Genomic DNA, 258,192 nt, shown 5'->3' with positions numbered 1-258,192 from the left:
TGGAGGTCGGTGCTGGAGGCTCCATTATTCTCTATGTGGACTGCTGCTCTGCGGGTGGAGGTCGCTGCTGGAGGCCCCATTATTCTCTATGTGGAGTGCGGCTCTGCAGGTGGAGGTCGCTGCTGGAGGCCCTGTTATTCTCTATGTGGAGTGCGGCTCTGCGGGTGGAGGTCGGTGCTGGAGGCTCATTATTCTCTTTGTGGAGTGTGGCTCTGCGGGTGGAGGTCGGTGCTGGAGGCTCCATTATTCTCTATGTGGAGTGCGGCTCTGTGGGTGGAGGTCGGTGCTGGAGGCTCCATTATTCTCTATGTGGAGTGCGGCTCTGCGGGTGGAGGTCGGTGCTGGAGGCCCCATAATTCTCTACGTGGAGTGCGGCTCTGCGGGTGGAGGTCTGTGCTGGAGGCTCCATTATTCTCTATGTGGAGTGCGGCTCTGCGGGTGGAGGTCGGTGCTGGAGGCTCCATTATTCTCTATGTGGAGTGCGGCTCTGCGGGTGGAGGTCGGTGCTGGAGGCTCCATTATTCTCTATGTGGACTGCTGCTCTGCGGGTGGAGGCCGCTGCTGGAGGCCCCATTATTCTCTATGTGGAGTGCGGCTCTGCGGGTGGAGGTCGCTGCTGGAGGCCCCATTATTCTATATGTGGAGTGTGGCTCTGCGGGTGGAGGTCGGTGCTGGAGGCTCATTATTCTCTATGTGGAGTGCGGCTCTGCGGGTGGAGGTCGGTGCTGGAGGCTCCATTATTCTCTATGTGGAGTGCGGCTCTGCGGGTGGAGGTCGGTGCTGGAGACTCCATTATTCTCTGTGTGGAGTGCGGGTGGAGGTCGGTGCTGGAGGCCCCATTATTCTCTATGTGGAGTGCGGCTCTGCGGGTGCTGGAGGCTCCATTATTCTCTGTGTGGAGTGCGGGTGGAGGTCGGTGCTGGAGGCCCCATTATTCTGTATGTGGAGTGCGGTTCTGCGGGTGGAGGTCGGTGCTGGAGGCTCCATTATTCTCTATGTGGACTGCTGCTCTGCGAGTGGAGGTCGGTGCTGGAGGCCCCGTTATTCTCTATGTGGAGTGCGGCTCTGCGGGTGGAGGTCGGTGCTGGAAGCTCCATTATTCTCTATGTGGAGTGTGGCTCTGCGGGTGGAGGTCTGTGCTGGAGGCTCCATTATTCTCTATGTGGACTGCTGCTCTGCGGGTGGAGGTCGGTGCTGGAGGCCCCATTATTCTCTATGTGGACTGCTGCTCTGCGGGTGGAGGTCGCTGCTGGAAGCCCCATTATTATCTATGTGGAGTGCGGCTCTGCAGGTGGAGGTCGCTGCTGGAGGCCCCGTTATAATCTATGTGGAGTGCAGCTCCGCGGGTGGAGGTCGGTGCTGGAGGCTCCATTATTCTCTATGTGGAGTGCGGCTCTGCGGGTGGAGGTCGGTGCTGGAGGCTCCATTATTCTCTATGTGGAGTGCGGCTCTGCGGGTGGAGGTCGGTGCTGGTGGCTCCATTATTCTCTATGTGGAGTGCGGTTCTGCGGGTGGAGGTCGGTGCTGGAGGCTCCATTATTCTCTATGTGGAGTGCGGCTCTGCGGGTGGAGGTCGGTGCTGGAGGCTCCGTTATTCTCTATGTGGAGTGCGGCTCTGCGGGTGGAGGTCGGTGCTGGAGGCTCCATTATTCTCTATGTGGACTGCTGCTCTGCGAGTGGAGGTCGGTGCTGGAGGCCCCGTTATTCTCTATGTGGACTGTGGCTCTGCGGGTGGAGGACGGTGCTGGAGGCTCCATTATTCTCTATGTGGACTGTGGCTCTGCGGGTGGAGGTCGGTGCTGGAGGCTCCATTATTCTCTATGTGGAGTGCGGCTCTGCGGGTGGAGGTCGGTGCTGGAGGCTCCATTATTCTCTATGTGGAGTGCGGCTCTGCGGATGGAGGTCGGTGCTGGAGGCCCCATTATTTCCTATGTGGAGTGCGGCTCTGCGGGTGGAGGTCGCTGCTGGAGGCCCCATTTTTCTCTATGTGGACTGCTCTGCGGGTGGAGGTGGGTGCTGGAGGCTCCATTATTCTCTATGTGGACTGCTGCTCTGCGGGTGGAGGCCGCTGCTGGAGGCCCCATTATTCTCTATGTGGAGTGCGGCTCTGCGGGTGGAGGTCGCTGCTGGAGGCCCCATTATTCTATATGTGGAGTGCGGCTCTGCGGGTGGAGGTCGGTGCTGGAGGCTCCATTATTCTCTATGTGGATTGCGGCTCTGCGGGTGGAGGTCGGTGCTGGAGGCCCCATTATTCTGTATGTGGACTGCTGCTCTGCGGGTGCTGGAGGCTCCATTATTCTCTGTGTGGAGTGCGGCTCTGCAGGTGGAGGTCGCTGCTGGAGGCCCCGTTATTTTCTATGTGGAGTGCGGCTCTGCGGGTGGAGGTCTGTGCTGGAAGCTCCATTATTCTCTATGTGGAGTGTGGCTCTGCCGGTGGAGGTCGGTGCTGGAGGCTCCATTATTCTCTATGTGTAGTGTGGCTCTGCGGGTGGAGGTCGGTGCTGGAGGCTCATTATTCTCTATGTGGAGTGCGGCTCTGCTGGTGGAGGTCGGTGCTGGAGACTCCATTATTCTCTGTGTGGAGTGCGGGTGGAGGTCTGTGCTGGAGGCCCCATTATTCTCTATGTGGTGTGCGGCTTTACGGGTGGAGGTCGGTGCTGGAGGCTCCATTATTCTATGTGGAGTGCGGCTCTGCTGGTGGAGGTCGGTGCTGGAGGCCCCATTATTCTGTATGTGGAGTGCGGTTCTGCGGGTGGAGGTCGGTGCTGGAGGCTCCATTATTCTCTATGTGGACTGCTGCTCTGCGAGTGGAGGTCGGTGCTGGAGGCTCCATTATTCTCTATGTGGAGTGTGGCTCTGCGGGTGGAGGTCGGTGCTGGAGGCTCCATTATTCTCTATGTGGAGTGCGGCTCTGTGGGTGGAGGTCGGTGCTGGAGGCTCCATTATTCTCTATGTGGAGTGCGGCTCTGCGGTGGAGGTCGGTGCTGGAGGCTCCATTATTCTCTATGTGGAGTGCGGCTCTGCGGTGGAGGTCGGTGCTGGGGGCTCCATTATTCTCTATGTGGAGTGCGGCTCTGCGGGTGGAGGTCGCTGCTGGAGGCCCCATTATTCTATATGTGGAGTGCGGCTCTGCAGGTGCAGGTCGGTGCTGGAGGCTCCATTATTCTCTATGTGGAGTGCGGCTCTGCGGGTGGAGGTCGGTGCTGGAGGCTCCATTATTCTCTATGTGGAGTGCGGTTCTGCGGGTGGAGGTCGGTGCTGGAGGCTCCATTATTCTCTGTGGAGTGCGGCTCTGCGGGTGGAGGTCGGTGCTGGAGGCTCCATTATTGTCTATGTGGAGTGCGGGTGGAGGTCGGTGCTGGAGGCTCCATTATTCTCTATGTGGACTGCTGCTCTGCGGGTGGAGGTCGCTGCTGGAGGCTCCATTATTCTCTATGTGGAGTGCGGCTCTGCAGGTGGAGGTCGCTGCTGGAGGCCCTGTTATTCTCTATGTGGAGTGCGGCTCTGCGGGTGGAGGTCGGTGCTGGAGGCTCATTATTCTCTTTGTGGAGTGTGGCTCTGCGGGTGGAGGTCGGTGCTGGAGGCTCCATTATTCTCTATGTGGAGTGCGGCTCTGTGGGTGGAGGTCGGTGCTGGAGGCTCCATTATTCTCTATGTGGAGTGCGGCTCTGCGGGTGGAGGTCGGTGCTGGAGGCCCCATAATTCTCTATGTGGAGTGCGGCTCTGCGGGTGGAGGTCTGTGCTGGAGGCTCCATTATTCTCTATGTGGAGTGCGGCTCTGCGGGTGGAGGTCGGTGCTGGAGGCTCCATTATTCTCTATGTGGAGTGCGGCTCTGCGGGTGGAGGTCGGTGCTGGAGGCTCCATTATTCTCTATGTGGACTGCTGCTCTGCGGGTGGAGGCCGCTGCTGGAGGCCCCATTATTCTCTATGTGGAGTGCGGCTCTGCGGGTGGAGGTCGCTGCTGGAGGCCCCATTATTCTATATGTGGAGTGTGGCTCTGCGGGTGGAGGTCGGTGCTGGAGGCTCATTATTCTCTATGTGGAGTGCGGCTCTGCGGGTGGAGGTCGGTGCTGGAGGCTCCATTATTCTCTATGTGGAGTGCGGCTCTGCGGGTGGAGGTCGGTGCTGGAGACTCCATTATTCTCTGTGTGGAGTGCGGGTGGAGGTCGGTGCTGGAGGCCGCATTATTCTCTATGTGGAGTGCGGCTCTGCGGGTGCTGGAGGCTCCATTATTCTCTGTGTGGAGTGCGGGTGGAGGTCGGTGCTGGAGGCCCCATTATTCTGTATGTGGAGTGCGGTTCTGCGGGTGGAGGTCGGTGCTGGAGGCTCCATTATTCTCTATGTGGACTGCTGCTCTGCGAGTGGAGGTCGGTGCTGGAGGCCCCGTTATTCTCTATGTGGAGTGCGGCTCTGCGGGTGGAGGTCGGTGCTGGAAGCTCCATTATTCTCTATGTGGAGTGTGGCTCTGCGGGTGGAGGTCTGTGCTGGAGGCTCCATTATTCTCTATGTGGACTGCTGCTCTGCGGGTGGAGGTCGGTGCTGGAGGCCCCATTATTCTCTATGTGGACTGCTGCTCTGCGGGTGGAGGTCGCTGCTGGAAGCCCCATTATTATCTATGTGGAGTGCGGCTCTGCAGGTGGAGGTCGCTGCTGGAGGCCCCGTTATAATCTATGTGGAGTGCAGCTCCGCGGGTGGAGGTCGGTGCTGGAGGCTCCATTATTCTCTATGTGGAGTGCGGCTCTGCGGGTGGAGGTCGGTGCTGGAGGCTCCATTATTCTCTATGTGGAGTGCGGCTCTGCGGGTGGAGGTCGGTGCTGGTGGCTCCATTATTCTCTATGTGGAGTGCGGTTCTGCGGGTGGAGGTCGGTGCTGGAGGCTCCATTATTCTCTATGTGGAGTGCGGCTCTGCGGGTGGAGGTCGGTGCTGGAGGCTCCGTTATTCTCTATGTGGAGTGCGGCTCTGCGGGTGGAGGTCGGTGCTGGAGGCTCCATTATTCTCTATGTGGACTGCTGCTCTGCGAGTGGAGGTCGGTGCTGGAGGCCCCGTTATTCTCTATGTGGACTGTGGCTCTGCGGGTGGAGGACGGTGCTGGAGGCTCCATTATTCTCTATGTGGACTGTGGCTCTGCGGGTGGAGGTCGGTGCTGGAGGCTCCATTATTCTCTATGTGGAGTGCGGCTCTGCGGGTGGAGGTCGGTGCTGGAGGCTCCATTATTCTCTATGTGGAGTGCGGCTCTGCGGATGGAGGTCGGTGCTGGAGGCCCCATTATTTCCTATGTGGAGTGCGGCTCTGCGGGTGGAGGTCGCTGCTGGAGGCCCCATTTTTCTCTATGTGGACTGCTCTGCGGGTGGAGGTGGGTGCTGGAGGCTCCATTATTCTCTATGTGGACTGCTGCTCTGCGGGTGGAGGCCGCTGCTGGAGGCCCCATTATTCTCTATGTGGAGTGCGGCTCTGCGGGTGGAGGTCGCTGCTGGAGGCCCCATTATTCTATATGTGGAGTGCGGCTCTGCGGGTGGAGGTCGGTGCTGGAGGCTCCATTATTCTCTATGTGGATTGCGGCTCTGCGGGTGGAGGTCGGTGCTGGAGGCCCCATTATTCTGTATGTGGACTGCTGCTCTGCGGGTGCTGGAGGCTCCATTATTCTCTGTGTGGAGTGCGGCTCTGCAGGTGGAGGTCGCTGCTGGAGGCCCCGTTATTTTCTATGTGGAGTGCGGCTCTGCGGGTGGAGGTCTGTGCTGGAAGCTCCATTATTCTCTATGTGGAGTGTGGCTCTGCCGGTGGAGGTCGGTGCTGGAGGCTCCATTATTCTCTATGTGTAGTGTGGCTCTGCGGGTGGAGGTCGGTGCTGGAGGCTCATTATTCTCTATGTGGAGTGCGGCTCTGCTGGTGGAGGTCGGTGCTGGAGACTCCATTATTCTCTGTGTGGAGTGCGGGTGGAGGTCTGTGCTGGAGGCCCCATTATTCTCTATGTGGTGTGCGGCTTTACGGGTGGAGGTCGGTGCTGGAGGCTCCATTATTCTATGTGGAGTGCGGCTCTGCTGGTGGAGGTCGGTGCTGGAGGCCCCATTATTCTGTATGTGGAGTGCGGTTCTGCGGGTGGAGGTCGGTGCTGGAGGCTCCATTATTCTCTATGTGGACTGCTGCTCTGCGAGTGGAGGTCGGTGCTGAAGGCCCCGTTATTCTCTATGTGGAGTGCGGCTCTGCGGGTGGAGGTCGGTGCTGGAAGCTCCATTATTCTCTATGTGGAGTGTGGCTCTGCGGGTGGAGGTCTGTGCTGGAGGCTCCATTATTCTCTATGTGGACTGCTGCTCTGCGGGTGGAGGTCGGTGCTGGAGGCCCCATTATTCTCTATGTGGACTGCTGCTCTGCGGGTGGAGGTCGCTGCTGGAAGCCCCATTATTCTCTATGTGGAGTGCGGCTCTGCGGGTGGAGGTCTGTGCTGGAGGCTCCATTATTCTCTATGTGGACTGCTGCTCTGCGGGTGGAGGTCGGTGCTGGAGGCTCCATTATTCTCTATGTGGACTGTGGCTCTGCGGGTGGAGGTCGCTGCTGGAGGCCCCATTATTCTCTATGTGGAGTGCGGCTCTGCGGGTGGTGGTCGGTGCTGGAGGCTCCATTATTCTCTATGTGGACTGTGGCTCTGCGGGTGGAGGTCGCTGCTGGAGGCCCCATTATTCTCTATGTGGAGTGCGGCTCTGCAGGTGGAGGTCGCTGCTGGAGGCCCCGTTATTCTCTATGTGGAGTGCAGCTCGGCGGGTGGAGGTCGGTGCTGGAGGCTCCATTATTCTCTATGTGGAGTGCAGCTCTGCGGGTGGAGGTCGGTGCTGGAGGCTCCATTATTCTCTATGTGGAGTGCGGCTCTGCGGGTGGAGGTCGGTGCTGGAAGCTCCATTATTCTCTATGTGGAGTGTGGCTCTGCGGGTGGAGGTCGGTGCTGGAGGCTCCATTATTCTCTATGTGGAGGTCGGTGCAGGAGGCTCCATTATTCTCTATGTGGAGTGCGGCTCTGCGGGTGGAGGTCGGTGCTGGAGGCTCCATTATTCTCTATGTGGAGTGCGGCTCTGCGGGTGGAGGTCGGTGCTGGAGGCTCCATTATTCTCTATGTGGAGTGCGGCTCTGCGGGTGGAGGTCGGTGCTGGAGGCTCCATTATTCTCTATGTGGAGTGCGGCTCTGCGGGTGGAGGTCGCTGCTGGAGGCCCCATTATTCTCTATGTGGACTGCTCTGCGGGTGGAGGCCGCTGCTGGAGGCCCCATTATTCTCTATGTGGAGTGCGGCTCTGCGGGTGGAGGTCGCTGCTGGAGGCCCCATTATTCTATATGTGGAGTGCGGCTCTGCGGGTGAAGGTCGGTGCTGGAGGCTTCATTATTCTCTATGTGGAGTGCGGCTCTGCGGGTGGAGGTCGGTGCTGGAGGCTTCGTTATTCTCTGTGGAGTGCGGCTCTGCGGGTGGAGGTCGGTGCTGGAGGCTCCATTATTCTCTATGTGGAGTGCGGCTCTGCGGGTGGAGGTCGGTGCTGGAGGCTCATTATTCTCTATGTGGAGTGTGGCTCTGCGGGTGGAGGTCGCTGCTGGAGGCCCCATTATTCTCTATGTGGACTGCTCTGCGGGTGGAGGCCGCTGCTGGAGGCCCCATTATTCTCTATGTGGAGTGCGGCTCTGCGGGTGGAGGTCGCTGCTGGAGGCCCCATTATTCTATATGTGGAGTGCGGCTCTGCGGGTGAAGGTCGGTGCTGGAGGCTTCATTATTCTCTATGTGGAGTGCGGCTCTGCGGGTGGAGGTCGGTGCTGGAGGCTTCGTTATTCTCTGTGGAGTGCGGCTCTGCGGGTGGAGGTCGGTGCTGGAGGCTCCATTATTCTCTATGTGGAGTGCGGCTCTGCGGGTGGAGGTCGGTGCTGGAGGCTCATTATTCTCTATGTGGAGTGTGGCTCTGCGGGTGGAGGTCGGTGCTGGAGGCTCCATTATTCTCTATAATAATAATAATAATAATTTTTATTTATATAGCGCCAACATATTCCGCAGCGCTTTACAAATTATAGAGGGGACTTGTACAGACAATAGACATTACAGCATAACAGAAATACAGTTCAAAACAGATACCAGGAGGAGTGAGGGCCCTGCTCGCAAGCTTACAAACTATGGGGAAAAGGGGAGACACGAGAGGTGGATGGTAACAATTGCTTTAGTTATTCGGACCAGCTATAGTGTAAGGCTCAGGTGTTCATGTAAAGCTGCATGAACCAGTTAACTGCCTAAGTATGTAGCAGTACAGACACAGAGGGCTAATAACTGCATAAAGTGTATGAGAACATGATGCGAGGAACCTTTTTTTTTTTTTTTTTTTTTTTTTTATTATAAATAGGCCACACAGGGATCGTTAGGTTAATGCATTGAGGCGGTAGGCCAGTCTGAACAAATGAGTTTTTAGGGCACGCTTAAAACTGTGGGGATTGGGGATTAATCGTATTAACCTAGGTAGTGCATTCCAAAGAATCGGCGCAGCACGTGTAAAGTCTTGGAGACGGGAGTGGGAGGTTCTGATTCTCTATGTGGAGTGCGGCTCTGCGGGTGGAGGTCGGTGCTGGACTCTCATTATTCTCTATGTGGAGTGTGGCTCTGCGGGTGGAGGTCGGTGCTGGAGGCTCCATTATTCTCTATGTGGAGTGTGGGTCTGCGGGTGGAGGTCGGTGCTGGAGGCTCCATTATTCTCTATGTGGAGTGCGGCTCTGCGGTGGAGGTCAGTGCTGGAGGCTCCATTATTCTCTATGTGGAGTGCAGCTCTGCGGGTGGAGGTCGGTGCTGGAGGCCCCATTATTCTCTATGTGGAGTGTGGCTCTGCGGGTGGAGGTCGGTGCTGGAGGCTCCATTATTCTCTATGTGGAGTGCGGCTCTGCGGGTGGAGGTCGCTGCTGGAGGCCCCATTATTCTATATGTGGAGTGCGGCTCTGCGGGTGAAGGTCGGTGCTGGAGGCTTCATTATTCTCTATGTGGAGTGCGGCTCTGCGGGTGGAGGTCGGTGCTGGAGGCTTCGTTATTCTCTGTGGAGTGCGGCTCTGCGGGTGGAGGTCGGTGCTGGAGGCTCCATTATTCTCTATGTGGAGTGCGGCTCTGCGGGTGGAGGTCGGTGCTGGAGGCTCATTATTCTCTATGTGGAGTGTGGCTCTGCGGGTGGAGGTCGCTGCTGGAGGCCCCATTATTCTCTATGTGGACTGCTCTGCGGGTGGAGGCCGCTGCTGGAGGCCCCATTATTCTCTATGTGGAGTGCGGCTCTGCGGGTGGAGGTCGCTGCTGGAGGCCCCATTATTCTATATGTGGAGTGCGGCTCTGCGGGTGAAGGTCGGTGCTGGAGGCTTCATTATTCTCTATGTGGAGTGCGGCTCTGCGGGTGGAGGTCGGTGCTGGAGGCTTCGTTATTCTCTGTGGAGTGCGGCTCTGCGGGTGGAGGTCGGTGCTGGAGGCTCCATTATTCTCTATGTGGAGTGCGGCTCTGCGGGTGGAGGTCGGTGCTGGAGGCTCATTATTCTCTATGTGGAGTGTGGCTCTGCGGGTGGAGGTCGGTGCTGGAGGCTCCATTATTCTCTATAATAATAATAATAATAATTTTTATTTATATAGCGCCAACATATTCCGCAGCGCTTTACAAATTATAGAGGGGACTTGTACAGACAATAGACATTACAGCATAACAGAAATACAGTTCAAAACAGATACCAGGAGGAGTGAGGGCCCTGCTCGCAAGCTTACAAACTATGGGGAAAAGGGGAGACACGAGAGGTGGATGGTAACAATTGCTTTAGTTATTCGGACCAGCTATAGTGTAAGGCTCAGGTGTTCATGTAAAGCTGCATGAACCAGTTAACTGCCTAAGTATGTAGCAGTACAGACACAGAGGGCTAATAACTGCATAAAGTGTATGAGAACATGATGCGAGGAACCTTTTTTTTTTTTTTTTTTTTTTATTATAAATAGGCCACACAGGGATCGTTAGGTTAATGCATTGAGGCGGTAGGCCAGTCTGAACAAATGAGTTTTTAGGGCACGCTTAAAACTGTGGGGATTGGGGATTAATCGTATTAACCTAGGTAGTGCATTCCAAAGAATCGGCGCAGCACGTGTAAAGTCTTGGAGACGGGAGTGGGAGGTTCTGATTCTCTATGTGGAGTGCGGCTCTGCGGGTGGAGGTCGGTGCTGGACTCTCATTATTCTCTATGTGGAGTGTGGCTCTGCGGGTGGAGGTCGGTGCTGGAGGCTCCATTATTCTCTATGTGGAGTGTGGGTCTGCGGGTGGAGGTCGGTGCTGGAGGCTCCATTATTCTCTATGTGGAGTGCGGCTCTGCGGTGGAGGTCAGTGCTGGAGGCTCCATTATTCTCTATGTGGAGTGCAGCTCTGCGGGTGGAGGTCGGTGCTGGAGGCCCCATTATTCTCTATGTGGAGTGTGGCTCTGCGGGTGGAGGTCGGTGCTGGAGGCTCCATTATTCTCTATGTGGAGTGCGGCTCTGCGGGTGGAGGTCGGTGCTGGAGGCTCCATTATTCTCTATGTGGAGTGCGGCTCTGCGGGTGGAGGTCGGTGCTGGAGGCTCCATTATTCTCTATGTGGAGTGCGGCTCTGTGGGTGGAGGTCGGTGCTGGAGGCCCCATTATTCTCTATGTGGAGTGCGGCTCTGCGGGTGGAGGTCGGTGCTGGAGGCTCCATTATTCTCTATGTGGAGTGCGGCTCTGCGGGTGGAGGCCGGTGCTGGAGGCCCCATTATTCTCTTTGTGGAGTGCGGCTCTGCGGGTGGAGGTCGGTGCTGGAGGCTCCATTATTCTCTATGTGGAGTGCGGGTGGAGGTCGGTGCTGGAGGCTCCATTATTTTCTATGTGGAGTGCGGCTCTGCGGGTGGAGCTCGGTGCTGGAGGCCCATTATTCTCTATGTGGAGTGCGGCTCTGCGGGTGGAGCTCGGTGCTGGAGGCCCATTATTCTCTATGTGGAGTGCGGCTCTGCGGGTGGAGGTCGGTGCTGGAGGCTCCATTATTCTCTATGTGGAGTGCGGCTCTGCGGGTGGAGGCTGTATATAGCAGCCACATAGTATGTAGCAGGGGTGTCAAACTGCATTCCTCGAGGGCCTCAGACCATGCATGTTTTCAAGATTTCCTTAGCATTGCACAAGGTGCTGGAATCATTCTCTGCAGGTGATTAACCCCTTAGTGACAGAGCCAATTTGGTACTTAATGACCGAGCCAATTTTTGCAATTCTGACCACTGTCACTTTATGAGGTTATAACTCTGGAACGCTTCAACGGATCCCGCTGATTCTGAGATTGTTTTTTCGTGACATATTGTACTTCATGTTAGTGGTAACATTTCTTCGATATTACTTGCGATTATTTATGAAAAAAACGGAAATATGGCGAAAATTTTTAAAATTTTGCAATTTTCAAACTTTGTATTTTTATGCCCTTAAATCAGAGAGATATGTCACGAAAAATAGTTAATAAATAACATTTCCCACATGTCTACTTTACATCAGCACAATTTTGGAAACAAAATTTTTTTTTGTTAGGGAGTTATAAGGGTTAAAAGTTGACCAGCAATTTCTCATTTTTACAACACCATTTTTTTTTTAGGGACCACATCACATTTGAAGTCATTTTGAGGGGTCTATATGATAGAAAATAATGAAGTGTGACACCATTCTAAAAACTACACCCCTCAAGGTTCTCAAAACCACATTCAAGAAGTTTATTAACCCTTTACGTGCTTCACAGGAACTGAAACAATGTGGAAGGAAAAAATGAACATTTAACTTTTTTTTGCAAACATCTTAATTCAGAACCATTTTTTTTATTTTCACAAGTGTAAAAACAGAAATGTAACCATAAATTTTGTTATGCAATTTCTCCTGAATACTCCAATACCCCATATGTGGGGGTAAACCACTGTTAGGGCGCACCGCAGAACTTAGAAGTGAAGGAGCGCCGTTTTACTTTTTCAATGTTGAATTGGCTGGAATTGAGATTGGATGCCATGTCGCGTTTGGAGAGCCCCTGATGTGCCTAAACAGTGGAAACCCCCCACAAGTGACACCATTTTGGAAACTAGACCCCTTAAGGAACTTATCTAGATGTGTGGTGAGCACTTTGAACCCCCAAGTGCTTCACAGAAGTTTATAACGTAGAGCCGTGAAAATAAAAAAATCGCTTTTGTTTACACAAAAATGATCTTTTTGCTCACAATTTTTTATTTTCACAAGGGTAACAGGAGAAATTAGACCACAAAAGTTGTTGTGCAATTTCTCCTGAGTACGCTGATACCCAATATGTGGGGGTAAACCACTGTTAGGGCGCACCGCAGAGCTTGGAAGAGAAGGAGTGCCGTTTTACTTTTTCAATGTAGAATTGGCTGGAATTGAGATCGGACGCCATGTCGCGTTTGGAGAGCCCCTGATGTGCCTAAACAGTAGAAATCCCCCACAAGTGACCCCATTTTGGAAACTAGACCCCCCATGGAACTTATCTAGGTGTGGTGAGAACCTTGAATGCCCAAGTGCTTCACAGAAGTTTATAATGCAGAGCCGTGAAAATAAAAAATATTTTTTTTTTCCACAAAAATGATATTGTAGCCCCCAAGTTTTTATTTTTACAAGGGTAACAAGAGAAATTGGACCCCAAAAGTTGTTGTCCAATTTGTCTTGAGTATGCTGGTACCCCATATGTGGGGGTAAACCACTGTTTGGGTGCACGGCAGAGCTCGGAAGGAAGGAGCGCCGTTTTGGAATGCAGACTTTGATAGAATGGTCTGCGGGTATTATGTTGCATTTGCAGAGCCCCTGATGTACCTAACCAGTAGAAACCCTCCACAAGTGACCCCATTTTGGAAACTAGACCCCCAAGGAACTTATCTAGATGTGTGGTGAGAACTTTGAATGCCCAAGTGCTTCACAGAAGTTTAGAATGCAGAGTCGTGAAAATAAAAAATATTTTTTTTTTCACAAAAAAGATTTTGTAGCCCCCAAGTTTTTATTTTCACAAGGGTAACAGGAGAAATTGGACGGCAATAGTTGTTGTCCAATTTATCCCGAGTACGCTGATGTGCCATATGTGGGGGTAAACCACTGTTTGGGCGCACGGCAGAGCTCGGAAGGGAAGGAGCGCCTTTTTGGAATGCAGACTTTGATAGAATGGTCTGTGGGCATTATGTTGCGATTGCAGAGCCCCTGATATACCTAAACTGTAGTAACCCCCCACAAGTGACCCCATTTTGGAAACTAGACCCCCAAGGAACTTATCTAGATGTGTGGTGAGAACTTTGAATGCCCAAGTGCTTCACAGAAGTTTAGAATGCAGAGTCGTGAAAATAAAAAATATTTTTTTTTTTTCACAAAAAAGATTTTGTAGCCCCCAAGTTTTTATTTTCACAAGGGTAACAAGAGAAATTGGACCCCAGAAGTTGTTGTCCAATTTATCCCGAGTACGCTGATGCCCCATATGTGGGGGTAACCCACTGTTTGGGCGCACGGCAGAGCTCAGAAGGGAGGGAGCACCATTTGACTTTTTGAGCGCAAAATTGGCTGTCGTGTTTGGAGACCCCCTGATGTACCTAAACAGTGGAAACCCCCCAATTCTAGCTCCAACCCCTAACCCTAATCCCAACCTGATCCATAATCCTAATCACTAACCCTAACCATAATCACAACCCTTACCCCAAAACAACCCTAATGTCAACCCTAACCATAACCCTAATCAAAACCCTAAATCCAACACACCCCTAATCCTAATCTCAACCCTAAACTCAAACCTAACCCTAATCCCAATACACCCCTAATCACAACCCTAACCTTAACCCTAATCCCAAACCTAACCCTAATCCCAAGCGTAACCCTAATGCCAACCCTAACCCTAATACCAACCCTAATCCAAACCCTAAACCTAATCCCAGCTCTAACCCTAACTTTAGCCCCAACCCTAGCCCTAACTTTAGCCCTAACCCTAGCCCTAAGGCTACTTTCACACTTGCGTTGTTTGGCATTCCGTCGCAATCCGTCGTTTTGGACAAGAAACGGATCCTGCAAATGTGCCCGCAAGATGCGTTTTTTGCCCATAGTATTGCCGACGGATCGTGACGGATGGCCACACGTCGCGTCCGTCGTGCACTGGATCAGTTGTGTTTTGGCGGAGCGTCGGCACAAAAAAACGTTCAATGAAACGTTTTTTTGTACGTCGCATCCGCCATTTCTGACCGCGCATGCGTGGCCGTAACTCCGCCCCCTCCTCCCCAGGACATAGATTGGGCAGCGGATGCGTTGAAAAACTACAGCTGCTGCCCACGTTGTGCACAATTTTCACAACGTGCGTCGGTATGTCGGGCCGACGCATTGCGACGGCCGCGTACCGACGTAAGTGTGAAAGAAGCCTAACCCTAAATTTAGCCCCAACCCTAACCCTAAATTTAGCCCCAACCCTAGCCCTAACCCTAGCCCTAACCCTACCCCTAACCTAACCCTACCCCTAACCTAACCCTAACCCTACCCCTACCCCTAACCTAACCCTACCCCTAACCTAACCCTACCCCTAACCCTAACCTAACCCTACCCCTAACCTAACCCTAGCCGTAACCCTACCCCTAACCCTAACCTAACCCTACCCCTAACCTAACCCTAGCCCTACCCTACCCCTAACCCTACCCCTAACCCTACCCCTAACCTAACCCTAGCCCTAACCCTACCCCTAACCCTACCCCTAACCCTAATTTTAGCCCTAACCGCTGTTCTCCTGCCGGCCGGCAGATGGAGACAGATGGCGGGCGCACTGGGCATGCGTCCGCCATGTTCTTCTGCCGGCGGCCAGGAGGAGCAGCAAGAGGATCCAGGGACCTAGGTGAGTATGCTAGGGTCCCCGAATCCCCCTATTTCTCTGTCCTCTGATGTGCGATCACATCAGAGGACAGAGAATTACACTTTACTTTTTTTTTTTTTTTTTGCGGTCGCCGGTAAACTGTTAATTACCGGCGATCGCAAAACAGGGGTCGCTAAAACCGACCCCCGATCATGCTCTTTGGGGTCTCGGCTACCCCAGGCAGCCGAGACCCCAAAGATTCTCCCGGTGCCGGCCGGCGGGCGCACTGCGCATGCGCCCGCCATTTTGAAGATGGCGGCGCCCACCGGGAGACACGAGGAGCATCGGGGGAGCTAGGTGAGTATTGGGGGGCCACCTGGGACCCCTTTTCTCTGTCCTCCGATGTGCGATCACATCGGAGGACAGAGAAATTAAAAAGAGATCGCTTTTTTTTTTTTTTTTTGCGATCGCCGGTAAACGGTTAATTACCGGCGATCGCAAATGCGGGGAGGGTTAAAAACCCCCCGAATCATGTTCTCTGGGGTCTCGGCTACCCTCGGCAGCCGAGACCCCGGAGAAAATCGGCCTGTGGGGGGCGCTATATACTTTTTCCACAGCGCCGTTAATTAACGGCGCTGTCGTTTAAGTACCCTTAGCGGCCGCCGTTAAAAGGCGTATCGGCGGTCGCTAAGGGGTTAAATTACCACCTGTGCAATGCAAGGAAATCCTGAAAACATGACCTGTTTGCAGCCCTCGAGGAATGCAGTTTGACACCTCTGGTATATAGCAGAGGCCACGTAGTATATAGCAAATACTACGTGGCCTGTGCTATATACTACGTGGCCTGTGCTATATACTGTGTGGCTGCTATACATACATACATACATACATACATACATACATACATACATACATATTGTAGAATACCCAATGCGTTAATATAGGCCACACAGTATATAACAGTGGCCACGCAGTAGAAAACACAGCCCAAACGGTATATAACAGCCCACATACAATATAACACAACCCACGCAGTATATAGCAGCCACGCAGTATATAACACAGGCGAGTATATTATTATTTATTGTTATAGCGCCATTTATTCCATGGCGCTTTACATGTGAGGAGGGGTATACATAATAAAAACAAATACAATAATCTTAAACAATACAAGTCATAACTGGTACAGGAGGAGAGAGGACACTGCCCGCGAAGGCTCACAATCTACAAGGGATGGGTGAGGATACAGTAGGCGAGGATAGAGCTGGTCATGCAGTGGTTTGGTCAATCGGTGGTTACTGCAGGTTGTAGGCTTGTCGGAAGAGGTGGCTCTTCAGGCTCTTTTTGAAGGTTTCGATGGTAGGTGAGAGTCTGATATGTTGTGGTAGAGAGTTCCAGAGTAGGGGTGATACGCAAGAGAAATCTTGTATACGATTATGGGAAGAGGAGATAAGAGGGGAGTAGAGAAGGAGATCTTGTGAGGATCGGAGGTTGCGTGTAGGTAAGCACCGGGAGACTAGGTCACAGATGTATGGAGGAGACAGGTTGTGGATGGCTTTGTATGTCATGGTTAGGGTTTTGTACTGGAGTCTCTGGGTAATGGGGAGCCAGTGAAGGGATTGACAGAGGGGAGAGGCCGGGGAATAGTGTGGGGGACAGGTGGATTAGTCGGGCAGCAGAGTTTAGAATAGATTGGAGGGGTGCAAGAGTGTTCGAGGGGAGGCCACAGAGCAGGAGGTTGCAGTAGTCAAGGCGTGAGATGATGAGGGCATGAACTAGGGTTTTTGCAGGTTCTTGGTTGAGGAATGAACGGATTCGTGAAATATTTTTAAGTTGAAGTTGGCAGGAAGTGGAAAGGGCTTGGATTTGTGGTTTGAAGGAGAGATCAGCGTCAAGGATTACCCTGAGGCAGCGAGCTTGTGGGACTGGGGAGAGTGGGCAGCCATTTACTGTAATGGATAGGTTCGCTGGGGGGGGGGTCGCGTGGGATGGGGGAAAGATGATGAATTCTGTTTTGTCCTTGTTAAGTTTGAGAAATCTAGTGGAGAAGAAGGATGAAATAGTGGACAGACATTGAGGGATTCTGGTTAGTAGGGAGGTGATATCTGGTCCAGAGATGTAGATCTGTGTGTCATCAGCATAGAGGTGATACTGAAAGCCATGAGATTCTATGAGCTGTCCCAGGCCAAAGGTGTAAATGGAGAAGAGCAGGGGCCCAAGGACTGAACCTTGTGGGACTCTGACAGATAGGGGGCGAGATGAGGAGGTGGTGTGTGAGTGGGAGACGCTCAATGTCCGGTCTGTTAGCTATGATGAGATCCAGGATAGGGCCAAGTCTGTGATGCCAAGGGATGAGAAGGTCTGTAATAATAGGGAATGGTCCACTGTGTCAAAGGCAGCCGACAGGTCGAGGAGGACAGGGTAGTGTCGCTTGCTCTTGGAGGTTAAGAGGTCATTGGTGACCTTAGGTAGGGCAGTTTCAGTGGAATGGTGTGACCGGAAGACAGATTGTAAGCGGTCAAAGAGGGAACAAGAAGAGAGATGGGAGGACAGTTCAAGGTAAACGTGTTGTTCCAGTAGTTTGGAGGCATAAGGGAGAAGTGATATAGGGCGGTAGCTAGATACAGATGGTGGGTCAAGAGAGGGCTTTTTGAGGATAGGTGTGATGGAGACATGTTTAGAGCTTGAGGGGAAAACACCAGTTGTTAGTGATAGGTTGAAGAGATGGGTTAGAGTTGGGATGAAGACTGTGGTGAGGTTTGGGATGAGGTGGGATTGGAACTGGTCAAGTACACAGGTGGTGAGATGCGATCTTGAGAGTAGAGTGGAGAGTTGATGTTCTGTAATGGTGGAGAAGTTGGTTTTGGAGGTGGAGGGCTGGGAAGTCGGGAGGAAGGGCTCTGGGGGTTGTTGACCAAAACTGTCTCTGATGCTATCAATCTTCTGTTTGAAAATTGAGGCAAAGTCTTCAGCGGAGATAAGTGGGGAGGGAGGAGGTGCTGGGGGACGGAGGAGAGAATTGAAGGTGTTGAATAACTTTAGGGTTGTGAGACAGAGAGGATATGAGAGATGAGAAGTAGGTTTGTTTAGCTGTGGCGAGTGTGGTCTTGAAAGTAGTGAGGGACTGTTTGAATGGGATGAAGTGCTCGTTGGAGTGGGGTCTTTTCCATCTGCGCTCAGCAGCCCTGGAAGCTCGCCTCAGTTCTTTGGTCAGGCTGGTGTGCCAGGGCTGTCTGTTGATTTTGCGAGCTTTGGTATGTGTAAGTGGGGCAGCAGATTCCAAAGCTTCAGCTATTGTGGTGTTATATAGAGCGGCAGCGTCATCCGCATTTTGTAAGGAACTTATGTCTGTTAGGGGGAGGAGGGATTCAGAGAATGTAGGTCAAGATGTTTAAGATTTCTGCGAGGGTGTGAAAGTTTGTGGGGTATAACACAGCCCACGTAACATATAACACAGAGCACGTAGTATATAGCACAGCCCACGGAGTATATAACACTGCCCATGTAGTATATAGCAGCCACACGGTACATAACACTGCCCACGCAGTATTTAGCAGTGTGGGAACCATATCCCTGTTAAAAAAAAAAAAGTACGGTAATTTAAATAAAAAATAGTTATATACTCACCCCCAGGGATCCAGCGAAACTCTGGCGATGCGTGTGCGGCTGCCGCCATCTTCCGTTCCCAGGAAATATTGCGAAATTACCCAGATGACTTAGCGCTAAGTCTTCTGGGTAATTTCGCAATGCATCTCTGGGAACGGAAGATGGCGGCCGGTGCGAGCGCATCGTCGGACGACGGAAGGTGAGAATAGCAGGTTTTTGTTTTTTTTAAAGGGACACTGTCACCTGAATTTGGAGGGAACAATCTTCAGCCATGGAGGCGGGGTTTTTGGGTGTTTGATTCACCCTTTCCTTACCCGCTGGCTGCATGCTGGCTGCAATATTGGATTGAAGTTCATTCTCTGTCCTCCGTAGTACACGCCTGCACAAGGCAATCGTGCCTTGCACAGGTGTGTACTATGGAGGACAGAGAATGAACTTCAATCCAATATTGCAGCCAGCATGCAGCCAGCGGGTAAGGAAAGGGTGAATCAAACACCCAAAAACCCCACCTCCATGGCTGAAGATTATTCCCTCCAAATTCAGGTGACAGTGTCCCTTTAATTATTTTTAACATTACAGCTTTTTACTATTGATGCTGCATAGGCAGCATCAATAGTAAAAAAGTTGGGGACATACAGAGTTAATAGCAGCGGTAACGGAGTGCGGTACCCACGGCCCGTTACCGCTGATATTAACCCTGTGTGACTGGAGGCGATTACGGAGCGGGCGCCAGGCACTGACTGCAGGGGAGTAGGGGAGGGACTAATCGGACTGTGCCCGTCGCTGATTGGTCACGGCAGCCATGACAGGCAGCTGGTGAGACCAATCAGCGATGCGGGATTTCTGTTACGGAAGTTGCCGACAGAAAGATGGAAGTATCCCTTAGACAATTATATATATATATATAGATTGGTGTGGGAGTCGAGGGGTATAAAAAGTACTTGTATAATGCATAGGACACACTAAATAGAATGATATTTTTACATATGCCAAAAAAGTGGTGACAGATTCCCTTTAACATTTTGAATCCTGTGACGGTTAAGTTGCTACTTAACCCCTTAGCGACCGCCGATACGCCTTTTAATGGTGGCCGCTAAGGGTACTTAAACCACAGCACCGTTAATTAACGGCGCTGTGGAAAAAGTAAATAGCGCCCCCCAGAGTCGGATTTTCTCCGGGGTCTCGGCTGCCGGGGGTAGCCGAGACCCCAGAGAACATGATTCGGGGTTTTTTTTAACCGACCCCGCATTTGCGATCGCCGGTAATTAACCGTTTACCGGCTATCGCAAAAAAAAAAAAGTGATCTCTTTTTAATTTCTCTGTCCTCCGATGTGATCGCACATCAGAGGACAGAGAAAAGGGATCCCAGATAGCCCACTGATACTCACCTATCTCCCCCGGTGCTCCTCGTGGCTCCCGGTGGGCGCCGCCATCTTCAAAATTGCGGGCGCAGTGCGCCCGCCGGCCGGCACCAGGAGAATCTTTGGCGTCTCGGCTACCGGGGGTAGCCGAGACCCCAAAGAACATGATCGGGGTCGGTTTTACCGACCCCTGTTTTGCGATCGCCGGTAATTAACTGTTTACCGGCGACAGCAACAAAAAAAAATCAAAGTGTAATTCTCTGTCCTCTGATGTGATCGCACATCAGAGGACCGAGAAATAGGGGATTCGGGGACCCTATTATACTTACCGGTGTCCCTGGATCCTCCTGCTGCTACTCCTGGCTGCCGGGGAAAATAAATGGCGGGCGCATGCGCAGTGCGCCCGCCATCTTTCGCCATCTGCCGGCCGACAGGAGAAGAGCAATTGGGGCTAAAATTAGGGTTAGGGTTCGGGCTAAATTCAGGGTTGGGGTTCTTTCACACTTGCGTCGGTACGGGGCCGTCGCAATGCGTCGGCCCGACATACCGACGCACGTTGTGAAAATTGTGCACAACGTGGGCAGCGGATGTAGTTTTTCAATGCATCCGCTGCCCAATCTATGTCCTGGGGAGGAGGGGGCGGAGTTACGGCCACACATGCCCTGTCAGAAATGGCGGACGCGACATACAAAAAAGGTTACATTGAACGTTTTTTGTGCCGACGGTCCGCCAAAACACAACTGATCCAGTGCACAACGGACGCGACGTGTGGCCATCCGTCACGATCTGTCGGCAATACAAGTCTATGGGCAAAAAAACGCATCCTGCGGGCACATTTGGAGGATCCGTTTTTTGTCCAAAACGACGGATTGCGACGGATGCCAAACGACGCAAGTGTGAAAGTAGCCTTAGGGTTAGGGTTGGACTAAAGTTAGGGTTTGGATTAGAGTTGGTATTAGGGTTAGGGTTGGTATTAGGGTTAGGGTTGGCATTAGGGTTACGCTTGGGATTAGGGTTAGGTTTGGGATTAGGGTTAAGGTTAGGGTTGTGATTAGGGGTGTATTGGGATTAGGGTTAGGTTTGAGGTTAGGGTTGAGATTAGGATTAGGGGTGTGTTGGATTTAGGGTTTTGATTAGGGTTAGGGTTGACATTAGGGTTGTTTTAGGGTAAGGGTTGTGATTATCGTTAGGGTTAGTGATTAGGATTATGGATTGGGTTGGGATTAGGGTTAGGGGTGTGTTGGGGTTAGGGTTGGAGCTAGAATTGGGGGGTTTCCACTGTTTAGTTACATCAGGGGGTCTCCAAACACGACAGCCAATTTTGCGCTCAAAAAGTCAAATGGTGCTCCCTCCCTTCTGAGCTCTGCCGTGCGCCCAAACAGTGGGTTACCCCCACATATGGGGCATCAGCGTACTCGGGATAAATTGGACAACAACTTTTGGGGTCCAATTTCTCCTGTTACCCTTGTGAAAATAAAAACTTGGGGGCTACAATATCTTTTTTTGTGGAAAAAAAAATATTTTTTTATTTTCACGACTGCATTCTAATTTTCTGTGAAGCACTTGGGCATTCAAAGTTCTCACCACACATCTAGATAAGTTCCATGGGGGGTCTAGTTTCCAAAATGGGGTCACTTGTGGGGTGTTACTACTGTTTAGGTACATCAGGGGCTCTGCAATCGCAACATAACGCCCACAGACCATTCTATCAAAGTCTGCATTCCAAAACAGCGCTCCTTACCTTCCGAGCTCTGCCGTGCGCCCAAACAGTGGTTTACCCCCACATATGGCACATCAGTGTACTGGGGATAAATTGGACAACAACCATTGCGGTGCAATTTCTCCTGTTACCCTTGTGAAAATAAAAACTTGGGGGCTACAATATCTTTTTTTGTGGAAAAAATAAATATTTTTTATTTTCACGACTCTGCATTCTAAACTTCTGTGAAGCACTTGGGCATTCAAAGTTCTCACCACACATCTAGATAAGTTCCATGGGGGGTCTAGTTTCCAAAATGGGGTCACTTGTGGGGGGTTTCCACTGTTTAGGCACATCAGGTGCTCGCGACATGGCGTCCAATCTCAATTCCAGACAATTCTATATTGAAAAAGTAAAACGGCACTCCTTCTCTTCCAAGCTCTGCTGTGCGCCCAAACAGTGGTTTACCCCCACATATTGGGTATCGATGTACTCAGGAGAAATTTCACTACAACTTTTGTGGTCTAATTTCTCCTGTTACCTTTGTGAAAATAAAAATTTGGGGGCAAAAAGATCATTTTTGTAGAAAAAATGCGAATTTTTTTATTTTCACGGCTCAACGTTATAAACTTCTGTGAAGCACATGGGGGTTCAAAGTGCTCACCACACATCTAGATAAGTTCCTTAAGGGGTCTAATTTCCAAAATGGTGTCACTTGTGGGGGGTTTCCACTGTTTAGGCACATCAGGGGCTCTCCAAACGTGTCATGGCGTCCGATCTCAATTCCAGCCAATTCTGCATTGAAAAAGTCAAACGGCGCTCCTTCACTTCCAAGTTCTGCGGTGCGCCCAAAAAGTGGTTTACCCCCACATATGGGGTATTGGCGTATTCAGGAGAAATTGCATAACAAAATTTATGGCTACATTTCTGTTTTTATACTTGTGAAAATAAAAAAAAAATGGTTCTGAATTAAGATGTTTGCAAAAAAAAGTTAAATGTTCATTTTTTCCTTCCACATTGTTTCAGTTCCTGTGAAGCACGTAAAGGGTTAATAAACTTCTTGAATGTGGTTTTGAGAACCTTGAGGGGTGTAGTTTTTAGAATGGTGTCACACTTCATTATTTTCTATCATATAGACCCCTCAAAATGACTTCAAATGTGATGTGGTCCCTTTAAAAAAAAAAAAAAAAGTGTTGTAAAAATGAGAAATTGTTGGTCAACTTTTAACCCTTATAACTCCCTAACAAAGAAAAATTTTGTTTCCAAAATTGTGCTGATGTAAAGTAGACATGTGGGAAATGTTATTTATTAACTATTTTTTGTGACATATCTCTCTGATTTAAAGGCATAAAAATACAAAGTTTGAAAATTGCAAAATTTTAAACATTTTCGCCATATTTCCGTTTTTTTTCATAAATAATCGCAAGTAATATCGAAGAAATGTTACCACTAACATGAAGTACAATATGTCACGAAAAAACAATCTGAGAATCAGCGGGATCCGTTGAAGCGTTCCAGAGTTATAACCTCATAAAGTGACAGTGGTCAGAATTGCAAAAATTGGCTCGGTCATTAAGTACCAAATTGGCTCTGTCACTAAGGGGTTAATATTGCCTGGAGGATCAATAATTTCTTCCATGCATCCCCAATGAACAAAATTGAGGAGACTCCATGTCTCAAGACATAATTGAGGTGGATTTGGAAGAGGATCAGAAGAATAAGGCCATGTTCACACCATCCTTTTTTTCATGCGGAATTGCCGCGATTTTCCCGCTGCGGGTCCGCAGCTGTTTTCCATGCAGGGTACATTACAATGTACCCTATGGAAAACAGGAACTGCTGTGCCCACATTGCGGAAAATCGCGAAAAAAGCCGCATTGAATAGCCGCGGTAAAAAAGAAGTACCATGTCACTTCTTTTTGCGGAACTGCAGCGGTTCTGCACCCATAGACCTCCATTGTGAGGTCAAACCCGCAGTAAAACCCGCAGATGAAAAAAATATCTGCGGGTTTTCTGCGGTTTGTGGTGCAGAACCGCTGCAGTGTGGCTGCCCCCCCCCGTGCTCCGACGCCCCCCCCCGTGCCCTCATCTCCCCCCCTTATACTTACCCCGCCTCCCGGTGTCCGTCCGGCTGTCTTCTCCCTGGGCGCCGCCATCTTGCAAAATGGCGGGCGCATGCGCAGTGCGCCCGCCGAATCGGCCGGCAGATTCGTTCCAAAGTGCATTTTGATCACTGAGATAGGTTATATCTCAGTGATCAAAATAAAAAAAATAGTAAATGACCCCCCCCCCCCCCCCTTTGTCACCCCCATAGGTAGGGACAATAAAAAAATTGATAATTTTTTTTTTTTTTTCCACTAAGGTTAGGTTAGGGTTAGGGTATTTTCAGCCGTTTTAACCCTAAAAACTTCCTAGAAAACACACAGACTCTGCATAGAAAACTGCATAAAAAGACGCATCAAAAAAAGGACCTGCGTTTTCTGCCAAGAGCTGCGGTTTTTAGTCCTGGAAAAAAAAGGAGGGAAATCGGGAACGTGTGAACATAGCCTAATGCTGAACGAGTTCTTGGGGTTAGACAGGTCAGGCGCCGTCTACATTAAGTGCAAAGATTATGATCCTGAAGATCTCACCTAGGTTGATTTGGTGGATATTCATGCGGATCGCTTGGTGAGGGAGTTCCATCAGCGACATTAGACAGTGAGGGTACGGTGGTCCTTTGTAGAAGGGGGTTACTGTTATGGCTAGGTTTGGGGATTAAAGGGACAATGCCACCTGAATTTGGAGGGAACAATCTTCAGCCATGGAGGCGGGGTTTTGGGGTGTTTGATTCACCCTTTCCTTACCCGCTGGCTGCATGCTGGCTGCAATATTGGATTGAAGTTCATTCTCTATCCTCCATAGTACACGCCTGCGCAAGGGAAGATTGCCTTGTGCAGGCATGTACTATGGAGGACAGAGAATGAACTTCAATCCAATATTGCAGCCAGCATGCAGCCAGCGGGTAAGGAAAGGGTGGATCAAAAACCCCAAAACCCCGCCTCCATGGCTGAAGATTGTTTCCTCCAAATTCAGGTGACAGTGTCCCTTTAAATCTGGTGACTTCTTGCTGTATGCTCAGTTTTAACGAAGGGATTTTCCCTGCTAGTCAAAAAACTTTGTATTTCTACTGTGTTTGTTTGTCTGCCTTCCCAGCACCTTTCCATTCTTGTCAATTTGTTGGGAGATTATTCTTGTTTCATTTATTATTCTCAACAGCCTTATAGGTAGCTAAACCTGATTTGGTCTTTTTAGTTGTGCGGCTGGAGACTGACTAATCTGTACAGGAACCAGTTGGGTGTGGGTGCAGCTCATGTGAGCTGTTACCTGTGCAATAGAAAGTTACATGCATAACCAGATTTGTTTGTAAAGAGACAAGGATCAGTTTTGCTGAGTTAGATTATAAGGCCGGAGTCACACTACAGCGAGATACGGCCGGGTCTTGCAGGTTAAAAATAAGCTCTGGCGCCGGCACTCCAGAGCGGAGCGTGCAGCTCCATGTATTGCTATGCGGCCGCACGCTCGGCTCTGGAGTGCCGTTGCCAGAGCTTGGTTTTAACCTGCGAGACTCGGCCGTATCTCGCTGTGTGTGTGATCCCGGCCTGTCACTCATTACATGTCTCACTCTTGTAATGCCTCCTTTCATTAAAAGTAAGCTCTGAAGTCAGATTCTCAGTGAGACCTGTGTCTGATCCCCATAGATTTTAACAGATCATTTACATATTAGGAAAGGCTTGGATTTCTCTGGAATAAGATGTCAGATTGCAGATGTCAAGGTATCACATTATTCAATGATCTATGACCTGCATACCCACATAAGTGACATAGGAGGGTTGATCTTACTGACATATTTTATTTAGATGTATTATTTTTTTTCTCAACATTAAATAAAAAAATCAATACAAAAGTTTGATATCACCATAATTATACTGTGATAATAATATATATAATGTCCATGGTCAACTTTCCTCCCACCTCTCTTCTAACTCTCTCCTTGACCACCTCCAATCTGGCTTCCGCCCCCACCACTCCACCGAAACTGCTCTGACCAAAATTACTAATGACTTAGGCTAGGGTCACATTGCGTTATGTGACCCTATGTTTAACAGTAAAAAGAAAGCGTTTGTACTACTAAAGCAGGATGGCACCATTGAAGCTCTAAAAAACTATAGGGAGAAAAATACTTTATCTAAAAAACTAATTAAAGCTGCCAAAAAGGAAACAGAGAAGCACATTGCTAAGGAGAGTAAAACTAATCCCAAACTGTTCTTCAACTATATCAATAGTAAAAGAATAAAAACTGAAAATGTAGGCCCCTTAAAAAATAGTGAGGAAAGAATGGTTGTAGATGACGAGGAAAAAGCTAACCTATTAAACACCTTCTTCTCCACGGTGGAAAATGAAATGCTACGTGAAATCCCAAGAAACAATGAAAACCCTATATTAAGGGTCACCAATCTAACCCAAGAAGAGGTGCGGAACCGGCTAAATAAGATTAAAATAGATAAATCTCCGGGTCCGGATGGCATACACCCACGAGTACTAAGAGAACTAAGTAATGTAATAGATAAACCATTATTTCTTATTTTTAGGGACTCTATAGCGACAGGGTCTGTTCCGCAGGATTGGCGCATAGCAAATGTGGTGCCAATATTCAAAAAGGGCTCTAAAAGTGAACCTGGAAATTATAGGCCAGTAAGTCTAACCTCTATTGTTGGTAAAATATTTGAAGGGTTTCTGAGGGATGTTATTCTGGATTATCTCAATGAGAATAACTGTTTAACTCCATATCAGCATGGGTTTATGAGAAATCGCTCCTGTCAAACCAATCTAATCAGTTTTTATGAAGAGGTAAGCTATAGGCTGGACCACGGTGAGTCATTGGACGTGGTATATCTCGATTTTTCCAAAGCGTTTGATACCGTGCCGCACAAGAGGTTGGTACACAAAATGAGAATGCTTGGTCTGGGGGAAAATGTGTGTAAATGGGTTAGTAACTGGCTTAGTGATAGAAAGCAGAGGGTGGTTATAAATGGTATAGTCTCTAACTGGGTCGCTGTGACCAGTGGGGTACCGCAGGGGTCAGTATTGGGACCTGTTCTCTTCAACATATTCATTAATGATCTGGTAGAAGGTTTACACAGTAAAATATCGATATTTGCAGATGATACAAAACTATGTAAAGCAGTTAATACAAGAGAAGATAGTATTCTGCTACAGATGGATCTGGATAAGTTGGAAACTTGGGCTGAAAGGTGGCAGATGAGGTTTAACAATGATAAATGTAAGGTTATCCACATGGGAAGAAGGAATCAATATCACCATTACACACTGAATGGGAAACCACTGGGTAAATCTGACAGGGAGAAGGACTTGGGGATCCTAGTTAATGATAAACTTACCTGGAGCAGCCAGTGCCAGGCAGCAGCTGCCAAGGCAAACAGGATCATGGGGTGCATTAAAAGAGGTCTGGATACACATGATGAGAGCATTATACTGCCTTTGTACAAATCCCTAGTTAGACCGCACATGGAGTACTGTGTCCAGTTTTGGACACCGGTGCTCAGGAAGGATATAATGGAACTAGAGAGAGTACAAAGGAGGGCAACAAAATTAATAAAGTGGATGGGAGAACTACAATACCCAGATAGATTAGAGAAATTAGGATTATTTAGTCTAGAAAAAAGACGACTGAGGGGCGATCTAATAACCATGTATAAGTATACCATCATACCACCATATCTACCATCGAAACCTTCAAAAAGAACCTGAAGACCCACCTCTTCCGACAAGCCTACAACCTGCAGTAACCACCGATTGACCAAACCGCTGCACGGCCAGCTCTACCCTCACCTACTGTATCCTCACCCATCCCTTGTAGATTGTGAGCCCTCGCGGGCAGGGTCCTCTCTCCTCCTGTACCAGTTGTGACTTGTATTGTTAAAGATTATTGTACTCGTTTTACTATGTATACCCCTCCTCACATGTAAAGCGCCATGGAATAAATGGCGCTATAATAATAATATAAGGGGACAATACAAATATCTCGCTGAGGATCTGTTTATACCAAGGAAGGTGACAGGCACAAGGGGGCATTCTTTGCGTCTGGAGGAGAGAAGGTTTTTTCACCAACATAGAAGAGGATTCTTTACTGTTAGGGCAGTGAGAATCTGGAATTGCTTGCCTGAGGAGGTGGTGATGGCGAACTCAGTCGAGGGGTTCAAGAGAGGCCTGGATGTCTTCCTGGAGCAGAACAATATTGTATCATACAATTATTAGGTTCTGTAGAAGGACGTAGATCTGGGGATTTATTATGATGGAATATAGGCTGAACTGGATGGACAAATGTCTTTTTTCGGCCTTACTAACTATGTTACTATGTGACGCGGTGTAACGTAGTCCGTTAACGCCGCCATTGATTGTAATGGCGAATGCATCGCTAGCGCACGCCCACATTGGGCGTGCGCTAGCGATATGCCGTCATTTGAGTGACGGACCGCGAATGCTGCTTGCAGCGTTCGTGGTCAGTTCCTTGCTAGCGCAGATCGGGATCGGCTAACGCGATCCCTTTTGGGACATTGCATTAGCGCAGTCCGTAGCGCTATGCGCTAAACGGACTGCCCTAACGCAATGTGACCCTAGCCTTACTCACAGCCAAAGCTAACAGACAGTTCTCCATCCTCCTCCTTCTCAATCTGTCCTCTGTTTTCGACACAGTCGACCACCTCCTACTGCTACAGATTCTTTCTTGCCTCGACATCAAAGGCCTTGCCCTGTCCTGGATTTTCTCTGATCGCCCATGACGGCACCACGGAGAGAGGGAATCCGCCCACCAAGGACAGGAAACCTACGGATAAAAAGGCGGTACCACTCCTACATCAGTTGGTTTCCTGTCCTTGATGGGAGACCTACGGACTTACCAGATCAACGTTGGAATTCCGGGGCCAACCAGTCCGACTCAGGCAGCTGGGGTGCCTCTGCTGGGGTGGTGACCCGAAGCACCACCGCTGGGGGCTAGTGGGGCTCTAGGGTGTGCGGGGGAGGTGACAAGGAGTTCGCGGTCACCTCCCCATGTAAGATGCAGCAGCGGCAACATCCAGGGGGGTCCCTCTGTGGTTGCGGGAGGTGCGGCGCGGCCCTCCCCATACAAGCGTCAGCCTGCACACTGCACTGCCATCAGGCATGCAGAGCCGCGTGGTAGGGACTGCATAGGACCGGGGGCGCCGGTCAGCAGCGCCATATCTGCACTCTGGGCGCCATCTTGAAAGTCCGGCGCATGCCCGGAGTTGCGCTGGTCTCGCGAGACGCCGGCGGTCGGATCTGCGCAGGTGCCGCTGAAGCCTGACTGCGCAGGCGTCGGCGTTCGGCGCTCCTCACCGTTGACTGGGCGCTACAGCGCAGGCGGCGTTGGGGGCAGGCGTAGATTATCTGCGATGCCGCAGAAGCTCAACTGCGCCGGCGTTTGGCGCTCCTCGCCGTCGGCTGGGCGCTACTGCGCAGGCGGCGTCGGGGGATTACCGATCAGGCGTAGACGATCTGCGATGCCGCAGAAGCTCAACTGCGCCGGTGTTCGGCGCTCCTCGCCGTCGGCTGGGCGCTACTGCGCAGGCGCCGGGAGAATGAAAAAAAAAAAAAAGCGGCGGGGAAGATTTAAATGGGAGAAGTTACTTCCTTCCAGTGGCTCTGCAATATATCAGCAGGAGCCTCAGGAGCTACCAGTCGTCGCAGCACCAGCGCAGAAAGCGTTATTAGCAGCGACCACAGACCAGCAGCAGTATGAGCGACCCGGCATCACCCTTGCCAGAATCACCTCCACCTATAGCATCGCCGCAGCAGCAGCAAAAAAGGCGACAGCAGAAAAGACACCAGCAAAGAACGCCAACGGTGCCAACACAGTAAGGAGCCCAGTACGGCGTCGGGGAAAAAGCCAGAGGCAGAGAATCCCCAACCGGTATTTTTAGGTCCTGGAGGTGGTAAGTGGATCTTCGTGAAAGTCAGAGACAGTAAGATTATTATTTGTCTCTTCTAGGGGAGGAAAAGCGTAGGTAAAACAGCACAAAATCTGTGCCATCTGTAGAGAGGATCTTCCACCCGCCTGGGAGAAGCGGCTATGTAATTCTTGCATACAACAGACAGTATCTGAAAGCCTGCCTGGGTTTGCATCCGATCTAAAAAACCTGATTAAGGAGCAAGTGGAAGACACCTTTAGATCCCTAAAAAGGGGAAAAAAACGGAGAAGGAACAGACACAGGTCCCCGTCTCTGGTCTCAAAATCTGACAGCGATAGTGCGAGTTCAGTATCCTCCGACTCCTCCTCCTCCTCATCTTCATCATCCACTTCTTCCTCGGGGGGGGCACAATTGTTTCCCGCTAGAGGACACTGATGGTCTCATAAAGGCAGTGAGAAGTACTATGGGGTTAGTTGACTCCCACCCTAAAAAATCGGCACAAGACATCATGTTTGGGGGCCTAGAACAAAAAAAGAGAAGAGCTTTTCCACTTAATGACGCAATTGCAGCTTTAATTAAGAAAGAATGGAAAAAACCCATGAAAAAGACTCTCCTAACTCCAAAAAGGAAATACCCCTTCGAGGATGAATCTTGCTTCTTTTGGGAGAAAGCCCCCAAATTAGATGTAGCAATAGCTAAAGCATCAAAAAAATTCGCTCTCCCGTTTGAGGACATGGGGGTCCTAAAAGACCCCATGGACAAGAAGGCGGACGCCTTCCTCAAAGGCTCTTGGGAGTCAGCGGGAGGAGGCCTAAAACCAGCAGTAGCAGCTGCATGCACGTCTCGCTCCCTAATGATCTGGTTAAATCAACTGGAGGGTCAATTAAAGGGGAAGACTTCCCGAGACTCGATGCTGAATACTTTACCAGTAATACGGGGGGCTGCGGCTTTCCTGGCTGACGCCTCGGCTGACTATCAGATTAGCCGCCAGGTCAGCAGTGTTTGCTAATGCGTCCAGGCGCGCCCTCTGGCTTAAGAACTGGCCTGGCGATCTGCAAACAAAAACAAAACTGTGTACTATCCCCTGCGAAGGAGAATTATTGTTCGGTTCTACCTTAGACGACATCTTGGAAAAAGCAGGGGACAAGAAAAAGTCCTTTCCCTCTCTGGGTCTCCCCTCTTACCGGAAGCCCTTTCGGAACAAGAGGTTTTTCCGTAAGAACCCGGGGAAAGGCCAGGGAAAATGGGAGGACAAGAGGAACAAAAATAAGGGGTTTATCTTTAACAAAAATCCCAACGATAACAAGAAACCTTCTCAATGAAGGTTCGCCCCAGGTGGGAGGGAGATTATCTCTCTTTCTCCCAGCCTGGGAAAAGATTACCTCCAGTCAATGGATACTAAACATCATAGAATCAGGACTGAGGTTAAAGGTACCGTCACACTTAGCGACGCTGCAGCGATACCGACAACGATCCGGATCGCTGCAGCGTCGCTGTTTGGTCGCTGGAGAGCTGTCACACAGACAGCTCTCCAGCGACCAACGATCCCGAGGTCCCCGGTAACCAGGGTAAACATCGGGTAACTAAGCACAGGGCCGCGCTTAGCAACCCGATGTTTACCCTGGTTACCATCCTAAAAGTAAAAAAACAAACGCTACATACTTACCTACCGCTGTCTGTCCTCGGCGCTCTGCTTCTCTGGTCTGGCTGTGAGCGCCGGAAAGCAGAGCAGTGACGTCACCGCTCTGCTTTCCGGCCGCTGTGCTCACAGCCAGACCAGAGAAGCAGAGCGCCGAGGACAGTCAGCAGTAGGTAAGTATGTAGCGTTTGTTTTTTTACTTTTAGGATGGTAACCAGGGTAAACATCGGGTTGCTAAGTGCGGCCCTGCGCTTAGTTACCCAATGTTTACCCTGGTTACCAGCGAAGACATCGCTGAATCGGTGTCACACACGCCGATTCAGCGATGTCTGCGGGGAGTCCAGCGACGAAACAAAGTTCTGGACTTTCTTCCCCGACCAGCGACAGCACAGCAGGGGCCTGATCGCTGCTGCCTGTCACACTGGACGATATCGCTAGCGAGGACGCTGCAACGTCACGGATCGCTAGCGATATCGTCTAGTGTGACGGTACCTTAACATTCAAAAGATGCCCCCGTCCTTCTTTTACGATGACATCTACAAGATCTTCGGCAGAAGAACAGTTGGCACTAGAAAACGAGTTCATCGGGTTAGTAAAAAAGGGAGTACTCCTGGAGGTTCCCCCTCAAGAAAGAGGGCAAGGGTACTATTCCCCTCTATTTCTGAGGAAAAAACCAGACGGTTCCTTCAGGACCATTATAAATCTGAAAAATCTAAACGATTATCTAGAGGTTCAAGCATTCAAGATGGAAACGATAAAGTCATCTATCAAAATGTTGTTTCCCCAATGCTTCATGGCGGTCCTAGACCTGAAGGACGCATATTATCACGTCCCAATACACAAGGATCACCAGAGATTCCTCAGGATGGCAGTTCACATCAGGGGAGTCCTAAATCACTTCCAGTTCTCAGCTCTACCATTTGGTCTTGCCATAGCCCCGAGGGTTTTCACAAAACTGATCGCGGAGGTAATGGCTCACCTCAGGGAAGAAAATACCCTAATCGTTCCATATCTGGACGATTTCTTGGTGATAGGCTCCTCCCCGCAACATTGCGAGGATCAACTGGCAATAGTGATACATTCCTTAAAGAAACTGGGTTGGCTAATAAACATAGAAATATCCAGACTAATGCCTTCTCAGGTCCAGGAGTACCTAGGTCTTACTCTAGACTCCAAAAAAATGGAATGTCGGCTCCCGGAGAACAAGATACAGAAACTAAAAAGTTTAGTATCAAGAGTCCAATCTCTCCCCTCCATAACACTCCGTCAGGCCATGTCCCTCTTAGGCTCCATGACCTCCTGCATCCCCGCGGTCCAGTGGGCACAATTACATTCAAGAGATCTTCAATGGCAGATATTATCGGAGCAAATCCATCTAGGAGGGCATTTAGACGGGCGGTTAACTCTATCTCCTCGCACCAATCACTCTCTGACATGGTGGAAATCGCAGGAAAATCTTTCCCAGGGAGTCCCATGGGTAATTCAGATCTCGAAGGTCCTGACTACGGACGCAAGCCCCTCAGGGTGGGGGGCTCATCTGGGCGACCTAGTAGCCCAGGGCATTTGGTCTCCGTCTCTAGCAAACAAATCCTCCAATATGAAAGAACTTCTTGCAGTAAAATTTGCCCTTCAGGAATTCTTGGGGGTCCTTCACTCTCACCATGTAAGGGTGATGTCGGACAACCGGGTGGTAGTATCTTACCTAAATCACCAGGGGGGCACCCGTTCCAAAAATCTAATGGAAGTGACCAACTCAATTCTACAAATAGCCGAGACCAATCTCTTATCCCTAACAAGCCTGCACATAAAGGGAGTAGACAATTACAAAGCAGACTTCCTCAGCCGGTCCAGCCTAAAACAGGGGGAATGGGAACTAAATCAAGCGATATTTACCCAGATCACAGAGAAATGGGGTGTTCCCAAAATAGATCTCTTTGCGAGCCATCTAAACAAAAAAGTAGCCTCCTTTTGCTCCCTATCTTCCCTGGGGAACCCAGTAACTGTGGACGCTTTCCTGATGTCTTGGGGTCACCATCTGGTCTATGCCTTCCCTCCTCTCATTCTGATTCCAGCAGTGCTGAGGAAGATTCGGGAGGACGGGGCGCTGGTCATCTTAATTGCCCCGTTCTGGCCGAAGAGACCTTTGTTCTCATGGATGAGGAAGATTTCAATATCCGACCCTTGGGTATTACCAGACCTCCAGGATCTGTTGTCACAGGGCCCAGTCTGTCATCCACCAGTCAAGAACTTGCACTTGACAGCTTGGCTCTTGAAAGGAAACTATTAGAAAGCAGGGGGTTCTCCCCGGGGTTAATCTCAACTTTGTTACAAAGTAGGAAGCCAGTTACAACAAAACAGTATGGCAAGATATGGAAAAAGTTTCTGTCTTCATCAGGTGCAAAAATAGGGAAAGAAATTCCCCTTAATTCCATATTAGAGTTCCTACAGAACGGGTTGGAGATGGGTTTAGCCACTAGCACCCTAAAAGTTCACGTGGCAGCATTGGGAGCCCTTTTCAATTTTGACTTTGCTTCAAATAGGTGGGTCTCTAGACTCATCAGGGCGGCAGGAAGATCGAGGCCTCTTCCGGTAAAAGTAGTTCCTCAATGGGACTTAAACTTGGTCCTTAAAGCCCTGACTAGTTCACCATTCGAACCATTACACGAATCTACAATAAAGAACCTATCTCTCAAAACAGCTCTGTTAGTCGCCCTCACTTCTGCCCGTAGGGTTAGCGACTTACAGGCTCTCTGTTAACCCTCCTTACACACAATTTCTAGAGGATAGGGTCATTTTAAAAACAGACCCAGCATATCTCCCGAAACTGGCTTCAAAATTTCACAGGTCTCAAGAGATATCTCTCCCCTCCTTCTGTCCCAACCCTAAAAACAAGGAGGAACAAACATTACATGCACTAGATGTAAGAAGATGTCTCTTACATTACCTAGAAGTCACTAGAGAGAGTAGGGAGGATCCCTCTCTGTTTGTGTGTTTCCAGGGTCCCCGGAAGGGGAAAAAAGCATCTAAAGCCACCATAGCAAGATGGATCACGGACGCCATCAGTCTCTCATACTCGGCAAGTGGGATATCCGTTCCCGGGGAGGTTAAGGCTCACTCAACAAGGGCAGTAGCAACTTCCTGGGCGGAGAAGGCCGGAGCTTCCATTGACTAGATATATAGAGCTGCTACCTGGTCCTCACCATCCACATTCTATAGGCACTATAGATTGGACCTAATCTCTTCAGACCTTACTTTCGGTAAAAGGGTTCTGGAGGCGGTGGTCCCTCCCTGAATGTACTATCTATGCAATTCTCTCCGTGGTGCCGTCATGGGCGATCAGAGAAAAATATAGTTCTTACCGATAACGGTATTTCTCTGAGCCCATGACGGCACCCGTACATTCCCTCCCTTCACTTGTGGGTGCTCACATCAAAATAGTGCCATAGTCTATTCATAGTTTTAAAGTCACGCGGTATCTCGTTATGATAAACAGTTAAATTTAACAAATGTTTTAGTAGTCTCCCATCGTTCTCTATGTAAAACAACTGATGCAGGAGAGTGGTACCGCCTTTTTATCCGTAGGTTTCCTGTCCTTGGTGGGCGGATCCCCTCTCTCCGTGGTGCCGTCATGGGCTCAGAGAAATACCGTTATCGGTAAGAACTATATTTTTCTCACACCTTTCCAACTGCACATTTAGCGTTTCCCACTCACACACTACCTCCTCACCCCGCCCCCTCTCTGTTGGAGTTCCTCAAGGCTCTGTCCTAGGGCCTCTACTTTTTTCCATCTATGCCCTTGGCCTAGGACAACTCATAAAGTCCCATGGCTTCCAGTACCACCTATATGCGGACGACACTCAGATCTACCTCTCTGGCTCAGATGTCGCCTCTCTTCTGTCCAGAATCCCGGAGTGTTTGTCAGACGTATCCTCCTTCAATTCTCGCTTCCTAAAACTCAATGTAGACAAAACAGAACTCCTCATCTTTCCCCCATCTCGCGTATCGCCCCTACCTGAACTATCTATTATAGTAAACGTCATCACGCTCTCTCCCGCACCTGAAATCCGCTGCCTCGGGGTAACTCTCGATTCTGCCCTGTCCTTCAAACCGCACATCCAAGCTCTTGCCACCTCCTGTCGCCTCCAACTCAAAAATATTGCCAGAATCCGTCCCTTCCTCAGCCCACAATCTACTAAAACTCTTGTGCATGCCCTCATCATCTCCCGCCTCGATTACTGCAACACCCTCCTCTGTGGCCTCCCCGCTAACTCCCTTGCACCACTCCAGTCTGTCCTCAACTCTGCTGCTCGGCTAATCCACTTCTCTCCTCGCTACTTTCCTGCTTCACCCCTCTGCAAATCCCTCCACTGGATCCCAATTCCCCAACGAATCCAGTTCAAACTACCTACGTGTTGAGGCATGGAATTCCAGAGGATGGGGGATATTCGGGAGAAATCTTGGAGGCGGTTGTGTGAGGAACGAATAAGTGTGGAGGAGAGTAGGAGGTCTTGGGAGGATCGGAGATTACGTGAGCGAAGATATTGGGAGATTAGTTCAGAGATATAGGGAGGGGACAGGTTGTGGATGGCTTTGTAGATCAGTGTTAGTAGTTTGAACTGGATTCGTTGGGGAATGGGGAGCCAGTGGAGGGATTTGCAGAGGGGAGAAGCAGGGGAGTAGCGAGGAGAGAGGTGGATTAGCCGGGCAGCAGAGTTGAGGACAGACTGCAGTGGTGCAAGAGAGTTAGCGGGGTAATTATATATATATTTACACAGTACATATGTTTTTATTATTTTTTGAGCACATGGATCCCTTGTATATCCGTATGTCAGTTTTGCAAGCCTGCGAGAAAATCTCGCAGTACGGATGCCATACGGATTACATACGGAGGATGCCATGCGCAAAATACACTGACACACCATGCCTACGGAGGAGATACGGACCACTATTTTGGTGACTTTTCAGCGTATTGCGGCCGTAAATTACAGACCATATTTTTATACGGTGAGTGTGACGCCGGCCTTCAGGAAAGTCTACAGCCTGCACTAACCATTCTGCCGCCACGTCACCGACCACCCAAGCTGCCGCCACGTCACCGTCCACCCAAGCTGCCGCCACGTCACCGACCACCCGAGCTGCCACCACGACCACCCAAGCTGCTGCCTCGACTACACGAGCTGCCGCCTCACCACCACCATTGCTGCAGCACACCAACCTCCTGTCTCTTCCCCACTATCCTGAAGAATGTAAGTCCGCAAGGACAGGGTCCTCTCCCCTCTGTACCAGTCTGTCACTGTAAATTTGTTTACTGTCAACGATATCTATAACCCTGTATGTAACCCCTTTTGACATGTACAGCACCATGGAATTAATGGTGCTATATAAATAAATAATAATATAATAATCATATTGACAAGTCATTTTACTATAGCATTAATGTTGAAACCAATACGCTTCCTACCTACCTCCCCTCAGAAGAAAAAGATTAAGAGGATATGCATTTCTTCACTATATATTTTAATTACACTGCGGGAATGGATGTCATTTTAATTTTCACCTCAGTTATCAGGAATGCTAGAATCGGCCCGGCTACCAGTCCTCTATAACACTGTCTACATGTCAGTATTACATTGCAGTCTTCCAGGGCCAGGACAAGCTAGATAAGGCCAATGACACCTGTAAGGTGGCTGTCAGACACATAGTGGGTGGGAGATATGCATCACAGATATGGATGTCCTATGTAATAAACATCTGGAGCACTGAGTTCACATAGTACTAAGAGGGGTTAGTTGACCATGTGGAGACATGGGGGTCAGTGGGTGCTCTCGTCCGCTGGCCCAGCTGTCTTAAAAATAGACCGCATGGAACAGGGCTCATTCCACCGAACACCCACTTTCCTTCCCCGTAGGCAGAATACTACTCAGACAACACAGGAAAAAACAGTGTGGCAATACTTTATTGAACCATCAACATACAATAACATGCAGAACAGTCTCAGCAAATATTCAAGATGGTGCAAGTTACAGTCTCACTCTTCCGCTGGCTTGCCGGGATTAGAGCAGCTGCGACCTTAGTGCTTCCAGGGCCGACTACTACTTGTCTTTTTTAGGCCTTACTAACTATGTTACTATATACAATTATTAGGTTCTGTAGAAGGACGTAGATCTGGGGATTTATTATGATGGAATATAGGCTGAACTGGATGGACAAATGTCTTTTTTCGGCCTTACTAACTATGTTACTAACTATGTTACTCCCACCAGTGGCACTCCGCTTTTGACAGGTACCCACAGAAAAGAGGTAATGACAAGCTTAGGAAGTTGATAGTCTATGAAGTTGAAGTATGTGGCCAAGAAACCTGATTGTTCCAACCTGGATTCTCCAAACATCTTTGAGGGTTCTGTGAAGGTCAGCAGAACCGATCTATATTACTCCAGCTAGTCCATGTTCCCTTTAATTGGCATCCTGTAGAATGTAAAATGTCAAAACCAAAAGGAGGGTGAGCATTGTCCAAAAAATCAACCACTTAATTTGTATAATGATTGCTGACCAGGTGAATATTTTTTGACCGACAATACGTAATACTAGGAGGCTTTGGTAAATATTGGGATAAAGTGGCATTAGCTAATAAAAGAGGCCACGATCTTTTTAGGCATTGTCTCATCATGGATGATTGTGAATGATGGTATGTAATAAACTATTACATTTGATGGTGATGATAGACAAGGTGTATATAGTAATTGTTGTCTGGATGTAGTCTTAGCTCTATGATACGCTCTCTTTATGCATCTTTGACTAGATCCCCATTCACAAACTCTGGTTTTAAGATCTTTAGCTTGTGTTTCAAAATCTGCCTCAGTCTGCATTTACTGATGTGGGTTTTCTGTAAATGTCAGTCTCCAACATATTCATAGTGTCTCTCTTAATTTTAATGTAAAAAAAATAATCATTTATGAGTGATATTAATATGTCAAATGTATGTTTAGGCAATTGTTGCTAAGAAATTACATAAAGCTGTGTAACTCCTCAAATGAACCCTGCCAGATCAGGAGGATGTCGTCGATGGTCCGTGCCAAAAACAGGGCACGGTCCACCCATGTGCACTGATCTGAAAGGAAGAGGTCCCTTTCATACAGCCACAGGAATAGGTTGACATATAGGGGTGCGTAGGCAGCCTCCATAGCTGTGCCCTGGAGCTGAAGGTAGAAGGACCCCCTGAAAACCAAGAAATTGTGTAAATCTAAATCCCAATAATTGAGATGTAAATTCAACCATTTTCGAACTCATGTTGGATGTAAAAAGAATTTGGTGGCTCTGATGCCATCAATATGTCTTAATATTAGAGTATATTGACTCCATGTCACACGACACTAGGAGTGTATCTGCATCAATGTGAAGTTCATCAATTTTTTGAAGTGAGTCACCAGTATCACAAATAAAAGATGGTAAACATCAAGCTAGAGGGCGTAGTTTGGCATCAATTAATTTTGTGGTCTCCAAATAATTACTGCTACCAGAAATGATTGGTCTTTCAGGTGGTGTTTTCTCATTTTTACAGATTTTTAGTAAAAAGTAGAGACTACATAAGTTGGTTTGTCATATTGTAGGTCCAATGCCAATTCTTTTGCAATGATTCCATGTTCTTTGGGTAGTTTTATCATATGACAACATGTTGTTAAATATGATAGCGGGGGATTATATGTCAGCTTTCTATGGCAATCCTTATTTTTTAGATGACGGAATGTCTCAGACTCATACATAGTTTTTCGCAATCTCATTATGTTGCCGCCTTTGTCTGCGGCTTAATTTTTTAGGTTATTTAGACTGTTACATTCATCTCTGCTTTAATTGTTTTTAATTGTATGAGAAATTTTCTAAAAGTTTGCGCTGACCAACTGAACAAATAAATCCACATTAGGACAGGTAGATGGAGGGGGACTTTTTTGATCTGGGCCGAGGCGTAGCTAGGGGTTCAGCTCAGGGGGGGCCAGATATGAGTGGGCCCCTAACCCCTGACTACAACTACGGTGTGGCACTGTAATTGCATGTATAAGAACCTCAGCCGATGATCCCCCTGTAACTAAAAAAAACTCCACAAAGACCATCACTACCAGTCCTACAGAACATAGATCACTGCACAGTTACAGATGGTGTCTTACCACTGACGTTCTGTCTAGCTACCAGGGGGGCAGGGGGGTGCAGCCGCCCCGGGCCCACAGCTCACAGGGGCCCACCTGGAGCTACACTTAATTAGCTTGGTGATAGAGCAAGGAGATAGGATCTCCCTGCTCTACCTCAGGCAGGGGCTAGAGACAGGCAGTGAAGCTCTGCCCCCTCCCCCCAGTGCTGACACTGTACCTGTGTCCAGCAGACATGCCCACATTGCAGCTCAGTGAAGTGAACGTGTCTGTGGCAGAGAAGTCAGGACCATGGCGCTGGGGCTTCCCTCCAGAGAGGAGCAGGACAGGGGACACAGTGCTGTAAGTAACAGGTCACACTTCTGTCCGTAGTGGCCTGAGGTGTCTGCACTGTGCAGGGAGGAGGTGACAGGACGCTGCTTCTCTCCAGAAGACCCAGCCACATACTGTATCTGCACTCTCTGAGACACTGGAGAGCAGCTGAATCTAAAGGTACTGTCACACTAGACGATATCGCTAGCGATCCGTGACGTTGCAGCGTCCTCGCTAGCGATATCGTCCAGTGTGACAGGCAGCAGCGATCAGGCCCCTGCTGGGAGATCGCTGGTCGGGGAAGAAAGTCCAGAACTTTATTTCGTCGCTGGACTCCCCGTAGACATCGCTGAATCGGCGTGTGTGACACCGATTCAGCGATGTCTTTGCTGGTAACCAGGGTAAACATTGGGTAACTAAGCGCAGGGCCGCGCTTAGTAACCCGATGTTTACCCTGGTTACCATCCTAAAAGTAAAAAAACAAACAGTACATACTTACCTACAGCCGTCTGTCCTCCAGCGCTGTGCTCTGCTCTCCTGCTGCTCTGGCTGTGAGCGTCGGTCAGCCGGAAAGCAGAGCGGTGACGTCACCGCTCTGCTTTCTGGCTGCCCGGCGCTCACAGCCAGACCAGAGAAGCAGAGCGCCGAGGACAGACAGCGGTAGGTAAGTATGTAGCGTTTGTTTTTTTTACTTTTTAGGATGGTAACCAGGGTAAACATCGGGTTACTAAGCGCGGCCCTGCGCTTAGTTACCCGATGTTTACCCTGGTTACCGGGGACCTCGGGATCGTTGGTCGCTGGAGAGCTGTCTGTGTGACAGCTCTCCAGCGACCAAACAGCGACGCTGCAGCGATCCGGATCGTTGTCGGTATCGCTGCAGCGTCGCTATGTGTGACGGTACCTTAATGGTTCCTCAGACAAGACTGGTCAGTAATGTGCACTGATAGACGTGACCCCGGCTGCAGGACCCCACAGATGAGGATACACGTCTCCTTTTTATATATAGGAAAGAAACATATCCTCATCTGTGGGGTCCTGCAGTCGGGGTCACGTCTATCAGTGCACATCACTGAGCAGTCTTGTCAGTATATATACCTTGGATTTACTGATATGAGATCATACAGACACTGGACTGATAGATCCTGACCCCGGCTATAGGAGATAGATATATATATATATATACATATATATATATATATATACACAGTCCTATAGCCGGGGTCAGGATCTATCAGTCCAGTGTCTGTATGATCTCATATCAGTAAATCCAAGGTTGTAAACACAAAACCCCCATTATAAAACCTTTTATTAAAATAAAAGTTTCAGTGAGTTTATACAGTGTGATAAATAGCCAGACAGTAGAAAAAAAGCATCATAAGTGTATAGAAAATCACATATGGGTGCGGGCCCCTGAACATATACTCAGTCTAGACAACAAGACCCCAAAGGGGGAGAAGGGAAAAAGAGGGGAGTAGACGAGCCAGGGGGTGTACTTTCTTCTTTAGAAGTAATATTCTACCTCCCCCTCTTTCTTCTGGTTGGCTCCTTTCCTTTTCCCTTTTTGGGATCTTGTCCAGACAACAGTATTTTTTTAGGGTTAGGCTACTTTCACACTTGCGTTATTAGGCGTACATCGCAATGCGTCGTTTTGGAGAAAAAACACATCCTGCAAAGTTGCCCGCAGGATGCGTTTTTTCTCTATTGACTTGCATTAGCAACGCATTGCGACGAATGGCCACACATCGCATCCGTCGTGCAACGGATGCGTAGTGTTTTTGGCAGACGCGACGCACAAAAAAAGTTCAATGTAACTTTTTTTGTGCGTCGTGACCGCCATTTTCGACCGCGCATGCATGGCCGAAACTCTGCCCCCTCCTTCCCGCTAATCGCAATGGGCAGCGGATGCGTTGTAAAACTGCATCCGCTGCCCACATTGTGCTACATTTAACACACTGTCCAGCGGTACATCGGGCTGACGCATGGCGATGGCCCCGTACCGATGCAAGTGTGAAAGTAGCCTTACCTGGATAAATTCTGGAAGCTATACCCATACACTGGCCTCTATACGCACCCACTGGCTGTTTCTATTTTCTTCTATTTAGCTCTTTGTTAAGTATATCAGGCCTGTAAAAGTAGCAGCCCACAGACAGGGACAGACAGTGACCAGATTCTAAAGAGTGGGAGCTATTGCAAGTTCCATTATACAGCATGGGAGCTACTGCGGGGGTCATTATACAGTGTGAGAGATAATGCAAGGGCCGTTATACAGTTTGGAAGCTGCTGTCGGGCCATCATACAGTGTAGGGGCGTATATACAGTGTTGGGACCACTGTGGGGGCTACTGTGAAGGCACATAGACATTTTAGTATGTAAGAGCACAATGGTGGCATTACTATGTGAAGCAGTATGAGGAACAATGCTTTTGTACCACACAGCAGGTGCAGTAATAGGGACACATACGGCAGCAGCGGCTCAGTATTGGGGCATCAGGTGCAGTAATAGGGACACATACGGCAGCAGCGGCTCAGTATTGGGGCATCAGGTGCAGTAATAGGGACACATATGGCAGCAGCGGCTCAGTATTGGGGTATCAGGTGCAGTAATAGGGACACATACGGCAGAGGCTCAGTATTGGGGTATCAGGTGCAGTAGTAGGGACACATGGCAGAGGCTCAGTATTGGGGTATCAGGTGCAGTAATAGGGACACATACGGCAGCAGCGGCTCAGTATTGGGGTATCGGGTGCAGTAATAGGGACACATACGGCAGCAGTGGCTCAGTATTGGGGTATCAGGTGCAGTAATAGGGACACATACGGCAGCAGAGGCTCAGTATTGGGGTATCAGGGGCAGTAATAAGGACACATACGGCAGCAGCGGCTCAGTAGATGGTGATGGGGCTGGAATATGAGAAGTGAAATGTGTCTTTGTTGTATTCTCTGTAGCCGAGTCGTTGCTGGAAGAAGTTGTCATGTCGGTCTGGGTCAGTTGGAAAAGACGGGAAAAGTGACGACTCCATCAGAAAGAACGTCAGTGGTAAGACACCATCTGTAACTGTGCAGTGATCTATGTTCTGTAGGACTGGTAGTGATGGTCTTTGTGGAGTTTTTTTTAGTTACAGGCGGATCATCGGCTGAGGTTCTTATACACGCAATTACAGTGCCACACCGTAGTTGTAGTCAGGGGTTAGGGGCCCACTCAGATATCTGGCCCCCCCCTGAGCTGAACCCCTAGCTACGCCTCTGCCAAGAACCCTAAGCCTCCCCAGTCCCACCCGAACTCTTCTCTGCGTGCACTTATTATTTGAGTTGTGCTATGGAATTGGTGTGTGACCACCTATTCGCTGCATTAGATACCATTGGGTATTCTCAAATTGAGCTCGTAGTTTTTGTTTAATCCCTAAGGGAAAAGATGGAGTAAAGAGACACCCATGTATTTAGAAATTTCCCGGACAATCTTTCCTTACTGGTCAATGCATCCAACCAATCCATTTTGAAAAGGAACATAATCTTAGCGTGTATAAAGCTAGGTTCACATTACGTTATGTGAACCCGTTTAACGGACTACGTTACATCGCGGTGTAACATAGTCCGTTAACGCCGCCATTGTTTGTATTGGCGAACGCATCACTAGCGCACGCCCACATTGGGCGTGCGCTAGCGATGTGCCGTCATTTGAGTGACGTACCGCGAACGCTGCTTGCAGCGTTCGCAGATCGGGCATCTGTGCTAGCGGGATCGGCAAACGCGATCCTTTTTGGGACATTGCGTTAGCGCAGTCCGTAGCGCTATGCGCTAAACAGACTGCCCTAACGCAATGCGACCCTAGCCTAAGGGATTGTGGTGGTATAGTCAGACTCAACCAGTGGTGCAATATGCTTTTCCTAGTTGCCGAGGCCCAAATCGTGAGAGTAGTTTTAATATGTTTGGGTAATTTATGTTGGGTTTCTTCCAGAATATTAAAAACAGCCCACTGTGGTGTGAGTGAAAAATTAATCCCACACATCTTCTGCAGCTCCGCATGTATGATGCCCCACAACTCTTGTATTTTTGAACATCTCCACAAATGATGATATATATCAGTGTTTCGTGTTTTACATTTAGAGCAAGAATAAAGAGTTGAAAGAGACATTTTAGATTGGATATATAGGGTAATATAGGCCCTGTGTAATATCAATAGAGCCATATCCGTATAGCTGCTGTACGCCACGATCTTTCTTTGTGCTGCAGTGGCATCAAGGAAGTCATCCGTCTCAAAGCTTTGAATGTCTTTTGACCATTTCGTTAATCCGGTATCCCTCCCCTCCCATGACCACCTTTTGCGTAATAAAAAGTAAAAGCTACTTGTGGACGCCGACTGTGATCTTGCATTCCTGAGAAAATCATCCATGCTATTCCTCCCATCCCCCACACCTCCACTTGACAAGCATTTTTGTACCAAACCACGCGCCTGAAGGAAGAGAAAAGGATTGTTATTAAACAGCGGGAAGCGTTGTGATGCTATATCAAAAGAGAGCACAGAAAATCTAAAGTCCATTAAATCTTGCTTGTGTGCATCCCTGATCTGCGATAAGTCTATTAGACGACGGAATGCCTTTTAAAAAAACAGGATTACCTAAAAATGGTTGAAATAAGGATAGCCCGATACGTAATCTGCAAAGCCTTCTACAGTATTGTTTGCCACAGTGTCGAGTGTTCCTGGACCTCGGCCGGAAGTTCCTCCCCGCCCAAATGCAATATAGCTGACCATGAGATATGTAGACATACAGTTGTTGCCAAAAGTATTGACACCCCTGCAATTCTGTCAGATAATACGCAGTTTCTTCCTGAAAATGAATGCAATCACAAGTTCTTTGGTATTATTATCTTCATTTAATTTGTCTTAAATGAAAAAAACACAAAAGAGAATGAATGCCTTTGCCCAAAAAGCTCTACTTTTGTCTCATCTGACCAGAGAACTTTCTTCCAAAACGTTTTAGGCTTTTTCAGGTACGTTTTGGCAGGGCAGCTTGAACTTGTTTGGATGTTAGTCGAGGTTCTTTATCCACCATCCGCACAATCTTGCGTTGAAATCTCTTGTCAATTTTTCTTTTCCGTCCACATCTAGGGAGGTTAGCCACAGTGGCTTTAAACTTCTTGATGACACTGTGCATGGTAGGCACAGAAACATTCAGGTCTTTGGAGATGGACTTGTAGCCTTGATATTGCTCATGCTTCCTCACAATTTGGTTTCTCAAGTCCTCAGACAGTTCTTTGGTCTTCTTTCTTTTCTCCATGCTCAATGTGGTACACACAAGGACACAGGACAGAGTTTGAGTCAACTTTAATCAATGTCAGTATAACCAAAAGATAGAACAACGGCCTATCTGCATGACACTTCCAAAAAACACGAAAAGTCCAACATATATAAACAAGGAAGCAACGGTCATGAACATAATGCAAAAATTCTTTATTAAAGATAATAAATCTTTTACCACAAATAGTATAAAAAAAGTATAAAAAATGGAGATGCACATGCAAAACCACAGTAGGTGCAGGTATAGTATCACATCTATTTGCAAGTCACTGAACTAGCGTACACAGAGAAAATATAGAGCTGTTGCACACACCATATAAGTCATACCATAAAGGACAACTGAACCAAATTTGTGACTGATAGTTAAATATACGGGCCACAATAGTAGTTACTAGTAGGAACCAGAACAATGCTACACGCTCTATTTCAAATGCCAGTGCATATCAGTAAAGTTCTAACTACGCCCTATCAGAGAGTCCAAAAATGACAGCCACATAGTTCTCATTAAAAAGTGCTGCTGCATACAAAATACATGTCTAAGCCCAACTCCATGTTGCATCCAAATAGTAATAAGTAAAGGTGATACGTAAACTGTACGTGCTGTGAAGAGCCCCAACGTGCGTTTCGCGCTAGCTTCGTCCAGGGGTTGCATCTCGGCTTCAGAAAAATGGCCGCTGCGATCTCCATTTGCGCACGTGCGGCATCCCGCGGCCATTTTCCTGAAGCCCTGGGCAGCAGAGGACTCCATCTGCGCACGAGCGGCCTCAGGAAGATGGCCGCCCCCACCGATAACCAGGGAAATAGCGCCGATCGCGCGTTTTTACTTCACCTGCGCAGTGGATTCAGCAGTTGGGCATGCGCAAACCACTATGCCACCAACGGAAAGATATGCAAGATCTGGGGGAAGAAACAGCGATGTCACCACACCCATATGACCTGACCAGCCTGATTGACAGGCGAAAATGGCGACTTTGGTAAGGTATTTCGGCAGCATAGGTGGGGAATCAGGGTACACAAAATACACTATTGTAACGCACAGCTCAGGCCCTATTTAACAGTATTTTTATCTCATACTGAAAAAAACGGGGTGACAGGTTCCCTTTAACCCCTTTCGGATGGGATAGTACGTCCGAGGTCAGAAGCCCCGCTTTGATGCGGGCTCCGGCGGTGAGCCCGCACCAAAGCCCGGGACATGTCAGCTGTTTTGAACAGCTGACATGTGCCCGTAATAGGCGCGAGCAGAATCGCGATCTGCCCGTGCCTATTAACTAGTTAAATGCCGCTGTCAAACGCAGACAGCGGCATTTAACCACCGCATCCGGCCAGGCGGCCGGAAATGACGTCATTGCCGACCCCCGTCACATGATCGGAGGTCGGCAATGCTTCTCCATTGTAACCATAGAGGTCCTTGAGACCTCTATAGTTACTGATCGCCGGTAGCTGTGAACGCCACCCTGTGGTCGGCGCTCACAGCACACCTGCAATTCTGCTACATAACAGCGAACAGCAGATCGCTGCTATGTAGCAGAGGCGATCGTGCTGTGCCTGCTTCTAGCCTCCCATAGAGGTTATTGAAGCATGGCAAAAGTAAAAAAAAAAAGTTAAAAAAATGTGAAAAAAAATATAAAAGTTTAAATCACCCCCCTTTCGCCCCAATCAAAATAAATCAATAAAAAAAATCAAATCTACACATATTTGGTATCGCCGCGCTCAGAATCGCCCGATCTATCAATTAAAAAAAGCATTAACCTGATCGCTAAACAGCGTAGCGAGAAAAAAATTTGAAACGCCAGAATTAAGTTTTTTTGGTCGCCGCGACATTGCATTAAAATGCAATAACGGGCGATCAAAAGAACGTATCTGCACCAAAATGCTATCAATAAAAACGTTATCTCGGCACGCAAAAAATAAGCCCTTAACCGACTCCAGATCACGAAAAATGGAGACGCTACGAGTATCGGAAAATGGCGCAATTTTATTATTTTTTTTTAGCAAAGTTTGGAATTTTTTTTCACCACTTACGTAAAAAATAACCTAGTCATGTTAGGTGTCTATGAACTCGTACTGACCTGGAGAATCATAATAGCAGGTCAGTTTTAGCATTTAGTGAACCTAGCAAAAAAGCCAAACAAAAAACAAGTGTGGGATTGCACTTTTTTTGCAATTTCACCGCACTTGGAATTTTTTTCCCGTTTTTTAGTACACGACATGCTAAAACCAATGATGTCATTCAAAAGTACAACTCGTCCCGCAAAAAATAAGCCCTCACATGGCTGTTGTGAATTCTGTGGCAGAGCTCCCTCTTGTAGTCACAAGTGGTACTTTGGCTGATTCTCTCTGTGATCTTCCGTTGGTGGAGAAAAGTGGTACTGCGGCTTCTGAGTTTCCTTCCTCAGGTGATATGGTGAAGTCGTTAGGTGCTACCCTATTTAACTCCACCTGGTGCTTGGATCCTTGCTTCCAGTCAATGTTCTAGTGTTGGACCTGTTTCCTCCTGGAGTGTTCTTGTGGCCTGCTGATCTGCATAGCTAAGTTCCTCTTTGCTATTTGTTTGCTGTTTTTTCTATTCCAGCTTGTCAATTTGTTTTTTCTGCTAGCTGGAAGCTCTGGGACGCAGAGGGTGTACCTCCGTGCCGTTAGTTCGGTACGGAGGGTCTTTTTGCCCCCTTTGCGTGGATTTTGTAGGGTTTTGTGTTGACCGCAAAGTTGCCTTTTCTATCCTCGCTCTGTTCAGGAAGTTGGGCCTCACTTTGCTAAATCTATTTCATCTCTACGTTTGTCTTTTCATCTTAACTCACAGTCATTATATGTGGGGGCTGCCTTTTCCTTTGGGGTATTTCTCTGAGGCAAGGTAGGCTTATTTTCCATCTTCAGGCTAGCTAGTTTCTCAGGCCGTGCCGAGTTGCATAGGCAGCGTTAGGCGCAATCCACAGCTGCCTCTAGTTGTGTTGGAGAGGATTAGGGATTGCGGTCAACAGAGTTCCCACGTCTCAGAGCTCGTTCTTATTTCTTGGGTTATTGCCAGGTCACTGTATGTGCACTGACCTCTATGTCCATTGTGGTACTGAATTACCAGCCATAACACATGGCCAAATTGACGGAAAAATAAAAAAGTTATGGCTCTGGGAAGGAGGGGAGTGAAAAACGAACACGGAAAAACGAAAAATCCCAAGGTCAGGAAGGGGTTAAGTAATGAAATTGGTCTGTATCCCTCAACTTGAATATGGTCTTTACCCAGTTTTGGAAGAACAATAATGACAGCTTTGTTAAACTGATCCGGGAGACAACCACTTTTGTCTGTATTATTATACAACTCACATAGATGGGATGCTATAGGGATTCCCAAAATTTTATGTTCATTGCTGAACCCATCCGGGCCAGGGGCTTTGGATAATTTTAGAGTGTTGATAAGCTGAAGAACTTCTGTAGGAGTAATAGGGGAGTTAATAGCCTTCCTTTCGTCCTCTGTGAGTGCGCTAAATTGTTATTTAGGAATTTATTGTTTTCTCCCCAATTTTTTGGCTCTAATTTATATAAATCACCAAAGAATGACCTAAATTCATTCACTCACCCTGTGTGGAGCAAAGTATAATATTAGGAAAAAGACACAAGACGATAATACACAGATGGGAATAATAGAGAGGAAATATTGGGGAGCAAAACATGGAATATTCAGACGTATCCAATCATTGTTTTATATAAAATATACTTATTAAAAGAACCAAAACATGGAACAAAGCTCAGCTCTGTAATAATAATTATAATAATAATCGTTATTTATATAGCGCCAACATATTCCGCTGCACTTTACAGTTTACCAGTTTCAAACCCAACAGTCATAAGTAACAACGTTAACAATACAATAATTAAAGCGAAATAAGATGACCCTGCTCGTGAGAGCTTACAATCTATAATGAGGTGGGGGAGATACAAAGTACAGGTGTGTATTTACAATGATGTATTTACAATGATGGTCCAGCCATCTTCCGGGGGTGGGGGGGGGGGATAGATAGAGATAGTGAATGGGCTACACACAAACATAAAATGACTTTGATTAGTGAACGTGCTAGGCCGCTCTGAACAAATGTGTTTTGAGTGAGCGCCTAAAACTATGCAAATTGTGGATGGTCCTAATATCTTGGGGTAGAGCATTCCAGAGGATTGGCGCAGCACAGGAGAAGTCTTGGAGTCGGGAGTGGGAGGTACGGATTAGTACAGAGCTTAGTCGAAAGTCATTTGCAGAGCGCAGTGGTCTGTTAGGCCGATAGACAGAAATGAGGGAGGAGATGTATGGGGGTGCCACACTGTAGAGAGCTTTGTGGGTGAGAACAAGTACTTTGAATTGTATCCTATAATGAATGTAACGACTTGCGAAGAGCGGACGCGTCCGAGTAATGATTAGCCAGATGGATGACCCTGGCTGCTGCATTAACAATGGACTGGAGAGGGGAAAGTCGAGTGAGGGGGAGGCCAATTAATAGAGCGTTACAGTAGTCCAGGCGGGAGTGGTTCAGGGCGAAAGTGAGGTTTTTTTTTGTTTCCATGGTGAGAAAAGGGTGAGTTCTAGAGATGTTCTTTAGGTGTAAGCGGCACGAGCGGGCAAGAGATTGTATATGGGATGTGAAGGAGAGATCGAAGTCAAACATAAGACCCAGACAGCGCGCCTGCTGCCGGGGGGGTTATTATGGTGCCACCCACGGAGAGGGAAATGTCAGATTTAGGGAGGTTAGTAGATGGTGGGAGCAGAAGAAGTTCAGTTTTGGAGAGGTTGAGTTTCAGATAGAGAGTGGACATGATGTTGGAGACTGCAGACAGACAGTCAGTGGCGTTCTGTAGTACAGCGGAGGTAAGGTCAGGGGAGGATGTGTATAGTTGTGTGTCATCGGCATAAAGATGGTACTGAAAGCCAAATCTGCTGATGGTCTGTCCAATTGGGGCCGTGTAGAGGGAGAAGAGAAGGGCCAAGGACTGAGCCCTGAGGTACCCCGATAATGAGAGGAAGTGGAGCCAGAGAACAGAACACTGAAGGAGCGGTCAGAAAGGTAGGAAGAGAACCAGGAGAGAGCAGTGTCCTTAATGCCTAGTGACTGGAGCCTAGACAGTAGGAGAGGGTAGTCAACAGTGTCGAAAGCTGCAGAAAGGTCGAGAAGAATGAGCAGAGAGTGGTCACCATTATGTTTTGCTGTCAGAAGGTCATTGGTCACTTTGATGAGTGCAGTTTCTGTCGAATGTAGGGGGCAGAAACCGGACTGTGAAGGGTCTAGGAGGGAGTGAGTGGAGAGGTGACGGGTAAGGCGGGAGTATATCAGGCGCTCCAAGAGGTTAGAGATGAAGGGGAGGTTGGAGACCGGTCTATAGCTATTTGTGCAGGATGGGTCGAGAGCATGTTTCTTTAGTAATGGAGTAATGAAAGAGTGTTTGAAGGAGGAGGGGAAAATGCCAGAGGAGAGTGAGAGAATAAAGATTGTAGTTAGGTGAATTGTGACGACTGGAGAGAGAGACTGGAGGAGGTGTGAGGGAATGGGGTCGGTGGTGCATGTAGTCAGACGAGAAGAGGAGAGTAGCCTGGAGACTTCTTCTGTGATGGGATCGAATGTGGAGAGTGAACCAGGGGAAATGCAGGGACAGATGGGAGTCACTGAACTTGGTGATTGGGAGTGGATTTCCTGATTTATATTTTCTCTATAAAGTGGGAGGCCAGGTCAGTAAAAATGTCTGTGATAGGGGATTGTGCTTTTGGCCTGGGGGAGTGAAAGGTGTCAAAAAGATTCTTGGGGTTGTTGGATAGTGAGGAGATCAGGGTGGTGAAGTAGGTCTGTTTGGCGAGGTGAAGGGCAGAGTTATAGGTCCTTAACATAAATTTGAAGTGTATGAAGTCTTCTGATGTATGTATTTTCCTCCATAAGCATTCAGCACACCTAGAGCATCACTGGAGAAATCGGGTTTGCGATGTGAGCCAGGGCTGTTTCACTCTGTGTTTGGAGGTTCTGAGGGTGAGGGGAGCTACTTGGTCAAGGGTGCTTCTAAGAGTGTCATTGAAGTGACCTCCCACTATAAATAGAATTATATATAACTATATAACTATATTATAGAACCAGAATCACTGTGCTCTTTTGTGTCTTCAAGTTTCTTGGTGGTGTGAACATGTTCCTACAGACTTGTTCAATGTGCAAGTAGCCCATGTGTTTCTGGTTCTATAATTATTCTCTTGTTTCTACAAGACTGGGGAGTCCACCACTCCTTTGTGGGTCATTTGCACTTAAGCTGTTCCATCCAGCATGTCCACATGAATATTCCCTCTCTGAACCCTGCTTATACAGGTACTATACAGATGATCAGGTTTTTAAATACATCAGATATCGATTATATACATTAGGACTGCTCTATATGGGTATACCTTGACGATTGGTGGAACAGCTTAGTATACATTTTTTTGCAAAAAAAGTATCAACTAAATACCCTGTTTTTTTCCATCTTTTGACTAGAACTTGCTTATTACTGTGATTTTTTTTTTTACAACAGAGTATAGTAACATAGTAAGGCCGAAAAAAGACATTTGTCCTTCCAGTTCAGCCTATATTCCATCAGAATAAATGCACAGATCTACGTCCTTCTAAAGAACCTAATAACTAACATACAATGAACCCCTCGACTGAGTTTGCCATCACCACCTCCTCAGGCAAGGAATTTCAGATTCTCACTGCCCTAACAGTAAAGAATCCTCTTCTATGTTGGTGGAAAAACCTTCTCTCCTCCAGACGCAGAGAATGCCCCCTTGTGACCATCACCTTTATTGGTATAAACAGATCCTCGGAGAGATATTTGTATTGTCCCCTTATATACTTATACCTAGTTATTAGATCGCCCCTCAGTCGTCTTTTTTCTAGACTAATCCTAATTTTGCTAATCTCTCTGGGTATTGTAGTTCCCCCATCCCCGTTATTAATGTTGTTGCCCTCCTTTGCACTCGTTCTAGATCTATTATATCCTTCCTGAGCACTGTTGCCTAAAACTGTACAAAGTACTCCATGTGCAGTCTAACCAGGGATTTGTACAGAGGCAGTATAATGCTCTCATCATGTGTATCCAGACCTCTTTTAATGCACCCCATGATCCTGCTTGCCTTGGCAGCCGCTGCCTGGCACTGGCTGCTTCAGGTAAGTTTATCATTAACTAGTATCCTTCTCCATGTCAGATTTACCCAGTGGTTTCTTGTTTAGTGTGTAATGGTGATATTGATTCCTTCTTCCCATATGTATAACCTTACATTTATCACTGTTAAAGGGAATCTGTCACCGCAAAATTTGCCTGTAAGCTTAGGCCACCGGTATCAGGGGTTTATCTACAGCATTCTGTAATGCTGCAGATAAGCCCCCGATGTCACCTGAAATATAAGAAAAACAGATTGTGGCGCCCCAGGGTCCTGGTCAGCACAGTAATATTGCTTTCCTCATGGGGAGATTGATGTTACGCTTGAAGGCAAGAAGGGATAACTGTCACCAGGTAACCACAAGCATGCAACACATTCGCACTCCAGGCCACTAGGGGGAGCTTTTGATCCTATTTACTAGGTGACTCCCCATATATATAACTGGTAGTTTGGAAGGAAAGTTAGTTCCGGACACAGTCAGTTCCAGACAGCGCTCCAGAGAGGAATTCATGCCAGGAGACAGACTGGATCAGTCTGAGGCAGAAGAGGGTTTACGGAGCTGTGTAGCCACAGTGCAGCAGTTCCAGCAAAGAGCCGAATTGATTGCAGTGAGCGTGCAGGAGAGCAAAGCACAGGAGAGGAATACCAGGGGGGACCAGCCACAAGCAGGCTGCCTCCTTCTGAGGTGCAAAGACCGGTAGCCGGAACACCGAGGTTGTAAGGACCTCTATGACTTACATCAGAGACCGGCAGGACAGTTGAACTGCAAGTTACCCATCCGACCTTATACTCAGGAGGCATGGTGGTCCCTGTAAACCGCCTCAAGCCACCAGTCATACGGGATTTGTCCTATCCTATCCGGGGGGACAGAGAGAGATAACATCTGTGACGACCTTACCAGAAGCCATAGGCAGTAAGGGACTACAACACCACGGTGCTAGAAGAAGGCTTTTATTTCTACCTGGATAAGGGGACTCCTAACTTGCCTCCAAACCGGCTGGACGCAGCCTGCCCTGTGATCTGGTGCTCTGGACTGTGGCTGCCTGAAGTCTTCAGTAAATAAGGTAAAGAGACTGCAACCCTGTCTCCTCGTTCTTCACTGCACCTCTCACCATCTCCCATCTACACACCGGGAGCCCTGGGGATATACTTCACCTGTGGGAAGGTATACCATCTAACTGCCATAACATTACCCTAGATGACCCCTTAAAGCAGCGTCGATCCCTACTGACCGAATACCACAGGTGGCGTCACAAGCATAAACTATATTCCCCTTTAAAGACCTCTCCTTTTTACATGGGCGCCCAGGGACACGGACCGGGTCGCCACCATGACATCCCCCTTTGAGCCAACCGGACCCGGTACTGAGTACCCCACTGCCCTTACGGGGCAACTCCGTTATATTATACTCACCCAGGGGCAGACCCGATGCGGTCCGGTCCAATGGGCATCGCGGTCCGGGTCCAGCGCCTCCCATCTTTATACGATGACATCCTCTTCTTTGCTTCCTGCCACGGCTCTTGTACAGGCATACTTTATCTCCCCTGTTGAGGGCAGAGCAAAGTACTGCAGTGCGCAGGTGCCAGGAAAGGTCAGAGAGGCCCTATATAATATAACCTGTTTTTCTTATCTTTCAGGTTACTTCGGGGGGGGGGCTTATCAACAGCATTACAGATTGCTTTAGTACTTTAAATTTAGGATGTTCTTAAACATTTCCTATTTATTATCTGTATTCTTATTTCTGAGGACATTGTCTCAGTTAACCAGATTAAGGGCATCTCTAAGCTGGTCAAACTTTGCCTTCCTAAAGTTCAGTGTTTTTGTGACTCCCTGACAAGTCCCCATAGTGAAAGACAGGTGAAACTGTACAATATTGTGGTCGCTATTTCCTAGATGCCCGACCACCTGCAGATTTGTTATTCTGTCAGGTCTATTAGATTGTATTAGGTCTAAAAGTGCTGCTCCTCTGGTTGGATTCTGCAGCAATTGTGAAAGATAATTTTTCTTGGTTATTAGCAGAAACCTGTTGTCTTTATGGGTTTTGCAGGTCTGTATCCCAGTTAATATTCGGGTAGTTAAAGTCCCCCATAACAAGGACCTCATGGGTTGCAGCTTCATCTATCTGCCTTAGTAGTATACTTTCCATAATTTCTGTTATATTTGGGGGATTGTAATAGACCCCAATGAGAATTTTGTTACTATTTTTCCTCCATGTATTTTGACCCATATGGACTCGACATCCTCATTCCCTTCGCTAATATCCTCCCTTAAAGTGGACTTTAGACAAGACTTTACATAGAGACAAACCCCTCCTCCTCTCCGATTTTTACGATCCTTTCTAAACAGACTGTAACCCGGTAAGTTAACTGCCCAGTCATAGCTTTCATCTAACCATGTCTCAGTTATTCCCACTATGTCAAAGTTACCTGCAGATATTTCTGCTTCTAGTTCTTCCATCTTGTTTGCAAGCATGCAGTTTAGAGGATTTTGTTTTGTTCCAATCTCCTCCCTGTGGATTGTTTTCCAAATTTTCTTACCTCCCTTCAGAGTATGTTGTCTTGGGTCTTCTTTGCCGCACCTCTTATCCTTCATCAGTACATTTTCTGGCTTCATGTTCGAGTCTAACGTTTTTCTTCTCGTCCCCTCTTTTATTAGTTTAACGTTCTCCTGATGAGTGTAGCAAGTCTTCAGGCAAATGTGTGTTTCCCAGGTTTGTTGAGGTGTAATCCATCTCTTTCGAGGAGTTCGTCGTATAGGTAATTCACACCGTGGTCCAGGAATCCGAATCATTGTTGTCTGCACCATCGTCTTAGCCAGTTGTTCACATCAAGGATCCTGTTCCATCTCCTGGTGCCATGCCCGTCTACTGGAAGGATAGAAGAAAAAACTACCTGTGCATCCAGTTCCTTTACTTTCTTCCCCAACTCTTTAAAGTCTTTGCAGATTGTCGGTACGTCCTTTCTTGCCGTGTTATTGCTGCCAACATGTATGAGAAGAAATAGGTGGACATCCTTAGAACTGATGAGCTTTGGTATCCTATCGGTCACATCCTTGATCTTCACACCTGGGAGGTAGCATACTTCTCTTGCGGTTATGTCCGGTCTGCAGATGGCTGCTTCTGTGCCTCTCAGTAGTGAGTCTCCCACCACCACCACCACTCTTCGTTGCTTCTTGGCTGTCCTTTTTGCTGTCACTTCTGGGTGTTGCTGTGTGCCCATTTTTTCTTTGCTTGGTGGTAGTGCCTCATCAGTAGGGGTGCCGTCTTCGTCCTCCACAAGCCCTTGTTATCGGTTTCTCAGTTGTGTGGTTGGTGATGTCTCCATGGTCTTTCTTCTCATGGTCACATGCTTCCACTCATCTGCTTTTGGAGGTTCTCTGACACTTTCTTCACCTTCTGTGACCAGTAGAGATGCTTCTGTTCTGTCTAGAAAGTCTTCATTCTCTTTGAGTTTCAAAGTTGCTATTCTTTCTTCCAGACCCCCCACATTTTCTTCTAAAAGGGCCACTAGTTTACACTTCTGGCAGGTGAAGTTGGACTCTTCTTCTGGTCGATCTTTGAACATGTAGCATATGCTGCAGCTCACCATGTAGGTTGTCACATCTGCCATGTTGCTCCTAGATCCTGCTGACTTGCTGTGTGTCTCCCTTCTTGTGTAATCTACTGTGTGTAACCTTGTGTAATCTACTCAATCAGACAAGCTTTCTTGCAATAATGTCCTAGAAACAAAGATTTGATGCTTTCCAAGCAGCTGGTCCCTGCTGTACCCAGTGATCTCCTTGCTGAGAGAGACTTCGCTTTTCCCAGAAGGAACCTGGAATATGCTAATTGCCCTCCTCAAGCTTCAATCCCTTGGCTCGTACACACACGGCTCCCCTCCAAAAACCTCGTACACACCTGGCTCTGCTACATCCACACTGTAAACCCCTCCTGACCCCACACATAAACGTCCCCTCATCCAACACCATGACAACCAGCACAGCAGGGTCCTGCATACACTGAGGCCTCTGATCATGTGACCCCTGACTCCTCCCCTCCTGTGACCTCATCACAGGTCCTGTGCACACAGAACAGCCATATATGTGGAGTGCTGCTCTGCGGGTGGAGGTAGGTGCTGGAGGCCCCATTATTCTCTATGTGGAGTTCTACTCTACGGGTGGAGGTCGGTGCTGGAGGCTCCATTATTCTCTATGTGGAGTGCGGGTGGAGGTCGGTGCTGGAGGCTCCATTATTCTCTATGTGGAGTGCGGCTCTGTAGGTGGAGGTCGGTGCTGGAGGCTTCATTATTCCCTATGTGGAATGCGGCTCTGCGGGTGGAGGAGGTCGGTGCTGGAGGCTCCATTATTCTCTATGTGGAGTGCGGCTCTGCGGGTGGAGGTCGGTGCTGGAGGCTCCATTATTCTCTATGTGGAGTGCGGCTCTGCGGGTGGAGGTCGGTGCTGGAGGCTCCATTATTCTCTATGTGGAGTGCGGCTCTGCGGGTGGAGGTCGGTGCTGGAGGCTCCATTATTCTCTATGTGGAGTGCGGCTCTGCGGGTGGAGGTCGGTGCTGGAGGCCCCATTATTCTCTATGTGGAGTGCAGCTCTGCGGGTGGAGGTCGGTGCTGGAGGCTCCATTATTCTCTATGTGGGGTGCTGCTCTGCGGGTGGAGGTCGGTGCTGGAGGCTCCATGATTCTCTATGTGGAGTGCGGCTCTGTGGGTGGAGGTCGGTGCTGGAGGCTCCATTATTCTCTATGTGGAGTGCGGCTCTGCGGGTGGAGGTCGGTGCTGGAGGCTCCATTATTCTCCATGTGGAGTGCGGCTCTGCGGGTGGAGGTAGGTGCTGGAGGCTCCATTATTCTCTATGTGCAGTGCGGCTCTGCGGGTGGAGGTCGGTGCTGGAGGCTCCATTATTCTCTATGTGGAGTGTGACTCTGCGGGTGGAGGTTGGTGCTGGAGACTCCATTATTCTCTATGTGGAATGCGGCTCTGCGGGTGGAGGTCGGTGCTGGAGGCTCCATTATTCTCTATGTGGAGTGCGGCTCTGTGGGTGGAGGTCGGTGCTGGAGGCTCCATTATTCTCTATGTGGAGTGCGGCTCTGCGGGTGGAGGTCGGTGCTGGAGGCTCCATTATTCTCTATGTGGAGTGCGGGTGGAGGTCGGTGCTGGAGGCTCCATTATTCTCTATGTGGAGTGCGGCTCTGCGGGTGGAGGTCGGTGCTGGAGGTTCCATTATTCTCTATGTGGAGTGCTACTCTGCGGGTGGAGGTCGGTGCTGGAGCCTCCATTATTCTCTATGTGGAGTGCGGCTCTGCGGTGGAGGTCGGTGCTGGAGGCTCCCTTATTCTCTATGTGGAATGCGGCTCTGCGGGTGGAGGAGGTCGGTGCTGGAGGCTCCATTATTCTCTATGTGGAGTGCGGCTCTGCGGGTGGAGGTCGGTGCTGGAGGCTCCATTATTCTCTATGTGGAGTGCGGCTCTGCGGGTGGAGGTCGGTGCTGGAGGCTCCATTATTCTCTATGTGGAGTGTGGCTCTGCGGGTGGAGGTCGGTGCTGGAGGCTCCATTATTCTCTATGTGGAGTGCGGCTCTGTGGGTGGAGGTCGGTGCTGGAGGCTCCATTATTCTCTATGTGGAGTGCGGCTCTGCGGTGGAGGTCGGTGCTGGAGGCTCCATTATTCTCTATGTGGAGTGCGGCTCTGCGGTGGAGGTCGGTGCTGGGGGCTCCATTATTCTCTATGTGGAGTACGGCTCTGCGGGTGGAGGAGGTCGGTGCTGGAGGCCCCATTATTCTCTATGTGGAGTGCGGCTCTGCGGGTTGAGTGTTCACACCAGGACTGTAGCAGGTAAAGACCCCAATATCCACAGTTGTCCCTTCTAATTGGGGGAAACTATCACCAATACAGTTGTGGCCAAAAGTATTCACACCCCTGCAATTCTGTCAGATAATACTCAGTTTCTTCCTGAAAATGATTGCAATCACAAATTATTTGGTATTATTATCTTCATTTAATTTGTCCCTAAATGAAAAAAAATGAATGAAGCAAAAAGCAAAACATTGGTCATTTCACACAAAACTCCAAAAATGGGCCAGACAAAAGTATTGGCACCCTCAGCCTAATACTTGGTCTTTAGTCAAAATAACTGCGACCAACCGCTTCCGGTAACCATCCAGGAGTTTCTTACAATGCTCTGCTGGAATTTTAGACCATTCTTCTTTGGCAAACTGCTCCAGGTCCCTGATATTTGAAGGGTGCCTTCTCCAAACTGCCATTTTTAGATCTCTCCACAGGTGTTCTATGGGATTCAGGTCTGGACTCATTGCTGGCCACCTTAGAAGTCTCCAGTGCTTTCTCTCAAACCATTTTCTAGTGCTTTTTGAAGTGTGTTTTGGGTCATTGTCCTGCTGGAAGACCCATGACCTCTGAGGGAGACCCAGCTTTCTCACACTGGGCCCTACATTATGCTGCAAAATTTGTTGGTAGTCTTCAGACTTCATAATGCCATACACACAGTCAAGCAGTCCAGTGCCAGAGGCAGCAAAGCAACCCCAAAACATCAGGGAACCTCCGCCATGTTTGACTGTAGGGACCATGTTCTTTTCTTTGAATGCCTCTTTTTTTTTTTCTCCTGTAAACTCTATGTTGATGCCTTTGCCAAAACTTACCTAAAAAAGCCTAAAACGTTTTGGAAGAATGTTCTCTGGTCAGATGAGACAAAAGTACAGCTTTTTGGGCAAACTCCAGCCTGGCTTTTTTATGTCTCTGGGTAAGAAGTGGGGTCTTCCTGGGTCTCCTACCATACAGTCTCTTTTCATTCAGATGCCGACGGACAGTACGGGTTGACACTGTTGTACCCTCGGACTGCAGGGCAGCTTGAACTTGTTTGGATGTTAGTCGAGGTTCTTTATCCAACATCCGCACAATCTTGCGTTGAAATCTCTTGTCAATTTTTATTTTCCGTCCACATCTAGGGAGGTTAGCCACAGTGCCATGGGCTTTACACTTCTTGATGACACTGCGCACGGTAGACACAGGAACATTCAGGTCTTTGGAGATGGACTTGTAGCCTTGAGATTGCTCATGCTTCCTCACAATTTGGTTTCTTAAGTCCTCAGACAGTTCTTTGGTCTTCTTTCTTTTCTCCATGCTCAATGTGGTACACACAAGGACACAGGACAGAGGTTGAGTCAACTTTAATCCATGTCAACTGGCTGCAAGTGTGATTTGGTTATTGCCAACACCTGTTAGGTGCCACAGGTAAGTTACAGGTGCTGTTAATTACACAAATTAGAGAAGCATCACATGATTTTTCGAACAGTGCCAATACTTTTGTCCACCCCATTTTTATGTTTGGTGTGGAATTATATCCAATTTGGCTTTAGGACAATACTTTTTGTGTTTTTTTGTCATTTAAAACAAATTGAATGAAGATAATAACAAAGAATTTGTGTTTGCAATCATTTTCAGGAAGAAACTGAGTATTATCTGACAGAATTGCGGGGGTGTCAATACTTTTGGCCACAACTGTATAATAATCCTTGGACAGTTCGGACAAACACAGAAAAGTGCCCCTTTATGGAGGTGACAGAAAATCTGTTTAGTCACTTTAGCGTCATAGTATCAGCTCTAATCCAATGGTGAGAGAGCGATTTACCCTGAAGAGTCACAAATTGTGAGGTTGTTAAAAAAAATTATATTTAGGGGTTTTTGTGTTTCCTCCATATAAGAATCGCAATGGTTTTGTTCCTTTTCTGGTGATAAATACAAACAACCCAACTATGAAAGACGGGAACCAAGAAAACATATATTACTCTCATAGTACGGGGCCTCCCACACAGTATAATGTTCCCCCAGTACCACCATCACCAAATTTATTTTGTTACATGTAAATACCTGTTTTTGATGTTTTTCATTTAATATCTGGAAGCCTACTGGAAAATGCTCAAAAAAAAAAATCATATCCAGAGGTAAAAAACCCTGTACATGGACACATTGTTATCAAATATCTCTTGTCTTGTTGTTCTTACAAAAAATCTTTTATGAAAGCCTCAAACTTCTGTGTGTGAATCAGACCTGAGATCTAACGTGATAGAAGATTACATTGCGTGAAGACGGGAAACCTTCATATAGACGGCCGGTGGTGATGGAGTCAGTGACGGACTCTGGACAAATCTGTTTCTAGAGCCGTAGTAGAAGATGAAGATGTCGTCCTCATCATGAAGTAGTTATTTCTCCTGTCACGTGTAATGAATATCTCCTGCAGTATTGCTAATGCCGATTCCAGGGTCGGTAAATGAGACGAGAATTAGCGTTATGGAAGATGAGTCTATGAGGAACGTATTCAGCTGCCGACTCCGAGGAACAAACTGCTTGTTGTTTGTGGCCTAAATATATAGGTTTTATTAGATGTCAGGAAAAAAGCTGAATGTTGTAAAATAATAAATCTCATATGTTTCCCTTATTATCTCCAGTAATTGTATTATTACACAGGATTTTTATGATGTTACATCGGCTCATCATCTTCTCATTCAGGTCTCTACAATATCGGATCCTCTCAGTGAAGATCTTCTATATAAGAGAACTTTCCTGATATTCCCATCAATATGGATATAGACACAGACAAGATGGCGGTGAGGATATTACACCTCACCCTAGAGATCCTCTTCCGGCTTACTGGAGAGGTGAGAGATTCTGATGACGTCACATTACATCATTCTTATCTATGGGAATAACAGATGGACAGAACTGGAGAGGTGAGGACTCTGGAAATGTCTGTAGTGAGATTTATTAATGTGTCTCTCCATAACCAGGATTACAACGTAGTGAAGAAGACCTCTAGTGATCGCTGTCAGGACCCTGTGTCTGAGGGACGGGGAAAACCCCTGAGCCCAATCACGGAGCCCCCACCTCACCCTCTGGTAAATGAGGACATCAATGACCAGAAGATCCTAGAACTCATCTACAAGATGATGGAGCTGCTGACTGGAGAGGTGACACTGCTGGGAATGCTGGGACATTATATGCTAAAGCTATGAAGAGATTGGGGGGATGACTGTATCATTGTATGTGTCAGGTTCCTATAAGGTGTCAGGATGTCGCCGTCTATTTCTCTATGGAGGAGTGGGAGTACTTAGAAGGACACAAACATGTGTACAAGGACTTCATGCTGAAGGTTACTCAGCCCCTCACATCACCAGGTAATAGACAGGACTAAATACACACACGGTCTATAATTATCTGTATGTAAAGAATGAATTCAGTTCCTGTATGTGTTTCCTCCAGATCTATCCAGTGAGAGGACAACACCAGAGAGATGTCCCCGTCCTCTTCTACCACAGGCCTGTAAACAAGAAGATCCCAATGTTCCTCAGGATCATCAGGTAGATGGAGAGAAGGTGTCATGAGACCTCCCCTATGATGTGTAGACGGCTGTGAAGGTTTTGTGCTCAGTCTTGTTTTGTCCTCCAGTATTATGTTTTACTAGATTGTGGCCCGATTCTAACGCATCGGGTATTCTAGAATATGCATGTCCCCGTAGTATATGGACAATGATGATTCCAGGATTCGCGGCAGACTGTGCCCGTCGCTGATTGGTCGAGGCAACCTTTATGACATCATCGTCGCCATGGCAACCATTATGACATCTACGTCGATACTGTGCTCGTTGCTGATTGGTCGAGGCCTGGCGGCCTCGACCAATCATAGACGCGGGATTTCCTGGACAGACAGACAGACGGAAAAACCCTTAGACAATTATATATATATAGATACTTGTGTAATGAGAACGGTGGAGATGGCAGGATTAGAGCTGATCATAGATGTGACTTCTCCATCTGTCTGTGACTTTTACAATATTTGTTTCAGGGTAAAGATCTGACCCATATTAATACTGCAGAGACATATGTGAGGGGTGATGAGTGGTGTAAAGAGGAGATTCCTACAGATAACCGCCCAGGTAAGTAGTTACTACTAAATGCAGAGAAGTCACAGATTCTTCTCAGTCCCTGACTGTGGCTGCTTTATCGATGTTGTAGTCCAAATCACAGTCAAGTGATCACCATTTTGCCTCCAGATCACAACATTTTCCTCCACCCAAAACTGATCAAATGACTATGTGCATTGAAAGACCTTTTCTGTAGAACATTAACACCTGGACAATCCATCTACCCCCTGGGATTAGAAGATGCTGACCCTTACCTGCCCAGATCTGTAAACTACAAAGCCAAATGACAGCGTACATAGATTGTGCTAACAAGTTGGAAAATCACTTGAATTAAAATATTATAATGGGCCTGTAAGAGAAAGTGGAGGGTTATGATGCAGTTGTCTTCCTAGAATCCTGATATCTCATTGGATGAATCTACCTTCTCCCCCTTCTGTGCTTCTGAATGTGCTGATATGGTCCCTAAAAAAACAGGTCGTCTTTCTGACACTTCAGTTTTATGATCGACAATATTGAATATGCAGTGAGGCAAAGTGTGAATTTCTGTACAGTAACAAGTTTCCCTTTATCCTGACCTTTTAGTTTCTTTTAAAACCTAATAATTTTAAATAGGATTGTGATAAACTACGCCAAAAAAATTACACCTGTGATGTGATATACCTCTAAGCTGTGCGTGGCTGATGGATGTAATATAAGTTAATTCTCGTGTGCATGATATCTGTTAGCATGGTTCGAGCCCTGGTTTCATGGATTTGCAGTGTCCGCTAGGACCATGGGGTACTCGGTACTGGGCCGGTACTTAAAGGGATGCGTCACGGCAGCAGTGCGTCCAATAAAAGGAGATTGAAGTGTAGTGGGACATAAATTCTAAAGATTAATGTTTGTGATGCCACCTGTGGTACTCAGCCAGGGATGGCCGACACTGCTTTAGGCCGGTTTCACACGTCCGTGGTTCCGGTACGTGATGTGACAGTTTCCTCACGTACCGGAGACACTGACTCACGTAGACACATTAAAATCAATGTGTCTCTGCACATGTCAGGACTGTGTGTACGTTTGAAAAACACGGGGACATGTCAGTGTTCGTGGGAGCGCACGTATTACACGGACCCATTAAAGTCAATGGGTCCGTGTACAACACGTACCGCACACGGATGCTGTCCGTGTGCAGTCGGTGTGAAGTGCAGGAGACAGCGCCACAGTAAGCGCTGTCCCCTGTTATGTTGCGGTGGTTTAGGAGCAACATGGAACGAGCTCTGAAGGAAAGTGGTAACTGTACTGACCGCAGTCCCTAAGCTCAACACCACACTAGACGTAGCTGTGGGATGCTCCTAACTCTCCCTAGGCACCTCGTCACCGCCTAAGAGCTGACTACCCCTAAAGATAGAAGCAGGAAAACTATCTTGCCTCAGAGAAAATCCCCAAAGGATAGATTAGTCCCCCACAAATAATGACTGTGAGTGGAGAGGGAAAAGACATACACAGAATGAAACCAGGATGAGCACAGGAGGCCAGTCTAACTTGATAGATAGGACAGGATGGAATACTGTGCGGTCAGTATAAAACACTACAAAAATCCACGCAGAGTTTACTGAAAATCTCCACACCTGACTAAAGGTGTGGAGGGTAAATCTGCTTCCCAGAGCTTCCAGCAAGACAGAATCAATTCATACTGATAACGCTGGACAAACATAGAAGCACAGAACGGATAAGTCCACAATCTGTGAACAGAAAAGAGCAAGCAAAAACTTAGCTTTGCTGAACTGGTCAGGATAACAGGGAACTCCAAAGAGATGTGAATCCAACCAGGAACCATTTACAAGTGGCACTGGCTGAAGGACAGAGCAGGCATAAATAGCCGAGCAGAAAAGACGATCAGTGGAAGCAGCTGAAGACAGCTAACTCCAAGGAGCAGCCATACCACTTGAAACCACAAGAGGGAGCCCAAGAGCAGAACTCACAAAAGTGCCACTTACAACCACCGGAGGGAGCCCAAGAGCGGAATTCACAACAGTACCCCCCCCTTGAGGAGGGGTCACCGAACCCTCACCAGAGCCCCCAGGCCGATCAGGACAAGCCAAGTGAAAAGCACGAACCAAATTGGTGGCATGGACATCGGAGGCAACAACCCAAGAATTATCCTCCTGACCATAACCCTTCCACTTGACAAGATACTGAAGCCTCCGCCTCGAAAAACGAGAATCCAAAATCTTCTCAACCTCATATTCCAACTCTCCCTCAACCAACACCGGGGCAGGAGGGTCAACCGAGGGAACAACGGGCAGTTGAACACCACGCTCCACTGGTTCATGCTATGCAGTTTTCTATTAGACTGTGAAATGTCATTGTCTTGATTAATAATTCAATTTTTTTTACTTTACTTGCAGTTTAAACAGAAATGTTAAAAAATAACAAATTCAAGGATGTTTTATTTAAAAATAATAATTGGTTTTATTTTTGGCAGATGACTGCACCAGATCAGATGGACAGCTAACATCTTCCATTTTTAAATCAGATGATTTTGAGATCCCAGAGGACACAACTGAAGTGAATGCCATTACTTCAGCTATACTGTCATCCCCTCACAGCAAAGATCTGTCATCTGATCCTTTGAAACAGGTCCTGTTTTCTGACTCATTACCAACTGCAAAGTCAAAGCCATTTTCATGTTCAGAATATGGAAATAATTTTGGTCTTGAAAAGTATTGTCTTAAACATCAAAAAATTCACACAGCAGAGAATAGGTTTTCTTGTTCCAAGTGTGGGAAATGTTTTAACCATAAATCAGATCTTGGTAGGCACCAGAGAACTCACACAGGAGAGAAGCCATTTTCATGTTCAGAATGTGAAAAATGTTTTAACCAGAAATCAAATCTCGTCAGTCACCAGAGAACTCACACAGGGGAGAAGCGATTTTCATGTTCAGAATGTGGAAAATATTTTATCCATAAATCAGCTTTGGTAATGCACCAGAGAATTCACACAGGGGAGAAGCCTTTTTCATGTTCAGAATGTGAGAAATATTTTAAACAGAAAGGGAATCTTGTTAAACACCAAAGAACTCACACAGGGGAGAAGCCTTTTTCATGTACAGAATGTGGGATATGTTTTAACCAGAAAGCACATCGTGATGACCACCAGAGAACTCACACAGGGGAGAAGCCTTTTTCATGCTCAGAATGTGCAAAACAGTTTAACCGGAAATCAGTTTTGGTTAAGCACCAGAGAACTCACACAGGGGAGAAGCCTTATTTGTGTTCTGAATGTGGGAAATGCTTCATCCAGAAATCGGCTTTGGTTAACCACCAGAAAATTCATACAGGTGAGAAGCCTTTTTCCTGTTCACAATGTGGAAAATGTTTTAATCGGAAAGTGCATCTTGGTAGCCACCAGAGAACCCACACAGAAGAGAGGCCTTTTTCATGTTCAGAATGTGGGAAATGTTTTAACCATAAATCAGATTTTGTTAAGCACCAAAGAATTCATACAGGGGAGAAGCCATTTTCATGTTTAGAATGTGGGAAATGTTTTAACCATAAATTTAACCTTATTATACACCAAAGAACCCACACAGGGGAGAAGCCTTTTTCGTGTTTAGAATGTGGGAAATGTTTTAACCATAAATCAGGTTTGGTTAAGCACCAGAAAACCCACACAGGGGAAAAGCCTTTTTCCTGTTCAGAATGTGGGAAATGTTTTAGCCAGAAATCACATCTTAATAGACATCAGATGAGCCATACAGGGAAGAAGCCTTTTTCATGTTCAGAATGTGAGAACTGTTTTGCAGAGAAGTCGCTGCTTATTAAACATCAGCGAACCCACACAGGGGAGAAACCTTTTTCATGTTCAGAATGTGGAAAATATTTTGTGAAGAAATCATCTCTTCTTAGTCACCAGAGCAGTCACACAGGGTAGAAGCCTTTTTCATGTTCTTAATGTGGGAATTGTTTTACAAGGAAATCAACTCTAAATAAACATCAGAGAAGTCACAAAGGGGAGAAACCTTTTTCATGTTCCGAATGTTGGAAATGATTTAACTAAAAATGTTACCTTCTTAAAGGGGATGTCCACTTGTTCTACTGCTTCTTATCATACCTCATGTTTGGCCTTGCTAAAATAAAAACACTCACACTCACCTTCCAAGCCAGTACCGTTGCAGCTGTGTCTGCATTCACTTTCCCAGGGCTCATGAGAGATTGTTACATCACAAGAGCCCTACACCCAATCGGCACCCGCTTCACTGGCCCCGCCTCCGGACTTTTTCTTATTATTCAGTGTGTTCAAATGTGGGTATAGTAATGCACTGAATGCAAGTGCAGACATCACTGGAACAGCTCCGGTATGGAAGATTTGTGTAAGTGTTTTTAACTGCAGCAAGGAATGAGAAGGGTTTTGTCCAAATAGTGCACAACCCCTTTAAAGATCAAAAATCCCACCCAGGGAAAAGCCATTATCATACTTAGATTGTGAAAAATGAATTACTGGAAAATAATTTTTTGTTAAACTCAGATAGAGAGAAACTATGTTATTGACAAATTGTACAAAAACATATCACAGGCAGTCATATAATTAAATGAGTAAAGGAAATTACTTTAGAATTTATTGTATTTTTTATTATAAGATACACTTTTATCAAGAAAACATTTAGCTAAATAAGTGAGTTCATCTTTTAGACAGGAGGCAGCTTCAGATTCATGTGGCAAAGGAAAATGCTGAGACAGATTCTGATAATTGGGAGACCTGCTTTCCTCCAACCTCACACTTATCTAAGTGATTGGTGCAGAGCAGGAGAGGAAGATACTGGGACCTGCACAGAGCCTGACTAAGCAGCTGAAGAACCTTCCATCTGTCTGGCTCAAGGACCTTTCAGATCATGTAATGAATCACATGACCTGGAAGGAATTGCAAAGTCAGGTTATGTTTATACAGTGGATATGTATGGAAATGTGTATATTTAGTGATCTGTGTGTATGTAAATGTAACATACGTGGTAGTGGAACCACTGTGCCGCGGACCGAGGGGAGCTTGGAAGGGCATGACTAGGCGAACACCTGATTCTTCTTTAGAGCCCCTGATGGTGTGGTAAGATTTGGCTCCATATGGATGCTAGATGCTACTCCACAACAGACCTCTGACACACGGCAGTTGACCTCCAAAGGGACAGGATACTGGAACGGCCAGGAATGGGAAGGTACAACTGGTATACAGGTACTGGCAGGCATGGTTGGTATACAGGTACAGCTGGTAGGCAGAAACAGCAGCTACAGGCACGCACAGCTGGTAGACAAGAACATCAGGTACTGGCAGGCACGGCTGGTATACAGAAAGACATGGTGGGAACCTGACAACTAGAAAGCATGCAAAGTAAAAAAAAAAAATACATTGCTCAGGCACCTTCCAACAGGTGGAGGTATCTTAAATATTTGTCTCCCAGCCATTGGCTGGAGACACTTTAGGACGGTGTGCGCTGTCAATTTAAGAGCCTGGGAGCTTGCATGCTCTAATTGCAGTGCCCAGAGATCTCCCAGATCTGTGCATACCCTGGGAGATCACAGCTGCAGGAGGACGTGAGGGCCGGGGCAGTGAGTGAGTCGTGTCCCTTCCAGAGGAAAGGAGGATGGAAGTTGCGAAGGAAAGCCAAAGCTACTGTATTCCTTCCTTTACTCCCCCTCTTCTTCAAGTTCACAAGAAATCTCTCCATAAGGAGAGGGTCATGGATGTTTTCCTTGGGCTCCCACAACCTCTCCTCAGGACCGAACCCCTTCCAATCCACAAGAAAAAGGGCTTTTCCTATTATCCTTTTAGTAGCCAGAACATTCTCTACCTTGAAAACATCTTTAGACATTACTGGAGCAGGAGTTGCACCCGGATCCTTGAAGTTGGAGCTAAAGATAAAAGGCTTGAGGAGAGATATGTGGAATAAGTTGGGGATACGTAAAGCGACTGGAAGCTTGAGCTTGTGGGAAACGGCATTAATGTGCTTGAGAACCTCAATAGGACCAATAAAACTAGGACCCAGTTTGCATGAATAGTCACTTCAAGAAAAAACCGTTCACAAATGCATGACTGTCTACTGATTGTTAAGAGATGTTTCACATGTGGTCACTGCGCGGCCTGTTCCCACATCATGCCTGGTAAGGTCTTTATAAGTAATGTCACAGGTAAACAATGTACCAGAGATTTTATCAACTGCAGTAGCAGAGGTGTGGTATACAAGGCTACGTGTGACTGTGGCATAGAGTATGTGAGAAAGATGATCAGGGAATTTAAACACAGGATAGGTTACCACATAGGGGGCATCCTACACAAGAGGAATACACCCACATCATGCCATATTAATAACTGCCACTGTGGCAACGTCAAATGTATTACATGTATGGGTATTGAGAAAGTCCCTAAACCACTCAGAAGAGGTAACTGTGATTGATTGATCCTGCAAAAGGAAATGAGATGGATGTTTTATAATAATCTTTATATAGTGCCAACATATTCAGCAGCTCTTTACAGTTTGCACACATTATCATCGTTGTCCCCGATGGGGCTCACAATCTACAGTCCTTATCAGTATGTCTTTGGAATGCGGAAAAACTGGAGTACCCGGAGGAAATCCACTCAAACACGGGGAGAACATACAAACTCCTTGGTGGGATTTGAACCCATGGCACCGGCGCTGCAAGGCTGCAGTGCTTACCACTGAGCCACCTTGCTGCTTTACCTCAAAACTGTAGTCTCTGGAGGCCTGAATAACCAACTTAATTATGGATGCTTTGTCTGAATAACCCTCGTCTACCACGATCATATTGACTTGCTGAAAATAGTTCCAACAATTTTTTTTGGATTCCTCCTAAAAAAAAACCTTTATCCTGTATTGCTGCTTACTAATGAGGTATTACAACTATTCTACCTCACATTGTGGGCCATTCTTTACCTCTGCTGTTCCTTATTTTATGATTGAATTAAATTATTCAATTAATACTAGTGCTGTTCTCAATGATCCCTCATTTACCATATTTTTTTCCAAGGATGCCATTGCATCCAAGTGTTACCTTATTAAAAATGAAAAATAAATGGGATCATTGGAGATGAATGTTCCTTAAGAGTCACCTTTTTTCCTAGATAATTTGACTATTTGAATATTATCGCTATAAATCATTCCTAAACTACTGTAGGGGCAGTATATACCCAGGCAGTGATTGTCTTGTTCAATTACATAGGAATATTTGCTGTCCTCAATATAGGAACTAAATGTTGGGAGCGCAATTGCGTTCCACAGACTCGATGTAGAAAGAGTAGAATTACAATCACTTTGTATGGAGAACTCTGAGGTGCCGGTGAAGTGGGATGGGAACCCCCGTAGCAAAGTAGTAATTAATCATCGAATACTCCTAATGAACATCTTTAGAAAATTTATTTCACCTAGTAAATGAGACAGTAGGACTGATATGGAAAAAGGGAATTCATCAAAAGTGGATAGAGACAGAGTCTAACATTCCGAGCTTGTCTGGGTCTTATTCATATTGTCGTTGTGAAAAAAAGAACTTGGCATGAGAATCAATTCCATATACAAGGAAATAAATTGCAAAACAGTTTAGTGCAAAATCCTGAAAAGTAAAAATTAGAAAATAATATATAATAAAAATAAAAGCATGACAACTAGAGTTGAGCGACTTTTACTTTTTTCGGATCGAGTCGGGTTTTGCGAAACCCGACTTTGTCAAAAGTCGGGTCGGGTGAAATCGGCCGATTATTGCGAAAAGTCGGGGGCCGACTGAAACCCGAAACCCAATGCAAGTCAATGGGGAATCAAAGTCGGCAGTGAGTGGAGGACAGGAAAACACCTACAGTGCCCATGTTAATGTCAAAACGATCAATTCTTATTATTTAAGCTTGTCAATCTTAATTTACTTTATAATAATAGTTAGGCATTGAAAACGGGGGGTCATTTGGCTAAAGTTGTGGGGGGGTAGGGCTGGCTCAAGATTTTCGTGGGTCCAGGAAACACGGAATATGTCACAGCGGTGGAGCAGGGAGAGGTAAGTATTTCAACTTTGCAAGTGCTGTGATCCTGAGCAAGCAGGGGGGGCCCACTCATTGGCACTGGCACAGGTCCCCTCATAGTACAGTGGTGTGTTTGACGCCGGGTGGCGCCTCCCACTGGCAGAGACACTTTGAGGGGCTGTGCCAGTGACGTCACCAACGAGTATGCCCCCCCCACCTGATGAAGGAACCTGCACTTTCATCTGCACCTTTCTCTTTGTCCCCGTGTAAGGTGGTATAGTATGTGGGAAGGGGAACCTGACTTTCAGCAGGGTCAGATTCTGGCTGTGTAGAGTGCAAGGGGAATGTAGTGGTCTGGGTCAATGTACCAGCAGACTCATCTATCACTGGCTGGGCAATGGGCAGGATGAGGAGGAAACACAGATATAGGTCCAAATAATAAAGTAGGCTAAATGCAGTTCAAAATGGGTAACAGGACTAAACAGGCGGCATTGCTTTGTTCAGTGGAGGACAACTGTAATGAGTGGCAGACACAGTAGGCCCAAATAATATAGTAGGCTAAATGCAGTTCAAAATTGGTAACAGGACTAAACAGGCGGCATTGCTTTGTTCAGTGGAGGACAACTGTAATGAGTGGCAGACATAGTTAGTAGGCCCAAATAATAAAGTAGGCTAAATGCAGTTCAAAATTGGTAACAGGACTAAACAGGTGGCATAGCTAAGTACAGGGGTGGACTCCTCTGCTGAGTAGCAGACAGTGGTAGTAGGCACAAAGTATGCCATTGAAGGGTTTAACAGCACAGACTACACAGTGGTGGAGCAGGGAGAGGTAAGTATTGCAAGTGGTAGAGCACTGTTCGAACTGGGGGGGAACACTCTCGTGGATGGCGGTGCTGGCACAGGGCCCCACATATTACGACGGTGTGTCTGACGTTGGTTGTGCACCACCACCGTCAGAGACACTTCATTGTACTATGAGGGACCCTGTGCCAGTGCCGTCGCCCAAGAGTGGGCACACCCACCTGTCCAGGCAAACGGCACTCGCACGTGTGCTTGCGCCAGGTGGTGACCACGGCCCTGTGGGGGGAGTCAGCCCATTTAGGGAGGTATAAAAATGGCCTATGGTGGACATTCAGCAGCTGCAAATGGAGGAATTGGAGCAGTCAGTAAGAGGAGGCCAAAAGCAAGACATTTTTTCGGCAAGCTACGTGTCAGCAGGGGAAGGTGGGGCAAAATAATTTGAAATCCATGATTGGTTCATTTTATTGAAGGTTAGATCATCAATATTCTGGATAGCCAGACGTGTCCTTTTTTTCGGTCAGTATTGAACCAGCAGCACTGAAGACTCTTTCTGATAGCACACTAGCAGCAGGGCAAGCAAACTCCTGTAATGCATATTCTGTCAATTCTGGCCAGGTGTCTATTTTTGATACCCAGTAATCAAAGGGGAATGACCTGTGAGGGAGAACATCGATAAGGGAGGAAAAGTAGTTCATAACCATACTGGACAAATGATGTCTCCTGTCACTTTGAATCGATGCAGCAGTACCTGTCGTGTCAGCGATCATTGCGAAATCACTCCACAAACTGCTCATAAAACCTCTCTGTCCAATGCCACTTCGGATTTGCGCACCTCTAACACCTCTGCCATGTTGCCCCCTACGGCTCGTGTAAGAACCATCACTGCCGCTGAGTGCTGGGAATGCCTGAAACAAACGGTCTACAAGAGTTGCTTGTTTGGTAGCCAATATTTGTTCAAGGTTCTCATGTGGCATGATATTTTGTAATTTTCCTTTATATCGTGGATCCAGGAGGCAGGCCAACCAGTAATTGTCATCGGTCATCATTTTGATAATGCAGGGGTCCCTTTTAAGGATACACAAGGCATACTCAGCCATGTGGGCCAATGTTCCAGGTGTCAATTCACTGCTTGTGCTGGGTTGAGGAGCACTTTCTTGCAAATCAACATCAGTTGTGTCTTGCAAAAACCCCCTGAGAAGCATCCTCCTCCCATAAATATTCATCCCCATCATCCTCCTCTTCGTCCACCACCTCGTCCAGGAGAGTTACCTGAGCAGACAATGGCTGACTGTCATCAAGGCTTCCCTCCTCCTCGGCTGCAGATGCCAGCTCCTTAATGTGCGTCAAATTTTGCATCAGCAGACGCACTAGTGGGATGCTCATGCTTATGATGGCGTCATCTGCACTTACCAGCCGTGTGCATTCCTCAAAACACTGAAGGACTTGACAGAGGCCTTGTAGCTTTGACCACTGCACACCAGACAACTCCATGTCTGCCATCCAAGTGCCTGCCCGTGTATGTGTATCCTCCCACAAATTAATTACAGCTTGCCTCTGTTCGCACAGCCTCTGAAGCATGTGCAGTGTGGAGTTCCACCTTGTTGCAACGTCAATTATTAGGTAGGGTATATGATCTATATTTAGCTTCATTTGCGGTGAGGCGCCCTCTGCTGGCTGTTCATAGATCGTGGGAACTTACCTAGAAAGCTCCCAGGCTTTCTAGGAAAGTTCCCACGATCTAGGAACAGCCAGCAGAGGGCGCCTCACCGCAAATGAAGCTAAATATAGATCATTGACCTATATTTAGCTTCATTCCCCGGGGTTTTGCAGCAAGGAGCAGCCTGCATTAGCGGAACTCCTTGCTGCAAAATGTTTTAACCCCTTCAGAAGGATTTACATCGTTGGACTTTACAGATCTGCGGAAGGTAAGTATATTGTTGGTTTATTATGTTTTTTCTTTGACAGAACGAGGGTCTTCAGTGATTGGATTGGGCGTTAAATAAAATATTACAACAACCTTTGTTTTTATTTCATTAAAATAATTTTTAATAATGTGTGTGTGTGTTTTTTTTTTAACCCTTTCATTCAATTGGATTAATAATGGATAGGTGTCAAAATTGACGCCTCTCCATTATTAATTAGGCTTAATGTCACCTTACAATAGCAAGGTGGCATTAACCCTTCATTACCCCATATCCCACCTCTACACAGGAATGGGAAGAGAGTGGCCAAGTTCCAGAATAGGCGCATCTTCCAGATGTGCCTTTTCTGGGGTGGCTGGGGGCAGGTGTTTTTAGCCAGGGGGGGGCCAATAACCATGGACCCTCTCAAGGCTATTAATATCTGCCCTCAGTCACTGGCTTTACTACTCTGGCGGAGAAAATTGCGCGGGAGCCCACGCCAAATTTTTTCCGCCATTTAACCCTTTATTTTAAGAGCTAGAACGGCCAAATTTTGCAGATACACACTACTAACAGTAGTGTGGAATATGCAAAAAAAATGGTGATATGAGATGGTTTACTGTATGTTAACCATGTCTCATATCATGTCGGGTTTTAGGAAGGAGAATGCAAAAGCCGGTAATTGAATTACCGGCTTTTTGCTATATCGCGGCTGTATGAAGTAAGAATATATATACATATATGTGTCTCACTGACATATATATATACCTATTCTATGTGTACATATTTATTCTACCTATTCTACTGTAAGCTGTCAGTGTGATTTTACTGTACACCGCACTGAATTACCGGCTTTTCTCTGTAACAGCGCTGCATATTTCTCGCAAGTCACACTGCTGGTCCGTGTGTAATCCGTATTTTTGGGGCTTCCATAGACTTTAATTGGCGTTTTATTTGCGCAATACGGTGACAAACGCAGCATGCTGCGATTTTCTACAGCCGTAGAAAGCCGTATAATACTGATCAGTAAAATACGGCAGATAGGAGCAGGGGCATAGAGAATAATTGTGCCGTATTTTTTGCGAGTTTTACGGACGTAGTTTCTGCGCTCTTACGTCCGTAAAACTCGCAAGTGTGACGCCGGCCATATACGACAAACTAACAGAACTGACGCAGATCCACTTAGTGCCAATTTAAATCTCCTTTTTTCGGGGGGGAAACTGCAACAAAACTCAGGCCCAGTGTATTACACTACACAATGTAAGTGGCAGAATGTGGCTGGAAGATGTACGACAAACTAACAGAACTGACGTAGATCCACTTAGTGCCAATTTAAATCTCCCTTTTTTTGGTAAGACTGCACCAAAACTCAGGCCTAGTGTATTACACTACACAATGTAAGTGGCAGAACGTGGCTGGAAGCAGGGCCGACTGGGACTAAAATTCAGCCCTGGCATTTGAAGTCGCACAGGCCCACATGTCACATGGTGACTGTATAATATCTTTGTACACTTGTAGGTTACAAGAAGTGAGGGGAGTGTAACACGACTATATAACATATAATTACAGCTGTATCCAGCATTGCAGCTCAGCCCCCATAGAATGTAATGCAGCCAGTCCCCATAGAATGTAATGCAGCAAGTTCCCATAGAATGTAATGCAGCACAGCCCCATAGAATGTAATGTAGCCCAGCCCCATAGAATGTGATGCAGCCAGCCCCCATAGAATGTAATGCAGCACAGGCCCCATAGAATGTAATGCAGCACAGCCCCCATAGAATGTAATGCAGCACAGCCCCCATAGAATGTAATGCAGCACAGCCCCCATAGAATGTAATGCAGCCAGTCCCCATAGAATGTAATGCAGCACAGCCCCATAGAATGTAATGCAGCCAGTCCCCATAGAATGTAATGCAGCACAGCCCCATACAATGTAATGCAGCCAGCCCCCATAGAATGTAATGCAGCCAGCCCCCATAAAATGTAATGCAGCACAGACCCCATAGAATGTAATGCAGCCAGTCCCTATAGAATGTAATGCAGCCAGTCCCCATAGAATGTAATGCAGCACAGCCCCATAGAATGTAATGCAGCCAGTCCCCATAGAATGTAATGCGGCACAGCCCCATAGAATGTAATGCAGCCAGCCCCCATAGAATGTAATGCAGCACAGCCCCATAGAATGTAATACAGCACAGCCCCCATAGAATGTAATGCAGCACAGCCCCATAGAATGTAATGCAGCACAGCCCCATAGAATGTAATGCAGCCAGTTCCCATAGAATGTAATGCAGCACAGACCCCATAGAATGTAATGTAGCCAGCCCCCATAGAATGTAATGCAGCACAGCCCCATAGAATGTAATACAGCACAGCCCCCATAGAATGTAATGCAGCACAGCCCCCATAGAATGTAATGCAGCACAGCCCCATAGAATGTAATGCAGCACAGCCCCATAGAATGTAATGCAGCCAGTTCCCATATAATGTAATGCAGCACAGCCCCATAGAATGTAATGCAGCCAGACCCCATAGAATGTAATGCAGCACAGCCCCATAGAATGTAATGCAGCCAGCTCCCATAGATTGTAATGCAGCACAGCCCCATAGAATGTAATGCAGCCAGCCCCCATAGAATGTAATGCAGCACAGACCCCATAGAATGTAATGCAGCCAGTCCCCATAGAATGTAATGCAGCCAGTCCCCATAGAATGTAATGCAGCACAGGCCCATAGAATGTAATGCAGCCAGCCGCCATAGAATGTAATGCAGCACAGCCCCATAGAATGTAATGCAGCCAGTCCCCATAGAATGTAATGCAGCACAGCCCCATACAATGTAATGCAGCCAGCCCCCATAGAATGTAATGCAGCCAGCCCCCATAAAATGTAATGCAGCACAGACCCCATAGAATGTAATGCAGCCAGTCCCTATAGAATGTAATGCAGCCAGTCCCCATAGAATGTAATGCAGCACAGCCCCATAGAATGTAATGCAGCCAGTCCCCATAGAATGTAATGCGGCACAGCCCCATAGAATGTAATGCAGCCAGCCCCCATAGAATGTAATGCAGCACAGCCCCATAGAATGTAATACAGCACAGCCCCCATAGAATGTAATGCAGCACAGCCCCATAGAATGTAATGCAGCACAGCCCCATAGAATGTAATGCAGCCAGTTCCCATAGAATGTAATGCAGCACAGACCCCATAGAATGTAATGTAGCCAGCCCCCATAGAATGTAATGCAGCACAGCCCCATAGAATGTAATACAGCACAGCCCCCATAGAATGTAATGCAGCACAGCCCCCATAGAATGTAATGCAGCACAGCCCCATAGAATGTAATGCAGCACAGCCCCATAGAATGTAATGCAGCCAGTTCCCATATAATGTAATGCAGCACAGCCCCATAGAATGTAATGCAGCCAGACCCCATAGAATGTAATGCAGCACAGCCCCATAGAATGTAATGCAGCCAGCTCCCATAGATTGTAATGCAGCACAGCCCCATAGAATGTAATGCAGCCAGCCCCCATAGAATGTAATGCAGCACAGACCCCATAGAATGTAATGCAGCCAGTCCCCATAGAATGTAATGCAGCCAGTCCCCATAGAATGTAATGCAGCACAGGCCCATAGAATGTAATGCAGCCAGCCGCCATAGAATGTAATGCAGCACAGCCCCATAGAATGTAATGCAGCACAGCCCCCATAGAATGTAATGCAGCACAGCCCCATAGAATGTAATGCAGCCAGTTCCCATAGAATGTAATGCAGCACAGACCCCATAGAATGTAATGTAGCCAGCCCCCATAGAATGTAATGCAGCACAGCCCCATAGAATGTAATACAGCACAGCCCCCATAGAATGTAATGCAGCACAGCCCCCATAGAATGTAATGCAGCACAGCCCCATAGAATGTAATGCAGCACAGCCCCATAGAATGTAATGCAGCCAGTTCCCATATAATGTAATGCAGCACAGCCCCATAGAATGTAATGCAGCCAGACCCCATAGAATGTAATGCAGCACAGCCCCATAGAATGTAATGCAGCCAGCTCCCATAGATTGTAATGCAGCACAGCCCCATAGAATGTAATGCAGCCAGCCCCCATAGAATGTAATGCAGCACAGACCCCATAGAATGTAATGCAGCCAGTCCCCATAGAATGTAATGCAGCCAGTCCCCATAGAATGTAATGCAGCACAGGCCCATAGAATGTAATGCAGCCAGCCGCCATAGAATGTAATGCAGCACAGCCCCATAGAATGTAATGCAGCCAGTCCCCATAGAATGTAATGCAGCACAGCCCCATACAATGTAATGCAGCCAGCCCCCATAGAATGTAATGCAGCCAGCCCCCATAAAATGTAATGCAGCACAGACCCCATAGAATGTAATGCAGCCAGTCCCTATAGAATGTAATGCAGCCAGTCCCCATAGAATGTAATGCAGCACAGCCCCATAGAATGTAATGCAGCCAGTCCCCATAGAATGTAATGCGGCACAGCCCCATAGAATGTAATGCAGCCAGCCCCCATAGAATGTAATGCAGCACAGCCCCATAGAATGTAATACAGCACAGCCCCCATAGAATGTAATGCAGCACAGCCCCATAGAATGTAATGCAGCACAGCCCCATAGAATGTAATGCAGCCAGTTCCCATAGAATGTAATGCAGCACAGACCCCATAGAATGTAATGTAGCCAGCCCCCATAGAATGTAATGCAGCACAGCCCCATAGAATGTAATACAGCACAGCCCCCATAGAATGTAATGCAGCACAGCCCCCATAGAATGTAATGCAGCACAGCCCCATAGAATGTAATGCAGCACAGCCCCATAGAATGTAATGCAGCCAGTTCCCATATAATGTAATGCAGCACAGCCCCATAGAATGTAATGCAGCCAGACCCCATAGAATGTAATGCAGCACAGCCCCATAGAATGTAATGCAGCCAGCTCCCATAGATTGTAATGCAGCACAGCCCCATAGAATGTAATGCAGCCAGCCCCCATAGAATGTAATGCAGCACAGACTCCATAGAATGTAATGCAGCCAGTCCCCATAGAATGTAATGCAGCCAGTCCCCATAGAATGTAATGCAGCACAGGCCCATAGAATGTAATGCAGCCAGCCGCCATAGAATGTAATGCAGCACAGCCCCATAGAATGTAATACAGCACAGCCCCCATAGAATGTAATGCAGCACAGGCCCCATAGAATGTAATGCAGCACAGCCCCCATAGAATGTAATGCAGCCAGCCCCTATAGAATGTAATGCAGCACAGCCCCATAGAATGTAATGCAGCCAGCCCCCATAGAATGTAATGCAGCACAGCCCCATAGAATGTAATACAGCCAGCCTCCATAGAATGTAATGCAGCACAGACCCCATAGAATGTAATGCAGCCAGTCCCCATAGAATGTAATGCAGCACAGACCCCATAGAATGTAATGCAGCCAGTCCCCATAGAATGTAATGCAGCCAGTCCCCATAGAATGTAATGAAGCACAGCCCCATAGAATGTAATGCAGCCAGCCCCCATAGAATGTAATGCAGCACAGACCCTATAGAATGTAATGCAGCCAGTCCCCATAGAATGTAATGCAGCACAGCCCCATAGAATGTAATGCAGCCAGCCCCCATAGAATGTAATGCAGCCAGCCCCCATAGAATGTAATGCAGCACAGCCCCATAGAATGTAATGCAGCCAGTCCCCATAGAATGTAATGCAGCACAGCCCCATAGAATGTAATGCAGCACAGCCCCATAGAATGTAATGCAGCACAGCCCCATAGAATGTAATGCAGCCAGCCCCCATAGAATGTAATGCAGCACAGACCCCATAGAATGTAATGCAGCCAGTCCCCATAGAATGTAATGCAGCCAGTCCCCATAGAATGTAATGCAGCAAAGCCACCATACAATATAATGCAGCGCTGCCCAGCCCCATAGAATGTAATGCAGCCATGCCATGTAATAATAAATAAAAAAGAACACTGACTCTACTCACCTTTCCTCTTGCCCCGCGCTGCTCCTGGCTCCGGTCTCAGCAGCTGCAGTCTGCCCGCCCGGTCACACAGCAGGTGCGCGATTATATGATGTCATCGCGCACCCGCAGTGTAAGCGGCAGACAGAGCGGGGAATGATGGGAGAGGGAGCGACAGCAGACACTCTCTCCCCATCATTGCATTCAACTGTACCGGCGTCTATGACGCCGGTTTAGTTGAATGCAGGGTCGGGAGTGTGCCGACAGACTCGAGCGGCCCACTACTGCCATCGGCCCTTCTGGCATTTGCCAGAACTGCCTGATGGCCAGTCCGGCCCTGGCTGGAAGATATATGACAAACTAACAGAACTGACGTAGATCCACTTAGTGCCAATTTAAATCTCCCTTTTTTTTCCAGGGACAAAGCATTTCTTTGCAAAACGAGCGTCGGGTGCGGTGGACTCCTGGCTACTCCTCCATTGTCTGGTAAATATGTGTTGGTGTGCTATATAATATGCTAGATGAATGTCTGTATAGCTAACTATAGTCTTTTGGACACTTTGTTTATATGTGGATTTACATGGCATATTAGCCCCTTATACTGAGACCATATACTGAATCCTTATATAATACTTCATTAGGCTTTTTTGTTAGATTGCCATGCTATATTTAACCATTTCTTGAAATGTTTCATGTAATTTGTATGCAATGTGAGCTTTATGGATATACCAGTATATTTATGTATACATCTCTGTGACCTTTTGCCAGGTGTCTACCTTTTTTTCTGTGTTTGTCGTCTCTCACCTGCTGCCTATTTAGGCTCTTTTATGACAATTTATGGTTTTTCTTTGATACTAATAAAGTGGTTTTTCATATTATCAACGTGTGGTGCCTTTTTCTATTGGTATATATGTGCACATGATGAACAATGATAAAACTAAATACATTTTTAAAAAAAGGCTTACCGTCACCATCAGATGCTCCGCCGGTGAGATGGAAAAACGCAAATAGGTGTCCTTTCTTCGGATTAAGTCTCCAACACGTTCCACCAAGATGTCAAAGTGTTCAGGTCTCATGCGCACGTAGTTAAAAAACTTGTCCAGGTTCTGCCTCAACTCCATGTACAGCGTTGAATAGATTCCACGGGTCAATCGCTGTGCGTTGATGGATGTATCCAAAGGCGGCGAGGTCGACGTCGCTGATGAAGAATCCGCTCTCTTTCTGCCACCTTTACACAAACTATGATTGCCAACCTATTGGCCTCAAATGCAAAATCAGAATAGATGGTAACAATCTTTGCTAGAATTCCTTCCATTTCTGCCACTTGATCTAAACCCTGTCAAAGATGGGGTGTTAAAACACTCAATATATTGGCTTCCCTTATTTTCCAGTAGCCAATCACATTTGGGAGACTCCCATTTTTACGCATGGAAAACGGATCCGTTAAAAAAAACGGATGAAACGGATGAAAAAAACAGACAAGACGGATGCAACAGATCCAGTTTTTCGACGGAACTGTTTAGCGGATCCGTCGAAATACTGTATGCGTTGCATCCGTTTTTCACTATTTTTGATGCATCCATCGATATGTCGCACCGACGCATTATGACGGTCACCTGCCGACGGAAGTGTGAAAGAAGCCTTACTCACGCTGTTTGCTCTCCGGGAAAGGAGGCTTTCTAGAGTCAGTCATCCTTACAGGAATGTCCTGGGTCGGAGTTTATAGTGGAGTGGGGAAGATCACGTGAAGACAATCTAGGTGAACATAAATAATCATTTTTGTAAGCAACCCTGTGCTCAAGATATTAATTAGAAGATATAGTGAACCAAGTAAGAGATTCTACACATAGATGTGATTTATGCTTTTGTCCATTGACACTAGAGCATTTTGAGAAGATCTGAGGAGCGAGAAAATACAGAAGTACTGTGTGTATGGATGTGATTAAAATGTCAGACAAATGCTTCCCATGTGTGCACCACATGCTGTGTGAAAAGTGTCTATGTTTAGTTCACCAGTTTAGGTCATATAGTAACTCATCCTCATGGATTGATCAGAAGCTGGGTAGATATATTAGACTCTAGATGGTATATGCCAAGGTGGAAAGATAATACCACGCATTAATATTTTCTTATTGAACCCGGCGTGGATTCAGGAAAAGACCTTGCATATTCAGAGTCTAGTGAGGACTCAGATCCAGATGTATGAGCAGTATATAGCGTTTGTGGTTGGAACTGCGTTGTTCATAGTGATCTACTTTTTCAGGACAGTGTGCATCAGCATCAGGACAGAACAGAGGACTGCGGTTCAGCTTATTGCTTTGGAAGCAGGATTGCTGGCTATGATAGTAGACCAGTGGGATCCAGCTTATACATAACAGGGCTGAAGATAGGGGTCGCTACCTTTGACAGCTGTTATGGGTGCTAGACTAACCAGGTCAGGACAGATTATGAATCCGAGAGATAAGATAAAGGACCTGGTGCCTCTTGAGCAGGGAAATAAAGCAGATAAGGATACCGCTGATAATTCTAAAAATGCAGGACTGCCAAAGAATGGATGTTTGGATGCTGAGAAATGGAATCATTTAGGTAAGAAGCATGCCGCATGGATTGATAAATATGACTATGGGGTGCAAGTTGCAGCATGGATCAGAACCTCTGAATGACATTTAAATACTGAGAATGAGGAATGTGATGAAGTCAGAATGTATGTAACGCAATCTGCAGTGTCTCCACACACACAGGCAGCTGCCCCCCTCACAAAGTCAGTCCCTGTCTCCGCAGCTCCCTCCGCCCCTGTAACAGCAGGGGATGAGATCAGCCCCCTTCTGAAAACAGCCCATGGAAGGACGAAGCTGCGCAGATAGATTTCTTCTGTGTCTGCAGCCTCGGCATCTATATAATACCCTGCTTGCCTGACTCGTATAGCTTTATCTCCACCCCATCCCCGATGGGACTTTACAGCACTTGGACTCTGCTATGTGCAGACCCCGGTGATATACCAACAGCCAGGGGCCCCATGGGTGCCGGTCACGGGGGAAGAACTGAACCCCATGTCTGGACAGATGAAAACTAGCTCACTTGTATATGATGTTTTCCCTATCCCTGATGCTTCTCCTCCTCTATACTCATTACCATGGGTTGTCACATGGGTCCACAGACAGTTTCTCCACTTCAGTACGGAACAGCCCCAAATACAAAATTTAATTCCTACAGTGGGGAGAAATGAGGAAATATTTCACTTCCAGACAACCATTACCCGTCATAACTATGATTTGAAAAACCCCAGAGAAGCCGGATTTCTAAAAAAGTGTTTCTGACAGGATTGAAAGAAGATCTAAGAACGTAAGTGATGAGGGTACGGCCAGAACGTATATACAATCCTTTCTCATGTTTAGGGGGATAGAGGACTAAATTAACAGTAGGAAAGCAAAGATGCAGCAAAAGCCAACTCCTGTTATGGTGAATATACCTCCGGATGCATTTAATAATGCTGTGAAAACTGGGGTGCAGGTGGCAGGTATATATCACAGGGGAACAGGGGAAGAGAAGAAAAGGGATAGTTCACCCAGAGAAGAGTAAACAAAAATAGTGGTTCCCCCATGGGATGGCTGTCACACACTTAAAACTTCCTAATGGGAAATAATTAAAATGCCTGATTGATACAGGGTGAGACTTACTATTATAAGAAAAAGAACATGGCACAACCATTCATGACAGGAAAACCATCCAGGGTGTAGGAACAGTCCATCCCTTGCATAAAACAGAACCCATGAATGTGTGAGTAGCACGTACCACAGACTTGTGTGCCCAATTGCTAGTCTCAGATAAATGTCCTCTAAGCTTGATAGGTGCTAATATCCTGAGTGCGATGAATGCAGTTATTCAGTTTGGAAGAAAGGCATAAGGCTATGTGCACACGTTCAGGAATTCATGCAGAAAATTCCTGTGGAAATCCAGACATTTCTGCCAGATTTCCGCATGAAATCCGCATGTGGTTTTTTTTGCGTGTTTTTTGCGCGGTTTTGACGTGTTTTTTGCGCGGTTTTTCCCAGACATTTCCCAATGCATTAGACAGTGGGAAATCCGCGAAAAAAACCGCAAAATTAATGAACAGGTTCATTATTTTTCCGCAATGCGTTTTTCATGCGGAAAAACGCACATCATGTGCACAGAAATTGCGGATTCCATTATAAATGATGGGATGCTTAATGTATGCAGATTATTTGCGGTTTTATAGCGTTTTTATAGCGCAAAAGCGCTAAAAAAACGCAAATAATCTGCAACGTGTGCACATAGCCTTACTGTTACAGGCCCGTTGTCTGGAGCAATCCTCTCCACCATGATGTCACTAATTCAGCTAGATGTTAAAGAATTGCAAATTGACAAATATGAGGACATTCAACAAATGCTCAAGCAAATATCAGCTGCAGTATGGGTAAAGGATAAGAGAGGCGTTGGTTCGTTAATGAAAACACCAGTATCCATCAAATTGAAGCCAGGAACTGTAGCGGTGTATTAGACAATTTCCCCTGAGCAGATAGCAAACAGGTATGTCTAATCAAAACAGATTCCTTGCTAAACTTTTTGTACCACGACGGATATAAGGTTTAAAGAAAAAAAAAGGAAAATGTTAGAAAAATTTTATTTTCTTAGGTCACTGCATTTCACCTCAATTGAAGCACATAAGCAATTGTGCCCACTTCCATTAGTACACTGAGAACATTTCTGGGGCAGATCGGCTACTGTAGAGAATGGATTCCCTCTGCATCACAGATCATGCACCCTCTCTTTGATGTGTTGTCAATGCGTAACATTGCTCAGCCATACCAACTGACCACAGAAGCAAAAATGGGGTTAAAGGACTTGAAGGAAGCCATTCTCTCAGCCCCAACACTAGGAATCCCAAGTTATGACCTTCCTTTCCATTTGTACTATCATGAATCCTGGGGGACATGTTAAGAGTGTACTGTTTTTAACATAACTACTTGCCAATGTGCAAGAGACACCAGTCCCTAATGCAGGTCTAGAGCTTTATGTAGATGGGTCACAGTTTTTCCAAGATAAAGTACCTCATTCAGGTTATGCAATAGTTGATCAACATGAGGTGGTAACAAGTGAAGCTTTACCTTCTAGGATGTCTGCTCGGGAAGCTGAATTGAAAGCACTCGCTGAGGCATGTATAATGGCAGAGCATTTACCGATAGTGCCACGCATTCGGCATTTTCCCTAATTGCGGTCCCATGTGGAAGAGCAGAAAGTTTATTGGTTCTTCTGGTAAACCTGTTAAAAATGCAGACTGGCTCAACTTCAAGTTGCTATAGTTAAGGTGCAAGCTCACACTACAGAGCGCACTAGAGAAGCTGAAGGTAATAACCGAGCTGACATTGAAGCAAAAGCTGGTGCTTTGCTTCATCTCCCCGCAGAGATATACACTGTGCAGATGTCCAGGAAGATGGACCTACAACTACTCCAGAGCCTGCAAGATCAGGCCTCTGCACCGGAAAAAGTAGGCTGGCAAAGGCACTCAGGTGCTAAAGAAGAGGATGGACTGAGGAGAGCGGACAGTAAGTACTGCCTGCCTCGGGCACTATTCTTCATTATGTGTGCCCTTTATCATGGACTGACGCATCAGACTAAGAATGCAGTCCGGTAAAAGCCCCAGAATTCCATTGTGCTGCTGCTAGATTCGTATAGGGATGCGTAATCTGTGTATGCCTAAATGTGGGAAAAGTCCACTGCCTGACCATTGTACCTGCTCCAGCTACCTCAAATTAATTTCATTCAGCTTCTAGAGATAGGCATCTATGAATATGTGTTGGTGTGCATCAACTAGGTGACACTTTTGATAGTATAACTGATTATTTATTTGATTCTCTAAATGTTGAATCAGCCTACATGAAACAGCTTATAGTTATTATTAATCAGCATTCCATGGTATATAATTACCTCACAGAATCTCAAGGAGGCTTCTGTCAGGTGGTAGGACCTGCCTGCTGCCACTATATGGATCAAGGCTAATGAGAGTTACTCATGATATAGAACAAGTTCAAATGATAAAGTGATGGTAAAGTTATTTATTATGCTTTTAAAGAAAATTCTCAGTTCTAATTGCAAGTCTTTTCCAGGTAAACGTAAAGCTAATATCAATACTGACTCTGAGATAAAGCAAACCCAAGTGATTACTACCGTGATAATAAAGGCAGACCCAAATGATGACTACCTCGATAACCGCACTCCAACGTGGATAAATATTCTGCAACAAGCAGACTTCAGTAGATTTGGCTGATTGTATTTATTGTGGAAGACCAATGGTCTGATAAGAGACAAAGAACCCACAGAGAACTTACAAAGACTCATTGACAATATGGACTCTATGAATTATACTAACACATACAAACTATATTCTATATTCTAACATATTTTAATATATTAATAAAAATGTCTATATTATATAATGTCATAAAAATATATCTATATCATCCCGTCATATTAATCCCTTGATAGAAATAGGGTTAGAAGGAACTCAATTATAAAAAAGAAAAAAAAAAAAAAGAGCATGAACCGTACATCCCAAAATCATACTCTGATCTAAAGCCGCTAGGCAAAAATTAATATAACTGAATATGAGGTTTTCAGTTTAACATTCTGATCAGACTGTATGAAGCCCACTGCCACTTCACGGCAAACCTCGTAGTGGGTCCTATCGCCCTAACGGAGCGGAGCCGTGCGGCGCCCACCGCCATAGCGGCCATGCACCAGCAGGGCGGACGGCCTGTTGCCCCACAGCACCCATGCTGCAAGACTGAGTCCCCAAGACTCCAGACCGCGCCGCCCCACCAGCACAAAGCCACAGCAACAATGGCCGCCACACAGCACCAACACCAAAATGAAAGGAGCACTTAAACTCACCTTCCTCCAGCTCTTCAGTGAGAGCCAAAATGGGCTAGACCCCTTACTTTGCAGTCTCCTGCTAATTAAAATCACCTGTGCCAAATGGGAGGAGTGCTAGTCCAAGAAGAAGACTAGAACATGCTTTGCAAAAAAGAAAAAAAAAAAGCATGAACCGCACATCCCAAAATCATACGTTGATCTAAAGCCGCTAGGCAAAAATTAATATAACTGAATATGAGGTTTTCAGTTTAACATTCTGATCAGACTGTATGAAGCCCACTGCCACTTCACGGCAAACCTCGTAGTGGGTCCTATCGCCCTAACGGAGCGGAGCCGTGCGGCGCCCACCGCCACAGCGGCCATGCACCAGCAGGGCGGACGGCCTGTTGCCCCACAGCACCCATGCTGCAAGACTGAGTCCCCAAGACTCCAGACCGCGCCGCCCCACCAGCACAAAGCCACAGCAACAATGGCCGCCACACAGCACCAACACCAAAATGAAAGGAGCAACTCAATTATAATCTGAATGGATAAGTAGTAAGACTGGTATCCCATGATACACATAGGATAAGCCGTGTATTTTGTGATGTAGGGTTATCTTGCAGACCTGAGTAACAGGAAGGGATTAGCTAGGGCAACGTAGACCAGATGAAAAAAAGAGGTGAGTTGTTAAAGAAGTGGTTAATTTCTGTTCTGAATAAAATAGAAGAAAAATTATTTTTATATATAGCGCTAACATATTCCGCAGCGCTTTACACACATTATCATTGCTGTCCCCATTGGGGCTCACAATCCCTGTCAGTATGTCTTTGGAGTGTGGGAGGAAACCGGAGTGCCCGGAGGAAACCCACGCAAACACGGAGAGAACATACAAACTCTTTGCAGATGTTGTCCTTAGTGGGGCTTGAACCCAGGACTCCAGCGCTGCAAGGCTGCAGTGCTAACCACTGAGCCACCGTGCTGCCCCAGAAAATAATATTATGCAAGAATGGGCTAGGTTCCAGTTATCATCTGTCTATGTGCAGACATTCTTATGGCCAACGGTCAGTTCCTACAATTCCCAGAAATTGTCAAATACATGTTGTTGTTTTCCATATGGTCTGTAATCACCCAAGAATTCTATTTCTTCACCCAGATTCTCTTGATGTGTTTGACAACCCATTGTATAATACATATTTCTGCCATATTATTGTGTAATGCCTCATTTCCCTTTGATCTTGTACTATAAGAGAACACCCTAACTCCCCCAAGGAAAACAGAGACTATTTGGAAAGACAACAAGCAGTGTGTCTCTCTGATTACTGCTTCATCGCTTGAGTACCTAAGACAGAACACCTGAGTAGGTTAGGAATCCCTTTTCTAACACTACAGAGTCTGCCTATGGGGGGGACTGACTTTATTACAGTCTGCCTATGGGGGCTGCCTTATTACAGAGTCTGCCTATGTGGGGGCTGCCTTATTACAGAGTCTGCCTATGGGAGGCTGCCTTATTACATAGTCTGCCTATGGGGGCTACCTTATACTACAGAGTCTAATGGCACAGTAAAAAAAAAAAGAAAGGCACTCACCGTTACCAAAAGTGGAAGTCTTTATTTCATGGATAAAAAAGCATAAGCTCAGGAGTAATGCAGAGAGTGTAGACAAAGGCCGATTCGCGCTGCTGCGCTTCAATGGGTCCTCATGAAGCGCAGGAGTGCTTCCACTTTTGGTAACGGTGAGTGCCTTCCTTATTTCTTTTACTGTTCCATTGAGCTCTATATTCGTACGGGATTGAGCACCCGTTCCTTGGGGTGTGTGGCGTTAATATAGTGTGTGAATGGTCTCTGCAGACTTGTTCAAGCGAAGAGACCACGGTGGTGCAGCAGTTCCGAATTTGCTTTTCTCTGTTTTTGGACTTTATACTTCATAGTCTGCCTATTGGGGCTGCCTTATACTAAAGAGTCTGCCCATGCATGGGGGCTGCCTTATACTACAGAGTCTGCCTATGGGGCTGCCTTATACTACAGAGTCTGCCTATGGGACTACCTTAAACAGTAGTCTGCCTATGAGGGCTTCCTTATACTAGAGTCTGCCTATGGGGGGCTTCCTTGTGCTATAGAGTCTGCCTATGTTGGCTGCCTTGTGCTACAGTCTGCCTATGGGGGCTGCATTATACTAGAGTCTGCCTATGGGGTGCTGCCTTATACTACAGAGTCTGCCTATGGGGGCTTTCCTTGTGCTATAGAGTCTGCGTATGGGGGCTGCCTTATGCTATAGAGTCTGCCTATGGGTGTGCATTATACAATATAGAGTAGGCCTATGGGGAGTTCATTACACTATATTGAAGACTATCTGGTGCATTATACTATATGGAGGCTATCTAGGGGGCCACCATACAGTGTGGGTGATACTATACAGTGAGGGGGCATTATACTGTGTATAGGAGTGCATCATACTTTACTGTAAGAGCAGTGAGACTATGGAACTCCCTGCCATATGATGTTGTAATGAGTGATTCATTACTAAAATTTAAGAGGAGACTGGATGCCTTTCTTGAAAAGTATAATGTTACAGGTTATTTACACTAGTTTCCCATACCTCCCAACCGTCCCGGATCCAGTGGGACTGTCCTGATTTTGACAGTCAGCCCCGCGATCCCGGGCGGGACATTAATTGTCCCGCACTGGTTGGGAGGTGTGTGTATGATCACCCGGTCAGCTGAGAGCTCCCTGAGTCCCTGCACCCGGCCGCACAGCAGCAAACCACATAATGGCTGCTCTGTGCGCACAGGACCTGTGATGAGGTCACAGGATGGGAGGAGTCAGGGGGTCACATGATCGGGAGGACATCCTTGTACAGGACTCTGTTAGGCTACGTTCACATTAGCGTTGCGCGCCGGTGCGTCGGCGACGCAACGGCGACGCAACGCACGACGCATCAAAAAACGCGCGCAAACGCACGCAAAAACGCTGCGTTTTGCGACGCGTGCGTCGTTTTTTGACGAAAATCGGACGCACAAAAAATGCAACTTGTTGCATTTTCTTGCGTCCGACGCTAGCGTCAAAAACGACGCACGTGTCGGAAAACGCAACAAAAAAAACGCACGCGTCCCCCATGTTAAACATAGGGGTGCGTCGCCGCTGCGTCGCCGATGCAACAGCGACGCACATTAGCGGAACGCTAATGTGAACATAGCCTTAGTTGCCAGGGGCGCCGGAGGAGGGTAAGTGTATGTGTGTGAGGTCAGGAGGTGTTTATAGTGTGGATGTAGCAGAGCCGTGTGTGTACGAGGTGTATGGATCGGAGCAGCGTGTGAAAGGTGTATGGAGCGGAGTCGTGTGTACGAGGTGTACGGAGCCATGTGCATGAGGTGTACGGAGCGCAGCCGCGTGTGTACAAGGTGTACGGAGCAGAGTCGTGTGTAAGAGGTGTACGGAGCCGTGTGTACGAGGTGTACGGAGCACAGCTGCGTGTGTATGAGGTGTACGGAGCGGAGCAGCATGTGAAAGGTGTACAGAGCGGAGTCGTGTGTAAGAGATGTACGGAGCCATGTGTACGAGGTGTACGGAGCACAGCCGCGTGTGTACGAGGTGTACGGAGCACAGCTGCGTGTGTACGGAGCGGAGCAGCATGTGAAAGGTGTACGGAGGGGAGTCGTGTGTAAGTGGTGTACGGAGCCGTGTGTACGAGGTGTACGGAGCACAGCCGCGTGTGTACGAGGTGTACGGAGCACAGCTGCATGTGTACGGAGCGGAGCAGCATGTGAAAGGTGTACGGAGCGGAGTTGTGTGTAAGTGGTGTACGGAGCCGTGTGTACGAGGTATACGGAGCACAGCCGCGTGTGTACGAGGTGTACAGAGCAGAGCCACGTGTGTACAAGGTGTGCGGAGCAGAGCCATGCGTGTACAAGGTATACGGAGCGGAGCAGCATGTGCAATGTGTATAGAGCGGAGCCGTGTGTGTACGAGGTGTATGGAGAGGAGCCGTATGTGTATGAGGTGTATGCAGCGGAGCTGTGTGTGTGCAAGGTGTACGGAGCGGAGCAGCGTGTGCAATGTGTATAGAGGTGTACGGAGTAGTGCCGTGTGTACGAGATGTATGGAGCGGAGTCGTGTGTGTATGAGGTGTATGGAGCGGAGCTGAATGTGTACGAGGTGTATGGAGCGGCGCTGAATGTGTACGAGGTGTACAGAGCAGAGCCGTGTGTGTATGAGATTGTAAGTATTCGGACAGAAATCCGAGAGTGGACCCTCTGGGTCGTGACTCTAGAGCCCCCGGGGTCGAGCGGACCAGATGGAATCACCCCCTATACAGGGAGTGTTAGGAGCAGGACCTCGGGGGAATGGAGACACAACAGCTAGAGCCAAAGGGACGACCCAAAATAAAGAAGGAAACCACAGGCTATAAGGATGGCAGGGAATAATAGGAAAACAAGACTTAACTGAAAGAATGTCTGGAACACGGAACGGCAGGACTCAGCAGGAACACGGACCGGCAGGATACAACAGGAACACGGACTGGCGGGATACAGCAGGAACACGGACAGGCAGGATACAGCAGGAACACGGGCTGGCAGGACACAGCAGGAACACGGACTGGCAGGATACAGCAGGAACACGGACTGGCAGAATACAGCAGGAACACGGACTGGCAGTATACAACAGGAACACGGACTGGCAGAATACAGCAGGAACACGGACTGGGAGGATACAGCAGGAACACGGACTGGCAGGATACAGCAGGAACACGGACTGGCAGGATACAACAGGAACACGGACTGGCAGGATACAGAGACAAAGCAAGGACTGGGCTGAGAAAAGACACTAGTACAGGGGAGCCTAGGGCATAGGGACACTGACGGCAGACAGTGCACCTACAAAGCAAAGGCGTCTTACCTAGGAAGACGCCGGGAAGAAATACCCGATGGGCGCCGCCATGTTGGGGCGGAGCCACCGGGTCGCGACCTCCCAGAAGGCTCAGCGACGGGGGAGACGCGACCGCGCATGCCCGAAGAGACCAGACGCCGAGAGCCGGCGAAGGAGGAGGCAGAGCGGCGCGGGACAGGATCGTGAGCGCGCCGAGGGATGGGAGAAGCCGGGTAAGTATGTGCGGGCGTGACAGTACCCCCCTCCTTAGTCCCCCTCCTTTTAAGGCTAGAAAGGAATCTTTTCATGATAAGGGGAGCGTTGATGTTCTCTCGGGGCTCCCAGGACCTCTCCTCAGGGCCAAATCCCTCCCAATCAATCAAAAAATAAGTTATACCCCTAACTACTTTTTTGGCAAGAATATCTTTAACATTAAAGATTCCATCAGAAGTACAGAGCTGAGGAGAGGAAGAGGTAGCGGAGTGAAAACAATTAAAGACTGCGGGTTTAAGAAGAGACACATGGAAGGCATTGGGGATGCGCAAAGAGGCAGGTAGCTTCAACTTATAAGAGACATCATTAATGCGACTCAAGATAGGAAAAGGACCAATGTAGCGAGGACCCAGTTTGTAAGAGGGAATTTTAAGCTTGATATAGCGAGAGGAGAGCCAAACTTTATCACCCGGAGAATATGGCGGAGCATCCAAACGCTTCTTGTCAGCAAACCTTTTCATATTAAGGCTAGCTTTCTCAAGAGCCACTTTGGTCTCATTCCAAATCATAGAGAATTCCCGGGACAAGAAATCCGCTGCCGGTACCCCCGAGGAAAGAGAAACAGGAAGAGGAATGTTCGGATGTTGACCATAGACTACGAAAAAGGGAGATTTGGAGGAAGACTCGCTGGGAAGATTGTTGTAAGAGAATTCAGCCCAAGGGAGAAGAGAGACCCAGTCATCTTGGTGTGCATTGGTGAAGTGTCGCAGATATGTAGTCAGAACTTGATTAACTCGCTCCACTTGTCCGTTGGACTGAGGGTGATAGGCGGAAGAGAAGTCCAAGTTAACCTTTAATAGACTGCAGAGAGCTCTCCAAAAACGTGAGGTAAATTGTACTCCACGGTCTGAGACAATATGATGTGGAAAACCATGAAGACGGAAGACTTGGTGTAAAAAGATCTTTGCCAACTCAGGAGCGGAAGGCAGACCAGGCAAAGCGATGAAGTGAGCCATTTTAGAGAACCGATCTACAACAACCAAGATGACAGAGCAATTCAAGGAAGAAGGTAGATCAGTGATGAAGTCCATAGCGATATGACTCCATGGAACGGAAGGCACAGGCAGAGGATGCAGGAGACCGGAGGGAAGCTGCCTAGGGACTTTATTTTTAGCACAAGAAGGACAAGAAGCGATGAATTTGGTGACGTCTTGACGGAGAGATGGCCACCAGTAGTGCCGAGAGATAAGAGACAGTGTCTTCTTGACTCCTACATGTCCTGCAATTTTGGAGGAGTGACCCCAACGTAAAACTCTCTCCTTGTCTTGATTAGCCACAAGAGTCTTGCCAGGAGGAGTAGGAATCACTCTTAGAGGAGCAAGAGTGACGATCCTCGCAGGATCAATGATGTGAGCCGGAGAATCCTCCATGTCCTGAGGTTGAAAGGATCTCGAAAGAGCATCTGCTTTGACATTCTTATTTCCAGGTCGGAAATGAAGTTCAAACTCAAATCGTCCGAAGAATAAAGACCATCTGGCTTGTCGTGGATTTAGTCTTTGGGCAGACTGAATATAGGCCAGATTCTTGTGGTCAGTGTAAATGATGAATGGATGAAGAGACCCTTCAAGAAGATAACGCCATTCTTCCAAGGATAGCTTGATAGCCAATAGCTCCTTATCCCCTATAGAGTAGTTACGCTCAGGAGCGGAAAAAGTTTTAGAAAAGAAACCACAGGTCACCAAACGTCCGGACGAAGATCTTTGCAAAAGTACTGCTCCAGCTCCAATAGAAGATGCGTCGACCTCAAGGACAAACGGTCTATTAGCATCAGGACAATGAAGCACAGGGGCCGTAGCGAAACTTTGTTTAAGGGACAAAAAAGACTCTTCAGCCTCAGGGGTCCAAAGGCTGGAATTGACTCCCTTGCGAACTAGGGCAGAGATAGGCTTGGTCATGGAAGAAAAATGAGGAATAAATTGTCTATAGTAGTTGGCAAAGCCAAGAAAATGTTGGATTGCTTTTGTTCCAAGAGGATGAGGCCAATTCAGGACAGCAGAAACCTTCTCTGGATCCATCTCTAAGCCAGATCTTGAGACAATATACCCAAGGAAGGGAAGAGAGGACTGTTCAAAGACGCACTTTTCAATCTTAGCGAACAGATGATTCTCTCTTAGCCTTTGCAGGACTCGGCGGACATCTCGCCTGTGAGTGGAGAGATCTGGAGAGAAGATGAGGATGTCGTCAAGGTAAACCACGACTGAGGAGTAGAGGAGATCCCGAAATACATCGTTCACAAATTCCTGGAAAACCGCGGGGGCGTTGCAGAGACCAAACGGCATAACCAAGTATTCGTAGTGACCGTCACGAGTATTGAAGGCGGTCTTCCACTCATCGCCTGCACGAATACGAACCAGATTGTATGCGCCACGTAGATCTAATTTGGTAAAGATTTGCGCACCCCGAAGACGGTCGAAGAGTTCCGGAATGAGTGGCAGAGGATATTTGTTCTTCACCGTGATGTTGTTTAGGCCTCGATAATCAATGCAGGGACGGAGGGAACCGTCTTTCTTCTTCACGAAAAAAAACCCTGCTCCGGCCGGAGAAGAAGACTTGCGGATGAAACCTTTAGCAATATTTTCTTGAATGTACTCAGACATAGCTTGAGTCTCAGCAGGAGAGAGAGGATAGATTCTGCCCCTGGGCGGGTTAGTTCCAGGCACGAGATCTATGGGACAATCATAGAGACGGTGAGGCGGAAGCTCCTCAGCCTCCTTCTTGTTGAAGACATCAGAAAAAGCGCTGTAGACAGAGGGTAAGGCGGGAAAGGAAGAAGGAGAAGAATTAGAGGAATATCCCACAGGACGCACCGGTAGCAGACAACGTTCCCGACAAAGCTCACCCCAGCGCAAGATATTACCATTGCGCCAATCTAAAATGGGCTCGTGGCTCCGTAACCAAGGAAGACCTAAGAGCATAGGATGAGACAGACCCGCTAAAACATAAAATGCAATTCTCTCCTTGTGCAGAGCCCCAACCTGAAGTTCCACCTCAAGTGTCACTTGAGTAATGGTCTCCTGTAAAGGTTTTACCATCCACAGATGCTAGAATCACAGGAGCCTCTAAGGTTCTGACTGGAACGGAGAATTTCAAAACCTCTTCCAACCTAATAAAATTCCCTGCAGCGCCCGAATCCACATACGCATCCAGAGAAACGCCCTTGCCCGCAATATGCAAAAGAACGGACAAAGTAAGGGGTTGAGAGGAATCACACACACCTAGGGAGGCCTCTCTTACCTGACCTAGGCGGAGGAGTTTTCCGGACGTTCAGGGCAAGAGCGCAATAAATGAGCAGCACTTCCGCAGTAAAAACATAACCCCTGAGTGCGCCTCTCTTTACGACGTTGTTCGGACATTTTAAGACGGTCCACTTGCATAGGTTCCGGTGCGGACGCCTGAGAGGAGGTTCTAGGCTGTGGACTGAGTGGCTTACGGGTGGCAGAAGAAGGACGAAGAGACCTCCGCTCGCGAGCGCGTTCTTGGAACCGAAGGTCAATACGGGTCGCTAAGGAAATTAATTCCTCCAAAACCGTAGGGGTATCCCGACCAGCTAACTCATCCTTTATGCGCCCAGAGAGACCCCGCCAGAAAGCACCCACCAATGCCTCATTGTTCCAGCCCAAGTCAGAGGAGAGGGTGCGGAACTGAATAGCGTACTGGCCTACGGATAACGATCCCTGATGGAGAGAGAATAGGGCTTCAGTTGTAGAGGCCAGTCGTCCAGGTTCGTCAAAGACAAGACGGAAAGTCTCCAAAAATTCAGACAACCGGGAGACTAGGGGATCGTCTCGCTCCCAGAGTGGATTAACCCATGCCAAGGCGTCACCCTCTAGATGGGAAATCAAAAACGCAACTTTGGACCGATCCGTCGGGTAATGCTGGGGCAGAAGCTCAAAGTGAAGACGGCATTGGTTTAGAAATCCTCGGCAGGACTTAGGATCCCCATTGTACCGAGGCGGTTTAGCCAAGCGGGGTGGAGGGTGGGAAGCAGGAGCAGACGTAGAAGCGGCTGTCTGGATGGAAAGCAGCCGATCGTCAATAGAAGACATATAACGAAGTATATGGGCCTGGGTGTCACGCTGCTGAGCTAACTCTTGCTGTAAGCCAATGAGTAGAGCGGCGTTGCCAGGATCGGAGGACTGGAGCGTGGACAAACGAGAATCCATAGCCTTCATAAAGGACATCATACGGGACTGATTCTCCCGCAAAAAGAGTAGCTCTTTTTGCGTAGCAGAGGCCCCAGCGGGGTCCATGGCCTTTGCTTCCTGTAAGTATTCGGACAGAAATCCGAGAGTGGACCCTCTGGGTCGTGACTCTAGAGCCCCCGGGGTCGAGCGGACCAGATGGAATCACCCCCTATACAGGGAGTGTTAGGAGCAGGACCTCGGGGGAATGGAGACACAACAGCTAGAGCCAAAGGGACGACCCAAAATAAAGAAGGAAACCACAGGCTATAAGGATGGCAGGGAATAATAGGAAAACAAGACTTAACTGAAAGAATGTCTGGAACACGGAACGTCAGGACTCAGCAGGAACACGGACCGGCAGGATACAACAGGAACACGGACTGGCGGGATACAGCAGGAACACGGACAGGCAGGATACAGCAGGAACACGGGCTGGCAGGACACAGCAGGAACACGGACTGGCAGGATACAGCAGGAACACGGACTGGCAGAATACAGCAGGAACACGGACTGGCAGTATACAACAGGAACACGGACTGGCAGAATACAGCAGGAACACGGACTGGGAGGATACAGCAGGAACACGGACTGGCAGGATACAGCAGGAACACGGACTGGCAGGATACAACAGGAACACGGACTGGCAGGATACAGAGACAAAGCAAGGACTGGGCTGAGAAAAGACACTGGTACAGGGGAGCCTAGGGCATAGGGACACTGACGGCAGACAGTGCACCTACAAAGCAAAGGCGTCTTACCTAGGAAGACGCCGGGAAGAAATACCCGATGGGCGCCGCCATGTTGGGGCGGAGCCACCGGGTCGCGACCTCCCAGAAGGCTCAGCGACGGGGGAGACGCGACCGCGCATGCGCGAAGAGACCAGACGCCGAGAGCCGGCAAAGGAGGAGGCAGAGCGGCGCGGGACAGGATCGTGAGCGCGCCGAGGGATGGGAGAAGCCGGGTAAGTATGTGCGGGCGTGACAGAGATGTATGGAGTGGAGCCATGTGTGCAAAGTGTACGGAGCGCAGCCGCGTGTGAAGGAGTAGCTATGTGTGGCCATTATACGGTACGAAGTATCATGTGCTGCCAATATACAGTATGGAGCATCACGTGCAGTCATTATACAGTATGGAGCATCATGTGCGGTCATTATACAGTATGGAGCATCATGTGCGGCCATTATACAGTATGGAGCATCATGTGCGGTCATTATACAGTATGGAGCATCATGTGCAGTCATTATACAGTATGGAGCATCATGTGCAGCCAATATACAGTATGGAGCATCATGTGCAGTCATACAGTATGGAGCATCATGTGCGGCCATTATACAGTATGGAGCATCATGTGAAGTCATTATACAGTATGGAGCATCATGTGCAGTCATTATACAGTATGGAGCATCATGTGCGGTCATTATACAGTATGGAGCATCATGTGTGGCTATTAAACAGTATGGAGCATCATGTGCAGTCATTATACAGTATGGAGCATCATGTGCGGTCATTATACAGTATGGAGCATCATGTGTGGCTGTTATACAGTATGGAGCATCATGTGCGGTCATTATACAGTATGGAGCATCATGTGTGGCTATTATACAGTATGGAGCATCATGTGCGGCCATTATACAGTATGGAGCATCATGTGCAGTCATTATACAGTATGGAGCATCATGTGCAGTCATTATACAGTATGGAGCATCATGTGTGGTGTTATGATACGGTGGTCTAGGAGCAACATGGAACGAGCTCTGAAGGACGTGGTAACTGTACTGACCGCAGTCCCTAAGCTCAACACAACACTAGAAGTAGCCGTGGAATGCTCCTAACTCTCCCTAGGCATCTCGTCACAGCCTAAGAGCTAACTACCCCTAAAGAAAGAAGCAGGAAAACTATCTTGCCTCAGAGAAAATCCCCAAAGGATAGATTAGCCCCCCACAAATAATGACTGTGAGTGGAGAGGGAAAAGACATACACAGAATGAAACCAGGATGAGCACAGGAGGCCAGTCTAGCTAAATAGGACAGGATGGAATACTGTGCGGTCAGTATAAAACACTACAAAAATCCACGCAGAGTTTACAAAAAATCTCCACACCTGACTAAAGGTGTGGAGGGCAAATCTGCCTCCCAGAGCTTCCAGCAAGACAGAAATAATTCACACTGATAAGCTGGACAAACATAGAAAGCACATAATGGATAAGTCCACAATCTATGGACAGAAAAGAGCAAGCAAAAACTTAGCTTAGCTGAACTGGTCAGGATAACAGGGAACTCCAAAGAGATGTGAATCCAACCAGGAACCATTTACAAGTGGCACTGGCTGAAGAAAGAGCCAGACTTAAATAGCCGAGCAAAAGAGACGATAAGTGGAGGCAGCTGAAGACAGCTAACTCCAAGGAGCAGCCATACCACTAGAAACCACAAGAGGGAGCCCAAGAGCAGAACTCACAAAAGTGCCACCTACAACCACCGGAGGGAGCCCAAGAGCGGAATTCACAACAGTGTGGCTATTATACAGTATGGAGCATCATGTGCGGCCATTATACAGTATGGAGCATCATGTGCGGTTATTATACAGTATGGAGCATCATGTGCGGTCATTATACAGTATGGAGCATCATGTGCGGTCATTATACAGTATGGAGCATCATGTGGGGCCATTATACAGTATGGAGCATCATGTGTGGCCATTATACAGTATTGAGCATCATGTGCAGTCATTATACAGTATGGAGCATCATGTGCGGTCATTATACAGTATTGAGCATCATGTGGGGCCATTATACAGTATGGAGCATCATGTGTGGCCATTATACAGTATGGAGCACTGTGTGGCCATATTTTTTTGTTTATAATTATTCTTTATGAAGTGTGATCAGCAGTGCTGAATGGGTGTTGGGACGTGAATAAGGGTGTGGCTAGTGAATGGGTGTGGTCAGAGGCGTGGCCCAACATTTGCCAAGGCGCGCGTTGCGCACCGCAAACTTTGTCCCTGTTTCCCAGCTTCAAAAGTTGGGAGGTATGATTTCCTTGATAAGGCATTGATCCAGGTAACTAGTCTGATTGTCATACGTGGAGTTGGGAAGGAATTTTTTCCCCCAATGTGGAGCTTACTGTTTGCCACATGAGGTTTTTTTTGCCTTCCTCTGGATCATCATGTTAGGACATGTTAAGTTAGGCTATGGGTTGAACTAGATGGACTTAAAGTCTTCCTTCAATCTTAATAACTATGTTAATACTGTTTATAGGTGAGCTGTACAGGAGGGAGACTTGGGACATTATTAAATGTAAAGTGGGCACTTATTGTTATAGGGGAAATCTGGTTACTGTGATTATCAAAGGGGCACACAGAGGGCATTATTACCTGGTATAAGAGAGATGCCGTAAAGGGGCTACCAGGTACACATAAAATTGGCCATTTTTTATGCGCTAAACGCTCTCATTTTTCATATTTCTAGTGCAGTAATGCAGTTCAAGTTTCGTGTTTCAAGTTTGCATGTTCTAGCGCTGCGGTGTGCTGCCTTATTTACTTAACTGTATACGAGTTGGCGACTCTAGGTTCAGCACCTGTTCACACTTAGTCTATGTTTGGATGTGCCGGTCAGGTTTTTGAAATGTATTCTTTAGCCTTCTGATCGTGCACTCCGCCTCCTAGCCACAGGTGTTTTAATTACAGCAGGTCCAATACCCCTCCACAGAGAGAGAGAATTTTAGTCTAGGAAGAGGTTTCACATGTACCCATTCAGATGGAGACGTTTATTCTCAGCGAGGTAAGGCAAGTTTAGGACCTGGTATAAGAGAGATGCCGTAAAGGGGCTACCAGGTACACATAAAATTGGCCATTTTTTATGCGCTAAATGCTCTAATTTTTCATATTTCTAGTGCAGTAATGCAGTTCAAGTTTCGTGTTTCAAGTTTGCATGTTCTAGCGCTGCAGTGCGCTGCCTTATTTACTTAACTATATACGAGTTGGCGACTCTAGGTTCAGCACCTGTTCACACTTAGTCTATGTTTGGATGTGCCGGTCAGGTTTTTGAAATGAATTATACAGTATCGAGCATCATGTGCGGTCATTATACAGTATGGAGCATCATGTGCAGCCAATATACAGTATGGAGCATCATGTGCAGTCATACAGTATGGAGCATCATGTGCGGCCATTATACAGAATGGAGCATCATGTGCAGTCATTATACAGTATGGAGCATCATGTGCGGTCATTATACAGTATGGAGCATCATGTGCGGTCATTATACAGTATGGAGCATCATGTGTGGCTATTATACAGTATGGAGCATCATGTGCAGTCATTATACAGTATGGAGCATCATGTGCGGTCATTATACAGTATGGAGCATCATGTGTGGCTGTTATACAGTATGGAGCATCATGTGGGGCCATTATACAGTATGGAGCATCATGTGTGGCCATTATACAGTATTGAGCATCATGTGCAGTCATTATACAGTATGGAGCATCATGTGCGGTCATTATACAGTATTGAGCATCATGTGGGGCCATTATACAGTATGGAGCATCATGTGTGGCCATTATACAGTATGGAGCACTGTGTGGCCATATTTTTTTGTTTATAATTATTCTTTATGAACAGTGTGATCAGCAGTGCTAAATGGGTGTTGTTGGGACGTGAATATGGGTGTGGCTAGTGAATGGGTGTGGTCAGAGGCGTGGCCTAACATTTGCCAAGGCGCGCGTTGCGCGCCGCAAACTTTGTCCCTCTTTCCCAGCTTCAAAAGTTGGGAGGTATGGTTTCCTTCATAAGGCATTGATCCAGGTAACTAGTCTGATTGTCGTACGTGGAGTTGGGAAGGAATTTTTTTCCCCTATGTGGAGCTTACTGTTTGCCACATGAGTATTTTTTTTGCCTTCCTCTGGATCATCATGTTAGGACATGTTAGGTTAGGCTATGGGTTGAACTAGATGGACTTAAAGTCTTCCTTCAATCTTAATAACTATGTTAATACTGTTTATAGGGGAGCTGTACAGGAGGGAGACTTGGGACATTATTAAATGTAAAGTTGGCACTTATTGTTATAGGGGGAACTCAGGTTACTGTGATTATCAAAGGGGCACACAGAGGGCATTATTACTTTCCAGGGGGCAAAATATGGGCACTGTTTCCTAGGGCACTTGCACCCGGCATTACTATATTATAGAGGGGTGCTTTAGAATTTAGAGGGCACAAAGTACCACACAGCAGGTGCAGTAATAGCATCACATATGGCAGCAGCGGCTCAGTATTGGGGTATCAGCAGGATGAGGAGTTAGTGCAGGTTGGGAATAGATGGTGACGTGCTGAAAATATGAGAAGTGAAATGTGTCTTTGTTGTATTCTCTGCAGCCGAGTTGTGACTGGAAGAAGTTGTCATGTCGGTCTGGGCCATCAGAAAGAATGTCAGCAGTAAGTCATTATCTGTAACTGTGCTGTAATCTCTTACATGTTCTGTAGGACCGCTATTACCTTTGACCACATGGCGGTAATATCCATGTTGGTCTTTATATAGAGATTATTTTCAGCAACAGCGCGGTTTGCTAAAGTTCTCCTCCACTATTAGGGTGCGTCACCCAGTTGTAATCAAGGTTACCTGGCTAGGGGCCACTCAGAAGCTTCGTCCTCCCTGAACCAAAACCTTAGCTATGCCTCTGGGAGGAAGGTAAGTAATATTTTCTTTTTTTAAAAAATCTTTTCTGATGGGGCCATGGATACCAGGACTAGGATGGAGCCAATCATATCAGCAACGAGATGGGGCCAATCAATCATATCAGGAAGAAATGAATATTCATTGCCCACCACGCCCATGGGCATGGAATGCAGTGCATATTCGTTTCTCTTTAGCAGCGGGCATATGAGTTAGCCAGAGCCGCTGGCTCCTGCCTCTGTGACCCACTGCTCCTCCGATACCACTCCGCCACCACAGCCAGAGCCAATACATTTGGACTATAAGACGCACCCCCCCCATTTTGCTCCACATTTTGGGAGGAAAAAAGTGCGTCTTATAGTCCAAAAAATATGGTAATTAGAATTCCTCCATTTTGTTGCTGAAGTTCCTGGCATTAGTATACATCACTTTATGTATATCTCTGTACCTCTATTCTTTCTTAAATTATTAACTGTTCTAACTCCACCCCATGCTATCCCCAATTTCTTTATTTGTGCCCAGGTCACTATCTGCACTATCTTACCCTCCTATAAAATGAATACCCTCCCCCAATCCCTGGTTTAAACACACCTCCAACCTTCTAGTCATTTTCTCCCCCAACACAGCTGCACCCTCCCAAATGAGGTGCAGACCGTCTCTAGCATAGAACCTGTAGCCAACTGAGAAGTCGGCCCAGTTCTCCAGGAACCCAAACCCCTCCTTATTACACCAATTCTTGAGCCACTTATTAACCTCCCTAATCTCCCTTTGCCTCTTTGGCGTGGCACGTGGTACAGGCAGTATATCCACCTTGGAGGTCCTTGCTTTAAGCTTGCGGCCTAATTCCCTGAAATCATCTTTAAGGACCTTCCACCTAACTCTCCCAATAATCTGTCTACCCAATCAGCGATGTGTCAGACTCGAGCACCAGGCAGACAGCATACTGTTCGGTGATCTCTATCTTTGTGACAGATTGCTTTATCTGTTCCCCTTATAATTGAGTACCCCAGTGCCTGTCTGGCCTGCCCTGCTCTCCTATTTCCCTCCTTACTGGAGCAGTCTCTCCTCTGGCTTTCAGTGGACATGCCTTGCTGCAGCAGTGCTACCCCTGCACTGACACCCCCTCATCTACCAACTTATCAAACTTATTGGGGTGAGCCAGATCAGGACTAGCCTCCCTGGCACTCTTCCCTTTACCCTGCCTTCTGTCACCCAGCTAGCTGCCTCATTTTCCTGCAGCTCCATCCTACCATCCCCCCTCATCTATCCCATTGAGCTCAGTGAGCAGCAGACTCCTTTCCATATTGTCTGTGGATCTCAGTGTTGCCAGTTAGATCCAGAACCTGGGCTTCCAAATGCACAATGTGCTCACATCTCGCACAGCAGTATACACCCTCACCCGGCTGCTCAAGGACTGCATACATGTGGCAAGATGTGCACTGGATGGCATTAACAATAGTGGAGCACATTTCCTAATGGGGATTGCACCAGACAAAAAAGATAAGTAACCGAAATGTAGAGTATTAATAAAATGCAAACAGCATTTCAGTAATTCCTCCCTTGTAAACTCCAAAGTCACTAAATCACAAGTCACACACCGCCGTTCACACTTACACTCCGGACACAGCTCGTTCACACTCCCTAAGGAAGAAGATTTAAAGAGGTTTTTTTTCCCCCTTTAGAAGCAATCCAACCTATAGCTCAATGACTTCTGTACACCTCATACATACGGCTCCGCTCTGTACACACGCGGCTCTGGTTCGTACACACTCAGCTCTGCTCAGTACACCTTGTATACATGCGGCTCTGCTCCGTACACCTCGAACACAGGCGGCTCCATTCAGTACACCTCGCACATACGCGGTTCCGCTCCATACACATTGTACACACGGCTCTGCTCTGTACACACGTGGCTCCACTCCATACACCTCGAACACTTGCGGCTCCGTTATATCCACACTGTAAACCCCTCCTGACCCCAAACATCCAGCACCATAACAACCAGCACAGCAGAGTCCTGCATACACTGAGGCCCCTGATCATGTGACCCCTGACTCCTCCCCTCCTGTGACCTCATCACAGGTCCTGTGCGCATACTGAGCAGCAATATATGTGGAGTCCTGTGGCTCTGCGGGTGGAGGTCGGTGCTGGAGGCTCCATTATCCTCTATGTGGAGTGCGGCTCTGTGGGTGGAGGTCGGTGCTGGAGGCCCCATTATTCTCTACTAGATTGTGGCCCGATTCTAACGCATCGGGTATTCTAGAATATGCATGTCCCCAGAATTCGCGGCAGACTGTGCCCGTTGCTGATTCGTCGAGGCAACCTTTATGACATCATCGTCGCCATGGCAACCATTATGACATCATTGTTGCTGTGCCCGTTGCTGGCGGCCTCGACCAATCAGAGATGCGGGATGTCTACGTCCTTTATGACATCATCGTCGCTGTGCCCGTCTCTGATTGGTCGAGGCCGCCAGGCCTCGACCAATCAGAGAGCCGGGATTTCCAGGACAGACAGACAGACAGACAGACAGAAAAACCCTTAGACAATTATATATATAGATGTGGAGTGCGGCTCTGCGGGTGGAGGTCGGTACTGGAGGCTCCATTATTCTCTATGTGGAGTGCGGCTCTGTGGGTGGAGGTCGGTGCTGGAGGCTCCATTATTCTCTATGTGGAGTGCGGCTCTGCGGGTGGAGGTCGGTGCTGGAGGCTCCATTATTCTCTATGTGGAGTGTGGCTCTGCGGGTGGAGGTCGGTGCTGGAGGCTCCATTATTCTCTATGTGGAGTGTGGCTCTGTGGGTGGAGGTCGGTGCTGGAGGCTCCATTATTCTCTATGTGGAGTGCGGCTCTGCGGGTGGAGGTCGGTGCTGGAGGCCCCATTATTCTCTATGTGGAGTGTGGCTCTGTGGGTGGAGGTCGGTGCTGGAGGCTCCATTATTCTCTATGTGGAGTGCGGCTCTGCGGGTGGAGGTCGGTGCTGGAGGCTCCATTATTCTCTATGTGGAGTGTGGCTCTGTGGGTGGAGGTCGGTGCTGGAGGCTCCATTATTCTCTATGTGGAGTGCGGCTCTGCGGGTGGAGGTCGGTGCTGGAGGCTCCATTATTCTCTATGTGGAGTGTGGCTCTGCGGGTGGAGGTCGGTGCTGGAGGCTCCATTATTCTCTATGTGGAGTGTGGCTCTGCGGGTGGAGGTCGGTGCTGGAGGCTCAATTATTCTCTATGTGGAGTGCGGCTCTGCGGGTGGAGGTAGGTGCTGGAGGCTCCATTATTCTCTATGTGGAGTGCGGCTCTGCGGGTGGAGGTAGGTGCTGGAGGCTCCATTATTCTCTATGTGGAGTGCGGCTCTGCAGGTGGAGGTCGGTGGTGGAGGCTCCATTATTCTCTATGTGGAGTGCGACTCTGCGGGTGGAGGTCGGTGGTGGAGGCTCCATTATTCTCTATGTGGAGTGCGACTCTGCGGGTGGAGGTCGGTGGTGGAGGCTCCATTATTCTCTATGTGGAGTGCGACTCTGCGGGTGGAGGTCGGTGCTGGAGGCTCCATTATTCTCTATGTGGAGTGTGGCTCTGCGGGTGGAGGTCGGTCCTGGAGGCTCCATTATTCTCTATGTGGAGTGCGGCTCTGCGTGTGGAGGTCGGTGCTGGAGGCTCCATTATTCTATGTGGTGTGCGGTTCTGCGGGTGGAGGTCGGTGCTGGAGGCTCCATTATTCTCTATGTGGAGTGCGGCTCTGCGGGTGGAGGTCGGTGCTGGAGGCTCCATTATTCTCTATGTGGAGTGTGGCTCTGCGGGTGGAGGTCGGTGCTGGAGGCTCCATTATTCTCTATGTGGAGTGTGGCTCTGCGGGTGGAGGTCGGTGCTGGAGGCTCCATTATTCTCTATGTGGTGTGTGGCTCTGCGGGTGGAGGTCGGTGCTGGAGACTCCATTATTCTCTATGTGGAGTGCGGCTCTGCGGGTGGAGGTCGGTGCTGGAGGCTCCATTATTCTCTATGTGGAGTGCGGCTCTGCGGGTGGAGGTCGGTGCTGGAGGCTCCATTATTCTCTGTGGAGTGCGGCTCTGCGTGTGGAGGTCGGTGCTGGAGGCTCCATTATTCTATGTGGTGTGCGGTTCTGCGGGTGGAGGCCGGAGCTGGAGGCTCCATTATTCTCTATGTGGAGTGCGGCTCTGCGGGTGGAGGTCGGTGCTGGAGGCTCCATTATTCTCTATGTGGAGTGCGGCTCTGCGGGTGGAGGTCGGTGCTGGAGGCTCCATTATTCTCTATGTGAAGTGCGGGTGGAGGTCGGTGCTGGAGGCTCCATTATTCTCTATGTGGAGTGCGGCTCTGCGGGTGGAGGTCGGTGCTGGAGGCTCCATTATTCTCTATGTGAAGTGCGGGTGGAGGTCGGTGCTGGAGGCTCCATTATTCTCTATGTGGAGTGCGGCTCTGCAGGTGGAGGGTCCACACCAGAACTGTAGCAGGTAAAGACCCCAATATCCACAGGTGTCCCTTCTAATTGGGGGAAACTGTCACCTCTAATAATCCTCGGACAGTTCTGACAAACACAGTAAAGTGCCCCTTTATGGAGGTGACAGAAAGTCTGTTTAGTCACTTTAGCTTCATAGTATCAGCTCTAATCCAATGGGGAGAGAGCGATTTACCCTGAAGAGTCACAGATTGTGGGGTTGTTATAAAATGTTATATTTAGGGGGTTTGTGTTGTCTCCTTATAAGAATCACAATAGTTTTGTTGCTTTTCCGCTGATAGATACAAACGACCCAACTGTGAAAGACGGGAACCAAGGAAACCTGTATTACTCTCATAGTACGGGGCCTCTACACAGTATTGTCGGGAAACCTTCATATAGAGGCCGGTGGTGATGGAGTCAGTGACGGACTCTGGACAAATATGTTTCTAGAGCCGTAGTAGAAGATGAAGATGTCGTCCTCATCATGAAGTAGTTATTTCTCCTGTCACGTGTAATGAATATCTCCTGCGGTATTGCTAAGGCTGGGGTCACACTAGCGTATAGCATCCGGTGCGAGATGCTAATGACCCTCGGCTCCTGCTCTGCTGCCATCGGGAATCGAGTGTCATTCGTCTGTGCTCCAAGCCTCTTGCACAGTACGGATCGGAGCACATCTGTGGAGGAGGCGGAGAAATGACTTTCTCCATCTCCTCCATTGCTGGGGTCCTCGTTTAGCACACAGCACTCTGATGATATCCGAGTGATGTGCGCTGTTTCACTCGCACCCATAGGCTTATATGGGTGCGAGCCAGCCGAGTGTCCGTGACAATCGCAGCATGCTGCGATTGTCTTGGACCAAGGAAAACGGCCGACAAAAAATCGGCTGCTGGGAGCTGCCTTATAGTTTAACATTGGTCCGAGTGCAATGCAGTTTTTTTATCGCATTGCACTCGTCCATTTTAGTCGCCAGTGTGACCCCGGCCTAATGCGGATTCCAGTGTCTGTAAATGAGACGAGAATTAGCGTTATGGAAGATGAGTCTATGAGAAACGTATTCAGCTGCCGACTCCGAGGAAGAAACTGCTTGTTGTCTGTGGCCTAAATATATAGGTTTTATTAGGAGATGTCTGGAAATAAGCTGAATGTTGTAAAATAATAACAATACCATTGCAGCTTGGGTCTCCGACAGTCTCCGTATTTCCTGGTCAATCCTAATGATCTTGTGATTACTACAGCCAATCAGTTGCCGAAGCAGTGAGTAACATAGCCAGAGATTGGGAGCATGGAGGTGACTTAGTAAGAAATTCAACTTTTGTTCCAGTGTATACAAGACTAGAGAATGCAACATTTACACGTTCTGTTTCCTGATATGTTTGCCCTTATTATCTCCAGTAATTGTATTATTACACAGGATTTTTATGATGTTACATCGGATCATCTTCTCATTCAGGTCTCTACACTATCTGATCCTCTCAGTGAAGATCTTCTATATAAGAGAATTTTCCTGATTTACCCATCAAGGATGGAAATCGACAGAGACAAGATGGCGGAGAGGATATTACACCTCACCCTAGAGATCCTCTTCCGGCTTACTGGAGAGGTGAGAGATTCTGATGACGTCAAATTACATCATTCTTATCTATGTTAATAACAGATGGACAGAACTGAGGAAGTGAGGACTCTGGAAATGTCTGTAGTGAGATTTATTAATGTGTCTCTCCATAACCAGGATTACACAGTAGTGAAGAAGACCTCTAGTGATCGCTGTCAGGACCCTGCGTCTGAGGAATGGGGAAGACCCCTGAGCCCAATCATGGAGTCTCCACCTCATCCCCTGATTCATGAGGACATCAATGACCAGAAGATCCTAGAACTCACCTACAAGATGATTGAGCTGCTGACTGGAGAGGTGACACTGTTGGGAATGCTGGGACATTATACAGTAACGCTTTGAAGCGATCGGGGGATGACGGTATCATTGTATGTGTCAGGTTCCTATAAGGTGTCAGGATGTCGCCGTCTATTTCTCCATGGAGGAGTGGGAGTATTTAGAAGGACACAAAGACCTGAACAAGGATGTCATGATGGAGGTTCCCCAGTCCCTCTCAACACCAGGTAATAGACAGGACTAAATACACACGGCCTATAATTATCTGTATGTTAAGAATGAATTCAGTCCCTATATGTGTTTCCTCCAGATCTTTCCAAAAAGAGGACAACACCAGAGAGATGTCCCCATTTTCTTCTTCCACAGTACTATAAACAAGAAGATCCCAATGTTCCTCAGGATCATCAGGTAGATGGAGAGAAGGTGTCATGAGATATCCCTATGATGTGTAGATGGCTGTGAAGGTCTTGTGCTCAGTCTTGTTTTATCCTCCAGTATTATGTTTTAGAAAGGGAAAAGACTGACCAGTTAAAATGAAAGTTTATTTGGACATGATTAAAAATAAAACAACCTAAAGGAGCACCTTTACGCCAGAAACCTATCATGTTGTTTTTACCCTTCGCAATGACAGGACCCACATGAAAGAGAGGAATCCGCTCATAGGAACAGGAAACCTACAGAATAAAAGGAGGTGGTCCCCTCTCCTCCTCAGTTTAGGTTTCCTGTTCCTATAGGAATCCGAAGTTACCTGCAGTTGAAGAGGATTCCTGGGCCAGATACATCAGCCTGTGTGGTTTCTGTAAGAAGAGCAGGGGCTGCGGTACCAGAAGCAGCGATGGGGAAGCCCCTGCTTGTAGCCTCCCCCCTCGTCTGTCCACCGATCCATGGTCCGGGGTGGGCCGCCCAGTACCATGAGGGCGCACGCGCTGCAGCAGCCAGCTTTTCAATGGCTCGTCTAGTAGCCGGAGCACTTCTGGGTTGGGTCCAGGGAGGCAGGAGATGCGGTGCCAGATTTAAAAACGGTGCTGCCGTCAGAGCCGGTGTGTGTAAGTATGGCTTCACCGGCCAACGAAGCGCATCTGCCTACAGCAGAACAGCGTCCTCCCAGCAAGGAGAGAAGCGCCAGAAGCAACACTAAAAAAAAGCAGTGGTCGCCCCACAGAGAAGCGATCCACCGCCAGACAGAACGTCAAGGATGTTTTACCTAAATCTCCGCCTCTAGAACCGGTACCTTTGAGCTTCACTGGGTGAGTGTTAAAAATCCTCTTCCTATATGCTGATCTATTCCTCCTGTGTCCCTCTCCTTTTAGACTAAGAAACGGACACACAAGTCCAAGCATAAAGAATGTGCCCTATGTACGCAGCCACTTCCGGATTCATATGTTAAAAGCTTATGCCCCGATTGTATCAGTCTAACCTTACATGAAGAAAAAGTAGTAACGTCAGCAGACATAAGAGCTATAATTCGGGAAGAGATGCACACCAGCAGCTCCAGTACATGCCTGCCAAGCAGATCCCTTTCACCTGTGGTCTCAGAATCGGAGGATATACATAGATCCTCAAACAATTCAGATTCCTAGTTAAGTTCATCTGAATCTGAAGGAGGTCCTTGTCTACCAAGAAGGTAGCATAGACAACCTAGTAAAATCAGTCAGAAGTACAATGGGATGCCCGGATATAAAACGGTCAAAATCGGCACAGGAGATCGTGTTTGCCGGGTTGGGCCAGAAAAAACGGAGATCTTTTCCCGTGATATCAACTATTAATGAAATAATAAGAAAGAAATTGGATAGGCAAAACATACGGGGGTTCTTACCATCATCCTCTAAGAGACGTTATCCCTTTAGCGATGAAGAACTAAATTCCTGGTCAAAAGTGCCTAAAGTGGATGCTGCAGTTACTTCAACATCCAAACAATCCATATTACCAGTAGAGGATTCGGGGGTCTTGCCAGACCCTTTAGACCGTAAAGCAGAGGCCTTACTAAAAAGTTCATGGGAGGCCAACACGGGGGGCATTCAGACCTGCCATATCTAGTACATGTACCGCCAGGTCACTACTAGTTTGGATGGAAAAGCTGGAGGAGCAAATTAGAGAAAAAACTTTGAGAGAAAAAATTCTGCCAACAGTCCCTCTAATAAAAGAAGCTGTAGCGTTCCTGGCGGATGCATCAGCAGACTCGCTAAGCTTAGCAGCCAGATCAGCCGGCCTAGTAAATACAGCCCGGCGAGCATTCTGGTTACAGAGCTGGAAGGGGGAGGCACAGACGAAATCAAAACTTTGTGCGATCCCGTGCCAGGGTGAGTTTCTTTTTGGGAAAGCATTGGACGATCTCCTAAACAAAGCAGGAGAAAGAAAGAAGGGATTTCCTAACAAGTCTCTTCCTTATTACTGGAGAGCCTTTAGAAGACGCCCCTTTACGAGAAATAAAACATTTGACGCTCAAAGAGAGCGCTGGGAAACAAAGGACCCAAAGCAAAAAGGTGCATTTTATAGCGGATCATATAATACAAGACTTAACAAGTACCGCTAATGCTCAAGTTGGTGGCATTTTTTGTCTTTGCTATTTTTGTCCGTTCTGTGGTGTGAACCAACGTATAGGTTCAATTAATAAACATTTACAATTTTAGGATAGTTTATGATATTATAGTTGAGATCCTATTTGGCATTATTTTCTTTGATATATCAAGTTGGTGGCAGACTAAAATATTTTTCCCAGAAATGGAAGAAAGTAACATCAAGCCAATGGATTCTTAACATCATAGAATTCGGATTAAAATTTGAATTTGAGCGAATCCCTTGGGATTCATTTGTAGTAACATCACCTAAAGGGCTAGAACAACAAAGGGCTCTTGAATCAGAGATCCTGTCCTTAATAACTAAAAGAGTCTTGATAGAAGTTCCCAAGAGGTGAAGGGATTTTATTCCCCTTTATTCCTGATCAATAAACTGGATGGTTCATTCAGAATTATCATTAATCTCAAAAAATTAAATTCATTTTTACGTAACCGTACCTTTAAAATGGAATCCATTGGTTCTACCATCAAACTTTTGTTTCCTAGATGTGTGATGGCAGGAATAGACCTAAAAGATGCCAACTATCATCTTCCCATATACACCAAGCACCAGCGGTGCCTAAGGGTAGCGGTCAACTGGGCAGGACAGGTTCGTCAGTTTCAATATGTGGCAATGCCTTTTGGTCTTTCAATGGCTTCTCGCATCTTTACAAAAGTAATGCTAGAGGTGATGGCTTACCTGCGCCAACAAGATACTCTAATAATACCCTACCTAGATGACTTTCTAGTAGTAGGAAATTGTGTATCTCAATGTAAAGACCGTTTATCTAATACGATTTCGTCCCTACAGGAGTTAGGATGGATCGTCAATTACGAAAAATCCAGACTGAAACCAGAAACCTTTCAAACATTCCTAAGAATCCATCTAGACTCCGTAAGTCAGAGATGTTTCCTCCCACAGTAAAAAAAAATTGACTATACAATCAAAGGGGACATTGGCAATAAAAAAACCCGGTCATGTCACTAAGAGAAGCTATGTCCTTACTAGGATCATTAACTTCATGTATCCCAGCAGTCCCATGGGTTCAATTTCATATCAGACCATTACAATATGAGATCTTGTACATTCAGAACGCACAGGGACATCTGGAAAATAAATTGACTCTTTCCCAAAATGTAGTAGATTCCCTAACCTGGTGGTTAGATATAGATCATCTTACTAAAGGGGTACCATGGATAATAGAGCCTTCCAAGATAATTACTACTAATGCTAGCCCCTCTGGTTGGGGTGCCCATATGGGGGATAATCTAGCCCAAGATGTCTGGGATCTGACAGTCAATATACTCTTCTAATTGGAAAGAGTTAAAAGCAGTGGAGTATGCTTTAACCCTGCTGTTCTGTTGGTCAAAAATGACCGACTTTGAACATCAATATTCTTTAAAATATTCAAGATGCGGCTCTGAAACCCGTGGCCGACCGACCCATCCTCATTTAAGTCAATCAACCACAAGTTTCAGAACCACATCTTGAACACCCCAAAAAATACCAAAGTTCAAAATAGGTCTCCCCAGACCGAACAGAACAGCAGGGTTAAATCATTTTCTGCCACAGATTCGAGGAGCGCCTGTTTGAATATTGTCAGACAATTTCACCACAGTGGCATACGTGAACCGTCAAGGGGGTATACGGTCAGCAAGTCTGATGACCATAGCTTCAGATATCTTCCATCTAGCAGAAACCTATCTCTCATCCCTAACAGCCCTTCACATCAAAGGGGTAGAAAACACGAAAGCAGTCTCTCAGCCCATACATGCTAGGTCAAGGAGAATGGACTCTCAACAAGCTCACGTTCAAGAAGATAGCAAAATTATGGGGTACCCCACAAATAGATCTGTTTGCTACCAGAGAAAACAGACAAGTACAAAGGTTTGCTTCCTTGAACATGATGGATCATCCAGACATTTTGGACTCACTTCAGTATCCCTGGAAGTTTGATCTAGTGTATGCCTTTCCTCCGATGTCACTGATTCCACTAGTACTCGGGAAGATCAGAAGGGAGAAAACAAGGGTGATTCTTATCGCACCCTTCTGGCCGAAGAGACCATGGTTCTCTTGTCTCCAGGCCATGTCTCTATGCGACCCATGGATTCTTCCGTCAGACCGGAAGTTACTATCCCAAGGACCTTTTTTCCATCCGCAAGTGAAAGGACTTCACTTGATGGCATGGAATTTGAGAGGCAGCTATTAACTTCAAGAGGCTTTTCTAAAGATCTTATAAACACTCTGTTATTGAGTAGAAAAAAATCCACTACCCTAATATACAGTAGAGTGTGGAAAAAATTCTTAAAATTTTATACAAAACCTTTCACTAGACAAGCTCCAGTTGTACCCATCCTAGAATTCTTACAAAAGGGTCGAGAATTAGGTTTATCAGTAAACACCCTAAGAGTACAAGTGTCAGCATTGGGAGCCCTAAATGGGTGCAATATAGCAGGAGATAAGTGGATCTCCAGATTTATAAAGGCCTGTGAATGGAGCAATCCAGTCCATATTCCCCGTCTACCACCGTGGGATTTAAACCTAGTTCTTGAGGCATTAAAGGGACTCTGTCACCTGAATTTGGAGGGAACAATCTTCAGCCATAGAGGCGGGGTTTTCGGGTGTTTGATTCACCCTTTCCTTACCCGCTGGCTGCAATATTGGATTGAAGTTCATTCTCTGTCCTCCGTAGTACATGCCTGCACAAGGCAATCTTGCCTTGCGCAGGCGTGTACTATGGAGGACAGAGAATGAACTTCAATCCAATATTGCAGCCAGCATGCAGCCAGCGGGTAAGGAAAGGGTGAATCAAACACCCGAAAACCCCGCCTCTATGGCTGAAGATTGTTCCCTCCAAATTCAGGTGACAGAGTCCCTTTAACTGGTCCCCCATTTGAACCTCTAGATTCTATACCCTTAAACGTCTTCTCATATAAAGTCGCCCTATTAGTAGCCTTAACATCAGCTAGAAGGGTTAGTGACATCCAGGCCCTCTCAATAGACCCACCCTTCATGTTAGTATTCCAATATCGGGTAGTCCTTAGGCCAAACCCCTCATACTTTTTTTTTTTTTTTTTTTTTGTTTAAATAGTTTTTTTATTGAAAGCAAACATGCACAATACAATTTATGCACTGTCCAGTATTTTACAAAAATTTTAACATTTTCCAAACCCCCAACAATCCCAACCATACCCAAACCTCCCCCTCCCCTGACAGCTCCTTCCCAGTTATACTTTTGTTACCAGTATTGATGGTTCCTTGAGCCATTTGACTCACTTATGTTCGCTTGTTCCTCTAGCACTCTCTTCCTTTCAGAGGCTCTCACTCTCCCATTTCCCATAACTACTCATCCCAGCTCGAGCCACGGAGACCACATTTTGTCAAACGTTTCTATTTTCCCACGTCTTTTATAGACCCCCTTTTCCAGATTGAGACCATGTTTAACATAATTCAGGAATTCACCCCTTGTAGGCGGTTCCTCCTTGATCCAGTTCCTTGCTATTACCTTCCTTGCCATGTATAATAGCCTAGCTATTGCTATCTTCCAGATGTTATCCACTCTAATTTCCTCTACATATCCTAGTATACACACTATCGGATCTCTCGGCACTCTGCATTTATACGCCCCTTCCACACGGCTCATTACCACCAACCAGAAAGCAACCAGTCTTGGACATGTCCACATCATGTGGTATATTCCTGCATTCCCAGTCTTACATCTCGGGCATTCAGAGTCAGCACGCAACCCCGCTCTGCACAACACTTCCGGTGATTTATAGACTCTGTGCAAGATGTACAGCTGCGATAGTCTATACGGCTCGCTCAGCGACACTCGTGGAACCGACTCCAACACCGACTCCCAGGTTTCATCCTCCATTGGGCCTAAATCTCTTTCCCATTTCGCTCTCGCTTTTAAAGGGAAGTCTAACAAATATGCATGTAGAAGGTCCTTATAAAGGGTGGTAATGACTCCCCTTGTGGACCCTTCCCCACACACGTATTCCAGAACTATGTCCTCTTGGATCTCAACACCACCGCCCCTGTTTTGAGCTTTAAAAGCATGTTTCATCTGAGCATATTGATACTCCCCAGTCGGTCTCAGTCCAAACTCCCCTTGCAGCTGCGAAAAGGACTTTAATCCTCGTTGTTGAACTATCTGAGCCACCAAGTGGATTCCTTTGGCCCTCCACTCCGTCAGCACTCCAAGGGCCGCAAACTCAACCAAATTATTATTAAACCATATCGGTGTAAATTTAGTCAGCCCCGTAACCCCCCGAATCTGTCGCAGTCTGGTCCATAATTTATATATCAAAAACATAGTTGGGTATAATTTCCCCAATACTCCCAAGGAACCATCCTCCAGACACTGCGCTACCGGTCGTCGGTCTGTCACCCTCTCCATCAAGTGCTGTACCGCACTGGAGGACACCTCCCGTGCCCAGCCCTTCAAATGTTGGCTCTGGGCTGCAAGAAAATATAACTCAGGATTGGGTAAAGCCAATCCTCCATCTTCCTTGGGTCGCTGAAGCGTCTCCAGGCGAATACGTGGGTACCGCCTCCCCCATATCAGACTTCTAAATAGAGCATTAATCTGCCGGAATTTCCCACGTGGAATCCAAACTGGCGCGTTATGTAGGACGTAGAGTAATTTGGGCATCAGAACCATTTTAATTAGATTAACCCTCCCCACCACCGATAAGTGCAATTTATTCCATGCATCCACTTTTGCTTTAAGGGCGCCCACGAGAGGTGTCAAATTCCTATACAGAAACTCTGTAACTGGCATCGAGATCCATATTCCCAGGTATCTGAAAAGGGATACTACCCTAAGCCGCCCCTCTCCCAATGGCTCACTTCTGCTCTCCTCCACCCCATCCACCTCAAAGAGGACCGATTTATCCCAGTTTATCCTCAATCCCGATAAGTCTCCAAATTTCCCAACGATCTCGATAGCCCCATTCAAGGCTTCATCCGGGTCCGCTAGGAACAGTAGGATGTCGTCTGCATATAACGCAATCTTCTCCTCAACACTCCCATAACTGAACCCAGGGACTTCATCCGACTGTCGGATCTTGGCGGCCAATGGCTCCACAGCTAAGGCAAACAGAAGGGGCGACAGTGGGCAACCCTGCCTCGTACGTCTGGCCAGCTTTATAGGCTGAGAAAGTTCCCCATTCACTCTAATTCTAGCTGTTGGTAGTGAATATAACAGTTGAGTCCACGCCACAAATTGCGGGCCAATACCCATACATTTCAACACCCGCCAGAGATATCCCCACTCCACACTGTCAAACGCCTTATGGGCGTCCAAGGATGCAATAACCCTTCGGCCACAATTGTCAGACTTCAGCTGCAGGTTCATATGCAGCCTCCGCAGATTAACCGCTGTAGATCTGTCAGGCATAAAACCAGACTGATCCGGATGCACAAGGTTAGTAATGACACTAGACAGACGGGTAGCTAACACCTTGGCCAAGAGTTTGACATCAATGGTTAACAGAGAGATTGGCCGATATGACTCAGGCTTCCCCAGATCCTTATCCTCCTTCGGAATAACCACTATAATAGCCTCCCTCATAGATGCTGGGAGATACCCTTTACATCCAGCCTCCTCCAGTACTAACTTTAATCTGGGAATCAGCACTTCCTCCAAACTTTTATAGATTTCGGCTGGTAACCCATCAACCCCAGGTGCCTTCCCATTGGCCATAGACTTCAGCGCCCGACTCAGTTCCTCCTCGGTGATAGAGGCATCGAGGCTCACCCTATCCTCCTCACTCAATTTCGGAAGACCCAGACTCTCAAGGAAAGTCTCCGTATCTCCGGCTGACTCATTGACCCTGGAGGAATATAAGTCCACGTAAAAGTCCGCAAAGACCTTTATAATATCAGGTGTTTCAGATACCCTGCTCCCCCCATCCGAAACCAACGAGTGTACATATGAGGTACTACGCTGAGCCGCGGCTACCACCGATAGCATGTGTCCCACTGTTTCTCCCTCCTGAAAATAAGCCACCCTCTGAAACTCCCGCTTCCTTTCAGCTTTTCCCAGCAGAATCTTTTCCATACAATTTTGCGCTGTTCTCAACCTTTTCTCTGCCTCGGAGGTCCCCAGTACTACCATCTCGTCCTCCGCGGCTTTCAACTCTTCCAATGCCACTCTCTCCGCTTCCCTTGTCCTCCTCTTACACCTACTAATGTCTCTAAAAAGTAGCCCTCTCAGGTACGCTTTCATTGCATCCCAAACAGTCAGAGCATCAGTACTCCCATCATTTAACGCAAAGAATTCCGTCACCTCCTTCCCTATACCGTCCAAGTCAATACTCTGTAACCAGTTAGGATGGATCTTCCATTCTCTCCCGCTTGTAGTCCGTGTCCCCAACAACCTAACCTCCACCTCAATTGGACTATGATCCGAAAGGGCCCTCAGCAGATAACGCACCTCCCCCACCATTGTGTCCAACAGGCGGTTACCCAGTGCCATATCAATTCTGGATAGCGTAGCATGAGCCGGCGAATAGCACGAGTATCCTCTCTCCCCAACATGTCTGACTCTCCATAGATCAATCATGCCTAATTCACGCACATAGGTTCCAAATGTTGTAGTGTGCCCCTCCGACCTATTCTGGGCGTTCTTATTTTTATCCCAAAAGTCATCGCATATATTGTTCAAATCCCCAATAATTAAGAGTGGCAGTGGTTCCCATCGTTCCACCCTCTCCAATACCTCCCTGATCTTCTTACTTGAATATGGAGGTGGAATATACATTGCCGCAACACACAATCTCACTCCATACAATATACATTGTATCACCACATACTGACCCTCAGCATCCACGCATACTTTCACCTCTTCATACTGCACTCCCACCGGCACCAACACTGACACACCTCTTGAGTACGTCGAGAAGGTAGAGTGATACCCTTTCTGTATCCAACGTCTATTTAGTACGTCCACTTTCTCCTGTATCAAGTGCGTCTCTAGCAAGCATATCATAGAAGCCCGTTGATCCTTCGCATACTGCAAGCTCGCAGCTCTCCTAGACTTATCCGCCAGGCCTCTCACATTCCAGCTCAATATCTTAAAGCGGTCCCCTATTATGTGACTCATCATCCTTAGTTATGTCAATACTCCCGGTTCTGAGCTGTCTAACTTCCCTCCCCACCCTCACCCCTCCCCCCCTCCCCCACACCCCCCAATATTATACATTCTGCCTCTTATCAAGAGTGGGGCACCATCACCCGTTGCGAACACTCTTACTAAACCTTCTCTTTCCGCCTCCCGCTACCGTTTATAACAGAATTCGGCGCAATTCTTAGAAGAACAGTATAATTAAACCTGTATTATATTACAACTGCAAGAAACTAAATAAACTTTTTAGTACGCTGCACACCCTTCCTCCCTCATATTTCACCGCCGCACCAGCTCTCCCAGTGCGTTCCCTGAGTAATACCCAACTCCACCCTTCAACCTTCACATTTCAATTACCAGTGTACTGTCAGTCAATCTCTTTTTTTCCCCTTTTTGAAAGAATTAAGATACCTCCCGACCAACCCGCCCCACATTTTCAATCTCCTTTCCCTTTAAGTTTTTTAGCGTTAAGATCTATCCACTGGGTAGCGTCCTCCGGCGTCTGGAAAAAGTGAATCTTATCCATCGCTACCACTCTCAGTCGTGCCGGAAACATCATGGAGTATTGCACTCCCAGTTCTCTCAGCCGTCTCTTGATACCCGTGAACATCATCCGTTGTTTCTGTACCAGGGCGGAATAGTCAGGGTAAATAGCAATTCTTTGACCTCCAATTGTCAGATCCGTCATGTCTCTAGCCTTCCTCAGGATAATGTCTCTGTCTCTGTAGTTTAGGATTTTGGCAAGCATGGTACGGGGACTTGCTCCAGGGACAGGTGGTTTCGGTGGGACCCTGTGGGCTCTCTCTACCGCAAATACTTTTGTCAGTGCTGCATCACCAAAAGTCTCAAGGAGCCAGCTTTCAATATACTCCGTGGGATTCCTCCCCTCAGTTTTTTCAGGGACACCCACTATACGAATGTTATTTCTTCTGGACCTATTCTCCAGATCCTCATTTTTTGCAGCTAGCTCCGATATTGTTTGAGCAAACTTCCTCTCCGCTTTCTGCAGCTGCACTATATGGTCTTCTGCTGTGCTCACTCTTTCCTCCACAGCCCCCACACGTTTGTCAATCTTCTGCAGGGCTGCATTTATCTGGGCTGTATCCCCTTTAACCTCCTGTATCTGCTGGGTCAGGGATTGTTTGCAGGATGATACCAGTGCAAAGACATCTCTAAGGGTGGGCTCTGCTCCTGACTCCTTATCTTCAGGTCCCCCTACTACCACCGCCATGTCACCATCCCTGCTCCCCTGTTGTACCTCCTGCTCCTCTGCTGGGCTTTCCTCCTCTCCTTTTGTGTCTGTGTCCACTCCGTCGTCCTCCTCTGCTTTTCCTGTGTTCCCTGCGGCTTCCACTCTAGCAAACTGCTGGAGCTTTGCCGCCGCCGACATTCTCTTCTGGCATGCCGCGTTGTCCTTCTCCGCCTTCTCCCTGGCGTCGGCGCCATCTTGGCCGGTCCCTGCCTCGCCGGCTCCGGCGTCTCTTTGTCTCCTCCTGGTCATGTTCACCGACCTCGGGGCCGCCGCTATTCACCGCCGCACTCCCGGGACTCTCCTGCAGCCGGTAAGCGCTGTGAATCGCCGCTCAGCTGCGGCTTATAAGGATAATATTAACTTTGGCAGCGGGAGCGCTCTGTCACGCGTCCGCTCACATGAACGTTCAGGCCACGCCCCAAACCCCTCATACTTTCCTAAGGTTGCATCCACCTACCATAGGTCACAGGAAATTTTTCTCCCTTCATTTTTTGATACTCCAGTAACTTTAGAGCAGCAGAAGTTCCATACCTTAGATGTTAGAAGAGCCATCCTAACCTATGTAGAAAGATCTCAGGCCTGGAGGCAGAGTAGAGATGTTTGTCTCCTTTCAGGGCCACAGGAAAGGACATGGGGTCACAAAAGCTACCTTATCCTGATGGATCAGAGAAGCTATCTGCTTGGCCTATTCGTCAAAAAGCGAGGTTCGTCCAGAGGGTATAAAAGCACATTCGGCAAGAGCCATGGCATCCTCTTGGGCGGAGCTAGCAGATGTACCGATTGATTTAATATGTAAGGCCGTAACTTGGTCAACACCTTCTACCTTTTACAACCATTATAGACTTGATCTATCTACATCTTCCGACTTGACCTTTGGTAGAGCTGTCCTTAGTACAGTAATCCCACCCAGATAATAAGTCTCTGAAAGTCTCTCATGTGGGTGCTGTCGTGGTGAAGGGTAAAAAGCCGGATTACTTACCGGTAATGCTCTTTTAATGTGTCCACGACAGCGCCCATTCACTACCCTCCCTAATTATGCGCAATTTCCTTCATTTAAGCTCACAAATAATGGTTGTATAGAGTTTAAGACCTTTATATTGCTGAATATGAGTTAATACTAAAACTTTTTGCGGTTCCCTTTTATACTCTGAAAACTAAACTGAGGAGGAGAGGGGACCGCCTCCTTTTATTCTGTAGATTTCCTGTTCCTATGGGCGGATCCCTCTCTCATGTGGGTGCTGTCGTGGAGTCATTAAAAGAGCATTACCGGTAAGTAATCCGGCTTTTTATTGTTTTATTTTTAATTATGTCCAAATAAACTTTTTTCATTTTAACTTGTCAGTGTGCCGTAAACATATCCTTTCCATTTCCTACATTTGCTGAATGAACCAGCAGGTTTGGCACCCACCAGACACATGCTGCACAAACTCGCTTGGTTTCCAGCTGGATACTACACACATGAGGACTCCCTGTTCCTCCTTCCTGCCTATTATCTATATAATACTCCCTAATCCTGCCCCCTGCACAGTAGCTCCGCCCCCACCACATCACCACACATAATTCTGCCCCCACCCCATTACCACACACAATCCTGCCCCCCACCACATTACCACACACAATCTGCACCACATCACCACACATAATCCCGCCCCCCACCACATCACCACACATAATCCCGCCCCCCACCACATCACTACACAATCCCGCCCCCCCAACACATCACCACACATTATCCCGTCCCCCCAACACATCACCACACATTATCCCGTCCCCCCAACACATCAGCACACATTATCCTGTGCCCCCAACACCTCACCACACATTATCCTGTCCCCCCCAACACAACACCACACATAATCCCGCCCCCCACCACATTACCACGCGAGGCTCTGTCCCCACACACGATATCCCGTTTAAGTTAACAAGAAAACAATTCCCACTTAGTCTGGCTTATTCCATGACAATTAAAAAATCGCAAGGACAAACATTCGATAAGATTGGCGCTCTCCTACCTGATCCTGTATTCACACATGGTCAATTATACAATGTATTCTCTAGAGTAACAAGTTGTAAAGGTATTTCAGTTCAAATTGTACCTGGTAGAAGTCAAGGAAAGATCTTTGAAAATCGCTATACATTTTATTGTGTTTACAGAGAAATTTTAACTTAATTTATGTTTTGTTATGAAATTTGCTTAGATGCTGGAATGAATAAAAAACGCACATCTTACTGAATCCAGTTTGTTTTTGATTTTACACTGTGAATAAAATGTATTATTAGTATTATTCAGATTTTTAATGATTATTATTATTAACTTCATTTTAAGTTAATTTACCACCTGCGTAAGCGCTATTGAATGTTGTCATTATTTACTTTAGTTTAATCACCAGCAGCGTTAATTAGATAGCAATGAGCGTGCCGAGCATTAGCTGGCTGGAAACAGCTAGTATGTTTTATACTTGTATAATGAGAACGGTGGAGATGGCAGGATTAGAGCTGATTATAGATGTGACTTTCTCCATCTGTCTGTGACTTTTGCAATATTTGTTTCAGGGTGAAGATCTTACCCATATTCATACTACAGAGACCTATGTGAGGAGTGATGAGCGGTGTAAGGAGGAGATTCCTACATATGACTACCCAGGTGAGTAGTAACCACTAAATGCAGAGAAGTCACAGATTCTTCTCAGTCACCGGCTGTGGCTGCTTTTATCGGTGGTGTAGTCCGGCCATATCACAATCGTGTGATCACCACTTTGCGTGTAGACCACAACATACTCCTCAATCCAAAACTGTTCAAATGACTTTGGACATTATAAGCCATTTTCTGTAGAACGTATAGCCTGGAGGATCCACCTACCCCCTGAAACTAGGAAATTCTGACCGTTACCTGCCCAGGTCTGTAAACTACAAAGACAAATAACCTCATGCGTAGCATGTGCTGACAAGTTAAAAAATCACTTGAAGAAAAATGTTATGGTGGGCTTGTAAGAGAAAGCGGAGGGTAATGATGCTGTTGGCTTCCTAGATACCTGATATCTTATTGGATGAATCTCCCTTCTCTCCCTTCTGCGCTGCTGAATGTGCTCATATGGTCCCTACAAGACCAGTTCCAGTCTTTCTGGCCGAACTTCACTTTTATGATCGACAACAGTAAAGGTGCAGTAAGGGCAAAGTGTGAATTTCTGTACAATAATAAGTTTCCCTTTATCCTGACTTTTCAATTTCTTTTAAAACCAACTATCTTAAAGCAGGATTGCGATAAACTACATAAAACACATTACACCTGTGCCTTGATATATTGTATCTCTAAGCTGTGCATGGCTGAAGGCTGTAAAATACATTTACTCACGCCTGCAGGAGATGTGTTGGCTTGAGCCCTGGTTTCATGGATTCATTCCACATCATAAATTCCACTACTGCACAACCTCTCCTGAAATGGGCAGCACTAATACTTTCTCTACTCTTTTCTTTGACTATCTAATATTTCTTCTTGAAACTCATCTGAAAATATTGATCCTTGCGATAGTTTAAATTGCAAAGAACCAACAAGACTCATTTATTACTGATGAAGACTGTTGGATTTGATCATTTCTTTAGATGTGTTATTGTCTATAGTCACAGTTTTTGACTACAATTGTTAGGGTCCAAAATACTCTGATAACCATTTCCCGCAGCCAGCTTTGTGTTCCTAATCCGGGCCCATTTTTCAAATCTGACATATGTCACTTCATTTGGTGATAATTTTAGAATTCATCGCAAAATATAAGCCCCGGTTTTTTTTTCACTTTTACAAAGTTGAATGGCAAATAGATGAACCTCACAAATTATTTAGCTATTTGAATCCAGATCTTACTGGTATAGTTTGCAGACACAATGTATCGGGAGCAGTGTTTGTGCCCACCTGGCAGCTCAAAAGATGGCCACAATGAACAGGCTTGGCACTATCTACTCCATTTTCCCAATCCCAGGGATTGTCTTGTTCATCACCCAATTAACACCTCTAGATGGATCTGGACTTGCATATAGACCCCCCCAGGCTTGGACCATATTGTTGCCTGCTTTTCGGTGGTGTAAAATAGGAAGAACAATAGTTAGGTAGCCGGGTCAGAACCCGTTAGGCAGAGAAAATACAAAATCAGAAGATGCAATAGTAGTCCTCAAACAGGCTAGGATCACAACAGGATACAAATACACAAGTCGGGAGGTGAGCATAGAGAACTGAACCAGAGGAGAACAAGGCTGTATCTCGCAGCTTCCTTCAATATGCTTCGAGCTTTTGTAGAATATGGTGCTAACCAATTGGCCGAATCAGGGAGCAGATTACTTCAGCTGGACAGAACATGCACCTATACTGCCAGACTGGATTGCACTAATTGTCCCAGGCACCCAAATCTTAGTGGCTAAATTGAGCCTACATTGTCCATTGCTTCTGGTTTCAACGTTTACTCCATAATCAGCCCCGCCTGCCATGTGGATAAGGACACACCTGGTGACAAAAGGAGGCATCATAAGAACAGATCTGAAAAGAGATATGACATCTCATCTGCAGAAGCCCTAGTGTGAAAAAAAATTCAGAAAAGCAGAGCAGTTGAAATCCCCATAAAATGACTCCATTTTAGAAATTGTAACTCTCAGATAATTAATCTATCGGAGTAGTGTCTGTTTTTTTGATTCGACAGGCACTTTCTGGAAATTAGCATGCAGTGGTTTAGGAGAAAAATGCAAATATACCATTTTATTACCCAACATATAGTGCCCAGATTGTGCTCCAGGAGACACACACACCATAAATTAAGTGGGTTCTTCTCACTATAGTAATGCCAAATACATGGATGCTAAATGTGGTTTGGGCACAACGAAAGGCTCAGAGAGGGATATTTGACTTTGGGAGAGTGTGTTGGTTAATGGAAGCCATGTTACTTTTCAAGAGCCTTTGAGCAACTAATAATTTGGAAACCACTGTTTTTCCACTAACAGATGATTGACCTGAGTGGGGACTTTGTTTTTTTTTTTTTTTGTGAGATGAATAGAAGTTTTTATTGCTATTATGTTTGTCAACATAACGTTTCTTTGTGACTTTTAATTCCATATTTGAGAGACAGAATGAACGAACAGTTGAACACTATGCTCTACTGGTTTATCCTATGAGATTTTCTATTAGACTGTGAACTGTCATTGTCTTGGTGAAGAATTCAATATTTTTACGTAATTTGCCATTTTTACAGACAGTTTAAGTAGAAATGTTAAATGACATGACATTCAAAGATATTGTATTCCTAAATAATTGGTTTATATCTTGGCAGATGACTGTGCCAAGAGATCAGAGGGACTGCTGACACCTTCAATTTTTAAATCAGATGATTTTGAGATCCCACGGGATACAATTGAAGTGAATGCCTTTACTCCAGATATACCATCATCCCTTCACTGCAAAGGTCTCTCATCTGATCCTTTGAAGCAAGTCCTGTCTTCTGATTCATTAGCGACCACTAAGGAAAATCAGAGTCACAAAATGAGCATTAAACAAGGAAATACTCATAAATCAAAGAAGCCATTTTCATGTTCAGAATATGGAAACAGTTTTCCCATTGAAAAGTCTTTTCTTAAACATTCAAAAATTCACACGGTGGAGAAAAGATTTTCTTGTTCCAAGTGTGTTAAATATTTTAAGCGCAAATCACATCTTGTTGGACACCAAAAAAGTCACACAGGGGAGAAGCCTTTTTCTTGTTCAGAATGTGGGAAATGTTTTAGCGAGAAATCACATTTGGTTAAGCACCAGAGAAAACATGCAGAGAAGAAGCCTATTTCATGTTCAGAATGTGGGAAATGTATTAACAAAAAATGGAATCTTGGTATACACCAAAAAACCCACACAGGGGAGAAGGCTTTTTCATGTTCAGAATGTTGGAAATGTTTTAACCATAAATCAGATTTGATTAAGCACCAGAGAATTCACACACGGGAGAAGCCTTTTTCCTGTTCAGAATGTGGGAAATGTTTTAATCAGAAATCGTCTCTGGTTAAGCATCAGAGAACCCACTCCGGGGAGAAGCCTTTTTCCTGTTCAGAATGTGGGAAATGTTTTAATCAGAAATCGTCTCTGGTTAAGCATCAGAGAACCCACTCCGAGGAGAAGCCTTTTTCCTGTTCAGAGTGTGGGAAATGTTTTAACGATAAAGGGAATCTTGTTAACCACCAAAAAACCCACACAGGGGAGAAGGCTTTTTCATGTTCAGAATGTTGGAAATGTTTTAACCATAAATCAGATTTGATTAAGCACCAGAGAATTCACACAGGGGAGAAGCCTTTTTCCTGTTCAGAATGTGGGAAATGTTTTAATCAGAAATCGTCTCTGGTTAAGCATCAGAGAACCCACTCCGGGGAGAAGCCTTTTTCCTGTTCAGAGTGTGAGAAATGTTTTAATCAGAAATCGTCTCTGGTTACACATCAGAGAACCCACTCCGGGGAGAAGCCTTTTTCCTGTTCAGAGTGTGGGAAATGTTTTAACGTTAAAGGGAATCTTGTTAACCACCAAAGAACCCACACAGGGGATAAACCTTTTTCATGTTCAGAATGTGGGAAATGTTTTAACCGGAAAGCGAATCTTAATAGCCACCTGAGAACCCACACAGGGGAGAAGGCTTTTCCATGTCCAGAATGTATGAAATGTTTTAATCAGAAATCAGATTTGGATAGGCACCAGAGAACACACTCAGGGGAGAAACATTTTTCCTGTCCAGAATGTGGGAAATATTTTAACCATAAATCAGATCTCATTATACACCAGAGAACCCACACAGGAGAGAAGCCTTTTTCATGTTCATAATGTAGGAAATGTTTTAACCAAAAAAATATATTTCTTAAAGGTGTTGTCCATTGCTAGGAAAACCCCTTGTCATTCCTCCTTTGGCCTATTTTAAATAAAAAATATTGATACTCCCTTTCTGTGCTAATTGTTCCAGTGGGCTTAGCACTCACGTTCCCGGGGCTCATGTTAGGTTGTTACAAAATCAGCGCTGGCTTCACTGTTCCTGCCTTCAGATGTATTGAACATTCACAGGAAGCTAGGGCCACCGCTGCTCTGACTTACTCTTAGGCTATGTGCCCACATTGCGGATTAGCCTCAGGAATTTTTTGTGCAGATTGGCAGGAAACGCAGGGGCGGATTCGTCGCGTTTTTTGTGCGGATTTCTATAATGGAATAGGTACAATAACACTGCAGATCCGCAAAAAAGAAGTGACATGCTACTTCTTTTCATCCGCAGCGTTTCCGCATGGAATTTTTCTCGGTGATAGAGAAAATGAGGAAAGATAATTACTAGGGATGAGTGAACGTGCTCGGTGATACTGATATCACTTGAGTATCTGGGTGCTTGGAAATACTCGGTGAGCATTAGCCGTTGCTCGGATTTAAAGTTCAAATTCCTCACTCCGCATGTTTGGTGTCTGTTACACAGGCAATAAACATGCAGGGATTGCCTGCCAGTCACTGTAATGCCTTAGCCATCTCAGTAGTGGCATTACTATGATTGGCTGGCCATATTATATAATTATAATCAGGGGTTATAAAACAACAGATGCCACCATGCTCAGCACACTGATGCCATTGCACAGCTCAGAGACAGTTCTTATTGGAGGAAGAGAGTGGTTGTACAGGCCTGTGTGTGCACAGTATAATTCATCAGCGTCCTATAGTGTTGATACTGGTGCTGAAGCTGAACCATCATATTAACAGTCGTTGTAAGGGCTAATCTTGTGCTTTTGTTGTTTTTATCAGATACATTTTGCATTTAGCCTAGTGAGGGACAGTTGCATGAGCAGGGTGATTGGCTGAATACAGGGGCTTAGTGCTTTGCAATCCGCTGCTATATATATGTAGCAGCAGCAGTTGACCACATTCTTTTTTTGGGGGGTGAAAAAATAGACTATAGTGATAACCATAGAATATCTCCTGCTTTTTGCAGCATTTCAGTGGTATATAACACTCCAAATAAGCATTGAGAAATTTTTCTGGATTGAATTTGTCATCCATATACTTTTACATGCTTTGTGTTACATTATGGTGATATTAAACAAAAAAAAATGCGTTGACTGCTGCAGGTGACCAATTTTTTTTTTAAATTTTTCAATAGAATATAAACTTGGTTTCTAGAGACCTAGAAATGAAAAAATTTGTAACGCTTGACGTAAGGGACAGGGAAGTGGAGGTGCTAATGATGGTGCACGTAGATGCCATGTACGTGGGACAGATGTGACTGTACCTGTTGCTGAAGTACAAGAACCGTGCCCATCCACATCACATAGGTTCCTGTCCTACTTTGCAGGAAGGTAAGGTACACCACTTCTGAAGACAGAACAGTGTGAACTGGTGGTCGGTTGGGTAGCAGGTAATGCTTCTAGCATGCTGATCCTCCCATTTTGAGTCCCTGGAGATTAGTGATCCCACATTAGGACACTCTGTGAAGCTCTTTACAACATAATTTCTGGATTGTGGCCTCTCAACCTGCATATTCCAAGGGGGACAAGAGGACATTCTGTTTAATGATGCACAAAACTTAGAGCACCCACACTTGTCTAAGGAGGAAGATGATGATGAGGCACAGTTGTTGACAAGTCAGGTTGTTGTTAAGTCACCAACTCAGGAGGACCAAGATGCAGTGGTGGAAGACAAAGTGGTGAATGGCAAAGTCCGTGACCCAGGGTGGCATGCCCAGCGAAGCCAGAAGCGCTGAGGGGGATAGATTGACCGCACTGAAACAGGCATAAAGAGGAGGTGAGGTGACCAGAGGGAGAAGGCCGGCAACTGTTCCATAGAGTACCAGCATTCATGAATTTCTCCATCAAAGAGTTAGGAGTTCTCCAATCTGGGACTTTTTTAAAGAGAGTTCTGACACCTAACCATTAAGAGCCTAACCACCATTAGCATGATTAGGCACAAGTCATCTAAGCACCCGACGCCTGGGTCTATGATTGGTGCAAGTGGGTGACACCACTGCCTCTTCTCCTGTACTAGGTGCTTCCCAATTTCCTGTTTATGACACTGGTGCAAATGCCTCCTGCCCTGCACCTGTCCTTGCACATTATGATGCACCATCATTAGGTTAGGCAATTCCAAATCATTGTCCCAGCACAGCATTCAGCCAGATTTGCCAGAGCCTCTGGTCAAGGTACTCTGTGTCAGTGCCCATTTCCCCAAGTCTGCTATAGCTGCTGGCAGTGCATGCAAGTGCCAGCTTACCGACTGGTATATGACGTGACCAAGCGCTGAAAATCCGCTGCACATATGGGTAGCGATTTGTGAGAAGAGGCCAGTTGTGCAATACCATCTCCAACAAGCTCTTGTCTGAGAGAGTTTTTAGTGGTGTCGTGAAAGGTCATAACAGGAACTTTCGCTTGTCAACATAGAATTGTGATAGACTCACTCTCAAAAATGTACGAAGCCTACGCTTTATTAATTTTTTTGAGGAACTCCACTTGGTGCCTTCAAGGGTGTTGTGACAACTAGTGTTGAGCATTCCGATATAGCGAATATCGGTCGATACCCGATATTTCAGTATTGGAGTTCCGATACTGAGTTCCGATACTTTTACAATATCGAATACCGGAATCAGAAGTTCCCATAATGCAATGAGCCAGTTTGATTTTATTCAGCCAATGAGGATCCTAAGAAGTGTGGGCACATCCTGTTAGGCATGGTAAGCATGTTAACTAATGGCATGGCTGCTGAAATGATGTCATGATGCACTATAAAAGCCGCCGCCATTTTGGGTTCACTCTGCTGTGAATTTACTTAGGGACAGGACGCTGCTGTTCTGACTCTGAGGGACAGTTTGAGCTAGCAATTTGCTTTATTGTGCTTTACCCAGGCTACTTTAGCATCCACTGTGTGAGAAGCTTTCTTTTGCCTTGCAGCACTGTTCACAGCTGTCTGCGAGGTCTCTGTGCGAGTGCAGCTCACGCTGTAGTGTGTTCTGCAGCCACCTCCGGGTGTAGTCCGCTCAGCGTGTGTCACTGCCTCATACATTGTCCTTTTTTGCATTCGTGCTGCTCATTTTTCCTGATTTCTCCTATTAGTGTGGTTCCATCTGTAACCAGCTAGATTGCTTGCAAACACTATATAGGAGTAGATAGAGGAGACTTTCTGCAGCCTTGCAGCACTAGTGCACAGTTCTCTGCATTGTTCATGGCTGTCTGCGAGGTCTCTGTGTGAGTGCAGCTCATGCTGTAGTGTGTTCTGCAGCCACCTCCGGTTGTAGTCCGCTCAGCGTGTGTCACTGCCTCATACATTGTCCTTTTTTGCATTAATGCTTCTAATTTTTCCTGATTTCTCCTATTAGTGTGGTTATTATTATTATTTATTATTATAGCGCCATTTATTCCATGGCGCTTTACATGTGAGGAGGGGTATACATAATAAAACAAGTACAGTCCGTATTCAGCTAGATTGCTTGCAAACACTATATAGGAGTAGACAGAGGAGCCTGTCTGCTGGCTTGTGCCCTGCAGCCCCAGCCAGATAAGTATTAGCCTATTTTTTGGAGCCTCATCTATTGCATTGTAGCTTACCTTCCTGCATTGTAATAGCTTCAAAAAGTTTGTGATACTATCGGTTTTACATCTTTGGGCACATCCAGTGTCTTTTTGTGAAAAAAAAAAAAGGAAATAAAGTTCACCAAATACTCCACTTACAGTTGTGTAGGCCATATTAGCTCATATTAAAGTCTAGTTCACACTTTATAAAATTAGTGTTTCTTATACCTGTTAGCAGCTGTTGAGGAATAAGCACACTAAGCCCTTAGTACTTTTCTGCCTATCTTTATCAGTCTACCAAGATGAAGAAGGCAGGGAGTAAGGCACATGGTGGTGGAGTTTCTGCAGAGAGAGGACGTGGGGATTCTGTGCCTGCTGCGGGCATAAGTGACTCAGCATCCTCCAGTTTTACCAGGGCACAGTCCTTTATAGGAGCTCGCCGTAGCCCACTGCTGCCGGAGGACCAAATTGAAGATGTTGTCGGATGGATGGCAGCTAACGCATCGACTTCAATTAGTTCCAGATCCTCTCAGGTCCTGAGCACTGAAGAGCACCCATCTGTCTCTTTGCCACCAGCCAAATTGCCCAGGCAGTCAGAGAGCCCTGGACAGGAGCCATCTCTACTTCTGTTCTCTGAATCTCTTGGCTTGGAAAGAGGGGGCCAGCCAAGCAGCATTCTAAAATTTTAAGAAGAGGTAGTAGGCAGTGATGCGCAACAGCTTTGTCAATCTGAATCTGAAGAGGCGGGTGGGCCAGTGCCTATGATCAGCACACCTCAGTGCACATCTGATGATGAGACTCAGGTGCCACTTTCTGGTGCGTACTGTGTTGTCGAGACTACCCAGGAGAAGCAGTTTGAAGAGGGTAGTGTAGATGATGAGGTCCTTGACCCATCATGGCGTGAGGTACCGGAAGGTGGTGGGAGCAGCTCTGAGGAAGAGATTCCCTGAAAAGCCAAAAAAGGAGGGAGGGGGCAGACTAGGTTGCCTTTAGCCTCCACTTTGGCACCCATTAAGAGCTTGCATCTTCCAAAACCCAAAACGGGTGCTCCCAAGACTTACAGTGCCTGGTCCTATTCTGATACAGTTGCAGATGACATTTGCTTTGTCAAATGCAAGCTGTGTAATCAGAAAGTGAAGAGGGAAAAGTGTCAGCAACCTCAATACCACAAATATGTGGAAACATGTGCGGACCAAGCACGTGGTGGAGTTACAAAAACACACTGAAGACCTAGGCCAACCTACAGCGCCACCTACCACCTCTTCAGCTCATGTTGTAGCCTCTTCCTCCAGCTCACACACAGCTGGTTCGGCTTCCTCACAGGATCGCCATGGAAGAACCTCTGGCACTGTTGTCCAGACAGTGTCATTCCACCCACAGCACCAAGTTCCCTATCATCCTCACACTCCCAGGCCAGTCTACAGTCATCGGTAGCACAGGAATGGGAGAAAAGGCGCCCATTCTTGGCACACCACCCCCGAGCACAGCTTCTGAATGCTGGCAAATTGCAAAACTACTGTCCCTTGAAATGCTCCCATTCAGGCTGGTGGAGACTTACACCTTCTGTAACTTCATGGCATTGACAGTCCCACAATACAACGTGCCAAGCCGCTTTTATTTCAGCAGGCAAGCCATCCCTGCCCTGCAAAAGCTTGTGGTGGAAAAAATTAAACATGCACTACTAAACGCCGTCAGTAGCAAGGTCCACCTGACCACCGATGCGTGGACCAGTAAGCATGGACAGGGACGATACCTTTCCCTCACTGCCCATTGGGTAAATGTTGTGGAGCCGGGTGCAGATCTTCAGAGTGGCGCTGTGTGTGTTCTGCCAACTCCAAGGATTGCAGGAATCCAGTCTGTACACACTGACTCCTCATACTCCAGTTCCTCTGAATCAGCGCTGCAGCAGCCATCACAGTCTACCTCCACATGGACCTGTGAACGCTTACCTGTTACGACTGTTATGAGCACAGCCGTGGCCAAACGTTAACAGGCCATATGGAAATGAATTTCTTTGGGGAATCGAAGCCACACAGTGCAAGAGCTCTGGAATGCCATCAAGCAGGAGAGCGACGTGTGGTTTGTGCCAGTGAATCTCAAGTCAGGCATGGTAGTGTGTGACAATGGCTGAAATCTGGTGGCAGCTCTGGGCTTAGGCAACCTCACTCACATCCCATATCTGGCACATGTGCTCAACTTGGTCGTGCAGAGTTTTTTGAGGGACTATCCGGATCTTGATGCACTGCTACACAAGGTCCTCTTAAAGTGCGCTCACTTGCGGCATTCCAGCATGGCAAGATTGTGCATTGCAGCTCTGCAGTGCTGATTCCGTCTTCCGGAACATCGCATCATATGTGACGTACCCACCAGGTGGAATTCAACGTTACATATGTTGGACAGGTTGTGTGTTGTGTGTTCCACAGGTGGAAACATGTCTACAGGTATAGTCTTGTGTAGTTATACGCTTTGAGGTAATTCTCTTGCACTATGGCAGCTTGTTTGCTTTGTATTTTACAATAGCCATATTTGTTATTAGCTATACCTGTGGCACTATATTAGTTGGTGGTCAGCAGGTTATGTATATGTATTTGAGCTATAGGTAGGTGCTTTTTTAGACATTTTTCCATCATTTAGATATACCTCCTATGCTCTATAGGGAGCAATTATTATGATCGATATATACTGCTGACGTCCTTCTTTATATATACAGTGGGGCAAAAAAGTATTTAGTCAGTCAGCAATAGTGCAAGTTCCACCACTTAAAAAGATGAGAGGCGTCTGTAATTTACATCATAGGTAGACCTCAACTATGGGAGACAAACTGAGAAAAAAAAATCCAGAAAATCACATTGTCTGTTTTTTTATCATTTTTTTTGCATATTATGGTGGAAAATAAGTATTTGGTCAGAAACAAACAATCAAGATTTCTGGCTCTCACAGACCTGTAACTTCTTCTTTAAGAGTCTCCTCTTTCCTCCACTCATTACCTGTAGTAATGGCACCTGTTTAAACTTGTTATCAGTATAAAAAGACACCTGTGCACACCCTCAAACAGTCTGACTCCAAACTCCACTATGGTGAATACCAAAGAGCTGTCAAAGGACACCAGAAACAAAATTGTAGCCCTGCACCAGGCTGGGAAGACTGAATCTGCAATAGCCAACCAGCTTGGAGTGAAGAAATCAACAGTGGGAGCAATAATTAGAAAATGGAAGACATACAAGACCACTGATAATCTCCCTCGATCTGGGGCTCCACGCAAAATCCCACCCCGTGGGGTCAGAATGATCACAAGAACGGTGAGCAAAAATCCCAGAACCACGCGGGGGACCTAGTGAATGAACTGCAGAGAGCTGGGACCAATGTAACAAGGCCTACCATAAGTAACACACTACGCCACCATGGACTCAGATCCTGCAGTGCCAGACGTGTCCCACTGCTTAAGCCAGTACATGTCCGGGCCCGTCTGAAGTTTGCTAGAGAGCATTTGGATGATCCAGAGGAGTTTTGGGAGAATGTCCTATGGTCTGATGAAACCAAACTGGAACTGTTTGGTAGAAACACAACTTGTCGTGTTTGGAGGAAAAAGAATACTGAGTTGCATCCATCAAACACCATACCTACTGTAAAGCATGGTGGTGAAAACATCATGCTTTGGGGCTGTTTCTCTGCAAAGGGGCCAGGACGACTGATCCGGGTACATGAAAGAATGAATGGGGCCATGTATCGTGAGATTTTGAGTGCAAACCTCCTTCCATCAGCAAGGGCATTGAAGATGAAACGTGGCTGGGTCTTTCAACATGACAATGATCCAAAGCACACCACCAGGGCAACGAAGGAGTGGCTTCGTAAGAAGCATTTCAAGGTCCTGGAGTGGCCTAGCCAGTCTCCAGATCTCAACCCTATAGAAAACCTTTGGAGGGAGTTGAAAGTCCGTGTTGCCAAGCAAAAAGCCAAAAACATCACTGCTCTAGAGGAGATCTGCATGGAGGAATGGGCCAACATACCAACAACAGTGTGTAGCAATCTTGTGAAGACGTACAGAAAACGTTTGACCTCTGTCATTGCCAACAAAGGATATATTACAAAGTATTGAGATGAAATTTTGTTTCTGACCAAATACTTATTTTCCACCATAATATGCAAATAAAATGTTAAAAAAACAGACAATGTGATTTTCTGGATTTTTTTTTCTCAGTTTGTCTCCCATAGTTGAGGTCTACCTATGATGTAAATTACAGACGCCTCTCATCTTTTTAAGTGGTGGAACTTGCACTATTGCTGACTGACTAAATACTTTTTTGCCCCACTGTACATTGTGGCATCGGTGTTCCGTGCACATATTGGTCTGTGTACTGTCCCATCTGCCGAGTATCCATATTTCTGTACTTTTTTGTATGTATTATATGTATTAATAAAATTTGCTGTTTATATATCTTTATACATTGGATTGGCAGTCCTTCTTTGTTCTCTCTTTTTAGGTTATGTGAGCAGCAGGCAGCAGTAGTGGAGTACCAGCTGCATCAGGTGCAAACAAGTCGCACTGCGCGCCGCTCACACTTCACCACCGAGTGGGCCACTATGAAGGACATCTGCCAGGTTTTGCGTGCCTTCGATGATTCTACGGGGATGGCGATTGCAGATGATGCACTAGTCAGCATGACTATCCCCCTTATCTGCCTGCTTGAAAAAACACTGCAAGCACTAAGGGAGGAGGTTCTGGAAGAGGTGGAGGATGAGGAGTAACAAATGCCATCTGCTTCTGGACATTCTGCGCAACGTGGTTCCTCACAAAGGCCTAGGCAGGGGACACTTTGTGAGGAGGATGAGGAAGAGTCAATGGAGGAGGAAGACATCTGTCCAGAGGAGGGAGTTACACAATGCTCTAGTGGTCAGTATGTAGAGCGAGGGTGGGATGATGCAGAGCAGGCAGAGATCACGCCTCATGCAGGGGACAGCATTTCTTGGCCAGTTGGCAGTCTGCAGCACATGGCTGATTTCATGCTGCAGTGCTTGAGAAACGACAGCCGCATCGCCCACATTCTCAACACGGCTAATTATTGGGTGTCCACCCTCCTAGATCCTCGCTACCAGGACAACTTACAAAGCCTCATAACACCCTTTAACTGGGAGCGTAAAAGGCAGGAGAACCAAGACGCACTGGTGCATTCCATCATGTTCTCCATTCCACCCGAGAGCAGTGCTGCTAGTGCTTTACAAAGCAGCTCAGTGCGTCGAGGCAGTGGAGGAAGCTCTGCACAAAGAGGGAGCAGAAGCAGCGCCTCAGCACAAGGCCAGTATAGCCTAAATGTGGCAAAGTTTTGTGTCCCCGCCACAAACGTCTACACCATCACAGACGGCTCCAGTCAGCAGGAGGCAACGTTTCCGTCAGATGGTGAAAGAATACATGTCTTGCCCTCTTAGTGTAGTCCCAGACGGCTCTTCCCCTTCAAGTTTTGGGTCTCTAAGCTGGATACGTGGCCAGAGCTTAGCCAGTATGCATTGGAGGTGCTGGCTTGCCCTGCTGCTAGTGTATTATCGGAACGTGTCTTTAGTGCCGCAGGTGGTGTACTAACAGACCGTCGCATGCGACTATCCTCCGATAACGTCAACCAGCTTACTTTTCTGAAAATAAACCAGACCTGGATCTCGCAGGAATTTGCCAGTCCTCTTCCAGATTAAATAATTGGTTGGCAACAGTATCTAGGTCTCCTGTTGTGTTCATGTTTCTACAACCTGAACTGTAATCCCTGGGCTCCAACACCGCCAGTTGCTGCTCAGAAGTGCCGTCTGCACAGTCAACACATGCTCCAGTGTTATTGGGGTTCAGTAACGTCAGCTGCGTTCGGCCTCATTCATTCCCTATGGGACTTGCGGATATGTGCGGCACTTGCGGTTTTGCAGCGATCCGGCAAATGCTGTACTTGCAGCAATGGAAAAAAAACGCTGCTAGCAGTGTTTGTGTCTCACCGCACGTGCAAAACCGCAAGTGCCGCACATGTCCGCAAGTAGTCATCACTACCTGTCCCTGCACCTTGCCATGCCTAACCATCCCTCTCTGACCTAAAACTACACTATGAAGCTTTATAAAAAAATTACCTGACATATTCCTACGATAATGAGGGCTCCAGGCTACGGCGTAGACTGGGATGGGCAGTTTCCGGGGCTCCATCCTCTCTGTGCGCACCCTCAGTCCCTGCCTCACTGCCTGTGCTGCACTGTGCACAGACATCCCTCCACCAGACCTTGTAATCATCTCTCGCAGTAGCATACCGGTTGAGGTGTATCTAGGGTTTCTGGCACCCGGGGAAAGAATTAATTTTGGCGCCCCCCCAGGACATATGCGATTTGCACACTTAGTAATGTACCCACGAGCCACTCTCCCTAATGCTCTCAATGATCAGTGAAAAACAGAAGCAGAAGAGAAGCTCGTTGTCACAGGACCATAAGTATGAAAGTCGCATATGAGTGAAGTATCCATGTGACGACTACTGGAACCTGCAGAGCTGAATCCTGACATTGCAGGCTTCTGCATTCTCACAACACATGCACTGCACACTTTAAGGATTCTCCCTTGCCTGTGGACAGTCATGTCAGAATAAGCATGTGATTTGTATACCTCTGGCCACATTCCGACTAGACGTGCCCGGCCTCGCTCTGTTCATTTTCATTGAGGCCACACATGTCTAGTCAGCACGTGACTGCATGTATGTAAATCGCCCACATGAGAAAATCTTAACCACGTGCAGTGCGCACTGTGAGAACTCAGAAGTCTGCAGTCACAAAGAATGACTGCAGACTCATCACAAACCTGGACATTCCCTTTAATGCTCCTAACATAAATAGTATCACAAATAATATTTACATCCAGGTACATTATAAATGACGTCGTCTCTGGAGTCATCCTCATGAGAAGAAGCAGAAGAAGAAGACATTCTGATGCATGTAGAAAGAAAGAAATGCAAGAAATTAGGACATGTAGAGACAGAAAATAGAAAATAAAGCCATTAACTAGGATCTACTCACATTGTTCAGTGTCTTGTTTTCCTCCAAGATGGAGCCTGTGTCTAGTCTGCTTCAGTGTCTGCTGAGTAGTGACCTGCCAATGTCCACTCCCTCCCTTTATCTCCTTGTGTGTGGGGGGTGGCTTATCAGTGTCTAGAAATGTTTTTCTCTTGTAAAACGCATGCGTTCATTAACGCAACCATTTTTTTTACTTATATGTACTTATTAACCTGTGTATGTTAACACATACAAAAGTGTACACACTCACACTATTCAATCATACTATTCCTTGAATTTTGTAGTTTGCAATAAAATTGCCTTGTATTGCAAGCATTTGCCCTTTTTAAAGCCGTATCTGAACCTTAGTGTTAAAAACATGTCAAATAAAATTGCCAAATTCTCCTATAAATAATTGTGCAAAGAGGGAACCATCATACCATTAAAAAATATGAGTGACTTTTCCTGGGCCCATTCAGTATGTGGGTTCCAAGGCCTAATGGGGTGCATATGACTGACTATGCAGCAGGGCTGGCCTTCCTGCCAATTTATAAAACAAGGGAGTATGGAGCACAAAATGCATATTGTGAAGTGTATTTTCCTGGGCCCATCCACTATGTGGGTTCAAAGGCCTAATGGGGTGCATATGACTATGCAGTAGGGCTCGCCTTCCTGCCAATTTATAAAACAAAGGAGTATGGAGCACAAAATGCATAATGTGAAGTGGATTTTCCTGGGCCCATCCAGTATGTGGGTTCCAAGGTCTAATGGGGTGTATATGACTGACTATGCAGCAGGGCTCGCCTTCCTGCCAATGTGTAAAACCAAGGAGCACGGGAGTACAAAATGCATATTGTGAAGTGGATTTTCATGGGCCCATCCAGTATGTGGGTTCAGAGGCTTATTGGGGTGCATATGAATTGGTAGCAGGGCAGGCCTTGAATTCAATGCAAAACTTTTTCAGGCGTCCCCCCTGGACATCTTATGACAGGAGTATTGTGGTGCATCGTAATTCTTGGCAGCCCATCCACTCACAGCATAGGCTACAACAGCTTAGGAGACCCACTGTTTCATAATGGCCCTTTAAGAAGATTAATGCCACCTGATGCACCAGTAAAAATAGGCTCTGTGACTTTACGAGTCCCTCTTTCGTAAATGAAACAAGATGGATCTGCTTATGTGTCACACACCACATGGCCAGCTGGGTTGTTAAATGTTACAATGACATTTCCCAGTGAATGCATTTGTAGTGGTTGAAAGCAATGTTAAAGTTGAAAAACACTTCAAAAACGCTGTCTCTGAACTAAGCCTAAGTGGGAGAGGAAATTTTCAGTCTGGGGTTAATTATTTGGCCTTACAGGCAAGTCATTAATCTGCAAAGGACGTGCCTTGACATATTTCCCAGCAAAACCCGTTTTGGTTTCGTTTTCGTGTGTTTTTTGTGGCGCCGGGACAAAAGGCAGGATTTTTGAAAAAAATGATTAACCCCTTTCTACCATTGGACGTACTATTCCGTCCATGTTGGGTGGGCCCTACTTCCCAAGGACGGAATAGTACGTCCAGAGCGATCAGCTGCGATCACGGGGGGAGCGCGGCCGATCGCGGCTGGATGTCAGCTGACTATTGCAGCTGACATCCGGCACCGCCCCCGGCACACTGCGATCAAACATGATCGCAGTGTTCCGGCGGTATAGGGAAGCATCAGCTTCCCTGAGACCCTCGGAGCAACGCGATGTGATCGCGTTGCTCCTAGGGTCTCTTACCTCCTCCTCCCTGCAGGCCCAGATCCAAAATGGCCGCGGGGCTGCATCCGGGTCCTGCAGGGGGCGGCTTCCAAGCGCCTGCTCAGCGCAGTGGACGGGAAGCCTCCCTGCTGTGCATGTCAGATCGCTGATCTGACAAAGTGCACAGCAAAGTGTCAGATCAGTAAAAAAAAAAAAAAAAATTACATGTGTAAAAAAAAAAATAAAAAAATAAAAAAATTCCTAAATAAATAATAAAAAAAATATATATTGTTCCAATAAATACATTCCTTTATCTAAATAAAAAAAAACAATAAAATTACACATATTTAGTATCGCTGCGTCTGTAACGACTCGACCTATAAAACTGTCCCACTAGGTGGTTAACCCCTTCAGTGAACACCGTAAAAAAAAAAAAAACCAAGGCAAAAAGCAAAGCTTTATTATCATAACGCCGAACATAAAGTGGAATAACACGCGATCAAAAAGACGGATATAAATAACCATGGTACCGCTGAAAATATTATCTTGTCCCGCAAAAAAACGAGCTGCTACACAGCATCATCAGTGAAAAAATAAAAAAGTTATAGTCCTCAGAATAAAGCGATGCAAAAATAATTATTTTTTCTATAAAATAGCTTTTATCGTATAAAAGCGCCAAAACATAAAAAAATTATATAAATGAGGTATCGTTGTAATCGTCCTGACCCGAAGAATAAAACTGCGTTATCCATTTTACCAAACGCGGAACGGTATAAATGCCCCCCCCCCCCCAAAAGAAATTCATGAATAGCTGGATTTTGGTAATTCTGCCTCACAAAAATTGGAATAAAAAGCGATCAAAAAATGTCAAGTATCTAAAAATGCTACCAATAAAAATGTCATCTCATTCCGCAAAAAACAAGACCTCACATGACTCTGTGGACCAAGATGTGGAAAAATTAAAGCTCTCAAAATGTGGTAACGCAAAAAATATTTTTGCACTAAAAAGCGTCTTTTAGTGTGTGACGGCTGCCAATCATAAAAGTCTGCTAAAAACCCCGCTATAAATAGTAAATCAAACCCCCGTTCATCACCCCCTTAGTTAGGGAAAAATTAAAAAATTAAAACAATGTATTTATTTCCATTTTCCCATTAGGGTTAGGGCTAGGGTTAGGGCTAGTGTTAGGGCTAGGGTTAGGGTTGGGGCTAAAGTTAGGGTTGGGACTAAAGTTAGGGTTTGGATTACATTTACGGTTAGGAAAAGGGTTGGGATTAGGGTTAGAGGTGTGTCAGGGTTAGGGGTGTGGGTAGGGTTACCATTGAGATTAGGGTTAAGGGTGTGTTTGGATTAGGGTTTCAGTTATAATTGGGGGGTTTCCACTGTTTTGGCATATCAGGGGCTCTCCAAATGCGACATGGCATCCGATCTCAATTCCAGCCAATTCTGCATTGAAAAAGTAAAACAGTGCTCCCTCCCTCCGAGCTCTCCCGTGCGCCTAAACAGGGGTTTACCCCAACATATAGGGTTTCAGCGTACTCAGGACACATTGGACAACAACTTTTGGGGTTCAATTTCAACTTTTACCCTTGGAAACATACAAAACTTGGGCTAAAATATAATTTTTGTGGAAAAAAAAGTTTTATTTTCACAGCTCTGCATTATAAGCTGTAGTGAAACACTTGGGGGTTCAAAGTTCTCACAACGCATCTAGATAAGTTCATTGGGGGGTCTAGTTTCCAATATGGGGTCACTTGTGGGGGTTTCTACTGTTTAGTTACATCAGGGGCTCTGCAAATGCAAAGTGACGCCTGCAGACCAATCCATCTACAGTAAGTCTGCATTCCAAATGGCAACTCCTTCCCTTCTGAGCTCTGCCATGCGCCCAAACGGTGGTTCCCCCCCCACATATTGGGTATCAGCGTACTCAGGACAAATTGGACAACAACTGTTGGGGTTCAATTTCAACTGGTACCCTTGGGAAAATACAAAACTGGGGGCTAAAAAATAATTTTTGTGGGAAAAAATAATTTTATTTTCACGGCTCTGCGTTATAAACTGTAGTGAAACACTTGGGGTTTCAAAGCTCTCACAACACATCTAGATGAGTTCCTTAGGGGGTCTACTTTCCAAAATGGTGTCACTTGTGGGGAGTTTCAATGTTTCGGCACATCAGTTGCTCTCCAAACGCAACATGGCGTCCCATCTTAATTCCTGTCAATTTTGCATTGAAAAGTCAAACGGCGCTCCTTCCCTTCTGAGCTCTCCCTTGCGCCCAAACAGTGGTTTACCCCCACATATGGGGTATCAGCGTACTCAGGACAAATTGTACAACAACGTTTGGGGTCCAATTTCTTTCTTACCCTTGGGAAAAAAAAAATTGGGGGCGAAAATATCATTTTTGTGAAAAAATATGATTTTTTATTTTTACGGCTCTGCATTATAAACTTCTGTGAATCACTTAATGGGTCAAAGTGCTCACCACACATCTAGATAAGTTCCTTAGGGGGTCTACTTTCCAAAATGGTGTTATTTGTGGGGGGTTTCAATGTTTAGGCACATCACTGGCTCTCCAAACGCAACATGGCGTCTCATCTCAATTCCTGTCAATTTTGCATTGAAAAGTCAAACGGCACTCCTTCCCTTCCGAGCTCTCCCTTGCGCCTAAACAGTGGTTTACCCTACATATGGGGTATCAGTGTACTCAGGACAAATTGTACAACAACATTTGTGGTTCATTTTCTCCTTTTACCCTTGGTAAAATAAAACAAATTGAAGCTGAAGTAAATTTTTTGTGAAAAAAAGTTAAATGTTCATTTTTATTTAAACATTCCAAACACCTGAAGGGTTAATAAACATCTTGAATGTGGTTTTGAGCACCTTGAGGGGTGCAGTTTTTAGAATGGTGTCACAGTTGGTTATTTTCTATCATATAGACCCCTCAAAATGACTTCAAATGAGATGTGGTCCCTAAAAAAAATGGTGTTGTAAAAATGAGAAATTGCTGGTCAACTTTTAACCCTTATAACTCCCTAACAAAAAAAATTTTGGTTCCAAAATTGTGCTGATGTAAAGTAGACATGTGGGAAATGTTACTTATTAAGTATTTTTTGTGACATATCTCTGTGATTTAATTGCATAAAAATTCAAAGTTGGAAAATTGCGAAATTTTTGCCAAATTTCCATTTTTTACAAATAAACACAGGTAATATCAAATAAATTTTACCACTATAATGAAGTACAATATGTCACGAGAAAACAATGTCAGAATCAGTTGAAGCGTTCCAGAGTTATAACCTCATAAAGGGACAGTGGTCAGAATTGTAAAAATTGGCCCTGTCATTAACGTGCAAACCACCATTGGGGGTAAAGGGGTTAATGCTGTGAACTAGGAGTCAGGAATGCTTCCAGGGGCAATCCTAATGAGGCCCCTGTTTCATTTCAGCAGTGTTTCCATCATTTTCAGACGTTTTTGAGACCTTAAAAGGACCCCCGGGGAGATTGCGGTAAAAATACTCGGGTCTCCCATAGACTTACATTGGGCTCGTTGTTCTGGCCAAGTACCTGAGTATACCAATTTGCTCGACCCGAGCAACGAGCACCCGAGCATTTTAGTGCTCACCGATCACTAATAATAAACTTTAAATTTTTAATGGAACAGTCATAAAGCCCCAACGTAGGTTTGGGCGGGCTCCAAGGCGAAACATCCAGACCTTGTCTGCAGCCACGCCAAAACGGTTTTCTTCAGGTCACTTTAAGACAAATACACTCTTTAACACAAACATTAATAAACAGTTTCTTCAGTGTAAATAATGAACGGTCTATACTTTTGTCATATGTAAAACCAGTAGAAAGCACCTACGGAGGTGCCAACTATTTACAGGAAAGTTTGTCGAACATTCACTGTCCATGGCCTCAGTGTCTCTTTAACCCCTTCCCGACCTTTGACGCACCGTATGCGTCATGAAAACCTGTGCCAATCCGACCTGTGACGCAGCATATGCGTCATGGCCGGATTGGGCTCCTGCAGGCCGGGTGAAAGGGTTAACTGTAATTTCACCCGGCCTGCAGGGACAGGAGGAGTTGTACTTTAGCCCAGGGGGGGTGGCTTCACCCCTTCCCCCCCCCCCCCCCCCCGTGGCTAAGATCGCTCTGATTGGCTGTTGAAAGTGAAACTGCCAATCAGAGCGATTTGTAATATTTCACCTAAAAAACTGGTGAAATATTACAATCCAGCCATGGCCGATGCTGCAATATTATCGGCCATGGCTGGAAACACTGATGTGCCCCCACCCCACCGATCGCCCCCCCCAGCCCTCCGATCTGTGGCCCGCTCCCCTCCGTCCTGTGCTCCGCTCCCCTGTCCTCCTGTCCGCTCCCCCCGTGCTCCAATCCCACCCCCTGTGCTCCAATCCCACCCCCTGCAGTCCGATCCACCCCCCTGCAGTCCGATCCACCCCCCTGCAGTCCGATCCACCCCCCCTGCAGTCCGATCCACCCCCCCGCACTGCGATCCACCCCCCCGCACTGCGATCCAACCCCCCATGCTCCAATCCACCCCCCGTGCTTTCCCCCCACCCCATCATGCTTACCAAGCCTCCCGGGGTCCGTCCGTCTTCTTTCCTGGGCTCCGCCATCTTCCAAAATGGCGGGCGCATGCGCAGTGCGCCCGCCGAATCTGCCGGCAGATTCGATTCAAGTGCATTTTGATCACTGTGATAAAACCTCACAGTGATCAAAATAAAAAAATACTAAATGACCCCCCCCCCTTTGTCACCCCCATAGGTAGGGACAATAATAAAATAAATAATTTTTTTTTCTTCCACTAAGGTTGGGATTAGGGTTAGGGTTAGGGTTTCAGTATGTGCACACGTATTCTGGTCCTCTGCGGATTTTTCCGCAGCGAATTTAATAAATCCGCAGTGCTAAACCGGTGCGGATTTATCGCGGATTTACCGCGGATTTACCACGGTTTTTCTGCGCATTTCACTGCGGTTTTACAACTGCGGTTTACTATTGGAGCAGTTGTAAAACCGCTGCGGAATCCGCAGAAAGAAGTGACATGCTGCGGAATGTAAACCCCTGCGTTTCCGTGCAGTTTTTCTGCAGCATGTATACAGCGATTTTTGTTTCCCATAGGTATACATTGAACTATAAACTCATGGGAAACTGCTGCGGATCCGCAGCATTTTCCGCAGCGTGTGCACATACCTTTAGAAATAGGCTATGTGCACACGGTGCCGATTTGGCTGTGGATCCGCAGCGGATTGGCCGCTGCGGATTCGCAGCAGAGTTCCATCAGGTTTACAGCACCAAGTAAACCTATGGAAAACCAAATCCGCTGTGCCCATGGTGCGGAAAATACAGCGCGGAAACGCTGCGTTGTATTTTCCGCAGCATGTCAATTCTTTGTGCGGATTCCACAGCGTTTTACACCTGTTCCTCAATAGGAATCCGCAGGTGAAATCCGCACAAAAAACACTGGAAATCCGCGGTAAATCCGCAGGTAAAACGCAGTGCCTTTTACCCTTGGATTTTTCAAAAATGGTGCAGAAAAATCTCACACGAATCCGCAACGTGGGCACATAGCCTTAGGGTTAGGGTTGGAATTAGGGTTGTAGTTAGGGTTGTGATTAGGGTTATGGCTACAGTTGGGATTAGGGTTAGGGGTGTGGGGGGGGGGTGTTAGTGTTGGAGGTAGAATTGAGGGGTTTCCACTGTTAAGGCACATCAGGGGTCTCAAACGCAACATGGCGCCACCATTGATTCCAGCCAATCTTGTATTCAAAAAGTCAAATGGTGCTCCCTCACTTCTGAGCCCCGACGTGTGCCCAAACAGTGGTTTACCCCCACATATGGGGTACCAGCATACTCAGGATAAACTGCGCAACAATTATTGGGGCCCAATTTCTCCTGTTACCCTTGTGAAAATAAAAAATTGCTTGCTAAATCATCATTTTTGAGGAAAGAAAAATGATTTTTTATTTTCACGGCTCTGCTTTGTAAACGTCTGTGAAGCACTTGGGGGTTCAAAGTGCTCACCACATATCTAGATAAGTTCCTTGTGGGGTCTAGTTTACAAAATGGGGTCACTTGTGGGGGGTTTCTACTGTTTAGGCACACCAGGGGCTCTGCAAACGCAACGTGACGTCCGCAGACCATTCCATCAAAGTCTGCATTTCAAAAGTCACTACTTCCCTTCTGAGCCCCGACGTGTGCCCAAACAGTGGTTTACCCCCACACATGGGGTATCAGCCTACTCAGGAGAAACTGCACAACAACTTTTGTGGTCCAATTTCTCCTGTAACCCTTGGGAAAATAAAAAATTCTGGGCTAAAAAAATATTTTTGAGGAAAGAAAACGTTTTTATTATTTTCACGGCTCTGCGTTATAAACTTCTGTGAAGCACTTGGGGGTTCAAAGTGCTCACCACACATCTAGATAAGTTCCTTTCGGGGTCTAGTTTCTAAAATGGGGTCACTTGTGTGGGGTTTCTACTGTTTAGCCACATCAGGGTCTCTCCAAACGCAACGTGACGCCCACAGAGCATTCCATCAAAGTCTACATTTCAAAACGTCTCTACTTCACTTCCGAGCCCCGGCATGTGCCCAAACAGTGGTTTACCCCCACATATGGGGTATCACTGTACTCAGAAGAAACTGGACAACAACTATTGGGGTCAAATTTCTCCTGTTACCCTTGGGAAAATAAAAAATTCTGGGCTAAAAAATTATTTTTGAGGAAAGAAAACGTATTTATTATTTTCACTGCTCTGCGTTATAAACTTCTGTGAAGCACTTGGGGGTTCAAAGTGCTCACCACACATCTAGATAAGTTCCTTTCGGGGTCTAGTTTCCAAAATGGGGTCACTTGTGGGGGGTTTCTACTGTTTAGCCACATCAGGGGCTCTGCAAACGCAACGTGATGCCCGCAGAGCATTCCATCAAAGTCTGCATTTCAAAACGTCACTACTTCACTTCCGAGCCCCAGCATGTGCCCAAACAGTGGTTTACCCCCACATATGGGGTATCACCGTACTCAGGAGAAACTGGACAACAACTTTTGGGGTCAAATTTCTCCTGTTACCCTTGGGAAAATAAAAAATTGCGGGCTAAAAAATCATTTTTGAGAAAAGAAATTTTTTTTTTTTTTCATTATTCTGCGTTATAAACTTCTGTGAAGCACTTGGGGGTTCAAAGTGCTCACCACACATCTAGATTAGTTCCTTTGGGGGTCTAGTTTCCAAAATGGGGTCATTTGTGGGGGATATGCAATGTTTAGGCACACAGGGCCTCTCCAAACGCGACATGGTGTCCGCTAATGATTGGAGCTAATTTTACATTTAAAAAGCCAAATGGCGTGCCTTCCCTTCCGAGCCCTGCCGTGCGCCAAAACAGTGGTTTACCCCCACATATGGGGTATCAGCATACTCAGGACAAACTGGACAACAACATTTGGGGTCCAACTTCTCCTATTACCCTTGGCAAAATAGGAAATTCCAGGCTTAAAAATAATTTTTGAGGAAAGAAAAAATATTTTTTATTTTCAAGGCTCTGCGTTATAAACTTCTGTGAAGCACCTGGGGGTTTAAAGTGCTCAATATGCATCTAGATAAGTTCCTTGGGGGGTCTTGTTTCCAAAATGGGGTCACTTGTGGGGGAGCTCCAATGTTTAGGCACACAGGGGCTCTCCAAACGCGACATGGTGTCCGCTAACAATTGGAGCTAATTTTCCATTCAAAAAGTCAAATGGCGCTCCTTCCCTTCCGAGCCTTGCCGTGTGCCCAAACAGTGGTTTACCCCCACATATGAGGTATCGGCGTACTCGGGAGAAATTGCCCAACAAATTTTACGATCCATTTTATCCTATTACCCATGTGAAAATGAAAAAATTGAGGCGAAAAGAAATTTTTTGTGAAAAAAAAGTACTTTTTCATTTTTACGGATCAATTTGTGAAGCACCTGAGGGTTTAAAGTGCTCACTATGCATCTAGATAAGTTCCTTGGGGCATCTAGTCTCCAAAATGGGGTCACTTGTGGGGGAGCTCCAATTTTTAGGCACACAGGGGCTCTCCAAACACGACATGGTGTCCGCTAAAGAGTGCAGCCAATTTTTCATTCAAAAAGTCAAATGGCGCTCCTTCCTTTCCAAGCCCTGCCGTGCGCCCAAACAGTGGTTTACCCCCACATATGAGGTATCAGCATACTCAGGACAAATTGGACAACAAATTTCGTGGTTCAGTTTCTCCTTTTACCATTGGGAAAATAAAAAAATTGTTGCTAAAAGATCATTTTTGTGACTAAAAAGTTAAATGTTCATTTTTTCCTTCCATGTTGCTTCTGCTGCTGTGAAGCACCTGAAGGGTTAATAAACTTCTTGAATGTGGTTTTGTGCACCTTGAGGGGTGCAGTTTTTAGAATGGTGTCACGTTTGGGTATTTTCAGCCATATAGACCCCTCAAACTGACTTCAAATGTGAGGTGGTACCTAAAAAAAATGGTTTTGTAAATTTTGTTGTAAAAATGAGAAATCGCTGGTCAAATTTTAACCCTTATAACTTCCTAGCAAAAAAAAATTTTGTTTCCAAAATTGTGCTGATGTAAAGTATACAAGTGGGAAATGTTATTTATTAACTATTTTGTGTCACATAACTCTCTGGTTTAACAGAATAAAAATTCAAAATGTGAAAATTGTGAAATTTTAAAAATTTTCGCCAAATTTCCGTTTTTATCACAAATAAACGCAGAATTTATTGACCTAAATTTACCACTAACATGAAGCCCAATATGTCACGAAAAAACAATCTTAGAACCGCTAGGATCCGTTGAAGCGTTCCTGAGTTATTACCTCATAAAGGGACACTGGTCAGAATTACAAAAAACGGCAAGGTCTTTAAGGTCAAAATAGGCTGGGTCATGAAGGGGTTAAGCAAACAAACTTTTAAACTTTAGCAGTCATTTTAAACTCTTAGCAACATTTAGTTAACTCTCTACTTCCTCTTATGCCTGCCGGGCCAGGGACTGCTGCCTCTCCTGCTTTGCCCCAATGTCTACAGTGGTCCCACAGGGTTATAATGGGGATTTCTCCTTGGAGCGCTATCATGTCTTCCCCTGGGGGTCCCTCTTCAAACACCACGGGTTCGGTATAGTTAACCCAGGGCCCACTGGCTAGAACTAACGGAGCTGTCATCTGGTCCAGGCTGCCGTGCCCCTGGCCCTCCAGGCCTTGGAGTCGACGGGGTTGGTAAGGGGCTCACCAGGGTGTCGTCTGGTGCAGGGGTTGCAGTGGAACTTGAGGCCGGGGTACCCTCGGCGTACGGTGACATTTCACCAAGGGACTAAAAACCCTGATCGGGTGTGTACAGCGGTGGGGGTGATTCGGGCCTAGCCGTTGGGCCTTATGCCGCCGGGGGTCAGGGTCGCACCCCTTACCTTTTCTTCCGGAGCACCGGATCTTCTTTCCTGCTCCGGGCCGGACAAGGTTGCTGGTGGTCGTCCATTAAGTACCCGAGGAAGGCCTCCTTCCACCCGGCCACAGCCTCCAGCTGCATCCGCACGAGCTGCCGGTTAAGTTCCTCCACCTCTTTCTGCAGGAGGTCTGGATCCAACGTCGGTGGCTGTTACAGTTCTTGCGGGTCCTAGCTGGGGGAGTCCTCCTGCTCCACCCCATGCTCCGGTGCTCGCTCACCTACCTCTGGCACTTCCTCCTCGGTCTGGTTTCCCACGGTTTCACTCCACCATGCCTGTCTTCGTGAGTGGTTCTTTCTCTTCTTCCCGCCATCCCAGACCAGGAGGAGGACTTCTCTCAATGATGGGCATACTTCTCTCACATAGTAGTATTGATGAGGGGCGGCCATGGTTTTCGCGTCTTTCCTCCAGATGCCTCCCACAACAACATGCCCTTCTCCTCCTGCTCGCCACATGGTGCTGTAATGGTGGCAGTTTTAGTGGCGATTTACAGTCAAATAGTCTCACAGTTAAGCACAGTCTCTGAGGCGCACAAGACCCATTTTAAAGGGGTCAGTCCATCCTGTTCGTGACCCCAAGTTAGAACGCCCGCCAGGGCCGTGGGGTACTCGGTATCGGGTCCGATACTTAAAGGGATGTGTCATGGCAGCATTTACCTGGTCCATGGCCCTGGGCGCTCATGTTAAAAGAAAAGGTCTTTAAAGGGGTTTGTGAAATAATAAAAGTTTGTGATGTCACCTGTGGTACTCGGTCAGGGGTGACTGACACTGCTTAAAGGGGTCCTCTGGGGTGATATTATGACAGCAGGGATGGTATGGTTTCCAACAGGTGAAACTGGGTCCCCAGGGCTCCCGATGTGTTTGACAAGGATGGTGCCGGAAAATAAACGGAGGACACAGGGTTGCAGTCTCTTTACCTGGTTTACTGATGGTAGACAGCCATAGTCTAGGGTATCGGATCACAGGTGCTGGTATGGTCCGGCCGGCTTGAAAGCGAGTCTGGAATCCCCCTAAACAGGTGGGGTTGGAAGCCTTCCTTCTAGGGCTGTGTTGTAGTCCCTTGCTGCCTTAGGCATCACACAAGGTCCTCACATTTTCTCTCTGTCCCACTTTAGGTAGGACACTACCCGCATGACAGGTAATTCAAGCCTTTTTACAGGATCTCTATCTCGACCCGGGCTCTATCAGCTACTGTGTCTTCGGGTGTTAATGGTGGACAGGTGACTTGCAACCTGCTGTCCGCTGGTTTCTGCTGCGGGGCATAGAGTTACCCCCACAATCTCGGTCTTACGGCTACCGGTATCTGCGCTCAGCGTGGAGGAAGCTCAGTCACAGATCTCAACTCTCCTTTGCTCTTTTTACTCCTTCTCGCTCTCTACAGCTTGTTCCATCCTTTTCTCTCTCCTTTCCAGGAGCTGTAGCACCTCACGTGGATGCATGGCCCCACACTTTCCTCACAGGAGCTGCAGATCTTCTCATCTGCACAGCCCCTTTCCTCTGTCTCTCTTACAGACTGTCTACTTTCCCTCCAGCCAGAATATATGCAGCCAGGATCATATTCCTCACCAACCGTTACACCGATGCCTCTACCCTGTGCCAGTCATTACACTGGCTACCCATCCACTCCAGAATCCAGTACAAAACTACTACCCTCATCCACAAAGCACTCCATGGCTCAGCACCACCCTACATCTCCTCCCTGGTATCAGTCTACCACCCTACCCGTGCCCTCCGCTCCGCTAATGACCTCAGGTTAGCATCCTCAATAATCAGAACCTCCCACTCCCGTCTCCAAGACTTTACACGTGCTGCGCCGATTCTTTGGAATGCACTACCTAGGTTAATACGATTAATCCCCAATCCCCACAGTTTTAAGCGTACCCTAAAAACTCATTTGTTCAGACTGGCCTACCGCCTCAATGCATTAACCTAACGATCCCTGTGTGGCCTATTTATAATAAATAAAAAAAAAAAAAAGTTCCTCGCATCATGTTCTCATACACTTTATGCAGTATTAGCCCTCTGTGTCTGTACTGCTACATACTGGTTCATGCAGCTTTACATGAACACCTGAGCCTTACACTATAGCTGGTCCGAATAACTAAAGCAATTGTTACCATCCACCTCTCGTGTCTCCCCTTTTCCCCATAGTTTGTAAGCTTGCGAGCAGGGCCCTCACTCCTCCTGGTATCTGTTTTGAACTGTATTTCTGTTATGCTGTAATGTCTATTGTCTGTACAAGTCCCCTCTATAATTTGTAAAGCGCTGCGGAATATGTTGGCGCTATATAAATAAAAATTATTATTATTATTATTATTATTATATATCTAGGGGAGCCACCCACAAACTGGATCAGAGCACTCCCTTCTGGCCTGGAGTAAGAACATGTTGCATGTTTGTGAATACCTGATAAAGGGATCCTTCCTTGCTTCCAAGCATGACATCACTCTCCCTGTGAGGAAAGCAATGCCACTGTAACAACCAGGAACCTGGGGTGTTGCACACCTTCCTGCTGCTCTTCCCGTATTCTCTTCTGTGGGTAGTTCCTTCTTCCTTGCTCATCCCCCATCCCAGACTAGGAGGCAGACTTCTCTTGTTGACGGACAGATCTCTTGGACAAAGTAGTATTGGTGAGGGGCAGCCATAACTTTTGCGTTGTTTTTCCAAGCTCCGCCCATGACAACACGCCCCACTCCTTCTGCATGCCACATGGCGCTGCAATGGTGGTGGTAATGGCGGCAATTAACAGTTCAATGGTCTCTGAATAAAGCACAGTCTTTGAGGTGCACAAGACCCAGTTTGCTGGGTCAGTCCATCCTGTTCGTGACTCCAAATTTTGGAGTGCACCGCTAGGGCCTAGGGGTTCTCGGTACTGGGTCCGGTCATCATTAAAGGGGTGGTCACGGTGGCAGCGAACAGGTCCATGGCCCTGGGCATCCAAATTAAACAAAAGGTCTTTAAAGGGGTTTTTAAGAATAAGAATCTTCCTAAAATGGTCAGGGGTGACCGATGCTGCGTAAAGGGGTCCACTGGGGTGATGTTATGGCAGCAGGGATGGTATGGCTTCCCACCGGTGAAGCTGGCTCCCCAGGGCTTCCGGTGTGATGGTGTAGTAAGAAACAGAGGACACAAGGTTGCAGTCTCTTTACCTCTTTACTGGTGTAAGGCAGCCACAGTCCAGGGCACGGGATCACAGGTACTGGTGCAGTCCAGCCGGCTTGGAAGTGACTCAGAAATCCCCCTAGCCAGGTGAAGTTAAAAGCCTTCCCTTCTGAATTGTGTTGTAGTCCCTTGCTGCCTTAGGCCTCACACAAGGTCCTCACGTTGTTTCTGTCCCCCTTTGTGATAGGACACTACCCGCATGGGAGGTAACTCGAGCCTTTTTTACAGGGTCTCTCAGGATGACTCTGGCCTCTATCTGTTACTGTGCCTTCAGGTGTTAATGGTAGACAGGTGACCTGCAATCTTCTGTCCGCCGGTTTCTGCCGTGGGGCATAGAGTTACCCCCACAACCTCGGTCTTCCGGCTACCACAATTTTGCCCTTCAGCATGGAGGAAGCTTAGTCGCAGCTTCCCTCCAGCTCTTTACTCTCCTTTGCTTCTCTTCCCTGTCAGTCTCCTACAGACTGCTCTGCCTTTCTCTCTCCTTCCAGAAGCTGCAGATCCACGGGTCTGCATGGCCCCAGCTTTCCTCTCTCACACTCTGTCTGCTTCCTCTCTCCTCACTCTCCTCTCACAATCTAACTCCTCCCCAGGCCAGAATATATATATCTAGGGAAGCTCCCCTGAAACCGGGTTCAGAGCTCCCCCTTTTGGCATGGAGTCAGAACAGTGTTGTATGTGCTGGTTACCTGTTAAAGGTATCCTTCCTCACTTCTAAGCATGGCATCACTCTCCCCGGGAAGAAAGCAATGCCAGCTGTAAAAACCGGTTACCTGGGGCATTACAGGGTGCATGGAAGAAATTATTGATCCTAGAGGCAATATGAAGTAGCAGCTTAACCGTCACAGGATTCAAAATGTTAATCATTTTATAAGAAAAGTTCCTAACAGTGGATGAAAAACTCTGCAGCAAAAAATGGCGAGGTCCCAGTAGCTGTAAAGAAACGGTTTCTAAGAACAAACTCGGCAAGGTGCCGAAATTCCACCCAATCTTCCTATTTAGCAGAAACAAAACCTGTTAAAGGGAACCTGTCACCCCGTTTTTTGAGATTGAGCTATAAATACTGTTAAATAGGGCCTGCGCTGTGTGTTCCTATAGTGTATGTAGTGTACCCCGATTCCCCATGTATGCTGAGAAATAACTTACCAAAGTCGCCGTTTTCGCCTGTCAATCAGGCTGGTCAGGTCGGGAAGGCGTGGTGACATCGCTGGTTCTTCCTCAGCTTTACGTTGGTGGCGTAGTGGCGTAGTGGTGAACAAGCAGCGCGCGATCTGCGCTGTCGTCCCTTTCGTCGGTGGGGGCAGCCATCTTCCTGGGGCCGCGCGTGCGCAGATCGAGTGCTCTGCTGCACGGGGCTTCAGGAAAATGGCCGCGGGATGCCGCGCGTGCGCATTAGAGATCGCGGCGGCCATTTTCCCAAAGCCGAGTTTGCATCTCGGCTTTGGGAAAATGGCCGCCGCGATCTCTAATGCGCACGCGCGGCATCCCGCGGCCATTTTCCTGAAGCCCCGTGCAGCAGAGCACTCGATCTGCGCACGCGCGGCCCCAGGAAGATGGCCACCCCCACCGACGAAAGGGACGACAGCGCAGATCGCGCGCTGCTTGTTCACCACTACGCCACTACGCCACCAACGTAAAGCTGAGGAAGAACCAGCGATGTCACCACGCCCTCCCGACCTGACCAGCCTGATTGACAGGCGAAAACGGCAACTTTGGTAAGTTATTTCTCAGCATACATGGGGAATCGGGGTACACTACATACACTATAGGAACACACAGCGCAGGCCCTATTTAACAGTATTTATAGCTCAATCTCAAAAAACGGGATGACAGGTTCCCTTTAAACACTGCTATACCTCCTGGTTCATGCATTCTGTTTTTACATTAATCTCCTCACTCTCCTCTCACAATCTAACTCCTCCCCAGGCCAGAATATATATATCTAGGGAAGCTCCCCTGAAACCGGGTTCAGAGCTCCCCCTTTTGGCATGGAGTCAGAACAGTGTTGTATGTGCTGGTTACCTGTAAAGTTATCCTTCCTCACTTCCAAGCATGGCATCACTCTCCCCATGAAGAAAGCAATGCTACTGTAAAAACCGGTTACCTGGGGTGCATGGAAGAAATTATTGATCCTAGAGGCAATATGAAATAGCAACTTAACCGTCACAGGATTCAAAATGTTAATCATTTTATAAGAACCTATGAATTTAGGAGCAAGTAGATTTTTTGAGGACAACCACACAAAAGACAGGAGCCTTCTTATGCTTGTGTTAGCACATCTCTTGGCCCGATCAACAGCTACCAAAAGACCCATTTGACCTTCTTCTAGACCTTAGTTAATCTGGAAGATAATCCCTCTTCCTCTGGCATGGAGGATTGCACCCCAGAAAAGTTCCCAAACAGTGGATGAAAAACTCTGCAGCAAAAAAAGGCGAGGTCCCAGTAGCTGTAAAGGAACAGTTTCTAAGAACAAACTCGGCAAGGTGCAGAAATTCCACCCAATCTTCCTATTTAGCAGAAACAAAACCTGTTAAACACTGCTATACCTCCTGGTTCATCCATTCTGTTTTTACATTAATCTCTGGATGACAGCCTGAGGAAAAAGACAGCTTGATACTCAATCTGGAGCAAAAACTAAGCCAAACGCTAATAAATCTAACCCCTTTATCAGAAATAATGTTTTTGGGAACACATTGCTAAGGTTATATGCCCATCTCAAGTCAAGTTTAGAAAACCATTTAGCTTCAGATAATTGGTTAAGCAGGTCAGGTATAAGGGGTAAAGGACAGGGATTGTGAACCGTTTTTTTAATAAATCTCTTGAATGTACGCAACCCTCCATCCTTTTTTTAAGAAAAAAACCCACGGCGACTGGAGAGGTGGATGTCCGTATATGACCCTTAGCTGGACTCTTTTTAATATAGTCTGTTAAGGCCGTCCTCCCTGGAAGGGGTTAAATAAATGAGATTTCGGCATTTTATCTCCTAGTATGGAGTCGATAGCACAATCATATGCTGTCATATACAGCTCTGGCAGAAATTAAGAGACCACTGCAAAATGTTCAGTTTGTCTGATTTTTCTCTTTATAGGTATATTTTTGAGTAAAATGTAAATTGTTCTTTTGTTCTATGAACTTCTGACAACATGTCTCCGAATTTCCAAGCAATAGATTTTTGTATTTTTTTCTGACAAAGAAAAATGGTCAAAATTTAAAAAAAATCCCAGTGCTTTCAAACCTCAAATAATGCAAAGAAAACAAGTTCATAATCATTTAGAAACAACAATACTAATGTTTTAACTCAGGAAGAGTTCAGAAATCAATATTTTGTGGAATAACCATGATTTTTAATCACTGCTTTCATGCGTCTTGGCATGATTTCCACCAGTCTTTCACACTACTTCTGGCGCAATAATGTAAGCAGTTCTTCTTTGTTTGATGGCTTGTGACTATCCATCATCCTCCTGATTACATTCCAGAGGTTTACAATGGGGTTCAGGTCTGGAGACTGGGCTGCCCATGACAGGGTTTTGATGTGGTGGTCTCTTAATTGTTGCCAGAGCTGTAGTAGACGTTCCGTAACTGGTGATAATTCCCTCATGTGTGGGGTCTATTTGTCTCCAGAGAAATCACACGTTACAGTCCACACATAACACTGTGTAGAAAAGGCGGCGCGGGGTAATTGTGCCAGTAGATAGAAATAGAAACAGGTGGAGGGCACCACCTAATGCGTATAACTAAGCAATAATACACTGGGGCTCACCCTGGACTTGACAAACTACAGCGAGACCAAGAAAAGGAAAAAGATCATGTCCATAGAAATGGGAGCACCTCAGACAAAAATCAAAAAATACAAAATTCTTTATTGATCAGTATAACTATATACCACACACAAAAAAACAGAATTAAAAACATTTAAAAATACAGCACCAAAAAACACAGCAGTCATATCCTAATATAGGGAAAATGACAACCCACAACCCAATCCCCTCCCAAACAGACAGAGATATATAAGCATGAACAAATGCAGTAATCCCCAAACAAGATAATATATTAACATGCACTATATAAGAAAATATAATATAAATATATAGCAAAACTCTCAACCTCAAATAGAGCGGTACAAAGTATACACACGCAGAGGACTACTGATATCACAGTACCATACAGCCCTAAAAGGACAATAATGATGTACTAACCGGTACGTAACAACCAGGACTAGGCAGCCGTGATAAGAGGGAACTCATTCCACAAGGGTAATAAGCATGCCGAACATGGTAGTCACACATATATCAAAGTGTGGAAAAAATATAATTAGAATACCCACGCCTGAGAACAGGTCCATATGCGTGTGAACGACCAAATCATGTGCAAAATAAAGAGGGAGAGGTATGTATGGGAGAGAGGAAGAAAGGGCTGTGGGGTGCAACCCACGCGTATCGCCGCAACTGTGGCGGCTTCCTCAGGGCAAAGAATAGCATACTGTGTAGGACGAAACACACGGTTTTAAGCTAAATCATAATGACATAAAAGGTATTCACCTGTAACAGGATGTGACACTAGCGAGAGGCACACATGGAGCGAGGAGGCCGCGGCCATATTGTGAGTCCAGGACCATGGCATCTGACTAATAAAGTTGCGGAAAAAACGACGCCGGCGCATGCGCACTGTGCACGATGAACCTGTGCACTCGCGCGTCTATTGTGAGTCCCTAACGACCCGGTAACTATGTAAACAATGTGAATGGGGAACGCTGCAACAGAAACGCCCACCTGTCGAGGAGAAACTCCTAAACAGATGCCGCATCTACCGCAGTGAACCCACAGTGGAAAAACATGCTAGGCATCCTCCAACTTGAAAACAACGATATTATAGATAGATCTAGAAATGAATGAGAGGGTGCGAAGGCACAATGAATATGGCACATACACATAATAACCACAAACCACCACACTCATCTGAATTCAGATACATCATTCAACAACATACTCGTGGGACAAGGAAGTAGGCAAACCCAACAAGTATCACACAAACTGGATAATGTGAAAGTCGGCAACGATAATATGGGCGCACCAAAAACTTGTACAAAGCCAACTATGCCAAGGGTACAGGGTGCAACACGACTACGTAAATATACATAAGATTTTGGAGAAGAGGGAAATATGCAATAAGTACTATGAGGCACTGTGATATCCATCAAGCATAAACGCGAAGTTTTTATTTTTAGGTTTTTGGTATCCCAAGGATGCATGGACCATCAGCCCTGGGAAAGCCGTGTCCAACTTATATAATGTACAATATCTATATTCCTATGATGTCTAAGAGTCATATGAATCAGCAACCCTGGAGAGAACTAATGGATAGTAGAACATCGGTAGATACACTGCCAAAAAAACCCAAAAACGGCCCAGAAAATAGGGGCACATGTAAAAATAGGGGGGTCAGAAATTGGAAACACCCCATGCCATATGGTACTGTGATATAAAATGAAGCAAGGTAGACGAAAAACAAACCAAGCTTGATATACGACAAGCAATGCAATGTGTCACAACGTGCCAAAAGCCAAATACCCAAAACCCCTCTAAAAGATGCCCCCCCAGGTTCGAGTCTCAGGCATAGAAGCCATTGAACAAAAGTTCTTCATTGAGTCCATTTGGAGATGTAGACTTCAGATCATAGATCCAACGTGCTTCACGTCGTAGGAGTTCCTTAGTTAAGTCTCCTCCACGGATGTTATCCAAAACCTGGTCCACAACCATGATCCGCATACCTTGATGCCTGCTATTATGGAACTCCATATAGTGGGCTGCAACAGAGGAGATGGTCTTGGCTTTTGCAATATCCGATTTAGCATTTGTAATATTTGACAAGGGTCATTGCTAGGAGGGCTAGAAATTTCAAAGATGTTCTCACCACCAGCCATTTCAAAAGACCCACAGTGAGATTGGGTTCAGGAAGTAGGTTAGAGGGGACTTACCCATGTGGAAACTGCAATGTGTGTCCGTATATGGTTGCCACCAAATCTCTAACCCTACCGATTTTTCCAGGAGAATTAAAAGCGAGGGGCTATGCCAATTGCAGATCAAGGAATCTGGTCTACGTTTTGATCTGCTCTTGTCCGAAGCTGTATATTGGACAGACCACACAAGAAGTGAGACGGAGAGCCCAACAGCACATGTCAAATATTACAAATGCTAAATCGGATATTGCAAAAGCCAAGACCATCTCCTCTGTTGCAGTCCACTATATGGATTTCCATAATAGCAGGCATCAAGGTATGCGGATCATGGTTGTGGACCAGGTTTTGGATAACATCCGTGGAGGAGACTTAACTAAGGAACTCCTACGACGTGAAGCACGTTGGATCTATGATCTGAAGTCTACATCTCCAAATGGACTCAATGAAGAACTTTTGTTCAATGGCTTCTATGCCTGAGACTCGAACCTGGGGGGGCATCTTTTAGAGGGGTTTTGGGTATTTGGCTTTTGGCACGTTGTGACACATTGCATTGCTTGTCGTATATCAAGCTTGGTTTGTTTTTCGTCTACCTTGCTTCATTTTATATCACAGTACCATATGGCATGGGGTGTTTCCAATTTCTGACCCCCCTATTTTTACATGTGCCCCTATTTTCTGGGCCGTTTTTGGGTTTTTTTGGCAGTGTATCTACCGATGTTCTACTATCCATTAGTTCTCTCCAGGGTTGCTGATTCATATGACTCTTAGACATCATAGGAATATAGATATTGTACATTATATAAGTTGGACACGGCTTTCCCAGGGCTGATGGTCCATGCATCCTTGAAATACCAAAAACCTAAAAATAAAAACTTCGCGTTTATGCTTGATGGATATCACAGTGCCTCATAGTACTTATTGCATATTTCCCTCTTCTCCAAAATCTTATGTATATTTACGTAGTCGTGTTGCACCCTGTACCCTTGGCATAGTTGGCTTTGTACAAGTTTTTGGTGCGCCCATATTATCGTTGCCGACTTTCACATTATCCAGTTTGTGTGATACTTGTTGGGTTTGCCTACTTCCTTGTCCCACGAGTATGTTGTTGAATGATGTATCTGAATTCAGATGAGTGTGGTGGTTTGTGGTTATTATGTGTATGTGCCATATTCATTGTGCCTTCGCACCCTCTCATTCATTTCTAGATCTATCTATAATATCGTTGTTTTCAAGTTGGAGGATGCCTAGCATGTTTTTCCACTGTGGGTTCACTGCGGTAGATGCGGCATCTGTTTAGGAGTTTCTCCTCGACAGGTGGGCGTTTCTGTTGCAGCGTTCCCCATTCACATTGTTTACATAGTTACCGGGTCGTTAGGGACTCACAATAGACGCGCGAGTGCACAGGTTCATCGTGCACAGTGCGCATGCGCCGGCATCGTTTTTTCGCGCAACTTTATTAGTCAGATGCCATGGTCCTGGACTCACAATATGGCCGCGGCCTCCTCGCTCCATGTGTGCCTCTCGCTAGTGTCACATCCTGTTACAGGTGAATACCTTTTATGTCATTATGATTTAGCTTAAAACCGTGTGTTTCGTCCTACACAGTATGCTATTCTTTGCCCTGAGGAAGCCGCCACAGTTGCGGCGATACGCGTGGGTTGCACCCCACAGCCCTTTCTTCCTCTCTCCCATACATACCTCTCCCTCTTTATTTTGCACATGATTTGGTCGTTCACACGCATATGGACCTGTTCTCAGGCGTGGGTATTCTAATTGTATTTTTTCCACACTTTGATATATGTGTGACTACCATGTTCGGCATGCTTATTACCCTTGTGGAATGAGTTCCCTCTTATCACGGCTGCCTAGTCCTGGTTGTTACGTACCGGTTAGTACATCATTATTGTCCTTTTAGGGCTGTATGGTACTGTGATATCAGTAGTCCTCTGCGTGTGTATACTTTGTACCGCTCTATTTGAGGTTGAGAGTTTTGCTATATATTTATATTTTCTTATACAGTGCATGTTAATATATTATCTTGTTTGGGGATTACTGCATTTGTTCATGCTTATATATCTCTGTCTGTTTGGGAGGGGATTGGGTTGTGGGTTGTCATTTTCCCTATATTAGGATATGACTGCTGTGTTTTTTGGTGCTGTATTTTTAAATGTTTTTAATTCTGTTTTTTTTTGTGTGGTATATAGTTATACTGATCAATAAAGAATTTTGTATTTTTTGATTTTTGTCTGAGGTGCTCCCATTTCTATGGACATGATCTTTTTCCTGTTCTTGGTCTCGCTGTAATTGTGCCAGTAGTGAGGGGGAATAATGGCGGAAATGTCACTGAGGAGAAGTTTCCATGTAGGGTCTTCACTGCGGATATCATTCACTGAGGCCCCTGATCATGTGACCCCTGACTCCTCCCTCCTGTGACCTCATCACAGGTCCTGTGCGCACAGAGCAGCCATATATGTGGAGTGCGGCTCTGCAGGTGGAGGTAGGTGCTGGAGATTCCCCATCAGTGGGGGGGACATTAACCCCTTCAGCGCGAAGATGCTTTTGGGGTCTCTGTGTGGTGTGAACAGTGACGTAACAGCTGTAGACAGAATTCGGCTTCGCCGGTTCCCAAGTCCTCAGACACCTGCAGGATGAGCGGACAGAAGCCCAGAGAAGTTCTCCCACAATGCGATGATTCCTCTCCTGGCTCCAGCACAATAATGTAGATACTAGTGATGAGTGAGCGCGCTCGGCATTGGTCGAGTATCGTGTGCTTTGGCGCTATGCTCAAGAACCCGCCCGTATGTTTCACGGCTGTTAGACAATAAACATAGTTACATGGGCTGAATAACGACCTAGTTCCATCAAGTTCAACCTCTCTCCACCAATTGTTCATTTTGTCACTAATTTACCTATAACCCACAGTGTTACTTGTTCTGAGGAAATCATCCAGCCAGTTTATAAAAGCTGTTATAGTGTCTGCCGTGCTGGGTGCATTACTACATTTATCAGTATTAAACCTCATTTGATCTTATCCAGATCATTTTTTATTATTGTAATTTCAAGGTCAGATTTTAATATCCTACATAGTTTGATGTCGTCAGCAAAGACTGACACTTTACTCTGCATCCCATCTACAAGGTCGTTAATAAAGAGGTTAAAAAGAATTGGTCCTAGCACAGATCCACTGCTGAGTATATCCCATTTAGAGAACGTACCATTTATGATAATAACTCTGTGTTTCCTGTCATTTAGCCAATTCCTTACCCATCTGCATATAGTGCCCCCAGTCCTTGGTATGTGGTACAGAATCAAATGTCTTTGCAAAGTCCAGATAAATCACATCATTACCAACATCCAGATTTGCACTCACCTCCTCACAGAAATACAACCAGGGCCGCCATCAGGGCATTACAGCCGTGACTGGCGTATGGGGCCCAGTGAGCAGAGGGGGCCCGCATCGGGCCCCATCTCATCTGCTCACCGGGCCCCCCCTGCAGGCGCTGCGGCACGCTATTGACATGCGGGCCAGCGCCCGCACGTCAATAGTTAACAGCCGCCAGCCAGTCTGAGGCTGGCAGCTGAATAGGGCTGCAGTGCGCAGTCGCCGGCGTCTGATGTCATTGTCAGCCGCCGGGCCCAGCGAGTGCGTCTGTGTGGAGCCTGGAGGGATCTTCGCCCAGCGCAGGAGCATGGCCAGGTAAGAACTCGTGTTTTTTTTTTTTCTTTGAGAGCGGCGATCTAGGGGGGTCCGGGGGGCAGGATGCTGGACACCGTGGGGCAGAATGCTGGACACAGTGGGGCAGAATGCTAGACACACAGAGGGGCAGAATGCTGGACACAGTGGGGCAGAATGCTGGACACAGTGGGGCAGAATGCTGGACACAGAGGGGCAGAATGCTGGACACACAGAGGGGCAGAATGCTGGACACACAGAGGGGCAGAATGCTGGACACACAGTGGGGCAGAATGCTGGACACAGTGGGGCAGAATGCTGGACACAGTGGGGCAGAATGCTGGTCACAATGGGGCAGAATGCTGGACACAGTGGGGCAGAATGCTGGACACAGTAGGGCAGAATGCTGGACACAGTGGGGCAGAATGCTGGACACAGTGGGGCAGAATGCTGGACACACAGTGGGGCAGAATGCTGGACACAGTGGGGCAGAATGTTGGACACACAGTGGGGCAGAATGCTGGACACAGTGGGGCAGAATGCTGGACACAGTGGGGCAGAATGCTGGACACAGAGGGGCAGAATGCTGGACACAGTGGGGCAGAATGCTGGACACAGTGGGGCAGAATGCTGGACACACAGTGGGGCAGAATGCTGGACACAGTGACAGGGGCAGTATGCTGGACACAGGGGCAGACTGTGAGACCCGGGGGCAGAATGCTGGACACACAGTGGGGCAGAATGCTGGACACAGTGACAGGGGCAGTATGCTGGACACAGGGGCAGACTGTGAGACCCGGGGGCAGAATGCTGGACACACAGTGGGGCAAAATGCTGGACACACAGTGGGGCAGAATGCTGGACACACCGTGACTGGGGCAGAATGCTGGACACACAGTGACTGGGGCAGAATGCTGGACACACAGTGACTGGGGCAGAATGCTGGACACACAGTGACTGGGGCAGAATGCTGGACACACAGTGACTGGGGCAGAATGCTGGACACACAGTGACTGGGGCAGAATTCTGGACACACAGTGACTGGGGCAGAATGCTGGACACACAGTGACTGGGGCAGAATGCTGGACACACAGTGACTGGGGCAGAATGCTGGACACACAGTGACTGGGGCAGAATGCTGGACACAGGGGCAGACTGTGAGACCCGGGGGCAGAATGCTGGACATTGGGGCAGAATGCGAGATACGGGGCATGATTGGAGACATGGGGGCATGACTGGAGACAGATGGGGGAGGATTGGAGACAGATGGGGCAGAATGGAGACACAGGAGGCATGATTGGAGACACTGGGGGCATGATTGGAGACACTGGGGGCAGAATTGGAGACAGATCGTGCAGGATTATGGGGCAGGATGGATATGATGGAGACAGATGGGGCCGGATGGAGAGATCACATGGGGCGATCATATGGGGCAGGATGGGGAGATCATATGGGGCAGAATGGATACTCATGAGGGCAGGATGGGAGAACATATGGCTGACGCCAGGAATGAGACACACGGTGGCCAGGATGGGGAATATTATTACTATAGGGGCTAATTTAGGGATATTATTACTGCAGTGATGTATTTATTTTATTTTTTGAGTATACTGTTTTAAATGAGGGGGCGGTCCTGTTACTGTATAGAGTGATACTATGTTGCCTCTTTTTCTTCATGTGGTGTAATGTAGAAGTTGTGAAAAATTAAGTAATGTATTCTACAAGCGGAGCTCGAGATAACTGTGTTATTTCCTGCAGAGAAGTCCTGGCTGGATGAAATGATGGCGGTCTGTGCTGGATGAAAGATGAAGGACTTCACCTAGAGACGTCACTGGTGAGTCAGTGTGTTACCTATACACTGACACTATACACTGTATACTACATACAGAGCTCCTGTGTATAATTTCACTAGTGATCACTGTATTATCTGTACACAGACACTGCATACTAAGTAATCTTTAATAATAATAATAATAATAATCTTTATTTTTATATAGCGCTAACATATTCCGCAGCGCTTTACATTTTTTGCACACATTATCATCGCTGTCCCAGATGGGGCTCACAATCTAAATTCCCTATCAGTATGTCTTTGGAATGTGGGAGGAAACCGGAGTGCCCGGAGGAAACCCACGCAAACACGGAGAGAACATACAAACTCTTTGCAGATGTTGTCCTTGGTGGGGTTCGAACCCAGGACTCCAGCGCTGCAAGGCTGCTGTGCTAACCACTGCGCCACCGTGCCGCCCACGCGCCACCGTGCCGCCCACGGTACAAGTACAGATCTCCTGTATATAATGTCACTTATGGTGATAGTATGGTGCTTTTTTTTTAATTACTGATCAGAATTGTAGTATTCAGTCACTATGTGGTGGTAATATGTGGTCTGGACATGGTGTTGCAGTATTTGTTCCTTGTATGTGATATTATTCGATCACTGTGGTGGTAATATGCCATCTGGTCATGGTGTAGCGGTATTTGTTCCTTGCATGTGATATTATTGGTCATTTTAAAAATGGAAAAATAAATAAAAATATACCTAAATTGTATTGCATATTTTAACAAATATTTAATAGCTTACAGTAGAGTAGGGCCTGGCCAAAAGTGTCTACCGTGTTATGGTGGCGGCTTAAAAAATCTTTTGGCCAAAACAAAAGCTGCCGGCTATATGTGTGATCTGGTGATGGGAACTGTCAATGTGTGATAGGTGAGAAGTGGAGTTTTTCCAAGAGAGAGCGGTGGGACTGTGGACAGTTCGAGGGGTGGAGCTTGGAGGCGGGGCTGGGGTGGAGCCTGGGCGGAGTCTCAAGGGGGCCCTGAAAATTTTGCCAGTATGGGGCCCCGAAATTTCTAGTGGCAGCCCTGAATACAACATGTTAGTTAGACAAGACTTATCCTTCATGAGTCCATGCTGGTTGTCAGTTATTATATTACTAGATGGTAGCCCGATTCTAATGCATCGGGTATTCTAGAATATTTATGAAGATTTTAGAATAATACACTGAATACACAGGATTCGGCCGGCCGCGACTAATTAGCGAAGCGTGGTTCAACTCCCGAGCCAATTCGCGGCCGGACTGCACCTGTCACTGATTGTTAGCGGCCGGCCATGTAGTATATAGCACAGCCACGTAGTATATAACAGCCCACGTAGTAAATAGCACAGCCACATAGTATATAGCACAGCCCCCGCAGTATATCGCACAGCCCCCGCAGTATATCACACAGCCCCCGCAGTATATCACACAGCCCCCGCAGTATATCACACAGCCCCGGCAGTATATCACACAGCCTATTTAATATATAGCACAGCCCCCGCAGTATGTCACACAGCCCATGTAGTATATATATGTACCCAAAATATTAGACCAAACAATATATGGGGCGTACCTCCAAAAGAATGTATATCCAAAAAAGAAGAGAAGTAACAAACCAAAAAATAATAAAATACAAGAAATTTTATTCAATATAGTTTAAAAGACAAAAGTGCAATTCAAATGTAAATATACACAGAACAAGGGGAGACACGGCAAAGTGAACCCAAAGCAATCCATAAAAAGTTAAATATATATAAGGGAGTGAAAAAGTTGCTCACTAAATATACATGCACCAGCAGGCTCTGGATTACAGAGAGAAATGACCACAGATGTAATGCAATAATAACCACTGGAATAAATCTCAACAAATCATATGGATAATATAATACATATAGTTAGAGCTCAAAAAAATGTCTGAGTGACAAATAAGAGAGGGTGGGCCTACTGAAGACTATCGTAGTATCCTGGATATAGGACCATGTATTCACGGTGGATATAGGACCAGTATTCACGGTGGAAAATGAAATGCTAGGTGAAATCCCAAGAAACAATGAAAACCCTATATTAAGGGTCACCAATCTAACCCAAGAAGAGGTGCGAAACCGGCTAAATAAGATTAAAATAGATAAATCTCCGGGTCCGGATGGCATACACCCACGAGTACTAAGAGAACTAAGTAATGTAATAGATAAACCATTATTTCTTATTTTTAGGGACTCTATAGCGACAGGGTCTGTTCCGCAGGATTGGCGCATAGCAAATGTGGTGCCAATATTCAAAAAGGGCTCTAAAAGTGACCCTGGAAATTATAGGCCAGTAAGTCTAACCTCTATTGTTGGTAAAATATTTGAAGGGTTTCTGAGGGATGTTATTCTGGATTATCTCAATGAGAATAACTGTTTAACTCCATATCAGCATGGGTTTATGAGAAATCGCTCCTGTCAAACCAATCTAATCAGTTTTTATGAAGAGGTAAGCTATAGGCTGGACCACGGTGAGTCATTGGACGTGGTATATCTCGATTTTTTCCAAAGCGTTTGATACCGTGCCGCACAAGAGGTTGGTACACAAAATGAGAATGCTTGGCCTGGGGGAAAATGTGTGTAAATGGGTTAGTAACTGGCTTAGTGATAGAAAGCAGAGGGTGGTTATAAATGGTATAGTCTCTAACTGGGTCGCTGTGACCAGTGGGGAACCGCAGGGGTCAGTATTGGGACCTGTTCTCTTCAACATATTCATTAATGATCTGGTAGAAGGTTTACACAGTAAAATATCGATATTTGCAGATGATACAAAACTATGTAAAGCAGTTAATACAAGAGAAGATAGTATTCTGCTACAGATGGATCTGGATAAGTTGGAAACTTGGGCTGAAAGGTGGCAGATGAGGTTTAACAATGATAAATGTAAGGTTATACACATGGGAAGAAGGAATCAATATCACCATTACACACTGAATGGGAAACCACTGGGTAAATCTGACAGGGAGAAGGACTTGGGGATCCTAGTTAATGATAAACTTACCTGGAGCAGCCAGTGCCAGGCAGCAGCTGCCAAGGCAAACAGGATCATGGGGTGCATTAAAAGAGGTCTGGATACACATGATGAGAGCATTATACTGCCTCTGTACAAATCCCTAGTTAGACCGCACATGGAGTACTGTGTCCAGTTTTGGGCACCGGTGCTCAGGAAGGATATAATGGAACTAGAGAGAGTACAAAGGAGGGCAACAAAATTAATAAAGGGGATGGGAGAACTACAATACCCAGATAGATTAGCGAAATTAGGATTATTTAGTCTAGAAAAAAGACGACTGAGGGGCGATTTAATAACCATGTATAAGTATATAAGGGGACAATACAAATATCTCGCTGAGGATCTGTTTATACCAAGGAAGGTGACGGGCACAAGGGGGCATTCTTTGCGTCTGGAGGAGAGAAGGTTTTTCCACCAACATAGAAGAGGATTCTTTACTGTTAGGGCAGTGAGAATCTGGAATTGCTTGCCTGAGGAGGTGGTGATGGCGAACTCAGTCGAGGGGTTCAAGAGAGGCCTGGATGTCTTCCTGGAGCAGAACAATATTGTATCATACAATTAGGTTCTGTAGAAGGACGTAGATCTGGGGATTTATTATGATGGAATATAGGCTGAACTGGATGGACAAATGTCTTTTTTCGGCCTTACTAACTATGTTACTATGTTATTATGTACGGTGCTGAAGTAGCCAAGGGGTATGGGACTGTGCCCGCTATCAAATAACCACATAGGTACAAAGTAAAGTGTCAGTGCATGGTGCAAATAACGCAAGAGGCCATATACATCCATGTGGGAGCCATATCAGGGGGGTCATAAGCAGAGTGTCAGCGCTGTATGCATACCTGCTGGTAGGAGGACTTGCCGTGGGACAGGATAAACCCCGACGCGCGTTTCGCAACGTAGCTTCTTCCAGGGGGTCGTGGTGGTATGTGGGACACAGTGCGAGCTTATAAAGTGCGGCGGTTGTCATGGCGCTAGCGTCCATCAGGCACAGAGCAGGAAGCGGCGGGTTCGGCGTCCCACGTGATCAAGTCCCGCCCAACTCCGACGCGTCAGAGAGGTGAGGAGCAAGAAGATGCTAGGGGACATGTTGCCACGGCAACCTGAGGAGGCCGATAGACGCGAGCGCACTACGCAGCACCCAAGAAGCACCAGCACAGGGCTGCAGGTAAGTATGGAGAGGATATATATATACCGGAAGTGTAGGGGCTGAGTGAATGCAGAGAGATATTGACCAGATGCTGGGAAGAGTGAGTGACGGAGATAGGACACAGAAAAGGGGAAGGTGTCAGACTAGAATGACTAATGAGCTTACACAAAAAAGTGCAATGTGTAGGTGTGAAAGGTGTAAATTGAGGACACTATAATTGGTGCCAAAGGTACAGGGGAAATAAGGTGCTGATATGCACATGGAGTGGAAAAATATATATACAGTTCACATAAAATTATAGTGTGAACAGTTATATAAAATATACAATATACAGTACCAGAGAAAGTGTATACAAAAAAATATATAATAAATAGAAAACATTATACTAATTTAGACAAAAAATTATTAATAAAAGTGTGAGTGGATAAAATACACATTTCTTCTTTCTTTTCGCAGATCCGTGACCTAGATGAGTGACGTCAGACGCAGAAAACGAATACACAGCAGCTGGTTAAGGTAAATTCAAATTATTAAAGCTACAAGAAAAAGAGAGACAACAATTATTAATAAAAAAATATATATACAAACAAACAAAAGAAAGGAATCATATGAATGATGTACAAGTACACAATGAATGCAGATTAGTCGTATATATACACAATTAAAAAAGGTTAAACGCGGCACTAAAAGAAGTCCCGAAAAAAATAAAAAATGTTAAAGAAAAGGAGCAAAACTCATCACTTCATTTAGGCCCTTAGGTTGAAGTGAGCCTAACCTAGAGATCCACTGGGTCTCAAGTTGAGCCAATTTGGTTCTCACATCACCGCCTCTCGAGTCTTTCAGAATCCTATCAATGCCAATCACTCTTAGTAGGCTGGAATCACAATTGTGAGCCAGTTTAAAGTGACGTGGTATGGGTTTTAAAGACATTAAGTCACTGGCCTCACGGGCATTGATTATGTCACGGACATGCTCTCGAGTCCGTATTTTAAGTGATCTAGATGTCATCCCTATATATTCAAGACCACATGGGCATGTGGCCCGGTAGATCACATGATCCGTGCCGCAAGTGATGTTATGTGTGATCCGAATATTTTTGCCCTGTGAATCCTTGAATTCTTGGGTCTTGTCCATATTCCTACAGGCCAGGCATTTTTTGCAGGGGAAGAAGCCCCAACTGGGTCCTCTGGAGTTGAAGATATTCTGGGTGGTCCCACCCTTGTACTGACTGTGAACTAACATGTCCTTCAAATTCCGAGACCTCCTATAGGTGATAGATGGAGTAGAGGGAACGCATTTAGCCAGGAGGGGGTCATTCAAAATAATGGGCCAGAATTTAGAGAGAGCCTGCCTCATAGGCTTCCATTTTTCATTGTAGGTGGAGATAAATCTCACCGTCATGGATGTTGATGGTTTATTCCTAGGTTGTAAAAGTTCTGATCTGGGTTTGTTACTTGCTTTGGACCAACCCCGGCGGATGATCCTATTAGAATACCCCCTCTGTGAGAACCGCTGCGCCAGTTCTGAGGACTGTGTTTGAAAGGAGGACTCAGTGGAACAGATTCTTTTGGTTCTCAAAAATTGTCCATATGGAATGCTTTCTTTCAGGGGTCTAGGGTGTGATGAGGCAGCATGTAACACTGAATTCACAGACGTTTCTTTCCTAAACACCTCAGTGTGTAGAAGGCCATCCTCACCTTTAAAGATTTTGGTATCCAGGAAGTCAATGTTCGTTTGGCTGTATTTACACGTCAATTTTATGTTCAGCGTGTTGTCATTCAAAAGTTGAATGAAGGAGGTGAGATCTGTCTCGGAGCCCTGCCAAATCACAAAAATGTTATCAATAAAACGTACCGAAGTACACACCTTCTCAATCAAGGGGATGACATTAGTTAAGAAAATCGCGCGTTACCATGACCCCATGAATAAATTAGCATATGAGGGTGCGAATGCAGCCCCCATAGCAGTCCCCTGTAATTGGAGGTAGAGGACTTCTTTAAACATAAAGAAATTGTGGGTCAGGGCGAATTCCAATAAAGTAAGTAAAAATTCAATTAAGTCGTTATCGTTGGTAGACATATGGACGAAATATCTGACCGCTTCAATCCCGTCACTGTGGCGAATAGACGTGTACAACGATTCCACGTCAAAGGTCACCAACCACATGTCATTTTCTAAGGGGATGTCAGCCAATTTACGAAGTACGTCCCCAGTGTCCTGAATGTATGACGGGAGACTCTCTACCATAGGCTTAAGATGGAAATCCAGGAATTTATTGATCTGTTCACATAGTCCACCACCCCCGGAAACGATGGGGCGTCCAGGGGGATTGGTGGTGGATTTATGTACCTTGGGAAGTAAGTATAGACAAGGTGTGCATGGTGTTTCAGGAACCAACCCATCCATTATCTCCTTAGATATTGTTCCATTGTAGAATGCTTGTTCAACCATATCCCTAAGTTGGTTCTGATACGTTGATGTAGGGTTAAAGGTCAAACGCTTATAGCAGCTGGAGTCTTTCAGTTGCCTAAATGCCTCCTTCTCGTACATTGGAGAAGGCCACAAGACAATATTTCCCCCTTTATCAGAGGGTTTAATGACAATATTGTCAAGTGACTTTAATTCCTTAATGGCCTTTCTTTGTCGCCTCGTCAGATTATCATGTTGTATCCCAGTAGGGATGCGGCGAAACTCTTCAGTTACCAACCGAACAAATAAGTCAATGTCAGGATACAGGCTAAGAGGGGGAAATTTCTTAGGTTTCGATATGGTAAAATTACTCACGGTAGGTGTTGGAGTCTCATTGCTGAGTTCTTCCAATATAGCGATGGTTTCCTGATCTTGGGAGGACCACTCACTTGCGGTAGAAGGTTTGTCATGTAATTTTTTGAGCACCAACTTCCTAGCGAAAAGATGCAAATCCTTTAGGGCTGTGAAGTAATCGAAAGATGCCACCGGGGAAAATGTTAGGCCCATACTCAGTACGTCAATTTGATCTGTGGATAACTGAACATCAGACAAATTAATTACCTGGAGTTTGGAGGATTTATTGGAGGATCTCAGGTTCCTATGTTGGTATGGACTAAATCTATGACCACCTCCACGTTTACTCCTATTACTGGAGCCTCCTTTGAATGAATGGGAATTAGATGTGCTCTCAATAGATGATAAAGATGAGCTCGATGGAGCCCTCTGAAGTGAACGAGGTTGTTGCCATCTGTACACATTATTAGTCTGAAAGTCATTTAAATCCCGTTGGAATTTCTTGGTTTTTGTATCTTGAATCTCCTTAACCCAAGTAGTTAAAAGTTTGTCCATTTCAGCTTTAAACATCTCCATGTCAGTGGTTGATAAGGTGTTGGTCAGTTTCACTTGGAGGGCCTCAATCTCACCCTCCAACGATTCTAGAGTTTTTTTATTCATACCAATAAGGATCTCCATAAGAGATCTAGAGCAAATGGTACAGGCATCCTCCCACCTACCACGAAAAAATGAATCCTCTACAGGAAATGACGGTAAAATTCTCACCCTCAGACCACGGGGGATAAGACTCTTCATCAAATAATTTTCAAGGGAGGCCTTGTTCCACCAAACACGGGCTCTTTTTTTGATTAAAAATTTGAATGAGTTTTTTAGTTCGGACGTGCTCCCATCAACATTACCCACACTCTGCACATGTTCACCCTTGAAAATAGTATCAATGTTGGAAAGCCATAATTGATCTCTGGCTTTAATGTCCATGGTCAAGAAAACTGTGAAAACACAGAAAATCAATCAATGTACCCAAAATATATAGACCAAACGATATATGGGGCGTACCTCCAAAAGAATGTATATCCAAAAAAGAAGGGAAGTAACAAACCAAAAAATAATAAAATACAAGAAATTTTATTCAATATAGTTTAAAAGACAAAAGTGCAATTCAAATGTAAATATACACAGAACAAGGGGAGACACGGCAAAGTGAACCCAAAGCAATCCATAAAAAGTTAAATATATATAAGGGAGTGAAAAAGTTGCTCACTAAATATACATGCACCAGCAGGCTCTGGATTACAGAGAGAAATGACCACAGATGTAATGCAATAATAACCACTGGAATAAATCTCAACAAATCATATAGATAATATAATACATATAGTTAGAGCTAAAAAAAATGTCTGAGTGGCAAATAAGAGAGGGTGGGCCTACTGAAGACTATCGTAGTATCCTGGATATAGGACCATGTAATTATACCTATGTACGGTGCTGAAGTAGCCAAGGGGTATGGGACTGTGCCCGCTATCAAATAACCACATAGGTACAAAGTAAAGTGTCAGTGCATGGTGCAAATAACGCAAGAGGCCATATACATCCATGTGGGAGCCATATCAGGGGGGTCATAAGCAGAGTGTCAGCGCTGTATGCATACCTGCTGGTAGGAGGACTTGCCGTGGGACAGGATAAACCCCGACGCGCGTTTCGCAACGTAGCTTCTTCCAGGGGGTCGTGGTGGTATGTGGGACACAGTGCGAGCTTATAAAGTGCGGCGGTTGTCATGGCGCTGGCGTCCATCAGGCACAGAGCAGGAAGCGGCGGGTTCGGCGTCCCACGTGATCAAGTCCCGCCCAACTCCGACGCGTCAGAGAGGTGGGGAGCAAGAAGACGCTAGGGGACAGGTTGCCACGGCAACCTGAGGAGGCCGATAGACGTGAGCGCACTACGCAGCACCCAAGAAGCACCAGCACAGGGCTGCAGGTAAGTATGGAGAGGATATATATATACCGGAAGTGTAGGGGCTGAGTGAATGCAGAGAGATATTGACCAGATGCTGGGAAGAGTGAGTGACGGAGATAGGACACAGAAAAGTAGTATATAGCACAGCCCCTGCAGTATATCACACAGCCCCCGCAGTATATCGCACAGCCCCCGCAGTATATCGCACAGCCCCCGCAGTATATCACGCAGCCCCCGCAGTATATCACGCAGCCCCCACAGTATATCACGCAGCCCCCGCAGTATATCACGCAGCCCCCGCAGTATATCACGCAGCCCCCGCAGTATATCACACTGCCCTTGTAGTATATAGCACAGCCCCCGCAGTATATCGCGCAGCCCCCGCAGTATGTCACACAGCCCCCGCAGTATGTCACACAGCCCATGTAGTATATAGCAGCCACGTGGTATATAACACTGCCCACGCAGTATTTAGCAGTGTGGGCATCATATCCCTGTTAAAAAAATTAATTAAAATAAAAAATAGTTATATACTTACCCCCTAGGATTCAGCGAAGCTGCTGCGATACGGGCGCGGCTGCCGCCATCTTCCGTTCCCAGGATGCATTGCGAAATTACCCAGATGGCTTAGCGGTCTCGCGAGCCCTCCTGCAGTATATCACACAGCCCCCGCAGTATATCACACAGCCCCCGCAGTATATCAAACAGTCCCCACAGTATATCACGCAGCCCCCTGCAGTATATCACACTGCCCATGTAGTATATAGCATGGCCCCCGCAGTATATCGCACAGCCCCCGCAGTATATCGTATATCACACTGCCCATGTAGTATATCGCACAGCCCAGCAGTATATCGCACAGCCCCGCAGTATATCACACTGCCCATGTAGTTGTAGTATATAGCTCCGCCCCCGCAGTATATCACACCGCCCCCGCAGTATATCACACTGCCCATGTAGTATATCGCACAGCCCCCGCAGTATATCGCACAGCCCCCGCAGTATATCACACTGCCCATGTAGTATATAGCTCCGCCCCCGCAGTATATCACACCGCCCCCGCAGTATATCACACCGCCCCCGCAGTATATCACACCGCCCCCGCAGTATATCACACCGCCCCCGCAGTATATCACACCGCCCCCGCAGTATATCACACCGCCCCCGCAGTATATCACACCGCCCCCGCAGTATATCACACCGCCCCCGCAGTATATCACACCGCCCCCGCAGTATATCACACCGCCCCCGCAGTATATCACACCGCCCCCGCAGTATATCACACCGTCCCCGCAGTATATCACACCGCCCCCGCAGTATATATATGGCTCTGTAAACTGTTGGCCTCTATTCACACAGCATGCACTTTGTAGCACTGGGCGGCCCGCATATATGTGCGTAATAGGCTGTAAACCAGATGCTTTGCATTGCCTGTGTGAACAACGCCACATACAGACTATTATCATTTATCTTTTTGTGCACTAATGCCAAACAGCCAACACTGGATTGAAAGTGGTTGTTTTATCGGTATTTTTTGCACCTGTGTTTTTGCCATCATAAATTGTGTCTGCCGCACCCTGCTAGTGAATTCGGTTGGAGGCTTCAGCAGGTAAACATCTCTGCATTTTTCTGTGTCTTTTTTTTCAATTTTTTGGAGGATTTCTAAGTCCTCTTTTTGTGTCAGTGAGCTTTAACTCCATGTAGTATATCGCACAGCTCCCCGCAGTATATCGCACAGCCCCCGCAGTATATCGCACAGCCCCCGCAGTATATCGCACAGCCCCCGCAGTATATCGCACAGCCCCCGCAGTATATCGCACAGCCCCCGCAGTATATCGCACAGCCCCCGCAGTATATCACACAGCCCCCGCAGTATATCACACAGCCCCCGCAGTATATCACACTGCCCATGTAGTATATAGCAGCCATGCGGTATATAACACTGCCCACTCAGTATTTAGCAGTGTGGGCACCATATCCCTGTTAAAAAAAAAAATAATTAAAATAAAAAATAGTTATATACTCACCCTCTAGGATCCAGCGAAGCTCCTGCGATACGCGCGCGGCTGACGCCATCTTCCGTTCCCAGGATGCATTGCGAAACTACCTAGATGACTTAGTGGTCTCGCAAGACCGCTAAGTCTTCTGGGTAATTTCACAATGCATCTCTGGGACTGGAACCTGGCAGCAGGCGCGAGTGCATCGTCGGACGATGGAGGGTGAGTATAGCAGTTTTTTTGTTTTTTATTATTTTTAACATTAGATCTTTTTACTATTGATGCCGCATAGGCAGCATCAATAGTAAAAAGTTGGGGACACACAGGGTTAATAGCAGCGGTAACGGAATGCGTTACCCGCGGCATAACGCGGTCCATTACCGCCGGCATTAACCCTGTGTGAGCGGTGACTGGAGGGGAGTATGCGGGCGCCGGGCACTGACTGCAGGGAGGAAGGAGCAGCCATTTTTCCACCGGATCTGCCCGTCGCTGATTGGTCGTGGTGTTTTGCTTGGATTTACTTGGATTTCCATGACAGACGGTTCATTGGTGAACATGGATGAAAAGTGCCTGTTTAATATCTCAGCCTTTTCTTTGTCTTCTATAACAATTATCTTGTTATTATCATTTTTTTTTTTTAAATCAGATAGATTTTTATTGGGCAATCAGAATAATACAAATAATATTCATTATATGTTGCACACAACTCTAATAACATTTTTCTTATAACAACTCAACCCCGTCCCCTCCCCTCCCCCCCCACCTTCACCCTTAGAGACCCAACAAGAGCCGACCAATTTCCACCATCCTATAGATAGAGAGCAATACTCCCAAAACCCACCCAATGCCCAATATCCTAGAACTCACAAGTTCGGGCCCAACCCCTTAGCCCAAGTCGATCCAAGGTTGCCACAGCTTGTAGAAAAGGTCCAGCTTCTGTCTCTTGGTGTAAATACTTCTTTCCAAGGAAAGAATGTGGTCCACCTTCCCCAGAAAATCTCCCCTCATCGGAGGCTCTTCCCTAATCCAATATTTAGCGATCAATTTCCTGGCAATAAATAACAACCTAGCAATAACAGTTTTAAGTGCGTTGTCAATTTCAATCTCCTCCACATACCCCAATATACAAACTAAGGGGTGTCTGGGAACAGTGCAGTTATATACCACCTCAATTCTATTTAATACTACTATCCAGAAGGAGGACAGTCTAGGGCATGACCACATCATATGAAGAATACCTGCCTCAGATTGTGAGCACCTAGGACATTGCGAGTCAGATCTCATCCCAGCTTTGAATAATAAATCGGGCGTTCTATAGGCCCTATGAATTATGAATAATTGCGACAACCTCCCCAGTTCACTCAAAGAAATCCTAGGTACGTATTCTAAAATTGATTCCCATTTATCTTGATCAATTACTCCCAATTCTGCTTCCCATTTACCTCTAGCCTTAAAGAGAACCTGTCACCTGAATTTGGCGGGACCGGTTTTCGGTCATATGGGCAGAGTTTTCGAGTGTTTGATTCACCCTTTCCTTACCCACTGACTGCATGCTGGCCGCAATATTGGATTGAAGTTCATTCCATGTCCTCCATAGTACACGCCTGCGCAAGGAAGCACCTTTTCCTTACCCGCTGGCTGCATGCTGGCAGCAATATTGGATTGAAGTTCATTCCATGTCCTCCGTAGTACACGCCTGCGCAAGGCAATCTTGCCTTGCGCAGGCGTGTACTACGGAGGACATGGAATGAACTTCATCCCAAAATTGCGGCCAGCATGCAGCCAGCGGGTAAGGAAAGGGTGAATCAAACACCCGAAAACTCCGCCCATATGACCGAAAACCGGTCCCGCTAAATTCAGGTGACAGGTTCCCTTTAATAGGGTGTTTATCAAGGAAAGAAAAGTGGAGATATTCATATATCCCTGAAATCACCCCCTTCATACCACTGTTTTTAAGTATAAAATCCAGCATAAGATCCACTTGCAGCTCAATGGGACTCCTTTTACATTGTGCCAAATATGCGTGGGAAATGCAACTATATTGATATAATTCTGATCGTGGCAACTGAAATTCCTCCTGAAGTGCCTCAAAAGATCTACGTTTGCCCTGAGACTGCAACTGCCCAATCCTACTAATGCCAGCCTCTCTGCAAGTTCGGAACCCCCTCAGTTGTCCAAGTTCTGGTAGGTACAAATTACCCCAAATCGGTGAGTATCTAGTAAAGGTACCGTCACACTCAGCGACGCTGCAGCGATATAGACAAAGAGCCGACCTAAACTAGATCGCTGGAGCGTCGCTGTTTAGGTCGCTGTAGAGACGTCAAACACAGCAACTCCAGAACGATGCAGGAGCGATCCAGTGACGTAACGGCGACTCACTTCTCGTTCTCGCTGGTTGTTAGCTCCATGTCAAACAGCCGGAGTGTACCGATCCGACACACATCTAGGGGCCCTATGCTCGTTGCTGGCTTTTGATGTCAAACATGACGATACACGCCGACCTGGCGACGAAATAAAGTTCTGGACTTCTAGCTCTGACCAGCGATGGCACAGCGGGATCCGGTTCGCTGCTGTGTGTCAAACACAACGAGATCGCTATCCAGGATGCTGCAACGTCACGGATTGTTGTCGTTCTCTTTGCAAAGTTGCTGAGTGTGACGGTACCTTTAGGTTCCCCATACCCCTAATAGACTTAACTGTTACCCGTACCTTATGGATTAATCTAATGGTACAATATTTAGAACCCAGTTTTTGAAAGTGGCGCCCGTCCAGACCCTCACTCAGTACCTTCACTTTAAATAAAGAACTCAAGCAATTGGGTATATGCTCCCTCTCCGAATCTTCCCCCACCCCCTAAAGTGTTGGCTCTGTGCCACTAAGAAGTATAACCAGGGATTAGGAAGTGTCAAGCCACCTTTTGTCTTAAGGTACCGCCACACTTAACGATATCGTTAACGATATCGTTGCTTTTTGTGACGTAGCAAAGATATCGTTAAGGAAATCGTTATGTGTGACAGCGACCAACGATCAGGCCCCTGCTGGGAGATCGTTGGTCACTGAAGAAAGTCCAGAACTTTATTTCGTCGCTGGATCTCCCGCTGACATCGCTGAATCGGTGTGTGTGACACCGATCCAGCGATGTCTTCACTGGTAACCAGGGAAAAACATCGGGTAACTAAGCGCAGGGCCGCGCTTAGTAACCCGATGTTTACCCTGGTTACCAGCGTAAAAGTAAAAAAAACCAAACACTTCATACTTACCTTCCGCTGTCTGTCCCCGGCGCTCAGCTTCTCTGCACTCCTCCTGCACTGGCTGTGAGCGTCGGTCAGCCGGAAAGCAGAGCGGTGACGTCACCGCTCTGCTTTCCGGCCGCTGTGCTCACAGTCAGTGCAGGAGGAGTGCAGAGAAGCAGAGCGCCGGGGACAGACAGCGGTAGGTAAGTATGTAGTGTTTTTTTTTTTTTTTACTTTTACGCTGGTAACCAGGATAAACATCGGGTTACTAAGCGCGGCCCTGCGCTTAGTTACCCGATGTTTACCCTGGTTACCGGGGACCTCGGGATCGTTGGTCGCTGGAGAGCTGTCTGTGTGACAGCTCTCCAGCGACCAAACAGCGACGCTGCAGCGATCAACATCGTTGTCGGTATCGCTGCAGCGTCGCTTAGTGTGACGGTACCTTTAGGCCTTTGAAGTATCTCCTGTTTGAAGGAACCTAGGGTACTTACCCCCCCAAATTAGCTCACCAAACAATGACCTTATCTTGCGAAATCTACACCGCAGTATCCAAGTGGGAGAATTATGTATCACATAAAGAAGCTGTGGCATTACAATCATCTTTATAAGATTCACCCTGCCCACTACCGACAAATGTAATTTTTTCCATGCCAAAATTTTTGTGTGAATCTTTTGTAGAAGCGGAATTAAATTCAGTTCCTCAAAACTAGTTAAAGGGCGAGCAATCTGAATCCCCAGATATTTTAATTTATGAACCACCTTTAATCTGGTAAGTGGACTCCCGCTTCCCCCCCCCCCCCCCATCACCTACATTGTCCCCATCAATAAGCATCATACAGGATTTATCCCAATTGATCCTGATACCTGAATACCTCCCAAAATCCTCAATAATAGCCATCGCATTGTGAAGAGTCCCCTCCGAATCCTCCAGGAACAACAAGATGTAATCGGCATACAAGGCCACTTTATCCTCTTTTAAGCCATACACAAAACCTCTCACCTTCTGTGTACCTCTTATTTTGGCTGCCAGCGGTTCTACAGCAAGAGCAAAAAGCAGCGGGGACACCCCTGCCTGGTGCCTCTAAACAGGGAAAAACTCTCTGACAGATTATTATTAACTCTAATTTTTGCCGTTGGATCAGAGTACAGCAACCTTACCCAAGAGATAAACTTGGGACCAAATCCCAACCGTTCCAACACCGACCACAATTAATTCCACTCTACACAGTCAAATGCCTTATTGGCAACTAAAGACACCACGGCTCTCTTACCAACATTATCAGAAGGAATTTGCATATTTAAATATAACCTTCTCAAATTGAGTGCCGTTGATTTGTTGGGCATAAAGCCTGACTGGTCTGAATGAATCAGTTTATCAATCATCTGGGTCAGCCTGTTTGCCAGAGCCTTAGCCAATCTTAATATCAGCCGTTAGAAGTGAATTAGGTCGGTAAGACTCCGGCAACAGTGGATCCCTACCATCCGTAGGGATAACCACCACGATAGCTTCCCTTATAAACGAAGGCAGCACCCCCCTCTCCAACGATTTATTGAATACCCCTTCCAATTTAGGCACTAGTTCATCTTGAAGAATTTTATAGACCTCAGTCGGAATGCCGTCAGACCCCGGAGCCCTACCCCCCGCCATACCCAAAAGAGCTGCCCTTAACTCTTCCTCCCCAAGCGGTCTATCCATCCATTCACACTCTTCCTTACTTAGCCATGGCAAGCTAACCCCATCCAAGTAGCTAGTCATTTCCTCTTTCCCCTTTACCACCCTAGAGAAATATAATTCACTATAATATTTCCGAAAAACTTCTAATATTTGCGCTCCCTGGGTAACCACATTCCCTTCCTCAGTTTTCATGGAGTAGATATGGGAAGAATCCCTCTGTGCAGACGCCGCCACTGCTAGCAAATGTCCCGCCTTTTTCGCTTCCAAATAAAATGTTTCTTTTTGGAATACTCTCCTATCAGCTTTACGCAAATATAACTGGTTAACCTCTGACTGAGCCAACCTCATACGTTTTTGCAAGTCCCTTGTACATTGGATACTCAGTGCTCCCTCCGCTGCCTTCAACTCCCCCAGCACTGCCGTATCTTGGATTCTAGACCTAGTCTTATGTCTAGAGATATCTCGAAATAAGATACCTCTCAGGTACGCCTTCATGGTATACTGTTATGATAAGGTAATTCAGTACCACAATGGACATAGAGGTCAGAGCACATACAGTGACCTGACAATAACCCAAAAATATAGAACGAGCTCTGAGACGTGGGAACTCTGCTGACCGCAATCCCTAATCCTCTCCAACCACACTAGAGGCAGCCGAGGATTGCGCCTAACGCTCCCTATGCAACTCGGCACAGCCTGAGAAACTAGCTAGCCTGAAGATAGAAAATAAGCCTACCTTGCCTCAGAGAAATACCCCAAAGGAAAAGGTAGCCCCCACATATAATGACTGTGAGTTAAGATGAAAAGACAAACGCAGAGATGAATTAGATTTAGCAAAGTGAAGCCCGACTTTCTGAACAGAGCGAGGATAGGAAAGGTAACTTTGCGGTCAACACAAAACCCTACAAAAACCACGCAAAGGGGGCAAAAAGACCCTCCGTACCGAACTAACGGCACGGAGGTACACCCTCTGCGTCCCAGAGCTTCCAGCAAGCAGGAAAAAACAAATAGACAAGCTGGACAGAAAAAACAACAAACAAAATAGCAAAGCGGAACTTAGCTATGCAGGGCAGCAGGCCACAGGAACGATCCAGGAGGAAACAGGTCCAATACTAGAACATTGACTGGAGGCCAGGATCAAAGCACTAGGTGGAGTTAAATAGAGCAGCACCTAACGACTTCACCACAACACCTGAGGAAGGAAACTCAGAAGCCGCAGTACCACTTTCCTCCACCAACGGAAGCTCACAGAGAGAATCAGCCGAAGTACCACTTGTGACCACAGGAGGGAGCTCTGCCACAGAATTCACAACAGTACCCCCCCTTGAGGAGGGGTCACCGAACCCTCACCAGAGCCCCCAGGACGACCAGGATGAGCCATATGAAAGGCACGAACAAGATCGGGAGCATGGACATCAGAGGCAAAGACCCAGGAATTATCTTCCTGAGCATAACCCTTCCACTTAACCAGATACTGGAGTTTCCGTCTTGAAACACGAGAATCCAAAATCTTCTCCACAATATACTCCAACTCCCCCTCCACCAAAACCGGGGCAGGAGGATCAACAGAAGGAACCATAGGTGCCACGTATCTCCGCAACAATGACCTATGGAATACGTTATGTATGGAAAAAGAATCTGGAAGGGTCAGACGAAAAGACACAGGATTAAAAACCTCAGAAATCCTATACGGACCAATGAAACGAGGTTTAAACTTAGGAGAGGAAACCTTCGTAGGAATATGACGAGAAGATAACCAAACCAAATCCCCAACACGAAGTCGGGGACCCACACAGCGTCTGCGATTAGCGAAACGTTGAGCCTTCTCCTGGGACAAGGTCAAATTGTCCACTACATGAGTCCAAATCTGCTGCAACCTATCCACCACAGTATCCACACCAGGACATTCCAAAGACTCAACCTGCCCTGAAGAGAAACGAGGATGGAACCCAGAGTTGCAGAAAAACGGCGAAACCAAGGTAGCCGAGCTGGCCCGATTATTAAGGGCGAACTCAGCCAAAGGCAAAAAGGACACCCAGTCATCCTGATCAGCAGAAACAAAGCATCTCAGATATGTTTCCAAGGTCTGATTGGTTCGTTCGGTCTGGCCATTAGTCTGAGGATGGAAAGCCGAGGAAAAAGACAAGTCAATGCCCATCCTACCACAAAAGGCTCGCCAAAACCTCGAAACAAACTGGGAACCTCTGTCAGAAACGATATTCTCTGGAATGCCATGTAAACGAACCACATGCTGGAAGAACAATGGCACCAAATCAGAGGAGGAAGGTAATTTAGACAAGGGTACCAAATGGACCATCTTAGAGAAGCGACCACAGACCACCCAAATGACTGACATCTTTTGAGAGACGGGAAGATCTGAAATAAAATCCATAGAGATATGTGTCCAAGGCCTCTTCGGGACCGGCAAGGGCAAAAGCAACCCACTGGCACGAGAACAGCAGGGCTTAGCCCGAGCACAAATCCCACAGGACTGCACAAAAGAACGCACATCCCGCGACAGAGATGGCCACCAAAAGGATCTAGCCACTAACTCTCTGGTACCAAAGATTCCAGGATGACCAGCCAACACCGAACAATGAACCTCAGAGATAACTCTACTTGTCCATTTATCAGGGACAAACCGTTTCTCCGCTGGGCAACGATCAGGTTTATTAGCCTGAAATTTTTGCAGCACCCGCCGCAAATCAGGGGAGATGGCAGACACAATTACTCCCTCTTTGAGGATACCCGCCGGCTCAGATAAACCCGGAGAGTCGGGCACAAAACTCCTAGACAGAGCATCCGCCTTCACATTTTTAGAGCCCGGAAGGTACGAAATCACAAAGTCAAAACGGGCAAAAAACAGCGACCAACGAGCCTGTCTAGGATTCAACCGCTTGGCAGACTCGAGATAAGTCAAGTTCTTATGATCAGTCAAGACCACCACGCGATGCTTAGCTCCTTCAAGCCAATGACGCCGCTCCTCGAATGCCCACTTCATGGCCAGCAACTCTCGATTGCCCACATCATAATTTCGCGCAGCAGGCGAAAACTTCCTGGAAAAGAAGGCGCATGGTTTCATCACCGAGCAATCAGAACTTCTCTGCGACAAAACAGCCCCTGCTCCAATCTCAGAAGCATCAACCTCGACCTGGAATGGAAGCGAAACATCTGGTTGACACAACACAGGGGCAGAAGAAAAACGACGCTTCAACTCTTGAAAAGCTTCCACAGCAGCAGAAGACCAATTGACCACATCAGCACCCTTCTTGGTCAAATCGGTCAATGGTTTAGCAATACTAGAAAAATTGCAGATGAAGCGACGATAAAAATTAGCAAAGCCCAAGAACTTTTGCAGACTTTTCAGAGATGTCGGCTGAGTCCAATCATGGATGGCTTGGACCTTAACAGGGTCCATCTCGATAGTAGAAGGGGAAAAGATGAACCCCAAAAATGAAACCTTCTGAACACCAAAGAGACACTTTGATCCCATTACAAACAAAGAATTAGCACGCAGGACCTGAAACACCGTTCTGACCTGCTTCACATGAGACTCCCAATCATCCGAGAAGATCAAAATGTCATCCAAGTACACAATCAGGAATTTATCCAGGTACTCTCGGAAGATGTCATGCATAAAGGACTGAAACACTGATGGAGCATTGGCAAGTCCGAATGGCATTGCTAGATACTCAAAATGGCCCTCAGGCGTATTAAATGCAGTTTTCCATTCATCGCCTTGCTTAATACGCACGAGATTATACGCACCACGAAGATCTATCTTGGTGAACCAACTAGCCCCCTTAATCCGAGCAAACAAATCAGATAACAATGGCAAGGGGTACTGAAATTTAACCGTGATCTTATTTAGAAGGCGGTAATCTATACAAGGTCTCAGCGAACCATCCTTCTTGGCTACAAAAAAGAACCCTGCTCCTAATGGCGACGATGACGGGCGAATATGCCCCTTCTCCAGGGATTCCTTCACATAACTGCGCATAGCGGCGTGCTCAGGCACAGACAAATTAAACAGTCGACCTTTTGGGAATTTACTACCAGGAATCAAATCGATAGCACAATCACAATCCCTATGCGGAGGTAGGGTATCGGACTTGGGCTCATCAAATACATCCCGGTAATCAGACAAAAACTCTAGAACCTCAGAAGGGGTGGATGACGAAATAGTCAGAAATGGGACATCACCATGTACCCCCTGACAACCCCAGCTGGACACAGACATGGATTTCCAATCTAATACTGGATTATGGACTTGTAGCCATGGCAACCCCAACACGACCACATCATGCAGATTATGCAACACCAGAAAGCGAATAACCTCCTGATGTGCAGGAGCCATGCACATAGTCAGCTGGGTCCAGTACTGAGGCTTATTCTTGGCCAAAGGCGTAGCATCAATTCCTCTCAATGGAATAGGACACTGCAAGGGCTCCAAGAAAAACCCACAACGCCTAGCATACTCCAAGTCCATCAAATTCAGGGCAGCGCCTGAATCCACAAATGCCATGACAGAATACGATGACAAAGAGCAGATCAAGGTAACGGACAGAAGAAATTTTGACTGTACCGTACCAATGGTGGCAGACCTAGCGAACCGCTTAATGCGCTTAGGACAATCAGAGATAGCATGAGTGGAATCACCACAGTAGAAACACAGCCCATTCAGACGTCTGTGTTCTTGCCGTTCAACTCTGGTCAAAGTCCTATTGCACTGCATAGGCTCAGGTTTAAGCTCAGGTAATACCGCCAAATGGTGCACAGATTTACGCTCACGCAAGCGTCGACCGATCTGAATGGCCAAAGACATAGACTCATTCAGACCAGCAGGCATAGGAAATCCCACCATGACATCCTTAAGGGCTTCAGAGAGACCCTTTCTGAAAATAGCTGCCAGCGCACCTTCATTCCATTGAGTGAGTACGGACCACTTTCTAAATTTCTGACAATATGCCTCTATCTCATCCTGACCCTGACACAGAGCCAGCAAATTTTTCTCTGCCTGATCCACTGAATTAGGTTCATCGTACAGCAATCCGAGAGCCAGGAAAAACGCATCGATATTACTTAATGCAGGATCTCCTGATGCAAGAGAAAATGCCCAGTCCTGAGGGTCGCCACGTAAAAAAGAAATAATGATCCTAACTTGTTGAACTGGGTCACCAGAGGAGCGAGGTTTCAAAGCTAGAAATAGTTTACAATTATTTTTGAAACTCAGAAATTTAGTTCTATCTCCAAAAAACAAATCAGGAATAGGAATTCTCGGTTCTAAGATAGAATTCTGAACCACAAAGTCTTGAATATTTTGTACTCTTGCCGTGAGCTGATCCACACATGAAGACAGACCTTTAATGTCCATCGCTACACCTCTGTCCTGAACCACCCAAATGTCTAGAGGGAAAAAAAGGCAAAACACAGTGCAGAGAAAAAAAAATGGTCTCAGAACTTCTTTTTTCCCTCTATTGAGAATCATTAGTACTTTGGGCCTCCAGTACTGTTATGATAAGGTAATTCAGTACCACAATGGACATAGAGGTCAGAGCACATACAGTGACCTGACAATAACCCAAAAATATAGAACGAGCTCTGAGACGTGGGAACTCTGCTGACCGCAATCCCTAATCCTCTCCAACCACACTAGAGGCAGCCGAGGATTGCGCCTAACGCTCCCTATGCAACTCGGCACAGCCTGAGAAACTAGCTAGCCTGAAGATAGAAAATAAGCCTACCTTGCCTCAGAGAAATACTCCAAAGGAAAAGGCAGCCCCCACATATGACTGTGAGTTAAGATGAAAAGACAAACGCAGAGATGAAATAGATTTAGCAAAGTGAGGCCCGACTTTCTGAACAGAGCGAGGATAGGAAAGGTAACTTTGCGGTCAACACAAAACCCTACAAAAACCACGCAAAGGGGGCAAAAAGACCCTCCGTACCGAACTAACGGCACGGAGGTACACCCTCTGCGTCCCAGAGCTTCCAGCAAGCAGGAAAAAACAAATAGACAAGCTGGACAGAAAAAACAACAAACAAAATAGCAAAGCGGAACTTAGCTATGCAGGGCAGCAGGCCACAGGAACGATCCAGGAGGAAACAGGTCCAATACTAGAACATTGACTGGAGGCCAGGATCAAAGCACTAGGTGGAGTTAAATAGAGCAGCACCTAACGACTTCACCACAACACCTGAGGAAGGAAACTCAGAAGCCGCAGTACCACTTTCCTCCACCAACGGAAGCTCACAGAGAGAATCAGCCGAAGTACCACTTGTGACCACAGGAGGGAGCTCTGCCACAGAATTCACAACAGTATCCCATATTACACCACTCTCAGCACTACCCTCATTAATCCTGAAAAACTCAACCAATTCAGTCCTCACCTTATCCATATCCAAAATCTTTAGCCAGGAAGGGTCTAGTTTTTATCCCACCCCTCTAGATCTATCCTGTTCTACTAACTTGAGGGAAACCAAGACCAGGCTATGATCTGATATTACTCTGGGTCTATATTCCACCTCATTTACTGAGCTATTCATTCCTTCATTACCTAAAGCAACATCTATGCAAGACATAGAACCGTATTTCGTTGAGTAACATGAATAAGAATATTTATCAACATTACGTACCCGCAAGTCTATCCATCCTATCTCTCTTAAATAGTTACCAAAGGGAGTAGAGTTACCATCATTTCTCGACAATGCATGCTTACTCTTATCCCAGTGATCATTAATTATATTATTTACATCTCCCACAATTAGAAAAGGGACCCCATCCCAATTACCCATGAGCTCCAGAATCTCCCGAATCTTCTTCCCAGAATAAGGTGGTGGAATATATAATGAAACAATGCAAAGCAGTCTATTAAAGATCTTACATACTAAAAACACAAACTATCCTTCCCCATCAGTTTTAACTTCAATCTCTTCGAACGGGGTACTAGTATGAATCAATACTGACACTCTAGCATAAGTTGAGAACGTCGAATAATACGCTTTTCTCACCCATCTCTTTTGCAACAGAGCAACTTTATCTTCCACAAGGTGAGTTTCCTGTAGGCATATCACCGCGGGCCTCAGATTCAGGACATATTGAAATACCGCTGCACGCTTGGTTGCATTTGCGAAATCCCTAACATTCCAACTTAAAATTTTTACATTATCTCCCATCATGACTTAGACATTTGTGAATACCATCAGACTCCCCCAGGTCTCGTAACTTTACCCTCCGCACCCCCCCGTATCAGCCAAGCTCTACCCATCCCAATAATCCCAACGAGAAAACCCCCTAGTAACTCCCCCACACCCCAATAGGAAATATATAAATCCCTGTAAAAATAAATCAAACTAACTTTCTCTATACGAGATCAGAGAGCTCTTTTTTACTCTTCTAACTCCCTCCCTCCCACCTAAGTCAATATGAACTGAACATTGCGCCACCGAACGCAGAAAAACATGAACACAGCAGATCAGACTTAACCACCACAGAAAAATTTGAAAATTCTTCAGGAACACCTATCAATCCTGCAGACCCACTAGACCCTCTTCACCGGGTCCTCTCAGCACGGATATGTTTAGCATTGAGGTCTAACCACTTCCTGGCCTCCTCCGGATTTTGGAAGAAATGCACCCGGTCCATAGCCACCACCCTAAGTTTAGCTGGGTAGATCATGGAGTATCTCAGGTCCAGTTCTCTTAATCGCCTCTTGACCTCCCCAAACTGCATCCTGAGTTTCTGCACTACTGCAGAATAGTCCGGATAAATGGAGATCCTATTTCCATCAATAGTAAGGCCATCGCTTCCCCTGGCCTTTCTCAGCAAAGTTTCCCGGTCCCGGTAGTTCAAAATTTTGGCCAGGATAGCTCTCGGGGCATATCCCGGCGGCAAAGGTCTGGTTGGGATTCTATGCGCCCTTTCTACTGAAAATTGACCAGACAGACTGTCACCACCCACTGAATTTTTCAGCCATGACTCAATATAGTCAGTTGGATTATTCCCTTCCACTTTTTCTGGCACACCAATTATAATCAGATTATTCCTGCTGGAACGGTTTTCCAAATCGTCCATTTTAAATTCCAGTTCTGCGATGCGTTGAATATACTTCTTTTCCCCTTTTAAGCAGTTCTGTAGTTTGATCCTCCACACCACCCACACGTTCTTCCACCTCCGCCATTCTCTTCTCCACTTTGTGCATGGCAGAGTTAAGGGACATCATCTCCACCTTTAGATCATCTACACGTAAATTCAATGTTGCTAAAGCGGATTTACAGTAAATCACTACTGCAAAAATGTCTTTCAGGGTCGGTTCCTCCATCTCTGTCAGCTCCACAGTTACAACAGGGCTAGATTGAGCAGTCATTTCCACAGACCTCGCAGCGCCACCCACGTTTCCAGCCACCTGCATCTCCGGGGACCCCCGATCCACCATAGCTCTCAGCGCCACACCACTACCTCTCAATTGCTCCTCCCAGTCTTCCAGCACACCAGGCCCCTCGCCCTCTGCCTCCTGCCGCAATTTACCAGCCTCATCGGTCCTTGCAAACCGCTCCAGTTTGGCTATGACCTCCAACTTCTTGCGGTAAGCACTACTTGCTTTCACCGCTTCCTCCTCTGTCATGGCACCATCTTGGATCTTCGCGCCCTCCGCAGGCGCCGGCTGGTTACGGCGCGGCATTCCCTGACATAGCGCTGCCCTTTCCAGCACCGCCGGTGCCCCTCTGCTCACCGGGTCTTCAGGCACACTCTTGGCCGGTTTAGGCGATCGGCGGCTCCGCCAAGGTCTGGATATATTAGTGGTGCAGGGAGAGAGATCCAGCACATGTTTGCTCACATTGCTCGCTAGGCTACGCCCCTTGTTGTTATCATTTTTAAGGGGCCGAAATTATCTTTTTTTCTCCTTGGCATTGATTAATGTAGAGACACGGGGGGGGGTCAGTGGGTGCTCTGGTTCGCAAGCCGAAACTTCATGGACTAGGGATCATTCTAACGAACGCCCATTCTCCTTTTACCATGGGCGAAATACTACTCAGACAGCACAGAGTGAGGGTAAAACATTGGCAATAATTGATTTAACCACAAAACAGGCAAATAATACATAGAATAGTCTCAGCAAAATACTCAAAATGGTGCACATTACAGAGTCTCACCTTTACGCTGACTCGCCAGAGCTTCCAGGGCCGACGGTCCCACCTGTGGCACGCACACAGAGAGGAGGTAATGACAAGCTTAGGAAGATGAATGAGCATGTTAATGTGGATATAATCTGTGCTGCTGAATAGATGTAGGTCCAGATGTATTTCACATAAAGAGACGTGGTTTATTCAATGTGTTTCGAAGTCTAAACGACTAGGATACTGTCTTAGGCTGGTTTCACATTTGCGTTTAAAAACGCAGCGTTTTAAACGCAAATGCATTTGGTGAAAAAACGCGTTTAAACGCTGCGTTTTTTAGACACATGCGTTTTTGCATGTTTTAATACAAACGCTGCATTTTGACGCATTTAAATGCGTTTTTTCCTGCGTTTGCGTTTTTGAAACGCACGATGAGAACGAAGCGTGTGACAGCTTCCAATCATCAAAATCAACAAGAAAACCCACTATAAACAGAAATAGCTATGGTTAGGGTTAGGATCCCTAGTAACCCTAGGGATCCTAACCCTAAGGGATCCTAACCCTAACCCTAAGGGATCCTAATCCTAACGGATCCTAACCCTAACCCTAAGGGATCCTAACCCTAACGGATCCTAACCCTAAGGGATCCTAACCCTAACCGTTAGGGTTAGGATCGGTTAGGGTTAGGATCCGTTAGGGTTGGGGTTAGGATCCCTTAGGGTTAGGGTTAGGATCCGTTAGGGTTGGGGTTAGGATCCCTTAGGGTTAGGGTTCCTTATGGTTAGGGTTGGGGTTAGGGTTAGGATCCCTTATGGTTAGGGTTAGGGTTGGGGGTTGGCTTATCAGTGTGTATTCTTGTGTTTTTCTATTAAAACGCATGCGTTTAAAGACACATGCAAACGCATGTGCTTAAAAACGCATGCGTTTACATAGACAGCAATACTTTTTCTGCCGCAAAAAAACGCATGCTTTTTTTGCGGCAAAAAAACGCCGCTAGAAATTACTACATGTTGCATTTCTGCAACACAACACATGCATAGAAACGACGCATGCAGTGGCAAAACGCATGCGTTTTTAATGTTAAGTATAGGAAAAAAAACGCATGCGTTTTTTTGCGCTAAAACGCAGCGGCAAAAAACGCAAATGTGAAACCAGCCTAAAAGATACAAAATTTTAAATAATGGCGCCATTGGCATCCCCTGACAAACAGACAATGTCAGAGTTCACAGATACAGCACATGACATATTCAAGAATTGATGTATGTTTGAGTAAAATATTTAAGCATTGAAATTTCATGGTATTGACCAAATTTTCCTATTCCATAGTGCAAAGATGAAAAAAGAAAAATTTGGAAAATGTGGTTAATACCATGAAATTTCAGTGTTTAAATATTTACTTGTCAGGTGATCTCATTGGTGCCGTTATTTGAAATTTTGTATATATAAGACAGTATCCTACTTCTGACTCTGTATTTGTGTGATATTTCCTGATGATGAAGTTGCTTAGACTTCGAAACGCATTGAATAAACCACCTTTACAATAGTTAGCAAGGCCGAAGAAAGACATTTCGTCAGAATAAATCCCCAAATATAACTATATTATAAACCAATAATACTAGAAATATATTGCACAGGGAATATCGCAGCCAATTCCCACAAGAAGAATCCTGGAAGCACAGAATTAGAAATTATTCTTTCTCCGCAGTTTCTATAGGACTTAATACATTCCTGATTCCGGAGAGTAATAGAAATATGGCAGAAAACAGAGGAAGAAAGTTCAGAGAAGAAGCTTCATAGAAAGACATTGAAGTTACAGACGCCATTTAACCCTTTGTGGGAAAGTGATTCCAGCACTTCACCAAGTAAATCCCACGAGAAATGTGGCAGGTAAAGACTCCAATATCCACAGGTGCCCCTTCTAATTGGGGGGAAACTGTCACCTCTAATAATCCTCGGACAGTTCAAAGGAACAAGGAAAAGTGCCCCTTTATGGAGGTGACAGAAAGTCTGTTTAGTCACTTTAGCTTCATAGTATCAGCTCTAATCCAATGGGGAGAGAGCGATTTACCCTGAAGAGTCACAGATTGTGGGGTTGTTATAAAATGTTATATTTAGGGGGTTTGTGTTGTCTCCTTATAAGAATCACAATGGTTTTGTTCCTTTTCCGCTGATAGATACAAACGACCCAACTATGAAAGACGGGAACCAAAGAAACCTGTATTACTCTCATAGTACCGTGCCCCTTTCTTGGCCCCCACACACAGTATAATGTTCCCACAGGTTCCCCCACACATTATGATAGTACAAGATGTCCCACACAATATTCTTCCACCCAAACCACTAGATAATAAATCCTCACTTATCCCATTCGTGATACCGCACAGTGCCAGTTTCTTGGCCCCCACACACACACAGTATAATTTTTCCACAGTACTTGCATCCCCAAATTTCTTTTAGGGTATTTTTCATGTAATACAAAGAAGCCTACAAAAAAGCTAAAAAAAAAAAACCTAATGTAAAGAGAAAATAAAACCCTGTACATGGAGATATTGACATCAATCAACTCCTGTCATGTTGTTCTTACAAACAAGCTTTTATAAAAGCCTCAAACTTCTGTGTGTGAATCAGACATGAGATCTAACGTGATAGAAGATTACAGTGCGGGGAAGACGGGAAACCTTCATATAAAAGGCTGGTGGTGATGGAGTCAGTGATGGACTCTGGACAAATATGTTTCTACAGCCGTAGTAGAAGATGAAGATGTCATCCTCATCATGAAGTAGTTATTTCTCATGTCACGTGTAATGAATATCTCCTGCAGTATTGCTAATGCCGATTCCAGTGTCGGTAAATAAGTAGAGAATTAGCGTTATGGAAGATGAGTCTATGAGAAACATATTCAGCTGCCGATTCCGAGGAAGAAGCTGCTTCTTGTCTGTGGCCTAAATACATAGGTTTTATTAGTAGACGTCAGGGAAGAAAGCAGTATGTTGTAAAATAATAAAAAATACCATTGCTGCTTGGGTCCCCAAAGGTCTCTGTATTTCCAAGTCATTCCCAACGAAGTTGTGATTCCTACAGCCAATCAGTTGCTGAAGCAGTAAGAAACATAGCCAGTCATTGGGAGCATGGAGATGTCTTAGCCAGCAATTCAACTTATGTTCCAGTCCATAAAAGACTAGAGAATACAACATCTACACATTATATCTCCTCATGTGTTTCCCTTATTATCTCCAATAATTGTATTGTTACACAGGATTTTATGATGTTACATCAGCTCATCTTCTCATTCAGGTCTCTACAATATCAGATCCTCTCAGTGAAGATCATCTATATAAGACAGTTTTCCTGAATTACCCATCAAGAATGGATATGGACAGAGACAAGATGGGGGAGAGAATATTACACCTCACCCTAGAGATCCTCTTCCGGCTTACTGGAGAGGTGAGAGATTCTGATGACGACACATAACCTCATTCTTATCTATGAGAATAACAGATGGACAGAACTGGAGAGGTGAGGAGTCTGGAAATGTCTGTAGTGAGATTTATTAATGTGTCTCTCCATAACCAGGATTACACAGTAGTGAAGAAGACCTCTAGTGAACACTGTCAGGACCCTGTGTCTGAGGGACGGGGAAGACCCATGAGTCCAGTCCTAAGGCCTCCAAGTAACCCCCTGGTTTATGAGGATATCAATGACCAGAAGATCCTAGAACTCGCCTGCAAGATGATAGAGCTGCTGACTGGAGAGGTAACTCTGCTGGGAATGTTGGGACATTATACAGTAATGCTATGAAGGGATCAGGGGATGATGGTATCATTGTATGTGTCAGGTTCCTGTAAGGTGTCAGGATGTCGCTGTCTATTTCTCCATGGAGGAGTGGGAGTATTTAGAGGGACACAAAGATGTATACAAGGAAATCATGATGAAGATTCCTCAACCCCCAACATCACCAGGTAATAGACAGGACTAAATACACATGGCCTATAATTATCTGTATGTAAAGAATGAATTCAGTCCCTGTATGTATTTCCTTCAGATCTATCCAGTAAGAGGACAACACCAGAGAGATGTCCCTGTCCTCTTCTTCCAGAGGACTGTAAACAAGAAGATCCCAATGTTCCTCAGTATCATCAGGTAGAGGGAGAGAAGGAGTCAGGAGACCTCCCCTATGATGTGTAGATGGCTGTGAAGGTCTTGTGCTCGGTCTTGTTTTATCCACCAGTATTATATGTTTTATACTTGTGTAATGAGAACGGTGGAGATGGCAGGATTAGAGTTGATCATAGATGTGACTTCTCCATCTGACTGTGACTTTTACAATATTTGTTTCAGGGTGAAGATCTGACCCATATTAATACTGCAGAGACCTATGTGATGGGTGATGAGCGGTGTAAAGAGGAGTTTCCCACATATGACTACCCAGGTGAGTAGAAACCACTAAATGCAGAGAAGTCACAGATTCTTCTCTGTCACCAGCTGTGGCTGCGTTATCGATAGTTTATTCTGGTCGTATCAAAATCGTGTGATCACCATTTTGCCTATAGACCACAACATTCTGCGCTATTTGGAAATGTTGAAATTAAATCCTTTTCTATAGAACTTATAACCTGGAGTATCCACCTACCCCCCTGGGATTAGTATTCACTGACCATTAACTGCCCAGATCTGTAAACTGCAAAGCCAAATGACGTAGAATTGTGCTAACAAGTAAGAAAATCACTTGAAGAAAAATATTATAATGGGCCTGTAAGAGAAAGCGGAGGGTAATGATGCTGTTGGATTCCTAGAATCCTGATATCTTATCGGATGAATCTACCTTCTCTCCCTTCTGAGCTGATGAATGTGATCATATGGTCCCTTCAAGACCAGGTCCAGTCTTTCTGGCCAAACTTTTCTTTTATGATCAACAACATTAAATGTGCAGTCAGGGCCAAGTGTGAATTTCTGTACAATAACAACAGTTTCCCTTTAACCGACTATCTTCAAACAGGATTTTGATAAACTATATAAAACACATTACACCTGTGCCATGATATATCTCTAAGCTGTGCTTGGAAGTTCTGTACAATAACAACAGAGTTTCCCTTTATCATGACTTTTCAATTTCTTTAAAACCAACTAACTTCAAGGAGGATTATGATAAACTACACACAAAATATTACACCTGTCCTATGATATATCTCTAAGCTGTGCATGGCTGATGGCTGTAAAATACATTTATTTACACCTGCAGAAGATGTTGGCATGGCTCGAGCCTTGGTTTCATGGATTCACTCCACGTCATAAATTTCAATTTGTTTTCAATCCTAAAGAATTCAGATTACTGCACAATCTCTCTTGAAATGGGGAGCACTAATACTTTCTCTTCTCTTATCTTTGACTATCTAATATTTCTTCTTGAAAGTCATCTGACAGAAAATTATGATAATTTAGATTGCCAAGAACCACCAATCCCCATACTGTAACTGCTCCAGAGAGGTTTCACCTCTGCTCACTCATTTTTTACTAATGAAGGTTGTTGAGTTTGATCATTTCAGTAGATGTGTTATTGTCTATAGTCACAGATTTTGACAACAGTAGTTAGTTCCCAAAATACTCTTATACCCAGTTCCTGCAGCCAGTTTTATGTTCCTAATCTGGGTCCATTTTTCAAATCTGACGTGTGTCACTTCATGTGGTGATAATTTTAGAATTCTTCACAAAATATAAGCCCAAATTTTTTCACTTTCACAAAGGGTAATAGCAAACAGATAGACCTCACACATTATTTTACAACTTCTCTTGTATCCGACAACTCCCTATATATGGTTGTACATTACTGTCTGGGCACATTTCAGGGTTGAGACGGGAAGGAGCCCCATTTAGCTATTTGAATCCAGATCTTACTGGAATAGCTTGCAGACACAAAGTATTAGGAGCAGTGTTTGTGGCCACCTATTAGCTCAAAAGATGGCCACCACAAACAGGCTTGGCGCTATCTACTTCATCTTCCTGATCCCAGGGATTGTCTTGCTCATTACCCTTTAACACCTCTACATGGATCAGAACTTACATAGAGACCCACCTGGCTTGGCCCACAGTGTTGCCTGCTGTTCGGTGGTGTGAAATGGGAAGAACAATAGTCAGGTAGCCGGGTCAGAACCAGTAAGGCAGAGAAAATACCAAATCAGAAGACATAAGAGTAGTCAGCAAACAGGCCGGGATCACAACAGGAAACAAATACACAAGCCGTGAGCTGAACATAGAGGACCGAACCAGAGAAGAACAAGGCTGTATCTGGCAGCTTCCTTCAATATGAATCGAGCTTTCGTAGAATGTGGTGCTATCCAATTGGCTGTATAAGGGAGCAGATTACTTCAGCTCGACAACACATACACCCATACTGCCAGACTAGAAGGTACTACTTGTCCCAGGCTTCCTAATCTTAGTGGCTGAATCGAGCTTATGTCATCCAGAGCTTTTGGTACCAACAACTACCAGCGAAAAGCCATATGATCACAAAGTGATCCCTTCAACTATCAATATATAACCAATAGAGAGCAAATGAAGGTACAAATATGTTAAAAAAGTATACATTTATTGAACAAGCACAAATCAACAAAGACACACCTATATATACCAAATAGCAAAAATACTAGTGCAAAAAGTAATTGTGAGTCAACGTAAACTGTAAAAGATCAATAATAAATTGTACAAAATCATCATCTAAATCTGTCATCTGTAAAAAGAATCTAGATGCCGTGATCCAATGGTCGTGACAAATCGATTACTATTACATTACATTAATCAATTACTATTATATGCACATTGAATTTAAATAGCTATTTTGTTGGATTAATGTGATTGTATATAATGCGTTCAGAATGTATAGTGTATTTTTGCTGCGGCAATTTAAAACTTCTCCTAGGGGATTTATAGTCACACTTTCCTGTGGGGGTGGCATTTTAGAGACTCATGCACATGCAGTTGGACCCTGCATTGTTAATGGGTCTTTGGTTGTCTCCTCTGTGACTTACACGGATACTTACACTGATATATTGGGCTAGAGGCTGGAGCGCGCACTGCGCATGCGCTGCCTCTCGGTGAGGCGGGCGGCAGCTCTTCATGGTGTCGCGTTGACATGGTTACGGACCAGGTCATGTGACCGGGTCACGTGCCCATGTGACGCGTTCCTTGAGCAGCGCCCCCCTCCCCGCGATGCAACATGGCGGATGCGTGCCGTTTACAGCTGATACTGAGGCATGGAATCATAAGTTTGTATAAATAGCTGGATAAACATGTTACCTATTGACCTCCTGACGAAACTGCGGGGGCAGTGAAACGCGCGTCGATGTGCACTATGGGACCACCACCCAGGGTTGCACTATGACTGCAGGTAGTATATGAGCCTTTAATGGTGCACTTTGCCTTTTATATTGGGCGACTATTTGGAAGCTATTATACCGCTATGTTATAAATCACCAGCTCTGCTATACCTTAGGGCAAGCACCCTTTAAGAACATAGGTACCACTGAGTTTATGTGTTGCTTTATCTACATTTTGGCCGCAGTCTATACTCTCCATTTAAGTGAGTCATGGTCATAGATACTCCATGATCTATTTATGGACTGCGCTATTTATGTTATTTGATAACTGACATGTACTAGTGGATTTTGGCATCTACAAGCAATACTATATAGTCCCTAGTGGGCACAAGTAAATTTTGTTGTGGATTTGCCCCATCCTCAGTCGTGGTGATTCATACCTGGGTGGTTATTTGGCCCCATCGGTTTTTTCCTGATATGCAGCCAACCTTATTCTCCCCTTATTTATAGGGTATTGATATATAACTGTTTTTGCACTAGTACTTCTGGTACCAACGTCTACTCTGTTTCTAGTTCGGCCACCCATATGAATAAGGACACGCCTGCTGACATCACAGGGGCAGATCCTAGAAGAGATGCGACACACCATCTGCAGAAGCCCTAATGTGACAAAATTTCAGAAAATCAGAGCTGTAGGAATCCCCATAAAATGACGCCATTTTGGAAATTATAATCCTCAGAGAACTAATCTATTGGAATAATGGCAATTTTTGATTCCATATACAATTTCCGGAAATTAGCACACAGTGGATGTAGGGGAAAAAATGGCAAATGTGCCATTTTATTACCCAACACATAGTGCCCTGATTGTGCTCCAGGAGACACACACACACGTTAAATTAAGTGGGTTCTACTCACTAGAGTAATGCTAAATACATGTGGTTTGGGCATACTGAAAGGCCCAGAGGTGAGGGGGAAATTTGACTTTGGGAGAATGGTTATTGCTGGATTGGTTAATGGAAGCCATGTTAATTTTCAAGAGCCTTTGAGCCACTAATAATGTGGAAACTTCCTGTTTTTCCACTGACAGATGATGGACCTGAGTGGGGACTTGTTTTTTGTTAGATGTATAGAAGTTTTTATTGGTATTAAGTTCATCAACATAATGTTTCTGTGCGGCTTTTTGTTCCATATTTGGGAGGCAGAATGAACAAACAGTTGAACACCACGCTCCACTGGCTCATCCTACAGTATGAGATTTTCTATTAGACTGTGAGCTGTCATTGTCTTGGTGAAAAATTCAATGTTTTTACATAATTTGCCATTTTTACAGACAGTTGAAGTAGAAATGGTAAATGACATTCAAGATATTTGATTCAAAAATAATAACTGGTTTATATCTTGGCAGATGACTGTACCGGGAGATCAGAGGAACAGCTGACGTCTTTAATTTTTAGATCGGATGATTTTGAGATCCCACTGGATACAATTGAAGTTAATGTCATTACTCCAGATATACCATCATCCGTTCACAGCAAAGACCTATCATCTGATCCTTTGAAACAGGTCCTGTCTTCTGATTCATTAACGACAACTAAGGAAATTCAGAATCACAAAATAAGCATTAAAAACGGAAATACTCCTAAATCAAATACGCCGTTTTCATGTCCAGAATATGGAAACCGTTTTCCCATCGAAAAGTCTTTTCTTAAACATCCAAACATTTACACAGTGGAGAAAAGATTTTCTTGTTCCAAGTGTGAAAAATGTTTTAAACATAAATCCCATCTTGTTAGACACCAAAGACGTCACACAGGGGAGAAGCCTTTTTCCTGTTCAGAATGTGGAAAATGTTTTAAACAGAAATCGGCTTTGGTTACGCACCACAGAACCCACACGGGGGTGAAACCTTTTTCATGTTTAGAATGTGGCAAATGTTTTAATGAGAAATCAGTTTTGGTTAAGCACCAGAGAACCCACTCAGGGCAGAAGCCTTTTTCCTGTTCAGAATGTGGGAAATGTTTTAACCAGAAATACAAGCTTGTTATACACCACATAACCCACACAGGGGTGAAACCTTTTTCATGTTCAGAATGTGGCAAATGTTTTAATGAGAAATCAGCTTTGGTTAAGCACCAGAGAACCCACACAGGGGAGAAGCCTTTTTCCTGTTCAGAATGTGGGAAATATTTTAAACAGAAATCGGCTTTGCTTACACACCAGAGAACCCACACAGGGTTGAAACCTTTTTCATGTTCAGAATGTGGCAAATGTTTAATCGAGAGATCAGCTTTGGTTAAGCACCAGAGAACCCACACAGGGGAGAAGCCTTTTTCCTGTTCAGAATGTGGGAAATGCTTTAAACAGAAATCAGCTTTGCTTAGGCACCAGAGAACCCACACAGGTGTGAAACCTTTTTCATGTTCAGAATGTGGCAAATGTTTTATCGAGAAATCAGCTTTGGTTAAGCACCAGAGAACCCACACAGGGGAGAAGCCTTTTTCCTGTTCAGAATGTGGGAAATGCTTTAAACAGAAATCAGCTTTGCTTGGGCACCAGAGAACCCACACAGGTGTGAAACCTTTTTCATGTTCAGAATGTGGCAAATGTTTTAATCAGAAATCCGTTTTGGTTACGCACCAGAGAACCCACACAGGGGAGAAGCCCTTTTCCTGTTCAGAATGTGGCAAATGTTTTAATCAGAAATCAATTTTGTTTAACCACCAGAGAAGTCACACAGGAGAGAAGCCTTTTTCCTGTCCAGAATGTTTGAAATGTTTTAAAAAGAAATGTAATTGTGTTATACACCAAAGAACCCACACAGGGGAGAAGACTTTTTCATGTTCATAATGTAGGAAATGTTTTACACTAAAATCTACTCTTTAACATCAGAGAAATCTCAATGGGGAGAAGCGTTTTTCATGTTAAGAATGTTGGAAATGTTTTACCCGAAAATTGTATTTCTTAAAGGGGTTGTCCATTACTAGGACAACACCTTGTCATTCCTCATGTTTGTCCTCTTTCAAATAAAAACACTGATACTCATTTTGCATGCCTGCGCTGTTCAAGGGTCTTAGCAGTCACGTTGCCGGGGATCATGTGAGGTTGTTACATAACACAAGCCCAACGCGGAATCAGCACTGGCTTCACTGCTCCTGCAGGCAACATGTAAGTTTTTAACTTTTTACAAACAATGGATTAAATAAGACAAATTTTAATTTTTTATGGAAATCACCTGGTGCTCTTTTTTTCTTTTTTTTGCCTGCATTTACAAGTGGACTCTAGCGACATTGAACCTGGTACCCGTGGTCCTGTGATACTCTGGTGAGCACTGTGAAAATCTTTTTTCCCATGCTGATTGATTCACTGTTCCTGCCTTGGGATGTATCGAACAACAAAAGGAAGCCAAGGCTGCGGTTGCTCTCTGGCTTGACTTTTATTGTTTGATGTGTCCAAAAAGTGAAGATAGTGAACCAAGTTTAAGAATGCACTTGCTTTCAAAAAGCATTTGGAATTATACTAGTCTTTTCCCTATGTTTTCTATGATCTTTAAATACATTTTCCCTGCATGTTTCAACCAAGAAAGAAAAAAAGAATATATTTTTTAACTTTGAAAAAATAAAGAATTCATAACTTTAAACATGTCTTGGAATTGTAGAGTAGAAGCTGGATAAATCTTTTCCATTCCAGTGAGAAGGGGTTGTCCAAGTAGTGGATATCCCCTTTAAACATCTAAAATCTCACACAGAGAGAAATCATTATCATACCTACAGTAGAGTGTGAAAAATAAATTACTAGAAAATCATATTTTGTTGACCATCAAAAATAACTCAGATGGGGCGAGGCTAAGACACTGAAGAGAGCAGACATGCAGCACTGTGCTCTCCCCATCATTTTCACAAACACCGGGTTCCTGCCTAGTAAACGGCAGGTTGTTGTCTTGGTAAGGCTGGAGGAGACACCAGGGAGCCGACAGGAAGGATTTGAGTCAGCACTTGTGCCGGAAAATGGCACATGTGCAGACCTGAGGCAGCGGCGCGCTGGATGCGCTCGGAGTCGAGAGACATCTGCTATGCACGGTCAGTGACTCACCAGGTCGATTCCCAGGTGAGTTGAAGACATCGAGGGAGCTGAGGAGAGCGCCTGTGGGCTGGATGCTGAGGCCTGGGTCCCCTGGAGACTCGGGACCGCTGGTGGCAGGAACTGACCTGAGGTGTGGCGGCCATCTTGGGATTTCCCTGGTACGTGGAGAAGACATTGGAGTTGGAGGAGAGACACGACGAGGCAGGCAGAAGATCCTGAAACAGCTGGGGAAGATAGCTGGCTAGCTGTAGCAGAGGTACGGGGGTTTACAGACTAAGGAAGGTGAACAACTTTTCCCCTCTTCCCCCCTCCCCTCATTGTTTGGAGTGATTTTGCAGCACCCCAGAGTCCTGGTCGTTGCAGTAATGTTATTCTTCCATCAGGGGGAGTGATGTTACGTCTGAGGGCAGTGAAGGAGATCTTCTGTCCAGGTATCACAACCACAAAACACACCTCACACTCCAGTCCGCCAGGGGGAGCCATGCTTCTATCTACTAGGGCACTCCTCACACTTGGGTAAAACTGGTGGGTTGGTTAGTAAGTTAGGACAGTCAGCCCCGACCGAGTTTGGCAGAGGCTGGTTGGAGTGATCTCCAGTCAGATCCAGACTGCGGTCTGAGGAGGACAGAAAGTAAACGGAGCTGCGCCTGCATCCCATGCGGCAGCATCCTAAGAAAGGACACGAAAGGAAGTGTGTTGCAGTGAGTGATAAATTAAGTCATAGCAACAGGAGAAGAATATCAGAGGGAGACCAGCTAGGAGCAGACTGCCTCCTTCTGAAGGGCAGTATCTGTAGCCAGAACACTGAGGGAGTAAGGATCTCTATGCTTTACTTCAGAGACTGGCAGGACAGTTGATTCCATGTTGGCTGCCCGACCATATACCCAGGAGGCACGGTGGCAACTTGTGGAGGCCGGGGCGTCTCTAGGGTTCCTATAAAAAGCCTCAGGCCACCAGTCATATGGGTTTGCCCTATCAGTCAGGGGGACAGAGAGAAAGAGACTTAACACCTACGATAGTTGTGAGGACCTCACCGAGGAGCTCAGCAGGGAGGAACTACAACACTCAGGTGCTAGAGGAAGGCTACTGATTTCCACCTGGATAAGAGGACTCTGGAATTGCCTTCAGACCGGCCAGACTCTGCCTACCCTGTGGTCTCTACCCTGGACTGTGGATGCTGAAGCCTTCAGTAAAGGTAAAGAGACTGCAACCTTGTGTCCTCGTTATTCACTGCGCCTTACATCATCCACCATCTACACTCTGGGAAGCCCTGGGGACATACTTCACCTTTGGGAAGGTATACCATCTAGCTGCCATAACATCACCCCCGCGGACCCCTAAGCAGCGTCGGTCACCCTAACCAAACATGAACACTATAATTCCTATAAACACTCTGCCTTTTATTGGGTGCTTCTCAAAGGGCCACGTGCCGGGTCGGGCCACTATGACATCCCCCAAACCTAAGGACCCGGTACCGAGTACCCCATTGCCCTGACGTGGGGGCACTACAACTTTGGCGTCACAAACAGGATCTACTTAAGCCTGAAAAATCGGGTCATGTGCGCCTAGGAACTGTGCCAGAATTGTATTTGAACTGTGAATTGCTTAAAGACTGTGTTTTGCCATTTACCGCCAAAATTCCCGCCAAAACCGCCGCCATTGCAGCACCATGTGGTGTGCTGGAGGAGTGGGGTTTGTCATTGTGGGTGTAGCCTGGAAGAACGGCGCGAAAGTGGAACCGGCCCCTCACAGATACTACTATGTCCGGGACATATGCCCATCAACGAAAAAAGGTCCGCCTCCTGGTCTGGGATGGTGGAGGACGAAGGAACCGCCCTCCGGAGGAGGAGCAAAAAGCCGCTGGACGCCATTAGGCAGAACCTGGTTGGCAACATGGTGAGCGGAGGTCGCCCGGAAGAGGGGGAGAATACCAGCAACCGTCCCAGCCAATGGGAGCAAAGCGGAACCCTGCCAGGTCGCATGAACCAGGAGGTTCTGGGAGCAGAAGTAGAGGAGCTGTGTCGGCAGCTCCGGAGCTTGCGTTATCGTGCGACTGCCGGCCCTGCGGAGCAGCGATGCAGCTAGCTGCCAGAACCCCAGCCTGCAACAGTAGACCGGCACCGAAGACACCACGGAGGTAGGTAACGACACCGACCATGCCACGGTAGCCGAAGAGCCCCTGCTAGTGGCCATATACTCACCCCCGCCACCACCACCTGGCCGAGTGTGTAGCCACATCGAGTGTGAAAGGCCGTGGGAGACCCTAAAGACCTCCAACGTCCCACTGCAACCCACCAAGCAGACTGTGAACGTCCAGGGAGAGTGGGTGACATTTAAGTGGACCCATACCACCACTAACCTAATCGGGTTCCCTGGGGAGGCCCAGCCAGAGGGGGAGAGCATTGAGGTAATCTCCCAGCAGGATTACCGCCAGCAGCTACATCGGCAGCAGGAGGAGTGGGCCAGGAAGAAAGCTTAGATGCCAGGCCGACCGTGAGAGACCTACAGGCCAAAGCTCAGGCTAGGCAGATGACTGAGGATGACTGGGGCCCACAGCGTTATGGGACCATTGTAACCTTCCGCCTGCAGGGAGGCTGGGCCTTCATAAAAGAGCCAGGCCTCTATCCGGAGGTGTTTGTGAACAGGCGGGATGTGGAGGCACACATCACGGAGGGACACCCAGGTCGGGATCTGTATCCAGGTGACTGTATCACGTACACGCGGCATTGGGGAGACAAGGGGTGGTATGCACTCCTTGTTTACAAGTACAAGCCGGAAGTCACTGCATCACCGTCCCACCGCCCTGCACCCGTGCCTAAGGAAACGCCACACGCTCCACCCGAACAGGTGACCCCTGCACTGGTCACCATGTGTTCAAAGTGCACCCAGACCTCAGTAACACGGACAACTGTGAGTACGCAGACCCCTATCCAGAGTGAGGACACACTCTACGTAGTACCCGGTGGTAGCCATTATCCAACAGGACTACCCCCCACCGGTACTACCCCCAGAGTGGCATAACTAAACCTCGAAAACCTGAAAATTGTATATAGTTCTTAAAAACATTTCCCTGTTTTTGCTGCTTTAAAACCCATCTAGGGTTATTCCTTAAAGGGGTCCCGCTTTAAAGGGATCCTCAGATTTGCACAAAGTTTCATCATTGTTTTAAAAGAACTGCAGAATCATGAACTGTGCATGATCACAAACCGTCCACTGTACATAGTTTGCACCTTCTTAAAGGTGTTCTCTACTGGTTTTACAAGAAGAGCTTTTTGAAGAGACTGTTCATGATGACATCGTGAAAGTTTTTGCTGCTTTAAAAGTTAATAAGTGACTTCTGTATCGATACTTTACACTACCTCAGAGAAAGACTTGACTCTACCCTTAAAGGGATTGTTTACTAGTTGCACTGTGCTAAAAAGTTAATATATTATGGAAATTAATATAATAGATAGTGAGTTAATGCAATAAAGAGAAATAGATAGTAATAATGTTCGCATGGCCGATAGTATGTAGTTAGAAAGTAGGTAATAGTAAAATGTTTGATAAGGCACTTTTGAATAAAATATATGGGGCTTGTCAAGGAACATCAGCTAGGCGGAGCTGGTACGTAAGGAGAGTAGCTGAACAGGTGTGAGAGTCTGTAGCTCCTAGTAGCACGTTTGATGTACTTTGAGAATAAAATGTTAAATGATGTACTTTAGATAAAATTGAGGTTTTAGGAAAGGAAATGCAGTGGGCCCGTGGGGGTAGACAGATAGTCCTGCATGTGTAGAGGAGAGATAAAAGAAAATGCTGATTTGCACTTTAAGGGTTAATGATAGTATGCCCTTAGAGGTTACTTGCACTTAGTAGATAGAATACCTGTATGGGTAATTGTGTTTCATAGATAGTAATTGTTTTCCATTTGCTCTTAAAAGTCGTTCGCACAATGTAAATATGTTATTGTTTGTAACGTTCAAGTGTTCTCACCTCCCATAAAGGGAAGCACTGTTAACTTGTTTATTAGCATTTCCAAAATTTTGCATGTCTTTTGCTGGTGTATTCCTGTCTTCTTTTTTCCCAGTCCGGGAGTACTGGATTTAACGGGGGGGGGGGGGTTTGTGCAGCGCCCCAGAGTCCCAGTTGTTGTAGTAATGTTATTCTTCCATCAGGGGAGTGATGTTATGTTGGAGGGCAGTGAAGGAGATCTTTTGTCCAGGTATCACAACCACAAAACACACCTCACACTCCAGTCCGCCAGGGGGAGCCATGCTTCTATCTACTAGGGCACTCCTCACACTTGGGTAAAACTGGTGGGTTGGTTAGTAAGTTAGGACAGTCAGCCCCGACCGAGTTTGGCAGAGGCTGGTTAGAGTCAGCTCCAGCCAGCTCCAGACTGCGGCCTACGGTAGGAAGGTACACGGAGCTGCGCCTGCCCCACGTGCGGCAGCATCCTAAGAAAGGACACGAAAGGAATTGCATTGCAGTGAGTGAACAACGAAGTTATAGCAACAGGAGTGAAACATCAGAAGGAGACCAGCTAGAATCAAGGTTCCTCTTTCTGCAGCGCAGGACCGGTAGCCAGAACACAGAGGGAGTAAAGAGCTCTATGCCGTTACTTCAGAGACTGGCAGGACAGTTAATTCCACGTTAGCTGCGCGATCATTTACCCAGGAGGCAGGGTGGCAACTTGTAGGGGCCGGGACGTCACTAGGGTCCCTATAAGAAGCCTCAGGCCACCAGTCATACGGGTTTGTCCTATCCTTCAGGGGGACAGAGAGAAAGAGACTTAACACCTACGATAGTTGTGAGGACCTCACCGAGGAGCTCAGCAGGGAGGAACTACAACACTCAGGCGCTAGAGGAAGGCTACTGATTTCCACCTGGATAAGAGGACTCTGGAATTGCCTTCAGACGGGCCGGACTCTGCCTACCCTGTGATCCCTACCCTGGACTGTGGATGCTGAAGCCTTCAGTAAAGGTAAAGAGACTGCAACCTTGTGTCCTCGTTATTCACTGCGCCTTACATCACCATCTACACTCTGGGAAGCCCTGGGGACATACTTCACCTGTGGGAAGGTATACCATCTAGCTGCCATAACATCACCCCAGCGGACCCCTAAGCAGCGTCGGTCACCCTGACCGAATACCACAGGTGGCATCACGAACATTATAATTCCTATAAACACTCTGCCTTTTATTGGGGGCCCCTCAAAGGGCCAGGGGTCGGGCCACCGTGACATCCCCCGAACCTAAGGACCCAGTACCAAGTACCCCATTGCCCTGATGTGGGGGCGCTCCAATTTCCTGGGGCAAGCTGGAGACACTTGGCCAGTGTGATAAAACTCTATGCACTTGCAAGCTGCAGGGTGCTGATGCCATCTAGTGCTCTTTTTGAGAATTGTGCCTGTTGAACATAATTATGCAGCAAAATTGAGTAGGGACATAGTAACATAGTAACATAGTTAGTAAGGCCGAAAAAAGACATTTGTCCATCCAGTTCAGCCTATATTCCATCATAATAAATTCCCAGATCTACGTCCTTCTACAGAACCTAATTGTATAATACAATATTGTTCTGCTCCAGGAAGACATCCAGGCCTCTCTTGAACCCCTCGACTGAGTTCGCCATCACCACCTACTCAGGCAAGCAATTCCAGATTCTCACTGCCCTAACAGTAAAGGATCCTCTTCTATGTTGGTGGAAAAACCTTCTCTCCTCCAGACGCAAAGAATGCCCCCTTGTGCCCGTCACCTTCCTTGGTATAAACAGATCCTCAGCGAGATATTTGTATTGTCCCCTTATATACTTATACATGGTTATTAGATCGCCCCTCAGTCGTCTTTTTTCTAGACTAAATAATCCTAATTTCGCTAATCTATCTGGGTATTGTAGTTCTCCCATCCCCTTTATTAATTTTGTTGCCCTCCTTTGTACTCTCTCTAGTTCCATTATATCCTTCCTGAGCACCGGTGCCCAAAACTGGACACAGTACTCCATGTGCGGTCTAACTAGGGATTTGTACAGAGGCAGTATAATGCTCTCATCATGTGTATCCAGACCTCTTTTAATGCACCCCATGATCCTGTTTGCCTTGGCAGCTGCTGCCTGGCACTGGCTGCTCCAGGTAAGTTTATCATTAACTAGGATCCCCAAGTCCTTCTCCCTGTCAGATTTACCCAGTGGTTTCCCATTCAGTGTGTAATGGTGACATTTTCCCCCAGACCAAGCATTCTCATTTTGTGTACCAACCTCTTGTGCGGCACAGTATCAAACGCTTTGGAAAAATCGAGATATACCACGTCCAATGACTCATCGTGGTCCAGCCTATAGCTTACCTCTTCATAAAAACTGATTAGATTGGTTTGACAGGAGCGATTTCTCATAAACCCATGCTGATATGGAGTTAAACAGTTATTCTCATTGAGATAATCCAGAATAACATCCCTCAGAAACCCTTCAAATATTTTACCAACAATAGAGGTTAGACTTACTGGCCTATAATTTCCAGGTTCACTTTTAGAGCCCTTTTTGAATATTGGCATCACATTTGCTATGCGCCAATCCTGCGGAACAGACCCTGTCGCTATAGAGTCCCTAAAAATAAGAAATAATGGTTTATCTATTACATTACTTAGTTCTCTTAGTACTCGTGGGTGTATGCCATCCGGACCCGGAGATTTATCTATTTTAATCTTATTTAGCCGGTTTCGCACCTCTTCTTGGGTTAGATTGGTGACCCTTAATATAGGGTTTTCATTGTTTCTTGGCTTTCATTGACATGACTTTGTAACCCTCTTACTATTAATATCCGAACCTCTAATGCTATCCTATCAATTCATACTGAATAACCAGTCATAAGACTTACTCTCATATTGCATACATAATTTGGGGAAAGCATTATGAGTCCTAATAAATCACAATCTGCAGCTGACAAGCTGAGGAGCTACGCCAGGGGAAAGAATTTGACGACAATTCAGAAACCCTTAAACAAATTGTCTCAAGGAGAGACATCAATGTCACAAGAACCAGAGGATATGGATTCAGAACCCACTCTGAAACAGGTATCCGCACAACTGCTAACTGACATTCAAAGCAGCACAGCTTCCCTGACTGGGAAAATTGAAGAGGTTAAAACTGATTTGGGATTCCTCCGCAATGACATGTCAAATCTGGGAAAGAAATGTGGAGGACAAAATCTCGAGTCTGGAGGACCAAACGGTGCTCTGGCCAGAACGTATCTGAGTGACAGAACATAACATGGAAATGTGCTTACAAAATTAAAAAATTATGACTTTGTGGAAAAATGGATATGTGATCTATTTCTGGGAGCCACCTTCTCTGCTGCATATGGGGTGGAGAGGACACACTGTGTGGTTTCTGGATTTTTCAGCTGATTTGCAGAAACGGAGAGCCTCATTTATATCAACTAAGAGACGCCTGAAAAGTTCCAATGTGATTTATTCAATGGCATACCAAGCCAGGCTAATGGTGGTAGATGGTGAGAGGGTCATTTTCTTTCTGAATCCAGCGGAAGTAGAGGAATGAATTTCCGGGAGAGAAAGGCACCAGTGATAGTAATGAAAATCCATATTAATCTGAAGAGTTTATTGTATTAACATTGAATTTTATGCTTCAGATGGAGACTTTTAACCTGATCCCAGCAAGTTACTGTTTAAAAATTGTTTGATGAAAACAAAAACTGGGGGGGGGGGGGGGGTTGCGGACCAAGGGTCACTTCCGTCTGTCTGTCCCGGATATTCATTGGTCGCGGCCTCTGTCTGTCATGGAATCCAAGTCGCTGATTGGTCTCGCCAGCTGCCTGTCATGGCTGCCGCGACCAATCAGCGATGGCCACAGTCCGATTAGTCCCTCCCTACTCCCCTGCAGTCAGTGCCCGATGCCCGCTCCATACTCCCCGCAGTCACCGCTCACACAGCGTTAATGCCAGCGGTAACGGACCGCGTTCTGCCACGGGTAACTCACTCCGTTACCGCTGCTATTAACCCTGTGTGACCAAGTTTTTACTATTGATGCTGCCTATGCAGCGTCAATAGTAAAAGGATCTAATGTTAAACATAATCAAAAAATAAAAAATCATATACTCACCTTCCGCCGCCTGATATGGTTGGTTCAATTGGTAAAAAAAAGACCTGGAGGGTAGATTTATTTTTATCTACTATAAGGAGCAAATGGCAGTGTAATCAATGGGAGGTATGTGTCACAGGGATGGCTGCTCCCTGTGATCTAACCTGGAGTATTTTTCTTTAGTGCACATGAGCACTAAGATGTTGTTTAGTGCACCTGGGACCGGGTGGCGGGTAGCTGTGAGAGATAGGCGGGTCTGGCTACCCGCATACCTCACCTGTGGGTATGGTTACAGCCTACATAATGAAGGCTGTTGTTTGCACATGGTCTGTGTCTTGGGAGATAGAAGGCCTCCTGTGTGTGTGGCTCCAGACCGAGCCTGCCTGCTGGGCATTACACCAGCCTGTGTGCCCACAGGCCTGAGGGATCAGCGAGCCCGGCTAAGGACATTTTGTGTTGCTTTGCATGCTCTGAAGGCCGTTTACCTTTTGTTGTGCTTAGGGGTTCATGGAGCAAATAAACCCGCACGGATTTTCTCTTAAAGAACCGTACCTCCTGGCTTCCTCCTGCTGCATCTGAGTAACTACTATCCCTACAATTGCTGCTACACTGCGGGCATCGGTCCAGGAGGTACCTAGGAGGATTTCAGCAGGTGCTTGCTGTGGATCGGTGGGTCCACAAACTCCAGGTGGCTTGTTGTGGATCAGCAGGTCCATGAACTCCGGGTGGCTTGCTGTAGATTGGCTGGTCCATGAAATCTGCAGAGCAGAACCTGGCAGAGCTGTGCAGAGAGGTGCAGAGCCTTGTGGAACCATGCAGAGAGGTGCAGAGCTTTACAGAGCAGTGCAGAGCCTCACTTTGCGAAGCCATGCAGAGCCTTGCGGAGTGGTGCAGAGACTTGCAGAGAAGTGTAGAGCCGCACTGTGTGGAACTGTTGGGGCAGGTAGACTGCCGTGCACAGGGGTGAGGGGCCTGAGAGGGCCATGGAGATTCCACGGTGTACACCCCAAGGAAGGATGGTTGCCCGAATGGTGGTGGAGTCCCAAAATGGGTGTTAACCCAAAAATGGTGGAGTCCCAAAGGGGGTGGAGTCCCAAAAGGGGTGGTGACAAAAGGAGGTGGTGGAGTGCCAAAAGGGGGTGGTGGCCCAAAATGGGCAGCGGCGTATGCACTGAGGGACTGTTGGTGGGATCAGTGTTCAAACATGGATTATGTGCTGACTTTCCATCTGACAAGATGTCGCAGAGCTGTACTGTGGAAACGAATGTAGAGTGCATGACTGGAATTCTGGACCCAGGGAGCCCGCTGACCCTGGTGAGCACCACACTCCCTTTCTATCTGGTCCCCGGAAGGAAGATGGATGTCTACTGCATCCACGAGGTCCCTATGGATTATTTGGTGTCCAAGGTAATCATTGAGACACTCACGATTTTTAACAGCCATGACATCCCTGTAGTCCTGGGCTTGCCGTACCCTATTGTAATCGATCAGGACATTGAATTGTTTTTGGGAGGAAAGGGGAGTGTCTCATTGCTTAGAGGGGATCCAGAATGACCTTAAAGGAGCCCCACCACAGCAGGCGGCTAAAGGGGTTCCTGTTAATGTGATGCATAAAGAGGAGGAGGTAGCACCCCCTAAGGTCTATGTCCCAGAGTTAGGTGTGACCGGGGAAAAGTGTGGGTCTGACCAATTTGGGGACTTAGCAGAGGAGACCAAGAGTGTGACCGTTAAAAACAGGATAGCTCCAGGAAAGGGGTCCGACACATGTTTAAGTGGGGACTTGTTGTTCCAGGGTTACAGGGTGAGTAGTGGTGACTACTAGGGTTGAGCGACCTTTACTTTTATAGGATCGGGTCGGGTTTCACGAAACCCGACTTTTTCAAAAGTCGGGTCGAGTGAAATCGGCCGATCCTATAAAAAAGTCGGGGTCGGGGTCGGCCGAAACTCGAAACCCAATGCAGTGCATTGGGTTTCCATGGTTCCCAGGGTCTGAAGGAGCGGAAACTCTCCTTCAGGCCCTGCGATCCATATTTTAGTGTAAAATAAAGAATTAAAATAAAAAATATCGCAATACTTACCCTCTGACGCGCCCTGGTACTAACCGGGAACCTTCCTTCCTTAGAATCAGCCTTCCAGGACCTTGCGGTGACGTCGCGGTGACGTCGCGGCTTGTGATTGGCCGCGCGGCCGCCCATGTGACCGCTCGCGCGACCAATCACAAGCCGCAACGTCACCGCGACATCACCGAAGGTCCTGGAAGGGCTGATTCTTAGGAAGGAAGGCTGCCGGAAAGAAGCAGGGCGCTTCCGAGGGTGAGCATATTCCTATTAGGTATATACTCACCCTCGGACGCGCCCTGCTTCTTTCCGGCAGCCTTCCTTCCTAAGAATCAGCCCTTACAGGACCTTCGGTGACGTCGCGGCTTGTGATTGGTCGCGCGAGCGGTCACATGGGCGGCCGCGCGGCCAATCACAAGCCGCGACGTCACCGCGACGTCACCGCAAGGTCCTGGAAGGCTGATTCTAAGGAAGGAAGGTTCCCGGTTAGTACCAGGGCGCGTCAGAGGGTAAGTATTGCGATATTTTTTATTTTAATTCTTTATTTTACACTTAAATCTGAATTCCGATACCAATTCCCGATATCTTAAACATATCGGGAATCGGTATCGGAATTCCGATTCTAGATTCAAAAGATCGCCGACTTCATGGCCGACCCCACACAGGGGTCGGGTCGGGTTTCATGAAACCCGACCTTGCCAAAAGTCGGCGACTTTTGAAAATTTTCGACCCGTTTCGCTCAACCCTAGTGACTACCATTCAGACTGTGATGCAAGAGAAAAAGAATGCGGTAAGGTGGACAAATGGCAGGTCTTCCTTTTGTTGCTGGGGACATGGCGGTCGCTGAAAGGCAGGAAAGGCTACACCCTGGGAGAAGAGGGATAGAGAAGAGACAGGGTCAGCGGCAAACCAGGTTAATGTCCTTGATAAGAAGGTCACTTTACCACTGACAACCCGCAGCACAGAGGTAGTCGATGACATGGAGAAAAGAAAACTGACCTAGGGTGGTGGTAGGGATCCAAGAGCTACACTTGAAGTTGTAGAAGAACTCTGAGAAAAAAAAACAGAGAGCCTGTAGGAGAAGTTGTCCGAATCGACTGCTGCCACCCAACAACGAGAGGATCAAATCGACAAAATGACAAAGGAAATGTGCGAGCCGACAGCTTCTGCCAGGTGGAAGTTCACGTCCAAAGCTTGGAGAAAGAGCACAATGAGGTCTGTCAACAGCTGGCAAATGAGAGGTTGAAGGTGTCGAGTATGGAAGCCGCCAACTCTGTGCAGCTGGATCAGGTGCATCATCTGGAGTCCGAGCTCTTGGCAGCCAAAGCTCAGCTTGGAGAGAAGGAAGCGCAGGAGCAAAGCCACTCCACTAGGGAGAAGCTGCACTCTGTTCGGCAGGAGGATGCAGAACACATGTCTAAGCTGGAAATGACCTGCTGCAACAAAGCGCAGGAGCTGGCTAAAGAGTTTTCTCATGGGAAACAAAAATTGGCAGATTTACAGGCTGAATTAAAGCATATGGAAGAACTGAAATCTGAGAAAATCCCAGCATTGGAGTCAAAAATAAGTGCCATTTGGGAACTGACCTCAGGCTTGGAGGAGAAGAACGCATGCATCAGAGAGGCCCATGAGAAGCATCAGCAGGAGATTCTCTGTAGAGAGCACAAGCATCGTGGCCTGGCAGGGGAGCGGGATAAAGTTCTCCAGAGCTCAAGATCGAGGAGGCTAATGCCCAGCTCCAAAAATACATGGATGACAAAAAAAATGAGCTCTTCGCTCTATAGAACAAACTGTCATGCTCTCTCGATCTGATGGCAAAGAAGGAGAGTAAGCTGGAGAGCCTGACCAAAGAAGTAGTCTACAGGAAGGAAGAAATCCAGCAGGGGAAGTGCCAAGCAGACAGTCTCACAAGGGAGGTTGACGTCTTGAAAAACAGCTCTGACTCATAGGACGAGAAGATCAAACACTATGTCCAAGAAGATGAGACTTTACTTTTCCAGTGTGTGGTAGAGGTACCCGAAGACGTGCGAGAAGCTTGTGCCAGTGAGGCTGCGCATGAGGCATTTAGAAAGGTGTTGGAAGCGAGTAGTGCGAACTGGGCGCCAGACTCATAAGCAGTTAGTTATACTGTCGAATAGGGAAGTCACAGTGAATCGGGTGTCTAACCTGAGTGACATGAACCTACACTGTCTTCGCACAAAGCAGATGATCCTGTTGAGGAATAAGGAAGCCGCTTGATGTCTGGAGCATGCAAGGAAAGCTCAAGGTCGGACGGAGTTTGTGGAAGACATCGTTCAAGTGTCTAGAAATCTGATGAGGAAAGTCATTGGGAGACTTGTAAAAGTGATGCAGGAAATTGTGAATAAGTCCGGTGTGAGATGGTTCCATTCTTTGTGGTCGGAGCAAGGGAGAGCCTTAAAAATATTCAAATACTCCTGGAATATTGCATGGCGTACCTAAGAGAGGTAGAGCAGCTAATACCTGAGAGGGTGCAGATCAATATACAGCTGCAGGAAATTCTAAGTAGATGCCGCCCCTTTCAACCCGAGGTCTGGAGAGACTAACAGTTCAGTAAAGGATAGAAGAGTTATAAGTTGTGACTCCTCTGTTAGTTCAGTGCTAAGTGGCCTAGGCAAGAGACACTGTAGTGGACGTGGTGACAGAGAGTCAGACCAGACAGAAGGTATGGGGCCAAGGGAATCGCAACATCATACTGACCGCCAGGCATGGGGGTGGTCTGACAAAGGGGAACCGATTACTATTAATATAATATCCTCTGTTACAAAAGAAGTATTTTCTATTAATCAACATCTAAATTGTGCTACAGATTTTGTAATTTATATGATTGAGAGTAAATGTGTAAATGTAAAAAACAGTATGTGGGGAGGACTATACAACCACTACACTTCAGATTAAACTCCCACAGACATAATATACATAACATAAGGGGTTTCTTTTACATGGACTTTCCAGGCATTTTACTATTGTACACAAGAGAAAAAAGTATATTTCAGCTCACCCTTGCCATTCCATCCGAAGTGGTAAGTGTTGGTCCGAGCTCGGAGACGAAGTGTTGCTGCCACAACGCTGAACAACGTATTGGAAAAGAAGAGATGGCTCCAGCTCCAGGAATAAAATGTAGAGACTTTATTCGTGCATATTAAAATGCTGCTGAAACATGACCGGCATGGTCAGTGGGGGAGAGTGACCAACACCCGAACTGGACTCGTTTCGAACACAGACGTGTTCTTAGTCCTCAGTGTGTTGGTGGAAACACAGGTAGCTATAAAAATGTTCACAGCAGGTGAATACAATTAAAATAAACATGTGATTTGACCAAATGAACACAACAGAATGAACAACTAAAACTGCAACAATTCAGCTGGCATGAGTAATTATAGGGAACATGCTAATTTAGAAAAAGTTGAAAATCTGAAGAGATCTAAGAGAAACGGCAAGATCAATTAATAATGGAGCATAATTTCCCTTCTAAGATTTAACCCTGAAGGGACTCTGGTATTAAGCCTAAAAATCCAGAAAGCCTCTCTCACGTAATTTCTTTTCCCTATCACCACCCTGTGTGTCCTTATGTATCTGTTCAATGGCAAATGTCTTGAGATGAGTGGTATGCCTGTTATGATTTCTTATAAAATGATTAGATAGATTGGACACATGTCGAAGTGTAGGATGTACTATGTTATAAAGATGTTCTCTAAATCTTTCTTTAAACTTCCTGATGGTTGATCCAACATAGTACATTCAGTACATTCGACAATGTAAACCTAATAATCAGAATTACAATTAAGACATTTTTTTATGGGAAAAGTGGTTAAATTTTGTGAACAGTTGAAATTTGCATTTTTTTCTTCATGTAAGCGCATGTTTTACAAAAATATGATCCGCACTTGAAACAACCTGTAGTAGATAACTAGTCTGCATGATTTTTAGTCTTTTTAGAATGCAAAAAACTGGGTGATAAAACGTTTCCTAGAGTAGGAGCTCGTCTTGATACGATTCTAATACCGTCTTTCAGGATGGGATCCATAGTATGATCATCTCTGAGTATATTTAGATTACGTGTGACAATTTGAGAAACAGATTTGAAAAATGTGCTATAGGTTAGAACTAAAACAGGCTGTGCCGAGTACGCATCACGATGAGAGTTATTACTGGATGTAGTGTTTAACTCAGTGCGACTATCAGTCACCTTCGGGTCAATGAGTTCTGACCTTTGCTTGGAATCAGCATATTAAAGGCTCTGTTTAAAGTCCAATTAGGATATTTTCTGTGATGAAGACGTTGTTTAATGATTGATTTTTCACGGCTGAACGACGATTCAAGGCTGCAGTTTCTGCGTGCTCTCAAAGCTTCACCTAAAGGAATGGACTGGATGGTATGTGGGGGATGGAAGCTTTTTGCATGTAAAATAGTATTACCTGCGGTTTCTTTCCGATAAGTGTAACTTCTGATGTTTTGAAAAGGAATACCTTGTAGACAAAGGTCCAAAAAATTAATACTATCTTTCTTCCATAAGTGAGTAAACTTTAAATTAAAAGGATTGTTGTTAGTGTAAAAAATGAAGTTAAATATAGATTCCTGATTTCCTTCCCGCACAAGTAGTAAATCATCAATGTATCTGGAGTACCATTTGATGTTTTCCAAAAAAGGGTTATCATAAAAGTAAATATAGTATTCTTCCTACCATGACCTTGTTAAATTAGCAACTGAAGGGGAGAATTTAGCTCCCATTGATACTCCATTTGTTTGAATGAAAAATTTACCATCAAATAAGAAATAATTATGTGATAACAAAAATGATAATGTTGATAAAATAAAAGACTGAAAATCATGAGAAAAATTACTATACTTAGGTAAATGAAATTCAACAGCTGTCCATGCGACCTTATGTGGGATAGAAGTATACAATGAGGAAACGTCGCAGGTGAGCCAAGACCATTGCTGATTCCAAAGGACCCCTGAATCGTCTCAGGAGCCAGAACAGAATTCCTCATTAAATGTCCTTAATTTATCATCTACAACTTTTTCTGACACTGACATTAAATTGTTATTCCGTGGCTTGAATTTGCTCCTACTAATAAAGAATTGCATGTTTTTTCCACATTAAAGGACATAAATAAATTTGTTCGAGACTTAACAATCAAAAGACATTTTTTTGAAGAGCCTGACAAAAGGATTGATTCGACACGTATTTTTCTTACCATGCTCTTGGATATGGACTCTGAAAATTCACCAGTGAAAGATATAAACTCCATTTTATCTTTCAAAATTAAAAATCCTACTTTTTACCCAGTTTAGTCCAGAACCGAAGCCATGGATCGTTTTTAAGAATCAGTTGAAAGAGAAATTCGTGATCTTGTTAATGAAACAGTGCCTCTCTCAGACAAATCAAATCTGTCCAGAAGTGAACGGGATTCCCTTGCTAAAATTAAGAACAATTCAGACATAGTGATTAAAATGTCTGATAAAAGAGGGTCAGTAGTCATCCTGGATAAAGTGGACTACTTTAAAGCCATTCATGATGTGCTTGCGGAAAATGACATTTATAGTGCATTGAAATCAGACCCTACTTCAGAATATATGTCACTTATGAAGCAGCTTATTGATAATGGCTTTGATTTGGGTTTTTTCACCAAACAACAAGTAGAATATCTTTATGTAGATGATCCCAAATTTCCTATTTGACATGCATTACCGAAAACCCACAAATGTGTTTTCCCTCCTCTCATGCGACCCATCATTTCGGGCATATGCTCATATAGTGAGCACCTTGGTGAATGGTTGGATACCATTTTACAACCATTGGCACGTGTCCCTGGTTATTTAACCCCTTTCTGACATATGATGTACTATCCCGTCGAGGTGGGGTGGGCCTGTATGACCACCGACAGGATAGTACATCATACGCGATCGGCCGCGCTCACGGGGGGAGCGCGGCCGATCGCGGCCAGGTGTCAGCTGCCTATCGCAGCTGACATCCGTCACTATGTGCCAGGAGTGTAATATAAAGGCACAGATGATTGGCCTCGGGGAGACCAAAACATCCAACACCGCGGAGACACCATCACGTGTTTCTCAACGCAGTGATTCCAGAACACTGCCCCCATCCCTTATGGGAAATATGCATATGCATGTAAAGAAGCTGCGGAGACACCATCACGTGTTTCTCGACACAAGCAGTGAATAGCCAGGCCTTTCCCCGGGAAGGAACAACCACGGGAAGGGCAGCATCCTATGAAGGAAAGCCACCTATGCCAAGCATGGTATCCATCCACAGACAGCTGTTTCGGGGTTTTTGCCCCTCATCAGTGTGGAGTAGGAATCTGGCTATTAGGAGCAGTGCCTAGTAAAAAGGCTATAAAGGCACAGATGATTGGCCTCGGGGAGACCAAAACATCCAACACCGCGGAGACACCATCACGTGTTTCTCAACGCAGTGATTCCAGAACACTGTCCCCATCCCTTATGGGAAATATGCAGATGCATGTAAAGAAGCTGCGGAGACACCATCACGTGTTTCTCGACACAAGCAGTGAATAGCCAGGCCTTTCCCCGGGAAGGAACAACCACGGGAAGGGCAGCATCCTATGAAGGAAAGCCACCTATGCCAAGCATGGTATCCATCCACAGACAGCTGTTTTGGGGTTTTTGCCCCTCATCAGTGTGGAGTAGGAATCTGGCTATTAGGAGCAGTGCCTAGTAAAAAGGCTATAAAGGCACAGATGATTGGCCTCGGGGAGACCAAAACATCCAACACCGCGGAGACACCATCACGTGTTTCTCAACGCAGTGATTCCAGAACACTGCCCCCATCCCTTATGGGAAATATGCAGATGCATGTAAAGAAGCTGCGGAGACACCATCACGTGTTTCTCAACGCAAGCAGTGAATAGCCAGGCCTTTCCCCGGGAAGGAACAACCACGGGAAGGGCAGCATCCTATGAAGGAAAGCCACCTATGCCAAGCATGGTATCCATCCACAGACAGCTGTTTCGGGGTTTTTGCCCCTTGTGCCTTTATAGCCTTTTTACTAGGCACTGCTCCTAATAGCCAGATTCCTACTCCACACTGATGAGGGGCAAAAACCCCGAAATAGCTGTCTGTGGATGGATACCATGCTTGGCATAGGTGGCTTTCCTTCATAGGATGCTGCCCTTCCCGTGGTTGTTCCTTCCCGGGGAAAGGCCTGGCTATTCACTGCTTGCATCGAGAAACACGTGATGGTGTCTCCGCAGCTTCTTTACATGCATCTGCATATTTCCCATAAGGGATGGGGGCAGTGTTCTGGAATCACTGCGTTGAGAAACACGTGATGGTGTCTCCGCGGTGTTGGATGTTTTGGTCTCCGAGGCCAATCATCTGTGCCTTTATAGCCTTTTTACTAGGCACTGCTCCTAATAGCCAGATTCCTACTCCACACTGATGAGGGGCAAAAACCCCGAAACAGCTGTCTGGAGTAAGGTTTTCTGGAGCAATCCAGACCCTTTTGCAGAGAATTCTGTTTTTATTTCTGTGGTCGTTTGTACCGACAGCTTTGAAGATGAGTTATGTGAAGAACACCATCCGAGTGACGTTGGAGCCATCTATCTGGGCAAGGAACAGCGTTGTCTTTATCGTTCGTGACCTTATTGAGGAAAAGGCTGGAGGAAAACGGGAGAACATCTTTAGTATCAATGAGTTCCCTAATCAAGGTAACTACGATGTTACTTTTATGTCGGAGCATTATTGCCTGAATGTCTATGAGTGGTTTCGGAATCATGCCGGAGATCCCTGTTTGAAGGGAGTCAAATGTGAACCACTGTTTGGTCTTCAGGAAAGGCAGGTGACTATCACTGTCTATAACCCCTTTACTGAACCTGCATTGTTGGAGAGCTTTCTCTCACAGTACTGTGACTTTGTTTCAAAGGGAGAGAAGCAAGTAAACTGCTTAGGAATCTTCAATTGTCGATACAAGTATCGTGTATGGTTCAGAAGAGATCCTGGCAGTGTGGGTGGGTTCAGACACCCTCCGGCGAACTTCTCTGTGGCAGGGCATAGGGGTTTCCTGACGTACCCTGGGCAGCCTCTGTTTTGCAGGAGATGTTTCTCTTTTGGACATGTCCAGGCAGACTGCCAGAAGGGGCAGTGTTGCCGAAACTGCAAGAAGGAGGGGCATATGGCTGGTGATTGCCCGATCGCTAAGACCTGTGACGTGTGTGGTAGTAGTGACCACATGTATAAGGATTGTCCGCGGAGGGCGCCTAGACGCTCAGAGAGTGAATGGAGAGAGGAGGAGGAGAGAAGGAGGAGGTTGGCGATTATCAGAAAGGAATCTGAAAGAATGGAGAGAGAGGAAAGGAGGGAGAGGGAAAGACGCTCTGTGGCTCCAGATGACATTGTGCTAGCACCCCGTGGTGCTATGAGTGATGCACAGAAGGAAGATAAGGAGTTTTGGTTGGCGGCAAAAAAAGTAGAGAAGGGGTTTAAGAAGAAAGAAGAAGATCAGGAAGAAGATGAGGAAGAAGATGATGACTCTACTGTGCCTGAAATGTTTTCTCTTGAGGAAGCAATGGATGCAACGGAGGAAGACGTGCGCATTTCTGAAGCTGAGAGCCCTGTGCACTCCTCAGATCCTCAGAATATTGGAGGGCTTTCTTCAGATGTGGACAGGGGTGGGAATAAGTGTCAGAGGGAGGAGGATGGGGAAAGTGATGAGGCATGCAGTAGTTTGCCTAAGAGAAAAATTGGGCCGGCTATAAAAAAATGGAGTGAGCACGAAGGGGCTAGTGGTTCAGAGACTTGCTGTTCAGTCCAAATGGCAGAGAAGGACAATGGTGATACTGGGTAAAATGAAAGCTCAGTGGATCTGTTGTTTTTTTTTCTCTCCTTTCTGTGAGTCTTGACCTTTGTCAAGGGCTATTTGTGTAATGTGTGTAGTTTTGTGGTAATTTTTGCATTGTTTTTTGTTTTTATAGTATGGGTTTTTCTATAGTTTCTCAAAATGTGAGAGTTTTTAAGAAAGCGAGGAGGAGAGCAGCAATTCTGGATTTTTTAGCTATGCAGAGTGCATCTATTTTTTGTTTGCAAGAATGTGGAATTGTGGATGGTGTGAAAGGGGATGAGTGGTCTTATGGTGCGTCTGTATGGTCTGGTAGTGCAAATAATAGAAATGATGGTGTGGGTATTTTAGTTAAGGGGCAGGAGGTGGTTTTGAATAATTATTTGGTGGGGAGGTGTATCTTAGCAAATTTTGAATATAAAAGTGCTAAGTTTTGTGTTATCAATATTTATGCGCCAGTAGAAAAAAATGAGCGTAAGTTATTATTTGAAAAAGTGAAGCTTTTTGTTCCAGGAAGAGTGCCTGTGGTGATTGTGGGTGATATGAATTGTGATGTGGGGGGAGTGAATGTGGATGTGTCTGGAAAAGTTTTGCTGGAGTTAGTTACTGACTTTGATTTGAGTGATATGCAGCGTGTGTGTAAGGTTAACCCTTTGTTAGATACCTTTTTTTCTGATAGTGGAAGAGCACAGTCCAGGTTGGATTGTTTTATTTCTAAAAATATTATTCCTGTTGGATATAAGCAGGATAGGGTCGTTTTTTCAGACCATGTTTGTGTGTTGTGCGAGTTAGATATTAATGTTAGTGGTGTGTTTGGAAAGGGTTTGTGGAAATTAAATGTGAAATTGCTGGAAAATGAAGATGTGAGGAAGGAGTACAGTGCCTACAAGTAGTATTCAACCCCCTGCAGATTTAGCAGGTTTAATAAGATGCAAATAAGTTAGAGCCTTCAAACTTCAAACAAGAGCAGGATTTATTAACAGATGCATAAATCTTACAAACCAAAAAGTTTTGTTGCTCAGTTAAATTTTTATAAATTTTAAACATAAAAGTGTGGGTCAATTATTATTCAACCCCTAGGTTTAATATTTTGTGGAATAACCTTTGTTTGCAATTACAGCTAATAATCGTCTTTTATAAGACCTGATCAGGCCGGCACAGGTCTCTGGAGTTATCTTGGCCCACTCCTCCATACAGATCTTCTCCAAGTTATCTAGGTTCTTTGGGTGTCTCATGTGGACTTTAATCTTGAGCTCCTTCCACAAGTTTTCAATTGGGTTAAGGTCAGGAGACTGACTAGGCCACTGCAACACCTTGATTTTTTGCCTCTTGAACCAGGCCTTGGTTTTCTTGGCTGTGTGCTTTGGGGCGTTGTCTTGTTGGAAGATGAAATGACGACCCATCTTAAGATCCTTGATGGAGGAGCGGAGGAGGTTCTTGGCTAAAATCTCCAGGTAGGCCGTGCTATCCATCTTCCCATGGATGCGGACCAGATGGCCAGGCCCCTTGGCTGAGAAACAGCCCCACAGCATGATGCTGCCACCACCATGCTTGACTGTAGGGATGGTATTCTTGGGGTCGTATGCAGTGCCATCCAGTCTCCAAACGTCACGTGTGTGGTTGCACTAAAGATCTCGATCTTGGTCTCATCAGACCAGAGAACCTTGAACCAGTCAGTCTCAGAGTCCTCCAAGTGATCATGAGCAAACTGTAGACGAGCCTTGACATGACGCTTTGAAAGTAAAGGTACCTTACGGGCTCGTCTGGAACGGAGACCATTGCGGTGGAGTACGTTACTTATGGTATTGACTGAAACCAATGTCCCCACTGCCATGAGATCTTCCCGGAGCTCCTTCCTTGTTGTCCTTGGGTTAGCCTTGACTCTTCGGACAAGCCTGGCCTCGGCACGGGAGGAAACTTTCAAAGGCTGTCCAGGCCGTGGAAAGCTAACAGTAGTTCCATAAGCCTTCCACTTCCGGATGATGCTCCCAACAGTGGAGACAGGTAGGCACAACTCCTTGGAAAGGGTTTTGTACCCCTTGCCAGCCTTGTGACCCTCCACGATCTTGTCTCTGATGGCCTTGGAATGCTCCTTTGTCTTTCCCATGTTAACCATGTATGAGTGCTGTTCACAAGTTTGGGGAGGTCCTTAAATAGTCAGAAAAGGCTGGAAAAAGAGATAATTAATCCAAACATGTGAAGCTCATTGTTCTTTGTGCCTGAACTACTTCTTAATACTTTAGGGGAACCAAACAGAATTCTGGTGGGTTGAGGGGTTGAATGGCCCTCTGAAAAGACTTTTCACAATTTAAAAAAAAAAATAAACAAAGAAATAACATTCTTTTTTGCTGCAGTGCATTTCACACTTCCAGGCTGATCTACAGTCCAAATGTCACAATGCCAAGTTAATTCCAAATGTGTAAACCTGCTAAATCTGCAGGGGGTTGAATACTACTTGTAGGCACTGTATGTGAGAAATTATAAACAGTGGTGTAAAAGTAAGGAAAGTTTTGGGAATGTTTGTGAGTGGTGGGATTGGGTTAAGAGGCAGACAAAAAAGTTTTTTAAAAGTGTGGGGTATGAATTTGCGGCAATTAAGAGGGGAAAGTTTGTTAAGTTGAATGCCCGTTTATGTTTATTGTATAAATTGAGGGAAGGAGGAATGGAGGTGGAGGAGGGGATAAAAAAGGTTAAAAAAGAAATTAATGAGTTTTTGGAGGAGAAAGGGAAGAGTATTATTTTTAGGGCAAAAACTGATAGAATGGAGCAAGATGAAAGGTGTTCAAGGTTTTTCTTCAAAAAGGTTTTTGGGAAAAAGCAGAGTATGGGTGTTTTGAATGCAGAGGATGGAAGAGAGGTAAGTGGGGAGGATATGTGTGAACATGTGGCTAAGTTTTATGAGGAGCTGTATGCAGTGAAGTGGAGGGATGAGGCTTTGGAGGAGGATGTACTAAGTGTATTAGAAAATAAATTGAGTGAGATGGAGAGAGAGAGAGTGATGGGTGAGGTGACAGGTGATGAGGTATGGAAGGTAATGAATAGCATGGCGTTAAATAAGACTCCAGGAGAGGATGGTCTTCCTATAGAGTTTTATAGGGTGATGTGGCATGTGATTGGTAAGGATTTTGTGGATGTGTGTAAGTATATGTGGTCTAGTATGGAGGTGGCTGAGAGTATGCGTGCAGGGATGGTTGTGTTAATGCCTAAAAAAGGAGATTTGAAGAGTTTAAAAAATTGGAGACCGATAACGTTGTTGAATTGCGATTATAAGATCTATGCGAAAGTAATGGCGAATAGGATGCGTGATGTGATAGAGAGTGTGATTGGGGATGAACAGTGTTGTGCGGTGCCTGGGAGACGTATACATGAGTGTGTGTGTATGTTGAGAGATTGTATGTGGGACTGTATGAATCGGAAGAAGAGTGTATTTGTTTTGAGTTTGGACTTTGAAAAGGCGTATGATCGGTTATCACATAGTTTTTTGTTCCGGGTATTATTGAGAATGGGGTTTCCGCCTGATTTTGTTTGGAGGGTGAGGAGCTTATATAAAGACATTTATAGTTGTGTTTTGATGAATGGTTCTGTGGGTAGAAGAGTGAATGTTTTTTCAGGTGTGCGACAAGGTTGTCCTTTGTCTCCTGTGGTTTTTATTTGTGCGATTGAACCGTTGCTTTGTATGTTGAGGAAAGATAAAGTGATTAGAGGAGTACAAGTGCCAGGAGTTGGGGGGAGGGAATGGAAGGTTAGTGCTTATATGGATGACGTGTGTGTGTTGTGTGAATCAGAGTATTCTGTGAGGCGGGTGAAGTTATTAGCGTCTATTTTTTGTGGTGCGTCAGCATTTAAGGTGAATTGGGAGAAGAGTGAGTGTAAGGTTTTTGGGGGAGGGGTTTTAAGTAAGGATGTAGGAGTGAATGAGGTGACTGGGTCTATTAAGGTTTTGGGGGTGAAATTTTCAGAGAGTTTGGATGGGAAAGAAAGTTGGGATGATGCGAAAGGAAAGGTTGAGCGGAAGTTATGTTTTTGGAAGATGAGAAGTCTATCGTTTTTTGGAAAAATCTTAGTTATTAAAAGTGTGATTTTGCCTATTTTCTTATATATTGCAGTGGTCTTTCCGCCGGGGTATATGTGTATGAGGGGGTTAAATAGGATTCTGTTTGTGTTTTTGTGGAATTCTAGAATGGAGAGGGCTAGGAGGGAGGTTTTGGTGAAACGTTTAGAAAAAGGTGGGTTGGGTTTTCCAAACCTTGAGGTGTTTTTTGGTGTAAATATTGTGGTTTTTGTGTTGAGGGTGATTAGGATGGATAGCAAGTTTTCTTGTCTGTGTAGGTGTTTGTTTGGGGCGTATTTATTTCGTTTGAAGTGGCGAGAGAGGGATCTGAGGTATCCGGTTGCTTTTGATGTGCCTAGATGGTATGTATGGGTTTATAAATTTTTGGTGAAGTATGAGTTGTGTGATGTGGATGTTAGGTTGTTGAGTAATAAGAAGGCTGTGTATAGGATGATTGATTGTAGAGAGACAGAGTGTGGAATAAACATGGTTAGAGGGAATGATATAGAAAAAGTATGGAAGAAAGTGCGGTTAGACGGTATGACGAATAGGCAGAGTGAGATTGTGTGGCAGTCTTTGCATGGAGTGTTGCCAGTTAGAGAATTTCAGAAGAATCGTGGGTTGGGGAGAAGTGATATGTGTCCGAGAGGTGGGTGTGGTGGAAGGGAAAGTGTAATACATGTGTTTTGGAATTGTCATTATGCTAGGGAGGTGATTGGAAGAATGGGACCGTTGTGTAAAGAATTGTGTGGTGTGAGCTTGTTATCTTTCGAGTTGTTCGTGTTTGGCTTGGGAATGTGTGATGGAGTGAAGGAGAGAGTGTTGTGGTTAATAGTTGCATGTATAAAGGAAGTATTATGGGATGTGAGGAATGTGTATGTTTTTAAGAGAAAGGAAATTGTAGTAAAGAATAGTCTAAAAGTGATTTTGGGGAAGATGTATGTGTGTTTTCTATGGGATAAAAGAAGAAGGGGGGAAGTGGATGCTGAAGGGATTTGGAAGGTGAAGAAGTGGAGATACCTTGTAAATATGTCTTGATTTGTTTTTTCTGATGTTGTATTAAACTGAAATTTTCCGATGATGATGGGAACAGCTTTTGTGTTTTGGATTTGACGCAGCTGTTTGGGATTTTTCTTTGGTCTTGGATTTCTGGACCGTAGATTTTCCCATCTGAGGGAAAAAAAAAAAAAAAGAAACAGCTGTCTGTGGATGGATACCATGCTTGGCATAGGTGGCTTTCCTTCATAGGATGCTGCCCTTCCCGTGGTTGTTCCTTCCCGGGGAAAGGCCTGGCTATTCACTGCTTGCGTCGAGAAACACGTGATGGTGTCTCCGCAGCTTCTTTACATGCATCTGCATATTTCCCATAAGGGATGGGGGCAGTGTTCTGGAATCACTGCGTTGAGAAACACGTGATGGTGTCTCCGCGGTGTTGGATGTTTTGGTCTCCCCGAGGCCAATCATCTGTGCCTTTATAGCCTTTTTACTAGGCACTGCTCCTAATAGCCAGATTCCTACTCCACACTGATGAGGGGCAAAAACCCCGAAACAGCTGTCTGTGGATGGATACCATGCTTGGCATAGGTGGCTTTCCTTCATAGGATGCTGCCCTTCCCGTGGTTGTTCCTTCCCGGGGAAAGGCCTGGCTATTCACTGCTTGCGTTGAGAAACACGTGATGGTGTCTCCGCAGCTTCTTTACATGCATCTGCATATTTCCCATAAGGGATGGGGGCAGTGTTCTGGAATCACTGCGTTGAGAAACACGTGATGGTGTCTCCGCGGTGTTGGATGTTTTGGTCTCCCCGAGGCCAATCATCTGTGCCTTTATAGCCTTTTTACTGGGCACTGCTCCTAATAGCCAGATTCCTACTCCACACTGATGAGGGGCAAAAACCCCGAAACAGCTGTCTGTGGATGGATACCATGCTTGGCATAGGTGGCTTTCCATCATAGGATGCTGCCCTTCCCGTGGTTGTTCCTTCCCGGGGAAAGGCCTGGCTATTCACTGCTTGCGTCGAGAAACACGTGATGGTGTCTCCGCAGCTTCTTTACATGTATGTGCCAGGAGTGGTCACGGACCGCCCCCGGCACATTAACCCCCAGCACACCGCGATCAAACATGATCGCGGTGTGCCGGTGGTATAGGGAAGCATCGCGCAGGGAGGGGGCTCCCTGCGGGCTTCCCTGAGACCCCCGCAGCAACGCGATGTGATCGCGTTGCTGCGAGGGTCTCTTACCTTCCTCCCTGCAGCAGGCCCGGATCCAAGATGGCCGCGGCATCCGGGTCCTGCTCAGAGCAGGCGCTTGGTAAGCCTGCAGCGCTGTAAGTAAGATCGCTGATCTGACAGAGTGCTGTGCAAACTGTCAGATCAACGATCTGTGATGTCCCCCCCTGGGACAAAGTAAAAAAGTTAAAAAAAAAAATTCCACATGTGTAAAAAAAAAAAAAAATTCCTAAATAAAGAAAAAAAAATATTCCCATCAATACATTTCTTTATCTAAATAAAAAAAAAACAATAAAAGTACACATATTTAGTATCGCCGCGTCCGTAACGACGCAACCTATAAAACTGTCCCACTAGTTAACCCCTTCAGTAAACACCGTAAGAAAAAAAAAAAAACAGGCAAAAAACAACGCTTTATTATCATACCGCCGAACAAAAAGTGGAATAACACGCGATCAAAAAGACAGATATAAATTTCCATTGTACCGCTGAAAACGTCATCTTGTCCCGCAAGAAACGAGCCGCCATACAGCATCATCAGCAAAAAAATAAAAAAGTTATAGTCCTAAGGATAAAGCGATGCCAAAATAATTATTTTTTCTATAAAAGTTTTTATCGTATAAAAGCACCAAAACATAAAAAAAAGATATAAATGAGATATCGCTGTAATCATACTGACCTGAAGAATAAAACTGCTTTATCAATTTTACCAAACGCAGAACGGTATAAACGCCTCCCCAAAAGAAATTCATGAATAGCTGGTTTTTGATCATTCTACCTATCAAAAATCGGAATGAAAAGCGATCAAAAAATGTCACGTGCCCGAAAATGTTACCAATAAAAACGTCAACTCGTCCCGCAAAAAACAAGACCTCACATGACTCTGTGGACTCAAATATGGAAAAATTATAGCTCTCAAAATGTGGTAACGCAAAAAATATTTTTTGCAATAAAAAGGGTCTTTCAGTGTGTGACGGCTGCCAATCATAAAAATCCGCTAAATAACCCGCTATAAAAGTAAATCAAACCCCCCTTCATCACCCCCTTAGGTAAAAATTAAAATGTATTTATTTCCATTTTCCCAATAGGGTTAGGGCTAGGGTTAGGGCTAGGGTTAAGGCTACAGCTAGGGTTGGGGCTAAAGTTAGGGTTAGGGTTTGAATTACATTTACGGTTGGGAATAGGGTTGGGATTAGGGTTAGAGGTGTGTCTGGGTTAGAGGTGTGGTTAGGGTTACCGTTGGGATTAGGGTTAGGGGTGTGTTTGGATTAAGGTTTCAGTTATAATTGGGGGGTTTCCACTGTTTAGGCACATCAGGGGCTCTCCAAACGCGACATGGCGTCCGATCTCAATTCCGGCCAATTCTGCGTTGAAAAAGTAAAACAGTGCTCCTTCCCTTCCGAGCTCTCCCATGTGCCCAAACAGGGGTTTACCCCAACATATGGGGTATCAGCGTACTCAGGACAAATTGGACAACAACTTTTGGGGTCCAATTTCTCCTGTTACCCTTGGGAGAATACAAAACTGGGGGCTAAAAAATAATTTTGGGGGGAATTTTTTTTTTTTTTATTTTGACGGCTCTGCGTTATAAACTGTAGTGAAACACTTGGGGGTTCAAAGTTCTCACAACACATCTAGATAAGTTCCTTGGGGGGTCTAGTTTCCAAAATGGGGTCACTTGTGGGGGGTTTCTACTGTTTAGGTACATTAGGGGCTCTGAAAACGCAATGTGACACCTGCAGACCAATCCATCTAAGTCTGCATTCCAAATGATGCTCCTTCCCTTCTGAGCTCTTCCATGCGCTCAAACGGTGGTTCCCCCCCCCACATATCGGGTATCAGCGTACTCAGGACAAATTGGACAACAACATTTAGGGTCCAATTTCTCCTTTTACCCTTGGAAAAATACAAAACTGGGGGCTAAAAAATAATTTTTGTGGAAAAAAATATTTTTTATTTGCAAGGCTCTGTGTTATAAACTGTAGCGAAACACTTGGGGCTTCAAAGCTCTCACAACACATCTAGATGAGTTCCTTAGGGGGTCTACTTTCCAAAATGGTGTCACTTGTGGGGGGTTTCTACTGTTCAGGTACATTAGGGGCTCTGCAAACACAATGTGACGCCTGCAGACCATTCCATCTAAGTCTGCATTCCAAATGGTGCTCCTTCCCTTCCGAGCCCTCCCATGTGCCCAAACGGTGGTCCCCCCCCCCACATATGGGGTATCAGCGGACTCAGGACAAATTGGACAACAACTTTTGGGGTCCAATTTCTCCTGTTACCCTCGGGAAAATACAAAACTGGGGGCTAAAAAATAATTTTTGTGGGAAAAAAATTTTGTTTTATTTTTATGGTTCTGCATTATAAACTTCTGTGAAGCACTTAGTGCGTCAAAGTGCTCACCACTAGGGTTGAGCGACCTTGACCTTTTTAGAGTCAGTCGGGTTTCGCGAAACCCGACTATCTCAAAAGTCGAGTCGAGTGGAATCGGCCGATTATCGCGAAAAGTCGGAGATCGACCGAAACACGAAACCCAATGCAAGTCAATGGGGGAGCATAGTCGGCAGTGAGTAGAGGCCAGGAAAACATGTACAGAGCCCATTTTAATGGCAAAAACATCCATTCTTGTTACTGAAGCTTGTCAATCTTAATTTAGCTTATAATAATTGTAAGGCATTTGAAATTGGGGGTCATTTGGCTAAAGTTGTGGTGGGTAGGGCTGGTTCAAGTAATTAGTGGGCCCAGTAAATCTGGACCACGTCACGGCAGTGGAGCAGGGAGAGAGGTAAGTATTTCAACTTTGCAATTGCTGTGATCCTGAGCAAGCAGGGGGAGCCCACTCGTTGGCATTGGCACTGGCACAGGGCCCCTCAAAGTACAGCGGTGTGTTTGCACGGCGGGGGCGCCTCCCACCGGCAGCAACACTTTTGCGTACTATGAGGGGCCCTGTGCCAGTGACGTCGCCAACGAGTATTCCTCCCCCCACCTGATGAAGGAACCTGCACCTTCATCTGCACCTTCCTCTTTGTCCCCGTGTAAGGTGGTATGGTATGCGGGAAGGGGGACCTGACTTTCAGCAGGGTCACAATCTTGCAGTGTAGCGTGCACGGGGAATGTTGCGTTATGGGTCAATGTACCAGCAGACTCATCTATCACTGGCTGGGCAATGGGCATGATGAGGGGGAAACAGATATGGGCCCAATGAATAAAGTGGGCTAAATGCAGTTCAAAATTGGTAACAGGACTAACCAGGGGGCATTGTTTTGTTCAGTGGAGGACAACTGGAATGAGAGGCTGACACAGAGAGTAGGCCCAAATCAGTAAGTATTGTAAATGCAGTTCAAAATTGGCAACAGTAGTAAACTGGCGGCACAGCTTTGTTCACTGTAGGAGAACAGCAAGGAGCGGCAGACACAGATAGAAGGCCCCAACCCAACTAGTAGGCCTAATGCAGTGTTGTTTTCAACAACTACTAAACGAGAGCCAGAAGATCGAAGCAATGGAGAGGAAACCTGGGGAACACCTTGGAGTGGAACACACCGTCTCTACACCCCATACCCAACTAGTAGGCCTAATGCAGTGTTGTTTTCAACAACTACTAAATTAGAGCCAGAAGATCGAAGAAATGGAGACTGGAGAGGAAACCTGGGGAACACCTTGGAGTGGAACACACCGTCTCTACACCCCATATCCAACTAGTAGGCCTAATGCAGTGTTGTTTTCAACAACTACTAAACGAGAGCCAGAAGATCGAAGCAATGGAGACGAAACCTGGGGAACACCTTGGAGTGGAACACACCGTCTCTACACCCCAGATCCAACTAGTAGGCCTAATGCAGTGTTGTTTTCAACAACTACTAAAGTAGAGCCAGAAGATCGAAGAAAAGGAGACCGGAGAGGAAACCTGGGGAACACCTTGGAGTGGAACACACCGTCTCTACACCCCATATCCAACTAGTAGGCCTAATGCAGTGTTGTTTTCAACAACTACTAAACGAGAGCCAGAAGATCGAAGCAGTGGAGACGAAACCTGGGGAACACCTTGGAGTGGAACACACCATCTCTACACCCCATACCCAACTAGTAGGCCTAATGCAGTGTTGTTTTCAACAACTACTAAACGAGAGCCAGAAGATCGAAGCAATGGAGAGGAAACCTGGGGAACACCTTGGAGTGGAACACACCGTCTCTACACCCCATATCCAACTAGTAGGCCTAATGCAGTGTTGTTTTCAACAACTACTAAACGAGAGCCAGAAGATCGAAGCAATGGAGACGAAACATGGGGAACACCTTGGAGTTGAACACACGGTCTCTACACCCCAGACCCAACTTGTAGGCCTAATGCAGTGTTGTTTTCAACAACTACTAAACGAGAGCCAGAAGATCGAAGCAATGGAGACGAAACCTGGGGAACACCTTAGAGTGGAACACACCGTCTCTACACCCCATACCCAACTAGTAGGCCTAATGCAGTGTTGTTTTCAACAACTACTAAAGTAGAGCCAGAAGATCGAAGAAATGGAGACTGGAGAGGAAACCTGGGGAACACCTTGGAGTGGAACACACCGTCTCTACACCCCATATCCAACTAGTAGGCCTAATGCAGTGTTGTTTTCAACAACTACTAAACGAGAGCCAGAAGATCGAAGCAATGGAGACGAAACATGGGGAACACCTTGGAGTTGAACACACCGTCTCTACACCCCATACCCAACTAGTAGGCCTAATGCAGTGTTGTTTTCAACAACTACAAAAGTAGAGCCAGAAGATCGAAGAAATGGAGACTGGAGAGGAAACCTGGGGAACACCTTGGAGTGGAACACACCGTCTCTACACCCCATACCCAACCAGTAGGCCTAATGCAGTGTTGTTTTCAACAACTACTAAACGAGAGCCAGAAGATCGAAGCAATGGAGAGGAAACCTGGGGAACACCTTGGAGTGGAACACACCATCTCTACACCCCATACCCAACTAGTAGGCCTAATGCAGTGTTGTTTTCAACAACTACTAAAGTAGAGCCAGAAGATCGAAGAAAAGGAGACTGGAGAGGAAACCTGGGGAACACCTTGGAGTGGAACACACCGTCTCTACACCCCATACCCAACTAGAAGGCATAATGCAGTGTTGTTTTCAACAACTACTAAACGAGAGCCAGAAGATCGAAGCAATGGAGACGAAACCTGGGGAACACCTTGGAGTGGAACACACCGTCTCTACACCCCATACCCAACTAGTAGGCCTAATGCAGTGCTGTTTTCAACAACTACTAAACGAGAGCCAGAAGATCGAAGCAATGGAGAGGAAACCTGGGGAACACCTTGGAGTGGAACACACCGTCTCTACACCCCAGACCCAACTAGTAGGCCTAATGCAGTGTTGTTTTCAACAACTTCTAAAGTAGAGCCAGAAGAAATGGAGACTGGAGAGGAAACCTGGGGAACACCTTGGAGTGGAACACACCGTCTCTACACCCCAGACCCAACTAGTAGGCCTAATGCAGTGTTGTTTTCAACAACTACTAAACGAGAGCCAGAAGATCGAAGCAATGGAGACGAAACCTGGGAACACCTTGGAGTGGAACACACCGTCTCTACACCCCAGACCCAACTAGTAGGCCTAATCCAGTGTTGTTTTCAACAACTACTAAAGACGAGCATGAAGATTGAAGCAATGGAGAGGCAACCTGGAGAACACCTTGGAGTGGAAGACACCGTCTCTACACCCCATACCCAACTAGTAGGCCTAATGCAGTGTTGTTTTCAACAACTACTAAACGAGAGCCAGAAGATCGAAGAAATGGAGACTGGAGAGGAAACCTGGGGAACACCTTGGAGTGGAACACATCGTCTCTACACCCCATATCCAACTAGTAGGCCTAATGCAGTGTTGTTTTCAACAACTACTAAACGAGAGCCAGAAGATCGAAGCAATGGAGACGAAACATGGGGAACACCTTGGAGTGGAACACACCGTCTCTACACCCCAGATCCAACTAGTAGGCCTAATGCAGTGTTGTTTTCAACAACTACTAAAGTAGAGCCAGAAGATCGAAGAAAAGGAGACTGGAGAGGAAACCTGGGGAACACCTTGGAGTGGAACACACCGTCTCTACACCCCATACCCAACTAGTAGGCATAATGCAGTGTTGTTTTCAACAACTACTAAACGAGAGCCAGAAGATCGAAGCAATGGATACGAAACCTGGGGAACACCTTGGAGTGGAACACACCGTCTCTACACCCCATACCCAACTAGTAGGCCTAATGCAGTGTTGTTTTCAACAACTACTAAACGAGAGCCAGAAGATCGAAGCAATGGAGACGAAACCTGGGGAACACCTTGGAGTGGAACACACCGTCTCTACACCCCAGATCCAACTAGTAGGCCTAATGCAGTGTTGTTTTCAACAACTACTAAAGTAGAGCCAGAAGATCGAAGAAAAGGAGACTGGAGAGGAAACCTGGGGAACACCTTGGAGTGGAACACACCGTCTCTACACCCCATACCCAACTAGTAGGCCTAATGCAGTGTTGTTTTCAACAACTACTAAACGAGAGCCAGAAGATCGAAGCAATGGAGACGAAACCTGGGGAACACCTTGGAGTGGAACACACCGTCTCTACACCCCAGACCCAACTAGTAGGCCTAATGCAGTGTTGTTTTCAACAACTACTAAAGACGAGCATGAAGATTGAAGCAATGGAGAGGCAACCTGGAGAACACCTTGGAGTGGAAGACACCGTCTCTACACCCCATACCCAACTAGTAGGCCTAATGCAGTGTTGTTTTCAACAACTACTAAAGTAGAGCCAGAAGATCGAAGAAATGGAGACTGGAGAGGAAACCTGGGGAACACCTTGGAGTGGAACACACCGTCTCTACACCCCATACCCAACTAGTAGGCCTAATGCAGTGTTGTTTTCAACAACTACTAAACGAGAGCCAGAAGATCGAAGCAATGGAGACGAAACCTGGGGAACACCTTGGAGTGGAACACACCGTCTGTACACCCCATATCCAACTAGTAGGCCTAATGCAGTGTTGTTTTCAACAACTACTAAAGTAGAGCCAGAAGATCGAAGAAAAGGAGACTGGAGAGGAAACCTGGGGAACACCTTGGAGTGGAACACACCGTCTCTACACCCCATACCCAACTAGTAGGCATAATGCAGTGTTGTTTTCAACAACTACTAAACGAGAGCCAGAAGATCGAAGCAATGGAGACGAAACCTGGGGAACACCTTGGAGTGGAACACACCGTCTCTACACCCCATACCCAACTAGTAGGCCTAATGCAGTGTTTTCAACAACTACTAAACGAGAGCCAGAAGACCGAAGCAATGGAGAGGAAACCTGGGGAACACCTTGGAGTGGAACACACCGTCTCTACACCCCAGACCTAACTAGTAGGCCTAATGCAGTGTTGTTTTCAACAACTTCTAAAGTAGAGCCAGAAGAAATGGAGACTGGAGAGGAAACGTGGGGAACACCTTGGAGTGGAACACACCATCTCTACACCCCATACCCAACTAGTAGGCCTAATGCAGTGTTGTTTTCAACAACTACTAAACGAGAGCCAGAAGATTGAAGCAATGGAGACGAAACCTGGGGAACACCTTGGAGTGGAACACACCGTCTCTACACCCCAGACCCACCTAGTAGGCCTAATGCAGTGTTGTTTTCAACAACTACTAAAGACGAGCATGAAGATTGAAGCAATGGAGAGGCAACCTGGAGAACACCTTGGAGTGGAAGACACCGTCTGTACACCCCATACCCAACTAGTAGGCCTAATGCAGTGTTGTTTTCAACAACTACTAAAGTAGAGCCAGAAGATCGAAGAAATGGAGACTGGAGAGGAAACCTGGGGAACACCTTGGAGTGGAACACACCGTCTCTACACCCCATATCCAACTAGTAGGCCTAATGCAGTGTTGTTTTCAACAACTACTAAACGAGAGCCAGAAGATCGAAGCAATGGAGACGAAACATGGGGAACACCTTGGCGTTGAACACACCGTCTCTACACCCCATACCCAACTAGTAGGCCTAATGCAGTGTTGTTTTCAACAACTACTAAAGTAGAGCCAGAAGATCGAAGAAATGGAGACTGGAGAGGAAACCTGGGGAACACCTTGGAGTGGAACACACCGTCTCTACACCCCATACCCAACTAGTAGGCCTAATGCAGTGTTGTTTTCAACAACTACTAAATGATAGCCAGAAGATCGAAGCAATGGAGAGGAAGCCTGGGGAACACCTTGGAGTGGAACACACCGTCTCTACACCCCAGACCCAACTTGTAGGCCTAATGCAGTGTTGTTTTCAACAACTACTAAACGAGAGCCAGAAGATTGAAGCAATGGAGAGGAAACCTGGGGAACACCTTGGAGTGGAACACACCGTCTCTACACCCCAGATCCAACTAGTAGGCCTAATGCAGTGTTGTTTTCAACAACTACTAAAGTAGAGCCAGAAGATCGAAGAAAAGGAGACTGGAGAGGAAACCTGGGGAACACCTTGGAGTGGAACACACCGTCTCTACACCCCATACCCAACTAGTAGGCATAATGCAGTGTTGTTTTCAACAACTACTAAACGAGAGCCAGAAGATCGAAGCAATGGAGACGAAACCTGGGGAACATATTGGAGTGGAACACACCGTCTCTACACCCCATACCCAACTAGTAGGCCTAATGCAGTGTTGTTTTCAACAACTACTAAACGAGAGCCAGAAGATCGAAGCAATGGAGAGGAAACCTGGGGAACACCTTGGAGTGGAACACACCGTCTCTACACCCCAGACCCAACTAGTAGGCCTAATGCAGTGTTGTTTTCAACAACTTCTAAAGTAGAGCCAGAAGAAATGGAGACTGGAGAGGAAACCTGGGGAACACCTTGGAGTGGAACACACCGTCTCGACACCCCATACCCAACTAGTAGGCCTAATGCAGTGTTGTTTTCAACAACTACTAAACGAGAGCCAGAAGATCGAAGTAATGGAGACGAAACCTGGGGAACACCTTGGAGTGGAACACACCGTCTCTACACCCCAGACCCAACTAGTAGGCCTAATGCAGTGTTGTTTTCAACAACTACTAAAGACGAGCATGAAGATTGAAGCAATGGAGAGGCAACCTGGAGAACACCTTGGAGTGGAAGACACCGTCTCTACACCCCATACCCAACTAGTAGGCCTAATGCAGTGTTGTTTTCAACAACTACTAAAGTAGAGCCAGAAGATCCAAGAAATGGAGACTGGAGAGGAAACCTGGGGAACACCTTGGAGTGGAACACACCGTCTCTACACCCCAGACCCAACTTGCAGGCCTAATGCAGTGTTGTTTTCAACAACTACTAAACGAGAGCCAGAAGATCGAAGGAATGGAGAGGAAACCTGGGGAACACCTTGGAGTGGAACACACTGTCTCTACACCCCATACCCAACTAGTAGGCCTAATGCAGTGTTGTTTTCAACAACTACTAAACGAGAGCCAGAAGATCGAAGCAATGGAGACGAAACCTGGGGAACACCTTGGAGTGGAACACACCGTCTCTACACCCCAGAGCCAACTTGTAGGCCTAATGCAGTGTTGTTTTCAACAACTACTAAACGAGAGCCAGAAGATCGAAGCAATGGAGAGGAAACCTTGGGAACACCTTGGAGTGGAACACACTGTCTCTACACCCCATACCCAACTAGTAGGCCTAATGCAGTGTTGTTTTCAACAACTACTAAACGAGAGCCAGAAGATCGAAGCAATGGAGAGGAAACCTGGTGAACACCTTGGAGCGGAAGATACCGTTAGTAGGCCATAGCGAAGTAGTAGCCCCAATGCAGTTGTCAAAATCCTATAGGCTGAAAACCAGACTATTGACGCTCAGCTTTTTTAAAAGGAGGACAGCTGTATTGAGTGGCGCAGAGAGACACAGGTAGTAGGCCTTAAACAAAAAATTTGGCTCAATGCAGTTTAAAAAAGGTTACAGGGGTACACGGGCAGCAGTGGTCAGGTCAGTGGAGGACTAGTGGAAGGAGGGACCGCAGACAGGCATAGTAGGCCTAACATAACAAAATTCGGCTGTAGGCACTTTAAAATTGGTTCCAGGGGTACACGGGCAGCAGTGGTCTGGTCTGTGGAAGACTAGTGGAAGGAGGGACCACAGACAGGCGTAGTAGGCCTAACATAACAAAATTCGGCTGTAGGCACTTTAAAATTGGTTCCAGGGGTACACGGGCAGCAGTGGTCTGGTCAGTGGAGGTCTAGTGGAAGGAGGGACCGCAGACAGGCGTAGTAGGCCTAACATAACAAAATTCGGCTGTAGGCACTTTAAAATTGGTTCCAGGGGTACACGGGCAGCAGTGGTCTGGTCAGTGGAGGTCTAGCGGAAGGAGGGACCGCAGACAGGCGTAGTAGGCCTAACATAACAAAATTCGGCTGTAGGCACTTTAAAATTGGTTCCAGGGGTACACGGGCAGCAGTGGTCTGGTCAGTGGAGGACTAGCAGAAGGAGGGACCGCAGACAGGCGTAGTAGGCCTAACATAACAAAATTTGGCTGTAGGCACTTTAAAATTGGTTACAGGGGTACACGGGCAGCAGTGGTCTGGTCAGTGGAGGACTAGTGGAAGGAGGGACCGCAGACAGGCGTAGTAGGCCTAACATAACAAAATTTGGCTGTACGCACTTTAAAATTGGTTCCAGGGGTACACGGGCAGCAGTGGTCAGGTCAGTGGAGGACTAGTGGAAGGAGGGACCGCAGACAGGCGTAGTAGGCCTAACATAACAAAATTCGGCTGTAGGCACTTTAAAATTGGTTCCAGGGGTACACGGGCAGCAGTGGTCTGGTCAGTGGAGGACTAGTGGAAGGAGGGACCACAGGCAGGCGTAGTAGGCCTAACATAACAAAATTTGGCTGTAGGCACTTTAAAATTTGTTACAGGGGTACACGGGCAGCAGTGGTCTGGTCAGTGGAGGACTAGTGGAAGGAGGGACCGCAGACAGGCGTAGTAGGCCTAACATAACAAAATTCGGCTGTAGGCACTTTAAAATTGGTTCCAGGGGTACACAGGCAGCAGTGGTCTGGTCAGTGGAGGACTAGTGGAAGGAGGGACCGCAGACAGGCGTAGTAGGCCTAACATAACAAAATTCAGCTGTAGGCACTTTAAAATTGGTTCCAGGGGTACACGGGCAGCAGTTGTCTGGTCACTGGAGGACTAGTGGAAGGAGGGACCGCAGACAGGCGTAGTAGGCCTAACATAACAAAATTTGGCTGTAGGCACTTTAAAATTGGTTACAGGTGTACACGGGCAGCAGTGGTCTGGTCAGTGGAGGTCTAGTGGAAGGAGGGACCGCAGACAGGCGTAGTAGGCCTAACATAACAAAATTCGGCTGTAGGAACTTTAAAATTGGTTCCAGGGGTACACGGGCAGCAGTGGTCTGGTCAGTGAAGGTCTAGCGGAAGGAGGGACCGCAGACAGGCGTAGTAGGCTTAACATAACAAAATTTGGCTCTAGGCACTTTAAAATTGGTTCCAGGGGTAAACGGGCAGCAGTGGTCTGGTCAGTGGAGGACTAGTGGAAGGAGGGACCACAGACAGGCGTAGTAGGCCTAACATAACAAAATTCGGCTGTAGGCACTTTAAAATTGGTTCCAGGGGTACACAGGCAGCAGTGGTCTGGTCAGTGGAGGTCTAGTGGAAGGAGGGACCGCAGACAGGCGTAGTAGGCCTAACATAACAAAATTCGGCTGTAGGCACTTGGAATTCTCTTGCAGGGGTACACAGGCAGCATTGGTGTTGTCAGCGGAGGCTGTTATGTTTGCTAATGACAGGTGTTATGAAGGCAATCCAGAAACACAGTGTGCTTAGCGATCAGAGCGCACACAGTGATCTGACAAATACCCAAAAATACAAGAACGAGCTCTGAGACGTGGAAACTCTGTAGACTGCACTCCTGATCCTATCCTAAACACAACTAAAAGCGGCTGTGGATTGCGCCTAACAACTACCTAGGCAACTCGGCACAGCCTAAGAAACTAGCTAGCCTGAAGATAGAAAAATAGGCCTGACTTGCCCCAGAGAAATTCCCCAAAGGAAAAGGCAGCCCCCCACATATAATGACTGTGAGTAAGATGAAAAGACAAAACGTAGGGATGAAATAGATTCAGCAAAGTGGGGCCCGATATTCTAGGACAGAGCGAGGACAGTAAAGCGAACTTTGCAGTCTACAAAAAACCCTAAAGCAAAACCACGCAAAGGGGGCAAAAAAAAAACCCACCGTGCCGAACTAACGGCACGGCGGTACACCCTTTGCGTCTCAGAGCTTCCAGCAAAACAAAAGACAAGCTGGACAGAAAAAAAGCAACAAAAAAGCAAAAAGCACTTAGCTATACAGAGCAGCAGGTCACAGGAACAATCAGGAGAAGCTCAGATCCAACACTGAAACATTGACAAGGAGCAAGGATAGCAGCATCAGGCGGAGTTAAGTAATGAAGCAGTTAACGAGCTCACCAGAACACCTGAGGGAGGAAGCTCAGAAGCTGCAGTACCACTTGTGACCACAGGAGTGAATTCAGCCACAGAATTCACAACAGTACCCCCCCCCCTTGAGGAGGGGTCACCGAACCCTCACCAGAGCCCCCAGGCCGACCAGCATGAGCCGCATGAAAGGCACGAACAAGATCGGAAGCATGAACATCAGAGGCAAAAACCCAGGAATTATCTTCCTGAGCATAACCCTTCCATTTAACCAGATACTGGAGTTTCCGTCTAGAAACACGAGAATCCAAAATCTTCTCCACAATATACTCCAATTCCCCCTCCACCAAAACCGGGGCAGGAGGCTCAACAGATGGAACCATAGGTGCCACGTATCTCCGCAACAACGACCTATGGAATACATTATGTATGGAAAAGGAGTCTGGGAGGGTCAAACGAAAAGACACAGGATTGAGAACCTCAGAAATCCTATACGGACCAATAAAACGAGGTTTAAATTTAGGAGAGGAAACCTTCATAGGAATATGACGAGAAGATAACCAAACCAGATCCCCAACACGAAGTCGGGGACCCACACGGCGTCTGCGATTAGCGAAAAGTTGAGCTTTCTCCTGGGACAAGATCAAATTGTCCACTACCTGAGTCCAGATCTGCTGCAACCTATCCACCACACAATCCACACCAGGACAGTCCGAATACTCAACCTGTCCTGAAGAGAAACGAGGATGGAACCCAGAATTGCAAAAAAATGGAGAAACCAAGGTAGCCGAGCTGGCCCGATTATTAAGGGCGAACTCAGCCAACGGCAAAAAGGACACCCAATCATCCTGGTCTGCAGAAACAAAACATCTCAGATATGTTTCCAAGGTCTGATTGGTTCGTTCGGTCTGGCCATTAGTCTGAGGATGGAAAGCCGAGGAAAAGGATAGGTCAATGCCCATCCTACCACAAAAGGCTCGCCAAAACCTTGAAACAAACTGGGAACCTCTGTCAGAAACAATATTCTCAGGAATGCCATGCAACCGAACCACATGCTGAAAGAACAAAGGTACCAAATCAGAGGAGGAAGGCAATTTAGCCAAGGGCACCAGATGGACCATTTTAGAAAAGCGATCACAGACCACCCAAATGACTGACATCTTTTGAGAAACGGGAAGGTCAGAAATGAAATCCATCGAAATATGTGTCCAAGGCCTCTTTGGGACCGGCAAGGGCAAAAGCAACCCACTGGCACGAGAACAGCAGGGCTTAGCCCTAGCACAAATCCCACAGGACTGCACAAAAGTACGTACATCCCGTGACAGAGATGGCCACCAGAAGGATCTAGCCACTAACTCTCTGGTACCAAAGATTCCAGGATGACCAGCCAACACCGAACAATGAAGTTCAGAGATAACTCTATTCGTCCACCTATTAGGGACGAACAGTTTCTCTGCTGGACAACGATCAGGTTTATTCGCCTGAAATTTCTGCAGCACCCGCCGCAAATCAGGGGAGATGGCAGACACAATGACTCCTTCCTTGAGGATACCCGCTGGCTCAGACAAACCCGGAGAGTCGGGCACAAAACTCCTAGACAGAGCATCCGCCTTCACATTTTTAGAGCCCGGAAGGTACGAAATCACAAAGTCGAAGCGGGCAAAAAATAACGACCAACGGGCCTGTCTAGGATTCAAGCGCTTGGCAGACTCGAGATAAGTCAAGTTCTTATGATCAGTCAATACCACCATGCGATGCTTAGCTCCTTCAAGCCAATGACGCCACTCCTCGAATGCCCACTTCATGGCCAGCAACTCTCGATTGCCCACATCATAATTACGCTCAGCGGGCGAAAACTTCCTGGAAAAGAAAGCACATGGTTTCATCACTGAGCAATCAGAACCTCTCTGTGACAAAACCGCCCCTGCTCCAATCTCAGAAGCATCAACCTCGACCTGGAACGGAAGAGAAACATCTGGCTGACACAACACAGGGGCAGAACAAAAACGACGCTTCAACTCCTGAAAAGCTTCCACAGCAGCAGAAGACCAATTAACCAAATCAGCACCCTTCTTGGTCAAATCGGTCAATGGTTTGGCAATGCTAGAAAAATTACAGATGAAGCGACGATAAAAATTAGCAAAGCCCAGGAACTTTTGCAGACTTTTCAGAGATGTCGGCTGAATCCAATCCTGGATGGCTTGGACCTTAACTGGATCCATCTCGATAGTAGAAGGGGTAAAGATGAACCCCAAAAATGAAACTTTCTGCACACCGAAGAGACACTTTGATCCCTTCACAAACAAAGAGTTAGCACGCAGGACCTGAAAAACCATTCTGACCTGCTTCACATGAGACTCCCAATCATCTGAGAAGATCAAAATGTCATCCAAGTAAACAATCAGGAATTTATCCAGATACTCACGGAAGATGTCATGCATAAAAGACTGAAACACAGATGGAGCATTGGCAAGTCCGAACGGCATCACTAGATACTCAAAATGACCCTCGGGCATATTGAATGCAGTTTTCCATTCATCTCCTTGCCTGATTCTCACCAGATTATACGCACCACGAAGATCTATCTTAGTGAACCAACTAGCCCCCTTAATCCGAGCAAACAAGTCAGATAACAATGGCAAGGGATACTGAAATTTAACAGTGATCTTATTAAGAAGGCGGTAATCAATACACGGTCTCAGCGAACCATCCTTCTTGGCTACAAAGAAGAACCCTGCTCCCAGTGGTGAAGACGATGGGCGAATATGTCCCTTCTCCAGGGATTCCTTCACATAACTGCGCATAGCGGCGTGTTCGGGCACGGATAAATTAAATAATCGACCTTTAGGGAATTTACTACCAGAAATCAAATTGATAGCACAATCACAATCCCTATGCGGAGGTAGAGCATCGGACTTGGGCTCTTCAAATACATCCTGATAATCAGACAAGAACTCTGGGACCTCAGAAGGGGTGGATGACGAAATTGACAAAAATGGAACATCACCATGTACCCCCTGACAACCCCAGCTGGATACCGACATGGAATTCCAATCCAATACTGGATTATGGGTTTGTAGCCATGGCAACCCCAACACGACCACATCATGCAGATTATGCAACACCAGAAAGCGAATAACTTCCTGATGTGCAGGAGCCATGCACATGGTCAGCTGGGCCCAGTATTGAGGTTTATTCTTGGCCAAAGGTGTAGCATCAATTCCTCTCAATGGAATAGGACACCGCAAAGGCTCCAAGAAAAACCCACAACGTTTAGCATAATCCAAATCCATCAGATTCAGGGCAGCGCCCGAATCCACAAACGCCATGACAGAAAACGACGACAAAGAGCATATCAAGGTAATGGACAGAAGGAATTTGGACTGTACAGTACCAATGACGGCAGACCTAGCGGACCGCTTAGTGCGCTTAGGACAATCAGAAATAGCATGAGTGGAATCACCACAGTAGAAACACAGACCATTCAGACGTCTGTATTCCTGCCGTTCAACTCTAGTCATAGTCCTATCGCACTGCATAGGCTCAGGTTTAACCTCAGGCAGTACCGCCAAATGGTGCACAGATTTACGCTTGCGCAAGCGTCGACCGATCTGAATGGCCAAAGACAAAGACTCATTAAAACCAGCAGGCATAGGAAATCCCACCATGACATCCTTAAGAGCCTCAGAGAGACCCTTTCTGAACAAAGCTGCCAGCGCAGATTCATTCCACTGAGTGAGTACTGACCATTTCCTAAATTTCTGACAGTATACTTCTATATCATCCTGACCCTGGCACAAAGCCAGCAAATTTTTCTCAGCCTGATCCACTGAATTAGGCTCATCGTACAGCAATTCGAGCGCCAGGAAAAACGCATCGACACTACTCAATGCAGGGTCTCCTGGCGCAAGAGAAAATGCCCAGTCTTGAGGGTCGCCGCGCAAAAAAGAAATAATAATCAAAACCTGTTGAATAGGATTACCAGAAGAATGAGGTTTCAAGGCCAGAAATAGCTTACAATTATTTTTGAAACTTAGAAACTTACTTCTATCTCCAAAAAACAAATCAGGAATAGGAATTCTTGGTTCTAACATAGATTTCTGATCAATAGTATCTTGAATTTTTTGTACATTTATAACGAGATTATCCATTGAAGAGCACAGACCCTGAATATCCATGTCCACACCTGTGTCCAGAATCACCCAAATGTCTAGGGGAAAAAAAAAAAAGTGAACACAGAGCTGAGAAAAAAAAAAAAAAAAATGATGTCAGAACTTTCTCTTTCCCTCTATTGAGAATCATTAGTTAGGCTCCTTGTACTGTTATGTTTGCTAATGACAGGTGTTATGAAGGCAATCCAGAAACACAGTGTGCTTAGCGATCAGAGCGCACACAGTGATCTGACAAATACCCAAAAATACAAGAACGAGCTCTGAGACGTGGAAACTCTGTAGACTGCACACCTGATCCTATCCTAAACACAACTAAAAGTGGCTGTGGATTGCGCCTAACAACTACCTAGGCAACTCGGCACAGCCTAAGAAACTAGCTAGCCTGAAGATAGAAAAATAGGCCTGACTTGCCCCAGAGAAATTCCCCAAAGGAAAAGGCAGCCCCCCACATATAATGACTGTGAGTAAGATGAAAAGACAAAACGTAGGGATGAAATAGATTCAGCAAAGTGGGGCCCGATATTCTAGGACAGAGCGAGGACAGTAAAGCGAACTTTGCAGTCTACAAAAAACCCTAAAGCAAAACCACGCAAAGGGGGCAAAAAAAAAACCACCGTGCCGAACTAACGGCACGGCGGTACACCCTTTGCGTCTCAGAGCTTCCAGCAAAACAAAAGACAAGCTGGACAGAAAAAAAGCAACAAAAAAGCAAAAAGCACTTAGCTATACAGAGCAGCAGGTCACAGGAACAATCAGGAGAAGCTCAGATCCAACACTGAAACATTGACAAGGAGCAAGGATAGCAGCATCAGGCGGAGTTAAGTAATGAAGCAGTTAACGAGCTCACCAGAACACCTGAGGGAGGAAGCTCAGAAGCTGCAGTACCACTTGTGACCACAGGAGTGAATTCAGCCACAGAATTCACAACAGGAGGCCGATTTTAATGAGTGTCTGCCAGTTAGTACTGCAAAAAAATAAATAGATGTTAATGTCTCGCATTACAACAAAACCAAAACACAAAAGGGTGGAATACTTAGGTACAGGGGTGGGCTCCTCTGCTGAGTTTCAGACCTAGCAATTTGGCGCTAATTATTTACTGGTGTAAATATAGGACACTGCCCCTGACTATGTTAAGTACCATCATACATGCCAACACAATGGTATTGTCAGTGCCAGGCATTGAAGGATGTCAGCGCATAGACTAAACATTGGTGGAACTGTGAGAGATAATTGTGCAAGTGGTAGAGCAATGTTTGAGCTGGGGGGGGAACTCTCTTGTGGCCGGCGGTACAGGCCCAGGGCCCCTCATGTTACAACAGTGTGTCTGACGTTGGGTGCGCACCACCACCGCCAGAGACACTTTATTGTACTATGAGGGACCCAGTGGCAGTGCCGTCGACCAAAAGCGTGCACAAGCACCTCTTCAGACAAACGGCACTCTCACGGGTGCTTGCGCCAAGTGGCGAGACCACGGCCCCGTGGGGGGAGTTTGGCCATTTAGGGAGGTGTAAACATGTCGTATGCTGGACAAACAGCTGCTGCAAATTACGAGATTGGAAAAGTCAGTCAGAGCAGTCCACAAGCAAGACCTTTTCATAGGAAAGCTAGGTGTCAGCCGGGCAAGGTGGGGCAAAAGAATTCAAAATCCAGTTGTGGTTCATTTTAATGAAGGTTAGATCATCAACATTTTGGGTAGCCAGACGAGTCCTTTTTTCGGTTAATATTGAACCTGCAGCACTGAATACTCTTTCTGATAGGACACTAGCTGCCGGGCAAGCAAGCTCCTGCAATGCATATTCTGCCAATTCTGGCCAGGTGTCTAATTTGGATGCCCAGTAATCAAATGGGAATGACGTTTGAGGGAGAACATCGATAAGGGATGAAAAATAGTTAGTAACCATACTGGACAAATGTTGTCTCCTGTCACTTTCAATTGATGCAGCAGTACCTGTCCTGTCTGCGGTCATAGCAAAATCACTCCACAACCTGGTCAGAAAACCCCTCTGTCCAACGCCACTTCTGATGTGTGCACCCCTAACACTCCTGGTCTGCTGCCCCCTGGAGCTCGTGTGAGAACGATCACGGGCGCTGTGTGCTGGGAATGCCTGAAGCAAACGGTCAACAAGAGTTGATTGTTTGGTTGCTAATATTAGTTCCAAGTTCTCATGTGGCATAATATTTTGCAATTTGCCTTTATAGCAAGGATCAAGGAGGCAGGCCAACCAGTAATCGTCATCGTTCATCATTTTAGTAATGCGTAGGTCCCTTTTGAGGATACGTAAGGCATAATCCGCCATGTGGGCCAAAGTTCCAGTTCTCAAATCTGCGGATGTGCTGGGTTGAGGGGCATTTTCAGGCAAATCTACGTCACTTGTGTCCCTCAAAAAACCAGAACCCGGCCTTGCCACGCCACCAATTTCCAGTGGCCCCGGAAAAGCTTCCTCATTAAAAAAATACTCATCCCCATCATCCTCCTCGTCCTCCTCCTCCTGTTCGCCTGCTACCTCGTCCTGTACACTGCCCTGACCAGACAATGGCTGACTGTCATCAAGGCTTTCCTCTTCCTCTGCTGCAGATGCCTGCTCCTTTATGTGCATCAAACTTTGCATCAGCAGACGCATTAGGGGGATGCTCATGCTTATTATGGCGTTGTCTGCACTAACCAGCCGTGTGCATTCCTCAAAACACTGAAGGACTTGACACATGTCTTGTATCTTCGACCACTGCACACCTGACAACTTCATGTCTGCCATCCTACTGCCTTCCCGTGTATGTATCACATTAGGAAAAAATGGAGATAAGTCCAAATGTAACAAAATACAAATTTATTAAATATACAACAATAATCATAATATACAAAGTACAAGACTAGAATCGGGAAAAAGTGGGGCAAAAAGTCCTGACAACCAAGATGGAACAACAACCAGCATGGGTAAGAGAAACAGGCTAAGTGCCATCAGTACACAAATGAACCCAGGGTAAGATATCAGTATTAGGTCCAGTGACTAGTTTAAATCAGATATATGATGTAGTGCGCACTACCATCTGACTACACCCCAGTTCATAAACCACCAAATGTGCTTACCCATGATGTGCCAGGTCAGGACCGATACCCCCCGCCGCCACCGACGCGCGTTTCGCCTTCTTTGTCAAGGTGCGGTCTGTGCCCGTGTATGTGTATCCTCCCACAAATACATAACAGCACGCCTCTGTTCGCACAGTCTCTGAAGAATGTGCAGTGTGGAGTTCCACCTTGTTGGAACGTCTATGATTAGGCGATGCTGGGGAAGGTTCAAAGACCGCTGATAGGTCTGCATACGGCTGGAGTGTACGGGCGAACGGCGAGCAAAGTCCGCGCACTTTGAGGAGCAGGTCGGATAACCCCGGATAACTTTTCAGGAAGCACTGCACCACCAGGTTTAAGGTGTGAGCCAGGCAAGGAATGTGTTTCAGTTGGGAAAGGGAGATGGCAGCCATGAAATTCCTTCCGTTATCACTCACTACCTTGCCTGCCTCAAGATCTACAGTGCCCAGCCACGACTGCGTTTCTTTCTGCAAGAACTCGGACAGAACTTCCGCGGTGTGTCTGTTGTCGCCCAAATACTTCATAGCCAATACAGCCTGCTGACGCTTTCCAGTAGCTGCCCCCTAATGGGACAACTGGTGTGCAACAGTGGCAGCTGCGGATGGAGTGGTTGGGCGACTGCGGTCTGTGGACGAGCTCTCGCTTCTGCAGGAGGACGAGGAGGAGGAGGAGGGGGTGCGGACGGCTACAGCCAACTGTTTCCTAGACCGTGGGCTAGGCAGAACTGTCCCAAAATTGCTGTCCCCTGTGGACCCTGCATCCACCACATTCACCCAGTGTGCCGTGATGGACACGTACCATCCCTGCCCATGCCTACTGGTCCATGCATCTGTTGTCAGGTGCACCTTTGTACTCACAGATTGCCTGAGTGCATGGACGATGCGCTCTTTAACATGCTGGTGGAGGGCTGGGATGGCTTTTCTCGAAATGAAGTGTCGACTGGGTAGCTCGTAGCGTGGTACAGCGTAGTCCATCAGGGCTTTGAAAGCTTCGCTTTCAACTAACCGGTAGGGCATCATCTCTAACGAGATTAGTCTAGCTATGTGGGCGTTCAAACCCTGTGTACGCGGATGCGAGGCTAAGTACTTCCTTTTTCTAACGAGTCTCATGTAGGGTGAGCTGGACTGGAGAGCTGGAGATCGTGGAACTAGTGGGGGTGCCGGTGGACATGGCAGACTGAGAGACGGTTGGAGATGGTATTGTTGCTGCCGGTGCTCTAGATGCAGTGTTTCCTACTACGAAACTGGTGATTCCCTGACCCTGACTGCTTTGGCCTGGCAAAGAAACCTGCACAGATACTGCAGGTGGTGCGGAAAATGGTGGCCTTACAGTGACGGAAGGGATGTAGCGTTGCTGACTAGCTTCATTGGCTGAGGGTGCTACAACCTTAAGGGACGTTTGGTAGTTAGTCCAGGCTTGCAAATGCATGGTGGTTAAATGTCTATGCATGCAACTTGTATTGAGACTTTTCAGATTCTGACCTCTGCTTAAGGTAGTTGAACATTTTTGACAGATGACTTTGCGCTGATCAATTGGATGTTGTTTAAAAAAATGCCAGACTGCACTCTTTCTAGCATCGGATACCTTTTCAGGCATTGCAGACTGAGCTTTAACCGGATGGCCACGCTGTCCTCCAACAGGTTTTGGCTTTGCCACGCGTTTTGGGCCAGATACGGGCCCGGCAGATGGAACCTGTTGCGATGTTGATGCCTGCTGCGGCCCCTCCTGCTCCGCTTCAGAACTACTGCCGCCTGCACCCTGTTCCCCCAATGGCTGCCAATCGGGGTCAACAAATGGGTCATCTATAACCTCCTCTTCTATCTCGTGTCCAACTTCGTCTGTGTCACCGTGTAAGTCGGTGGTATAGCGTTCGTGACGGGGCACCATAGTCTCATCAAGGTCTGATTCTGGATCAGTACCCTGCGAGGGCAATGTTGTTGTCTGAGTCAAAGGAACAGCATAGTAGTCTGGCTGTGGCTGTGCATCAGTGCACTCCATGTCAGATTCAACTTGTAATGGGCATGGCCTGTTTCACTTTCTAAGCCAGGGACGGTATGTGTAAAGAGCTCCATGGAGTAACCCGTTGTGTCGCCTGCTGCATCCTTCTCTGTTGTTGTTTTTGCTGAAGAGGACAAGGAAGCGACTTGTCCCTGACCGTGAACATCCACTAACGACGCGCTGCTTTTACATTTACCAGTTTCAGAAGAGGAGGCAAAAGAGCTAGAGGCTGAGTCAGCAAGGTAAGCCAAAACTTGCTCTTGCTGCTCCGGCTTTAAAAGCAGTTTTCCTACTCCCAGAAAAGGGAGCGTTCGAGGCCTTGTGTACCCAGACGACGAACCTGGCTCCACAGCTCGAGACTTAGGTGCAATATTGTTTTTCCCACGACCACCTGATGCTCCACCACCACTACCATCATTACCAGCTGGCAATGAACGCCCACGGCCACGACCTCTTCCACCAGACTTCCTCATTGTTTTAAAAACGTCACCAAAGTAACGGTATTTGTTACTGTCAAACAACTTACAAGGTGAACTCTAACTTCTGTATGATTTAGATATCCCTTTATAGGTGGGTGAGATCACAAGGAAAATCAGGCACAATGTTACACACTCTGTTTTCTGTGGCACCAAATGAGAGAGATGCCACACACGCAGGACTGTCACTCAAGCACAAATGTCAATATTAATCTCCCACTGTTTCTTTTTTTTTCAGGGAGAATTTAATAACCAAACACAGGCACTAGGCTTTCTGTGGCCCACTATTTCTGAAAGATGGCACACACGACTGGCACACAAGCAGAAAGGCCAATATTAATCTCCCACTGTTTTTTTTTTTCAGGGAGAATTTATAAACCAAATTAAAAAAAAAAAAAAAGGCTTTCTATGGCCCACTATTTGAGAGAGATGGCACACTCAGGACTGGCACAGAAGCACAAAGGCCAATATTAATCTCCCACTGTTTTTTTTGGTCAGGGAGAATTTATAAACCCAATAAAAATAAAAAAAGGTTTTCTATGGCCCACTATTTGAGAGAGATGGCACACTCAGGACTGGCACACAAGCACAAAGGCCAATATTAATCTCCCACTGTTTTTTTTTTTTGGTCAGGGAGAATTTATAAACCAAATTTAAAAAAAATAGGCTTTCTATGGCCCACTATTTGAGAGAGATGGCACACACAGGACTGGCACACAAGCACAAAGGCCAATATTAATCTCCCACTGTTTTTTTTGTCAGGGAGAATTTATAAACCCAATAAAAAAAAACACTAGGCTTTCTATGGCCCACTATTTGAGAGAGATGGCACACTCAGGACTGGCACACAAGCACAAAGGCCAATATTAACCCCTTTCTGACATCGGACGTACTATCCCGTCGAGGTGGGGTTGGCCCCTATGACCACGGATGGGATAGTACGTCCAGCGCGATCGGCGGCGCTCACGGGGGGAGCGCGGCCGATCGCGGCCGGGTGTCAGCTGCCTATCGCAGCTGACATCCGGCACTATGTGCCAGGAGCGGTCACGGACCGCCCCCGGCACATTAACCCCTGGCACACCGCGATCAAAGATGATCGCGATGTGCCGGCGGTGCAGGGAAGCATCGCGCAGGGAGGGGGCTCCCTGCGGTCTTCCCTGAGCCCCCCGCAGCAACGCAATGTGATCGCGTTGCTGCGAGGGTCTTACCTCCCTCCCTGCCTGCTCCAGACCCGGATCCAAGATGGCCACGGAGCCGGGTCCTGGAGGGAAGGAGGTGGCTTCACAGAGCCTGCTCAGAGCAGGCACTGTGAAGCAGCCTGCACTGCTATCAGATCGGTGATCTGTCAGAGTGCTGTGCAAACTGTCAGATCATCGACAGCTTTCCGGCTGACCGACGCTCACAGCCAGTGCAGGAGGAGTGCAGAGAAGCACAGCGCCGGGGACAGACAGCTGAAGGTAAGTATGTAGTGTTTTTTTTTTTTTACTTTTACGCTGGTAACCAGCGTAAACATCGGGTTACTAAGCGCGGCCCTGCGCTTAGTTACCCGATGTTTACCCTGGTTACCAGTGAAGACATCGCTGGATCGGTGTCACACACGCCGATCCAGCGATGTCCACGGGAGATCCAGCGACGAAATAAAGTTCTGGACTTTGTTCAGCGACCAACGATCTCCCAGCAGGGGCCTGATCGTTGGTCGCTGTCACACATAACGATTTTGTTGCTACGTCACAAAAAGCAACGATATCGTTAACGATATCGTTATGTGTGAAGGTACCTTTAGTGTGGCTCTCCGCCCGCAACATCAGGCTGCGAGTTGAGTCCACTAAGTTTGCTCCTCGCTACATTGGCCCGTTTAAGGTTCTGGAACAGGTCAACCCTGTGGTCTACCGTTTGGCTATTCCTCCACGCCTTGGTATCACCGATACTTTTCACGTTTCCCTCTTAAAGCCCGTTCGTTTGTCCCGGTTTTCTGAGTCATCTGCTGGGACATCGGGTTCATCCACGGATGAGTTTGAGGTGAATGCTATTGTGGGGTGCAAGGTGGTACGTGGCAAGAAATTTTATCTGGTGGACTGGAAGGGTCACGGCCCAGAGGATAGAACCTGGGAGCCTGTGGAGCACATTCGGGCTCCGCTGCTTATTGCAGCTTTTGAGCGTAGTGAGGCTCAAGGAGGGGGGGGGGGCCGTAGGGGGGGTAATATTAGGAGTCGAGTTTCCTCTGCTGCACAGGGGGAATCTCGATCCGTGTCTGCTGCGGTCTCCCATTCAGCATCGGCCGCCGTGGGGTCTGCTCAGCGGAGACGTCGCTCCCAGCGTCTCGCTGAGGCTGATTCTGTGCATAGGGTCACTACTGCCTTTCCTGGCTTTCCTATGGTACCCTGCACTGATCTGCGGCGAGCAGGCCGCTCTGGGACTAAGTCCTTATTTACACACACTGAGCATGCCCAGGTCAAGGTCTCCCATTGGAGGTCGAGGGTCACATGCTCAGGTACTGCAGCGCATCCCATTGGTCCTCCAGGTAGGTCCTGAAAGGGCAAAACTTCGGTAGCAGTTTCCTGTGCTGCAACTATATAAGCTGCGCATGACCGCACGGCCATGCACTAGTATTGTCTAAACTTATGTGCTTTGCGCCAGTGTGGTCACGTGTGTGTGTTCAGGGACCCGGCTGAAATAAGCCCCTAGAATGCTGGCTCCTCCGGCAAGGAGTTTTGTGTATTGGCGTGACCACTGACTGCTCTCTGTTTGGGCAGTTAGGCTGTGCCTCTGTGGAGTCTAACAGGGCACAGTGCTTTCCTTTCACGGCTACTCAGTGAATTAACTGAGTTAGTCTATACCGCTATATAGCTCCGCCGTTTGCTAGCAGCAGGTGCTCCTGCATGGTGGACCCCGGGCTGCGAACGCACCAATATCAATAAACATCTCTATTTACTCGGTGCGTTCCGCTAGCCTTAACACTGCGTTACAAACTGTAGTGAAACACTTGGGGGTTCAAAGCTCTCACAACACATCTAGATGAGTTCCTTAGGGGGTCTAGTTTCCAAAATGGTGTCATTTGTGGGGGGTTTCTACTGTTTAGGTACATTAGGGGCTCTGCAAATGCAAAGTGACACCTGCAGACCATTCCATCTAAGTCTGCATTCCAAATGGAGCTCCTTCCCTTCCGAGCCCTCCCATGCGCCCAAACAGTGGTTCCCCCCCACATATGGGGTATCAGCGCACTCAGGACAAATTGTACAACAACTTTTGGGGTCCAATTTCTTCTCTTACCCTTGGGAAAATAAAAAATTGGGGTCGAAAAGATAATTTTTGTGAAAAAATATGATTTTTTATTTTTACGGTTCTGCATTATAAACTTCTGTGAAGCACTGGGTGGGTCAAAGTGCTCACCACACCTCTAGATAAGTTCCTTAGGGGGTCTACTTTCCAAAATGGTGTCACTTGTGGGGGGTTTCAATGTTTAGGCACATCAGGGGCTCTCCAAACGAAACATGGCGTCCCATCTCAATTCCAGTCAATTTTGCATTGAAAAGTCAAATGGCGCTCCTTCGCTTCCAAGCTGTGCCATGCGCCCAAACAGTGGTTTACCCCCACATGTGGGGTATTGGCATACTCAGGACAAATTGTACAACAATGTTTGGGGTCCATTTTCTCCTGTTACCCTTGGTAAAATAAAACAAATTGGAGCTGAATTAAAATTTTGTGAAAAAAAGTTAAATGTTCATTTTTATTTAAACATTCAAAAAATTCCTGTGAAGCACCAGAAGGGTTAATAAACTTCTTGAATGTGGTTTTGAGCACCTTGAGGGGTGTAGTTTTTAGAATGCTGTCACACTTGGGTATTTTCTATCATATAGACCCCTCAAAATGACTTCAAATGAGATGTGGTCCCTAAAAAAAAATGGTGTTGTAGAAATGAGAAATTGCTGGTCAACTTTTCACCCTTATAACTCCCTAACAAAAAAAAAATTTGGTTCCAAAATTGTGCTGATGTAAAGTAGACATGTGGGAAATGTTATTTATTAAGTATTTTGTGTGACATATCTCTGTGATTTAATTGCATAAAAATTCAAAGTTGGAAAATTGCGAAATTTTCATAATTTTTGCCAAATTTCCATTTTTTTCACAAATAAACGCAGGTACTATCAAAGAATTTTTACCATTGTCATGAAGTACAATATGTCATGAAAAAACAATGTCAGATTCACTGGGATCCGTTGAAGCGTTCCAGAGTTATAACCTCATAAAGGGAAAGTGGTCAGAATTGTAAAAATTGGCCCGGTCATTAACGTGCAAACCACCCTTGGGGGTAAAGGGGTTAATCTTCCACTGTTTTTTTTGTCAGGGAGAATTTATAAACCCAATAAAAAAAAACACTAGGCTTTCAATGGCCCACTATTTGAGAGAGATGGCACACTCAGGACTGGCACACAAGCACAAAGGCCAATATTAATCTCCCACTGTTTTTTTTTTGTTTCAGGGAGAATTTAATAACCAAAAACAGGCACTAGGCTTTCTGTGGCCCACTATTTCTGAGAGATGGCACACACGACTGGCACAGAAGCACAAAGGCCAATATTAATCTCCCACTGTGTTTTTTTTTCAGGGAGAATTTATAAACCAAATTTAAAAAGAAAAAAAAAAATAGGCTTTCTATGGCCCACTATTCCCACTATTTGAGAGAGATGGCACACTCAGGACTGGCACATAAGCACAAAGGCCAATATTAATCTCCCACTGTTTTTTTTGGTCAGGGAGAATTTATAAACCCAATAAAAAAACACTAGGCTTTCTATGGCCCACTATTTGAGAGAGATGGCACACTCAGGACTGGCACACAAGCACAAAGGCCAATATTGATCTCCCACTGTTTTTTTTTGTCAGGGAGAATTTATAAACCCAATAAAAAAAAACACTAGGCTTTCTATGGCCCACTATTTGAGAGAGATGGCACACTCAGGACTGGCACACAAGCACAAAGGCCAATATTAATCTCCCACTGTTTTTTTTTTGTTTCAGGGAGAATTTAATAACCAAAAACAGGCACTAGGCTTTCTGTGGCCCACTATTTCTGAGAGATGGCACACAACTGGCACAGAAGCACAAAGGCCAATATTAATCTCCCACTGTTTTTTTTTTTTCAGGGAGAATTTATAAACCAAATTAAAAAAAAAAAAAAAAAATAGGCTTTCTATGGCCCACTATTTGAGAGAGATGGCACACTCAGGGATGGCACTCTAGCAGAAATGCCAATCTTAATCTCCCACAACTTTTTTTTTTTAGGGAGAATTAAAAAAAAAAGGGACTGTCCTACAATTACTATCTCCCTGCAGTAATCTCAGCCAGGTATGGCAGGCAGCAATAAGAAGGAGTGGACTGCTGCACAAATTAAATCAAAAGTGTCGACAAACAAAAAAGATAGCTGTGCAGAAAGGAAGGAACAACAGGATTTGTGCTTTGAAAAAAGCAGTTGGTTTGCACAGCGGCGTACACACAGCAATGCAGCTATCAGGGAGCCTTCTAGGGCAGCCCAATGAGCTACAGCGCTGAGAAAAAGAAATGTAGCTTCCACTGTCCCTGCAAACAAAAGGTGGTGTTGGACAGTGGAAATCGCTACAGCACAAGCGGTTTGGTGGTTAATGGACCCTGCCTAACTCTATCCCTGCTTCTGACGAAGCGGCAGCAATCTCTCCCTATGCTCAGATCAGCAGCAGTAAGATGGCGGTCGGCGGGAACGCCTCTTTATAGCCCCTGTGACGCCGCAGACAGCAAGCCAATCACTGCAATGCCCTTCTCTAAGATGGTGGGGACCAGGACCTATGTCATCACACTGCCCACACTCTGCATCCACCTTCATTGGCTGAGAAATGGCGCTTTTAGCGTCATTGAAACGCAACTTTGGCGCGAAAGTCGCGTACCGCATGGCCGACCCCACACAGGGGTCGGGTCGGGTTTCGTGAAACCCGACTGTGCCAAAAGTCGGCGACTTTTGAAAATGAACGATCCGTTTTGCTCAACCCTACTCACCACACCTCTAGATAAGTTCCTTAGGGGGTCTACTTTCCAAAATGGTGTCACTTGTGGGCGGTTTCAATGTTTAGGCACATCAGTGGCTCTCCAAACGCAACATGGCGTCCCATCTCAATTCCTGTCAAGTTTGCATTGAAAAGTCAAACGGCGCTCCTTCCCTTCTGAGCTCTCCCATGCGCCCAAACAGTGGTTTACCCCCACATATCGCCATACTCAGGACAAATTGTACAACAACTTTTGGGGTCCATTTTCTCCTGTTACCCTTGGTAAAATAAAACAAATTGGAGCTGAAGTAAATTTTTGGTGAAAAAAAGTTAAATGTTCATTTTTATTTAAACATTCCAAAAATTCCTGTGAAACACCTGAAGGGTTAATAAACTTCTTGAATGTGGTTTTGAGCACCTTGAGGGGTGCAGTTTTTAGAATGGTGTCACACTTGGGTATTTTCTATCATATAGACCCCTCAAAATGACTTCAAATGAGATGTGGTCCCTAAAAAAAAAATGTTGTTGTAAAAATGAGAAATTGCTGGTCAAATTTAACCCTTATAACTCCCTAACAAAAAAAAATCTTGGTTCCAAAATTGTGCTGATGTAAAGTAGACATGTGGGAAATGTTACTTATTAATTATTTTGTGTGAGACATATCTCTGTGATTTAATTGCATAAAAATTCAAAGTTAGGAAATTGCAAAATTTTCAATATTTTCGCCAAATTTCCGTTTTTTTCACAAATAAACGCAATTTTACCACTATCATGAAGTACAATATGTCATGAGAAAACAATGTCAGAATCATTGGGATCCGTTGAAGCGTTCCAGAGTTATAACCTCATAAAGGGAAAGTGGTCAGAATTGTAAAAATTGGCCTGGTGATTAACGTGCAAACCACCCTTGAGGGTAAAGGGGTTAAAGGACTCCAGATATGTTTTGAATATGTTTGAAGGGGTCCTTTGGAATCAGCAATGGTCTTGGCTCACCTGCGATGTTTCCTCATTGTATACTTCTATCCAACATAAGGTCGCATGGACAGCTGTTGAATTTCTTTTATCTAAGTATAGTAATTTTTCTCATGATTTTCAGTCTTTTATTTTATCAACATTATCATTTTTGTTATCACATAATTATTTCTTATTTGATGGTAAATTTTTCATTCAAACAAATGGAGTATCAATGGGAGCTAAATTCTCCCCTTCAGTTGCTAATTTAACAAGGTCATGGTGGGAAGAATACTATATTTATTTTTATGATAACCCTTTTTTGGAATACATCAAATGGTACTCCAGATACATTGATGATTTACTACTTGTGCGGGAAAGAAATCAGGAATCTATATTTAAGTTCATTTTTTACATTAACAACAATCCTTTTAAGTTAAAGTTTAGTCACTTATGGAAGAAAGATAGTATTAATTTTTTGGACCTTTGTCTACAAGGTATTCCTTTTGAAAACATCAGAAGTTACACATATCGGAAAGAAACTGCGGGTAATACTATTTTACATGCAAAAAGCTTCCATCCCCCACTTACCATCCAGTCCATTCCTTTAGGTGAAGCTTTGAGAGCACGCAGAAACTGCAGCCTTGAATCGTCGTTCAGCCGTGAAAAATCAATCATTAAACAACGTCTTCATCACAGAAAATATCCTAATTGGACTTTAAACAGAGCCTTTAACATTGCTGATTCCAAGCAAAGGTCAGAACTCATTGACCCGAAGGTGACTGGTAGTCGCACTAAGTTAAACACTACACCCAGTAATAACTCTCATCGTGATGCGTACTCGGCACAACCTGTTTTAGTTCTAACCTATAGCACATTTTTCAAATCTGTTTCTCAAATTGTCACACGTAACCTAAATATACTTCGGGATGACCATATTATGGACTCCATCCTGAAAGACGGTATTAGAATCGTATCAAGACGAGCTCCTACTCAAAATTTAACCACTTTTTCCATAAAAAATTTTCCTAATTGTAATTCTGATTATGTGGTTTACATTGTCGAATGTACTGAATGTAAACGCTCCTATGTTGGATCTACCATCAGGAAGTTTAAAGAAAGATTTAGAGAACATCTTTATGACATAGTACATCCTACACTTCGACATGTGTCCAATCTATCTAATCATTTTATAAGAAATCATAACAGGCATACCACTCATCTCAAGACATTTGCCATTGAACAGATACATAAGGACACATGGAGTGGTGATAGGGAGAAGAAATTACGTGATAGAGAGGCTTTCTGGATTTTTAGGCTTAATACCAGAGTCCCTTCACGGTTAAATCTTAGAAGGGAAATTATGCTCCATTATTAATTGATCTTGCCGTTTCTCTTAGATCTCTTCAGATTTTCAACTTTTTCTAAATTTGCATGTTCCCTATAATTACTCATGCCAGCTGAACTGTTGCACAGTTTCAGTTGTTCATTTTGTTGTGTTCATTTGGTCAAATCACGTGTTTATTTTAATTGTATTCACCTGCTGTGAACATTTTTATAGCTATCTGTGTTTCCACCAACACACTGACGACTAATAACATGTCTGTGTTCGAAACGCATCCAGTTCGGGTGTTGGTCACTCTCCCCCACTGACCATGCCGATCATGTTTCAGCAGCATTTTAATACGCACCGATAAAGTCTCTACATTTTATTCCTGGAGCTGGAGCCATCTCTTCCTTTCCAATACGGTGTTCAGCGTTGTGGCAGCAACACTTCGTCTCCGTGCTCGGACCAACACTTACCACTTCGGATGGAATGGCAAGGGTGAGCTGAAATATACTTTTTTCTCTTGTGTACAGTAGTAAAATGCCTGGAAAGTCCATGTAAAAGAAACCCCTTATGTTATGTATATTATGTATGTGGGAGTTTAATCTGAAGTGTAGTGGTTGTATAGTCCTCCCCACATATTGTTTTTAACATTTACACTCAATCATATAAATTACAAAATCTGTAGCACAATTTAGATGTTGATTAATAGGAAATACTTCTTTTGTAACAGAGGATATTATATTAATAGTAATAGGTTCCCCTTTGTCAGACCACCCCCATGCCTGGCGGTCAGTATGATGTTGCGATTCCCTTGGCCCCATACCTTCTGTGTGGTCTGACTCTCTGTCACCACGTCCACTACAGTGTCTCCTGCCTAGGCCACTCAGCACTGAACTAACAGAGGAGTCACAACTTATAACTCTTCTATCCTTTACTGAACCGTTAGTCTCTCCAGACCTCGAGTTGAAAGTGGCCGCCATCTACTTAGCATTTCCTGCAGCTGTGTATTGATCTGCACCCTCTCAGGTATTAGCTGCTCTACCTCTCTTAGGTACGTCATGCAATATTCCAGGAGTATTTGAATATTTTTAAGGCTCTCCCTTGCTCCGACCACAAAGAATGGAACCATCTCACACTGGACTTATTCACAATTTCCTGCATCACTTTTCCAAGTCTCCCAATTACTTTCCTCACCAGATTTCTAGACACTTGAACGATGTGTTTAACAAACTTTGTCCAACTTTGAGCTTTCCTTACATGCTCCAGACATCAAGCGGCTTCCTTATTCCTCAACAGGATCATGTTTTGTGCGAAGACAGTGTAGGTTCATGTCACTCAGGTTAGACACCCGATTCACTGTGACTTCCCTATTCGACAGTATAACTAACTGCTTAAGAGTCTGGCGCCCAGTTTGCACTACACGCTTCCAACACCTTTCTAAATGCCTCACGTGCAGCCTCACTGGCACAAGCTTCTCGCACGACTTCGGGTACCTCTACCACACACTGGAAAAGTAAAGTCTCATCTTCTTGGACATAGTGTTTGATCTTCTCGTCCTATGAGTCAGAGATGTTTTTCAAGACGTCGACCTCCCTTGTGAGGCCGTCTGCTTGGCACTTCCCCTGCTGGATTTCTTCCTTCCTGTAGACTACTTCTTTGGTCAGGCTCTCCAGCTTACTCTCCTTCTTTACCATCAGATCGAGAGAGCATGACAGTGTGTTCTATAGAGCGAAGAGCTCATTTTTTTTGGTCATCCATGTATTTTTGGAGCTGGACATTAGCCTCCTTCTCGATCTTGAGCTCTTGAGAACTTTGTCCCGCTCCTCTGCCAGGCAACGATGCTTGTGCTCTCTCCAGAGAAGCTCCTGCTGATACTTCTCATGGGCCTCTCTGATGCATGCGTTCTTCTTCTCCAAGTCTGAGGACAGTTCCCAAATGGAACTTATTTTTTACTCCAATGCTGGGATTTTCTCAGATTTCTGTTTTTCTAGATGCTTTTTGAGCGCCCCCAGACGCAGGGCCGCGGGTTACTCGGTACCGGTCCTCTCTGTCTCAGTTCTGGGGTTGTCATGGTGGCTGGACCCGGTCCGTGACCCTGCTAAGGGGCGTCCAATGAAAGGGGTGATGAAAGTCGGCCAAGGTTTTGTGACGCCACCTGTGGTATTCGGTCAGGGTGACCGCTGCTGCTTGGGGCCCACTGGGGTGGTGTTATGGCAGCTAGATGGTATACCTTCCCACAGGTGAAGTATATCCCCAGGGCTTCCCAGTAGTGTAGTTGGCGATAATGTGAGGTGAGGTTAATAACGAGGACACAGGGTTGCAGTCTCTTTATCTTTTACTGAAGACTTCGGGATCCGCAATACAGAGCACTGTTAACAGGGCTGGCTGAGTCCGGCCGGTCCAAAGGCCCATCCAGAGTTCCCTTTGCAGGTGGAATTCAGTGCCTACCACTAGCGCCTGTGTGTTGTAGTTCTTCCCTGCTGAGCATTCGGGATAGTCCTCACAACTCTCGTATTCGTTCTTTCTCTCTCTCTCTCCGTCCCCCAAGTTTATCTGGATAGGACGCACCCGTTTGACGGGAAGGTTCGGAGCTCTTCTGGGACCCTAGAGACGCCCCTCTCCACGCTTGCCCCCTATGTCTGCTTAGGTGATGTATGGTAGACAGCCAACCTATAATCAACTGTCCTGTGGTATTTGAAGTAATGCATGGAGTCAGTTACTTCCTCGGTGTTCCGGTCACTGGCTACGCGCCTCAGTAGGATGTTGCTGTTCTCGGGGCACGACTCCTACTGGCTCTCCTTTGTGCTTTGATCTCGTTTCTCACTTCTCCACAATATCCTTCTCTTCGTGTCCTTTCTTAGGATGCCGCTGCAAGGTAGTGCAGGCGCGGCTCCATCACTTTCTATTCTTTCTGCTAGGTACCTGCCAGGAACCCACCCCTGACAGGTCCCCCCTGGAGCTCTCCCAGGCTGCGTTCTCTTCTAACTTCCTATCCGACCCCCAGTATTACCAGTGTGAAGAGTGGCCTAATACATAGTGCCTTTTGCTCCCCCTTGTGGCCGGAGTGTGAAGTGTAATGTGTGACTGTGATACCTGTTCAGGTGAACTCCTTTAGTGCAATCAGACATAACATCACTCCCCTTAGTGGCAGAGCGACATTACTGCAACGACCAGGACTCTGGGGCGCTGCACTTTAGTTCAGCCTGTAAATCTGCCACTTTTTGCTTCCCATGAGAAAACTCTTTGGCCAGCTCTTGTGCTTTGTTGCAGCAGGTCATTTCCAGCTGAGACATGTGTTCTGCATCCTCCTGCCGAGCAGAGCGCAGCTTCTCCCTAGTGGAGCGGATGGTATGAAGCAGCTTTGCTCCTGAGCTTTCTTCTCTCCAAGCTGAGCCTTAGCTGCCAAGAGCTCGGACTCCAGATGATGCACCTGATCCAGCTGCACAGAGTTGGCGGCTTCCATACTCGACACCTTCAACCTCTCATTTGCCAGCTGTTGACAGACCTCATTGTGCTCTTTCTCCAAGCTTTGGACGTGCGCTTCCACCTGGCAGAAGCTGTCGGCTCGCACATTTCCTTTGTCATTTTGTCGATTTGATCCTCTCGTTGTTGGGTGGCAGCAGTCGATTCGGACAACTTCTCCTGCAGACTTTCCGTTTTTTTCTCAGAGTTCTTCTACAACTTCAAGTGTAGCTGTTGGATCCCTACCACCACCCTGGGTCAGTTTTCTTTTCTCCACGTCATCGACTACCTCTGTGCTGGAGGTTCTCAGAGCTAAAGTGACCTCCTTATCAAGGACATTAACCTGGTTTGCCGCTGACCCTGTCTCTTCTCCATCCCTCTTCTCCCAGGGTGTAGCCTTTCCTGCCTTTCAGTGACCGCCATGTCCCCAGCAACAAAAGGAAGACCTGCCATTTGTCCACCTTACCGCATTCTTTTTCTCTTGCATCACAGTCTGAATGGGAGTCACCACTACTCACCCTGTAACCCTGGAACAACAAGTCCCCACTTAAACATGTGTCGGACCCCTTTCCTGGAGCTATCCTCTTTTTAACGGTCACACTGTTGGTCTCCTCTGCTAGGTCCCCAAATTGGTCAGACCCACACTTTTCCCCGGTCACACCTAATTCTGGGACATAGACCTTAGGGGGTGCTACCTCCTCCTCTTTATGCATCACATTAACAGGAACCCCTTTAGCCGCCTGCTGTGGTGGGGCTCCTTTAAGGTCATTCCGGATCCCCTCTAAGCAATCAGATGCTCCCCTTTCCTCCCAAAAACAATTCAAAGTCCTGACCGATTACAATAGGGTACAGCAAGCCCAGGACTACAGGGATGTCATGGCTGTTAAAAATCGTGAGTGTCTCAATGATTACCCTGGACACCGAATAGTCCATAGGGACCTCGTGGATGCAGTAGACATCCATCTTTCTTCCGGGGACCAGATAGATGGGGAGTGTGGTGCTCACCAGGGTCAGCAGGCTCCCTGGGTCCAGAATTCCAGTCACACACTCTACATTCACTTCCACAGTACAGCTCTGCGACATCTTGTCAGATGGAAAGTCAGTACATAATCCATGTTTGAACACTGATCCCACCAACAGTCCCTCAGTGCATACGCCGCTGCCCTTTTTGGGCCACCACCCCCTTTTGGTACTCCACCACCTCCTTTTGTCACCACCCCTTTTGGGACTCCACCCCCTTTGGGACTCCACCCTTTTTGGGTTAACACCCCTTTTGGAACTCCACCACCATTCGGGCAACCATCCTTCCTTGGGGTGTACGCCGTGGAATCTCCATGGCCCTCTCAGGCCCCTCACCCCTGTACACGGCAGTCTACCTGCCCCAACAGTTCCACACAGTGCGGCTCCACACTTCTCTGCAAGGCTCTGCACCACTCTGCAAGGCTCTGCATGGCTCTGCAAAGCGAGACTCTGCACTGCTCTGTAAAATTCTGCACCTCTCTGCATGGCTCTGCATGTTTCCACAAGGCTCTGCACCTCTCTGCACAGCTCTGCCAGGTTCTGCTCTGCAGATTTCATG

The 258,192-nt window shown here is 46.3% G+C and overlaps 1 protein-coding gene across 1 annotated transcript; it reads left to right on the top strand.

Annotated features, from left to right (window-relative positions):
* Positions 1–59,486: 59,486 nt before the first annotated feature.
* LOC138666462 (zinc finger protein 850-like) lies at positions 59,487–196,939 on the top strand. The gene is made up of 16 exons (XM_069754685.1): positions 59,487–59,617; positions 60,513–60,661; positions 60,791–60,970; positions 61,054–61,177; positions 61,263–61,360; positions 61,845–61,935; positions 64,388–65,834; positions 65,880–65,944; positions 102,539–102,675; positions 106,377–106,526; positions 106,656–106,835; positions 106,918–107,041; positions 107,125–107,222; positions 120,308–120,398; positions 123,061–124,358; positions 195,605–196,939. Exons 2-16 carry the CDS (start codon positions 60,584–60,586, stop codon positions 196,169–196,171), a joined length of 4,728 nt encoding a protein of 1,575 aa, XP_069610786.1. The 5' UTR covers positions 59,487–59,617; positions 60,513–60,583; the 3' UTR covers positions 196,172–196,939.
* The last annotated feature ends 61,253 nt before the right edge of the window (positions 196,940–258,192 follow it).

Source organism: Ranitomeya imitator, chromosome 2 (assembly GCF_032444005.1).
Source record: "Ranitomeya imitator isolate aRanImi1 chromosome 2, aRanImi1.pri, whole genome shotgun sequence".
Classification (NCBI taxonomy): domain Eukaryota; kingdom Metazoa; phylum Chordata; class Amphibia; order Anura; family Dendrobatidae; genus Ranitomeya; species Ranitomeya imitator.
This window is presented reverse-complemented; position numbering and strand designations above follow the sequence as displayed.

Coding starts and splice junctions, on each gene's coding strand:
- LOC138666462 (XM_069754685.1), top strand. CDS start 60,584: ATGGATATAGACACAGACAAGATGGCGGTGAGGATATTACACCTCACC. Junction 61,361..61,844: donor ATGTTCCTCAGGATCATCAG/GTAGATGGAGAG, acceptor TATTTGTTTCAG/GGTAAAGATCTGACCCATAT. Junction 107,042..107,124: donor CCAGTCCCTCTCAACACCAG/GTAATAGACAGG, acceptor TGTTTCCTCCAG/ATCTTTCCAAAAAGAGGACA.